The sequence below is a fragment of the Diabrotica undecimpunctata genome, chromosome 10 (assembly GCF_040954645.1).
Source record: "Diabrotica undecimpunctata isolate CICGRU chromosome 10, icDiaUnde3, whole genome shotgun sequence".
NCBI lineage: Eukaryota > Metazoa > Arthropoda > Insecta > Coleoptera > Chrysomelidae > Diabrotica > Diabrotica undecimpunctata.
The window spans coordinates 52,786,309-52,997,891 of record NC_092812.1 but is presented as its reverse complement, the minus strand read 5'-3'; the positions used below and the strand labels follow the sequence as shown (position 1 = coordinate 52,997,891).

The following is a 211,583-nucleotide window of genomic DNA, read 5'->3' as shown; positions in this document are numbered from 1 at the left end:
TAACTTCAAGGGGCTGATAGTACTACAGATGAATCTGTGGAGATGTAGAGCAGCACATGACATGCTCACGATCAGAGGAAAAGAAGTCAAGGCAGACCTGGTTATTGTGTCTGAACCAAATAAGAAAATAGCGATTAAAAATGGTTAGTTCATAAGAAATAAAGAACTGGAGATAAGGGCATATTTAGACCTTGGAATATTCGTACTGGTGGCGACTTACATTTCCCCAAACATCACCTTGAGGGAATATCAAAACGCAGTTGACGATATAGCGAACCATATAGCCGGAAAAGATAAGTTATTAATAGCAGGAGACCTCAATGCAAAGTCAATACTTTGGGGAGCACCGGCAAACGATAACAGCGACATGGGTTGAAGTAATTGAAGCTATGAACTTGGTCGTATTAAATAACGGAAAGCCAACATTCGAAAGAGGACAACGCACATCGACGTTAAAGAAAAGTAGAAGCATTGGATATATCAGAAGGGGAAATCTTCACATATCATAAATATATCCTATAAAAAATAAGCGAAAACAATAAAAAATCAAGAGACGGGAGACGAATCAAATTCACTGACAAGAAAAAACTAAAAGAAGAATTACAGGGAATGGGGGAACACCCAAATAATTTTGACGCTGGATATGAAAAACTAAGGAGCCAGCCGAGAAATCTTGCTCAAGGGGAAGAAGAATGGCCGTCGCCCATACTGGTGGACAGATAACATAAAAGTTATAAGAAAAAATTACATAAAATTAAGAAGAAAAGTCACCAGAGACAGAAAAAGAACCGACTATTAAAAGAGGAGGCCAAAAGGCAAAAAGCTTTTAAAAAAGAACTAACCAGAGAAATAAACAGCGAAAACAGAAGGTCCTGGAAAGAACTACGCGAAAGTCTGGAAAATACCATCTGGGGGGACGCATACAAAATCATAGCAAGAGAACTAAAAAGAAACACCATCTTTAAAATAGAGGACAGCAGCAGGAGAGAACTAGCGCAAGCACTGTTTCCGCAAAGAACGGAGGAAACCTTCCAAATAATACCTACAGAGGCACAATCAAACAGCTTTACAATGGAAGAGATAATGGGAGCGGGAAAGCCACTAATGACAGGGAAGACACCCAGACCTGACAGAATTGCGCCAGAAATAACAAATACCATTATTGAGGAAAGGGCTGAATGGGTGAAAAACGTAATAAACGACATCCTTAGAAGGCAGAAATTCCCCACGGTAGGGAAAGCGGAAAACCTTATCCTCATCCCTGAATCTGGGAAAAAATGGAAGAACCGGATGCTTTTAGGCCAATATGCTTGCTAATATGCTTGCTAAGCTGGAATACTTCGGTCACATTATGAGATACCCTGAAAAATATGATCTTTTATATCTGATCATTCAGGGAAAGATCCAAGGTAATCGTCGTCCTGGTAGAAGAAGAACATCTTGGCTCAAAATCTAAGACAATGGTATGGAAAATCAACTACATCGTTATTTAGAGCTGCTGTCAATAAAGTCACGATAGCGAATATGGTAGCCAACATGATATCCAACGATCGATAACGGTCATGGAACTAGAAGAAGAAGAAGATGCTTGCTAAATACACTAGGTAAGCTATTCGAAATCCTCATAAAGTCAAGTCTCGAAAAAGAAATAGAAAAAAGGCGATAACGTGTTCAGAAAAGACAAATCTGCCATAGATGTCATAAACGGGTTAGTAAGGGATTAGGAAGCAAGCAGTGGTAGGCGGATGGTGGCACTCTTTCTGGACATCAAGAACGCATTCAACTTGGTGAGGATTATTTCACAGACAAGAGCATTAATATAACTAAAGATGACACTATGAAAACATCTGCGGGAGTGCCACAGGGCTCGGTCCTGTACTGTATAATTGTAGATAAACCTAGGAGAGAGAAATGCAGGCAATTGCTTATGCAGACGAGCTGGTCATACTAGTGGAGCACTTCGAGAATGGGCCCATAATGGAAAGGGCAAACACAGTCCTTGAACTAGTTACGATGTGGCTAGAGGAGAGAGAACTGACGCTAGCCACACAGAAGATGGAGACCATAATCTTTAAGGGTCCAACACCGAGAGAGCATATTTCCTTCATTTTGGCAGGAGAAAATATCCTATCTGTCAAAAAAGTCAAATATCTGGTGGTGAACACATAATATATGCTGCGAAAAAGGCCAATCAAAGAATAGCAGCGCTATCAAAGATCATGCTAAACATAGGAGGTCCGAGGACAGATAAAAGGAAAATTCTCATGGAAGTGGTCCACTCTACCATACTATATGCTGTCTCAGACTGTCCTCAGAAACGGATTCTGAAAATAAATATATCCTTGTAGCAACGGATTATTTTACAAAATACCCAAATGAGGAGAGTTCGAAGATTGCAGATATATTGATCAACGAATTCCTTCGATCAGAAATCCTTTTATACCAAGACAAAATTTAGAATCGGCACTTTTCCAAGGCGTTTGTTGATTGATTGGCGTCAATAAGTCCAGAATGACACCCTTTCATACCCAATTCCATGGAATGGTAGAGAAGAGGAATCGTACGATAGGAAAATGCATTTCCCATGAAAGTTTCGAAGTAGACATTCTTGTCTGGTTATATAATCCACAAAGATACCTTTCTCCTATCCTACATAGACAATGGGAAAGTCCGTATGAAATTAAAAAGGGAATAAATTATGTGATATACCGAATTAAGAAACTGTTAAGTATTGTGAATCGTTAAAAACCTCCTTGTTGCTTCCTGTCCTTTTTCCTTTACAAGAAAAGGAAGGAGAAACTTTGTAAATGTATTTTCTGTAATCCTAAATAATCCAGTAAAATAAACTGAGAATAAGAGAGAAGCTGGTTTTATTGAATATTCAAATTGATAATAAAAGAAAATAAAATTAAGAAACTAGTCTTGCACCGTATGCCGGTTCAAACGGAGTTGGTAAAGTAATTCGTTGCTGTAAGTAACCAATGTGGTTTAAAAATCATAAAATCGGCGCACTTTAAGTTTTAGGAGTTAATATAAATATATTATGAGATCATACATACCTATTAATCCGGCTCATGGAGCACAGAGTCTCTTCTGTCACTCACGTTTGTAATACTAATCTAGTATAACGCGGACTCCTGCCAAAGGATACGGGTGAAAACCAAGACAATAGACGGTAGTAGATGCAAGAATACCAGCCCAAGAAAGGTTTTGCGTCGAACATAAAAAAGAAAACATCAACAAAGAAACGAAAGAAATAATGGAAGAACTTAGTGTATTGAATAAACAAAAATATATCAAAGTTATCAGCAAATAAAAGAAAAAGGAAATTACAAAAAAAATCGGTTGCCTGTAAAGTCGGTTTTACGGGCGAAGATTTTACGTGACAACGTCTTTTCCCAGAGACACAAGCATGCACCGATTAAACGCGCCTAATTCTCTAGTGCTGCGCGCGCAGCGGACCGATCATGTTTGAGTGGGAGAGAGACGCAAGGCATTAGCCGGTCCGGCGGGCCTCTCTCTCGTTCGGTGACTCATCGTAACAGACGTGAGCGGGCGTTACACTTTTTCATGAGTGACTCCGAGCCACAACCTAATTTAAGACGTTGTCACGTCAAAAGTAGAAGAAAATAAAAGCATGATACTGTTGAGGAAAAAAATCGTATATAGCGTAAAAATCTTAGAATTTAAAGACAAAAATAAAAATAAAATCTCAGATAAGTACCTAGACCAGCCTTATTACATATACATAGTATAAACTATTTGTGAAACATTATATTAAAGCAAAGCTATTCCAAAGCTAATCGAATAGTCAATACAAAAGGTGAAGAATTTAGGGTCGGACGATATACAAGATATATTAAGGGAGGAAATTAAACATACTCTCAACAATAAGAAAAATAATAAGGCTTCGGGAATGGATGGAGCAGTAAATAAACATCTATAAACCCACAACGATTGTCATCGTTACGGCTCGAATTCCTAATATAGGCAACCCAAAAAACACAAAACCATCGAAAATTGAGTTACAAGGTATTGAGATCTGGGCGACGATATTAGGCCACATTCTTTGTCGAATATTAAGTGGAACATTTTGCAGTAGGTAGTAATAACAAATGATTATTCAGAAAATCCAGATATATAGAACCATTCACCACGGCCATCAAAGAAATGTGAGCCAATCACATAGTCCCCAACAATACCACCTCAAACATTTATAGACGGTCACCAAAAAAAAATCGGTCGCTATGCACTTGCTGCTGAGACCATTGATAATCATCGACTGTCAATTCTTGATATAACTGTATGCGGTAAGCATTTTATGTGTATGGACGATTTTTACCGCTGAAGTTTGACTAATGTGATGTTGACGTGAAATTTCAAGAGTGCTGATGTGAAGATCCTCATCAGTAGCTAATAGTACACCATATTCCTTTTCTTCACTTTTGATATATTATGGGTGCAAGTAGGTAATTTCTCGAACTTTTTTCTAATAGCCAGATCACATTTGTTAATTCTTCTATAGAAAAGTTCATTTTTAAAATTTCAAAATAATTTCAATCATTATGGGTTTTTTTGGACTAAAACTATTTATTTATAAAAATGACATAAAAATACATCTAACAAAAAGGTATTTTTTCTTAAATGAATTAAAAATCTAGTTATCTAAAAATAACACGCAATAAATCTATTTATCAGAGCAAAAGTTACAAATATACCGATCTCTTTCATACCCAGAACATTCAACGTGAGCCCATAAAACAGCCCTGACACACCAGCCATTGTTCGCCTCTGACATCTTCAGAATATGGAGTTTTGCAAAAAGTACAAACGGAATCTTCAGAGTTTTCTACCAGGTCATCTACATCTGAATCTTGATACTCTACTATAGGGGCCGAATTTAAAGATGAAGAACTCCTGGATTCTCTTTTACGTTTATTTGGTTTTTCTTGGACTACTGACAATTTCTTTTTTTGTTGGGCAAGTTTAGTTTTTTTTATTCTTTTTGTATTCTTTTTTTAGAATATTTTTAGAATCTGTTAAAACAGGCATCAAATATGCAGGAGTAACCTGTTTTTCAGGGGTTTTTTCTTCTGGTACATTCTTATAAAATTGCTTTTCCCCTATTGCTTCTCATTCTATGATTTCTTCATTGACTGTTTTCTCTTCCACTGCTTCTTCATTAACTGTTTGTTCTTCTACTCTTTCTTTAACTGTTTCTTGCATTTCTGCGACAAAGTCACGTTCTTTGAATACGTTTCTGATGGAAGGGAAACATCCGAGTTTTCTTAAACCCATTAATTGCTGTATCCATGGTCGCTACTTTTATATAAGCGTTTCCAAAAAGTTTTCCTACTTGATAGGCTGTTGCAACACGTCCTGGATTAAGCCTAAGCCAGTTTGTGATCTTCGGCGTGTAATAAGTCTTGAACGGTGACATAAATGCCACGTCTAATGGCTGAATTTAATGTGTCAAATCCAGTGGAAGGCAAATTATGTGTATATGGTTTTCTCACGCTACAGTTATTACCTCCAAATTTTTTGTGATGACCATCAAGGATCAAAACCACTGGATCGTCACTGCTAGGCTTTGTTATCTTAATAAAATGGCGAAGCCAATCAACAAAAAATTTCTTCTTATTGACAAAATGTCAGTATTGGAGTATTAAGCAATTTAAGGCTCACCTCTAAGTCTCCTTAATCACTCAAAATGCAGCACGACCAAAAAACTTTCCTTACTAAACAAAAGTATTCTAACCTCAAATGTCAAATCAGAGAAAATGTTAGCACAAAAAGAGAGAATGGTTACCTCCTGGCAAGGTGGGGATTAGTAAACAATGGATACGATAGTTGTTGGAATCAGTACTTACGCGAAAGCGACCTACTCCATATTAGGCCGGCACGCGCACTATCCCCAGATTAGGCGACTTTCCTCTAATAATGTGAAAACTTTAATTTTTTCAAAGCCTATTGTTTTACCATTGTTAACTGATATAAGTGCCCTTTCACTTATTAATACTTGCTTGTCACATTCGACAATATTATGAACTAAAAACTTCTTGGCTTAGAATACTGTTGATATAACATTAATCTAAAAATTGTTACATTTACTGCATATTGTTTTGATTTATGTTTTGTATTAGTTATATATTGAATAATAGTAATTTGTTATACTATTACACAAGACTAAGTTATTTCTACTTAAAAAAAATCGGTTGCCTGTTAAAGTCGGTTTTACGGGCGAAGATTTTACGTGACAACGTCTTTTTCTCGGTAGAATATTTATTGATATGAATATTATTAAATTGCACAATAGGAACAAGGATTTGAATGAAAATAAGAATTGCACAAATTTTAACTATAGAAATATATTTTGTTTACTAAAACATTGTACATGTAAACTTAAACTTAACTAATTTCTATTTGAGTGATTTTGTTGAGGACAGAGACACAAGCACGCACCGATTCAACGCGCCTAATTCTCTAGTGCTGCGCGCGCAGCGGACCGATCATGTTTGAGTGGGAGAGAGACGCAAGGCATTCGCCGGTCCGGCGGGCCTCTCTCTCGTTCGGTGACTCATCGTAACAGACGTGAGCGGGCGTTACACTTTTTCATGAGTGACTCCGAGCCACAACCTAATTTAAGACGTTGTCACGTCAAAATTGAATGTGTTCCCCAAATTTGAAGAAAACTAAAAATATCTCGGAAAGTAATGAGTTTAACTATAAAAAATTATTCATAAAAATAAAAGAATATCATAAATGCAATCTTTTGAAAAAAAACTAAAATATAGGGTTGTACATTTCAACATTTGAGAAAACCACAACTTTCTTTTGTAGTTAACCCTATATACTAATTAAATATTTGTCAATAAGCGAGGAAACGAAGTCTAGATCTTTTTCATGCTTTATTTCCTCGCCTACAAGGTTCACTGCTGTAGCGGTCAAATAAGCCTCTTGTGCGACTATCCCCACGCGCCATGCCGGTCATATAGGGCGCTGTGTCATTTGACAATAAATCTAGCAGAAACACTATTCTGACCGCCGCTTCCATTTAAAATGCACATCAAATGTGACTACTTGGCGTGTACGACTATGTGAGTTTCCATATTAAATTAATAATTTTACATTACTGGAAATCAGGCAAAACATAATAAATCAATGTTTATTTAAAATAATCTGCGTAACAAGTATTATGGTCAATAAAAAAGTAAAAGAAACACTTAAATTTAAACAGAATGTAACGCATTAATTTTTTAAATGTTATAAAATAACAAAAAACTTACCGTTTCCTTGTAGTTTTTCCCTTGCAAATCGTAATAAATATGCACCACGTGAATTTGGCAGCATTTTCAATCAATAATCCTCTAAAAAACGTATGAAAACCCTAATAAAACGCAACCCAACACGTGTAACTTCTTAATTTTTTTGTGGAAATTATTTTGCTTTTGTAAAATATTTTATTATCTCCTTATTACAATATTCACTTTGGCGCCAGATAAAAATTTTACTAAAATCACCTTGGCAGTTAACCTGTTAAACAGTGTGTTTATTTCCTAGTGATATCGAAACAAAAATGCTCATAACTCGTTAAATACCTCTATAGTAGTGTAAAACTTTGTTGTAAGAACAGGAATTATGAGAGTAATCCAAATATAAGAAAATTTACAGGGTATCCTATTTAAAAAATTGTATGTTTCACGTGGTTATTAATCATCCTCTATAGAATTCGACATATTATCAAAGCCTGGAGATTACCTACATTTTTCTTAATAACTTTTTTGGATAGTCTGTACCATAATGAAATTATCGACCAATTTCGCTCCAAAAACTCGCCCTGTATATATTGAGCCATCAAAAAAACCTAATCAGAGTAGTCTTAGAAATAAAAAAACGAGTATTGTAATGTTAGCTACTTTCACAAACTGATATATACATAACCTAATTTATATTTTTACCATTTTTTAATAAGAAGAGTTAACTTTCTTACATCCATACTGTGGCTCTACAGCCCAATTCGGGGCCCCCTCAACTTATCTTACACCAGTTTATTTTTATCCTTTCCTTTCGATCTGATTCACTTTAATCTTGCTCTGTTCTTAATTTCTATTGTCTCGTTGCATTCGCTGTTAAACCAACCAGCTATTTTGTTATTTATTCTTTATTGTATATTCTATGTCCGTTTTTTTAAAAATGGATAACTGGTTGATGAGGGACTTAATGGTAATAAAACTAGTTTTTTCTTTATCTCCTTTCTTAGTTTCATAGGCCTGACTTTTCTTTCCACATCATCTAGATGAACTAACATTGGCAACCATTTCATCTTGTTCTAAATTAAGATTCATTGGAAAAAAATTTGTAAACTACTATGTCAATTTTACTGATCATCAGCGTTGATGAAAACGATACGAGGTCACATCTAAATCTGCTCCTGCCGTTGATAATGTATATTGCAGTTGCACGGGAAACAATGTATCATTAAATATGCTGCAGATGTAATTCTAGAAAAGTTAATACTAATATTTTCCAAACATTAATAATTTCTACAAGACAGTACCGGTTATTCGCAGCTGTGAAAGATAATGCAAGGAATTGGATGTTTAGGGATAGGAAAGTAAACAGATTATTGACAAATATATATTCAAGAACAAGTACAAGTTTTAACACGTTATAAATATAATTTAAAGATTGTTGAAAACTGTTTTATATAATTCTTATATTAAACACATAAATTACATTTGTCAGTCTGATTCAAAACCCAACACAACATCGTCAATTGTATACACCACTAATAATTCAACATATAGTAGCAACGGTTGAATCTGTATATTAGAACAAGGCAAAACACTATTCATTATATTAAAAAATATAATAACAAACTATGAGAAAAACCAATCATTCAACCATTACTAATATATAAATTGAATAACTAATGCATATATAAATATACTATTTTTATTTAAAGCTCAGTCAAGTTAAAAAGTTAATTCCCAAATACAATTAAAATTGGGACATAAGATCTGTAATTTCTAAAATTAAAGTAGAAAACATTGGCCTCTCATGCGGATCTGCCATCCAACATGGATGAATTATCCTAACATAAACAGTAGCAGGGCATTTTGGTGGAGGTGGGAATCGCGAACCTTTTTCTAAGGCTGCCAGTAAAATTTGCTGCTGTGGGGCCTGCATTTTTTCGTCCATATGAGCTAACATAGGCTCTTCACCAAAATTAAATAATTCACACATAGTAACACCATAAGACCAAATATCAGATCTTACTGAAAATTTACCATCTCGAAGACTTTCTGGTGCATACCACTTAATAGGTAACTCTCTATTAGGTGTCTTAACAATATAGTAATCATTAGTACCTATTACTTGAGCCAGCCCAAAGTCAGAAATTTTAACATGATTCTCATCAACTACAAGAATATTTCTAGCAGCTAAATCTCTATGAACAATATTCTTTGTTCCTAGATACTCCATTCCCTTAGCAATATCTAATGCGTACTTTAGAAGCTGAACCTCTGTAAGAGATTCTTTATGAATTTTTAAGTAGCTTTGAAGTGATCCATGGTGAACAAATTCCATTACGAGTGAGATTTCTGGTTCTCGTAGTACTCCAAGGATCTCAACTATATTCGGGTGCTTTAGAGATTTCATTATATTAATTTCTCGCTCAAAATCTTGTAAACATGAAGAGACAGAGGATGCTTTTAATTTTTTAACTGCCACTTTTCTCGGCTCTCCATCTTGACTATCTACAAATTCTAACGTACCTTGAAATACATCTCCATAAAATCCTTGGCCTATTCGGCCCTGAAGAACTACATTGTAGTTATCATCCAATTCAAAAACAGTTTGCATTGTGTTGAGACTATCTAGAGACGTAGTGGCTGTGGAAAGATTTAGATTTGAAAATATGGTTGAAAATTCATATGTACAAGACTCATCAAAACTGATATCATCATTGATCAGTTTTAACTGAGATGTGCTGTCTGATAAACTGTTATAGTCTGACATATCACTTGATAAATGAGTACTGTTTATTAAATCATTATAAAGTATTGTACTTTCTGTGATATTGGAACTATTTACAGAATAGCCACTTAAACTATGACTGTCAGCTTTACTAAACACCTTTGCATATGAATGTACTCTTCTAGAATTGTATACTTGATATAAAATTTGATTAACGTCTCGCATAATTGCTTGCGGCTTTTTTCTTTTGTGTGGATCATTATCCCAACATTCTTTCATAAGACTGTATATTTCGCTGGAACAAACAGGAGGTTGTGGTAATCTTTTACCACTGGCATACCATCTCATAGCTTGAAGGTGGTCGTTAGATTTAAATGATTTAATTTCTTCACCGTACATAAACATTTCCCACAGAGTTGTAGCAAATGCCCAAACATCAGCTTCTACAGACCTTTTGGCATAGTTGAGATTAGTATAGCATTCTATTGGAATCCAATGAACTTCAGAAGGTGTATACTCTGTGTGAATTCCTGGATCTGTTAATTTGACAATAAATGAATTCTCATCATGTACACTTACCATTATTTTACGACAACGAATTCTGCCATGAACTATATTGTTTTCTGTTAAATGCCATAAAGCTGACGCAATACTGCCTGCAGCTTCAATTAAATCTACTTGCTTTACAGTCTCTTTATGTGTTCTTAAATATTGATCCAGGGGACCTAGTCGAAAATATTCTAAAACAAGTGCAATATCACTAGTAAAAGCAATGCCATACAATCTAACTATTGAACTAGATTGTAAAAACGCCCACTGACCTGCAAGTGACAGAAACTGTTTCACATATCGGTCTGAATAATTATTCTTTAAAAGTTTCATAGCGACTTCAATTTTTTTACCTTTAGTTATTTTCCACATACTCCGATGAACTAATGTTATACCACTAAAGCCTTCTTTTTCTTGACCTTTAAACACCTGTAAACTTTTGCAATTTATGCATACAGGTAATGAGGGCATATTAATGGAATTTAACACAGAGCTGTCAGTCAATAAATCCCCAACCAAAGTCTCACTTCTACAAAGAAGAAGTGGCGAAATGTCATATTCAGAGGGAGGTAGACACTCCTGCAAGTATACTGAAGCATTAGGATCTTGATAAGCTGACATTAATTGTTGAATACTCTTATATTTTGTTAAATCATTAGCTAAGTCATTAGTAAAAATCAATTCACCACCACTTATCTTTTCTAATTTGAACGTTCTGGGCTTTAAGTTATCTTTTATACAAACATCTATGTAATAGTCATTATATTTTGATTCACTCTCTCTAACAATGAAACACCCTGCTCTATTTCCCCTTTTTTCTTCTAATTTAGCATAAGAAAACTCTCCTCCTACTGGACCATGACATTTCATAAAATGCAGCTTTTGTAGAGAAGGTGTATATACTTCTTTACAAATGTTAAAAGTCCACTTACAAGTTAACCTATAGTAACCATCTAATAGGCTTATAAATGAATATAGTATACTTAATGTGTTAAATTTTAAATAAAATGGTATTCCATTTCTACGACTAATTTCTGTTGTGCCATCATCTCTTATAGACACAAAACCAATATCTTCTATTGTACATATTAAATTCCACTGATCCTTCTTTGATTCCAAACAATATTTCACACCTGGTTCTGTAGGATGATAAGGAGAAACTTTTATAATTATATTACAAATAGACCCATCTTGATCCACTATAGCTTTATATGATTCAGATAAGTATTCAGGTGCCAATGTTTCCAACTGTTTTAAATACTCAGTTTTCACATATGATGCATCATGATCAGATTTCTGTAATTTACCAAGTGTGTCATGTATTGGCTTCTTGATAAAAAATGCATGCCTCTTTATAACCTCTCTAGGAATATATTTCTTATATTCACTCTCCACAGTTTCTCTTGGTATGTCTTTTTCTAACATTACTCTAAACATATCAGTAATCCCTAATCCGACTAATTCCCTTCTACACTTTTCATAAATAATATCTGGTATCTTATTTTCTAGAACATCATTTCTTGCTTGGTGGAAATAATAGTTATAGGTATTGATATCTAATTTCTTTAGCTTGAATACATTTGCAACTTTAAATCTTATTCTAAAGTCAAGAGGTGAAGGTTTTTCAGTGAAGGTAGCTGCTGACATAAGGAAAACATTTTTTCCAGTTAAACGAAGACCAAACACATGACGGGTCAAGTTTCCAATATTCAGTTGTTTACAAATATAAATACAAATATCTTCAGCTGTTGTCTTATTTGCAGTATAAGGAACTGAGATTGGTTTACTATCTAACACCAAATTGACATTTAAGTACAAGTCACCCATTTTATTTTCTTTGGGAGTGATATTACTAAAATAGTTATTCAATCTAGTTTAGCTTTGGATGCAGAAATTCTTAATAACACACATGGGTCTATGGCACTATCACCATGCATCTGAAAAATATTAATATGTAAGTATTATAATAATATTACCATCTTTAAAAATCTTTTTCCTTTAACACCTTATTTTTGAACATTACTATATAAAAAGAGACCTAGTATTGCCATTTATAGTGTTAAAATGTGAGCAATGACTTGGCTCTGTGATAATGAAAGATAGTAATCATATTATCATGTGATCCACACACAAAATGTTAAAAAGTTTATGGAGTAGGACAAATAGAAAACAATAGATAAAATGATACCTTGACAGATCTCTTTCTATCATATTACTGAGTTTTCATAGAGAAACAAACATAAAGTCATATGTACGCCCATGATTCAAATGAGATGCAGAAGTAGATGTTGCTTTAATATTAAAAATGTTGGTTGTGGTAGACTCCGGGTATATGTTACCATTGGGGCAGTGAAGTTGTTAAGATATGTACTTATTGTTTATTTATAACCTACATGGAAGGAAGAATCTAATAGACCTTACTTCTAATATCTTATTTTTAAATGGTTAAAAATATTAGGTAATATATTATTTCTATTTCCACCATTTACACTTTTTCACACAATTGACAGGTAACTTTCTTTTATCTAGATTTAAAAACTGAGATTATTTAAACAAAATAAACTAAATGGCAAAACAACACTATCTTTTTTAAACATTGCTTAAATAAGTACCTTAAATCATACAAATTTCTATTTTATTGACAGGTGCCTATAATAGACTATCAGAATTGATTTTAAAAATGTATAAATTCTCAAGATATATTAGAGTAAATATAGCTTTGCTTACTAAATTTTATGAAAAATTAGCTGTAGTGAATGGTAATGATTTAATATTAACAGTGAGGAAATATTTAATCTTACCAGTGAAGAAGCCTTAGATTCCCAAAAGTATTCCACAATAGACATAATTAATTATTTTAACATTTTCTTTATGAGCTGACCTTACTTCGTTTAGAAAGCAGAAATATTTATATTATCCTAAAAGAGGCTTTTAATTTCACTGTAAAACTAATCCAAATATTGTATTATTTTTTACTTATAATTTATTCAGCTTTCATATTTGACATTATTGACATTTTATTACAATTGTAGAGGTAGAATATCAGAATATCACAGATAGATTATACCAAGTTATTTTATGTCGGTTATCATTGTTCTGCACTATGTGTTTCTTTGTTGTGGACCTTAAAACTTATATGCTCTATCTCTGTAGAGAGATGTTCTGAATACTAAGATGAGCGATCCAACATGGAAGTAGAGGTCTGTTTACAGGATATTTTCTTGTAAAACAGACACCTGCTTATGTTTGAAGACAAAATAAAATAAATAATTTAATGTGGTCTGTTGATTATTATGATCAATGAGTGCGCAAAGGTATACAATTATCAATTTTGTAACCGTTATTTCCATTGTCGATTCTGTCACTCTTATGTAAAATACTTTATATATGTTCAATTTTAATTTTCAGTTTTCAGCAGAGTATTAGACACAGTATATTGCTGAAGAATTTATAAAGCAATATCACAGAATAAATAACAATCAGAATGCCCACTCTCAGATGCCGCCTTTGAAGTTTTGTCACGGAAACATAAACTCGAATTGAGAAATTTGTGACAAGCTACGAAAGAACTGTAACTTAAATTTTTAGAGATTAATAATTTAGTACATTTAAAATAATTTAATCCATTCTCTAACTAAAAGTACGAATAAAATAGTGTATATTATGTCTATAGTTGCCGTAAATAAATTAAACCGGGTTAATTATTCTATGCACACCAGATAAAATGTCACTGAACAGCACTGGTTCCGTTTAAAACATGGATGATTCCGTCTGCGTGAACGAGATGCGCGTACTTATGTTTTCAAGCAGAGTGGGCAAGAGTGGGCATTCCGGCATTCTGATTGTTTATTATTCTGTGGCAATATACTGTGCCTTAGCACCGACCGACCGGTGACCTTAGACAAGGAAAGAGATATGACCGCTCCCTAGTGGTACAACTAAGGAACTAAAATCATGATCAACTTCTATTGTTTTGAATGTTTTGTGTATTTTTTGCCGACACTGAAAAATGACAGTGAAAAATCCTTCCATCTATATTTTTTGGTGCTGTGTTCAGTTATCACTTGTCAAAATATAAACACTAAACACAAAAACAAAGTATGATGAACAATGGCGCCGCCCTATAGAAAACAGTATAAAATCATTTTGTTATTATTAATATTTTGTTTAAGTGATACTGGAGGGCAATACGATGAATACACAAGGTATTCAAATGGGTATCAACAAAACATTCCTAATTCATTTGACGAATTTGGCCCACGGCCACCATATATTCCCAATAATCCAGAGTATGATCATAGTTCTACATACTTATATAAAGGGAGAAGATATGGACAGAATTATAACTCAAATTATTACGGCCAAAGGCCAGGAGATCCCAGAATCAGAGGACAGGATGAAAGATTTTCATATGATAGGGTATGAAAGATTTTCATATGATAGGGTATGTTTTTTTTCAGATTTTAGAATTAATCATGACATACATATTTATTTAATACAGTAATATCTATTTTATATCCTAGCAAACCGAAAATAGCGGTAAAAGATCAATGAATTAATCATAAAGTAGTTTTAATAGTTTTTAATTAATCAATCCTTGCTCACAGTACTTCTTCATGTAATGAGTCATGATAATTATTATTATCATTAGAAATGAGTAGTTTTATTTTTTAATATAATTTCCTTATTTTCTGCATTATGAATTAAATACTACACTTTTTGTCCTTTATAAAATGATATATACAGTGTATGAATGAATGGCATGTACATAAATTATGTTTAAGTAATCCTGTCTTCTTCTTCTTCAGCCTTCATTCATCCATTGTTGGACATAGGCCTCCTCCAATTGTTTCCACGCTTCCCTATCTTTTGCAATTCTCATCCACTGTTTTCCAGCTATAGCTGTTATATCGTCTATCCATCTCTTTTTGGGTCTTCCCACGCTTCTTTTTGTTTCTCGAGGTCTCCAGAATGTCACTTTATGAGACCATCTGTTGGTGTCTTGTCTTGCTACATGTGCTACCTGTCTATTCCATAGAAATTGGGTAATCATGTAATTCTATTTTACATATTCATACCAGTTGTCAAATTTCATCAAAGTAATGCAGTGATGTTTTATTTAAGCTATTTTTCACACATAAACACAAGAAAACATATTCTATATGGCTACTTCCTACTTTGTACAATATTATTGATTTGCATACACAAGACATCCTTTGTAAAATCATTATTCACTAACATATTTACAACATTTTTAAACAATATTTAGTGAGTTATTATTAATATTTAGTTATTTTAACATGTGTCGAACACTATTTGTACTTAACTAAAGTAGGATGAACATTCCTAAAATTTTAACTAAAAACTAGGTGCTAAAATTTTAAAAAAAGAGTGTGCTATCGAAATAAGCTGCTATTATTGATTTTAATATTTAGGTATTGAAATATTTACTATATCATTTATATTTATAGGCTGGAATTGCAGAACCTATTTTACCTGGAATTCTAGGAGGTTGGCGAGAAGATCTACAAGGTAAAAAAAGGGACCAAACTAGGGAAAAACTAAGGGATGTATTTGTTGATACAGTTTATGGAACTGTTCAAGGATTTCAAGTTTACCTTTTTGACAATCCTGATCCAGAATCCTTATATAGACCAGGCTCAGAATTCATCGAAAGACAGCAAGGTATTGCAAGCGCCTTTTTAGGTATCCCATATGCTCAACCACCTGTTCTTGAAGGTAGATTTAAGGTGAGATTAAATAATATTGGAATGCAGCTATTTATTTTTTTATTTTCAATATTATCAATTACTTTCTGTCAATGTGTTTATTCCTGGTTTGGTATCATTCTGTTATTCCTCATTATCTTATTCCTACAATTATACTTCTTTTTCTTTTTTGTTTGCAATCTTAGTCCAGGCTGTGGATAAAAAAGGTTGATTTCATGCACAAATTAGTGAATTTTTGAAACCTACTCTGTGTTATAACATCTAAAAATATAGCCATACAATCATAAAACACTGCATTGGATAAGTTTTAATTTAAGCTTTTATTTTGATCAATTGTTCTTGCATAATTAGCACTCAGAATTGAAAAATGGTACTGAAAATGGTCATATTTTTTTTTTTTAAAATGCTTGTATAACACTTAATTTGTAATGTATTAGATTGAAACCCTTTCAGTTTACATCAAAATAAGATTTTGTAAAACCAGATCAGCCCTTTATTTTAAGTTTTATTTTATTGTTCTTCCCATAATATTCTATTCTATTTTATTTGTATAATGTGCATTTATTTAAAAAAAAAAACTATACCAAAGGCCCATGTATTATTTTATTGTACATTTTTTATAAAAAATTGAAATAAAATATATATTTTAGCCTCCGAGACTTCACAAAAGCTGGCAACTAATGCAGGCAGTGGATTTTGGTCCAGCATGTCCACAACCAGCTAGATACACAGGTGCTACTTTAGGAATACGAGATGTTGATGAGGATTGCTTGTATCTTAATGTTTTTACTCCTGACATAGTAAGTATTTTGCGAATTTTGTAGACTGGTTTGAACAGCATTTTGATATTTAACCTTATTTGATAAAACCTTAATAAATCCTTCATTTTATATAAGACATTCGTAATTTTAATTGTCTTAATCACTATGCAGTCACAAACTTTAATTGTATTTTTATGTTGACGCATACCAATCTTATTTCCTTTCTGTTCACCATGTCCCACTTCTTTGGGATTCCTTTACTGCTCCTTGTAGATACTCGACAGTCTTTATGTTAAATGAATGAAAATGAATAGAATATTAAAAGAATTAGAGAATAGAACACATAATAGAGGAAAATGGAAAGAAGTAATAAAGAAATGTAAAGAACTATTTAACAGAATAATTTATGCCCCAATAATTCCTTTTTTTATTCAGTGTATACAACAAAACATTTCAAGGTTTGTTTCTTTATTCCTATTTTTCTATCCAATTTATTTTTAGATAATTCTCTCTCTCCAATGGCACTATAGCTCAAATCGAGCATTGGCCTCCTCTAAACTAAGCCTTCAACCTTGCCGGTCCTGCGCCGATCTTCTACAGGTTCTCACAACTAGCAAATTTTATGCACCCACTACCACTTCATCCTTCCTTCAACCTTGTGGGGGGGATGTTAAAGCTATGCAATATTTTATATAAATTTTGTCTACTAATTGAGTCATAGGCCTTTTTAAAGTCTATGAATATGCTGTGGACATCAATGTTGTATTCCCACAACTAATTTCGATAATTCACTATATTGAAATAATAATTTTTGGTTCTGTAATCATTTATTGATCATTATCGATATTTAATTTGTCCATAATTTTCCATATATCCATTTTATATTTTTCAGACAGAAGGAACAGGACACAAATATCCAGTAATGATCTATATTCATGGAGGTGACTTCATTCATGGAGCTTCTAACACATTTCCTGGTCACATCATGGCTACCTTCTACAAAGTTGTGGTTGTCACATTTAATTACAGACTAGGAGCTTTAGGATTTTTGAGTACAGGTGATGTAAATTCCCCTGGAAATTATGGGATACTGGATCAAGCAATGGCTGTAAAATGGGTGTATGACAATGTAGAACATTTTAATGGTGATAGAGATAGTATAACACTATTTGGACCTGGTGCTGGAGCTGCTTCTGCTGGGTTGCTTATGGTTGCTCCCCAAACAAGTCATATTGTTACTAAAGTCATTGCACAGGTAAGACAATTTTCTCAAATATAGGAGTTAAAGACATTGTGGGAGAAATATACAAAACTTCTAGAATTTTCATAATTTATTTTAATTTATTTCAGAGTGGTTCGGCAGTTGCAGATTGGGCAATGATATTTGACAGATACAGAGCTCAGAATACCAGTAGAGTTTTTGGAAGACAAATTGGATGTAGCATAGAATCATCATGGAAACTGGTAAATTGTCTTAAAAATTCTAGAAGTGCTTTTGAAATAGGTAATGCTGAATTCCCACCTGAGGTAGGCCTTTTTCCTTGGGCACCTGTCATAGAAATGAATGTGACAGTGCCTGATTATGAAGGATGGGATAGAAAAGATTGGCATTTTATCAGTGACAATATTGAAACTCTAATCAAGAAGAGGTCATTTAACCAAGGTTTACGGTATATGTCAAGTGTTACCTTACAAGAGGCAGCTGGATTTATAAGTAAATATTTTTTAACATTTATAAGAATATATTTACACTAACAATAACCTATATTGAAGTAGATAATACTGTAATTGTTATATATTATTATATCTTGCAATTTTTAGCTTCCAGCAAAACATTGGAGCCCAATTTCAGAATAAATCAAGATTTTTTTGATCAAAAAGTAAGAGAGCTGGTTTTAAGGTACAACTATACTTTAAATCCCAATGGAATATTCGATGCAATAAAGTATATGTATACGTATTGGCCTGATCCAGATAATGTTACACACATAAGAAATGAATATATACAGGTAGGAACATTTTGATTCTTCTGAGTAGTGTTGTATTTAATTATCAGAAAAATGGTAAATCTGGCAACATTCCAAACATCACATTTCAAATCTTCATATTGCAAAATAGGTGTTTTCCCCTTTTTGTATAATACAGACTACCCATTTAAGAGATAATTAAGTCCATCCTGTGTATATACATATATGTATTATATTTTCTATTAATATATTATTCATACAGTAATGGCTATTTTTATTATACTATATTGTACTATAATACTTGGTTGCCCTTGTGTAATCTGTACTAAATTCTTTTTTTTTTTAACTACGAGTCCTTGGATTATTTAATTGTAAATTGTATGGGTCCTGAAAAACCCAAACCATTCTGTAAATTTTTGTTTACTATAGCTTTTTATTTTATTTTATTTTAGCTACTTTCTGACTTTTTATACACTGCTCCAAATGATAAAATGGTAAAACTATTGATTGAACAAAATGTACCAGTCTATATGTATGTATTAAATACTACTGTGGAATCATTTAACCTTTCTGAATGGAGAAAAGTTCCCCATGACATCGAGCACTACCTTTTATGTGGAGCGCCATTCTTAGATGTTGAAATGTTACCTTCTGAAGAACGATTTGTTCGTGATCAGTGGACGAGAAACGACAGAAATATGAGTCACTTCTTCATGAAGGCATATTCGGATTTTGCTAGATATGGAAATCCTACTCATACTCAAATTTTAGGACTACATTTTGAAGAATCTAAACACGGACAGCTAAAATATCTCAATTTGAATACGACTTATAATTCTTCGATAATGTGGAACTTTCGACAGACCGAATCAGCTTTCTGGTCTCAATATATTCCTACTTTGGTGGGCCATCTTGTACCTACTTATCCACCTACAACGGAGGTAAATATACTTATTTCTTTATTTATAAATTTAAAGAAATTTAAATCGGCAAAACGAAGTAATATTTTAATAACTAATTTTCCCATCTATTAAGTAACAGCCGAACTAATTTCTCACTACCAAAACTTGTTACGGTAATATCAACAAAATCCCTAGTTTGAAATATTATAATTTTATCTTTAGGTACAGTTAATTTAAAAATTGTGGCAATATGGATAATGAACGTTTGCTTAAAATAAAGCTTTTTGGATAGTTAATCATTTAACGTAGTTATTTTGTACCCAAGTTCAACAATGATTAGACAATACCAAATAAGTTAGGCAGGTTACCAAGTAAGTGATGACATGGATTCATTTAAGTACAGTTATGAAAAATGTACTGCTTTTTTTGGAAATTTGAACTAGATATCATTAAAATAGAAAGTTTACAGTTCACATACATAATCATAAGTTAAAGATTTGTTTTGAAATAGTGATGATAACTGTACCTAAAAAGTATATCAATTTTAACATTGTGACATACCCCCATAACGTGCAGTGGAAAAGATAGTAAGATTTTTTCTTATTTTATTTTAGTTTTGGTGGGAACCAAGAGCGCCATTGCAAATAGCATTCTGGAGTGTTTCAGGAGCTTGCTTGTTGTTAATTGTACTTCTTGTCATTTGCTGTATTTTATGGAGGAATGCAAAGAGGTAAGGAAGGTAATAAAAACGTTGTTGCCTTAACGTAGAAGGTTTCCGGTATGTAGTTAGTTGGAGTAGTCAATTTTTTTTAAATTCATATATTACTTTAACTGTAGATAAGTCACTACTAACTAAAGTAACTTGCAAGTTGGGTTTATAGTGTACTTAGCTTTTTCTATGTGACATGCTCCATCTTGTTTAACGAGAATCAATACACACTAGGTCATGGCACACTGTAGCTTACTAAATTTTGTGTGTATGGTACATTTAACGAAGTTGCGACTATTTTGGATTAGGATTGAAAGTTTCATCATCATTCTGGCTTTACAAAAGAATTTCTCTCCAGTTGTCCGTATCAATCGCCTTTCTCTGCCAAGCACGTATTCCCATATTTCTCATGTCTTAATCGATGTTATCAAGGAACCTTGTTCTGGGTCTTCCTCTTCTCCTCTAACCAATGGGTCTATCAAGGAGCGTTTTTCTCGCTGGATCATTTTGTTCCATCCGCATTACATGCCCTATCCACCTCGGACGTTCTATCTTAATATGTTTTACGATATCAGGTTCCTGGTATATTCTATAAACTTCGAAGTTGTATCGGCTTCTCCACACTCCATTGTCATTCACTGCTCCATAGATTCACCTTAGTGCTTTTCTTTCAAAACATTCTAACATGTTTTCATTATTTTTTGTTAGAGTCTAGGTCTCTGAACCATATGTTAGGACTGGGCGTATTATTATTTTGTAGAGTTTTTTTTGTATTTTTCGATATAATTGTGGATTTAAGGAGGAGATTGAGCCCAAAATAGCATCTGTTGGCCGAGCAAATTCTGCAGTTTATCTCTGCGGTAGTATTATTTTCAGTGTTAAGGAGCGCTCCCAGGTATAGTTCGTAGGATTTGTGGTTGCGTGCTTATTTTCATATACTTCGTTTTGTTGGTGTTTATTATTAAACCCATGTTTGTAGTTAATTTTTTTTTAATGCTACATACGCCTCTCGTACAGCGTTTTCAGGTCTCTCAGCAATATTGATATCATCAGCATAGGCCAGGATTTGCACTGATTTATTATATATTGAACAAGTGATTGTGATTTGTGACATACGTATTACTTTTTCCAGAGCTAGATTAACCAGTATATAGGAGAGAGGGTCTCCCTGGCGCAGCCTGTTATTTTTTTTAAAAGGTTCAGGCAGTTCCCCCTGAATTCATACTCTACATTCAACTTTTTCAAGAGTTAGTTTTGTTAAATTTACCAACTGATTTGGTTTTCCTAGCTCTTTCATTGCTTTAATTATTTCTCTTCTATTCACAGAGTCGTAGGCTGCTTTGTAGTCTATAAATATAAATGAGTATCAATGCCATATTCCAGTGTTTTTTTCCAAAATTTGTTTCAGGGTTGCAATCTGATGAATTGTCGATTTACCATATCTGAAACCAGCCTGGCATTTTCCTTCTATCCGTTCTGCATATGGTGCCATACAGTGACATAGTACTGTGGAAAATATTTTTTACGCTGCATTTAGAAGGCTTCATTTTTAGGCTTCATTTTTTCTTGCATTCATCGTCAAACCAATGATTTTTACGGGCACAAATTTATGTTCCTATTTCATCTTTCGCTGCTGCTTCAATGTCTTCCTTTATTCTGGTCCAGTAGGAGTCTATATCTGTCTGGCCTTCTTCATTTACATTTTGATTTCTTAGCTTGTTAGTGATGTTTTCCGAGTACCGTTCTGCAATTGTCGCTTCTCTCAGCTTTTGAACATTCCATTTTTTTATATCCATTTTATTTACTGGTGCTTAAAATTCTTAAAATGCAATGTTGAGATCACTAGGCAATGATCTGAGTCTATGTTTGCGCCTCTATAACTTCTGCAGTTTATTACGTCTGTTCAATGCCTTGAATCTATTAAGATGTGATCAATCTGACTTGTTGTTCTTTGTCAGGGGAGGTCCAGGTTACCTTTTGTATGTTTTTGTGTTCAAAATAGGTGCTATCGACTGTCATATTGAGTGCTGCTGCTAAGTTTTTCAGTCGTAATCCATTATCGCTACTGATGTGTAGGCTATGTAGGAATGAAAGTTTTGGATTAGTTATATTACAGAGAAATACAATATATTTTAATAAACACATATTTGAATAATACAATAATGTGTTTTAGGTCATCAGACAGATACTACAACCCTTATCTTTACACCACTGACAATGACGCGGACAATGATGGTATCGAGAACAACCGCAGTCCTGAAGTCAACGAGTACATAGAAAAATACGGTACTCGCATAGTACCTCCCCGCTCCTACAGCGAGTCTTCTTTCCACAGTGTTTCCATGAAAGAGATGCAAGGTTTTGTAAATAGCAACCCTAGTGTAGAGTCTCATCCTCCTAGACAGGGTACGCCAACTGCACCAGTTAAACGAAAAAAACAACCTGAGTTACCGCCAAGCATTCCTCAAACAGACGTTTAGAAGAGTCGTACTTCGATTTCAGAAAGCCTTTAAAATTTTTTAGTTTTTATTATGTATAAACAAATGTTTTTTGTGTAAAACTTGGTTATAAATTAAGTTTAACACTAAGGAATCAAAATGTTGAATATTGTTTTTAAGTTTAAGTTTTTTGCTGCTATATTGAGGCATCTTAGTGAACAATGAATCAAAATAATGTGTTCAAATTATACTTAAGATTATTATAATATAGTACCTAAAATTTTTTGTGTGGTATGTCGAGTTCTGTTTGGTGAAAACAAAACATAAATCATTATATTTTGAAAATAGTTTGTAGAATTATGCAGTGTAGCAAAATAAACAAACGATATGACTGAAATAACTGACAGGGATAAATCAATTAAATTACTCTTGGATGTGCCTGTGTTCGTTTCTGATTAGATGGTCAATATTCTTCTTAGGTATCTCGCTCTATGCCCTAATTAACTCCTCCCTTTTGTGAATTGTATATTTATTGAAGGTAAATAAATTTTCTAGGATATATAGGAAGGTCTTAACTTGTAGAGGCAATTGAATTTTTTCCTGAAAATCAGTTAGTCTTTCCAAAAATTTAACATCTCTTGACAAGAATACCTTATTCTCTTCCTTAACCCAAATTCTGTATCTTTCTTCTCCATCACAACCAATCAAATAGCCTTTGATTGCCTTTTTGTCAATTTTCTTTCTTGTTTGCACTGGAACATGCGCCTAATAAGTTGTAGCTATGATTCTTAGGTGATTTATTTTAGGTTTCTTAGCTATTCATATCTAAGTTCCCTTTCACCATTGACTTTTCTGTTCGATTCAGGATATAAATTGCTGTACCAACTTGTTCTGTCCATAAAGATTCAGGGAACTGTACTTTAGAATTAACCTCTATTTTCTGACCATTTCAACAATGATACGATTTTCTCGTTCACTAGAACCATTTTGCTCAGGTGTGTACGGAGCAGTTAATCTCTGAATGATTCCGTGTTCTCTTAAAATCGTTATCTGACGTCTTGATTGTCGAATTCTCCACCATTAGCACTAAGTAGTTTTTTAATCTTATGTCCTTGAGTTTTAGCATGGGCGATCGTAATGTTCAAAACAATTTTGCTTCTGATTTTTGCCGTAACAAATATCCATAACGAAATTTGGTGTAAAAATCTTTAAATACAATCAAATACCTAAATTTCTTATAAGAAATTTCAATTGGACCACAGATGTCAGTTGACATTAATTCTCCAGGTGAGGTTACAGCATCTTTTGTACCAAAAGGGAGATGGTGGGCTTTATCATAAACGCAGGGCTCACATGCGTATCTTTCAAGCTTGAAATTTATTAAGGTCAGTCTTGAGCTTTTCTTGCACATGTTTCACATATTGATGTCCCCATCGCTCATGATAGAGCTGCAGCAAGGAACTAGCATTGTCTTCTGCAATGTTGATCTCGTTCAATCTTTGTTGTTGTGGAATCATTGCTTTAATGACACATTTGAATAAAGTACCTCTTACTTCTCTTGTTCCAGTAATAACAACTTCTTTATTAATTTCTGGTTGACAGTGTGTAACATTAGATATAAAAACACTGTTTGGATTTTTGTCTTGAGTTGCTAATACTGAGAACAGATTTTTGAGGAACATACCAGACATCACTGAGTTTAATGATTCGTTCTTTGCGATTAGGAGTGAATGATTTTACTTCAATAGATCTTTTTCTAGTGTTATAAGAACTTCTTTGTCAGCTGATTTAATATTAGTAGAGGATTGAAACTCTTATAAGTGACAAAATATTCTGTCTTGTTGCACCATTGTCAAACTACTAATCATCTTTTCATTTACAATATCAACCGCATATATGCTTTTTCTGAAACTATCATCAGGCTTATATTGTTAGCGTTAGCTATCCATTTTCGGCAAACTTTGACCCAATGTCCTTTCTTTTTATAGTAATTGCAGAATCGATTGGATTTTTGTGGGTTTGTTTGTTTTGTGGTGAGCTTCTGAATTGCTAGTATCTTGCTGACAATCATTCTTGGTAAAATTTCTTTAGAATGTACATAGTTGAGAAACTAGTCCATCAAGAGTTTTGTCTTTATCTTTAGTTAATAGCATCCAACTAGACTTAAAGCTTTCATACTGACTAGGTAAAATATGTATAATTTTGCATATCATCATTACATTTGGTACCTTACTTAGTTGCTTCATTTCAAGTCCGTAATTTAGCTCATTGAAAATTCGTTTTAACTTTGCGATATGTGTTGACACATCATCTCCAACGCTCCATAATAAAGAAAAGAAATCTGAGCAAAGTGTAAACAACTGATCTTTTAATGAGGCTTTAAACTGCTGCTTAAGAGCGAGCCAAGCATCAAAAACTGATTCTTTGTCCATAATTTTCTGATAAACGTTGTCATTGATAGCACTAGTTATGAAACTTTTTGCGTGACTATTTGCTTTTCTATAAAAATCAGTTTTGATCTTATACTCTGTCTTTTCAGCTTCAGTTGCTGTTTCTGTTATAGGTTCAGGATTCATTAACTTCTCTTCTATCACATCTAAGCAGACTTCATGGTAGTCCTGCATTTTACTTTTCAACTTTGGCCATTCCGATTCTCCATTTAGTTGTTTAGTATTACGTTCAAAATCCATTTTCTCGATTTTTCTTTTTCAGCCTTGGAATTTGGAAGCATTTTCTTAATTTTTATATAGAACGTTTTCCTATTTTTTTACTAGACATCTATTTTATCTACAAAACTGTGGTGTCTGGGCTCCCATAACCTTTTGTGAATTATATATTTATTGCAGATAAAATAGGCAAAATGTGTATTCTTAATAGTAATGTTTTTATTAAAATTATTTGGGTTACCAACTGTAATATATCACATTAACTTGACATTAGAATAATACAAATACAATGTGAAAAACCCTATTAATACTAAATTTCAACTTTCCCTAAGAGTTCGAGGAGGATGCTCTAAATTCTCCGATCCCTCCCACACGTGTTCAATTCTCTCTGAGGCAGGGCAAAAGATTGGCTTTAGTCTGTTCAAAGAAAAATTTTTATTAAAATAAAATAATTTATAATGGGTGATTGAGTGGGCATTTCTATGTCACTTAGTGTAAGTAAAACCAAAAATTTTTGAATGAAAACACGTCCGAACTGTAATCCTGGTTTCACCTTGTAACTAAAGTTATGATGTATCTCAATGTACCAAACAAAAAAACTTACGTGTTGTATATTAGCGTAAGTGAGTATGTGATTGGATTACCGATAAGGTAATGAAGTTTATTAGATATATAATAAATATGACAGTAAATGAAGTATTTGTTAAAAATGATAAAATTAAGATACAAATTGTTTTATTAAGTTTCAAAACCGATATTATTCCGGTAAAAACTTCACTTTTACTTCACCATTTTCTATATTCATTGGTTCGTTTAATTCGTTTTCTATGTTTTTTATATATTGTATATTTGCTTTTGTTTTTTTATATATTTTTTATATACACCTTTATAGCTCAAGAAAATAAGATTTCTCTTGTGACTGACAAATCCAGGTGTCTGAAATATTTTTTTAGTTATTATAGGCTTATATAAAGACCTATACCTATACGTTTTTTGCAGAGATTTCGGTGGCTTTTTTATTTATTAACACTTTAGTGTAAAAATGACATTTTTTCGATTTTTGTTCACCAATAAAAAGCTTAGTTAAGGTAAAATTATAAAACTTTATCTTTTAATACATAAAAAAAGCTTTAAAATGGGAATACAGGGAATTAGAATATTAAGTGAAAATTAAAATTAGAATTGAGATAATTAATGACAGAATATTTAATAAATAGAAAGTTGAATGAAAATAATGAATGAAAGAGTTGAGCGCTAACTATTTTTAGAATATGAAATGAAAGAGAAGTTAATAAATGAATAAAATCAAAAAAAATTGGAATAAAGTAATTATTTAAAGAAAAATAACAAACATATGCCGTTTATAACTTTACACTTTACCTCAAATATTAAGCTTGTTAATAACAAAGAAAAAATTACATTTTTTACATTAAAAAAAGACGCCGAAATGTCTGCAGAAAGCGTATGTTTTCTTTATACAGACCTATAAAAATAAAAAAAAAATTAGATACTTGGATTCGTCACAGTCCCTAACAGGATCTTTTTTTGCTTATTTCCCTGCACTATTAGTTTATCTTTTGTATAGTATGTGGTAACAGTATATTATGTGTACATACCTGGAAATGACAAAAGATCATGGTTAAATATTTTAAATTCTAACATTTTTTTAAAGAATCATAATTCTTTTAAATCAAATAAAAGAATTGATACTTTTAACTTGTTATTAATTTAAAGTAAATTTAATAGCATATATGCTCAAAAGAGTACTTGATTTTTTTATTTCAAGAACAACAAGTTGGTTGATGATACATGTCATAAAAATGTGCTATTATAAAGAACTTAATATTCTAAAATATAGTCAAAGAGTTTGTATTTATCGTTAGCAGTATTACACTAGACATTCCAAGTATTAATATACGTATCTGTGATGAATTTCGCAAAGTATATTCCATCCAGAAAAGTGCATTATTAGACATTTAGTATTTAATCAATACTTAATCATCACTGCCATAAATCTTAATGAATAAATGATTAAATTTGAATATTATGTAGGAAGAACTACATTCTATAATCAATCAATCCGTCCATTTATGCCTTTCTATATATGCCATTATACAAATATACATATACTGTTTGACTGAATTGCTATTTTTAGTATAAAATGTTAAGATGTATAAGACTTTTGCTATTATTTATTGTATAACCGACGCTTTTTAAAAAAAAGTTGCAATAGGTTGTAAATATGTTAGAGACTCTTACAAGATAGATAGATGTATCTGTCACGTTTATGTAAATTTAATATTGTTTACTACAACTAATTTTATTAATTCGCGCAGCCCAAAGTTATTGGCAAAAGCTATTTCATAAGATGTTTATGTTTCAAGCATTGTTTTAACGATATTTGTACACTATTTAACGAAAATAAAATTTTTGTTTTTATAAATTACAATATATCATTTCACCCTTCCTATAAAAAACCCATAAATTCTTGTTCCAACTGTAAACACACATCAAAATCGAGTTCGTTATATAGAATGTAACGATGTGCATTGCCACGTCCCGTCAGCGCTCCGTACACATGCATTCCCACCAGAAGTTCCTCTACCATCGATGCACGCTAGAGGAGATGGAAGGCCGACGAACGTTAAAACACCAGAGAGAAGCTAGAGTGTTAATCTGATGGGAACTCCAGCGGGCCTCTGGGTGTTGACTGGAGACCAACCGTCCTGAGTTCTATCAGAGTATAAATCTGATAACAACTCCACTGCTCCTAGGGTATTGACTGAAGGCCAACCGCGTCTGCTGAGTGTTGATCTAGTGGCAGTTCCGTACCCGGTCTTGGAGTATTGATCTGAGATAGGATTATTCTTTCCCGTGGCCAAGTGTTGATTAGTCACTTTCCGCTCCTCGCCGACCGAGTATTAATCGGCCTGTTCCATTTCTATTTCTCTGATCCGTCCTTCCTTTCTTCGCTGCGTGTTTATTAACAATGGATAATTTTTCGCCTCTTGGGGCCTCTGAATAAGAAGCTCCTGGAGCATTATTTACCAAATCATATAAACTCGATATTTAATCCGCCTTAAATTGGCATCCGTCCTTTATAACATTTAGGTATACAAATGACTTACCATTGGTTTTCTAGGAAAAATATTTTGAACAAATAGAAAATAAATTGTCGGCTACACTAAAAGAGCTAACATAGTAGGTACTTACCTACTATAACAATAACCATCTAAAAAAAACATTCAAAAATCTAAGTACACTTACTACCTAAACAGCCAGCATGCTAGGAACCAGTTAAGTATAACATGGGGGTGTGAACTATTTAGATTATTTCAAAGAAGTTAAAAGATATCTTTAAATTTCCATTGTCAAGATACAAAAGTCAAAATTTCCTCAAAAAACAACATAATTCGAAGGTTAGCTGGAACAAGTTTGTGATCAACCATATCTCTATCCGATTTGCAAGTACTATAACCATTGTTTAAATAGGACTAGTTAGACAATCCTTATGGAACAAACGTTTGATTTTTATTCTGCCGTTATATGGCGGCCTCTAGTCATAAATTTAAAAAACTATTAACAGAAACTTAATTCTCAGCAGGATTCTATTCGAGTATATTTTTACCTGTGTGGTAACTTATGCAAACCTGTACACGGGTGCCAGATTGTGAAGAAAATATAAGATTTTAATAAAATGCTTATTGTTATTATCGTTGTATGCGTTTTGTGAAACATAACTTGACTATTTCGAGCGAATATTTCAAATTGTTTTTCTACTTTGAGACTTGATAAATCTAAACCGGTTAGTAATCTATTTAAATGAAGCAGTTAAATGCTGCCTTTTTTTAATTTTCATTAGTTTACCAGATATTTAATTTGGTTATATGATTTGTTAGAAAAGGATTAAATATTTAATTGAAATAGACTCGACTGCTATCGTCTTAGAACACTCATGCGGAGGTTTATTTTTTAGTCAAGACTTGAGTTTTATCATTGTTTAAAAAAAAATCTTTTTAAACAATGGTTTTATGTATGTTTTGAGAAAATTAAATTTTCAATCTTTTAATCTTTAAAATGACGTTTGAAAATATAGTAAATTTATGGGTATGGTTTTTTGATAATGGTTTTGAAACAAATAAACAGATCGATATGCCACAACAAGAGGCAACACATATTTAGGGACAAATTAATCTATGTGTTGGGATAAAAGGAATAATAATTAAAAACTTTAATAAATAGTACCCTTTATTTTATTTATTTATGTATTTTATAATATACACACCATTTTTGTATTTCTGTTTACATAAATGAGAATGTTTTTTTCAATGAACTCGCCCGATATGACTGTTTATGCAAAAATTAAATTCGCGTTATTTTAATAGTTAGATAACACTTATGAAAATTCTAATAACTACACCATAGACAATATTAACAAAATAATAATTCAAGGTAAAAAAACAAAACAAAATTGTTTACATTAATAGTTATAGAAATCGATTGTAACATTGTTTGCATGAACTAAAATAAGCAATGTATGAGTTGGATCTATGTATGAACCAGCAATACTAGTTTAAAAATATTAGATCGATGTTTAACTACAATGGTATCAAGTCCAACAAACGTTATGATAGTAAAGTGTTCAAGAAAAACTGCAGCAGAAAACTGAGTTTGTGGCTTTCGTGCAGTTTGTACAGATTTTGTCCTAATCTTAACCAGTCTCTTTTTTTAGTGCTGTTATGCGAGTTTTAAGAAGATTAATCCGTATTTGAGATGCATGTAATCTCCTTTAAAGTGTGTGATAATTATGAAATCTTTTTTTCTTGACCAATGGTGATAACGGCATATCTAAAAAGCTCATCAACAAAATCGTCAAGTTCAGAATTATCACTGTGCGAAACAGTATTGGCACTGGTTGATGGTTGTTTTTCTATTGAATACGTATGAAAAACGCGTGGTGTCGTTAACGAACCTTCCTCTTCTACCTCACTATATTTTTTTGGTATAGCAGTACTGGGTAAATATTTTGCATTTAGATATTTTTGGTCAAAATGCTTACTGCATAGATTTTTTTTAAATCGGGTAGCTCCAGACTTTCCAATGCAGCATTACCTACAACAATATTATTATTAACACAACTGAAAAAAAGCAACTTTCTGCACAATAAATTAAAAAAATAAGTTCTGTATTTAAGATATAGATAACTTGGCAGTTATGCCAATATATGTTTATATCTATATATATATATATATATATATATATATATATATATATATATATATATATATAAATATATATTATATATTATATTATATAAGAGTAAGAAAAAAAATTTTTAGATAGGAAAAAAAAGAAATTAATTACTATTTAAATGGGAATAAGCCACAATTAAAGGTTAAAATACGTTTATTGACGTTTTAATTTCCACTTCGGAAATCGTTCTCAAACATGTTTGTTTTTTAGAACGATTTCCGAAGTGGAAATTGAAACGTATTTTAACCTTTAATTGTGGCTTATTCCCATTTAAATAGTAATTAATTTAAAATGCCACAAGAAAATAGCTTCAGAACAATATTAGGAAAAAAAAGATCCCATATCACTACCAAAAACAAATTTTTGATAGTCCTATGGGATCTAGTCATGGATGATGTTATCAGTGATTGTATCAACAATTACACTTTTTTCATTCCTTTTATTAAAAGATATGTAGATGATTTAGTTTTGGCACTTCCTAAGCACAAAATTAATGAAATAGTCAACATTTTCAACAATCATAATCAACATATACAATTTACAGTTGAGGAAGAGGTAGATGATTCTCTAGTTCCTTAGAGAAGGTTTCAAGTCCAGTGCTTTATACAGGTTGGTGAATTGTTTGCAGTCGGTAAGTTTGGTATGATTGATTCGTAGTCTTCTAATAGTCGATGCTTCTCTTCTAGTTATGAAGTCTAGGGAGAGATGACCAATAAAAGATTGAAGTTTATGAAAAGTTGTTTTGCTCTTTTGCTATAAGTTTTGTCAAATATCCTCTACTGACTTTTTAAAAACGAATTTCGAGATTCGTTAGCTAGTTGAATTGGGGTGACTTCAGTCACCCCATGGTTAGTAGCTTCTTTGGCAAAATTATCTGCTGTTTTATTACCAGTAGTTCCGGTGTGAGAAGGCAGCCATATGAGAGAGACTTACAACGTAAGCAGAGAAATTTTGGTATATGTCATGAATGTTTTGAACTAATAGGTGGTCAGTGAAAATTGTATTGACTAAATGGATATATGAAAGTTAATCTGAACAAATGGCAATATGTCTGTTTTGATGGGAGATGCATTTAAAAGCCAACAGAATACTATATAGTTCACCTGTGCAAACGTTGCATATTAAGGGTAACCGAGATGATCTTACAAGTTCATGTTTAGTGGTTACTGCGCAACCAATACCAGTGGTAGTTTTAGAAGCATCTGTATAGAAAATTAAATTCTAAAAATGCTTTCTTTTTAAGAAGGTTAGAAGATTCAAGTTTGTTAAAAATGGTGAGAGGTATATATTGAAGGGAGATCTTTAGCCCAGAGGGGAAGTAAAGTTAGAGGAAATGAACTAGTCTGAAAAAGGTCAATATTTTTAAGTAGTGGACAAATTAATTGAGGTATAGGTTTTAATATAAGGTGTTGGTTATTGTTAGTGGAAGAAGACGCCATTGTGGCAATTAGGGAATGAACGGGATTAAATGGATTTGCGGATGTTGATGCAGCATACGAAAGTAGAAGTGATTATCGTCTTAGGGTAGGAGAAAGTTCATTAGATTCACGGTATACACTCTCAATAGGACTAAAGCGAAAAGCGCTCAGACCTAGAAGAAGTTTTATCGGCACCCCATTGAAGATGACTGAGGGTTTTAAAACAAACAAACAAACTTTTAAAACAATTGGTTTTAAGTTCATAGATTTGACTCTTTCAATTTAATCTGGAGTCAAACATAAAACCGAGAATTTTACATTAATTAACAGCAGAAAGTAGAGAATTGTTAAATAAAATTTTGGTTAAGGGAGTGAAAATTCTTCTGGAAAATTTTACTAATTTGGTTTTGTTCTCAGTGAGTGATAATCCTAGTTCGTTAGATCTATCTTGAAGTAGATTTACTACACTTTGTATAAGTTTATATGAGGTTGGGACCTCACCAGGGTTGAGTTACCAGTGGATATGATAACATTTGCCATGTTATTATATCCACTGGTAGCTTTAACATCCTAATATATAAGACTAAATAATGTAAACTAAATTGTAACATATAACTTTTAACGGGTTTTTACCCAGATATTTAGCGGCTCAAAACATGTTCACCTAGACACCGATGATGGAATATAGATTCCAAAAACCTTTTGTCTTCATGACAGCCCATTTGGGTTTTTTAATTTATATACCTTTTATAATGGATTTTAACAAAAATTTTTTTTTGTAATGATTTTTCTTTTATATTAGTATAGATTAGGGCAAGATCTTTCATTGACGATTGTCAGCGGTATGTCAGTGGTAAATTTACTGGCTTCATTTAGAGGGTCGTTGGTGCCTAAGAAATTTTCGAGAAATTTTTCAAGATAATTCTAGAAAACCCTAATTTTTGTAAATTTATAGGATTTGAGTGCAGCTTTTAGTTCGAAATAGTTTATAAAAGAGTTCGGATAATTGGTATCTTGTGAAACTAAGGATGAATAAGGAAAGGGTGAAGGAAGAAAAGAGTATATATGGTTACGTCCAGATTTGTTCCAAAACTTTTATTTTATCAAGTATAACCTTTTGATTAAAAAAGGGATTGGATATTTTAAGGTTATTTTTTATTAACAATTTATTTTTTAAACTAGACTTGGGCTAGTATTTGAAGTACATAAAGTTTTCTTACTTAATTAAATATCGTGTCTAAATTTGGCAAAAGATGAAGTAAGAATATACAAAGAGCAGAAAACTCATGATATATGCCTATTGATTATCTGATGTTCCGTATTTCTTAGGGACTGTTCGATTAGTGAATGCGGGATGGAAGGAGATACATTTGAAATAAGGATTCTTTTGGTCGCAGAAAGAAGCCTGCAGATAAAGATGACGGTAAAATTAATTATGACGTTCGGTGTATTAGTTGATCAACGATGTCAGTAGAAGTGAGGAAAATGTAGATTCGATTATTCGAAATGCGAGATTTAAAAGTAATATTTTTTGGATAAACTATTTTACCAATTTCTTTAATATATTCAAATAAAACAGTATTCAAAATGGAGTGCATGACAATAACTTGTCCCCTTTTAGAAAACGAACGGGAAGGAGGTCTAGAGACTGCGGCAACGACATATGATTTTGGGTTGAAACTGAAGTTGTTTTGTGTAAATGTAAATATTTAATTACTGTTCATGATGTGTAGTTTTGGTTACAAAGACCGTAACACAATACCTAAACGTGAGTACCTAAAGGACCCTCTCCCAAACTGGAAAGAAAGAAAAAAAGGATCTCACCTATTTCTTGGGATTTTCTCTGATTTTCTTTAATTAAACCAATATAGCCACAATTAAATTCGACTATTGAAATATAAAACCAAATTTGATACTCGTCTTCTTATCACATTGTGATTAAAGAACTTCGCTTCGTATTGTTAACTCGTCGATGAATTAATTTATCTGTTTAACACTGTTTAAATCTTTAAAATCCATTAGGAACTTTAACAAGGGTGTTTAACCTTTGACAGTTATTTGATGTTTTTTGAATCGATCGTTATTATTAAAAAAACGGTTTGCAAAAGTGCTTTTTAGCTTCTAAACATTTATACTACTTTTGATATTTTTCATGTCATACGGCTGTACGTAGGCTCAATGAAAAGCTGGCGTAAAAGCACAATTTAAAAAAAAAACAGAACTTTCTATAACCACTAACAAGAAACAAGCTGAGATATTGCAGCGGACAGATCTCCCTTGCATTTTTCTGTGGCGATATTTTACGAGTACCATTATTTTTTTGTTTCAAAACTAATTTACTTCTTCACTGTGTATGCTATTGATAAATCGAATTATAAAAATTAGATATTCTTTTACAATGTTCAATTTTCAGCTCTTAATGTTAATAAACAATGAAAATATTTGCAATTTCTTAAACAAGAAAAAAAAAATGCTATTTGATTTTCTCTGGGCCATAGAAGGTTTTGGTTTTTTTTAATGTTTTTTTTATTAGCTTTATATTGAGCCTACATACAAGTGTATGACATAAAAAAGTCAAAGTTATTAGAAATTTTTATATGCTAAAAATTTGTTACTCTTCAAACTGATTTTTAAAAACAAATTTATTATATTCTTGATGTTTTTTTTTTAAATAATTTAAAACGAAGCCATAAAAAATCGATTGCTATTTACAAAATATCCCTAGAGTGACTGTTTGGACAAGTACAGTTGTTTAAATAATCGGTCTCCTGGATAAACAAATTTAATAACTCATAAACTGTATGGTCGTTCTGTATGACATTTAGCACACTTTAAAAACTCATTAACTGCCATAATTTTAAATAGTTGTATTACATATCGTTATGCAAAAAGAAAGTTATTGACATTTATAAATTATACTTTAAAAATAAGGGTTTTTAAATTATCTCGGTGAATTCTTTATGTATTTTAATTATAAAAATATCAATATTAGAGAACATTTTATGATCTATAACTTTTATTTTAACGTTTTATGTGCATAAATTTTTTCACTTTTTACGATTGTTTAAAAAAAAAGCAAAGCAAAATTAGCTAAAGTCTTCACATAATTGTCATCAGCTACCCCTCATATACCTTTTAGAGACTTTAAATATCTGTTTAAGATTTTTTCAGCTTTTTTAGAGTTGTAGATCATAAAAAGTAATGTAACTTTTGAGAGTATCTAAATTAAAATACAAGAAACTATTAATCGAAATAGTTGCAAAAAACCTTATTTTTGCAGCTATTTATGCAAATTTATAATGAAGAGTTATTTATAAATTAAAATAACTCTTTTTTGTGCAAAAACATATAACATAGCTCCTTGAAATTATGGAAATTAATAAGTTATTACAGTGCGCTAAATGTCAATCAGAGCAAATAGTTTATAGGTTATTTAATCTGTTTATAAACATTTATATCTTTGATATCGTTTATGCCACAAACTTATATAGAGGCTAATGAAAAACTGATGAAAAACACACTTCCTAAAAAAAAAAGAATCTTCTATGACCATTACGAGCCAAGAGAGCATTTTATATTTAAAACCAAAGCATTTTATTCTTAAAATCATACTTCCATTGTCTATTAACAGTAAAAGATGAAAACTGAAGGGACTCTAAATAAAGATCTGAATTGTGCGATCCAGCTTACAGATGGCATATGCAGTAAAGAAGTAAAAAATTTATAACCCGTTAAAATGATGGTACTCGTAAAATACCTCTTCGGAAGTAGAATGGAGAACCATCTGAGCTCCGTTTTTTTTTTAGATTTGAACTTTTTTAAAATAAATCGCGCTTGTAAAATTTGCAATATCTTGGCTTCTGTGGCACGTAAAACATAATTTTTTTTTTAACTGGGGTAGCTCAACAAAAAGTTGTTTAAATAATCGCTTTCCATGATAAACAAATCGTCACTATTTTTATTAGTTACATTACATACCATTATGCAAAAACAAAGTTATTAAAATTTATAAATTTCTGCAAAATCAAGGGTTTTTTGCAACTATTTTGGTGAATTCTTTATATAAAAAATTTATTAAAATCCTTTGTAAAAGTTATATATTTTTAAAAACCCAAACAGGCTGTGTTAGACAAAACGTTTTCGGAATCCATTATTCCATCATCGGTGTCTAGGAGTACATGAATGTAGCCACTAAATACATGGGTAAAAACCCGTTAACAAATAATTAGTTACATTTGTTTTACATTATATTTTATAAATTATTAGGATGTTAAAGTTACCGTTTGATTAGGTAACATGGCGACATATGACTCCACGTTGAAGTTGCAAGTCCTGAGACGGTGTGTCTACGAGGACTTTATGGAAGCAACTCCCTAGTTGCTTGGAATAATGGATTCCGAAAATGTTTTGTCTAACACAGCCCGTTTGGGTTTTTAAAAATATATACCTTTTACAAAGGATTTTAATAAATTTTTTAATATATGGTATACAGCCAAATACAGGAACGTAGATTCCTTGTGAATTCTTCATATATTTTAATTTAGAAACTCACAAATGGAAGAACTTTTTAAGATCTACAATTTTTATTTTAACTATTTTTCTCTAAACTGGATAAAAAACGTTTTAAAGCAAAAGAATGACCTCTCACTTATTAAAATTGTTTAAACAAAAACAAACCAAAATACCTGTATGTCTTCACAGATTTATTATTAACTAACACTCATATATCTTTTAGAACCTTCAAATATCTTTATAAGATTTTTACGTGTAATCAATGATTTTTTTACAGATGGACTGGTGTATAAATTAGTTCTCTAATTTGTTTTTCCGAAGTTTATTATATCATAATTATAATACCAACGAAAACGTAAAATTCAAATGATGAATGAAAAAAAAAATAAACATTTTTTTAAGTTAATTACGTAACGGAAACGGTGTAAAATAAAAGAATATAAAAAGTTTCTATTTACTTACCAGAGTGTAATATCCATGTTTGACAAGCCGAAAGATTTTTTGTCGGAAATCTGAACATTCTTAAACCATGAATTTTGTATGATGATAAACCACATTTGTAATAACAACAAATATTTCCAGCCATCTGTAAAAAACGATTTATTTATTATGGAAGTAACATTATTTTAATTTAAAATCACTTTGTTCAAATATTATCGAATGTATGTATTATCCGCTAAAATTTATTTCTAAATACCTAATTTGTTCATTTCTCATACAAATGTTTTTTGTTTTAAACACACAGAATTAAAATGTTTTACTTACCTCGGACCAAATTTTTGTAATACACTTCCAAATAAAATAAAATATTTAACTTCTTTAAACTTATTTAGATATAGGAAGAATTAGAAGCCACAGTACGTTTATGTACAATTTTAGTTGACACGATATTTACTAGTTGATAGTAATAACTCTATTTTAAATGAATATCTTAAGTGATTCAAGGTCTGTTTTTTGTTACATGTTTAAAATGTTGTAAATAAACCTGTTGCTACTATGTCAGTGAAATATTGCAACGCTGGTGAATTTAATTAAATGGATCAAAAATGGACGTTAAGTTTAGTCTTTAACTTTTTCACATAGCACCATCTAGTATAACGTATATCAAACAAAGAATGGTATATTAAAATCTATTGAGACAGAAAGAGTGGTGACATCTAGTGACTGTCTCAATTAGAATCAAACAAATTTATACATTGCGTTGACTAACTAGTTCTATTTAAACAATGACTATAACGTTTACGAACCGATTTTCTGTCAACGAAATATAGTAGCCGGATAACAGAAATGCGAGGAGATCATCCGTTTAACAGTGAGGCTGAAGTTTGAGTTGATTGTTGATGTACTTTGGATACGCCCAGAAAATTATGACTGCACAACATGGCATGTAATAAAGTTTTAAAGTAAATCTCAACTTAGAAGTGTGGTGTATACAAATATTAGTATTTTATAAATCCTATTACATTTTTATAATGTAGTAAATATATTTTGAACATTTAATTTTATATTAAACTAATCAAATAAATTTTCGTATTTAATACTAGCGCCACGTGTTGGCAAATAGACAAAGTTTTACTGTAAAGTTATTCTCGCACTGTTGCCAGAATAACATTTTTTTCTGCTAATAACATACAGGCATGCATTAAGCCTTAATAACAAATTGATTGATTAATAAAAGTGAATTATCAGACAATTTTATTTTGTTACACGTAAACATAAACTAATAAAGTATAATATATCTATAAAATCTTTATGAAAACTAATTTATTAAGAACGCCTAATACATGCCGGAAAAAATGTAAATTAGGCAACATCGTGACAGATATGTCTTAAGACGACAGTCGCATTCAATCAACAGAGAATCGGTCTATCTTCTCATATTTCTATTATCCTGTTAGAAGATCTAGGAAACGTGTTGGATTTGATGGTCGGTTGTGAACAATGACGTAAATATATTATACGTCATTGGTTGTGAATGTATTTTGGATACGCCCACAAAATGATGGCCGACAACATGGCATGTGGCATGCTTAGACAAGGAAAGAGTCTCTTTCATTGTCTAAGACACAGACCACTAATAACTAATAAGGTTAGGTAATCTGTGGTCTAAGATGGCATGTATTAAAGTTTTAAAGAAAATCTAGAACTAGAAGCGTGTTATATAAAAATATTAGTATTTTTTAAATATTATTAAATTTTTATAATGCAGTAAATATATTTCAAACAGTCTACATTATACTAAACTAATCAAATAAATTCTGGTATTTAATATTAAAATACAAAGTTTTACTGTGAAGTTATTCTCACACTGTTGCCAGAACATTTTTTCCTGTTAATAACTTACTGGCAAGCATTAATAACAAATTGATTTGTTGATTGATAAAAGTGAATTATCAGACAATTTTGTTGCATGTAAACATAAACTAATATTATACTGGTATATCATACCTATAATTTCTTTATGAAAACTAATTTGTTAACAACGCCTAATACATGCCGGAAACATGTAAACTAGGCAACATCGTGACAAGTTTCAAATAATCTGCAATTTTGTTTTTATTTTTTAATAATAATGAAATGAAATTTAATATTATACAATACTTTGCATTTAGGCACAGTACCTGTGGCATCTATTTGGTAAATGATGGATGAACAAAACCAGAAACTGTAAAACGAGTCTTGATCAACAAACAGAGAATCAGTCTACCTTCTCCTATTCCTATTATCATAAGATCTTGGAAACTTGTTGGAATTTGGAAGCATTCATTGAGGTTTGCTAGGTTTTTATAATTTTGGAAGTTTAGGAAGGCAATATAACAATAACAGTTTTGGTTATTTATGTTATAGACAAGTAAGACATGTTTAGTAAACAAAGTATTAAATTTAATCAAATAAAAATTGCTTTTTTTTACATTGATTTCTCTGGAAAATCCACTTCTTTCTCTTATTTGTCAATCTTTGTTTTTAGAATTCCCTCAAAAATGCTATTCAAATGAATTTTTATAATCTATAAGCCTGGACAATGAAGTAGTAGTCATTTCTGCTTATTATTTCTCTTAAAGAAATGATATTACTTATTTTATTAAGAACATAAGACCATATGTCCTGAAAGATACCTTTATAAGTCTGTAGTCCTTTTCTCCAACCTCAAAAATCTACTCTGACTTTTCAATAACGTTTCTTCCATCCTAAGCTATAGAGTTTTCCTAAGCAGATTCCGATTATTGCTTCCACAGGGACGTGGTTGGGAACCATTGGACACCTAGGCATATTATTGGACTCCATTACAGTCAAGTCTGCTCTCTCCTCGGGCCCTCACTATATTAACTGTCCATTTCTTGGTATACTAGTTAGCACAGTTCACCCACAGGGTCCCTACTCTAAAAGTTATTTTATTTAATTTTAGTGGATTTCAAATAGGACCTAATCCAATGCTTGTGCCAGTTTGTTGATGATGAATTCTGCATGAGCCTGATCTACGTCAGTATAAAAATGGCATCTGTGCACTTCCACCTTCCTGAATACTTTTATGACCGCTATTATTCTCTTGAGGTCTCTTTAAACTCTCATATACAGAGAGGTTTTGTTCGTCCCTCTGGTTTTGTATGGCTTTTCTTTTGTCTACATCCCAAGGGGTTATTTTTTCCTATTCCTTGATTTTCCTCTTTCAAGCCATTTCTGTTTTCTCTTAACTGGTTGTCAATTTTTGTTCTCACAAGTTAGTGAGAAATTCTGTCAGGCATAATAGTGTGCTCTTATTCCTTATTCACACCTGTCCTATAAATCAGTAAAAATAAAAGAAGTTATTGAAACAATATACATATATATCTGAAAATTAAAAATAAAATTTAAATTAATATGATTACATTATCAAAATTCAAGATTCAGGAACAAACAATTGATATATACTTGATTTAAAGAGACCTGTCTTAAAAACTAATTTTTTTTTAAGATATGCCATATAATTTTTGTATAAAGCTTAATTAATTTAAAAAAGAATAAAGAAGTAAAATTATGTCAAATATAATATAATTTTTCATTGTTTCCAGTGTAAATTACCTTTCTGTTTAATGTTTAGTAAACAAATAGTCACCAAGCCAACAGATTTTTTCAGTTATGTGAAGTATTCAAATTTAGATTAAAACTATAAGACATGCTTACTTTAAAAAGTTAAAAATTTACTGCCAATATTATTTATCAGTATAAATCTCAACACAAAAAACACTGCAGTCACTTTCAGATAATATACTATTAAAATTAACCAAAAAAGTTCATAAATGTCAATATTTTTTGGAAATTGTTTACTAATGGCACCTCAACTTTATCCAATATCTTGTTGAGAATACACTAAAATTATAAAACACACAATTTCTTTAACACTTTGGCTTCTGGATATAAAAATACAATTTTTGCAGTAAAGAGCCATCCATATCTTGTTTTATTATATTAAAGTAACTAATTATTGTTAAGATTTAATATTATCTGCCTCAATTTACTGATCATATAAGCATATCGTGACAAACTTTAAAGTGCAATAACTTATTGAATTATCAGTACTTTTAAAATGTATCACCTGATTTTAGCTGGAAGTTTTGTCATTATTGAATCATGAAAGCAAAACTTTCTCATTAATAATTCATAATTCTATCATAAGACCTTATCAATTATGTAGTATAATATATATATATATATATATATATATATATATATATATATATATAAACAGGTATTGTATATATACAGTTTTCATCTGAACTTGAATACTTCTAATGGTAACAGCTAATAAAAAATAAGTACACTATTGGTTAAGAGGATTCTCTGGGGATTTCTGCCATTCCTTAAAGATCATTTGTTTCAGTTGGGATAAACGTAGAGTTGGGTTTTCTTCTTTCAGTTCTTTAAGTCTTCTTTCTTCATATGCAGTATATGCAGCTTTCATACGTTTCTCTGGATGTTTGTCAAGCTCATCGTTATTACTGAAAAAGAAATACAAGTATATAAATATATATACAAATTTAAAAAATAGATATATTTTTTGCTATGCTATGATCAAATTGGAATACAGATATGCTGGGTCCCAAGCCTGAAGCTCTTCATCAAAGGGTAGGAGGAGGAAAGAAGTAACAACCAAAGATGCATTCTATCCCCACTATTATTTATATACTCAGATATAACTTTCAAATAGATAAAGAGTTTGGTGTGAAAATCAATGGTGAACTAATATTATAATACTAATATGATGATGCCACTGTCATCTAGTACAACAGTATCTAGGGCCTTCAAGAGTTGTTGGATTGCATAAATATGACAGCAGGAAAAATGGATTAAAAAAATGATGCTGCTATTATCAGTAAATTAGGAGAATGAACTTTACTTTGGAAAAGAATGGAGAGATGTTGTGAGGCAGGCTGAGACCCTTCAAGGGCTGTAACCCCAAGGGGTAAGGTGAATATGATCAAATTGGTTGTCAATAAACTAAACAGGTGAAGAACAATAATAGGTATATTTTTTATAGTTTTTTTTTTAAATAACAAGTAATAGGATTCAGTTCTATAAAGAATGTAAATTCCTTATATATGTAGATGGGCTTATATAATAAAATGTTCCTTTGCACAAAATTTTTCTTTTCTGAATTTAGGAGAATACACAAAAAATGAATGAACAGCTTGGGGTCACTAATGGCTAACCTATGGAAAGTTATATTTAAATTCAAGTACCAATATAAACCTTACCCTAGTATTGAAATAGCTTCATCTATAGTTCTAGCTTCTTCTCCTTCTACTTGGAGCCTATTAATATTTTCAATCAATGGAGCATCCAGATGAGTTTCCACTTTCTTCTCTTCTTTTTCTACTTTTGGTGCAGCTGCCTTGGCAGATATCTGAGCTCTTGTCACTTTCACTGGAGGTGCAGGTTTAGATGTTTTCTTAATAATTTCACTTTGTTCTTTTTCTAATAATTCTTTTGCTTCAGCTTTCTTCCTCAAGGCATCTTGTTTTTTCTTTTCTTCTGCTTCCTTAATAATTAAAAATTTATTATTCTATTAAAAACCTTTATGTAAAATTTAATGTATTTATAATATATTATGTAAGATATAGACTAGTATTCTGGAATTAATCATATACATTTGCATTACTGTTATATATTTGGATATCAATTTAATAAAAGATAAACACCAAAACCAGCATATGCCAGTTTCTGGAGAGTTTCCCAAGTCACATTCTAAACAGCATAATATGATTGAAGTCTTTTGATCTATTCACACAATCATTCACCTGCAAGAATATCACTGAATTTTATGTAGAAAGCCAATCCTAACAAAATACATCAGTCTAATAATCATCTTTAGTTGATCTACTACCAATAAAATAAATGTGGGTGCATTTTAAACAAAAGCTAACTTCTTAAAAAAAAAAGGAATTAGTTAAAAACTGAAAAGGCAATGTCCAGTAACATATTTCCATAAGTTAGGGTAGGGAAAATATTAAAACTAACTAAAACAATTAACATAAAAGTTTTAGCACTTAAATTTTATAATTTCAATTACAAATATATCTTAAAAATAATATATTAACCTTTTTTTGTTGTTTCTTTTGTAACTGCTTGTCATTATCTGCCCAATATAAATCATCTAATTCTTTCTGCTTTTTCGAAGAAACTTCATCTTTAGCTTGTTTTTTTCTTTCCCTAGCAGCAACAGCTTTGGTGTTTTCAGTTGCAAACTTTTTTGGCATATTTTATTTTTCCTATTAGTACAATTCTTGATCAAAAATATTTTATGCAAGCAACTATGTATTGATTCAATTTTTTAACCTCTAGCGGAGCTGTCTATTTTGACATTGACACTTCTTTATTAAAAAGAAGAAAAGTAAGGGTTTTTGTGTACTGAGTACGCGACCATCGCGGTCATTGATATTTATATAACCTAAAAAGGAGCAGGAAAAATGGAGTATAGTGTTCTATGATCTCCGATTTTGACAGTATTCAGTATTTATCAAACCAGGTATAGTATATAACGTGCCCCATAACGTTAAAAATCTTAAAAATACTAAATAGAAATAATGGCACCCTTTAAAATTGTTATGGTTCGTCATGGAGAGTCGGAATGGAATGAAAAGAATCTATTTTGTGGATGGTTTGATGCGAATTTAAGTGAAAAAGGTTAGTAAAATTGTATCGACCTTGGACGACCTTAACTTTTCAAAATCTGGTATTTATATAATTCATACATTTAACGAAAAAATTGGTAAAAGAATAAAAACTATCTAATTTGTAAAATGAAGATTTAAATTTATAATAATTAAATTTAGTAACATCATTTAATAATCGAACTGATAGAACTTCACTTTGTAGGCATACCAATAGAAATAGTAAAATTTGTATAGAAGATTTTACTTTAATTCTCAGGAAAAAGTTCGATTTTATTATTTACTGTAAATATTAGTATTTATATATAAGATTTTAAAAATCTTAAACCAAAGATGTGTTCAAAATTAAATAACATTGAAAATAAACAATTTGCACACCCTAATGATATATAGAGAACAGTATTATGTATATAATGCATATAAACTATTGTTTTAGTATTAAAAATTTTAATAAATCCTTCTTACTAGGTAAACAAGAAGCCATTAATGCCGGAAAAGCGCTAAAAAATGCAGGATACAAATTTGACATTGCATATACGTCTGTTCTTACAAGAGCCCAGAATACACTTAACTCAATAATCAAAGAAATTGGCCAAGAGAATTTGGAAACTATAAAAACTTGGAGACTCAATGAAAGACATTATGGTGGTCTCACTGGCTTAAATAAAGCAGAAACAGCAGCAAAATACGGAGATGAGCAGGTAAGAACAAGTAATCATTTATGCTAGAGATTTTCTACATTATTGCTCCCCAATACATATTTCAAGATATTTAATACACTTGTAATTGTTTGACTATATTTTATGTCCCTGCTATAAGTATATATATATATATATATATATATATATATATATATATATATATATATATATATATATATATATGCATAAAGTTATTAACTAAGTACTTTAATCCCAGGTAGCAATTTGGCGGCGCAGTTTTGACATTCCACCTCCACCAATGGAACCTGACCATGCTTATTATGATACCATCGTAAAAGATGCCCGATATGCTGATGGTCCTGCACCAGATCAGTTTCCCAAATTTGAATCCTTAAAGCTAACCATTGAACGTACTTTACCCTTCTGGAATGAAACTATTGTTCCACAAATTAAATCTGGAAAGCAGATCTTAATTGCAGCACATGGTAACAGTTTGAGAGGAATTGTAAAGCATCTTGACCGTAAGTAATTAGTATTTTATGTAATCTGTATTCTGATTTTATTTTTATATGTTACAGAGCTTACTGATGACCAAATTATGCAGTTAAATTTGCCAACAGGAATTCCATTTGTCTACACATTAGATGAAAATTTGAAACCAATAAAGAGCTTAGAATTCCTAGGAGATCCAGAAACTGTGAAAAAAGCTATGGAAGCTGTAGCTGCCCAAGGAAAAGCCAAATAAGCATTATATTTATTATTTATTGTTTTAATTTATATACAAATCATTTATTGTTAGATATTTCATGTGTAATGAATAAATGGTTAGGCTGAATTGTAACACTCAGCAGAAATGTTATGTGCAAGATGAACAGTTCTTTTACCAAATTTCTGTTCCAGGGTCTGTTGAACTGTGTGAATTTGTTCTAAAATCGACACATACCTCTACAACTCAAGCCACAAGTATTTCTTGTAATGTTATTTTGTATTTTGTCTTTATTTATTTATTTCTTAACGGATACCACCCAATTATATTCAAATATTACAAAATAATACATTAAACCAAAAAATACATAAGCAATAAATAAACAACATAAGTAGTACATGTAACAAACAGAAAGATAGTAAATTACAAATTGAAAGAATTACAATAGTTGCTTTACACTTCGTTTACATACATTCTCTGAAGCACATACTAATAAATCAAGGTCTATTTTATTACCATTTAGAATCCTTTTTGTTCATTGGAGAATGAAGAAACAGTAAAATTAATTGAAGACTACAAATGATTGCAGTCATAATAATATCAGCTCGAATTTGCCTCAGAAACAATTTAGGAAGGATATGTGTTTCTTATCTCTTCTTCATGAGTATGAACCTTCACTTAAAAGCCAATGTAGTTTAAAATTTAAATATCTAATAAATATATTTTGGAATCAACTGGACTTAACATCATGCCAACATCTAGAATTCTGGAATGCCTGGTTATTCACATACTCATGATGAAAGCAGAAATTTGGTGGAAAAGATGGCTTGCAATTTTGTGTGACCTCTCTCGCCATCCTATAAAGAATATAACAGGAGCCTTGAATAGCACAGGAACAGTATCTTTAGATGCTATTATAGGTCTCTAAAGATGCTGCTAAAATAATCATAGTATATTATAGCATCAATGTTTCGAACTTTATGTGATCCCTCTTTAGGCGACAGTCATAATTTTGACTTTTTTAAATGGGAAAGTACATCATTAGACACCTCATTTAAAAGCTTTTGAAATACTGATTTAAGAAATTTATAATACTTTGGTTCGAAAATTTACATAATTTAAATTATGTGAGAAAGAGTTTCAATGTACCTACATACCTCTAGATCTGGTCAAAACACTTATCCAATGATTTTCTTTCCTTGCATAGCAACTAAATGTTTTTTGACAGCTATCATAAATAAATAGTCAGGTACGAGATTCTTTCGGCAGACAAACACAGCCTAGGTCAATATATAACTGTGGTCAAAGCTAAAGTTTTTTCTTTGGTGGCCTGCTTTGATGAAATCATGGATCGAGACCACAAAGCAAAGAGAATTAAGATTTATATTCGGCCGTAAAGAAATCAATCACCAAATCAAAACTATTAAGGAACTGAAAGATCTCTACATTTGAAGTCAATTCTTTAACTATTCTAAAATGCACATAGCCCAGGACATGATGGCCCTTGTTGCTGAGTCTAGATATCAAACCTTCCACAACAGAGGAGATAAGAGCCCCCTACGGACAATCTCCGGCTACATGTGATAATACTGTATCCACATGTAACGCTGCGTATTTCACGCGGATCTCCAGAATGCAGTATATACACCTGTAGCTTGTCTCGTCTAGTCCGTTCAGCCGAATTGCACTCTGATTGCTTCGTATGAGACGTTGTCGAATGTTTCCGTTATATCGAAAAAGAGTTAAAACGACTTTAAAAACAATTTTGCTGCAAATTGAACCCTTTTATACGTGTTCTGTGACTAGACCTATAAATTAATTGAGTTTAGTTTACAATTGAATCGATTATAACGCATACAGTATTACACGTGTGTGTAATACTGATTGCCTATTATCATGAATCGTATCTGCCAAACATATCAAAATATAGACGCATTTGATATTATGAAAAGTATTGATCATAGAATGATTATAACTTTTACAAATATGACCATCAATAAAGTGTGTTTTGTAATATATACATTATTAAAAATACTGCGTGACTTAACTGACGTACCCTTCTATTATTATTTATGTCTATGCCCACAGCACAGCATTCACCCAACGGAACGACAAGACACTTTTATTTTTATCATGTTGCGCCTAGGCATAGACAAGTTGCGCCTGCGCGTTCAAGTATATTTTGACACATTGACACTTTCTTGTAAAAGCAAAATAAAGTTAACAGTTAAAGAGTTAAATGGTTTTTTGTGAATTGGAGTGAACAATTCATTGAATTATTACAACAGTTAATTATTATCGATATATTCGATAGTTTCCCATTATCCTCCTATATTATTATGTTTAGCAGTGGTTTAGTCCATAGATGTTGAATTGTTGACGTTGATTTTTCCACATTTAAATAAAGGTACAAATTTGAAAATAAGATGACATCGAATGACGATATTATTTGGAAGGAATCTTTTTTTGAAGTAAGAAATTAACTTAAAGCTATTTTTTGTATATATATTATTTACTATTATTCAATTTTAGAAGAATTTTAGTGTGGATAATAGCCTTTCAACATTCACTCAAAAGTATGATTTAGATACGCTTAGGAGTCATTTGAAAAGTTATGGCACAGAACTACAGCAAAGAATGAGTGAAATTTTAAAGGATGAAACGGAAGCAATAGTCAATTTAGCAGAATATCTCACTAATCTAAATGTGAAGATTGAACATCTATCTCTCCCTTTTTTTCAACTCAGGGAAGAAATCATGGTATGTATGCTTTAATTTAAGGTCCAAACATTTAGCACAATATCAGTACCTTCCTTAATCCTAGTCTGGCATTGTTCAAACTGAATGTACAGCTTAATATTGTAAATATTTTAATTAATTCAGGAAGGGCCACTCACATCAATGTATTGAAAGGTGTTCATGTAGATCATGAGTTAGAGAGTCAAAGATCGATTCTGAAATGTTTTTTAATAATTTGATCAAGGTATATTCACACTTTAGGGCAGAGGTTTAGGCTTCTTACGATCAATTTACTTGTAGGTAAACCGTATTCACTTTATAAATTCCCAATCATCAATAGAACTATGTGTAAGCCAAACAGGGTCGTACTGATGTATGACCTATATATCATATGATTTTTAAAAATATTTACTTTTGAAACTGTTAGTGTAAGAATTTCTTGAAATTTAATCATTATATCACAATTAAACTAAACTCTAAAAAATAACACGACCAGTAAATAACTTAAAAATAACTAGAACATAAATATAACACAATATATTGACTTAAAAGTCAACACGATACAATTTGAATTTAAAATGCTGGCAAGTTGGGATCTGTAACATGAGAATCTGTCTCGCTTAAGGTAATAAATTATATTTAATAGCCTCTTGACGAATGAGACGGCGAATATCAACACGTGCTAATGTTTACTGATGGGAATTTGGTAAACGAATGAACTTTATCACAATTTGTTTGTAGATTCTTTAAAATTTATTATCTGTTTCACCAAACTATTGTTTATATCTTTAAGCGCTATCAAACACCTGTTTTTCATTTTGTTCTGTATTATCTATAAGTCACATATTGTGGCATTATCTATGAATGTTGATATTAGGATTCTGGTTGCTTATTTTATTTTGTATTCTATATTATATTTATCGTTTTCCACATTTGTATATATAATTTCTTTAAATAAAATCCTGTAAACATCTTATTCTGTAATATGTAAAGTTCTCTGATTAATGTTCACATTTTGATAAAGTTTCTATTCCATTTTAGGCCTTAAATCAACTAATAAGTAATGCAGAAATGAGTTACGGAATGCTTTTGAATAATATTAAGGACAATAACACCAGCAAAAATAATTTAAATTTGAAACTTGGAGTCATTTCTTGTTCTGTGTATATAGACAAACTCTTAAAAAATTTTGCAGAGTCATTTGAAGACCTAATTATTTTAGAAAGAATAGTGGGAAAATATTCATTACAAAAAAGTTATGTGGATGAATTAGAAATAGTGACCACAGATATGCAGGATATAATGGTAACTGTGGAAGATCAACTAGTAAAAGTTATTAACAGGAAGTTTCTTCAAGCCATTGAAGCAAATGATACTGAGATTGTTACTAGATGTTTAAGAATGTATGACAGCTTAAAAAAACACAATGATGCAGAAGATATATACAGGAGGACAGTAGTGAGGCCTTATTTACAAAGGCTATTTAGTGATAATAGTGTAGAAAAATCAAACCAAAATATAGATAAAATTTATGAAAATGTTCTGGATTTTATAGATACAAATATGAAAGTACTCACCACAGTAGTTGAAACTAATGCAGACTTAAATGTATTTAACTTTATCTTTAATAGTTTTTGGAAAGAATTTGATAAACAGTCTCGTGAAGGTTTACCACACATTACTGCTCCTGGTAATCCAGAGCAATTTCAAAAACGGTATAAAAGCACATATGAAGTTCTTTTGAAAATTTCAAGAAAGTGCAAGAATGAAGATTTAATAACACAAGATGAATCTTTCACGGAACATCTAAAACGATTCAATTTACCAGTGTACCTTGAAATTAGGTACCAAAAAATAGCTAGTGATTTTGAATCTGCTCTTGATATGGAACTAAATGAATTTTATGCTACCAAAAATGAAATTTCTTGCAAGTTAAAACCTACTTTAGCATTGTGGATAGCTGTTTCTCAGTGCTTTGATAAAGATGTTTATCTAGATCAACTTGCTGATCAGTTTATAAGATTGTCAATGCTGCTCTTATCCAGGTATTTGAAATGGTTTGAGACAACTTTAAAGGTTAGTATAACATATTGTATAGCCACATTTAGTTATTAGCATTACTATTCTTCCCTGCTTAGTAAAAATATTCTGTCTACAATTCCTTAGTTAGTAGAAAACCCATTTTGCCTTCTCAAGTTATACAATAATGTAGATTGGTTTGTAGTTGTTATGCTTAGATAAACACTACTTGGTTAAAATGCCCTGTCTACATAAAATTATTAAGATAGGACTCTTCCGACTAAGTACATAGTGATTGTTACCAGTATCTGGTTCCTTTGCCTTTTCTTGTTTTATTAGGTCTGAAGTTTTATTAGGGAATTCTTTTGTACTATATAAATATTACACATATAACCACATTCTTACTAAAATACTACTTTTAGGTTAGGTTTTCTACATGTGAAGAAACAGAAAAATTCATTATGAGTTCATTAATTGATTTCACTTTTGTTGAAAACTTACTTTGCCCATCTGTTGATAATCATTCAGATATTAGTAAGACGATATATGGAATAATTAGTTGGGTGTATCTTATTCCAAATATAATAAGGGCCAACCAGAAAACCATTATTCACCTTCAGAATATTTTGAAAAGTAACTTAATAAAAATGAAAGTAGATGAAATATGCAACCAACTTCAACATGTGGGATCAATACCAAGATTATACAGAAGAACAAACAGAAGCTCACCTAAAGAAGCTAGCTCTTACATGGTAGATGCTGTGAAACCAATTATTACATTCCACAATGAATTTACAGTTGTCATACAAAACAGAACAACTGAAATTTTAAATGATATTATCCTGCAAGTTACTAAACAGTAAGTAATATTTCAAATAAGATTAATTTAGTTAATAGTTAAGATAAACTTTATTCCAAATATAGGAAATAATTGAGGAGGTGATTATTACCTTTGGTTTTATATTATTATAGTGTTTGGTTTCTTTTTAACTCAAAACGACTTTTATTTTTCAGTTATTTGAATTTGGTCCAGAGTGTGTTAAGGTCAGTTTGCAAAACGGAAGAATCATTAAGAAGATTGAAAAGTAGAAATGTAAATATGTCTGAGGAAATTTCCCCACAATCTGACTCAGGATCAGATGAAATTAAAATTAGGGAGCAAATTAAACTTGATGTAGGTTATTTTCTTGAAAAGGTAAGTGGTAAGGTGGTTTTTATTTATAAATTATGTAATACATACTACTTGGATTTCTGCCTAGAGCATTGTTTGTATCAATCAACACCCCATTTTTTAAGATATACCCATATTTCTACATTTTTTCTGAATGTTTTTAAAGTTTTTTACAAATGTTACAATGAGTATAAAACATTTTTTTCCATGATCTTTAGAAGAAAAAAGGTTAGGTCAATATGTCTATATGACTTTGGTTCTTTTGGAGGGTGTTTGACACTCTCTAACCTGCTGCTATCCTTTTGGATTATAGCCTAACACGAAACTCATTTTGAATATTTTTACTATTGTTGAGACAGTAGGTTATCCATTCCCTGTTCTAACAGTTGGGAAGATACCATCCTTCCCAGAAGACTTATAGGGCTTAATACAAGGGTGGATTGATATAAAACTAGCCTTTGATAGAAAAAACCAGTTTTTTGGAATTAAATCGATTTATTTCTCAACATAGTCCCCTTTTAGCTCGTTACACTTAGTAAGACGATCGTTCCAAAGACGACCAAATTCAGCTTTCCAAAATTTTACTGTTACTAACGAAGGTGCAACCTCACCATAAACTTCGTCCAGGTCGGCTTTGATTTGCACATTCGTTTTACCCTTTTTGTGGAGGAACGTATTCACCGAAAGATACTCGACTTTTTCCATTTCTCCGAAAACACAAAATTTGCTTGCTTTTGACGGCTGTAAAAACCAAACTAATTGTTTTTAAAACTTAACATTTTGACAGACGTCATGTCATGAATGGCAAATGTCAACACCGAAACCAATTCGTTATCAAGTAGCGCCATCTATCAAAGGCTTGTTTAATATCAATCTATCCTCATACTATTGATAGCCCATTAGGTTATATTTTTTGTGAAGATTTTCACCGCTAGACTCTTTGGTGATCTTGACTTTATGTGGTAGAGTCAGTAAGCTCAGCCTTTGCTTCATCTTCAACAAATGTTGAAGCAGGAAAGTGAGCATTCAAAAGGCATTTTATGCTTTCCTCTGAGGTTTCTCTGGTTTTGTAAAGTCACTGTTTATAAGTAGTTCAATGTCATTAGAATGGTCTCTCAAGGTACCTTTTTGAAAGCGCACATAGCGAGGGCTAAATTGGTGATCCCTTGGCAGAACTGCCTTTATGTTGTCATTTTAGATCTTAACTCAGTGTTATATTTTATGAGAGTAGTCCTTTTTGTTAGCCTCCCAATTACCTGCACTTTTAGCTTTGTTAAAATCTCTACATGCAGTAGCTTTTGATTGTAGTAGATTTGATTCTTCTGATATTTCACTGACATATACGGACAGGTTAAAAGTAATTATTAAACACTATATAACATCGTTTAAAACTTTTTAGATGTTTTAATGTTGTTTCAGCTGCATCCACTGGGTTCTGAAGATTCTAGACAGATAATGGACTTACTAAAGGATGAAATTAACTAAATTAATATCCTTAAGACAAAAATAAAATTTTGGTTATCTTTATACTTTCGATTAATTTATTCCAACCGTATGTATAAATTTTTGTTAAATAAAAATAATAATTTATAAATAAATTATTTACAATGAATAGAATTGTGTTGCTGTCGATGACTGAAGTTCAATTTGTCCCATTTTAAATTGTAACCTCTGTAACCATCTTAGGAGCATTGGATTATGTAAATTTGCTACTTTTAACTTCTCTGGGATTGCTTCTTGAATAATTGTGGGTGGAAAATTGCGGCAGTTTTGTAATCTTACTTGTAAATGACCAGGCAACTGAAAATAATGTCCAGTTATAGAAAAATATTTTATAATTAAATACAGTTATAGTAATATGAAAGGCTTAAATATAAATAATTAAATTATATTGCGAGTCAGGTTCTGTAAATTAGTTCTACTTATGTAGTTTCGCTCCAAATTTTGGGTGGTTTCGATGTCAATTTACATACCGTAAATACTAGCATGACTAAGTAACTGGCAATTCCAATGTTTTTATTTCAATATTTTATTTCAATATTTCAGTCTTCAATATTACCGATAGTACCTATAGATACTAACAAATACTCTTGGTATTGTTGTAGCAGGTAACTGATTATAATCCCGTAATAAAGGGGTGTTTCAGAAGTTTATTGCGTGGGGTATGAATATAATTGTCCTTTTGCAAATCATTCTGTTCTCAAAAGTGAATGTGAAAACTTAAACATCGTCAGTCGAGCTTGTTAAATTTGTTAACTATTTTGATTTTAAAGTGCCGAAAATAACTGGTGTCGCTACTTAGATTAAACCTTACAAAGAGGTTGGATATGAACAAAGTTTATTGTTCAGTTTGTTGCAAAAATTGTAAGTATAAAATATTTAATACTTTAATATACTAAATACTAAAATATTTTAATGATTACATCAATTAACATTAATAAAATGGAAATAATATAATTAAATTTTAATATCATACCAATACCCATTTATGTATATTTTATTATAAAATAAATATTTTAACTATTGCTGAAATATCAGTGACTGCCATGCAATAATCGTGCAGTTGCTTAAATGAAATTTCTTCTATTGATGCCTTTAGTTTAAGATTATAAAGAAATCGGTTCTAACTGTAGTTATTTATATGAAAAAAATCTATTAAAGGTTGCATGTGAAAAGAAATTTAAGATAAATCAACATGTCAGAACTGCGTTACATTTAGCCAAAAAAGACAAAACTAAATCTGGAAAAAATATCAAGCTTCGGTTTCTTTCTTCCTGCAGCTGTTCCTAGCCTAAATTATTGCTTTTTTTATCCGATGCTGCACCATATATGGTCAAGGCAATACAAAATTTAAAAATATTTTATACCAACTTACTACACTTTACTTGTGCCCATGGAATGAACAAAGGTGCGGAAGAAAGAAGAAGATGAAACAAGTTTCCTTTCGTAAACTCCCTGATATCAAGCATAAAAAAGTATTCCTCAAATCTCCTATAAGAATTCAAAAGTTTTTTCATTTGTAAAGAAATGCTTCCAAATATTCTACCAGAACTCGTTCTAATGAGATGGGGAACATGGTTGGAAACCGCTTTTTTTCTATTCAAACTATTTTGTAGATTTAAAAAATATAATTGACGCTTTAACGGATGAAAATTCCCAATCTCTGCTAGATGCTACACAAATTGTTAAAAACAACGTCCTTCAGCAGCAACTTTTATCCATTAAATCAAATTTTAGTTTGCTTAAAAAAATATTACTCATTTAGAATCATCAAAGTTGTCCTTGCTAGAAAGCATAGCCTTAATAAAAGAAATTAGATTAGCTTGTCAAAATGTTAAAGGTGACACTGGAAAAGATATTTTTTAAAAATTTGAAACAATAATTCAAAAAAATAATGGTTTTCAGATACTTATTGAGGTAACTGATGTTCTTGTTGGTAATTCTTGCGAAGAAATAGATTTAGAACCAAATATTTTTGTGAATTTAAAATATTCTCCCATTACATCCGTGGATGTAGAAAGAAGTTTCTCAATTTACAAATATATGTACACAGATAGAAGCCATAAGTCTTTATTGGCATATTTTAAAAAACATTTGGTCATGTATTGTTTCCATAATTCTTAGGAATAGAATTTTACTTTTTTACTACTTCCATTACAATTAATTAGTAGATTACAATTACCTACTTAGTTTTTATATTTATTTATATTGTTCTCTAATTATTAAAATGAACATTAATTAATATACCATTATTAAATATATGTTTCCATTAACAGTATGCATATTTTCTAAAAAATGCATATTTTCTAAAAGAAATGCATATTTTGGGTAAATTAGTGCATAATGCGCATATTTTTCACTTTTTTTGCATATTTCTCTAGTCTCAAGTCTAGTAATCACATAGTTGTGCCTTTTAGTATATGTATATTAGTCAAGTAGAAAAAAAGAAAAAAAAGTTATTCCCTACCTGTATTTAAAACGAAACTGACTGAAAATGAGCATCAATAAGGATCAAATCAAATGAGTTTTATTTAGTAAACCTTGCTTTCTCAGATTGTCTTAAAAGGTTAATGTTACAAAAAATAATTATACTTTACCTGCAGTTGATTTGAACAGAGGACAGGTGTCCAGAGCGGTAGCAATTTTCCTACAAACGTAGACTGACACTCCAACAGCGCCTCCAACATGCTTAAAAAGTGTAAACTAACTATTTCACATAACATTTTAGATTGCTGTATTAGTTGTAAGATGCAGGGTGTTACTTTACCCCAGAAATCAAAAAGAATATTCATAGTTACGTTGTATGCTTCTGTGATTGGTATGTTACTACTTAATCCTTGTTCTAAATAGATCGTCCAAAGCTGAAAAAAATGTTTGAAAATGTATTATTTAAAATTGACAAGATATTCAATATTACAGAGTAGTTTTACCGAACTATGTTCTATGGATCTTGGCAATTTATATTAACGGAAATAGGACTGTTTCGAAGAATTACGAAAATAATCTGGACATAACATATACTACACAAACAAGTTTTAAGGCATAGGATTATGGCCATGTGAATTTGTAATCCCAAACTGTTTCAAATCAGAGAATCTACAAAGAAAAAGGTGATGTTCCAGAATATCCAGAAGAGGTTAGCAGCAGATGTAATTCGACCATGCAGATCACCATACAACTTCCGGTGGTGACCGCCAAAAAGAAGAATGGCCCTACTCGCTTCTGTGTTAACTACCGAAAGCAACAGTCGACGAGGAATTCTCAGTGGCTCCTATCAATGATGCGATCAGCCTATGTGAGAGTAACTGTTAACTGCCTCATTTTGAGAGTATACTAAGTCATTAATATAAATAAGAAATAATATCGGACCCAAAACCGAGTCTTTAGGGATACCATATATCAGAGATTGTTTTTGAGAATCACACTGGTTGAAGTGAACATACTATCAAGATTTGGCAGATAGGAATTAATTAGTTGAATAGCAGAACTATTATTACTACTATAGAAAATTATAATAAGAAAGTTTTCTTAGCAGAATACTATGTGTGACACAATCAAAAGACTTAGGGAGATCTAAAAACAGTGCAAGAGTGTCAACATATTTTTCAAACTCTTCCAAAATATTGCTAGTGAAATGATCCATCTAAGGTTGTTGAAACAATTGATATAATTTAATTAATATTTACTATATAATTATTTATTTGCGCTATATAATTTATTATTAAGTTATTTCTTACCTGGCATAAAATGAATGTATGGAATAGCGACGACATATGTAATATAGACGCCTTTGGTTGTTCGGCAAACCCAGCCATTATCACTTGAATGTGGTCAGCGATTTGACAAGAAGCCTCTTGGGGAATTGGCTGACTTTGTATTTGACAGTTATTGTTGTTGTTACCCTGTAATGCCGTATGTGTTAGCGATCCCAGTAAAAGCCATGAAAGAAGTCGTATATGGCCTATGCACTCAATGAATTCTCTTGGACTGAAAAATAAATATCCATGTAATTGTCTCAAAATCAAAACAACAAAATACTAACCTCTGTTGCGTTATTGAAGTACTACATAACCAAGGGAAATATCTCGTGACAGCTCTGTTGTCTCTACCATTACCTTTGGTAATTTCTAAAGCTAAATATTGAGCAATACTACATTTTATTATACCACCTAATGTATCATCATTTAAACCGACATTAATTCCTTTACAGTAGCTCTAAAATCAACAAATACTATAATATAAACACTAAAATAGCAACTGTGTACCAAATTTAGTAACAGGTAATTCCAAATTCATAAAATTCTAAACCATGTGGTTACAACATGTTATGGCGCAGACACCATTTTTAAATAATATATAAATATAAAATATAGTAAGCAAACAAACTTATACTCCAGTCGCCAGGGACGAAAATGCCACTACACCCCTAAAAAATCATACGAACTAGCTGAATTTTGCCCAGAATGTCAATGTTATGACTCCAAAAAAGATGCAAAAAAGTTTACCACTTTTATCTCTGGGTTTTCCCCTAAAAGCCCCCTCATAGAGGAGGGAAAACGAAAAAAAAAAAAAAACGATTTACCAAGAATCTGTACACCATAGAAAAAAATGTAGCTAAGCTAATTTTGAACACAAATGTTATTTGAGTAGAATGAACCGTTCTATCATAAACAACGTTTGTAGCGATCGGCGATTTTAAATGTCAGTTACGAGCGCGAAATCAATGTTCAATAAAATTTTTATCCGCTCGTAGGTAAAAATTCGATATTTTTTGATCCGAGTGTCCTATCGACAAAAATCAAGATGCGTTTTAAAGGTAAAGATTGCAGCTTTGGTATGCAATTTTTGTATTTTGCCGCAAATAAACTTAGTTTTTATAAAGGTGTTCAATAAATAAACGTGGCGCGGTTTTTTTACGATTCTCATGAGATCAATACAATTTATCCCTTTCATTGACTGGCCACTATGGAGTTTCGATAACTCGAGCCTAGACTTCAAAACCTATAGCATGAAATTTTAGTTTTGAGTTTTGGCAATAAATGTGAGCCATTTGAAATATGCTTAAAACACGCTGAATTTAAACTTTCACATTACAAACGATCTAAAACGTTTAAAACTGCTCATTTTCAATTACACTTTTACATTTTTCAAAAGTACCTAACCTTTGCTACAAATTACACTCAATACCGTATTTGTGGAATCATTTTCCGTGACTTGCTATCGTTTGTAATTTAAAAGTTTAAATTATGAATTTTTTTAGTCATATTTCAAATGCCTCACCTTCAAGTATTTGTTGCCACAACTCAAAATTGAAATTTCATGTTATAGGTTTTGAAGACTGATCTCTGAAAATGGAAATTTCACTATGAGTGGTCAATAAAAGTGATAAATTTTATTGATCTCACGAGAACCGTACAGTGGCGACCCGGCGGGAAAAGTGTAAACTTTTTTTGCATCTTTTTTGGAGTCAAAAAATTGATATTCTCGGCAAAATTCATTGTTCGTATGATTTTTAGGGCTCAAATCTCTGACGACTAGACTATTAACCTACTGTTGGTTTCGGATCTTAGTAGAGTATAGACAACGAAGTAGTGGATAAGCTAGGAAAAAGGATACGATTTTCCACTACATAAATGGTTTTCAAAAAAGATTATTTTTAAAAATTCTGGGATAATCTATAACCAAGAAATTGTTATTAGGTCATGTTTTGAAAATTTATGATTGACTTACTTGGTCTCGATCTTGTAGCCAATAGAATTCTTTTGAATTTTTGAAACTCTCAGAATTTGTTGAAAAAATTCTGAGAGTGGCGTTTTTACCTTCGGAATATCAAATCTTAGGTTGTCACCTATGCTTAAGACTAGTACAATTTACAATAAAACAAAACTTTGTGTTAAAAATTACACTATTTATAATCTACGCAATTTATAGGCTGGGCGAAGATTTTATATATATATATATATATATATATATATATATATATATATATATATATATATATATATATATATATATATATATCCATTACCTTTATTTTAGATATGGCGTGAAAATCTGTCAGAAATTCTAAAATATCACCAAGATTTAACTTCATACATTCTGATATACCAGTTGTAACTCCAGAACCATATTCTAATGTTATCGATGAGCAGTCCTTTATTACAACATTAGATGGAATCGAACCTCCTATATCCTAAAAATAAAAAAACATCAATATTTGTATGTCTTATATTTAATCAAGATTACCTATAAAAGAAATAAATAAACAGATAGGAAATAACTAAAAAAATACAAAAGAATTTGGAGAAATGGACTATTGAATAACAGTGGAGTTATAAAGATCACTTATGAAAAGTCGCTGTGATATATTAATCGGTATAAAACTGTTCAACGCAATATAATAGCACATAATAGTCATGAACAAAGAGCAGCATATAAAATATAAAATAAGGAAATCCAGATAATAATGCTACGTTGCCAACGCTATAATATCCGCGGAAAATTATGAAATTATGAAATGGCATACACTACATATAACATTCGGCTGTTTTTATCTTTGGTTTTTGTTTAATTTCTTTAGGGTATTACAATGTTCAGTAGCATTGATAGTGAACAAATAAGATCTCATTTTCCCGTGACGCTCATTAGTTGGCCCAGTCGTTCTTGTCCTTTACCAACTTGTCACTTTGACATACCATATTTACACCTCAATCTTGGCTTACCGCTGCTCCAATTTTCCACATGTAACGATAATAGGGATTGTTTGGAAAAACTTTTTATTTTTTCTTGACAGGTAGCCTATCCATCTTAGCTTTCTTAGTTTGAGTACATGATTTGTATCTGTTTTAGAAATAGTTCAAGTTTCTGATGTATAGGTCAGCACTGGTAAGATGAGGGTCTAAATATATGGTTAGTTTTGTTTTTGGCTAAAGTTTTTGTTATGTACGTGTTTGAATAATCAAAATAACACATGTTCACTCGTAATATCACCACATAAAGACACATAAATTTGTTCACGACAATAAAATTATACCCTAGAGTTTTATTTTTAGTTGTGCTGTTTGGAATCGACGCTATTACTTTGGTTTTCATTTATTGTGAGGACTATATTTTCTGCGACAGTAAAGAAGGCGGTAAAAAGTTTTCGGTCGGTGCAAGCGGTTAGGTCCAGATCACAAGCATATCTTCCTCTACTGTATAATTTGACATCTCTTCAACTCTTCTTCAGTGCTATATTGAAGACGTACCACAGCATCACAAAGGCATAAAAAATAGTTTGTATTTACTTAATTCCTTAATTTGTTTAATTTTTGTTTTATGTATATTCCATTGCTTACTGTCTGTCAAACAATTTTATTAGCTTTCTAGTGTGTGTGTCTTTATGTTGTTAAATAAAAAATAATCATGTAATTAAATTAAAATATGCAAGAAATGACGTAAAATAGATCCGTTATAGCAAGAACTACCTACTAATCATGCTTTTCAAAAATAATTAATTTTTTTTAATAAAAAAATATGTACCTGTAAAATTAGATTTATTAACATTAGGAGATTTGCATCTGGTATAGTAGTTTTGAACTTGAGTGCCTGTACTAGTTCAAAAACAACCATTCTACTAAGTATTAATTTATCTCTTTCCTGAAACGCGTACACATATATTAATTTTTATTTTGTAAAAATTTTATTTGGCTGAAAATAATATATTATACTAAAAAATTAAACTTCAGATTATTGTGACAGGTCTTAGTAACCATTGGATCTTAATTATCCTTTTATATAACGATCTTGTGTCTCTTCAAAAGCCGTGAGACTTTCTCGTGGTCGGACGGCTCAACTCCGAGCATAAGACGACAAATAGGTTTCATTAGCCTTCTCCCGAGATTTCGAGCTCTGCAGGGGATAACCATCAGTTGCCTGGTCTCTCATGGGACAAGAATGGATTAGGAATAACCAAATACAGGAGTCGCATGTATCCGGAAGCTATGGAATTGAATCCTGCTACAGGCTATCCTGTATCCAGCGAGCTAGCCCTTGCTTCTTTTTTTTCATTGAAACAACGCCCCTGCGATGAGACTGTGAGTCTGAGCTGACCAGTACACCAAGTAGATCCGAGAGAGTGAGGAAGTTCTCATCCTCAACACGACGTTTTACAATGGCTCATACGGAACATCCTATAGGTATATAGATCGATGTGAATAAGCAAATAAATTCACGTGGTTTAACTGAGAACATGCCATATATTGTCTTAAATACATAAAAGCGATAGCAAACTTTGCTAGGAGATGTAAACTTCTGAATATTTCGTGTAGCGCAAAGAACAGAAAACAATATTAATACACCGTTTTCGTTCATGGCCATTAAACTAGATGGCAGCTTTCTACGCTTACCACTTCAACATGTGGTAAACATTTAGGAGATGTTTTTTGGTCTTCTGTGTTTGATTTTGTATTGTTTCCGTATCTGATAAGACTGGGAGATCGAAATGGCGTTTTATTTTCATATCGGCCTAGATCTAGTTATGTTATATATCTAAATTAAATAAAAATACTTAACCTTACCTTTGTAAATGCTTTGTAACACAAATAACAGATTTCTATAAGGCAACCATAATTCATAGTTTGGGTTTGTATTGCGTAGCTGAGAACTTTGGAAAAAGGCTCCAAAATACCCTTAAATTGTGAAATCAAGGGAATTTTAAAAAGTGAAGACATTATTTTTAACAGCGGAATAATATCATCCATAGTATTTAACAAAAACAATAATTTTCGATATAAAATCTCTACTTGTTGTAAAACTGTACCCCACATGGGTGTACTTGCACCTAAGGCAACTTCAAGAGGCAGACAGTTCAAATAACACGCCATGTTTTGTAAAATTGTTGGCAAAATATCAACAGGTAACGTTTTCTTCGAATTCAATGTCTGAAAAAGAGTTTAATATACATATTTATATATATATTTACTGAGAATAACTTAGATTAGATCAGGCTAGGTGTATCATTGCAAAATAAATATTTCAAAAAAATTATATAACTTAGATTTATTTGAGTGGTCTATGCCATAGTCATAAGTTTAAATTCTTGCTTACGCAGCTATACTAAATCACTTTTATTGAACCAACTAATTTCTAATCCTTTTGAAACCGCTTCTTTAGTAAAATAATCTGCTCTGGAGTTATCCCAGATACCAGCATGTCCCTTTACCCAAATGAAAGAGACTGAATTATTTCTTTTAAGTAACTTTAGTTGATAAATTAAACATAAAATAGTTTACTGTATATTATTTTATATTATTTGGAGAGAATATGTGTTGTACATTTAAAATTAATTTAGTTTTAATTATAGTATGGTTATGATCAAAGTTTTTTGTTGGTGAAATTTTTGACATTATCACATTTTACCATTTGAGCAAGTTGAAACACTAATTTGTAAATGTTAATAATAGTGCAGTCTAAGTTAAATAAAATAATTGAACCAGAGTACTTGTTTGCAAGAAATACTTACTTCCAAAAGAAGTTGAATAGGCGCTACAGGATTTAATTCGTTAAAATCGATTAACGCTTGTATAACACTCTTAAAAAATTGAATTCGAATATTTTCTGCAAAATAAAAAAAGTAATTAGTGTTTTAAGAACTTAGTGTAAGCTAGTTACAAGATGCGAAGTAAAGACTACATACCTGGAGCATTTGTTTGAAACATTTGCGTAAAAATTCCGTTTGGGGCTAATTGGTGTAAAACACATCTTAAAAATTGATGGGCTACACTTATAGCTCCACCAGGTAAGTGAATATTGCTTTCAGTTTGCCACGGATACATTGCATTTGTTGCTACTCTAAAACAAATCATCTTAGATTATACATCTATATATTCACTGTCACTCTTCAAATAATAGAAAAACTGATCCATTAAAAATATATACTCCAGTCACAGAGACGAAAATGCCACTGACCCTCTAAAAATCATTCGAATAATCTGAATTTTGCCGAAAATATTAATTTTGTGAACCCAAAAAAGTTGAAACAAAGTTTACCACTTTTACAGCCGGACTTCCCCCTAAACTCCCCCCCCATATGGGGGGATGTAGCTAAGATAATTTTAAACAAAAATTTTTATTAGCACTTTTTGTGTAGAATGAACCGTTCTCTCACAAACAACACTTGAAGCGACCGTAGATTTTGAATGCCAATTACCCTCGCAAAATCAATGTTTAATAAAATTTGTATTAGGTCGACGGTAAAAAACATTTTTTCTACGGCGTTCAGATTCTTGGTAAATCGATTTTTTTTTGCGTTTTTACCTCCCTACGAGGGGGCTTAGGGGGAAGCCCGGTGGTAAAAGTGGTAAACTTTTTTGCATCTTTTTTTGGGTCCCAAAATTAATATTCTCAGCAAAATTTAGCTTGTTCGTAGGAGCCAACACTCTGACGACTGGACTATAAACAAAATTTACCGATAATTAATGTTTTCGGTAAATAATTGAGATTTAAAACATATACTAACTTTGCTACAATGCTAAGTATATCGGGTAGCATAGGAGCAGCAAGTGCAGGTTCTCGGTGTATAAAAGTTCCTAAAGTTACAATACAGAGTCCGATTTCTTCGTCGCTATATTCTTCTTTCACCAAACCACATTCTGTACATCTCTCTGCTACACATTCTTCCCCAGTTCGAAACGAACTCTGTTTTAAATCAATTCCTTCAAGTTTGAGGGAGAGTTGTGGGCTCATCCAGGCACCAGGTTTTCTAGGATCATGCAAAGAGTAGGAATTCATTGCAAATGGACCTGCTTTACGTATACGTTGTCTGTGGTTAACCATTAGGTCTCCTGAAAAATAATGTAATTTACACAAAACAAAACCAGAGATAAAATTTTAATATAATATACTGTTCAATAAGTTTTGCGGTTTCGATAAGAGAGGGCGTCGCTACTAGATTAATTTATTTTTGTTATGTTGGTACACTCTTCATATGAACGTATGTGAAGTTTCATTTCCAGAACTGGAAGAAAGTAGGGAAGACCTATGTCCAACTTTGGACGCAGAAGGCTGTATGATGATGAAGTTTCATTTCAATCTGTCAATTTATTCTTTTTTACAAGCCATTTAGTATCGCCGTGTCACAGTATTTTTTACAATGGAAAAAATCAACTATCGAGCAGTGAGTGAATTTTTATTTTTGGAAGGTTCACAAGCAAAGGAAATTTATGAACGAATATTGAAAGTGTAAAAGGACAATCATAAAGGACTTGACCTTCCATTAGAAGTTAAATTTTAATGTATTGTGTTGACTCGAATTTTAAACTTAGTCTTAAGCTGGTAATTAGATAGAAAACTGCCATTGGGCATTTTTTGCAGTACCAGATTGAAATCAAACCAGCTAGCTAGTTAGCTAGTGCCAGTTATTGTTATATTTTTAAATAGCTTGCTACTAAAGAGGGAGTAAAAAAAATAACAACCTATTATGAAATGAAGTATAAAACTTACTTTGATTTTCCATCTTAAGAGATTTGAAGTGTCCATTATCCTCAAATTCGGAATTGTTAGGACTCTCTAGAGCAACCTGTTTGGTTAATTTTCTGGGACTATGTGAATGAGAAGAAGTAGGTTGCGGGTGATGTTGTTCTTGAGAGTGTCCTTGCAGTTTTTCTTTTTTAATTGACTCCGATTTAATTTGTTGGCTAGTTACACCTAAGGCTTGTTTGAGCTTCTCCATTAACTGAGGAGTTGGGTGCTGACCTATTGGAAGCAATCGTTCTTGACAAGGAATTTCCAATTGAGAATCTATAGTTGGTGAAAACACGTCATCATTTAATGGAGAATCTGGTACTCTTGTAGACCCAATTGGTAATAGTCTTTCGAGAGATGGGGTTGGTAAACTAGCATGATTATTTTTATAAGATTCATCACAGTCTGAAACAGGTGTACAAACAGGAGTAATACTAGGTTCAATAATTTTTTTGTGCTTTGGTTTTCCCATAGAGTGGGTATCTACAAATGTCGAACTGACATGTTTATGAAAATCTGTAGTAACAGTTTTAGCTACCTGTATACCGTTTACTGACGATGTAGAATTTAATCTGGAACAATTTTTTATTAACTCCGAATGACTTCTCAGCACTTCTTGATAGATTTTATTGTCACATGTTTTGGAAAATTCTTCTTCACTACCTATGGTCCATGTCGGTCTCCCTTTATTAGGAATTTTAACAAGCTGGTTTGTGTAACTTTCTTTGGGAGACCTTGGAAGATGTTTTTCGCCTAAGCTATCACTTGCACCGTCTTCAAAAGAATCTTGTACACTTCCTTGAAGCGTACTGTCTGACATATCGCTATCAGGTATTACCATTAACTCTGATTCTGTGTCAGTATCGACACTAACCTCAGCATGCCTTCTCTGCGGCTTTTTTTCTGGATGTACACAATGAATAGCTTCCTCCCAATGAGTTTCCATACTTGTTGTAGAGGAGGGTTTGGTGTATGCTACTTGCATTTTTCCACATTTAGAACTACCGATTACTTGTACTGATTGTCCATCTGATGAGTAGATTGGTGATGGGGGTGGAGTTGCACGTTCTGGATGTTCTATTTCTGCTCCCAAGGACGGCTGACTGACATCTAAAACAAAATTAAAAAATACACAAAATTACTAAACACACTATTAGACCTGGAATATCGTCCACTGATTAAATACAGGAGAACTAATAAAAATAAAGTAGTATATACGGCACCATATCATAAACAGTCAACAAAGATATATTCATTAAAAGGTCCGGCAAAGAAAAATAAGTCACGGGGGAGTGTATTTTAGTGGGCATCTATAAAATTATAGGTTCGAAAAACGTAGCACTTGCATTTTTAAAATAAAAACTTAAAATTTTAATTTTCTTTAAACTTTTATTGTTATAATAACGTAAACACAAACGAAACAAACTGTTTTATAAGTCATTTCTAATAAAACTTAAGTGCTTATCAGAAAAAAATGCTGTTCGTATTCTATTGTTATTGTTGTTGTTCTTGTTAATGTGAGTAAACTCCTAAGTCGAATCAAGTGTCAAACACAATTTGAAGTTGAATTGCGTTGATTTAATCTCAAGAATTATGGTTGTAAATCCCGTAACACCGGCTGCTATTGTTGCGTTGTTTCAAGACGGAAGAAGTGAGCGGTATGTTGCTCAAAAGTATCAAATATCTAATAGGCACGTTTTATTTACCGATGTATCCAGGTTTACCTTGCCGTCTCTGGATGGCCGTGGGAAATGATGGCGAAGACTACATGAGCGTCTTGCAGAATGTACTTTCAGTCCTAAGGTAGGCTATCAAGGGGTCTCAATCATGGTGTGGTTTGGAATTTCTCTAGCGGCACGTACAGAATTGTACATCGTTCCGAGAGGCTCGAGAGGCATGAAATTCTTCAAGATTTTGTTGTGCCTTATGCTGGTTTTGTTGGAAATGACTTTGTTCTGATTTATGATAATGTCAAGCTTCTCAGCACAAGAATCACTCAACAGTTTTTAAATGAAGTAAACATTCCTGTAATGGATTGGCCAGCATTGAGTCCAAACGCAAACCTAATCGAACATGTTTGAGACATGCTTGAATGGAGGATACGAAGTCGCGTTCCTGCCCCTTCAACCTTAAATCAGTTACAAGAAGCCCTTTTAGAGAAATGGGAACTTATTCCTCAACAGGGCATGTCTCATTTAATTTTAGGCATGTCAAGAAAATTCAGGCAATAATTCGAGCATGTGGAGGAAACATTCATTATTAAAATCAGTCTGTGCGGACACATGATTTAAGTTTTCATTAATTGAGCGTCATTTTGTTACATTTACTTACGTTTTCTTCCTTAATTTTTAAATTGTTATCTACTGAAACAGTTCTTTGTTTTTTGTTAAATTTTTATTAGAAATTACTTAAAACTGTTTCGTTTGTGTTTACGTTATTATATTCCACCTGAAGATCAACCACTGGAAGCAGCATTGAAATGACATTTGGATATATCATTAACGTTATTCCAGTTGACTGTGTCGTCGTTGTCACTACAACGTTGCAATGAGGTTATTTCTCCCTTCTAAAAATAGATAGGAAAAACATGTGCAAAGAGAGAAAACGGGGAATTCAATAATTGCAAAGAAAGACAAGAAGCGAAATAGTTCATAGTTGACAGCAACTTTGTTTCCGAGAGTTACGACTAAGAACTTGATAGATAAAATATTATGGAAGACAGCTTTGTCATAATAAAGGTTAATGGAAAGTACTGCTTCAGAAACTACGTCGAAAAAGTTAACGAGAAAAGTGAGAAACAGATACGAAGTTACATTTTTGAAAACACATGCTGCCTCTCAAAGGCAAATGTATTTTGCAGGAACTCCTTCATGCTGGAAAAAAAAATAATATCTAAAAAGTGTGCAAACTGTCTCCGCCTATCCCCCTAATAATAAACGGGGATACGTTACCTCTAGATCGAGAAGGTGGTTGTCCCATTATTATAGTAGCTGGAATTCTTCTACAGTGATGGTGTTGAGAGTCTAGAGTGTTTAATACTACTCTAATTAGAGATGTCAACTGCATACAATGAGGTTGATGATTATATTGGTACTAAAACAAAATATTAATATCTATATTTACAGAAATGATGATTGTTTACATACAAGTATTGTTGTTTTTAGTATTAACTTGGTTTTTTGCTGATTTTGTGAGTACCAATCAGTGAAATTTTGCCGTTTAGTTCCTTAAATATGATTTGACAAGTGATCCCTGCGTGGTATTGGTACTAAGCTAGAATAGTGGCTTTGGCTAAAGAAGTAAATATTTGTCATTGGGCTAATAGGCGTTCGTAAATTGCAGCGGCAATACTGGAGAGTGCACTGTCCTGAAAAGCATAGCCTAATCCCCTAGCTTTTTGTATAAGTTGGGCTATAATTAATCCCTTACTTATTGTTTAATAAATACGGGTGGAAGAATTGATACTTAGCAGGGCACTTTATTGCCCTGTAGCTTAGAAATTGAGTCTGAAGGAAGAACTCATTTAGTCAACGGTGTGGAAATGTAGAAGGCACCTAAAAACCACTAGATATCCTTATGGATATCGCTCGTTTATTATCGTGCTAATAGTAGGAAAAGTACTAGCCAATATTTATTACTAGTGTCGGAAACCCAGACGCGACAGATAAAAAGAAACGAAAAGGCTCATAATCAAGCTAGGAATATAAAAATAGATAACAGTTGACGATTCTCATATCAATACAACCCAGAGTACGATAGGGATTGTCCCTTCTTTTCTTTAATTTTTACTCTGAACAGAACCAATACGATTGTGAGTTGTTAGGACTTAATAATATACTGATTGATTCTATATTAAAGGCATAATTATTGATGATGGATACAACAGGTATATTCTACCACCCTTTAGCTAGACAACCAAGAAGGGCCGTTGCCAATAATTTTGTATTCACGGACGACAATACACAGTCTTACCTTATGAGAGCCTTGCATGATCTTGAATGTCAGAGTACCAATAGTTTAAAATGAGCTGCTTTGTCCGCTGAACACCCTAATAGAGAATGTTTGTGATATCCTCCCAGAACTCTTCCAAAACTTCTAAATAAGAGTGGCAGATTACTCAGCAGTACTAGCAAGAGCCGATCTCCTTAAGCTTGCAGTAATGTCCGATATGGAAATATACATTATATATGTCGTTGAAAAATGAAGAATATTATTTGAGTTATTTTTCTATAATTTTAATTTTTAATAGGTAAATCAAAAGTGTCAAAATTATTTTTTTTGAATTCGTCAGTAAACTGAAACTTAGTTTTTGATTACCATGTGGGTATTAATATACCAAACATCTTACCTTGTATAATAGCACGACAATAGACATCAACCAGTTTTTTCGAAAATGCGGCTCCAAATCCCACAAACTGTAAGTCGGTTGTTGAAACTCCATAGCGCTTGGTATATAGTACGGAGATGGAGCGTATTGCATCAATATTAAACAGGTGGGAAGAAGAAGCCGTCCCATAAGATGATTTTGGTCCATCAATTGAGGTAAATTTGAAAGAAAAACACTGAAGGCAGGTGAGGATCTTAACCGTTGGGGTGGAAGATACAAGCCTCTGTCATTTTGACTGTACCCTAATAACAGATATAAGTGTCGAAGTACGATTCCTTGGGTTTTAGCTAGATTTTTCTCCTCCGCTGGATATGCTTGATCGGATCTGGATAAAAATTGCATTAGAAGAAAAACTAATAGATGCATAGTTTCCTTATCTGCTTCTTCCAAATCGATCACCCTTTGTAAAAATGTTGTTATATTTTGATCATCTACCATATTTAACGATTGCATGTGTCCATCTACAAAATGTTAGGAATTGTTAAGAATATCTGATGTTAGTTTTAAAATAATATGCTGGGTACAAAATCAAGTTAAAGACTCTACTTTTTAAGTGCCTATACATGTACTATAGGTAATGTAATTTTTTAATACCTAAAAATGTGATCAATTAAATACAGAGAAAATTATTATAATTTTGTAATTCAGCTAAGAATCAAAATGTATGTCTACTCTAAAGTCATAAAATGAATTCATGAGTTGTTAGTAATATAACATGCATTAATTTGTAGATCACTTGTGTTGACCTTGAAACTTATCTGCTTCCTCCTTAGTTATTAATGCAAGTATCTTTATTTTTGTATACATGGGACACCAGACGATAGAATACAAAAAAATTAGTGCAGTAACGAAAACAGCCACAAAAAATCTTATACATTATCGTTGAAAAATAATGTAAAATGAAACTTGTTGCCTATATTTGCAATTATAAATACCTTGACAACAGAATATAAAAGCAACAACGCAATCAAAACGAACTAAAAAGAAATGGCATTGAATATCTAACATACGTTGCTTTTAATAGAACAAAGAATATAACTGAACAACAAAGAACTGACAAAAGAGGAAAATAATTGAATCAGATAGCTTTCCTTCCGAATCCAAAGAAAGTGTAGACAATATCATAACAGGTAATTACACAATATTTGTACTAATAGACGGCGCATGCCAATTTCCATCCGAAAAATTGAAAACATAGGAGAAAATGTCTTGAATAATGTGCATATGCATATGAATAATCCAAAAATGGCCTTTTTGCTGGACGACCTCCATAATTATTGCGGCATAAGAAGGTTTCGTCACAGTATGCGACAGTTACAGATTCATCTGATTGATAATTCACGCAAGTACAATCCTTTGCAGATAATATGCAGCTAATAGCTCCCGAACAAGCCGGGTTTGTAAATGGAAGTGAAGCAAGACAACCTATTCTAAATCTACGATAACTAACCTAAAAGCAATATAATATAATACCTCATGTATATATGTTTCGTAGCAAAAAAGCGTTCAATGGGCCCCTACAGGTTGCAAATATGGGCCCCTACGGGTTGCAAATATGGGCCATATTTGGACCAGAAAACTATGTTTCGATCAATCACCAGTTGCGTCTTTTTTTTTCAGATCAGCCATGCCTCGAAGCAAACCCAATTATCGGTAAAAAAATGGAGGACTGAAGACATGCGAAAGCCATGGAGGTTGTGAGCAATAAAATAATGGGTTTGAAAAATGCCTTCCAAGTCCCAAAATTTTCTTTGCAAAGGTTCCTGAAAATTGAGAAGACTAGAGGTTCAAATGTAGATGAAATAATTTCAACTTCACTTGGAAGAGACATGGAACAGTATTAGGAAAATGCATCGAAGTACATTAGTTTAGTACATTTCAGCAATGGAAGCTGCATATTTTGGTCTAACAAGAAAATAAATTCGCAGAATGACATACACATTAGCTTCAAAAAATGGATTAACTCGTCAATTTAAAAATAGCATTGCAGAAAGATACTGGCTGGCTGCTTTCATATTTCCCTATCACTTTGAAGACCCACTGGAACTTGGTTTTCTCGAGCTTTGGGATTCAACAAAACAAAAGTACATACGTTTTTTTAACAACTTGGAAACCGAATTCAAGAAACATAATTTTTCTCCGCATAGAGTTTTCAATGTGGATGAAACTGGATTGCCAAGTATTGTCCAGAGCAAAGTTGCACAAGTTGTAGGAAGAAAAGGAAAACAACAAATTGTGTCAATAACATCTACTGAAAGTGGTTCCCATGTAACTTTAATTGTAGTAATGAGTGCTGCTGGTCTACCTATGTTGATTTTTCCCTAAAATCAAAATGACAAGTTACTAGTTGGGTCAATATATGCGATTCACCCAAGTGATTAGATACAACAGAACTTAATTACAGAATGGATCAAACATTTTATAAATTTTGTGAAACTAACAAAAGAGTCTGCTGTTCTTCTAGTACTTGATGGGCATTACAGCCACACCCGCAACTTGGAAGTGATTGACTTGACTAGAGTAAACTTTGTTTCTATAGTCCCCCTACCTCCTCATTCCACACATAAGCTTCAATCTCTTGATAAAACCCATATGGACAGGTTCAAGCCGTACTACAGCAAGGAAATAATAAATTGGATTCGTTTAAATCAACGCGCTCTCACACAATTTGACTTATCCGAATTTTTAGACAAAGCATTTTTAAAGTCACAGTCGGGAGAAATTGCCGTAAATGGTTTTAAGGTAAGATGAATCTATCCATTTGACCGTAAAATTTTTTTTTGACGCAGACTTTATAGTCGAAAAATATGAAGTAAACAAGAAAACGTCATTGGACCCGAAAATAAAGTGGAGTTAGGAAGCTCCGATGCTCCGAAACCAACAAATCTTTCCCCAAAGGAGCAACTGGTTCTCTGCAAGAGAAGCTGATGGAACCGCAACCTACCTGATCCAAATTTATTGACAAAAAGTTCATGAAACTATTAAAGTGATGCTCCAGGATCCGAAACCGTGTTGACCTTGAGAAAGTTGGACAAGGCACAATTGGAAAAATGCAGAATGCGTATTTTGTGAGGCACTATTTTAAGCAGACAGAAAGGGAGAGATTTGGATTCAATGCCTTATGTGTAACTTATGGGCACATAAACTATGTTCAGGAGCTGAGAAAGACATTTACGTTTGCGATTTTTACAAATAGTTTATTTATTTCTGTTTCACTAATTAAGTTAGTAAACTAAGTTCTATTTGGTTAAATAAAATATTTTTGCGTGATTTTTCTTAGGAACCCATATTTCCAACATACCGAGCAATTTTAAAATTTGCACCAAATTTATATTATATTTAAAATATAATATGTTTTTCCGAATGCTTATTTTTAATAAATAACTGTTCAGTATTAGTAATAAATGTTGAATCGTAAGTATATCTGCAATTTCAGATAACTATCATGAAAGAGAGAAAAATATTTGAAAAAAAAACAAAATGTGGGCCCATTTTAGGACCTTCTCGTCTAGGTTTTAACAAATTCAAAAGGACACACCTCCAAAAGTCTTGTTTCTTTGTTAATTTTTACTTAGTTTAATGTAAGATGACTATTTGTAAATAAATTCTTTATAATCTTATCATAAAAATAAGAATATGGTAAATTGCAGATTTCAAAGGGAGATCGTTTGGTCTCATATATTTTTCTACACTTAAAACGATCTTAATAGACTATATTTTGAGAGAATAGAATATTTTGTGGTATCATTATATAAAGATAAAGGGGACATTCAGTACTGTAAGAACTATAGAGGGATAAAGTTAATGTCGCACAGAATGAAAATTTGGGAGACAACTGTAGAGCGAAGGTTAAAAAGGGAGATATCGATAGGAGAAGAACAGTTTGGGTTTATGCCAGGAAGGAGGACCAAGGATGCCTTGTTTGCTTTAAGACGGTTGATAGAGAAAAACGAGATCACTACAGGACTATAGTACCTTTCCAAGTGCACATATACCCACGAGAGGGATGGCCTAGACTGCCTAAAGAAAACACAATCCAGGTTACAGATTTATACCTGATACACAGACAGGTCTTAAACTGCAGAAGAGATCCAGGTGCAGAAATCTACAGTAGTGGAGAAAATGTAAAGATTTCCACTAGGTATTCCACTTGGAAATATACTAGGCAGGGATTTAAGCAATTTTGCGTTGTGCACGATAAATTAACATGAGGATTTTTGAACTTAGGAAGCCCTAAGATTGTTTTTAGGAATATTCGGAAACAAAATTTCATCACTTTCATCATTTTAAAATATTTGTGTATATTTATTTATATTTATTTATATATATTTATTTATTTATATATTCCAGGTATTGAAAATTACTTTGATTTTTTTTTAATATCTAGGAGGGCAAGACTTTTGGTGGTGTATAACTATCATGCGTTTGCAAGCTGTTTTATAAAAGTCGGTATTTTAATTTTATTTACTCAAAAGTACCAAGTCTTCTGCTTCTTAAATAACAGTTTAAGGACAGCTTCTTTTGAAAGGTATCCTATTGAAAATTATGACTTTTATTAAGTTTGCAATATCCATGCGGACTACAGCAAGGCACTACACCTAGAGTTTTCTACCTGTAATACTGTTACTAGTGGCTACAAACTGACCAAGGCCGAAACGGGAACTTTTCCTCTTTAAAATTGGTGCGGAATATTGACGACTGTATACCTTTTCTTTTGTTTCTACAAAAATACAGAGATATTTAAAAAAACTGACAAATTTACTTTACTTACGTAAAGCCACAAGTAACTGCCGATATTATTTTTATTTACCTTTATTTTCTTGCCTTATTATTGATGCTGGAGCTGACATTGTTCGTTTGTAAGGCCATTTAGTTCCAAAACTAGCACTTAGTGTTTTAACTGAACTTGTCGCACTGCCGTCACACTGAGAGAGGGCCTCCTGAGCCCTCTTGATCTTCCGTGTCAATGTCTCACTGTTGGCGTCTGAATTCCTTAAATCTATCAAATGAATATTTAGTCATTTTATTTTATAGTATATAAGAAAGCGTATCGTTATTTAAAACGATTAAGGTTAAAGTATATATACATAAATACTATGTATAAATATACATAATAAAAAAAATACAAAGGTATAGTAGTGTTTTTATGGACCAAAATTAATTTTACAAATACAAAATGTTCTTTTGGCATTAGTAAAACATCCTAGCAATCTAACTCAATGTGTCCTGATTTTCTGTGTTATTATGGGTCTCTTATACACCTCCATTAGCTCCTGGTTTGTTCGTTTGTGCGATTCTCTGTTAGCCTATTTTATACCCGCAGAAACTTTTCTCAAGATTTTCCTCTCCCAAATCTCTAACTATTTTTCTTCCCCTTGATTCATTGTCCAAGTTTCACATTTAAATCCGGACTGTCCTGGACAAGTTTTTTGCCTTCAACAGTGCGTTCAACGATCCTACTGCTTTGCTACCTTTTAACAATCGTTTATCTATTTATCTGTTTGTTCGCCTCCTCTATTTGTAATTTTTACGCCAGGGTACTCAAATTCTGTTACCTTCTTAAATGTATACTCTCTTTCATTGGCCCTTAGAGTATTCTATTTATTTCCTTTTGCATTTTCCCCTCTCATTTTGCATATACTTGGTTTTTTCTTCATTTATACTTAGGCCATATTTTTTAGGTTCTTTTTCAAATTTTGTGAACATTTTTCGAATTTCTATTCTTAAACGCGTTAAAAATACCAAGTCGTCAATGTGCACTGTTGCCTGTTATTATTTTTAATTATTAATATTTTCCATTTTTGCGTTGTTACTCTGCGCTAGGATTCTTTTGTAGGGCTCATCAAACTAGTGTTCTCTCTTTGCTTTTTCTGCTTTCCCAATGCTGCTTGTATCATGGCTGTTTAAGTTTTTGAACTATAGGTGAGCACTGATCTGTAATGGGGTTTTATAGTTCACTGGTATCATTTAGTCATTTAGTTTTCCTGATAAATTATGTCTGATTTAAGATGTCTCAAAAGTCCCTCGAGTTTAATTACTTAGGTATAAAAGACTGGTTTCTATTATGCACAGTTTTTTAGCTGTATTTCATCGAAAGTAATAAAGTAATTGTACTGTAATATATAAATCAAACCATGATTTCAGGTCCAGTTACAGTATCAACTAATATTCTATTTATAAGTTGAAAATTATACTATACCTCTACAATAACTTATTTCGCCTGATTTTTCTAGTGTTAGTTGTGCTTCAATAAATAATGTATCGAAACGATTTAGAAAAAAATCCCAAGTCATAATTTTTCTTTCGCTAAGTGAGTTGTGCAGTTGATATAAGGACTGAAGGACCATCGGACGGTCCACTATCACAGAATCAAACTGGGTCTCCAAACACATAATTAAAGACTAAAATAAACAAATGTGAATTAACGAACAAGTAAAACCAGTTTTTTTTTAACTTTTGAAGAAAAATTTTGCAGTTTTCACCTCTTTAGTAGTGGCGCTTTTAAATTTTGATCATAGCTCTGAAGATGACTTTGTAAGCCGAAAGCGCCCACCTAGGAATTGAATATTTTACACAATTTTAAAATACTTTTTAATTCATTAGTCATAAGTAACCATATCAGTCTTTTCAATTTTTTTATTTTTTTCACTTTATTACTATTATTATTTATAATTTCGGAATGTTCACATTTCAGAGGTAGAAATCCCAGCAATACAAAATCAAGGGTCAGAGGAACTTCCCCAGATATAACCAAAGACGAAATTAAATCAGCTCTAACAGATATGAAGAACAACAAAACATCTGGAGAAGGTGGTATTGTAAGTGAAATGATAAAATTAGGAGGCCAATTGATTTGAATATATATATATATATATATATATATATATATATATATATATATATATATATATATATATAAATATATATATATATATATATATATATATATATATATATATATATATTATATAGACAAATATATGGTCTTGAAGGACAAATTAGTTAAACTTCCCGTGCTCGAATCGATATCAATAGAGTGTTATCACTCATTTTAGTATCCCTGCTTCATCAGACATTCGGGATGATACAAATTCAAACTGGGAAAGTCCAACGAATGTCTCATAAAACTTGACCACTGCAGTGGTTAGCGTACAGAGGTGCCACCTGCTTTGGTGGTCATAAACGAAAACGATTTAATAATATCGTGTTATATCTCTGGGCTACACGAAATGTGTAAAAGATAAAATCTTGTAGCAAAAGCTGCTATCGCTTTGTTGAATTAAATTGCCAAATACATGGCCTAAGAGAACAAATTCGTTAAACTTCCTGCTCTCGAATCGGTATTAATAAAGTGTTATGACTCATTTCCACATCCCTGCTTCATCAAATACTCGGGCTGATACAAATTTAAACTTGGAAAGTCCAATGAATGTCCCCTAAAACTTGACCACTGCAGTGGTTAGCGTACAGAGGGGCCACCTGCTTTGGTGGCCATAAACGAAAACGATTTAATAATATCATTTTCTGTCCTCTGGACAATACGAAACGTCCGTGATATATGTAATATATAAAAGCTAACCGGATAAGGTGGGCAAGTCATGTGGTAAGATCCGGAGAGGACAGAATGCTAAAGGCAAGGCAGTGTTTTTTGAAAGACCAGATGGTAGAAGATCAGTAGGCCGACCGAGAAAAAGATGGAAGGATGATGTTGAAGCCGATTTATCTAGGATTGGGGTACAACAATGGGAAATCGAACAGCAAGATCGCAGAACATGGAGGTTTATAGTGAATGCGGCGAAGACCCGCCCCGAGTTGTAAAGCCAGTCAAGAAGAAGTTATTCAAATTATAAAATATATGCAGTTACAATTACCTTAACAGCAGCGTCGTGAATGGTCCCTAAATAAAGAGTAGCTCTTTGAGCTACACACACGTTACTATCATCCATACTTGAAATCAAATAACAAAAAGCGTTGGCCAAAGCTGCTTGAAGCGATGGTTTATCTCTCAAAGGACTGGAATCCATAAATCTAGTAATGACAGTTACTCTTTCGACAGCAGTAAATCTCACACTCCACTCGGGACAATGGAATGCTTCTTGAATTACTCGCCAGAACACATCCGAGCCAGCTGGTAAGGTTATACAGTGTAAAAGCAGTGGTACTACTGTTTGGCATATATGAGAGTGTTCTGAGTTACACAGTTCCCAAAGGCTAAAATATAAGTTAGATTTTATATAAGACCAAACAAGTTGTTATAGTATTATTAGTTTGGCATACTTTCTATACCTACTTTTTTATGAGAAGATTTTCTTGGCACCAAATGAAAAAGCCTTTGTGTTCTTTTGAGGCTATCGTACAAGCATCTCCATGTAAAATTAATACGTTTAAACATTGTAACATATAATAAAGGACATCGGGTTTATCTACGTTCGATAACTCTTGTAATAGCTGGTGTATATATTGTAAAGGTTGTGGTAAATCTTCTACACAAAATTTAAACTTCCCTACAGACGTTTGCCAGAAATTATCTATGTCTTCTCCTATATCTGTATCTACAGGTTCGTCGTTTTCACCTATTACCTGAGCTTTTACTATTTGTGCTTTTGCCATAGCTACAAATTAAGATTCGGTTAATTTATCTACTAAATGTAAATAAGATTTGAGAAAAACTGTGAAAATAAAAATTAACAGCTTTATTAAAAACATTAGAACAATCTAAATTAGGTTTACCAAAACATAATATCTAGCAACAACCCAAGAGTCTTGATATCTAAAATGTCTACAATAAAAGAAAACCTCAAAAGAATTACTTTGAAATTAACAAGAAGCTAGAAGACACTTATATTAGACAATTAAAAAAATATTGCAGAAGATAAGGTCTATAAGAGTGTGGCTGTCTGAATTCTTATCGCTTTTCACTTGTCTTCTTTAATCCAGCAGCGTTTCAGTATATGAACTTATTTTACTATCTGATTTTCTTTTAGCACAGTGCACTCGGTGACTTTATTGTAAGGCGTTTATGATGCAATTATTCAAGTCGTTAAGATCGTTCTCATGCATCGGAGGTTTCATGCAGTAGTAGCTTATTATTGATGTGTGCCTGATATTGGTTGATATCTAATGGGGGTGTCCAGATACCATGAGATTTATTTTTAATCATTATGTTCCTTTCTCTTTTTATGTTGATTTGAACTTTCGCTCATATCATTCTGTGGTCTGGTCACTGCTTGTGGTGAACTTGTTGAGTACTGTTACATCTTTAATTATTCGTTTTTTGTCACTTATGATGTAATCAATTTCGTTCCTTGTTCTACCGTTTGGACTTTCCCAGGTCCATGTTCTGTTCATCTTTTTGTGAAAGAAGCTGTTCATGTTGAATAAATTATTCTGGAATAGGAATGGTTTCTCCTCGGCCATTTCTTTCTGGGGAACCGAATTTTCCCAAGGATGTTTCTAGCTCTGCTTCTTTTACATCTATTTTTGTGTTGAGATCGGCACATAAAATTGTGGAGTACGAGAGTCATTAAGCGCAGTAGATATTTCGTCATAAAACATTTCGATTTCTTCGTCTGTATGGTCTGTTGTTGGAACGTGTACTTGGATAATTTTGAGTTGATATCTACTGTTCAACTTCAGAATAAGATATGCCACTCTAATTGATATACTTTGGATGTTTATTATCTTGTTCGCGTGGTTTTATGGACAAAGAAACCGATGATTCCAACTGATGTAGTTTCAGGGCCAATCTGATAAAATATATGTCCCGATTTCAGTGTTTTCAAAGTCTCACCTCTCTTTCTAACTTCGCTGATACCTATGACATCCTATTTAATTTTATTCATTTCAGATTCCATTTCTGTGAATCTCTTCTCGGATAGTGGACTTCTGGCATTGTATGTACTAACGTGAAGAGTTATAAAGTTTTTGGGTTTCCATATAATCAGTTTTTTTCCCCTCCAGAATTCTTGGGACAGACTGATAAATCAGTGTGAGATTTTGGATGCATCCTACTCACCTGAGGACATCGCGGTTTTAAGGGGTATATTGGCATTAATACACCACGCCTGCCAGACGGGTTGGTGAGTGTTTGCAGTATCACAGCTGGTTAAATCAACTTGATTGCCGCCTGCGACTTTGTGGTATCGCACCTGTCAGAAATTGTATTCCTCACATGGGCCACCAATGACCCAGCTTGTGGTCTGTGTCATGTCTTCAGTTGATCCGCGGCTACTTATTTGGCTAAGCCTTATTCGTAGCTGTCATGCATATCTACAGGAACTTCCCTATCAGTCATTGGGACGTGCTTCTAATTTGACTTACCTATTTGATATAATGTGGCTTTGTCAAACTCAGTTAAAAAAGGTATCGAACTTAAAAAAACACAGATAATATGTGAATGAGTTTATGAAAAACAAAGGTTGGGAAATGTTGGTGGAATTCGCTGAATAACCTGGTTGATAAAAGAAAAGTACCATTAGATCTATATATACTTACCTACATCAGATTCTGATAAAGTTATAGCTCTTGCAATGCCTGCTGGAACTCGTTCAACTGGCATAATTGGCAGATCTAATTGTTCTGAGACCGTTTCAACTGTAGCAGTCATTATCTAAAAAAATGCTGTTATGTTTTATGCTACATTTTGCTCGTTGATGAGCCATATGCCTTTGAATTTTCGTCTACAAAGCTGCTAACTACTGAATTTGCTTAGCTTGTGCGATAAGGTACTACTTTGTATTTAAATCATTTTGATAAAATAAAAATAAAAAAGTGAGTTAAATAACTTTTGTAGGACGTCCTTAATGGGACGACAAGGCATGGACTGGACCTAACATGGCTGCCGAACAATTTCAAGAGGCTGTCGTACCCTGTTGGAATAACAATCTTGCAAATGAAGGCATTGCGATAAGATAGAATAGACTTCAGAAATGTCAAGGCTCGTAAAGTTTTCTTCAAGGACCTTCAGATAAATCCAAAAGGGGTCAAGTGAATACATTTAGAATGGTGAAAAGACCCTGAAAGAAATAGAATAAAACAAAACTGGCATCACTAGACACCGGAGACCATAATTTATGGTTCTAGGGAGAACTGGCATGTAGCAAATGAAGTGGTAAATCAGGACAAAATCCATAAAAAAAAGCCACCAGAAACTATATAGTTTCAGAACCATATACTTTAGAGGCAAAGCTATAACCAAGAATGTCTATGAAATCATGAGGTAGATAACCATTAGAGGAGATATAGTACCTAGACAGTACTATTGTAAACGATAAATGTAAAACCATATACTTCAGAGACAAAGCTATAACCAAGAATGTCTATGAAATCATGAGGTAGATAACCATTAGAGGAGATATAGTACCTAGACAGTACTATTGTAAACGATAAATGTAAAACCATATACTTCAGAGACAAAGCTATAATCAAGATTGTCTATGAAATCATGAGGTAGATAATCATTAGAGGAGATATAGTACCTAGCCTGTACTGTTGTACATCAGGATCATTCGATTAGAAGAAGTTTTATAAACTGAAACAATACAGTTTCTGTAGGAATATCTTTTTGATTTTTTAAATGATTCAAAAAAAGTTAAAAAGTCAGATTGTGTTTTATCAAAGTCGTTTTTAACAAACTCTAAGCATGCGAAAGTAGTCCAATTATATTATTAAAAATAGCATATTTTGGTAAGTAGAAATAAAAAAATAAACAAGTTCTTTTAAGCGAAATGTACTGCGAGTTGGTGTTACTCCAACAACTAATAAATAATGATGTAATACAAATCCGAAATAATTGAAACCATTAACCCCATAATGCATACTGTTGCAGAATTACAACATAGCAAATTACACATCCTATTATTCTGTGTGTTTACGATGACATGCTTTAAAGCATGGTGAGATATTCCTACAACATAGCTCATTCACTGCTGAACAGTATCGGCACGCGCATTTCACAAACAAATGAACCGAATTAACACATAGCAGTTATATCAGTATATAGTATATAGCATAATAGTTATGTCTCAGTTAAGTAGAAGAAATGATAGGTATTAAAAAACAAGAGGACCGATTCAGCATGTCCCTGCAGATGACCAGTGCAATTTCCAAATTGCACTTGATATTCGCAGACGTGTTGTGAAAAATGTGGTTTGAATTTGTGTTTCAATAAGAAAAATAACTGTTTTAACTAGTTCCAAACTGAGGTTTGATAAAAAAGTGATAACCCAATGCATCATGTTGCACATATGCAATATTAGATTTTTGAATTTTTTAATATTGAAAGAACTTAAAAAAGATCTTTTGTTATTTTTTACCAATAAAGACAACGTAAGTACGTAGTATATCTTTTTTTTTATTTAATTTAAAAAAGTCATGCATTAAAGGGTTAATGAAAGGGGACTTGAACAAAAACATGCATTTGAATTACAAAAACTAACACGAAAAAATGTTTTATTTGTTTTTTTATATAGTCAGTCGTCGGAGCCACTGAACCTCTAAAAATCATACGAACAAGCTGAATTTTGCTGAGAATGTCAATTTTATGGCCGCAAAAAGATTCAAAAAAGTTTGTTACTTCTATCCCCGGGCTTTCTCCTAAACCCCCCCTCGTAGGGGCGAAAAAACGTAAATTATCGATTTATCAAGAATCTGCACGTCGTAGAAAAATGGTCGGGATTAAGAAAAAACAAGATTTGTAGCTGAGATGTACAAAAATATTTATTAGCACTTCTTATGTCAAATTTATCACCTTTATTGACCTGTTACTAGGGAATTTCGATTGTTAGAGTCTAATCTTCAAAACTTGTAACATGAAATTTCGATTTCGAGTTTTGGAAACAAATGTGAGGCAATTGAAATACACTTAAAAACACTGAATTTAAATTTTTACGTTATAATCGATCCAAAATGTTTCTGCTTCTTTTCGATTTACACAACTTCAGCTACAATTTCCACCCAATGCAGTCGTCGTGAAAGCATTTAATTTATTTAAAACATTGATTTCGCGAGCTTACTTGTCATTCACAATCGCCGGTCATTTCAAGCGTTGTTTCTGAACGGTTCATTCTATACAAAAAGTGTTAATAAACCTTTTCAATAAGTGTTAATCTTTCAAAAACTATTAATAAATTGATGTTTTCCGTTTTGCTCCCACTTCGAGGGGGGTTTCAGGGGTAGGAGTTGCAAACTTTTTTGCATCTTTTTTAGGGCCCAAAATTGACATTCTTAGCAAAATTTAGCTTGTTCCTCTCGTCATTAGAGATCAAATCTCTGACGACTGGATTACTAGTAATAAAAGATTAAATGGAAAGAGATAACAAAGGAAAAATTAAAAGAACGAATTATAGACATAGCTGAAGGTTATTAGAGGACTCGGTCGTACTATAATGTTAAAAATATTATTATAAATAAAGACATGTGTGGTTTATAAAAGTAAATAATTTGTGAACTTTTTCGCATTTATCTTAAAATTGCCAATTATGTAAACTCAAAGGACATATGGTGGAACCCAAACCAATAAATGATTTATTGGTTTAAGTTTGAATACTGCTCGTACAGAACACACGTGTGGCATGTGTACTATGACGCCTCCAACAGAATGGACTTCTGGAATCGGCATGGTAATTACAGCATCACTCTTGGCTTCTTTTTTGTCGCTTTCTGGAGGACTCCGTCGGCTGTGCATATCGTCGTAGTTATCTTCTAAAGGTGGCTAAAATAACAACATAATTTCGAGAAATGTTTTTTTATTTAGCTTGTACCACATGTACAATTTTTTATTACCAACTTAATTTTAATACATTTTTTTATTTAAGTCTACTAGCACAGGTCTGCAACCAAAAAACTATTTGAACAATCATATAATTTGTTTTGCTGAAAACGAAAATTATATCAGAAATTGTCAAGGATTTTTCACAAAATAAGAATGCAGATTTAGACCATTTTTCTTTGTTTAAGCTATGAGATCTTGCACTTGGCATTCTGAAACGCACAGAAGTTTTGTTCCTAACCTTGATGAGATAATATCATCTAGGTTTTTTTTTGACAATTTATTCTAGTTATTCTAGACATGATGCTTATCGTAATCGATGACGTCCTCCAACAAGGTGGTCAGACGACATTAAACGCATCCAGCAAGACTGGATTTAGTGTGCTCAAGATCGGATGCAATGGAATTATTTACGGTAGACCTATGTTCAGCTGTGGATTCAAAACGGCTGATGATGATAATGATTCTAGTTTATGTAATGTGACTTACCAAGTTGGTATTATTATAATTTTATTTACATAATTTCATAACATGGCCTTGCGAAAATGCAGAAATTCTCCTGACTCCTTTTATTTTATCTGTGCCAAATATACAGTGTTAAAATAACTCAGTATAACAGACCTTGTGAAGAAAGTGTATTTTGCATACTTTGAACGATACCTTGATGACCAAGACAAAGTTTATGTTCCTTATAAAGTTTGCAAAAGATGTGTGCAGGACCTTGGAAACTGGTTCGAGGGCAAAAAGAAAAGTTTCTGCTTCGAGGTACATGTGGTATAGTGAGAGTAAAGGACCCATAGTGACGACTGATACTTCTTTTACTGTGATGTCAAAGGGTTCAACTCATCTAAAGAGCATTCCATTTCATACGTTCATTCATGATGCAGAAACACCTCTGCCTTAGCCCTCTAATACGTTAGGGGAAATACCAGACTCAGATGAAGGTGAAGCACCAGGTGAACCTCAGGACGATCAGGACTTAAGCTCTCACTTGGAAGATAAAACGGGGCCAAAATTTTTCTCCCGGGAAGAGATAAATGTATAAATGATTTGGTGAGAGATCTTCATCTTCTTTAAGATGCTGCGGAGTTGCTACGATCTCACTAAAGAGTAAAACTTTATTACTACATGGAGTGTATGAATCCACTTTATGGCGTCTCTTTATCGACACATTGAAACATAGCTTGGAAGTAGTTATAGTGTATAACGGTGGTTTCTATGCTTCTATTGCTATTGGAAATTATGTGTTTTTGAAAGAGACCTATAATGTAAAGATCACGGTTGGCAAATATGGGGTGATTTGAAGATCTTGTATATGCTGTTTGGGCAATAAGCTAATTACATCAAATTTTCTTGTCTTTTAGGTATATGTGAACGAAGAGTTGAGTGCCAAGGATGCACAAAACAATATTCTGCAACAAAACTTAGTACCACCAGAAAAAATTTAACGTTCTCCTCTTCGTGTGAAGTTAGGTTTTATGAAACTATTTGTCAAATCTCTTCCAAAATACGGAGAATAGTTGGTTGAAAAGTTTCCAGGTCTCTAGGAGGCAAAATTGAAGTAAGGTATATTGCTTGGGCCAGATAACAAGACTTCTAGCGAATTAAGAGTTTAAGAGTTAAGAGCAAAAATAAAGATCCTGATTACAAAAATATAATCAAAAAAAATTTGAGTGTCAAGTTATTAAGACTTGGGTTGTCTCATACGAGCCTAAATAAAGGTGCATTCTCCCACCGGGACTATTTTCCTGATAATTTGGGGACTGTGAGTAAATAACAAGGACAACGTTTCGATCAAGATATCAAGAAGAGAAAAGGGAATTATCAAGGACAATGCGGAAGAAGCCATTAAAGATAAATACCCAAAGGGAAAAAAAAGCTGACAGACTGAAACGGAGGAGGCAGACTCTCAGAGAGTATGTAGTACGACCAGTGTGGAATAGATGGCTTTCAGAGAAGAAAGAAAAGGGTAATCCTTTATGTTTATCAATATTACTTTTAGATAAAAGTGCTTTACAGTTAAAAGGGCCTACTTAAATTGATAATAAAAAATTATATATGGTCAAACTTTATTAATTAACGTTTTTGACTAAACCAATTTTTTAATATAGATATTCTCTTTGGCAGATGTTAATAGTAAAAAAATCAGATTGAATAGTGATAACAAACATTTGAAATATCTCAACAGTTGCTAATACTTAAATTTGATTCCTTTTGTGTACTTCCATAAAATTTACGGTCTTTTACAATGTTTCATCGCCTTGTATATTTTCAACCAAGGAATATTTTGTTTTTAATATGATAAAACATTGGTTCGCACAGAAAAATCATGATAAATATTGTTTGAGTAAATTTTTAAAATTCTCATAGGATTTTCATAGTTGTTAATCTTTTATTAAGGCCACCAATTAAACAGCGCTTATTGTCTCTTGGTTTTTTACTTTTCCTTCTTAATTTACGAAATTATAACAATATATATCACAATAAAGGAGAAAAAATTAACTTGGTTCGGTCATGTAACACGGATGGACGGTAACAGGCAAGTGAAAAGAGTGTGGGAAGCTAAACCAATAGGAAAACAGAAGAAGTAGACGAGTAAAAGACTGGAACAATATGTATGTAAATAATTCTAGAGACTTCTAATATGCAATGTGTCTCCAAAATTAGAAAGTTAGGGAATGTACAGCTTGTTCTAGACTGCGATACAGGTCCGGCTTACACTCCTATTACAGCAATTTTAGAGAGTTCTATTCCTTCACCTTCCAATAATTCATAATGTAGTTTTTCCATACTTAATTGCTCACTAACACTATAATTATTCGTTTAATTAGTTTTTTTTAAATGATAATTTGAGTTTAGTCAAAAACGCTAAAATTTTTTTAATAAAACATACATATAATATATAAAACAATAGTGTGTGGTGTACGTGTTAAAAAGTTTTATAGCATGAGAATGATTGGCTTCGTTTCAAGAAAAATTTACTTTTTATTTGAGAATTAATATACTATATACCCCATATTGCATATTATATGCATTACATCTATAGTTAAATTTAACTAGGGTGGCGAAAAGTATGTAAAATATATATATTATATTTTTTACTAATGGTATCATGAAAAACATATTTTTACGTCTTACAATTAAAGTAAATATGTATCAAATTAATTATTTTTGTAACGCCACTGCTATTACTTTTGTCATAGTCACATTATACTCATTGGCACGAAAAACGGAACACTTATATTTTAATTCTCTTTAAACTTTTATTATTATAATCACGTAAACACAAACGAAACTTTTCAGTTGATAACAATTTAAAAATTACGGAAAAAAAAGTAAGTAAATGTTATAACAAAATGACGCTCAATTAATGTAAACTTAAATCATGTGTCCGCACAGACTGATTTTAATAATGAATGTTTCCTCCACGTGCTTGAATTATTACGTGAATTCTCCTTGGCATGCCTAAAATCAAATGAGACATGTCCTGTTGAGGAATAAGTTCCCAATTCTCAAAAAGGGCTTTTTTTTTAACTGATTTAAGGTTAAAGGGGCAGGAACACAACTTCCGTATCCTTCGCCCAAGCATGTCCCAAACATGTTCGATTGGGTTTGCGTCTGGACTAATTGTGGCCAATCTATTACAGGAATATTTACTTCATTTAAAAACTGTTGAGTGATTCTTGTGCTGAGAAGCTTGACATTATCATGCATCAGAACAAAGTCATTTCCAACAAAACCAGCATAAGGCACAACAAAATCTTGGAGAATTTCATCAATGCACCTGGCAGCTGTTATGGAGCCTCTCGGAACTTTGTACAGTTCTTTCTGTACGTGCCCCTAGAGAAATTCCAGCCCACACCATAGTTGAGCCCTCTTGATAGCCTACGACAGGACTGAAGGTACATTCTGCAAAACGCTCATGTCGTCTTCGCCATACTCTCTCACGGCCATCTGGAGACCGCAAGGCAAACCTCCACTCATCGGTAAATAAAACGTGCGTTTAATTATTTACAGTAAATGAGCTTGGTTTCTGACAAACTGAAGCAGCGCAACTCGATGGCGTCTGAGAAGTTGTAGGCCTGTTGCAGATCTGCGACTGCTTAAATTTGCTTCACCAAGCCTTCGTCTAATTATTCGTTCACTTACGCTAGTATTCCGGACGTACTGAATTTGATTTCGGATTTGTACAACCGTGACACGACGATCTTGTAGACTTTGTAAGAGGATGACGCGATCATCACGGGTACTAGTTCTTCGTTGGAGACCGGTTCCAGGTCGTCTAGTGTAAGCTTCGGTTGCCAAGAAACGTACACGAATACGGTGCACTATGTGTAGTACTATGGGATATTTGATACTTCTGAGCAACATATCGCTCACTTCTTCCGTCTTGAAGCAACGCAACAATAGCAGTCGCTGTTTCGAGATTTACAACCATAATTCTTGAGATTAAATCAACGCAATTCAACTTCAAATTGCGTTTGACACTTAATTCGACTTGACAGTTTACTCACATCAACAAGAACAAAAGAATAACGATAGAATACCAACAGCTACCTTTGCACTTAAAAGTGATAAGAATAGTGTGTTCTTTATTTCTGATTTTTTATGCATTTTTTTTTCGGATAAGCACTTAAGTGATATTAGAAATTACTTAAAATATTTTGTTTCGTTTGTGTTTACGTTAATATAATAATAAAAGTTTAAAGAGAATTAAAATTTTTTAAGTTTTTATTTTAAAAATGTAAGTACACTAAAAGCGCAAATAGTTAAAAATATTGAAGCCTTTGAACTTTGGATATACCGGAGAATGTTAAGAATTCCATGGACTGCCAGGGTCACCAATGAGGAAGTGCTGAGAAGGATGGGTCGAGACAAAAAATTGTTGAGAACGATAAAAGTACGCAAGACTGCATACCTTGGACACATACTAAGAAATAATAAATATAGTCTTCTGCAGGTCATCATGCAGGGTAGAGTCGATGGCAAAAAGGAAATAGGTAGAAAGAGGAAGTCATGGCTGCGAAATATTCGAGACTGGACAAACATGACTGTAGACGAATTATTCCACGTTGCAAAAGACAGAGAAGCTTTTAAAAATGTGGTCGCCAACCTCCGTTAATGGGGACGGCATTGGAATAAGAATAATAAGTAGTCCGTTTTTCGTGCCGTTAAGTGTATTTTGACGCTATAAAGTATTTCGCACTTGATTACATTTATAAATTTTTCTTGAGGTACGAATATCCATTGAAATTTCACAAACTTGACAAGCTCCGAGGTACTCTTACAGCCTGTTCTTTTCCACCTAAATAACTAAACAACTCAAATAGTTTAATGTATTAGTTATAATTAGTATTTTAAAGTATTTTATTATTTTCCATTAAAAATTACTTGCACCATCCTGACGAATATGTTTAAAAAAGATTACAAATGGCAGAATGTAGGTACGTTGAAAATACACTTTAAAATCTATAACCAACACTTTTAAGGAGTTTCTAATTTCTGGATGGTTGTTTGATTATGGTTAAATTTCTCTTCCGCCTTAATAAGTTAATAGAGCTTTGATCAGGTAGACTGCTGCCAAGAGACTAAGAGAATAGCATCACACAAATTAAGGGAGTACTGAGCGTACTCTACCGTGCCCACATCTGTATGGAAGTTGCGTGTTTAAGAAGAGTTATCATGAATAGTTTGCTAGTAGCACCAAGACGAACCTCCTTTCATACTATGCCATATATAAATTGGAAATTCTGTAGGTATGGACATTTATTTCGTCCCATGCTCATGGGTTCAGAATTCACGAAATCAATAAAAAATAAAAGGGAGACTCGAAATAAAACCCCAAAAACTAACAAAATTACTTCAAAACATGATGTCCTGCAAACTAAAGAAAATTTAACAATCTCCGACATATAGGGAATGAAACCAACTTTAGAAGACGATTCGAATATTCTTATAAAGAACACCGAGAACCTTGAGGTATCTCGGCATTACTTTTGAAATATGAGAAAGCAGAGGGCTGGCATTAGCAAGGTTATCATACAGGCTGCCAAGTATCTTGAAATAAAAAAACTACGAAGAGAGCAGAGCTGCAATTTCCTTCCCAAAAGATTGTGGAAGTTGAAGTTATAAAACTGCTTCAATGGAAATTAAGGCAGCAGTAATTCTTAAGAATTATCTGGGCAAAACGGTGTCCTAGAATGAAGTAGTATCAATAAATGATGCTCTAATGGCACTTAAAGCTCGTTATGCTTCTCGATATGAAGGATGTCGACTCACGGATGGGTATTTTGAGTTGGTATGTGCCGAGGAACAGTCTTTTAATTTCACAAAGGACTTTCTTGATGAACCAAAACCTGCGGCAATTACTTCCATGTACAGAAGTTTAGGGAAATTTCATGCAGATGGAAGAAATATCATAGAGGAAATAAGCTATAAATGAATATAATACCCAATAAATAAGACAAAAATCTATATATTTCCTCCAGTGAATTGGATGGAGGTTTTAATTAACATTAAAAAGTCACAAAACCTCCACATAGAGCCTATGCTTTAAAGAAAATATATTTCAGAAAGAAAAAAACTAACTAAGATTTTAACAAAAAATGATGATCTGTTAGCACTATAGATCTGTTAATAAAAATTTTGTATTTTTACAATCAAAACTCTATAGAATATATAGAAAATTGGTTTACATCTATCAAACTGTCCAAATACACAGACATCCGTAAGGTAAGTACAAGTCCACATACTATAAAATTAACAGTTCGCTAAATCTACTGAATCAATGATAAAAAATTGCAAACAAAATTAAATCCTGGACCCAAAAGTAATTTTAGATGATCCATACATAAAAGGCTACAGATTAAAGTAAACATGTGAATTCAATAAAGCGCCTGGACAAGATGCCATGACTTCGGAAATCCTAAAAAGCGGTGGACAGTTCCCTTTATACCCTCATGAAACAAATAACGGAGGAAACAAAGGTCCCTTATAACTGGTTTGAATTAGTAATCTGGAAACGAAAAGATTTGACTATTGCATATTCCTTGTTTTCATTTATGGTTCACAATTTCGGGAGAAAAATATAATAATAAAATAAAATCTCAAAACAACAATAGTTAGCGAAATATTGCTTATAAAACTTGAAAAGATCGAAAAAGAAATGAATGATTTAATGAAGTAACAAAAGTTTAGACGTTAGAGAACAACGTTCAGGGGAATATCTTCCTGAAGTCACCAAATTAATTGTCAAATTGTCAAAGTGTTTCCATTCTAATCCAATTGGGCTGAGAATGAAATTTCATCAAAGTCCTTCATTTCTTTAAAATGCTCTTTACAGTTTGGAAACAACGTGAAATCTTGCTTCTCTAATATAGAATTGAAGAGCTTAATTTTATTTATAAATCCTTTTATATAAATACAAGTTGGCAATATTCTATTGTTTAAAACATCTTGTTTTCCTTAAAGCTTCAAGTTTAATTTGTTCAGATGATAGGCTATGTCGGTAAGAAATGCAAGGTTTGATAAGAAGTTTGCTTCCTCCATTTGATTTTCGAATTCTGTAGTGTTCGACTTCAATTCATTTCTTAGGAAAAGGACAATTTCCTTGTTTAGAGCAAAGAAACGTTGCAAATAGTTTCCGGTGCTTAACCAACGAATCCCTGTGTGTAATAATAAGTCCTCATATGCAGTATTCACTTCAGCCAAAAAAATCTTCAAACTTCCTATGAGTGGGTGCTCGATTGCCGCCTCTGATAATGTTTGTTATTTTAACAGTAACTTTCATGGCATCTGTTTGACGTAAGGATTTTCCACATAAGGCCTCTTGGTGAACAATGCAGTGTATAACAGGACCGTTGATATTATTTTGTTTTAAGAGTTCAGCAAACCCAGTTTTACTTTCTACAGTTGCTTTGGCTCCATCGGCTACAATGCAGGAACATTTATCCAATCCTCCATGTTCAGATACGGCTTTTTGTAACGAATTGAATGTCAGTTCCCATGGTTGTTCCATGTAATGGAATTAAACTGAGCATCTCCTCTGTTACAGTGAAGTAGTCTTGAATAGTTCGAACAAAAATTACAAATAATTAAATTGTTAATAACAAATTATCTGACTGATTTTTGGCCTGGGACCCTCGAAAAATCGAATCTGGGCACCATAAAACATTAAAAAACGTCAAGGCACTAAGGGGATATAAAAGTGCATACTCAACCCACCCTTGGCGCTTTCAGTATATGAGGAATAGCTGACGATAAATCCTTGAAGACGTATAGCTGATTTTGCTTTGTTTTTTTAACAATCATGAAAAGTAAAAAAATCATTTTTTGCATATAAAACATTTCTTATCTTAAAAATACCTCTAGAGTCACTGAAATAAATTATTATAATTGGATAAACAAATTGAATAAGTTACAAATCATTCGGCCGATCTAACTGAGATTTAGCACACTTCAATAACTCATTAATTGCCATAATTTTAAATAATTATATTAAATGTCATTATGCAAAAATCAAAGTTATTAACATTTAAAAATTACTGCAAAAATAAGGGTTTTTTGCAATTATCTCGCTCAATTGTTTTTATACTTTAATTAAAAAACTCGCAAATTAAAGAACTTTTTAAGATTTACAACTTTTATTTAAACCATTTTTGTCTAAAATGTATAAGAAACGTTTTATAGGCAAAAAATGAGGTTTTCACTTTTTATGATAGTTTAAAAAAAAAGCAAAATTTGTAATTAGCTATCCCTCATATACCTTTATAACCTTTAAAAACCGATGGCTATTTCCTATAAACCTATTTCTTTACTGGCCTACTATGTATGTATGTAAATAAAACATATAAAATCAATGTAATTCAATTAAATTCAATGTAATATTGGATCTAATTTGACTTAGTCTTTTGTATTGGTGTCGGAAAATTAGAACAGGCTGTAATTCTTACACATTCTTTCTGCTACAACTTACGTCAGGCGGATAAGCTGGATAAATGGGTGAAAGATATTTCAATATTTGTAATGATAATTGATGCCACATGATGCTAGATTCACAGTACGTGCACTCAGATTTTAATGAACATGAGTGATTCGCTATCCAAGCTGCCGTTATCATACATTTCAACAGCCAGCACACATCTTTACAAAGTGATGAATTCAAGCCAGTGTGTTTGTCAGTGTCTTGTAGTTCCATTTGCTTCAATAAGATGTCTAGCATTAACAGACAACAATACAGATTGTGTTCTGCGTCAGTTTCGAACTCTGCTTGAGGGGAGAGCCTGTTTTCCTCATCTGAAAATGATGTCTTTCCTGAATCTTCATCTTCAATAAGAGGTGCTGCAAGAGTGAGAAATAGTGTGTGAAACTTGTTCACTTTCCAGAGTTGCCACTTATATAGCACTACTGCATTCTGTAAACTATAACACCAAATACATTGTAGTTACAAAGATGAATTAAATTTGACTTATACAAAGCCAGCATGATGTATAGTGAATCAAGAAGCATATATAAATATATATACCCGATAAAAATTTTTGTGAGATATTAAGAACAATTTTATCCAAGCAATGAAGTGTTTTTTATTTCATATATAACTCAAATTAAAGTAAAAATTTTGCTGTGTTATTCACAACTTAAAGTTTAATGAGTCAGATCATGAGTTCACTTAACATTGTAAATTAGTATGAATTCCACATTTAAAAATAGATAATTGTAAAACATGGTATTTTTTATTATTTGTACATATTTAGTCTAAAAGATCAGCTTCAAAATATCTATGAAAAGAAGGCCTTAACTAATTTGTTTCTTTATAGATAATATAACTAAATGTGCAATCAGACAGCAATTTTAGCTCCTGACAAGGCCAATAGACTTGTCCAAAAAAAGAGAGCTAAAAGAAACTACAAAGTTAAAGGAGTTTTATAGTTTCTTATGGTCAATGGACTCCCAAATATGAAAAACCGCGGAGTGCTACCATTTAAAGAGGTGTGTTTTTAGGAAAGGAGTGAATTAGTCCATTTTTCAGTTTTTTATTTTTAACTAGAATTTTATGCACTTTTTGTACAGGGTGTTAGGCAGTTTTTTATTATTGGTGACAGGAAAGTAAAAGAATGCTTTTCTGATAAAAAAGTTTATTGGTTAAACACTACAAAATTAAATTCACATCAAATTCACCCTAATTTTGTTGCGAATCATATTTAAAAATCACAACACATAAAACAATATTTCATGCACACAATAACTTATAAACGTTTAGAACTCAAATGGCATTGGTTTTTTAAACATGGATAACATAACAAAAGAAATTTAGCTGCTTTCTTGTCACAGAATTTAAACAAATGCTTTATGTCATTGTATTTTTCTGTATTAACTGGTAAAAATTTTGAATATGATTGTTCAGAAAGTAGGTACAAACCTTCCTGAGTAAGATGATTATTTTGGATATACAGTCGAGTTTCCATAATAAACTACATGATTCCAACACCATTGTAGTTATCTCGAATTCTCACAGACTTGCAGTGGCCGGATTTTATAAGAATTGATGTCATTTTTTGAATGCCAAACGGACATTTTTTCTTCAAGCGCTTCTCGAAAATTGTGTTCATTTGCTTACATATTTCTGCTTTACTGCAATCACCTTGAAAGGAAAAGGTTCACGTCGTAAATTGCGAATATTGTCAATCTAGTCTTGTGGTGTTACCATCTTTTTTTTGAGATTGATGAAACCCGTTCTTGCAACATTTTCAACATAGTGAATGAAACGGATAATTTTTGTTTTGGCCCCCCGCTCGAATTGTAACCGAATTTTCTTAAGCACATATCTCATCCTGCACGTCTCAGCTTTTTTTTTAACGGGTTCCACTGCCAAAACTTTAAGGAAATACACGAAAGCACCACTACCTGTCACAGCATGAATTACATGCACGGAGGTAAACAGGAAACTGGTGACCACAGAAGGACGAGGTTTCCGCGGTAGGTTAACGTGTACTTAGACATTCCCCTCGACAACGACTGCAGACAGCAGACAGCAACTGAAGCCACAAGTCTTAATAGAGCCTTAGGTTTCAATAAAGAATAAGTCACAATTTTTTTTGATCTTTTAAACACAGTTTCAGATCGTTACAATTTTAGTGCAGAAAACATATACAATTATGATGAAACCTACTAAAATAATGACAAAGAAGAAGCAAAAGCAAGTAGGAAGAATAGTTAATGGATTTTCAGTGACTGGAAGCTACATTCCTCCATTTTATCTGTTTCCTCTAAAGAGATTAGCTTCATCATTATCAAGAGATGCACCTCTAGCAGCTGTTGGTTTTGCTAATGGATCTGGTTGGATGGATAGTGAGATTTTTTTTTAAATATTTAAATCATTTTATAGAGCATTCAAAGCCCAGCAAGGAAAAGCCAGTTTTACTAATCTTGAACGAGCACATTAGCCATAGGCAGTTGAGGGTGTGTTGAGAGCAAGAGAAAATCATATAGTAATGCTGACTATCCCACTTCACTGCAGTCACCGAATGCAGCCACCTGATTTAACATTTTTTGGGCCATTCAAGGCTTAGTATACTCATGATTTCTACATGACAAGTCATAAAGGAGAACTGATCACAATATACGAAGTAGTGCAATTAAGCACCAGAGCATTCCAGAAAGTGGCTACAGTAGATAAAGCTGCCAAAGGTTTTGAAAGAAGTGGCATCTATCTATTTAACCTGAATGTTTTCGAAGAATCTGATTTCCTGCCTTCGACTGTTAATGAAAATGTAGAAAACTTATCTACAAATTCATAATCAGGGCCAAGTTCATCAGAATTTAGTGCAGAACCGGGTTCTTCGAAAGCAGAAATTGTTCAGTCTTCACCATTTGTAGAAGTATTACAAATCGTATCGCCAGTTGCAGTTTCAGACAATAGAAAAAAGAAAAGGCAAAGAAAGAGAGAATAAAATTCCACAATCCTTACTAGCACACCTATTAAGGATGCTTTAGAAGAAAAACAAGAAAGAAGAAAAGACACATTTAACCTAGCAACAGTAAAAAAGAAAAACCGATTTGGAAGACCAAAGCCTTTTCTTTAACTCCAAAAAAATCTTATCAAATATTTCTAAAAAGCCACTTTTAAACAAAAATAAAATAGCGAGGAAAAAGAAAAATACAAAAATGATTGAGAAAAATGATCAAAGCAGCAATAGTGAAAAGCAAACTTGTCATCGGTGGGCCCACGAAGAATGTGCGGGGACACAAGAGGAAGATACTGAGTTAATCTGTGAATTGTGTTTATGTTAACCATCTCCATTACCTTCTTACTTATTTTTAATATGGTGGATCTACTCGCTCCAACATATGGGACATGGAGGTCCACATGACACATGGAACAATTTTATTTTTTTTTCTTGCAAATGTACAAATTTATTTTTCATTTTGTAACAGAATAACATATTTATATCATAGAGTTATAAAGTATTTTTTTATATTTATACCACAATAAACAGAAATTATATAAAGACATTGTGCTTAGCTGGTCCTCGCTGCCCCGGTCTCCCCTAGTACCTCATGGAACCAAGTCATTTTGTAAAAATTATTGTATGTTGTATTGTGTTGTATATTTATTTATATTGTATAGTGCAAAGCATAACTTTATAACTTATAAACCACTGCATAACTGGATACCCACTAACAAACTATTACGGTTGGTGTGGTATATCTCAATAAAAAAGACCGACATAGAATTTTTGAAGCTCTCTTAAAGATTTTTGTTCCATAAACTAAACTAATCATCTACATACATCTAGGTATTTCGTGGCAACTCTTTACACTTTCTACTCTAGCAACTGAGCCATTCTCTAGCAACGCTACAAAAGTTTTAGTTTGAAATGACAAAAATTACTATCAAAAGTAGCGTTGTGTGAGAGACTGACTCAAAATTTGGTAACTTACAAATCGATCCCCTTTTCTGTTCTCGTTCTGCTTTACTAGGTATTTCGAGATCGTGCAATGTGATAGGTTCACCATCACTTTCTACTATACCTTCTTTCATGTTTGACACACCTTCCCCGAATATGGTAAAGAGTAAATCTAGAGGAATTATGATTTCCAGCAAAGTCAGCGTCTGCAAAAAAAAACAGCAATCAACATTTACCTTTAAAAATTGTTACTAATATAAATATTTGTGTATTATGCAAATAGTACACAAAAGTGTACCAAATACGAGAAGTACAAAAAATAATAAAGCATCTGAACAAGATGCAATGACTATCAAAATTGTGGATAAACCATGGAAAAACGTTTAAAATAAGAGATAAGGAACCAAAAATTAACAACACCACTTGTCTATACAACTATATTTTCAATGCTTTCGTGTTAGTTTTTTGCAACTGGATGTAAATAAATCTAAGTAGGTTATAAAAACTAACGAATCCAAGTCTGTTACGTAGACTTAGGATGACTTCCATGCAGGAAACCGAAGAGGAATTCTTTAAAATGGAATAAAAGTAATAGGGGCAAAAGACGAACATCCAAAAGATCAGGGGGCCAAATATTAGGGAATGCGAGTGAATGATGGGAATCCACTGACATAATGGGACACTAAAGTTGGTCTCTTTTGGTATCTTCTGTATATCTAACTTGATTAGCTGGGAAAAATCTTTAAATTCTCTATAAGAAAGTTGACAACTTTTATCTAGAGTTCTTGGAGTTTTATATAAGGGTAGTATTTGGTATACAGTTGTAATGATGTTACATTTTGCAAACATTTAAAAATATTGTATAAGCCTTACCTGTAACCACTGTAATGCTTGTTGCTGTACTTTGGCACTGGTTTTCTGAAATCTGAACGAAACAAACTGATACATTTTTTTCGAATTAAAACCTAGTGGACTCATATCTGTATCAAGAATTTTGTTTAATATTATACGTAGTTCGAATAATTCTTTTTCGGGTACGTCGTTAACGATAGCCTCCATCCAGTGAGGCATGACGTAGTTCCATATTTCTTGAGTTATCACTTCGTAAGGTACTAAGCAAAAAAGACGATTTAATCCGTCCTTTAAATGTGTTGTGCGTGATGACAGTGTATCCCTGAAATGAATTGTAGTAATCCTTAAAATTTAAACGATTTATATAAAAGTATTTAGTTTTGAATTTTTATGATCAAACTGATAATTGAAGAATTCAAGAGATGATTTTTACTTGGTTCATATTTACTTTAATCTAATTAACTTGACCGATATCTTACCAATGGCCGCCTATGCGAGCATACTCTGGAGGATGGGGTAAAAGGCATGAGATAAAAAGGTTATAATGTGTCTGACTAATGCTTCGTAGCCAGTTGCATACAACTTCAGTCTTTAGTTTCTCTAAGGTACTTTCTTCTTGTCCTGCAAATATAAATATAAATTATTACTATATGAAGTATATAGAGCAGATAAGGAGACAATTAAAGCGATTCACTAAATTACCTGAATAACTAACGAACTTGCCATATGAGGCTAGATTAAGACAGCTCAACCTTACCAACCTCAAATATAGAATAGCAAGAGATGACCTGATTGAAACATTTAAAATACTAAACGGCTATTACACCTGCCATCTGGATATCTATAACTTCAGCAATAACACATACCTTAGAGGTCATAAGCTAAAACTACTTAAAGCTAAAAGAAAAATGCAATCAATTATTAAGAATACATTTTCTTACAAACAGAATCATTTACCATTGGAATAGACTGAGTAATGAAACAATTGGTTATACATAAAAAACTAGTTCAAAAATCGTTTAGACCAAGAAATGCAAAACAGGAACTATTTTTTACATTATAAAGTATCATATTCACACAAAGTTACTGGGACAGCATTGTGATCTTAACTTTCTATATTGGTTTTTACTAATGTGATATTGTATTAATATTTTGTAATATTTTCCAAAAGGCTCAGTAATCTCAAAACTGAAAAGTATTATAATAATAATAATTTGCAATAATATGTTAGCATATTATTACCATCGTATGAGTATGCTGTCATGTGGAACCAATGAAAAATCATAGCTAGCAGACGACCAAGTACTTCAACCAATGTACTTTCTGTTGGAGTGCATCTACCAACCAATAGCCACACTCCATATCGTCCCAGAAGCTGTCTTTCTTCTATTGTTATATTGTCTAAGGCTGGTACGGGACTTTTTCCTTCCTTTCCTTCTCTGCCTTCCTTCTCACCATCTCTTTTCTCTTCTTTCTGCTCCAACTGCGGTATTTTTGCTTCTTTCAGTAAACTAAAATTGATGAACATTTAATTAGGCTCTAAAAATAAATTAAATAAATATAAAAATGTACCTTACTATAGCCTCTACCATATAAGTCTGCATTTCAGGTTCCATATTCCAAGTTGGTGGTATACTTTTATGGACTACGTGATCTCCACCCCGTCTATTATTATGTCTGTTATTATGACATTGTTCGCAGTATCTTATAGGATGGTTTCCATTATAGCTAGCACATTCAGTAGAAAAACAAATAGATATTGCAGATTTATCAGTTGAGCGACAGTTCTAAAAATATTTATACAAGTTAAAATGATGCAGTTATATAAAGTAGTAGTTTCTGGCGGACATTGAATAAAAAAAGAAGGTTCCGGTGATTAGCGTTAAATCGGATTACAGGATAGTTTCAAGAAGACATTCCTTGGGGATTGATATAGAGAGTTGACCAAAAGTCTGTAAACGCCCAATTATTCCTTAAATGGATGGTCCATACGTACATATATAAAATAATCTTTAGGATTTAAATCGAGTGAACGAGGAGGCCATTCAATACTACCTAATCTATCAATCCATCGCCCGGGAAATGCCTGATCTAAATAATGTGGAACATTTACACCAAAATTAGCCGGAGCTCCATCTTACCAAAACTATGTCTCATTAAATTTAGTTCCAAACTTGTTTCTCAGGGCAGGTACAATTTTATTTCGAAGTAGCATTTCATAATTATTGCTTCTAAATTGTTACTACTAAAATTAAAATAATAACTTTGGACGGTAAAATGATTTTGAAAAGTAAGGGTTTTTCGAAGCTAGGTATTACACAGCAATGACGGAATATATAAAGGTGCATGTAGTATATTTAGAGAAGGACGAATGAAAGATAAAGAAGCTGGTGGTGTGTTGTACTAACAGATTGATTTAAGATCAGGTATGATGTACGGCACCAAATGTTGTGTAGTTAAAAATAAATAATAATATCAAATGAACTATCTAGAAACAAGAATGTTTAAGTGTATAAATCCAGCGAGAAAAGGGGTTATAGCTATAATCAATATATTAGGGGAATTGCATAATTTTTTGTCGTAGATGGATATATAGATCTTATATTTTACCTTATTCTCGCAAACCATAGAAACTTGTTGCATTGGATGTAAGATATCAAAAAACATTTGGTTTGGATGTTCCCGATGGATTTCGTTTGCGCATTCAATGCATAAATACAGAGGTGGTGGTGTATCACTTGCAAAGGTTATTGAGATGCAGTGATCGTAACAAACCTTCGCAGCTTCAGCGTTCCCGGTATTTGGACACATGTCTCGTTGGCAAACAAAAGGCGTCGGGTCTAAAAGAAAAATATAATCGAATTGTTATGATGCATCACTGAAAAATTGATTTTGCTGGTATATAAAAAGTGGTTACCTGCAAATTTGCAAATAAGGTTTTTGCGATCAAACAAATTGGCATTGAACGTTGGCCAGTAATAAAACAATAATTTTGCAGCTGATGATCGTGCTGTTGATGTACCATAGGCAATCACGCTTAAAATATCCTTTAAAATGTTCTGCTTTAACGTCATTAAACATTCCAACAGTTGGCAGTGATGGGCAGGATTTGTGGAGTTGTGAAAAACCATCATTATAACAGCAGAAACTGATTGACAGATGTTATTGTCGCGATCACCATGCCTTGCTAAAATCATATTTAATTGCTTTGAGTTTTTTATTTTTCTGTATTTAATTTAATTTTATATGCCATATTTTTATATTGACAATTCAGACATGTATTATACATTTTAAAGTAGCTGACCTCAAATTGATATTGACAATATTGGTAAGGATAAGATGCGTTCTTGGAACGACTTTAATTGAAGACAGTTCATTAGATTAAATAATATGTATTACATAGGCAGATAAAATTAAATTAGAAGAATTTTGTATTACCAAGTAACAAAACAGAGTAATTGGTTTAATTTATATTTTGAGGATGATTTCCGAAGTTGAAATCAATAGGCCAAAATAGTCGTATTTTAAACTGAAAAAAATTAAGCAATTAAGTTACAATATATCTTTCTACTGTCTTCCCTTTTTATGGAATATTGGGCGTTCTTGCATTCCTTAGCCAAAAGTGAAGGATACCTGATTGGCTGGAGTAGTGCATCCTCTTCTGTTTTATTCTTCGAAATTTCCTCTATAGTCTTTTCCATTACTCTCTATTTCTGACTCTTTGTTCGATCTTTCTCCATTTCAAGCCAATTCTTTGATGATATCTTATTACAGTTCTTATACATTATTATCCGGTCTTCCTTTTCTTCTTCCGCCCATTTGGTACTTGAGTACCTGTCTGGTTATATTATTTTGGTCTTTCCTTAGTCTATGTCCAATCCATTTCCATTTTCTTCTTTTAATCGTGACTGTTAGTTTCTTTTGTTTTGTTGTTCTGCATAGTTGTGCGTTTGTTATCTTATCAGTATACTTTTAGGAACTTTCTCAACGATTTATTTATCAAATTTTGAACTTTTTTGGTAGTTGTTTCTTCCTGTCTTCGCCATTCTACGCCGTACAATATATTCTCTTTATTTAGTAGTTAAATATTTTGATTTAGATTTTTGAAAACACTTAATTGCAAGGTAGAAGAAAATACCAAGTGGATTTTTCTTCTATACAAAAAGAATATTACTACTATTACATTTTAAAAAGCTATTTTACAATCATTTATTAACTATTCTAATTAATTTTCAACAATTAGTAGTATACTTACTTATTGTAAAAGGAAGAATATAAAAACACAAAGTATTAATTATTTCTTGATGGAGGTGGTGAGGAAGTACAGATATAGACGATGCTGCTAAATACGGCAAATTGTCTATAAGATCGTGTTCAAGAAACGGTAAAAGACAGCCAAGAATTTGTAGAATTGATTGACCAAAAGCTGAAACCAAAAATATAATTATTAGAGTAGAAAGACGTTTGAGATTTTGTTATAATTATTAGAGTTTTATTATTTAACTGCAAAAGGAATCATTTACGTAGCTGTCTAGAACAAAAATAAAAAGTGTAATTAAAGCTGTTCAATATATTAAATGATTATTCCTTGTTGTTGTACATTAGGTAACTCTATTCATAATAATTGTTAATACTTCTTATCCATTGTTCACGGTTAACATTTTTGACACTTTCCCAGTGATTTTTATTCCTTCAAATGTAATCCTTGTAAATTCAAAAGGAATAAAATGTTTTTTTTATGGTCGAAGATTCAAATACCTTTTATTGACAATAGAACGATAAAAAATACAGGTGTGTGGTGGCAATTGTTTTTTATAACGATAAAATAAAAATGGACCTAGTTTACTGACGCCTAAAATTAGCATTTGGGGTATTTTGTGAATAATATATATACAAAAGAGTCTAATTTTTATAATCAGGTGTGAATCTGATATTATGTTAATAATAATTTCTTAGAATAAATATGAAAAGATCTGCTGATTTATGAGGTAAAAACTTACAACAGACATTTAACGAAATCTCGATCTTTGTTGCTGTATATTTACAAAGAAATATAGTACAAAAGCGCACTTTGTGCTATTAATAAAAAAAGGTTAGGGCCGTATTATGATATGTTACAGGTTGTAACAGCTATGTAGTCAAAGTCCAAGCTTAAAATTGAAATTATGAATGCTTAAATGTTAGATTTTCTTATTGTGTGTATGAAAATCTCCTGGAAGAGTAAATTAATTAACCAGGACATGCTCGAAAGGATGAACAATCAAAAAGAGTTAACGTTGATAATTAAAACGAGAATTAGAGATAATATGTGCAGTAATAGGGGAGAGAAAAATATCTTGTTCGAGGAATATTGTAGAATGGTTCGCTTGCAATTTTATTCAACGATTCCGAGCAGCTATCTGGAGCATTAAAATTGGTATGATCATAGCCAACCTTAGTAGCGGATGCGGTACACGAAAAAGAAAGCAGAAAATGGAAATCAATTTAAAGCCAAATACTGATTTTGTGTACCGCTTTTAAAAATAGAGGTGGATAAGAATTTAGGTATTGGCGTGAGTTCGGACCGTGAACAAGTATATGTGTTTAAGTTAAGTCCTGCTCATGTAACAATCTAAATAATCAGGATCTCTGGAATCTTCTATTTCAATGTTTGATTTTATTACATCTTTAGTCAATTTTTCATGGAATATTTTTTCTTTGTGTAGATGTGAAATTATAGATCACCGTCCATTTCTTTCTTGAGTTTCTTATATATTCGCCTGATTAAAAATAAAATAAAGTTTGATACATTTTCTATATTCAGGAAAGTTTTTGGACTTGATACAAGAAGAGATTTTGCCACTGATACTTGCAGAAGTAACTTCAGATGACGAAGAAATTTGGTTTCAAATGGATAGGTGCTCTGTGCATAAAAGCGGGAAGTTAAGGAATTCCTTGAAAACAGTTTTAATAACTGTTTGATTGGACCTAACTGTAACATTAAATGGCCTGCGAGATTGGTAGATCTAGCTTCAAACGATTATTAAAATTAAAAATTTATTCTGCCCAAAAATGTACAGATATTGACAGAAATTTACAATCGATTGGGATACCGCTTATTACAAAATGGCGAATTGTTTGAACATATACATGCATATTGAAGCATACCTCCATAAACCAGAAGGCAGTGACCCACGAAATAAATGGTGAGGTGACGTATAGAACGACTTCTGGCAGTTTGGTGTCATCCCAAGATGACAACCCTTGGATGGGATATCCCAAGATCATAGGTAATGCTTTTTTTATATCAAGTTTCTAGAGATGTGTCTTGGTATTATTACTACGAACCAGAATCCAATCAAAATATGCAGTGAAAGCATCGCAATCTCCGAGACTAAGAAATGTAAGTCTCACCTTATGGTAGGAAAAGCAATCATGATCGTATTTTTTCTTAAAAGGATGTACTGCTCTTTTATTTTGAAGAACCTGATCTTAACATTAATTTCTCTTCTTATAGTGCTGTCCACCAATAGTGCGTTGGCAAATTATCTTAAGGCCAGACGTCTATCTTTTGCGGTATGCAAAAGCTCGCCAGTGTTATTTTTGCCTGTCCAGTTCTTTATATTTCGTAGCCACCACATTTGTTTGAGACCAACTCCTCTCTTGCCCTCTTGTCTTAGATAATTAGTTGAGGGATTGCGTATTTTTTCCTCTCAGGATGTGACCCCTTAAAAAACTTATATTAGAAGTTTTTACTTCTATGTAAGTTTTCTTCTTATTTTACTTGCGTTTACTTCGTCAGCATTGGCTATAGCCATTTTTATTTTCCCACAGGATTCTTCTATGCAATTTACTTGTATATTTTTCAAGTTCTCGTTGATGTGCTTACTGTATGTAGTTTTAAGCTCTTTATCTCCCATTAATTGTCTTGTGTTTATGTATTTTGTGTTAGATGGTTCTTTAAGCTTTGCAGATAAAGCTTTACATTCGCGATTAGGGGGTCAGACGAAATGTCAGCACCAGGGTAAGCGACCACTCTTTTTATATAGTTGCGGAATCTTTTGTTTATCAAGATGTAGTCAATTTGATTTCGTATTCAACGAATACGAATACAATTCGTTCTTCAAAAATTCAATTAGTAACTCTCATCAGATTGACCTACTAACTTCACTTCTATTTTGCTAGCCCTATTGTAACTCCATTCTTTTGGTAATTATCTGTGGCGTCGCTACCGGAATAATACACTGTAAAGTTGTTTTTGTCTTTACTTTGCCTGAAATGGATGAAAACGCCCAAGAGCCGCCCCCCACCGAAGAAGAAATTATAGAAGCCATTTCAAAACTAAAAATAACAAAGCTCGCGGTTTGAATAATCTTCCTGCCGAACTCTTTAAGAATGGTGGTGACACCCTTTTTAAACACATGCATAAATTAGTAACCAAAATCTGGCAACGGAAGGAAACGCCCGTGGACTGGAAATTAGGTGTAATGCACCCTCTTCACAAAAAGGGAGATATGATGGTGTGTGATAATTATAGGGGCATCACCCTACTTACCGTGGCATATAAAGTATTGTCCAACGTATTGTATAGAAGATTGATTCCCTATGCTGAACAAATAGTTGGGACCTACCAGTGCGGTTTCCGACCCAATAAATCAACAACGGATCAAATCTTCACAGTCAGGCAGATTCTTGAGAAAACGCTTGAGTTTGGAGTTGACACCTACCACATATTCGTGGATTTCAAAGCCGCATACGACTCAGTCAACAGACAAAAACTTCTACAGGCTATGGTGGAATTTCAAATACCGCTTCATCTTGTTCAACTAACGGAACTTACACTCACAGGCGTAGAGAGTGTAGTCAGAATCCAAAACGACTTTTCCAGACCCTTCCATTGTAAAAATGGACTGAGACAGGGAGATGGACTGTCATGTCTCTTATTTAACCTTGCACTAGAAAAAGTAATTCGAGAGTGCCATATTAATACGAATGGCACCATCTTTAATAAATCTGTACAAGTGGTCGGATATGCAGATGACATAGACATTATTGCTAGGTCCACAGAATCTCTGATCGAAGCATTTCGATCACTAAGGGCGTCTGCACTTAGAATGGGATTAAAAATAAACGCACAGAAAATCAAGTATATGTATTGTACTAGATCAGGCAACCAGATACCTAGACTATTAATTAATGATCTGGAACTGAAAGGTGTGGACACCTTCGTCTACCTGGGCTCGCTGCTGACCAAAGACAACAAAGTCAATGTTCAAGAAATTAAAAGAAGAATAGTGCTTGCCAATAAGTGCTTTTATGGCTTGAGGAAACAGATGGCCCCAAAACTACCCAGAAAAATTAAAGTTACCATATATTATAAAACACTAATAAGGCCAGTGTTAACATACGGGTCTGAAACGTGGTCACTTACACAGAACGACCAAGAATTGTTTAAACGTTTCGAGAGAACAATTCTAAGGAAAATATATGGAGGAATCCAAGAACAGGGTTTGTGGCGTAGGCGCTACAACTTTGAGTTATATAGAAGTTTTGGGGAACCTGATGATGATGATGATGATGATGAAAGTTGTCTTTGTGAGATATACCTGAGCCAGACCACCTCAATTCACTTACACCCAATGCTTTTACTTCTAGACACTGCATTTATTTGAGCAGGTTATGTAACTTTCCTGGGATGCACAAATTGTTGACGTTCCATGTCGCTACTTTATGAATAATACCCGGAACTGAGGGCCTTTGCTTTATTTTTTTCCGATAAATAAGATAATTATTTCAGGATATCCATAAGGATCTTTAATTTAGTGGTTTCCACGTACTTTCTAAATCCCGTTGGCCAATTTTGGCTCATCTGCCTTCGGGGCCAATTTCTCATCCCAGGACAAAAGAGTGCCCTACCTTTGCATTCACACTAAGTAATATTCAAACAATTCAAGAGCTTACGTGTCAGCATCAAGAATATTAATACCGAAAAGCTCACTAGTGGTCTGATTCTTCTGTATTACTTTGCTTGGCTCATATAGTTCATGATCTATTTGAGGGTATTAAGTAAGAAGTCAACACGTAATTACCAGGATTTTGATTCATTAAAGCAATTAATAAAAGAGCCCAGATTCAACTCGTGTACAGGGGAAAGTGTTTACAGCTTTACAGATATAAATCTATAAAGTATTTACAGATTTCTAAATAAACGTTGAATAGCTTCTAAACGTATTTCTGTTAAAAACTGTAGGAATATACAATATATATATATATATATATATATATATATATATATATATATATATATATATATACAGATTGAACGAAATTAAAACGGAACATACAATTTAATATATGTCTGTTTGAACTGCATTTGAAATAGTGGACCAATATAAAACTTGGACAAAAATAAATCCATATCCAGTGATAGACATTGTATAAAATATCGTTCAACTATCTGTCTCCTTTAAAGGAAAGAGGAGCTTGCCTAATAGTCGGAGAGATAGAGCCGAAATTTTGAACTGATCAGTAATATGACATTTCTCTATTGGAATATATTCATTGTAACTGGGTTAAGACTTTGCCTTACAGGCGGACGCCCCTCGTGGTACAGGGGCTGGCTATACAGGAATGAAGTTATAATTTTTTTCGGAAAAATAACGATCGATAATATGGCTGAAAATTTGCCCAGAGTAAGATCTTGGTATAACTAGACGAAATCCCAAAGGGCGGACGCGAGAGTGGATACATAAGGGGTGGCGGACAGGGGTGAAGTTGCAATTTTTTGGGGAAAAATTAACGATAAGTAATATGTCCGTCATTTTCATGGCTCATTATTAAGCCCCTAAAAACTCTAAATCCAAAAGAGCAGACAGCTGGGTTGGTACAGAGAGCCATAAAACGGGGTCAAATGTACCACTTGCCTGCGCATTTTAGGGCTCGGTAACAATTTTCAAACTGATTTTATTATGATATTTTTATACCGATTAATTTGAAAATTTGTATGCTCACTTCTGTTACTATTCTGAAAAGCGTCAAGTAGAGTTTTCCTCAAAATTTTCCAAAAAAATTTCCGTAAATGAAAATTTTTGTAATTTTTTGAGATAAAATCTAATTTGTAGAATCCTTTCGATTTTCTGTCAGTTATACCATGATTTTTTTCCAAAAATTTTCAAACGATTTTTCCGATAAGAAAAAAAAATTTCGTCATTTTTCTCACTCTCATTGATGCCATCACATTCATCATCTTCGTCACTTTCACTTTCAATAATATCACATTCATTATCTGCTTCATTTTCAATCACTACTTCTCGAACTGATTCTAGCATCTGAGGTCCACTAAACCATTTGAATTTATATGTTTCATCTTCAAACTCCCAACCATGTTCTTCAACATCAATTCTGTTGGTACTTTTTTATGAGCATTTGTCCAAATATTTGAAATATAATGAGCTCGCAGTAGATGTTGGTGTAATTCATCTTGACATGGTGGTAAGCTTGAAGCATCGAAATTTTTTAGTTTTTTTTAAAAGGCTCGTTCGCATCATGCAAATTATACTGCCGGTTAAATAGTGAAAGTCTGACATCGTTTACTTTTCTTTTTGGAATTGTTCTCGTTAGTCCTGTTCCATATAAGTGACATATGAAAGTTTCTAAGGTTTCAAAAACTTCATTACAATCGAAGTCAGTTTCACCAAGTTGGATAAAAGCATCTTGATACTTATTACATTTAGCGCATGCGTCTAGAATTACTGATCTAAATGGAACGCGCATCATTATTATTTTAATATTTTAAAATAATAATCATGCAAAATTAATGTCCAACCAGAATTTGTAAAATTATAATTAACTAATGAAAAAAAAATTCAATCAATTTGAAAGTTAAAAAAAATATTGAAAATATCTACAAAGTAAATTTCAAAACTTAAAAAATTGATAATTCCACTATTAAATTGATTTTTATTAATAATTATTTGTAAAATGTTAAAGGAATTCTACAAATTGAATTTTACCTATTGATAAATAGAAATAATCTCTTGAATACAATTTTTATTGTAATAAAAAATAAGTAAACTTACTATTTGTTATACCAAAAATATTTAATAGTTAACATTATAAAATTACTTTAATTTAATAAAATATCAAATATCAAAAATTTATTCAATTAAAAATTAATTCGTAAAATATTTATATTTAAGAAAAAAATGTGATTTGTAAAGTAAATATGACTTTAGTTTAAAAAAAAACATTATCATAATATCATTTTAAAACTACAAAATATTCTATAAAAGATTCAGACGATGACAGATGAGTTTTATCAAATGTTTTAGAAAAGTTTTTCTAATTTTTTTTTTCTTATAGGAAAAATCGTTTGAAAATTTTTGGAAAAAAATTCATGGTATAACTTACAGAAAATCGAAAGGATTCTACAAATTAGATTTTACCTCAAAAAATTACGAAAATTTTCATTTACGGAAATTTTTTTGGAAAATTTTGAGGAAAACTCTACTTGACGCTTCTCAGAATAGTAACAGAAGTGAGCATACAAATTTTCAAATCAATCGGTATAAAAATATCATAATAAAATCAGTTTGAAAATTGTTACCGAGACCTAAAATGCGCAGGCAAGTGGTACATTTGACCCCGTTTTATGGCTCTCTGTACCAACCCAGCTGTCCGCCCTTTTGGATTTAAAGTTTTTAGGGGCTAACTAATGAGCCATGAAAATGGCGGACATATTACTTATCGTTAATTTTTCCCCAAAAAATTGCAACTTCACCCCTGTCCGCCACCCCTTATGTATCCACTCTCGCGTCCGATCTTTGGGATTTCGTCTAGTTATACCAAGATCTTACTCTAGGCAAATTTTCAGCCATATTATCGATCATTAATTTTTCCGAAAAAAATGAGAACTTCATCCTTGTATAGCCACCCCCTGTACCATGAGGGGCATCCGCCTGTAAGGCAAAGTCTTAACCCAGTTACAATGAATATATTCCAATAGAGAAATGTCATATTACTGATCAGTTCAAAATTTCGGCTCTATCTCTTGGACTATAAGGAAGCGATAAGTGGTTTGACAGCATAATAACTGCTTGTGTAGTCTAGTTTTCACAGTGATTCTAGGCAACCTATTTGGGTGGAGTTTTGACTTGTTCTTGAATGAGTTCAGAATCCAGCAGCCCGCTGAAGTATTGGATTTTTATAATATAATTATTTGACAACCTTTTGTTGGCCAACCACCTAGAGCGGAGTTAAGCCGAAATACATTGATTTCGTATGTTCCGTTTTAAATTCGTTCAATCTGTATATATATATTTGTTTTTGCGAACTGGTACCAAATATCTAATGACAAGGAAAAAGTTTTTTTATTTTCTATGCTGTCCTATTTCTGCTCTCTATGCATTATAATTTTAGAATCAGTGTTTGTTATTCAGCAAATGCTGCGATATGGGTGCATATGAATATATTGATTTATAATTCGCGTTTATTAAATTTGAATAAATATGCAAATTGAATAATAAACAAAACTATAATATCCCAATAAATATTTTTATTTCAATATTACGCAAATACGACAATTCTTGGTATTTTAATAGTAGAAAATCGCCGTTTAGCTTTGTTCTAGATGCTATAAAATTTACCAGCTTATGGCATTAATTAAATAACTTTATATGATGATAAACTATGTTTTACTGACATTTGAAGTAATCATAAACGAATTGTTTTTGAATTAGCTATATAGCTATAATATTCTGCTTAATGCTAGACGCTCAATGGTCAAATATGCTAATGAAGTAGTAAATCATACAAGCACAGTGTAAGGAATTTATTTACTATGTAAGTTTTTACTTGATATGGAATAATATAATAAAAATTTAACTTTAATTATTTTGAAGTAATTTTGCAACTATCATCATCACCATCCTAGATTTTCAACTGTGTATGAGTCCTAGACTCCTCAAGAATTTCTCTTTAGTCGTCCCAATTCACCGCCTTCCTCCACCAAGCATGTATTCCCATATTTCTCATGTCTTCATCGACGTTATTAAGGAACCTTGTTCTGGGTCTGCCTATTCTTCTCTGACCAATGGGTGTATCAATGATTTTTTTTTGGCTTTGTCAGTTTGTTCTATCCACTATACTGACTCAATATCTCCTTAATATAAACTTAAGAAATTAGGGGCAGCTGGATTCTTTTTTCAGGGAGACACGTTTATAAACCATCATATATATTCATTGTCCGATAACTCCGATCTTGGCTATCTAATATTTGGAATTATTTTCCACAATGATTACAATCTACCTAAAGATAAATTTAAAAGTACAAAACTCTAGTCTCTAATTTTATTTAAAATTAAATCAATGTTAAGTTACAACTTTGTGATATTATCGCTATAACTCGAAAACAAATGAAACAACATAATGAGTTATTTTTAATTATTTTTACGTAGATTACACAGTCTTAAAGTTTGGTTTGTTACTCCCCACTCACCCTGTATAGCCTCCCCATGCAGGAAAATGCATACTTTTGCATATATGCCTAAGTCTAGTTATTTCATTTGTTGTCATTTCCGAATATTATCTGTTGTGATATTAACTGCATCGCATTACAGATAAATTCTTCTTAAAATATCTTGTACACTATTGATAATTTATATCATAAAAAATAGATTTAATACTTGTTTGTTTTCTAGTAGATATTAAATTAATTAAGACGATAAACGTAAGCAAAGACAGATTATATATGGTTTGATCGATCAATACTTCCAATTACAGAGTGAATTAAACTATAGAGGTTAGTTTCAGTTTCACGGGATTTCTTTGTTGCAAAATTTCTAGCAAGCTATTTAAACGACAAAATCATATAGACCATGTACGAGTATATTACATTGTTATTCTTCTTTTTAAATATTATGTTTATATGTTATTAAGCCACAATTACAATACTACATTTTTCGATTTCCACTCCGGAAATCGTTTTGAAAAAAAAAGAGTATTAAAAAAAAATCTGCAAAAATGTATAACCAACAAGATGTTAGATGGTTATGTTATTAAAAATTTATGGTTGACTTACTTGGCGTCGATCTTGTAGGCAATAACATGCTCATGGTTGAATAAATTTGAGATTGGTTTTTTTTTGATCATTGGAAAATCAAATTCTGAATATTTTTTGTGTTTTTTGTATTATATGTTTATGTAATTATGTAATTTGTGTTTACGTAGATTATATGTTTGTGTATTGTGTATTGCATATGTATTGTGTATAAATTGTAGATGACATGTATCCGACTTACTATTAATTCGCGACTGTTGCTATATTCTTGTTATAGACTTCTTTTAGTATTGGCAACCAAAGCCTACTACATCTGTACGTGAGTTTGCTACACATTTTTCATTATTAAGTATAATAAGAGCTGCTTCTTTGACTTTTCTCTTTGTCGTGTTTGTTTGTTTCATGATTATTGACGTATCTCTCTATTGTACTCTGTGCTCGATGTTCCAGAGCATGGAGTAAGCATGAAGTTTAAACGGTGTCTATACAAAAAATTCGTACAAGGTAATCTTAAAAATACTAATAAAAAACATGTACTTACGTAGTATCCCAATATTGATAAGTGGAGCAACTTCTATTAAAGGAATAAGAGAATTGTAAAGGCCTTTATAATCCAAGCTGGGAAAAAGTCCCATTCTAACAGCATCCATTTCTGGATTCTTAAGAAGATCAAACGGAGAATTAGGTACATCTTTAAGGACAGCTAAAAATTTGAAATTAGTCTCACAGTTATACAGTGGGCCACTCTCACCAAATTACACTTTTTTAATTATTCGAATAAAGCATCAAAACTTTCCATATTTTTTTACTATTTAATACATAAAGTAAACGTACACAACTAACTATTGTACTCTTGGCATGTGCATTACGATTATTTATTCTTTAGTATTTATTTTCTAGATGAAAATATACGTTTTTATAATAGTTTTAGGTTTTCTTTATATATGCCTATAATAACTAAACAATTTTCAGGTAACTGAATTTGCCATAGACTCGAACAGTTTTTTTTGCTTATTTTTCCAGAGTAATGCGTGGAAAAGATATTCCAAGTGACTATCGAAGGAGAAAGTAGATGAATTAAAATAAACGAAATTCCAACAGATAGTATACGATATGCTGACGATACGGAAATTCTAGCACCAACCTTACAGGATCTGCAGCATTATGTTAGATAGGATCGACGCCACTGGTAATCGTTTTGGGCTTAAAATCAAAGCTACTAAACCAAATTTATGGTAATAGGTCGACACAAAATAATCAATACAATCTTGACAGTTGATGGAAATATTGTAGAGCGGATATCAGGATTTAAATATTTATACACCACGGTTAACGATAAATGAAATGGCGATAAAGAAAATAAACTAAGTATCAATTACGCAAGAACAACATTTGTCAAACTTAAAAATTTCCTATTAGGTCGTAGTCTCCCACTTGTCCTGAGACTAGGGATTTGTGTAATATCAGAGATGTAAGCGGGATATTTCAAAGAGCCGAATACGGCACAAATGGTTTTAGGAGTAAAGACAACCGTCAACGTGCTGCCAACCAAATGACACACGAAGAAGAGGGAGTGAATCAAACAAGTCTCATTTTATTATGATTTACTCTTTCTACTCGTTAGTAGATTTAAGGTACTTTGCATGTGATCAGTAATAATAGTGTCTTGCTTATCTCTGACCACTATAATAAAACATTTGCCTAGCCCAGAGTACGAAATCCTTCTCTTTTAATCTTCGTTAAGAGGTCGTCAACGACTGCAAAAGAGGTGATAAAACTCATACTTGAAAACAACCTATTGCTATTCTTATAGTAGATAGATAATTATATTCTTCGTAGTAAATATGGATTGACCTCTTCATTATAGAAGGGTGGGTACCTTTTCCTCTTACGGCAGCATTAATAAATTCTAATAAGGTTTTATCATAAGCCGCATTTATGGTTATGGATGCACATAATGCCACTTCTTTTAAGGTTTTTGTCATGTGCCCCATTTATGTGAATGAATGCACAAAATGCCACTTCTTTTGACGAGATAGCCCTAATGCAAAAAATAATCAGTAAAATATTACTATCATTTTCCATTAAATATCAATATTATTTTCTTTGCGAAAATTACTTGTGCATCCTACTTAACCAATTATAAGCGCTTAATTTTGTATAGAATTAAGTCACGTGTTCTATATTTTGTTGCATATGATATTTAGTTAGGTTAAGAGTATAAATATTATCATTTACAACTCTTAATCTTCATTTAGAGAAATGTGTACAGATTAATGTTAAATATGGAATAGTATCCAGATTGTACAATTTGGTGAGACTGGTCCATACTTACAATGTTGAGTGTAATACTTAGGAGAGTTTGCGAGAAATATTTGATTGTGTTTGCTATGTCAACCCCAGATGGAGCGGGCATGACCCCTTGCATGAGCCGCAGTTGGTAGTCATAAAGGCTGCGAATTTTGGCTGTAACTGAATGTTATAAAAAATTATCATTGGGAACATAATGACACCGACCTAGATCCAACTACTACAAGTGTTGTTTATCAATAAAGTAAGACGTTTAATATTATTGATTGCATTATTAATACCTATTTGTAAATAATAATAGGATTGTTTTTTATACAAATCTAAAAACAAGTTACAAGTTGGTTTTATACAAATTTAAAAACAAATTTGATATAAACTAGTTAATACTATTAAATTTTGCTATTGTTTTTCTACCGCTGAACCCAAACCCCTGAATTAATCATTCAGAATATTTAGCCAACAGGATTTGTCAAATATCCCGCTGAATCAATGTTCCGAATGCTAAATTAGTATCGTGTCAATATTTCGTAATACGGTATAGGCAGTGTTTTTCTCTTCTTTTATGCCGTTAAAGTTTTCCTAAATATTAATAGATTTTACCGCTTTTGTATAAAACAATAATTTAATTTTCGTGGTGTTAAACGCCTTATTTTTTGATTACAGTACTAAAAACGTTTAGTTTGTCTAAATGTATTATCACTTACCTACCATGCGCCATATACGTACCATGCTAGTACCACTTAACAATAGGACTTAAGTTTTTAACATAATAAATAATGGCATAAAATTAAATTTTAATTTTTGCTTTACAATATGTATTTTAAATACATACTAAAATATTACATAGGTACTATAAAATAAAATAATTATATTATCTTAGACAGTGGGAAAATCTATAAATTCTATCTATAAATTTAATATCTATAAATTATTCTTATTCTTTGTTACAATTATTGCAAATGTTACAAACCATCTTTATTTCATTTTCCTTATCATGTAATTGTATTTATGTTTTTATTATCTTCTGCAATTATGAAATTGTTAATTGTTTGGCTCTGCCAAGTTTTGGCATATCAGGTTTTCTGCGTCCGCTGTCACTCCACCTTCCAATCTTGTCCTTGACTGTTTTATTATGTAGAGCTCTTTTTATACCTGTGTCCTCATCATATAGCCAGCCCATCAAAGTCTCTGGAACATATTGAATACTCAGGTAATTGTTTCTTTGAATAGCTGGTTCAGCATGGATGGTTCTGGATCTGTATTTCCATTTTCATTGGCATATCTAAAGTTCTTTCTTATAATTTTTCTTTCTTTTTATGATAATGTGAAATATACATTATTGCCGTTTGTTCCCATTCACTAATATTTGTAAATTTTTATTTTTTCAATTGGTGATGACGATGCAGCACACGACCCTGATACTGAAAAAGCCAACCATCCAGTCTATAAGAAGTCATCCAGTCATCCAGTCCGTAAGAAAAACCACAAATCGCCAGAAGAAGATGAAATCCTGGCTATAACATAAAGGCAGGAGGTAATATCCTTGCAAAACAAATGCATAATTTTATAAAAGATATCTAGGATAAAGAAGAAATGTCACAAAAATAGGATACTGCAATATGTCTAAGAGCTCCGTCTTGCTCCGTTTTTCGGGGCAAGTACAATTTAAGTTCTAAGTAGCATATCATAATTATCGCTTATTAAATTTCCTTCTACAAAAAACGGCCCAATTAACTGAGTACTCACTATACATAACCACACACTTAGTTTTTGTGATCTTTGAGTAAGGTTTTCACGTATCCAGTGTGGATTTATCTCACTCCAATACCTTAAATTTTGGCGATTTACATTCCCACACAGTGTAAATATTGTTGTGTTGGAAAAACATATCTTGTTAACGAGTTCTCGTCGGTTACAATTTTATTCATCATTACCTTACTAAACTGTAATTGATTTTCACGTTTTTTTTCCTTCAGCTCTTCTAAAAAGTTAAAACAATATTAAAAATTTATTATTTTACCAATTTGAAAGTATTTTAGAAACAAAACTCCATTCGCCTCCCAAAAAACTGATGCTAACGCCTTTTTAGCCGATTTCTGGACACGAACCAGGTTCACACTACTCTTTAGCCTCTTGTTTTGATTCAGGATCATGGTGGTAGACTGAATAGATCCAAGTGTGACTCAATGTTGATGAGAAAGTCACATTCGAATGTGTTTTTATTCCATTGTTAGCAAATGTAGCATCCATTATGATCACAGCTTCCTGAAACTGAATACTTCAGTCAAAATATTGCTTACACTGCCCAATGCAATGCCCAGATTTTCTATTAAATCACTTTCAATCACTCAACGATTTATCAATACGATATTCTGTATTTTTTTCTACCATTTCTGGCGTTGTTGCTGTTTTTGGACATCCTTGACGTCATCTTCAAGGCACGTACGACCACTGGACTATACTTAATTTTTTCCATTGTAAAAAACACTGTGCTGTACTGTAAAAAAAACTTATTGATCAGCTCCATTTAAAAATATTTGGGTACCCAGGCATTTCACAACAGTTCAATCAAAGAAGAAATAAAAACAAGGATAGCAGCTGAAAATATATGTTATTTTTCACTGACATGTGCTGGAGTAAGTCAGTTTCTTTCGTTTCCTCTGCTTTCAATTTTACCCATCCTCCATTCTAATTTGGTTTATATAACTCCTCTGTATCCAGACCATCCTATCAAATTGCATGAAAATTTGGATTTAGGTTCTACTTACCCTCCACTTCACGTTTGGACTTGTACCGTTGCGCGTTGGTTACTTTTTATTGTTTAGGAGTGAAAACTACCCCTATTAGATAAAAATCGTATAATTGTAAATTAAAGCGGGCAATTGATTCAAATAATTTTTTAATGGAGTAAATTAATGTCAATTAACATTAAACAACATAATTTAAGATTTTATTACAATTTAACCTCTAAATCTCTTTAAATAAGATTGTATGCAAAATTTGAACAGCCATATCTGAACCAATTTTTATCTTACAGAAAAACAAAAACAAAAAATGAAATGTGTATAAATGAAATAAACTGTAAAGCGGTAAGGATTAATTTTTTTGTGGTGCTAATTAAGGGGTGATTTTCATAATGTTTTTACCAAAAAAAGTGACCAACTTTATTTTGATTGTAACTCGCTTAGTTTTGATGCTAGAAACTTTTTTAAAGCACTTTTAAAAGGTTTTGACAAATTTTCCCCGAAAATTGTTTTATTTTTTGGTTATTTTAAGTTATTCGATTTGGAATTTGACAAATAAGAACCTACTTTCATGAGCTACAACTCTGCTGCTACTAGGTCTACAGACTTTATAATAAGTACACCATTTTTTATTTTTTTTACGAGCTACATTTTTGCTAAGAATATTTTTTTCGATAAAATACTAACTTTTTGAGTAATTTGTAAAAAAACCGCCAGATAACGTGGTTTTTATTTTGAAAATGAACATTTTCAGTCCCAAATAACTGAAAAATTATTGACTTTGTACTAAAGTATTGGGCTCGAGTCCAAAAGTGAAGTAAAGGACAAGAGGTACCTAAATCCAAATTTTCAAGCAAATCCATTGTGACGAGGAAAATTACACAAGCTGTTCCCATCTTTTTGATTGTTTATATCATTTCCCAATTTTCTCATTTAATTGGAACTCTATTTTTTATTATAATTTTTGTATTTACTATTTTATGCTTATTTAATTTATTGCATCATGCATTTTGTTAAATAGACGATGTTGGTAAGTATACCAATAAAATTTTACAACAAAATTTAATTTTATATGCACTAAAAATCAATTTGTTAACTATAAATCAATTTGTTAAATAAATAGAACTATTTGTACCAGAATGTGTGTACTCGAAGATATAGAGTAGACAATCATTTAAATGCAATATTTTAGATTATCCTAGGTTGTCTTTTACGTTTAAGTTAATACTTTGTACATTGATTTGTTGAAAAGTACCCTATCGTATGTAGGAAAAGTACCCGATAGACTGTAGATGTATTGTCGAAATAAAAGATTATCCATAACATCGTCCAATAGCTTCCAGTAAGCTTGGATTTGCGGTTCATTTGCGCGTCTTATAAGCAAAAAGTACCTAATAAAAAGCCAATTACTGACCAAATTTTTAAACATATTTTGGAAAACCTTTCTGTAAGTAAAAATAAGGACTACTTACTAGATAAACTGTCACAGAACCAGAAATTATAACAACAAACTAAGACTTCTATACGAAAACACAATAGCAGCTAAGTGATGAAGACAAATCAAGTACTTTTGCTGAACATATTATGCTTTTATTCCAACTTCATCAGAAAGAAACTGATGCAGATGACGAAAAAGCTATTTTAGACATTCTGAACGCCCCATATCACACGAGTCCACCGATCAAAAAAAATAATTTGTGAAATCCTATAAGTCATTGTAAAATTAAACAAAAAATAGCAGTCAGTTATGATCTTATCACGGGTAAAAAGTGTCTAAAATAATTGTGGTGCCAAAATCTGGCAAACTCCCAAATGAGATCTCATCATTTGGGATGATCAAAACTTTCTGAAAAGATTCTTATGCTTAGAATTAAACCTATTTATCTTGGAAAATATTTTAATACCAAGCTACCAATTTGGCTTTAGACAAAAATATGGTACCATCGAGCAAGTACATAAAGTAGACAGCTAGAGATGCCCTTGAAAACAAGTCCTACAGTGCAGCTGTCTTCCTAGACGTCTCGCAGGCGTTTAACAAGATCTGGCATGATGGTCTAACTTCCAAAATCAAGTCACAGCTACCTCATCACATAGCCACAAATCTACAGTCATATATAACAGATAAATTCTTCTTAATCAATCATTTTACTGGATCCAACATCCCTATCACAAATAATACTACGATTGCTACGTATGCATATGATACCACCATAATGGCCACTCATGTGAATCCAAGTTTAGAATTAGAATTAGAAAATTGGTTGAAACTATGGCGTGTCAAAGTAAATAATACTAAATCAACTCACATCACGTTGACTTAAAAAAAGAGAACTGCCCTCTGGTATCTATAAACCGAAAATTACTACCTGTTAGGAAAGATGTCAAAGATCTGTGTGTCCACATAGATAATCACCTAAATTAAGGAAAACATGTATGGTCCAAACGACTACAACTGGGCATGCTGTACAAGAAAATATAGATAAAAGGTGCTCACCACTGGGTGTACTGCGTCATTTTTTCTATGTCTTTCAAACATATTGTTTATTGTTATATTGATAAAAGATTGCAATAAATAAAAAAAGTTAAAAATAGGATAGGGAAGAAGACCCAAGACAAGGTTTCTTGATAATATAGATGAAGATATGAGAAATATGGGAATACGTGCTTGGTGGAGGAAGCCGATAGATAAGGACGACTGGAGAGAAATCCTTGAACGAGTTAGGACTCATACAGAGTTTTAATGTTGAAATGTTGATTTCTTGAAATTTATTTAAATTATTTAAATTATTTATACTTATTTAAATATTTTTGGTTCGGCCATAACACATATTTATGCGATAATTATTTTTAAAATAAAATAGGTGATAATTAGTGGTTAATATAAGAACATATATAGTATTTATTCATATTAAACACTTAACAATCATGCTTACATTGATCATCAGCTACCTTGCTATTCCTATAAGAACACGCCCAAGCTTCTTTTCGCTAAGTTTTAAAATATGACACTACTTTGTTTAACTGTAATGTTTTTAAAATACCACGTTTCTGATTTTATATATCATATTTGAAAATACCTAAGATTTACTGGTTATGGTTTATTAGGGATAGAGTCCTTATATATTACCCCAAGGTCTATTAGTACTATTTTAATATTGAAACCCTAATAGAAACTAGAAGAAGCCCAAGTACTTAACAGTTTTTATACACGAGAGCTTCAGAGTTAGCACCAAATCATTTGACCCCGTAAATTGGGATTTAAATGATCATAAGTCGACAAATTTTGGAATTCAGGAAATCTTGTAGAGTCAAATACTATAAGGGATAATGTCAAACTAAATATGTTATGTCTCCCATTCTATGTACTCTATATTTTAAAATTATTAAGTGAGAAATATTTGAAAAATGAGATTCAAACACTTCATATCGTTACTATAAAGTTTTTTTTTATGGGTTTGGATTTCTTGACCCATTCACCCAGCTATTACATACCTACATTAAGAGTACCCTGTACTGTTTGCTACAGTATTAAATATAAAAAATGTTTAAGAAAAAAAAAACACATTACAATATAGTTAAAAAATTAATATAAAAAAGGTTTTAAATATGTAAAAATTAGTTAACAAAAATATAAATAAACAAATGTTGTTTATTTAACAATGATAATAATCCATATAAAACGCTTTTACTATATTATATGATATAAACACATGATGTATGAGTTTTTGTGCCAAAAGCCATAAAATCACAGCTCTTTAATATACTTTTATATCGTTGTAAAAAGGAAATTTTTCGTGGAAATTAACACTTTCAAATAAAGTCCATAAAACGGTTGTAAATATCAATAAAAAAACTTGCTAAAGCTTTAATATAAAATATTGTTTACTCTTTAATTTAAAACTATGAAAATTAATTTTATTAGAAAATGCTTCTATTTGAAATTTGTAAAATACAAAAAAAAACTATTGTTAATTAGGGCCAGTTAGTGCTATATTTCCTCAATACCGGTGGGCACAGATAAAAGTCTTAAACTCACAAAATTTTTACCGGCACTCTCTATTAAAAAAGATATTTTATTTGAGCCACCCGTGCTATAAATTTGCTTAAAATTTTGATTTAATACTCCTTCTTGATTACGAAAAAAATATATAGAATAATATTTCAGTGGCGAATATACGTGGAGAGAATAGCGAAATTCCTCCTCCCTCCCAAAAGAAGGCCCAAAATTAAAAAAAAAGTTATTATTAATGTCTTTTATGTAGTTTGGGTTTATCTTTTTTATGTCTTTTGGTTCGTGTTTCATTGAAACTCTCCCCCCCCCAAAGTTGGAAGTTGTCTTCCCCCTCTAAGGCAATTGGCTAGATCCGCCTCTGCAATATCTACATAAGAATGTTCATTGAAAAAAATAAACTTATGGCACTAGAAGTAAAACAATTTATTATTGTAACTGAGAACAAGCCAAAATTTTATACACTTCTAGCTGCCCACTCTTAAACTGTTTTCTCATAATCCCCTAGTATATATGTAAAAAAGTCGAATTCAGATAAAAATCTTACACAGATTTTTGAAGGTTCTAAGAGGTATATGAGGGATAGCTGATGATAAATTCTTGAAGGCGTACAGTTGATTTTGCTTTTTTTCAAATCATAAAAAGTGAAAAAATTATTGTTTGTCTATAAAACGTTTCTTATACATTTTAGAGAAAAATTGTTCAAATAAAAGTTGTACATCTTAAAAATGTGTTTAGTTTACGAGTTTCTAATTTAAAATACATAACCAATTGACTGAGATAAGTACAAAACCCTTGTTTTTGCAGTAAAACAAGCTTCTGAGTGCCATAGAAACTGAGATATTGCAAATTCTTTCAGCGTGCTCAAATTTGATGCTCCATTCTAAATAAAAAAGGATTTGGACATGCAGTATTTTACGAGTGCCATCACTTTAACGGGTTATACCTTTTTAATTCTTTTCGGTATATGCTGTATGATATAGCTTAGGTTGGTTGGCAGCTAAAGGTATGAAGGCAGGGAGGTCAGACATCAGCTCTCAACAGGTTGACTAGGTTAGGATAGAACATAGGTTATAAGATGAACACGCTGTGAATAGACTTAATAAAATATAAAAGTTAATGTGTGTGTCATTACATGACCTTAATAAACATAATACATATGCCGTGTATAAAATGAATCATAACATTTAGATCTTCGGTTATAAGCTTTTTAATTTTCAGCTCTTAATGTTAATAATCAATGGAAATATAATTTTAAGAAAAAAGAATTGCCATCTTGCTTCCTATTGGTCACAGAACGTTCTTTTTTTATAAAGACTGTTTTTTAACCATCTTTTTAGTGAACCTACATACAAGCGAGTGACATCAAAGTTATTATAAATGTTTATAAGCTAAAAAGTCATCCATTTTCAAACGGTTTTTATATAACAATTTTGATAAAATGTTGAAATGTTTTTAATATATCTTAAAATTGAAGTCTCAAAGAATTGATTGAGATATGGGAATTTCTCTTAAGTCACTATTTGGTCAAGTACAGTTGTTTAAATAATCGATCTCCGAAATAAACAAATTTAATAACTTACAAACTATTCGATCTAGCTGAGATTTATTTAACACACTTCAATAACTCATTAATTGTCATAATTTCAAGTAGGTATATTACATGTCATTACGCAAAAAACAAATTTATTAACATTTTTAAATTACTGCAAGAATAACGGTTTTTTGCGATTATCTGGGTCAAATCTTTATGTATTTTAATGTAGAAACTTGCAAATTAAAGAACTCTCTAAGATCTAAAACATTTATTTGAACCATTTTACTCTAAAATGTATAAGAAACGTTTTATAGGAAAAAATAAATTTTTTTACTTTTTATGAGTTTAAAAAAACAAAGCAAAATCAGCTGTGCGTCTTCAAGGATTTGTCATCAACTATCACTCATACACAATTTAGTACCTTCGAAAACCTTATTTTGTTTTAAGATTTTTTCAGCTCTTTTTTTCCTTTACTTTACTTTATATCAACTGTTATAAAGAACAACACTTAAAAGCATATGAAATAAGAGGATATTTTCATTCTGAAAAACTAAAGCTGCTAAAAGGAATCTAAGCATCTCTAAGAAAAGATCAGCATAATATAGCGAGATTAAGGGGTTATTTCATAGTTATCCATGTTACTTCTGTACTAAAAATCACAAAATAATGTAAGGGTAATAAATTATTTAGAGTATTGATATTTCATCACGTATTTTTTAAAATGCGTTTTAATACTTATGACCATCTAATTTGTTTTTAAAAAATCTGCCAGAAGAAAATTTTAATTTGGTATGAATGTTTTTTGAAGTTTTGCAGTATTTTATTTATGTTACATTGTTTTTTTTTGTGAGATAATATTAGTAGAGTACTTTAAATGGTTTTTGAGATTTGACATAATATTGATACATATGATTTAAAAAATTCTATATTTTATCTATACAAAACAGCTGACTGTTACTTATTCAATGGTTTGTAATAGTATAAAAAGTTGCAGTATATGTGTCTTAGCAAAAAGAAACTTGGTAGGCAGTAGTTTGGCTCTGGTCGGCGACATTTAAAAGCAACACTTATATAGATAAAAACAAAACAATTGGAAAAATATAAAAAAATAACCAAGAAATGTGATAACATAGAAGGTAAAAGTCTCTTACATGCAGCAGCCCTTGTACCCATGTTGACAATGCAGTCACAATAATCAAAGGCAAGGGATACACTGAGGTCACATTGTTTAAAACGTACGGGAATCTTCAACATTGGGGGCAGCTTCGTTATTCCATTACAGATCAATAGTGGTAGAAAGTAAAATATAACTGAAAGATTCTACAAGAACATAGGGACACAAACACGTGGCTAGACCCCAACATCCTGCTGGAGAAGATCAATAACATCTTTATAGATATATAGGTATATACACTCGCGCGCGAATTTTTTGCTTAGCGTTACCTACTTGAGAAAGATGTTTACTTACATCGCCTGATTTGAAAAGAACGTATATTTAGTAAACTGGCGGTGGTGGTGTACATTGGTTTTTAAAATCTCGGTTAATTGAATAGGAGTCAAGTCAACAACACGTTACGTTACAGTCTCTCAATCGATAGTCTTCAAACTACGTTTGCTCGGTTCGGTAGCTGTTTGTAGCTGTCTTCAGCAACGTTTTCCACTTTTAAAAATTATTCTACATTCAGCTTATTCAGCAACAAATATAACATCTAACACTTTTAGAAACTACTGAACATTTACCAAACACCTCTAATCATCCTCTGTACCAAATTATATTAACACCAAAATAAATTAACATCGAAATGTAAACAAATTTTATATAATATTATGGTATTGAATCAAATGAAACATTTAGGTTTTGATATTTCAAAACGAGGAGAAAGGTGTTACGACAACGATTAGTGCAAAATCAAAGGAAAACATAGATGTTTGCAATTTGCAACTTACACCAAAATTTAGTTATGAATTCACTAATAATTTTGTTCAGTTTTTCGTAACTACGGTTAAAGCACTAACTATTCGCGAATTTGATAGATTTTTACCCAAATTGGCAAGTGAATGATTAGAAAAGCAGAAGCGCGCAGGCTTTCCCTTTCCATAGGGTGGGATTTCATCTTTTCGATCCACTTTTCGACTCCCTTTGCTCGCTTTGTTGGTCCAGTTTTAGTTTTCCACTTGTTCAGCTCTCGTATTATCCCCCTACTGATCAATAACGATATCTCACGCTTCTCGCAACCGCTGCCGAACGAACATCCGTATTCTCAACATAACAAAATAACAAATATCCCTTCATGGAGCCCGCAGTTGAGCAGATTGAGCCAGGTTAGTCACTTTATATTTTTTCTCTAAATTAATCTAAATCTACAATATTAATACTCGTGTTATATCGTCGCTAATTTTTTTCTACATTTATTTTCATTCACTTAATTATAACCGCTGTCATTCAAAAGTTAAAAAATATATTTTGTAAGAGTAATAAGAGTTAAAAACACATATTTTAGGTTAGTATGTCGCACATATTTTGAATGTGTCACAGTTTATAACATAGTGTGTATAAAAAGTGAAATATCTCACCAATTTTTCGATTCCCTGTAGGTTATGGGTCTGAAAAATTTCCAGTGAAAGTTTTTTCGGCCTAAAGCAAGCTGTCTTTTTGTTAGTTAGCTTTCTAAAAGTATTATTAAAAAATATCTAACTATAAATTCCGAAGTTTAATAGTCGCTTGAACAAAAAATATAGTGAGATGAAAGTACAGTTTAAATATTATAAATAAATAAATAATTATTCTTCAATCCTAAGTTTAGAAAATGGAATATATGTAGAAGTAATTAATTTAAATATCACCATTAATATTGTGACAGATCAATTTTTACATCAAATCGGTAGGACAAACTAAATTGTAAATTAATTAATTAACTATTATTTATAATAACATTTTTTTTTATTTTTTCCTTTATATTGTTCTAAAGCTCTTATCTTGTAGTATCTTAATGCGATTACTATTTTTATTGAGAATAAGCCATAATTTAAGTTTAAAATAAGTTTATTGACGTTTCAATTTCCACTTCGGAAATGGTTTTCAAAATACAAAACATTATTAAATTAAACAAATTTTGTTTTTTGTTAGTTGTTGAAAACTTCTTCTAATAATTTAATTTTATCTGACTCATTCATATTGACAATTCAGAAATATATTATACATTTTAAAGCATTCGTTTCATTACGTTACGTTCCTGGGACGACTTTATTGTAAGATAGTTCATTCAATTACATGAAATGAACTTGAGAATATCCGTCAGAAAAATTATAGCATGTGATTTGTCTTTAAAAAGACAACCATATGCAATGATGACAGCAAAATTCTCATGTTAGTGATTCCATAGTAAATTATAAGGAAAAAACTGGAAACAAACCTCGAATACTATCGTGACATGGAAAATATTTGGTCTTACATTTAGTTTACTCTCAATAAACACCAAACTCTGATTTTATATGTATGTTATTTAAAAACATAAATAATCTATGCTCGATATGTTACTGACTTACTAATAGTGGTATTTTCCTTTTAATAATTCCTCTTTTAATATGGGTAACTAGATCCTACTACATTCTGCCGAGGAATTTGCGACACAATTGGTCTCATTTAGCATAATTAGAGCCGCTTCTTTGATTTTTTTACCATCTGCTTCTTTTAAGACTTTTCCATTGAACCTTATGTTCATTTTCCCATACCTGTTTACATATTTGAAATTTATCAAGTTCTCTTTTTAATATAAGATTCTAACATTTAATTGTCTTGATGTTTCACCTAAATAAAACTGATTGCATTCACAAGGTATTTTATAAATAGAATTCTTTGTTCTTTCTCGTTCATTGTTAGTTGTAGTTTTAGAGAAAAAAGATCTCAATGTGTTTGTTGTTTTGAATGTTGTTGAAATGCTAAATTTATTTTCTATCATTTTAAGTTTTTCTCATAATCCTTTTATGTACGGTATTGTTATTTTCCTCGTATAATTCCTTGTGTATACTGTAGGATCTCGTTCTAAGTTTAGCCCAGTCTGGTTAAAAAAAAAAGGTGGAAAAATGTTTCGCAGATATCTGAAGCTTTTAAGACATAGGTGGGGGATACTAGATGATGAATAGATGAAAAGATACTCCTAGTTTTACCTTGCGTTTTTTTTTAAGCAATAATTTATGGTCACAATTTGATTTTTTGTCTATAATTTTTTTCCCTTATATTTTAAATAAACAATATTTATGTCATTTTTTTATGTCAAGAATATCTTTATTTTCCCGTTTTTTTAATTAAAATTGATAAATAATTTACGGAGATATTTGCAAAAAAGCAGTTTTTTTGCAGTAATTTATATCTATATATATTTTTTTATCAGTCAAATATTTTATGAGTTATTTAATTTGTTTATCCCTGAGGCTAATTATTTAAACTATTGAGCTTGCCCTATGCATGATGCTAGACACATTCAGCAAATTTTATAGGATTCTTTAAGACTTAAACTATCTCAGAAGTTAAATGCATATTGAGTTTTCATCAAAATTATTTACAAAATAAACGTTTAAAAAAGGGGTATGTTTTTTACTTATAAACAATTGTAATAACTTCTATATTTTTCAAGCTACAGACTTGTACGTACAACCATTGGATAGATGGTAAAAAAGCTCACATTGATCATAGAAGGTTTTTTATTTTTTAATGTGAGTTTTTTTACCAGCTATCTAATGGTTGTACGTACAAGTCTGTAGCTTGAAAAATATAGAAGTTATTATAATTGCTTATAAGTAAAAAACATTCCCCGTTTTCAAACGTTTATTTTGTAAATAATTTCGATGAAAACTCAATATTCATTTAACTTCTGAGATAGTATAAGTCTTAGAGAACCCTATGAACTTTGTTAAATGTGTCTAGCATCATTCATAGGGCAAGCTCAATGGTTTAAATAATTAGTCCCAGGGATAAACAAATTGAATAACCTTTAAACTATTTGACCGATCGGGGGGAAATTTCGCAAAAATTTAAAGGACGGTAATTCCTCAATGTTGAAATGTATTATTAATATTTTATTTTGTTAATAAAAAAATTAATTAAATTTATAAATTAGTGCAAAAAAACTGCTTTTTTGCAAATATCTCCGTAAATTATTTATCAATTTTAATTCAAAAAACCGGGAAAATAAAGATATTTTTGATATAAAAAAATGGTATAAATATTGTTTATTTAAATTATAAGGGAAAAAACTTATAGATAAAAAATCAAATTCTGACCATAAATTATTGGTTAAAAAAAACGCAAGGTGAAAATAGGAGTATCTTTTTATCTATTCGTCATCTAGTAACCCCCACCTATGTCTTAGAAGCTTCAGATATCTGCGAAACATTTTGCCGTGAAATCGATGATTTTTGTATAACCAGACTGGGCTAGTTGGTCTGTTCCATTCTGTGGATTGTTAAAAATGCCTTATTTACAAACGATAAAGGATAATCATTTTTTAATTAAACAGATGTTAACAAATGTTTCTGCTCTAAGAACGAATTTTCGTTAGAGCAAGTCATTTTTGCCCTATCGTATAAGGATTTAATGATTCTCTTTTTAATATTGATGTTGTGATTTCATTTGTAATTTAGATATCTGTTGGTATCTGTTGGTTTTCTATACACCGGAGTCTCATATCCAGTATCGTTCTTAGAGATAAAAAAATTAAGGAAAGATAGTGTGTTATTATATAAGAAAAAAATATATAATACCATGACAAGAAGTATCCTCATTTATGGGTGTGAAAATTGGACAATAAATAAGAAAACCAAAAACAAAATAAGAGCAACAGAAATGGAATTCCTAAGGAGAAGCTGCAGAGTAACAAGAAGAGACAGAATAAATAACATGGAGATTAAGAGGAGAATGGGAATGAACTCCGACATAATAGACTACATCGAACAGAAGAGATTAACATGGTACGGACATGTCAGAAGAGCAGACCAAAATCGGTGGATAAATAGAATAACAGAGTGGAGCCCGATAGGAAGAAGAAAGAGAGGCAGACCCCGAAGATCTTTCAGAGATGAGGTGGACGAAGCAATGAGTAGAAGAAACCTACAGGAAGGGGACTGGCTAAACAGGAAAACTTGGAGAAAACGGTTGAGTGAAGGAATACAGTGAAAACTGTGGAAATCCTTGTATATATATATATATAGTGTGTTATTACATTCCCTTTCCATGGCAAATGTTATTGTCCCTTCTTTATCGTTTATATTATTCAGGAATGTGTCCAACAACTCTGATCCATTAGGCCATATTGAGAATACATCATCCACCAAACTGTGGGTTTTAAATTTTGTTTAGAAATAATATTTATTTCATAATCTTCCATAAATATATCGACTAATAATGGAGATAAACTAGAGCCCATTGCTAGACCAAAATTTTGTTTAATTTAATTTTTCTTTGTCGGGCACAAAATTTTACAATGCTTTCCAATTGATCAATATTTAGGAAATGATATAAAAACAATGTCACTAGAAATGATTAAATTTAAAAAACAAGTTAAATAAACTCAAAAAACACTGTCTACTCGATTGGTCTGGTATAGTTCCTGTAAGCAATATATACTAGAACGCAGGTTTTGATAGTTCTGATTAAGATATAGTGCGGCGGCTGGTTGTTCTAGTAATTAAATATGGAATTAAAATATTTATTTTTTGCTTAGGTATATACCGTTAAAGTAGGACATATTGTATGTGCAAAAATTAAATTTGATCATTTTTATTTAAATTTCACCTTACAGGGACCCCCCTATTATCTCATGCTGTCATTGATAACTGAAGTAGGATAGTTTTGGTAATTACTCTTGTTATTGTTAGAATTATTGATACTAAAAGAACTTTATAAACATTTCTAAATTTTGAAAATTCAGCAAAAAATGCAACCCTGTCCCCGCTCTTTTTTTATTTATTTCAAAAATATAAAACCTAAAAATATAACAAAATTTTTAAAAGGAGAGTCTTTTCATTATTACACTTGTAATTTGTCGGAATATTAATTGCACAACACAACAATTAACAAGGAATCACTTAAAATACTTATCGCTTAATTCATTTTCTCCTTCTTTCGTATTTTCTGCGTCACTATCGTTATTCAATTGATTAATAAATTTATTTCCACCATTAATGTGGAAGTGCCCAATGTTCTTATAGTATTCTTCAACTTTAGCGATTCTTTTCTGTGTTTTCTTTGGTAATATTAGATATTTCTTTTTTAGTTGCCTCAATTACCTTCTTATCGAATTTAGAAAATGTATTTGCACGCCTTATGCTTGGTTTTAATTGTCTCCAAATTACGCTATTCGAGAATACTCTCTAGAGCGTATAATTGATTCGTGTGTAAAACTTCAATAATTTGTTTTTTTTATATACAAATCTTCGAAATACAAATCATTTTCCATCAAAAAGCTTTGCAGTTCAGCTTTCATTGAAGATGTATTTGGTATCCTAGTGAGCTGTCGGGATCGGGAATGATAGGAAACGTTGTCAAGCACTATTACACTATTTTGCTCCAAGTTTGGGATCACTTAGTCTTTAAACCAATCTTTAAAGACATCAGCTTCAATATTCTTGTGGTAGTCAACGTAACAATACTTTATTTTCTTTTTAAACATAATGTGCAACATTATGTAAGATTTGATGATAATATACAGAGTTTTAGAGCGACATTGTTTTACCTTAAAATAAGACAATTATGTTAGATTTTATCGAAGTCTTGACTCACATCTAAAAAACAGTTGTACACATAGGTCATTTATTTTGTCCACTACTCCATGTGCCTCGATTGTATTAGGCTTTTTTCTGAACACGAATTAATGTTCAGGAATCAAATGGTTATCTTCTATTACAGAATTCAGTTGGATTATAAGCAGTTTCTCTATTAAGAGTTTTCCAAGAACTTGCAAGCAGTTCAGTATGTAAGTTACTTTATTTCGAGATTTTTGATGTTCTGGGATAAGTATAAACTGGGAAAATAGCCAGTAAGTAGCCTAGTCGTTGGTTTCTTAGGAGTATTTTAATTAATTGCTTGATCAGTCACACCTTGGAGCTTTATTCGGATTTAAGTTACTTCTGATGGTCTTATACATATCTCTGACCTTAAAGGGTTTTTATAGTTGAAACATTTGATGTAGAGCTTGAAGTATTTCGTCCTACTTCAGGCATATTCTTAAGAAAGTATTAGTATTTTTCTCTTTTTGCCTTTTTGCTTTTTTTGAATAGAGACATTCTTGTGATGCCTGGTAGTTCTTTTGATCTAGCATTGGTACCATCAATTGATCTTACGATATTAGGTCGTGGATTTATTGAGGTATATAAACTTTGATATATGTTTTCGATTACATATTTCCGTAATTGCATCTTTGCCACATTTTACTTTGTTGTTTTTATCTTTCATTTGGGTTATTTGCATTTTTCCTGGTGTGGTAATGGATTTCATTACTTTCATATTTTTGTTGTCTATAATTGTTCTTACGAGTTCCGTATTTTTTCCTGACTTGTTTATTTACTTCTGTATATTCCATTCTGTATGCTCCATTCTTCGATATTTTCCAACTCTGCTTGCAGGTTATTTACTGCTATATCTACATTTTTGTGTTTGGCCGCTATTGCTGTGTCATCGACATAAATGCTAAGTAAAGTTCCTGGTGTTCTTGGAATATCGGCGGTGTATACTGTATACAGTAGTCGTGACAGGACCGCTCCCTGTGGTACTTTAGCCTCCGGGGTTTCGAGGTCGGACAGAACTTGCCCTATCCGAACTCTGAAGCTCTGGTTTCTCAAGTAAGAAGAGATTAGTCTGGTCATTGCTTCACTGTATCCATAGCTTCTCATTTTGTAAATTAGCTCTTTATGCCAGACTCTATCGAAAGCTTTTCTTACGTCCAGGAAGGCTGCTCCTGTGTATTGTCTGTCATTGAATCCAGCTGCTATGTACTCTGTTAGTCTGAGTACTTGTAGCTCGCTGGAGTATTCTGACCGGAATCTTTATTGTTCCTCTAGCTGGAAGTAAGCTTATTGTCCTTTCCTAGTTTTAATATCGTAATGGTGTGGCCACCTTTGATCGATTCGGGAAGATCAAGAAGTATTTCAGAGCCCTATTTGTGATCTGGCCTAAGCCAGGTGCTTTCCTTACTAAACTGTTTTTGATTAGTTCGTTTATCTCCTACGATGATGTTGGATGTTTCATTAGGTTCCCCGCCCCTTTCTTGTTGTCCTTCGACTTCTTCTATGAATTCTATATCTTCATCTGGGTGAAAATTTACTCTCTCCGAGGTGATAAGGACGACTCTCTCTCGAGAGTCGTCTCGGCTTTTTCCTTAAAGGAGTAGACAATTCCATTCTCGCCGTGAATTGGAGGGGTGAGTTTTCTGTCATTTTTGAGTATTTTTTAAAGCTTTCAAATATTTTGCATATTTGGGCCTTGCTCCTCAATAACTTGGACATGTTTGTCCCAGTTTCGACTCGGTGTTCTTGTAGTGCTGTTTTAACCTCTCCGTTTAGCCGGTTTGTCCTATTTTTGTCCACCTGGTTCCTTGTCCTTCTGTCTCGCTGTTTGGTTCTGTTCTTTTCCCTTATCTTGTCCTTTATGTCGTGGGTTATGTTTTTAAACCTTTCCATATATGTATTTTTACTTTCTCTTCTGTAGTGCTATTCCTGAATGCTTCCTGTATGATGTTCTCAAACTCTAGGACTCTGTCCTCTATTTTTGTGGATTGTTTATCATTATCACTGAAACAACCATATTGGAATAACAACTGGAATATTTATTCCAGTGCTCACAAATCTCTTGTAGTTTGTCCACTTTGCTATCGTGAGTCAACCACCTGCCCCGCTTGGCTCTCTTTTTATATTTTAATATAAGGATACCTATATATATATATATATATATATATATATATATATATATATATATATATATATATATATACATATATGTAGGTCTCGCCCATTTTTACACTAATTTTATATTTTATTACAGTTACACCAGAATCGGTAGATGAACTTCGTCTTCGATTGCAGAATATGAGGAAACTCATGGAAGATAGAATCGGAACCCCTATATATAACGAAGAAAGGCGCGTGGGTGTAGGAGTGATTGATGGAAACTTTTTGAGCGTAACTTTCGGTGTGGCTTTAGTTGTTATTATCTCTGTTAGTGTATATGCTTTTTATAATTTATACCTTGCTATTTTGAAGAAATTTTCAGATACTCACGATGAATTGTAAATATATTTTTATTGATTTTTTTTATTTAGCAATAAAATTTAAACAGGGTTTTCAAAAATAGTTCTTTTTTATTCGAACTGTATTTTGTTTGCCAACTATCATATATTTTGTTTTCTTAACATTGAGTGTTAATCCATACTGATCATAAGTCTGGATAACTTTGTTCATTAAATTCTAAAGGTCCTCACTGGCTAAAGGCAATAGAAAAAAGTAGATTTAGCGAGATATAAGGCGGTTATTGAAAAATGTCAAAAACGACAGGGTCATCTTCTTTATTTTAAGAACAATTTTAAAAAACTTTATTGGAACTTTTGATAGATATATTATAGAAGAGTTCAGTGGCATACGAGAAATTTTTTAGTGAGTTGTAGGGAAATGCCAAAGTCGTTCGAAATTATTTAAATGGAAACTTTCATAATCGATGGATTAGTACTTATGGTCCTTGTTCACTAGAAATAAATCCTCCTGATTTTTTTGTTTGGCGATGTTTAAAAAAGAATATTTATAAAACTGACTGTAATGCTAAGAAAGAATTATTACAAATCATACATCAAGCATTTAGAAAAATAAAGCCAATGCATATACTCAATTCTGTAGGATATTAAGAAAAATATGTCAATTATTATTATAACAAAACGAGAAGCATTTTGAACATTTATTACAATTTTTAAATTTTTGTGAAAAGAATTCTAGTTGTTTCGTTTTTTATTAATGTTGTTTTTATGTTTATTATAGTGTTAATATTTTTGTAAAATTAATTCTGGTTGTTAAGTAGTTTTTGTTATTTCCATTTTTTAAGTAGATTGATCTATTTCTTATTTTTGGTAAATAAAACTGTGAAGGATTATTATCTGCATAATAAACAATTTATTTGCAGAGTAGCTTCAATAATTGAAAATAGATATATAATACATTATATCAGGTGAAATAGAATTAAAAATGTAAACGAAAAATATCAAAATATATAGGGTGTACCATATAAAAAACATAAGTTGGTATTATATTTCCCTAGTGAGATTGCCTAATAAAATTTCTCGTTCGCTACTGAACTTTCCCATAATATATCCATTAAAAGTGGCAATTAAGTTTTTTAAAATTTTTCTTAATACAGAAGATATTTAACCCTTTCGTTTCCGACATTTTTCAATTATCGCCCTGTATCTCGCTAATGTGGGGAGCTATTGATGATTTGATTGGGTAATCATTACTTTAACGAAAAAGGAAATCATAACATCTTAACTACTGTTTTTCTATCTCCTCTAGTTTTCGGTATATCGTGCAAAACATACCAATTTGGGACACCCTGTACTTGGTCAGTGCCACGGTATCGTAGGTATACCTAATCTTGTTCATGATTACACTATTTACAATATTTTCTGTTGACTCCAGTAAGACTTCTTTAAATATTTCCTTTGAATATAATTGAAGAATAGAGATGGTAGTATGAAGCGTTTTGGCGTTTTCTTATTCCACTCCACTTGTTATATTTATTTCAACTAGCAGTTCTTGTTCATATCTTATTCTTGACAGAATCAATTTGTAATTATCTTTCATCCAGTCAAGGTGCTTTCAATATTTCTATCATTTTGTTATGTCGGACATTTTGCATACCTTTATCAAAACTTGGTTACTGAACAAGGCTTCCATATTAAGGCCACATTTAAAAGTGTAAAATGTGAAAGCCTTTATGATCCGCCAAGTGCAGGTGCTTTTGATAAACGTTTAAGTACGGGGGGTACTTTTATCTCGGGGTATTGAATGCAGGCGGTATGGCTCATAGCATTGGAGGTTAAGGTTAGAGTGTACAGCAGTTCACAATGTAAAAATCCCTACATAATTCAAGCTATAGAGAAAAAACTTGCATTAATTAGGGAATTTTTGAAAACAGCACAGCGCTATGAAGGGCAATGCTTGGAGTGACCTCTAAGTCCGTGCAACTCCAAAGTGTTGGTTATATTTTGCAAAAAACGGTGTTTTTTTACTATAAATGGTAGTTAATTTAGCACAATTAAAATTAACGATTTATGAACTTTTATAATATTGAACTAATTTTACCCTAAGATATTGATTTGATACAATAAAAATAAAAATAATCAAAAAACACCGTCTTTTGCACCTTAAAAGTGGCATAAAAAAATTAAAACCAAGAGTTTGCAGTTGCAAACACTTGGAGGTTACTCCGCGCATTGTCCTTCATAAAGCTGTGCTGGTTTCAAAAATTCACTATTACTGTAAGGTTTTTGAATTACATTTTTTAAATGTTTTGTTTTCTCATTTCTTGCAGTTTTTTTAAATTTCCCTACCTCAGTTCCAATATTGGTTTCGTAGTCTCTTTCAGCTTTATTTTTTTTTATTTTCCATATACTGTAAACATTTAAATAATAGGCCTAATGTTCTTTATTAATATTTCAATCAATTTTTAGTCCTAATAAGAAATAACTATTGATAAAATTAATTGTTGTAAGAAGGTGCGCTGCATAATGAAACACCCTGTAAATATGCAGCGAAAATTCGCTCGATAATAGCATAATCATTAGAAAACACAAATATCTCCAATATTGGTTAAAAATAAACACGATTATCTTATCAAAATGGTATAAATTGACGGCAAGCGCACCGAAGTCGTCCAGCCGAACCAACGAACGAAAATTAAAATCAGTAAATTAATTCCAAAGTACACCATCCAAAGTGTATTCCATCCAACCAAACGAGGTAGAGTTTTATTGTGTTATGTTTGTGTACCTGTTGAACGTCATCATGCCAGTCAAGTTCGCGCAACTAGTCAGTACAGTTGAACAAGTTGTTCAGGCTGGTCGTGACTTAAGATCGCCGTATCAGAATGGAAAGTTAGAGAAAGTTCCGATTAAATTGTTTTTGTGTAAAATTCACAGAGTTTACTTCAAACTATATTATCTCACACACTAGATAAAGTGGAAATGTCAAATTCTTCGATATGTAAATCATCGGTTGTAAGTACTATCTTTTGTCTTTTTTTATTTTATATTAGAAATCTTTATCATGCAATGTTTATAATGTTTGTAATATCTGTTATATTATGTACAAATACAGTTTTCTTTGACAATTTAAAATGATTTTACCTACTGTTGCAATAGATGTTTTTACATGACCTTCGACAAACAGTGTTATTTTATGATATTAATTTCACAGAGGACGTACTGATAATAACGTTGTACTTACTTCAAAACTTTTTCAAATACCTTTTATCTAATCATTGTTTTATTCGCATTTAATATCACTGTTTGTTGCTTGAGTACTTTTCTCATTATAGATTATATTCAAATTGTTACCTAGTTATTTCTTACCTAGCGTATAATTGTTATGCGTATTGGTGTCACAGTTGAAGTCATTAAACTATTTGACTTGAAGTTTTGTTTTTAGTTAAAAAATATAGGGATCTAAGTTTCTAAACGACCAAACAAATTTTATTTAAATAAAGCAGAACTACAATCTATATATTACTAAATAGTACAACACTGGCTGTATAGTTTGTGCTCTTGTGAATCCTTAGTAATTATAGTATGTAGTTATTTAATTACTTCCGAGGAATATGCGTTGTTTGTCTAAATTGGTAAGATTCCTTCTTCAATGGTTTGCTGAGATTTTATGATAAAAGAGTTTGAAGGGTAGTTTCCTATAGTACATTTGAAAATTATTGATAGCACAAATTTTATAGCAAAGGTCAATGCAGGAAAAACGTTGTCATACATAAGTACATAAGTTGTCTTCTTCCGATAAGGAGGCATCATCATCAGTTTCTTCATTTCCCACAGAAATAAGAATTGGTTCTATCGTTTTCTCTATTAACATATCGAGTTTCCAGAATGTTACTTCCTCTGCTATGACAGTCTTATAGCTTTTTGACAACTGTCAGATGAAATTGAAGTTTAAATGTTGAAGTTTAAATGTTGTATTATTTCTCACGCCATATTCCTTCATTTGAGCCCAGATTAGTTCTATGGGGTTAAGTTCACAGTGATAGGCGGTAATCTCAACACTTTAACTCAATGTTCTTATGCTATTTCACTATTTTACTTCTTAAATTTTGGTGAATATTCCTTGAATGACTATCTTCACTTTTTACTACTTACTGATATTACTGGTGACTTGTATTATCATCATTCAAGATTATGTCCAAATATCATGTTTTTTTTTGTTCATGTTAGGAAAAATTTTATATATATTTTAACTTGTGCCCATATCCGTTCAATGGGTTTTAGTTGGCAATATCATGTGTTTTTTGTCGTCTACTGCATAAAGTACTGCAGGCTTATTTAATTTTACAATGTGCAGCAATTCAATTGTTACAGATTTTTCTGGAAAACTAATGTTTCTGCCTATTAGCCACTAATGACGTCCTATTTGTTGCAAGAACTACTTAGAAGACGTGAATGATAACTAGCGTTATTGATTACATAGTTCTATCATCTGCTAAAAATATTCGTGAAAAACATCACTGCTCATATCTTCATGATAGTCTCCTGTTTTTTAGATTGAAATATTAAAGAACCACCTTCTAAAAACCCGTTATAATTTCCAATATGTTATTATTAGACATTGTCACTTACCGAAAGGAACCTTTAATCCTATAGATCCTTCCAAAAACGCCTGCCGTAAAGATTGAAAGTTTGTTTCCTGTCACATTTCACCCCATGTGAAACTCTCATTCATCCAAGTTTTCTCTAATTAAAATATTTGTTTACCTTATGCACGTAATGTAAAACTGGTTCTGAGTTATCTCTGTCTCCAACAAAAAATTTCCTCAGTATCAATAAAAATTGCTTTTTTATCATGTTTTACCCACTTCAATTTTCTTAGAGTTTTCCATAGTTTGGTATATGTAGTACTTACTACAAACAACTGAAAAAACAAGTGAAATAGATACCAAAATAATGCCATTGCTTATTAACAAATATTTTTAAATGCCCATTTTATGAACCCTGTTACTAATAATATAGGCACCCACACCTAAAACTGGCTGCTTCTACAATTTTACCTTGGCGATTGCAAAATTACTATATTTAATTTATCTAGTTCTGCCATATTCACATATGAAACTAAATAATCCTTTTAAGATCCTTTGTTCAAAGCCAAGTAAACAAAATATCTAATTTGGAAACAAACACTTATCTACAATATATATCTAAGATAAAGTAGAGGACATCTTCTAATTGAGGGTAAATGTTCACACGGAATATATTTGCATTAACTCGAACCTTCTTCTGAGCCATCCTTTCCTACTCCTTCCAGGGAGTGGACACTCGGTTATTTTTCCCATTTTCATTCCTGCAGTATGCGATTTTAACCGGTCCATGTTGTGCTTATTTCATCTATTCTACTCTAACTCTGCTGCATATATTTAAAACTATTATTTTTCAAATAATTTTACTATCCTCCCTACACCTCCTTCTAGATATTTAGTTTTTGTACTTTTACAACCTTTTTCTTAAAGAGTATCCATTATAGTAGTTCTTGATTTAATTACAATTTATATGTCTCTGATGCACCTTTATATATATATATATATATATATATATATATATATATATATATATATATATATATATATATATATATATATGTTCGAAAAGATTTCCGCGGTTAGTACAATTAAACCTAGAGCTAAGTAAGATTAGTACTATTATAAAAATTAATATTAAACTCACCAGTCTTCCGGGTTAAACCCGGAAGATATCCATTGGGCCGAGCTTTCGACATCCTCTCTGATATCTTCTTCAGGGCTTCCAAGGTCTCAGTCTCCCGAGCCACCAGACACTACTACACTCACTAGTAGTGTAGTGCACAGTAGTGCAGTGGTAGATCCGAGATATTTATATTCATCTCCTATTTTAAGATGCTCTGTCTTTGACATATTCATTTTAAGTTGCATTTTTCATATTCTTTCTTTAGTTTTCTTAACATGTAGTCCATGTCTTCCTCATCATTCGCTACGTCTACCTGATCATCTGCAAAAAATAAAGTTGTTAGACATTTACCATCGCTATGTCTATTCCCATTCCGGATACTTGTTTCCTCCACTGCTCTAGCGGTAATTGAATATACATTTTAAATAAGGTCGGAGATAGACAACATCCTTGTTTAAGCCCCTTTGTTATTGGAAATAATTCAGATATAAAGTTTCCTTCTTTAACGACACTTCTTGCATTTTTGTATATATTTGCGATAGCATCCACACACTCTCTACTGAGACCTACTTTCGTCAATGTTTGAAACAGTTTTTTCAAAGGTACCGTATCGTATGCCTTCTCTAAATCTACAAACAATAGGTGGGTAGATAGGTTCCTTGCCTTCCGTTTTTCGATTACCTGCTGCAGAACGAATATACCATCAGTGCACTATCTTCCTGCACGAAATCCATTTTGTTCTTCTATGTCTTCATACTCTGATTCTATTCTTTCTTTTAGTATTCGACCGTACAACCTCCCCACTGAGCTGATAACAGTTATTCCCCTATAATTAGAGAATTTGCGTTTATCCCCTTTCTTGAATATTGAGCTGATGTATCCAACATTCCAATCATCAGGAATATTTTGACCTAGTAACCTTCTTAGTTACTATAATTTTTTTACAGTAAAATCATTTTTAGTCACGAATTAATATTCTCAACAGTCTTCCGGGTTGAACCACGTCGATTATACTACACTGATCACTACTCAAAAGAGTACCCTATCACTAAGCCGTTGTTGGTCAGTTATTTCTTATACTGACAATCATACCCTATCTGCGTCAGCCATCCAATTGGATGTTGCCCTACTTCTACCACGTGTAGGTACAGATTTGAGTTTTTCCTCCATCGAGAATAAGACCTTTCGGCATTTCCTAACCTCTCCAGAACTTTAGAAGACACTTCTTGATAAACAATTTCTGATACACAAATTTTTCAACTAAGCTAGTCAAATACCTTCTGCAGACACTATAAAACTGCCGTGTCACTAGTCTCTTTCCTTTTAGATTTTTTAGTGTAAATATGTTATCAAGGCAGGATAGTCCTAGATAAATAAATTACTAACATCTCAACGCAGTCAATTATCACCTAACCTTAATCCATTCTAAATACAAACCGTAACATCGCTGAAAATTTGATTCCCTCAATAGAATTGGTTGATAATTTAAGAAAAATACGCCTGAGATACTTATATTGGCAAGCTAAAAACAATAGACTGGAAATTCCTCCGTCCTTTTTGCTCATCAAGAAAATAAGCACTGTACCAAGTATGTATGGCTTCATGCAATGAATTTTCAGATACGGTAACCGCTTCATAATGCTTGAATTTTTTCAAATACATTATAGTATCGTTTATTGCTACGGTTTCTGCTCTAAATATGGAGAATTCCAAATTTAATCTACAGGATTTCGCTGTTTGTAATTAATATGCATATGTATATCCTCTTCCAATGTTTGGTTTGAAGGCATCAGAATCAATTATTAGACTCTTGCTCCAATTATTTAACTACTAGCAGCGGATATTTGACTTAAACGTGAATCAATGTCGTATTGAGATTGTATAATATTAATCTTTGTCAAAACAGAAAGTCCTCTGTATCCATTGGTTGATTACAGTGAATTAGTGTGGCTAATTTATGTTAACATTGTTGTAAAGCTTTACACAAAGTTGGAAACTTTTTCTTTTTTCAATACATTTATTCTTGTCCAATGGGGATTATAATTTGAAAAAAACATTGACAATAAAAACTCCTCATTTAATTATTAATTGTCTTCGAAATTTCAATGCTGGTTTAACTGTTCAAACATACTGCATTAATATGAGCAATTTAATTTGTAGCTAAACAAACTTATAAAGCTTGAACACACACAGCGCATCATACTTGGACATCCCATATCTTTTTAAAAACCTGAATTAGAGAAATATTTTCGTCTATATCCAAAAGAATCCCAGCGGCATCTGCATGAAAAAAAAGTTTCTTATAACTGTTACATTGGTATGACATATCTGATGATGGGAATAGAAAGAGTTCACGGAGGTTTTGGGAATGGGAATATGAAATAATGAAGGAAGTAGTTATTGACTTTGCAGTGGCCTTTGGCTGTCATTAATACGTGCTTCTATGAAGACTGAATACCAGTATGTTATCTATAGTAGCGGTGGAAGGGAAAGTCAGATATATTTTATGCTGTGTAGAAGAAGTCAGCTAAAAGAGGTTACCAACTGTAAAGTGATAAAGGCTGAGTGAGTAGCTAGTTAACACTGACCGGTGATAGTGGATACGGAGATACACCAGAAAGTAAAGTGGTGGAAATTAAAGGATAAGGATTTGGCAAGGGTCTTTAAGAGTAGAGTGCTGGAAGAGTTTGAGGCAAAAGAAACCGATGTTGAAATAAAGCTAAGAGTGTTTGAGTACTTTAAAAATTTGCTAAATGAAGAACACCAGAGGGAGGAAGCGATTGATATTTTGTGGCCAATGATGAGTAGAATATATGAGGAAGAAAGGATTAGTCCAATAAACACAAAATAAAATGTAAAGTAATACGTTTTAGAACGAATCCTGGAAAAAATGGAAGTTTTGGTATGAAAATATAAATTTATGTCAAAAGTATCAACAAAAATCACCGAAATTCACTATTTTTAATTTTTTTCAATACCTTTTTCCTAATTAGAAGTTTTCATTTTTGTTTTTTTGAAAGGTTATAAAAAAAGATTCATTTGAGCCCTTCTAAATTAAATTTGGTTGATAATTTATTTAAACAATTGCACAAAAATTGCAAAACTTGTAGGAGCAATGAACCTAAAAAAGGCATAAATAATCACAAGAGTTATATAAAAATATGTCTTTTACCACTCTTAAGGTACACATAAATTTTTGTTGAAAAATATTTATTTATTTAAAAGTTATTCCAATAATTGTTTATTAAAAAGTTGTTTATTTGATAATGAAAAACGCGGTTGTTTCCGTCACCTTACCTTATAAAATCTCATTTTGTTCGTTTTTATCTATATTTTTAAGATATTTGAAATACCATTTTCAAAATTATAACCCCATAAAATGAAGTTTAAATAATGGCCTAATTTGTTTATAAAGATTTTCGTTAATAACTTTGCAAGAAATGAATATGAAATAATGCCATTTCGATATTCTTTTAGCTGGCAATTTTTCACAAATTAAAACAAAAATCTCGTACGGTTCTTATATTTTCATTCGATAAATAACGAACTTTTCCAATCCGTTGTACATTATTATAATTAGCATAACAACTATTATGAATTTTAAAAGTTTTAAGTTTATTCATAATTTTATACTTACAATCACGTCTTCGTTTACTAGAAGCAATAAATCTCGAAGCTGCTGCTTTACCAACGATGTGTGATGTCACAGTGAGTTCTTTCTCACAAATCAGGCAGATTCCCTCTCTACTTTCGTCAAATGAACCAAAGCTCCCACATTCAGCAGCATCCATGGTAAATAACTGCATAAAAAATAACTTAATAAGATCGATTTATAACGTTTAAAATTAAAAAATTTTATAATAATTAAATGAAAAATTATTGAAGTATAAACAGTAGTTCAAAAATGTTAAAAAAAAATGAAAATAAAAAGAACTTAGACACATTATTGTTAATTGAGGAATGCAGTTCATATCAATAGAATAGTATAATTTTGTTTTTGTATTTAAAAACTTTTTTTAAAAAAAAGTATTTTCAATAAATTTAATCACGTAGTATTGTGGTTTTAGTTAATTGAGAATTTTAATGATTATAAATTCTTATAGTGCATTACACATTACTTGTGTAGTGCATAGCACTACACAACTTTTTTTTTCTACATAATTTACCCATTTTTTTTATAAAATCTAATATTTAAAAATAATACTTAAATATAAATACCAGCTCTTTAGGAAAAATAATTATTTTTCGCTTTTTCGCTATATGGAGATTAATACACAACACTAATTATTATAATTATAAAGAATAAACGTCTTCTTTAGCCACGTGCACAGTGCACACTTTATATTCTAACGTTTACTTTAGAACTGTTCCTCAAGTGTGGCTACTACAAAACTGGCCCTGCATTTATTATTGTTTTCTCGAGATAGCCCTGATTAAAAAAAATAAATAAAACATCAAAATTGGCGCAGTATTTCCGGAGATATTGTAAAATTTTCAGACGAATTAAATTTGAAGATGTGATTTCACTTTTCAAAGTGACGAGTTCATTCTCTCCACCACTTTTCAAATCGTTATTTATAATAATAAAATAAACTATTTTCAATTTTTATAATAGTCATTCTCAAGTATAAGTATTGAATGTTATTGTCGTACAGTTTCATTTCATAATATTAATAAATAAACAAATGGTAAATTTCTGAAAAAAATAATTGCAAAAAAAATTATTAGTTCCACTTTATAAGATATTTTGTATTTTGTTAGCTTTGAAAGCTTGAGTATAGAGAATAGTTGCCTAATTGCCTCTTTTTATTGACTCCAACCCATCCAAACATATATATATATATATATATATATATATATATATATATATATATATATATATATATATATATATATATATATAATATCGTTAAACTTATCATTATCAATAATAACTATAAATTCAAGAGAAAACACGATTGCATTACTCCCTTCACAACCACGTGCATACGGAAGCTGCAGTCTGTGTAGGCAGAAAACTAAATTCAACCTAAAACATTGTTTAAAGAACATTCCACTAGGTTTCTAACAGGACGACCGCCAGAGATGCCACATAGTGAACTTCGCTTTGATTGCTATAGACGCACGTGTCCGTCAACGTGTTAACAGTGTAAACTATTTTCAAATTGTCACCATAATGAGAATAAATTAGGTATATTAAAATATACAAATAATTTAATTAAAACACACATCCACTATTTTGTTGGTAGGTTGTTGTTATTTTTTGTAATCACGACATTCAATATTTTGTTTATAATTGATAAAGAAACGTTGGATGTAAAGTATAAGTACAACATTTAACCATCAAGGTTTTATTATCTTTCACTTGCATTAAGTGAATTCCACAAAATGATTTTTAATATTATACGTAATAAATAATATTATACTGATTAGGTTGTTTTGCTTGGTATATCTCTTCATATTATTTTTTCTTTTTTTGTTGCTGCTACATGTGGAATATTTATATTTTTTTTTTTAATTTTTTAATATAGCACAATGGAAATAATAGTTTATTATTATTATTTAAACTCAAATCAGGTTTAAATTTGTATTTATTTATTTATTTATTCGCAATAATTTAAAATTTAACAACAATAGAATATCCGAACCATAACAAAAATACTAAAAATTATATTAAAATGAAATGAATACTCCAAGTTAAAGGTCACTCACTCATTTTAGATCCCTAAAATACTTGGTCAAAGGAGGCTTAAATTTTAAAGATTTTATATCACTAAGATCACTAGATCATAATAATCATTAAAGTTATTTCAGTGTCTGAATTCTGTTAATAGGAGAGAATTTGCCAGAGTATATGTGATAGTGTTTTATATAAAACAAAGGCATGTCTCTAAGAATTTTGGTACTACACATTTAGTTCTGTAAAACTAGATCGCATTTAGTTCTGTAGTCTTATAGGGAACTGATATAGTCTTGACGCACGTTTGTAATTACACGTTCTGTAAGTTTAATCTAGTAGTATGGTTGAATGCATGAGCAAACTTTTTTGAAATAACAATTTTTTTTAATTCTGGAGAAAATCAACAAGGAAATTTTGAAGGTTTATATGTTTTTTTTGTTCGGAACATAAAGTGATATTGCTTTAGAGACAAAAATTGTATAACATTACCATTACAACTAAGATTACAAGTAATTGCCACATGATGAAAGTTATTGGGAAGTAAATAATGGTCAAATGCTTTGAAAATTGACAGTTTCTGATCATTTTCAATACTGTGGAAAATGATAATCAAAACAAAAATGCTCCGGTTTGATTTGGTATGTTATTTGATTGCCTTAGGTTTAGGTAAGAGAAGAATTTGTATAGTAGCTATGCTGCATAGTTTTTTGGGCAGTCAACGAGCAAGTTCTCTTCATTTGAGTAAGCAAAGAAGTCGGTGGTAAATTGTAGACGCCAAATACAGGTACATCTGGCCTATTGTTTTTAATAGTTTCAACAGACGAGCAATGGCTAAGGTAAATATCTTCTGATGAGTTCCGAGGTATGTATACTCCACCCAAGATTAACGATGAAAGTTCATAATATATTTGAACAAACAGATGCTCAACATTATTAATGTCAGATTTAATTTTTTCTGCTTTAAAATAGTTTCGTAACAAAATTAAAACTCCTCTACGAAGTTTAGTGCTAGTTCTTAAGTTACGATCCAATCTGAAAAGTGATAGCCAGAATTTGACAATTTATTATCTAAGTAATCTTGATTTACCCAAGTTTCTACCGGAATGATTACATCCATATTTACATTGGATTATGTAGGTTCGAAGTTGATCTAGTCTATTATAGTACGTATTCCTCCAAGATTCTGATAGTAAATAAAAATAGTGTTTATTGATTTTGGTTTTTTAAAGAATGTTTTTTAGCAACTATTGGGAGTCCATTTATAAATTTAATAGTCAAATCAGATTCTCCCTTCTGTTCTCGAGCATGCAACTCTGTTAAAATATTTTCAAACTGTTCCTATTGAAGTTTCGTTTTATCGTAGCCTATTTTTATTTTAAAATAAAAATTACAGGTAAGTTTGAAGCTATTTTCCTTCTGAAACGTTTAATGGATTTCGATGATTTTTATTTCACATTATAGGCCTATTTCTAAAGAATTGCTGTAGATGCCAATAAATAAACGTGCAATACTGTCACCACCGAATTGCATGAAAATTTGTATTTAGGTTCTACTTACCCTCCACTTCACTGTTGAACTTGTACTGTTGGTTCCTTTTAATTTTTTAGGGGTGAAAACTATCCCTATTAAAAAAAATCGTATAATTGTAAATTAAATCAGGTAATCGATTCAAATCATATTTTAATAAATTGACTGAATGTCAATTAACATTAAACAACATAATTTAAGATTTTATCACAGCATAACCCCATAAATCTCACCCTCTCGATTAGATCATTGAATACCTTGTCTTCACTGATTTGGATAGACATTTAGATTTAAGTTATATACCCTCCACTTCAAAATTGGACTTGTGCCGTTGTTGTTTTTTTATTTTTTAGGAATGAAAACTACCACTATTGGAAAAAAATCATATAATTGTATATTCGAGCAATTTAAAATTATTTAATTATATAGTGACAGTAAATCTAGATGTCTTTACTGTTTTAATTTTTTACCACATAATTTCTACCCTTACAAAAACCACCCATTGCAAAGAAATTCGAATAATTGTAGCATTTTTTTTCATGTTATGTTGTAACACAAAATGTTATGAATTTAGTTTATTTTAACCTAAAAACATCCCTTATTAGTTCGTAAGGATGGGTGAAAGTATGTCTATGCCTTAATAGCACATTATGTGTATCTTACAATGCTACAGTATATGCTTTCTGATATATCCTAAAATATGTCATAGGTTTTTAGTCATAACTCGGTTAGCTTTTAAGCTATGAAGTACTTTTTAAACTAAAACCATTACTAAAAACCATTTTGCAGTTTTTTTTGAGGGCAATATTATCATTTAAACTAGTTATTTTAAACCCTTATTTTTGAAAGGGCTTGAACTTGTTTATTTTTACACTCCGTATATGGTTCAAACAGTTTTAGACTGACGACGTTGTTTGCAATTCAATAAATTGTTTTGCTGCTTTTCATATAGACTACAAGCCCATGGGAGATTTTTAAGTGTTATTTGATCCAGAAGAACCTCCATCACATACAAAACAATACTACAATATGTAATAACAACTTTAGAAAGTATGCCGTCAATTTATTCTTCTCGGTACAGGTGAGTCACAGGAAGATAAACTTGCCATTCAACGGGGGGAGGGGTGGGGGGCTTTTTGGTCAAACATATTTATATTATAAATAATACAAAAATATTGACCTGCGACCAAAACCTGTACAAAAATATTGGTACCAGGAACAGGAAAAAATTTTTATTTTCGACTATTTGACATAGTACATCATTCATACACAAAGTTTCGGATCGGTATATAGATTAATTTTTTTGCAACGCCATACATTTGGGCTAAAACAAGGGTGAGAAATGTAAGGCGCAACCCTTAATTTGAACCCCGATGCTTATGTTGGGTTAAATGACCCCCTAAAAATGTCCCATGGGCTTTTAGTCTAGTATGTTAGTTAAATGTACGATTAAGTTATCGTCAAATAGGCTTGAGGTTAAGAATATCAACATACTCGTTGACCACGAGTCGGTCAACGTTTTCGAGAAAGAAACGACCATACGAGACTGATTGGACAAGGAAGAGGAAGACTCAAAACACTACGCCAAGATCGGTTGATCAAGCTTCGTACTATAAGAGAACTTTTTGTCACATTTGCAAATACAAGTGGTCGATGTTAATAGTATTCAAATTAGTAGGAACACTATACAAAAGCGTCTGGCTGAATCAGATTTGCATGTAAATATACCAGCCAGAGCTTTAAAGGTAAATCATCATAAAACTAGATTGCAATTTATCAGACAGTACCTTGACTGGAATGTTGATTACTGGGGGAATGTATTGTTTACAGATAAATCGAGGTACTGCTTATATAGCTCAGATAGACATGCAAGAGTTATTCGACGCCCAAGAGAACGCTATGCACAGTGCAACATATGACCTATCACTTTATTTAATGGAGGGTCTGTAATGGCTTGAGGAGGCATATCTCTTAACAGCGCGAACGGACCTTGTTTACTTTACGAAGAGGTTTCTTAACAAGAGAAAGCTGTGCTACAATACTAAATAAAGTGTAGGCGAATTTACTATTAAAAATCTAGTTATCTGTAATTTGTAACAAATTCTAAAGTCGATATGTTAAAGACCCGTATTTAGCATTTATTAGGTTAAAGCCACAAGTACGGCGAATCGTCTAAATAATGTACTTGCAATATATCGTCAATGATAGCACAACTAATATATTACACTTGCTCATTTTCCCATTTAAAATAACGGAACGAGACAATCATTCACTACCGGAATACTTAAGTACGATAACTATAAGAGTTCGCTATATAAAATTTTTATTTAGAACAAACTTACAAGTAAACATGATTTTATAAATAGCAATAAATTATAATTTTCAAGATAATAGTATATTACATGGTATAACGCTTAAATCGTTATATAATTAATAATATCCGTTTTAGTTGTTTTGAAAAGTTTATTCTTTGAATGCAGTGTTAAAGACTTATACCCAAATACCCTAGTCAATCTGTAAAAAATTATCGATTTCGCGTTAAAAATCTTTTATGAAAGTTTTAAAAGATATGAGGGATAGCTCGTCTTTACTTGAATCCTTGAAGACGTACAGCTGATTTTGTCTGTTTTTTAAAACAATCATAAAAAGTGAAAAAATCATTTTTTGTCTATAAAACGTTTCTTATACATTTTAGAGAAAAAAGGTTCAAAAAAAATTGCAGATCTTAAAAACTTCAAATTGAAGCGCGCTGGAAAAATGTGAAATATCTCGCCTTCTATGGCATGCAGAATATTCATTTTTTTTTAAACTGGGGTAGCGCGAGAAAATAATAAGAACTGGTCTACTTTCACCTCCTGGAAAAATCGGAAAAATAAACAAATTCATTTTTTCCATAAAAAAGTTATTGAATTTTAGTATCATAAGAAATATTTAAATTTTAATAATTAATGTATATTATTTATATAAATATATAATATTAATTATAATAGTATAGTTATAAATAATAGTAAAGTTCAACTTTTTTATGAGAAAATGTAACTAATTAATTTTTCCTGGATTTTCCAATTTTTTGGGAGGTGAAAATAGCACAATTCGTATTATTTTATCGAGCTACCGGAATTTAAAACAAATCAAGTTTCTGCGATTATAAACTAGTGGAAAGTGGAGAAGACAAAACAGCGAAGAACATGGACCCCGAAAACAGCAAAAAACAAATAGAACTTAGACAACGGCAACAAATTTGTCGAAGAATTACAAGAAGAAGGACAAGATTAAATAGCAGCAAGAAAAAAACAACAAAAGAATACATAATGGCCAACGATCAGGAAACGACAAAGAAAAAACACAAAGAAAGCAAAAAATGTAATAAAAATAGCAACATGGAATATTAAAACGTTATTAAATTATTAAAGATTGGAAAGATGGATGAAGTACAAAGAGAGTTAAAAAAAATACACAATAGACATCGATGAGATAGAAAAAGTAAAATGAGAAAAAATAACAACACACATTTACAAATTACTGCAAAAATAAAGATTTTTTGCAATTATCTCAGTGAATTGTTTATGTATTTTAATTTAAAAACTTGCAAATTAAAAAACTTTATAAGATCCTCTGTTCTAAAATACCCTCAATTGGGTGAAGCAGTAATAATCCTAGTTTTTTTGCTTTAATCGCTTTGAAATATTATTAGAAATGATAATTTAATTATACGTAAACTTCAAAAGGTGGGCTAAATTTTTTATTAAACAATTTGGGAAAAAATGAGAAAAATTCAATGTTTTTTCTTTTTTTCGTTGCTATATCTCGGCAGCTATTACATTTTAAAAAATTTCCAACTACAAAAAAGTTTTACAATTAAATTTCCTATAAGACAAAATTAATTTCAAATTAAAAAAAAAATGATTGCAAAATTAGCGAAATCAATTTAAAAAGGGTCAAATAACATGTTTATTTAGGAATTTTAGAGCCATATAGAACTTTAAAAATTCAACCAGAAAATCCTTAAAATATAAAAAACACTATTCAAAATTTCAGCGCAATCGATAAAATACTCTTTGCAAAACTAAATTTTTGAAAAAAAGTTATTAACTTTCAAACTTATGTAGATCCGATAAAAAAAAAGTTTTTTACGTATAAAATAGTATTTAAACTGTCAAATAAAAGTCGAATTATTGAAAACATTTGAATAGGATAACCTAAGTATTTTTTCAACAACTGTCCAATTTATAAGCTAATAGACAAATACAGTAACTTATTAATTTTTCAATTAACAATTGTTTTTTCTAAACTTAAGTCGAAAGTTTAGCAAAAGACGCGTATTTTAATAAAAAAAAACATTAGGATTGGTCAATTACTTCCGAAGTTATGATCGAACAAAGTTGACCGGCATTTACAGCAATAGTACGAAGTTTTGAGATATGTTTTTTAAGTAAACACCTTTATTGTGCCAAGTACCTAGTAAATATAAATTTTCACCTTTGTTCTGCAACAGTTAACGGTTAAATTGCAACGGTTAAAATGTTGATTTAAAACTTTAATACTACAGAATAATCTACGAAAGGCAGTGGTGGGGATAGCAATTTCATCCGTCTTAATAATGAAATCACGAGTTCAAAATACTGACAAAATTTCAGTTATCTCAGCTTTTAGTGGATTGTGATCATTTTTTTTAAATATTAATTATATAAAAAACTTCATTAAAAAATTAATTTAATAAATCCCGGATCGACTACTTGTCAAGTCATTTTCGATCATAACCTCGGAACTAATTCAACAATCTTACTGTTTTTTCTCTTAAAATACGCGTCTTTTTTTGATCTTTCTACTTAAGTTTAGAAGAAAAATGTTATTGAAAATTGAAAAAGTTATTGTAGTTGTTTTTTAGCATAAACATTGTATAGTTTAAAAAAAAATCAGTAGGCTCTCATATTTCACTGATTTCAATGGTTCGGCTTTTATTTGAAAGCATGCCCTTTTATATGCAAACTTTCAAGTATTTAAAACTTTCTGTGTTAGATTTGAATAGGTTTAAAAATTAATAACTTTTTTTTAATTTAGATTGCAAAATTATTTTGCAGACTACTTAATCGATTGTGCTGAAATTTTTTATATCTTGTAAATTTTCTGCGTAAATTTTGAAAGTTGTATGTGACTCCTAAATATCTGAAAAAAAATATTCAAAAAATATGGATTTTTGACCCTTGTTACAATCTTTTTGATAATTTTGCAATAAAAATTATTATTTTTTTAATTTGAAATCAATTTTGTCTTATAGGAAATTTAATTGTAAAACTTTTTGGTCGTTACAAATTTTTTCTAAAATGTATAGCTTCCGAGTGCCACGAAAAGTAGGAAAAACATTGAATTAAAAAAAAAAATTCAAATTGTTCAATAAAAAATTTAGCCCACGTTGTGATGTGTATGCATAGTAAATTATTAATCCTAATGATATTTCAAAGCAATTAAAGCTAAAACTAGGATTATATACGATTTACCCAACTTAAAAGAGATACTACCTGGTCTATAAGATCTACAACTTTTATTTGAACTATTTTTCTCTAAAATGTATAAAAAACGTTTTATAGTCAAAATATGATTTTTTCCCTTTTTATGAGTGTTTAAAAAAACAAAGCAAAATCGGGTGTATGTTTTCAAGGATTTTTCATCAGCGGTCCCTTCTATACTTTTTAGAACCTTAAAACCTGTATAAGAGTTTTTTAGCTTTTTTTTCTTTACTGGCCTAAGTCTATTACGTTAGGATCTGTTCGTCCCCCTAAAAACCGGTATCTACCATAGTACTTTGTCTTTTTATTTATCAAGTACAATACAGTATAAATAATGTTTTTATGGGATTAAGCTACAATTGATTATAATGAGAAATGCATTTTCACATAACCAACACTAATAATTTCTTAATTTATAATATGTAATTGTTTTTGAAAACAATTTGCAGATTGGAAATCGAACCGTTAAAACAAAAAATTTAAAAATGCAATTGTTATTACAATGAATTGTGGTTTAATCCCATATAAAACAATATTAAATTGACACATGCCACAATAAAATAGTGTCAGAACCCCCTTTATACAGTATTCATTTTGATGAAATATCAAAAAACGTATGGTAGTCAACTTAGTTAATATTCTGGCAAATAAAAAATTCTTTTTAAGTATTATACTTTGAATTGGTAATACTTATCTCTTATCTAATCGGAATTCAAACATGTTTTAGCTTTTATTTTATAGAAAATATAAGGTTGTTATTTTGGGTAAGTGTGACAGTGGTGAACATTTCTTAAATATCGTTAACATATTTAACATTCTTGCATGTGATGAACTATTGTTCTACTCGCATCAACGCTGTTAAGAGTTGACAGAAAACAGTTAACTTATATTCTGCATTTCACGTTGAGTTTGTAATCGTCATTGTAAATTTTGTATCGATAATTAGTTTTTTTTCATAATGTTGAAAGCGATATTATGTATAATTTTAAGTTGTGACTCAACGAAATACAATTAAACATAATTAAAAATTTGTACATAATTGTTCAACCTTCGTGGAGCAGCACAGGTATAATAGTAGCTTTTGAGTTTTTAAATTTCTATAACTTGTTATTTACAACACATATAATCTGGGTACTTTATGGCATCTCTACATTTATTTATTATATTATATGTACTGAATTTACAAAAAAATCTTAATAAACCAGAGAAATTAGCAAAAAAAGCCTTTATCGTAACACTCTTTGGTACAGGTATCTAACAACTGCTCTTGATAAATTTGGTGATAACAAATGTAATAAACAAAATATGCCAAAGATTAAACGTCATTTTCTACTTATAAACAATACAATATATAAACAATGTAAAATCGCTATTCGATTTTAAATACCTAAGGTGAAGACCGGTTAGTTATATGGAAAAGTCACAAAATTTTATTGAAAAAGCATAGAAAATTCTTTATAATGGTTTTTTAAAATTATTTTTGTTAATTTCTTGCTTAATTATTGCAAAAATAGAAATCGATTTTCTGAAAATTATTAATAACTTTAATTACACATAATATTATAATGTAATAAGTCTTCCAAAATTGAAATTTTGTTATTGAAACGTTATTATTCGTAACCTTAAGTTCTACATTAATTCTAAATGCATCAAATTGAAGAGAAAGGCTTATATTTTCAAATTAAATCATTTAACATAACTTTAAAAATTTATATTAAATATTGTAAGATAGGTTTGCAAAAGTACTGTGATTTTAAGATAATAAACATTTAAAATAACTCAGATGCATCAACATGTTTAAAACATTCATGCAGATTTAGAGATGCATGTTACTTTATCATTATAAATAAAAAAAGTTACAGCAGTTTATAGTTAAAATTTTCGTTAAAAAGTGGCGAATTAATTTATTTATAAGAGTTTTAAACAAAATTGAGCCGTAAACGTTGGCAGTTTGGTTAATGGAAGTTATAGAAAAATTCAAAACAAATATTTTAAGCTTTGGTACCTAAATGTTTCTATATTCATTTTTTGCCGAGATATTGAAAATTGACCTAGAAAAGCCGTATGATACAGTTCCAAGACTTAAATTGTGGCAAGCTTTACAACGATTCGGCATTAGTCCATACCTTTTAGGAATAATCACAGAAGTATACAGGGATAACACTACTTACCTAAAAATCGGATATAGGCTAACAGAGCCAATAAAAGTAACTAAAGGACTAAGACAAGTATGCCCTTACTGTTTAATTTATATATTGAGACAGCCTCCCAAAATTGGAAAAACCACTCCCAGGGAATGAGAACTCCCATAGGAAATGACGTACTGTTCTCCCTGAACTTTGCGGATGACCAAGTCGTCCTAACTCAAGATTCTTATGATTTAGAATTTATTATAAAGCGTCTATATAGAGAATATGTAAAATGGGGGTTACAAGTCAGCATGAAGAAAACAGAATATTTAGTTATCAATTCAGATGCAACGTTTGAAGTGTTGCTAGACGAGGACGTGGAAATCAAACAAGTGGAAAAATTTAAATATTTAGATGCACTCATTGATAAGAACGGCTTGGGAGAAACCGAAATTAAACACCGAATTAATCAGGGACGTAAAATTGTAGGATGTCTAAACTCCTTATGGTGGGATTGCAACATTTCCAAAAGGAACAAAAAAAGAATAGGCAAACCATGGTTGAATCAGTTCTTTGTTATGGCTCTGAAGTATGGATAATTAATGCAGACCTGAAGAAAAGATTGTTGGTAGTTGAAATAGATTATTTGAGAAGAAGTGCTAGAGAGAGCATCAAGAGAGAATCTATAAGAAATAACATGAATGCTACAGAAACGATCATTGACAGAATACAAAGAAGAGGTTTAAAATGGTTTGGACATCTATTGAGAATGCCTGACGAATGTTGGCCCCAGAAACTTCACAGATGGAAGCCCTCTGGAAGAAGAAAAGGAGGTAGACCTCGACGCTTATTGAATGAAGGAATTAGAAGAGCGATGGAATCGAGAGGTTTGGAGGAGGATTATGCCTTGGACCGGGAGGATTGGCGGAAGAGAACGGGAATACGGCGACAGCCGTCTCCAAAATGTATTGTATTTACATGTTGGATCCATGATATAATATATTGATAAAAGGTACATATGGTATTGTTTGTGTATTTATTCCTTTTTGTTCTCATACTTGCAAATACAACATAATTGATACTGAGCCACGGAAGTAAGTTCTGCGGTAAACAAAGTTATGGGTAAGTTTCTTCAATTTAGATATTGTATTTTAAAATTTAAATTTTCCTTACCTTACATTTTAAAAGTTAATCGCACGTATGAAAGCTGAGTTATACTTGGAAAAGCCATATCGAATGAGTATTTTGCAATTGTTTTTACGTTTTTTTTTATTTGTTGTTACATCTACATTGTCTAGGAAAACTGTTAAATAATAATTGCACCTCATACATATGTATACTTACCTAGAGAATAATAAGATAGTGATCGTCTCATATTTCCGATACATCTTTTATAATTTCAAAAGATAAACAATCAATAATTCAAAAACATATTTTCATTGTTGATTTATCCTTGTTTTTGATAATTTTCTGTAATAACAATCTAATGTCATGTAGAAATACCGGTTGTTGATTACATTGAATATGTCAAGGTCACATAACACACAGAAAAAATATACCAGCCGATAAAAACGAAAAGGTCTGATTTTTACTTTTAGGAATAACGCTTATAACAACGATTTTAGGTTTAGTTCTCGTATAACTGAAAAATAATCCGGTGATTTCAGTATATATGTATATGTACTCCAGTAAATGAACGTTTTTGGAGTGTAATTTTCCTCATCACGACGGATTTGCTTGTAAATTTGGATTTAGGTTCATCTTAACCTCTACTTTACTTTTGGACTTGAGCCTAGGCTTGCTTTTACTTGGGGATGAAGGCCACCTCTTCTCGGGGATGAAAAAACATAAGTTCTAAATAATTTCAGAAATGGATATATTGACTAATTCTAAACAACTTTTATCCTATAATGTTTTTTCACTAAGCCAATACTATTTGAGTTATTTGCGAGGAAAAAGTTTCTTTTTAAGGATAAAAACCGTTTTCAGACGGTTTTTCACAAGTAACTCAAAAAGTAAGTATTTTATCGAAAAAAAAATTCTTAGCAAAAATGTAGCTTATAAAACAACAAAAAAATGGTGTACTTATGTACTATAGACCCAGTAGAAGCAGAGATGTAGCTCATAAGGAGTAGGTTCTTATTCGTCAAATTCCAAATCGAATATTTCAACGTGAAATAACCAAAAAATCACTTTTCGGGGAAAACTCGTAAGAACTTTTTGAAAATCTTTAAAAAAGCTTTTTTTTTGCTTTTTTAAAAAAGTTTCTAGCATCAAAACTAAGCATGTTACGCTCAAAATAAAGTTAGTCCCTTTTTTTTTCGTAAAAACATCGTGAAAATCACCCCCTAATTAGCACCTCAAATGAAATTAATCGTTAACGCTTTACATTTTAGTTTATTTATGTAGTGTTTATATGATCCGTAAGTTTGACCGGTTCAAAGTGCTTATTTTTGAAAAAATGTGGTTATAAAGTAAAAATTCTTTTTGAAATTTTGAAAAAAAAAAATGTTAATAATACAAACAATTTTTAAAAGTAAAAAATATAGGTTTGGCTTTTCTGAACATTTTAGTTTTTTTGTTTTTCTGTAAGACAATTTGTTCAAAGCTTGCATTTGCTCGTGATTAGTGACTCGTTCAAGTTTTTTCAACTACAACCCCTTTCAAAAATAAGGGTTTAAAAAATAATAATATAACTGATTTTATTGCCCTTAAAAAAACCTACAAAATGGGTTTTTTAAGTAATTCATAGCTTAAAAACTAACCGAGTTATGAGTAAAAAACTAATGACATATATTTTAGGATATATCAGAAAGCGTAAGTATACTGGAGCTTTATAAGATATACATAGGTAATGTGCTATTAAGGCACAGACATACTTTCACCCATCGTTACAAACTAACAAGGGTTGTTTTTTATGTTAAAATCAAATAAATTCATTTTTGATTTTTTTTTGATTAAAAAAAATTATTGTATTTCTAGTTTCAATGAAAAAAAAAAAATACTACAACTAAATGGCTTAAATTTACAATTATGTGATTTTTTTTTCTAATAGGGGTCGTTTTCACCTTTAAAAAATAAAAAGCAACCAACGGCACAAGTCCAATTTTGAAGTGGACGGTACCTAAATATAACCTAAATCCAAATTTCTATGCAAATCAGTGAAGACAAGGTACTCAATGACATTGTTTTAATTATAACTAATCTAAGGGGTGAGATTTAGAGGTTAAACTATAACTATAAAATCTTAAATTATGTTGTTTAATGTTGACATTTATTCACTACATTAAAAGATAATTTGGATCAATTATTCGCTTTAATTTACAATTATACGATTTTTTTCTAATAGGGGTAGTTTTCAACCCTAAAAAATAAAAAGCATCCCGCTGTCCCGCAAGTCCAAAAGTGAAATGGAGGGCAAGTCGAACCTAAATCTAAATTTTCATGCAATTCGGTGGCGACACGTAAAATTACACGATATCGCCGTATTTCACGTTCATTTACTGGCCTAATAGAGTTTATAAAATTACTAAAAAAAATCTAACATTACTTCGCAAAATTGCATTCGGCAATCTGGAGCATCCTCATTGATTTCCTGGTCGTTATGAATTTTATACGGATGATATTTCTCTTTTTTTGTACACGTAAAACAAACCTTTATATCAGCTGAAATTTGCCTTGGATTAATTTGAGGATTCTCTACCACACTTGCAACATGTTTCACGTGTACAGTTTATCAAAATTTCTTCTCAATTTTACCAACAGTGGATTGTGTGATAGGCGTATTAGGATATTTCATATTAAATAAATTACATACTTCTTGTTGTTTTCTGGTTTTATCCCATATCCAATCATATTAATACCGCGATTCTTTGTGTTTCCTTTAATGGGGCCATTATTTATTTATTTATTTTATGCAATAAACTAATTCTTGTAAGAAAATGCAAAGAACTGATTTAAATTTGACACAAGTCAACTCGAATTTTAAAAACTATGCTTTTTGCTATTGTCCTTTTTAGTTCTCATTATGTATGTGCCTAATATGGGAATTTATTTTTGATTATTCATGCTAGTAGAAAAACAGCATTATACTAAATATTTATTTATAAACTTCTTTGGTATTTTAATAGTAGACAAGATTAAAGACTTTTCCCATTTAATTCAATACATTTTGAGAAATCAATGAGGATGATTTAGATTGCCGATCGACTACAAAATTTACAAGATTTAAAAAATTAAATTAAATTATTGAAATAATTGTATTGAATAATAATTGAATAATATAATTTCAATATATATATATATATATATATATATATATATATATATTGAAATAATAATATTGAATAATTAATGATGGGTAAATACATGCCAAAATATTATAATTTAAAAATAAAAATCGACCTGTTTCGAGATTTATCTCCAAAGTTGCCTATTCTCGAAAAAATTAATTACATAATTTTGCCCCTCACTGTAGATATATATATATATATATATATATATATATATATATATATATATATATATATATATATATATATATATAAATTACCCTACTGGAACCTTTTTAATCAACCATGCATAACCGTGTAGCGGCTATTTTGTTTGATATTTCAATGAGTTCTGGATCACAAGCTTCATTGAATACCAGTTACGAAATAAATACATTGTTTATTATTACGTAAACTGCAACTCTAACATTGTTAATTTGATAGGATTGTGTATAAATAAGTAATACATCCGTAGATAATTTTATATAATTATAGAACAATATTATGTATCATTGATATCTAATTTTTAATAATGCAAGTACCTCTAGTTTGTATTGTCGACATATTTTAATAAATATTCTCCTCAGTTCTGCGCCTGACCTGAATCTAATCTTATTGTTTATTCCAGGGTTTAAATCCATTCAATCTTTTGAATACACTTTCTACATAACATTAAATTTTTCTACACTTCTATTGAGTTTTTAATTTCGTTTGTTGATTTTCATCCATTCCATTATATTTGATATACTTCCTTTATCATCATCATTGGCTCTATAACCCATAATAGGCCTTGTTCTGCTCCAGAATCAGTTTCAATTCCTTCCTATTTGTCGCCTTGCTAAGTTCCTAATATGTGTTCTTTTGGGTGACAGCTATAATATATCGTAAAAATTGAATTATTTGAATATAATATGATTTATTTAAAATATAAATAATAAATAAATAATATTACTTTATTCAATTTTAAAAATACTATATAATTATAATTATACACCTTAGTGATATTGTCTGTCAGTACATTCCTAATTATTAATTCTGTAAGTTTCAATTAACGAAATATTGTCACCATATGAATGTTTGGGTCTTGGTAAGAATTAAACCATTAACCCCTCTGCAGAGGGCTTCAACCAGCTCAATCGATGTTTCCTCTGCGCTTCTGTCCCAATTTGGTGGATTAGGTAATCTCTTACAATAAAACACAGTTTAGTAGTAGAAAGGTCCAAGCAAAAGAATTTAAGGACGAGTGAGGAACATAGCCCCGTGAAGGGGGCTCTCAGGGCAAGACTAGAAGGCCTTGGCTTGCATCGTTGTCTTATGTTATGTCTCGCTAGTGGTTCGCTTCGGTGGCTGTAGTCCTGCGAAGGAGGTGCTGCCCAGGGTGGTCGGAGGTGAAAGGGTTTGAGCTAAAACGGTCCTTTTCAGAAATTATTAGTAAATTATATAGTTATGAATTATGAGTGAATTTAATTAATAAATGTATAAAATGATGTGAATCGCGGAGAGGATAGCTGTGACTGTATTCTCACTATAGACAGGTAAAACCGGTGGGATCGAAAAACCACAGAAAACCGATCCCTCCCTGTCCGTAGCAGAGCTCTAAGTGAGCTATTTATCTGCTGCGGCAGTTCGTTGCTGGCTAAGTTCAGCAATTTAGTTGGTAGGAGGGGGAGTTTTCGTTTGGGAAATCTGATGAATACATTGCCAAAGGATGAGCAGGTAGTTTTAATGATGTTTTGGGCTCTGAAGTTTTGGCCTCGGATGGTTTTGATTGTATAACTCCTGCTCAGAGAGAAAAGCCTCTCATTGATGGGCTGGATGTTATAGTTGATGTATGAGGGCGGAGGGGTAGTCGAGGCGTTTGTAATTTACTCTACGCATTATTACCCGTTTCAATCCCAGCAGATGTTATGTAAGGCTGTGATTGAACATGGCATATATATTAGCTCTCTATTCAATCACGGGCCTAATGAATGTTTTATATGTGTGTACAAGTGTATGTGAGTGTGTCCATCCGAATTTGCCACATAAAGCATTGAGTAAAGCGACTCTTCTCTTCACCCTTGAGGGTTGCGCCAGATCATCGCTCCAGTTTAGTGTTTCTGTGAACACCACACCGAGGTACTCCATCTGGTTACGGAGTTGGAGTCGGCCGCCCCAAAGTCTGAGGTCGATTCTTTAGGCTAAGTTGCGTGTGGTGTATCCGCTGAGATTGGGGTGTCTGAAGAGAATCAATTGAGTTTTATTTGGGTTAGGTATTACTCTCCATCTCCCGCACCGTCTATCGACCTGTTCAAGGTGATATTGAGCAAACCTACATAGAGCATCTACATCTCGAGAGGTTGTTACGCGAGCAGTGTCATCTGCGTAGAGTAAAGTGATTTATGTTTGTGTTTCGTCGGTTGGGGCAGTCGCTTTTGTATATAGTGTAGAGTAGTGGTGCCAACACGGAACCTTGTGGAACTCCTTGTGTAGGAGTAAATGAGGCTGAGAAATGACCTCGAACCTTTACCGTGATTTTACTTTGAGTGGCATAAGAATGCATAAGTCTAACGAATGTAAATGGTAGACCGCTGTTCAGTAGTTTCTTGACCAGTCCAGCATGCCAAACTTGGTGGAAGGCTTTTAGAACATCGAGAAAAATGCCTAATGATAATATACGGAAATTGTGTAAGTTAAAAGGCGGGGCGATGAGCATTGACTTGCTCATTGATCCACAGACTAAGTCACGCGATGACAATATACAGACGTAAAGAAAAAAAGGAGTTTTATTTACAAATATACAACAGACCGCATACCTGTTAATTTACTGCAAAATTATTTGTTTATGTTTTGGTCGATAATCCAACCAGTTTTGCTATATATATATATATATATATATATATATATATATATATATATATATATATATATATATATATATATATATATATATATATATATATATATATATATATATATATATATATATATATATATATATATATATATATATATATATATAATGAACCAAAAGTATTTGCTGACAACGTAAGGATTTTAATTAGTAATTTTATTGCTGCAAACCCACTATTTAACGTTTACTTATATATATATATATATATATATATATATATATATATATATATATATATATATATATATAAAGATATATATCTTATATGTGATTATATTATAATATAAATAATATTTTTAATTTTTCAGTACAAAGCATATCAAGATGTTATCAATGATGTGATATTAAATGCTAGAGAACACTTCATCGAAGATGGGGTCGATGAAGCAGTATTACAAGAACTCAAACAACTATGGGAAACAAAACTAGCAGCTACAAAAGCAGTAGACGAAAATAGAGATGCTGATAAAGTAATAAGTAAGTTCTCAACATTGCATTAACGAAAATTATGTGTATTTTTTGTATAATTATACGATTATCTCACCTTTTAGATGATGCAGTAATTATAAATACATCAATTTGTTATTATTTAGAGATGTTTTTTTGAGTAGTGTTCCAAGCTATGTCAATGTGGCAATTAAAAACTACAAATAGTGGTCTTTGTGGTAACAAAATGGTATAATTTGTGTTTTTCTTTTTAAATAATTTTGTTTAATATTTTTACAATAAACATAGACCAATTTCTGACACTATTTTGATCCACCTTAATTACAATAAACAGTTCTGATTTTTCTCGTGTTTCCAATATTGCATCAGCTGATTTATGAGGAGCTACCTCAATTTCTTTCTTTGAATTGGGGAGAATATATGCTCATGATTTTATCGCATTTAAGAAATGAATGTCCTCTTACAGGAAATTTAATGGATATGGTTTACTATCGGTTTGAAATATGTCCGACAGAGAAGGTAACGAAACATGGTATAATTTTTGTTTTGACCTTCACCAGGAGTCAGAAAAGATTAAAAGATGTTTTACTTTTGGATCTAGGAAATTTTAGGATGAAAAGTACAACTTTATGTGAGTCTGTCTTTGCCACCTCCTCATTTTATCCAAACCAAAGGAATTTGCAGGTAGATAGTGCTTTTTTTCTTTGTACTCACTTATGGACCGAAACATTAACACTGACAAAAAAGGTAGTGAATAAGATTCGTGTGACTCAGAGTTCTATGGAGCGCCAAATGCTGGGTATCTCTCTGAGAGACCGAATCCCAAACGAAGAAATACGTCGTAGAAAAAAAAACAACAGACGCCATCGAAAAAATTGCGTCTTTAAAATGGAATTGGGCAGGACACGTCGCCAGATTATCAGACAACCGATGGATAAAACGTATTTTAGAGGGGAGACCAAGACAATAAGCACTAGGGAGCAGAGGACGCCCATTAACCAGATGGAAGCAGCACAAGACAGAGATAGATATAAAGTATGCAGTTTTTAGATCATCGATCTACTCCTTTTCACTTTACAAAACAAAATCATTACTCGAAAACGTTTAGGACTGATTTTAGTAAAATGATTTTGGTTGAACAGCCCAATATTATTACATTTTGGCACATGAATTTTTGTGCCAAGCATCTGATAACTGCTGTATTGTCACATTCCCAAATTAGAGCAGTAATCAAAGTTCCATTACTGCTTGATATGAAATCATTCAATGTACTGTGGCTATTCATTGAAATGCTAAAGAAGACAAAAAAAAAAGAGTTTTGAGAATCTCCTTTTTCGGAGATTCGGGAAGAATTCTATTAGACCAATCAAATTAGTAAAAATAAAACTTTATAGACTGGTTTGACAGTTGATATGTGTAGTATGAGATATTACACATAGACTATCATCTAGGAATTCATCAATTTTTTAGTGTCACTATTTTTAAATAAACAATATTAAAATGTACGCTACAGATTTCAACGTCAAACCCGTATATACAGTTGTATCTAGTAAAAACCTAGCTTAATTGGTCTATATTGTTAATTATTTCTTTCAAGCGACATCGAGAAATATTTCTCGATCGGGAATACTACACAATTTCTTATTTCAGGTCCGAATAACAAACCAAAGCCGGAATATATTAATCAACATTATATAAAACCATTACCAGCGACTGTCCATCAGTTGCAATTGCAACACCAACAGCAACAACAGCAGCATCATCAACAACAGCAGCAGCAACAACAACAGCTATTGTTAAATAACAAACAAATAATAGGCCAAGTTCCTCCAAATAATCACATGCCTCAGGGTAAGTATCAAATTATTTTTTAAAGTTAACTATATCTTACCCAAATTTTATGAGATACAAAAGCTTAAAATGTTTTCTTTTAAAGTAAGAAGAGAGATTGAATAAGCTGTTCTTGCTCTTTTAGTTTTTTCCAGAAGATTACTTTGTATGATCTCAAATATACGAAAATATATATTTTTATAGGTCCCCCCGGTATCGGTCTTCCAGAATGGCGTCGAGTTCCTATCCAGATAAATATTCCATCTCCCGGTTCTGCAGATGGTCACAGAATACTCTCTATAGATGTGCCTGAGGTCTTTCTCCAAGGCCATCACCTCAGGTCAATTCTGACCGGGCAAGCAATTAGCACAACCATGAGCTTACCTTTGGCAACTGCTTGTGCTTACCTTCAGGATCACGTTAACGCTGCTTTCATAGAACATCAGCAGAGTTATTACAACTCTCTAAGCAATGGTAACCCGCAAATGCACAATCATATGCATGATCGCTTACTTGAAAATAGATTAAGAGGTATACCTCAAGGTGATGGTCCAGCAGATTATTCCTATGCATCTTTAACTAACTCTTCAACTAACCCCCCTTCACAAAAAAGTAACAATAAAAGATCGAAAGGTAAGCATTGTATATATGTAGTGTATATAAAAGGATTTTAAAAGTTTAACAGTAGCCTTCAAAGAAATAATAATGTGTTTAATATATTTACGTATATAGCTGTATAAATAATTCTTTCGCTTGCTAGATGCTAGTCGATAACGCATAAAGTTATTGTCAAAGCAATATATACTTCCTAATAATTATGTATTATTATTTTCTATTTTATTTCCAATCTTTGGTTTAAAGAGTACAATTGTTTGTACAAATGTTTAAATATTGCCATATAGGTAAGAGGCTCGTAAGTTTTATATCCGCATTATTTTGATCAGTTATTTTTTAGATGTTTTTTTTATTAGACTGTTATTAGACTGTTATTATATGTAGAATTATGCTTATTTTGCCAAATTGAATTATATAATTGGAGTTTCAAGCGCAGTTGTAAGCATAAAGTTTGGGATGCTATTGTCGTGACAAGCAGATTAATACAAACCTACTCATTTTATTTAGAGAAAGAAGAGAATAAATCAAAGATTACTATTTCTTGAATTGTATATTAAGGTACCTACATAAAGATAAAAAATTAAGAGATATTTGGAAAAAGTAGTCCAAGATCATAAACGAAGGAAAGGCCTAATAACTGTAGTAAATTAATTACAATATTACCCAAAAACAAAAAAAAAACAGCAAAGACAACTTACCCATTACCCAAACAGAAAAAAAGGACGAAGAAACCTTGAATGCCCAAATAGATACTCGATCTAATGGATGACCATACAAGAACAAAGACAACAAGAAATATGCAAGCAAAAGAAAATTGGATGACAGAGATCTGTGAAGAAGAGTTTTTGCAGATAGGCATGACGAAAGAATGCCCCAAAAGAAAATTCATAAAACAGCAGGAATAAGAATACGGAACTTATTTAGAGGTAATTGGGCCAGTAAAGGAAAAACCTAAAAAATCTTATATAGATTTTTGAAGGTACCAAAAGGTATATGAGGGATAGCTGATGACAAATCCTTAAAGACGTACAGCTGATTATATATATATATATATATATATATATATATATATATATATATATATATATATATATATATATATATAAACTTCTTACAACTGACAATGGAAGGCAAGATTGAGGACAGGCGAAGTCCTGGGAGACAACAAATGCGACTAAGAGACACAAAATGGACTGGGTTAGATTTCCAATCATTAATAAGAAAAGCCCAAAATAGATTTGAATTTGCATAAGTCATTGGCAACCGCCGCTTGAAGAGTGAAGGTGAAGAATATTACCCAAAAATGGAAAAAATCATGGATCAGGGACTAAGCATGAAGCATAAATAAGCGTTACCTGAATGCTAAAAAGAATAAAACATGTTCAAGAATATATAGGTACGCATAGAGTTCACGCCTAGTCTACACCTAAGCGTCAGATTAAAGAAAATCAGACCAAAAGACACAAACAAAATATAGTTTTTCACACAGAAAGAAAAACAAACCTACTTTAAAGATTCTAAAGTTATTATTCTACAAGATCAATCGATCAAATGTAACTCTGGCTATCTGCTATGTGTAAATTTAGCTCATAATTAATGCAAAAATGGATATCGGGTACTATATAATACAGAGATCAAATTTAAAACTCTAACTCATTTAGACAGTATTTGATGAAGTTCTTACATTTGTCTTATGGTTAGTATTTCATTTTTTTAGGTAATAATTCAGATCCCGTGCTCAACTCCTCCTTTCCGAACGATCTTGAAGATCAGTTACTTCTGAATAGTCTAAGAGGAATTCCTCAGGGCGATGGACCTGCCGATTCCTCAGATGATGATGATAAAAGTGATGAAGGATCCGAAGAAATAGAAGACGAAAAAGAAGAAGACGAAATGGAGGACGATCTTACTGGAGAAGCTGAAGACGAACCATTAAATTCTGGAGATGATGTTTCAGATGCTGATGGAACGGAAGAATCCTTTGAGACTGATAATGTGATAGTATGCCAGTATGACAAGGTATATTTTAGGCAATGGACTCACGAGTTCATTGAAATGAGACATTTATAAAAATTGTATAATTTCCTATCTACTTCTTTTTCTATTTAAACATTTAGCTGCATCTGTTCTTACAAAATATTTTTACTCAAATATGTTACCGCCGTTTGTTACCTAAATCACCACTTAGATGCCATCTAGTGGTTACTAGTTTATCTTCCCAATTACTTTAGGTTTTACAATGAATATAGAAGCACATTTCAATGGAAAAATGGTCAGGGTTATTATACTTTAAAATACTCCTGAAGATGGCGACAGCATAAACTTTATTGTTTATAGATTTCTACACATTTCAATTGAAAATTTGAATCACAATATTGTTTATAGTTTTAAAAGATTCAGTTATTAAAAAGTACTTAAAGTTAAAATAAAATTTTATTTTCTACAAAAAAAAAATATGGTGCATGAGTAGAATTTAGTCTCTAATTTTATAAAATGCAAAAATTTAAGCCTAAGAAGCATTTCCAGCCCCACTCTAACATATTTCAGAAGCCATCGTTGACGAGGGATGGTACGGTGGTGAAGGGAATCACATGAGTTCTCCCTGGTAATGTCTGAACAGAAGAAAAAAAGTAAAATGTTACTACAAGAAGATTTTCCTGTTCTTGAAGAATTCAGTAGATGGTTACAAAATCAGAAAAATCAAAATGATTATTTATTATTATTATTATATAATAATATATAATAATATTAACTATCAAAAGACGAAAACTTGAGTACTTAGGACATGTGATGAGAGGGCAAAAATACGCATTATTACAACTTATTATGCAAGGCAAAATCCGAGGAAAGCGAAATGTGGGAAGACGAAGAATATCCCGGCTTAAAAACTTTGGGGAATGGTTTGAATGCAGTAGTGCAGAACTTTTTAGAGCGGCAGTCAACAGAGTCCGCATAGCCATGATGATTTCCAACCTTCGATAGAAGATGGAACTTAAAAAGAAGATATTATTATTCGTACGTTGGTGACGTACCATAAACGTCTAGATAGGAGGCGTTAACGAATATCTACTTGGACCTGTTCTGATTAACTACATTTCCTGCAAAATGTTTTAACTGATTTGTTCGATGATGTACCTTTAAATAGTAGGCAAAACTTATTGTTTCTAAATGACGGATGTCCGGCCCTCTGTAGCACATGATTGAAAGAGGCGGTCCAGTTGCTTCGCCAACAGAAGGTAGTCAGATTTGAATCCTTGCGATTATTGTGTTTGGGGTTACATAAAAGCATTTGTTTATTCCATTCCGATACAAATTCGTGCACAACTCTGGCTAAGGATACAAGATGCTTGCAACTAATTTAGAACTTTAGAATGTTTGCAAGAATTCGGCGTTCTTTAAGCAAAATGGCAAATGTATGCATAGAGACTAATGGTCATCACATCGAGTATCTCTTGTAACTATCTACCTTTGATACTTGTTCTTTTGTGTTAGTTTCGTTCCATGGTAGTTTTTAAAACCCCTTGAACAAAAATTTTGTTTCAATTTGATTTATTGCCTCTTTTTCCAAACTTTTTTTACGAATTGTGTGCTGTATTTGTTGAAACAAAAGATAATTTATAAAATTAATTAAGGTACCTTCATTTAACTTTCATGACGAAAAGAAAAACAATTTTCAAATCGATTTTTCTAGAAAACGGTGTATGCTACCGACTTAAAGTAAGTACCATTTAGTACTAGAATACCTGAACATTTAATAATCTAGTATCACAAATGCTTAAAAGTTAGAGACAAAAAAGTTATGCGTTAAAATAACCGTTGACCTACCCAAAACGGACGCCTATGGCTGGTACAAGAAATTTGCAATTGACGACATCGATTTGACTCTGGAGGACAAATAATCGTACCAGTTTTTGTTTTTTTTTTAATAAAAGCGTTCTGGAGTTATTTTCAAAAAAAAATGATTACAAGATGTTATCTTCAAAGAGCTCTAGCTCCATTAGGAAGCATTTTAGTAGTAGGTGAATTGGGTTAAATTGTCTTAAAATTATGTGAGGAATCTCCGGTTTTCGTTTGTCAGGATAGTTTCTGGACATCATGTGTATCCATATTTCGATTATTTTTCCTTAGTTTCATAATTACAGTATTTAATGACTTTCTGGCACATTTTATTTGAAAAAAGTGTATTTCTCTTATTATTTGTAGTGAAAACTTACTTAATAATCTCTTTTTCATATAATGTGTCTATAGGTTTTTATAATACCGTTATTCGACTGAAATCATATTTGTTTTAGATTACAAGAAGCAGAAACAGATGGAAGTTTCATCTGAAAGATGGCATCATGAACTTAAAGGGTGAAGATTTTATTTTTCAGAAGGCAAACGGAGATGCTGAATGGTAATAAGGAAGGAAACTAGACAAATTTTTCATTTGGTTTTGTGATTTTTACGATTGACTCATTTTATTTTGTATTACTAAATGAAGTGATTTCTAGTTAACAACCAAAAGTTACCATACGTGACTGAATATTCCCCACAGACAAGAGTGACTGTCCTTGTTGATAATCCGGTGTTTTAAAATCAGTTAAAATCAAAAAGAGTCGTTAAGTATTGGTATTTTAACGATTCAAACTTTATTGAAGTCATGTGACTCCTAAAAAAGTTAAAGGAGCCGTAAACGATATAAAGGCTATATGGTTGCATTGTCTTAGTGAATTACTCCAAATCTAAATATTTCAAGCCCCCAGGTTTATACAGTCAACAGTATTTTTAATAAACGAAAAGGAGGAATATTTGGTTTTTTTCAAACGCTAATGATTCTAGAATGCTATTATTTTGTCCTCTAATTCTAATACTCATTTGTTTGATCTTGCTTGTTCCTTAATATATAAATACAGATGAGACCTTACATTTATTCATATGGATCGTTGGTCATAATATGTCTTCCACTGGGCACACTCACTACTGTATTAATATCTCCCATGCTATAAATATGTTAATTCTTTAGCTACTTTTAGGATTTCATGTGTCTGGTTTGTAGTATGCGTTATGTGACACAGTAGATCTTTTATCTACTTTATATATTTTTGATTTTGCTTTTCTTATTTCTTATTCTTGTTTCAAAAAATCTTGCTTCATTCCATTCCATCTTGCTTCATTCAACTTTCATTTTTTTAAACAAAATATGCCAAATGGGAACTAGTTACGTCTGTTGGGAAATATGTTAGTCCTGTATGGATCAGGCCGTTATTCATACTGACGAAACTCGTTCCCTAAAACTAGTTTAAGATATATAAGATATTTCAAGTTTATTATATTAAGTTTGATTATTATTTTGAAAAGAAATTCTGATTATCAAATTCTATACACATATAGTATTTTTATTTATTTATTATATTATATTTTTATGTTGTAGAACTTAGTAGATTGTTTGGTAATCGAATGTTACCTTTATGAGAGAGTATGTTAATGTTTTTGGGCATTATATGTTTTGTTCTCAAGTATAAATTTATTTCTTTCCTTACAAAATATTCCCTACACAAAAGAAGCATTTGTGAACATTCAGTAACATGTGTAAAATGTTGGACATCTTGGAGGATTACTACCACCTTAAACCTAACAAAGGAATGAGACTACTGGAACAAAATGGAAAACTACAAACAGGAAATAAAACAACAACTACATATAGTCCACCAAAGCCATCCTGCCGATAGGCTGTGGAAGTAAATACAGAGACAGCAGAACTAATAATAGGAAAAAATAGGAAGAGAATAAGAAATGGTTTAATAAAGAATGACAAGACAGACAGAAAAAGCGAAATGTTATGATCCAACAAGAAACAACAGAAAGTAAAGAAAACTATACAACGTAATGACGAGAAACAGGAAAACTAAAGAGAAAAAAGGAAATATGAAAAACCGCAGTACCAACCCAGATTCGGGAAAGATATATCAAACATATGACATTTTTGCCCTAAGGCAGCTGCTTAAAAATATCCATAAAGTCTTCTTATACTTCTGACAAGCATACGATAACATTAAAAGGGATCAGATCTGGAATGCAATCACAGAACTCTCGATTAAAAAAAAATTGATCCAGCTTGTTAAAATATGTGTAAATGGCTGTAGATCCAGAGTATGGTCAGAAACCTTTGAAATAAACAGTGGCCTAAAACAAGGAGACACACTGTCACCTCTCCTCTTTAATATAATTCTGGAAACGGAAGTAAGAACAGCACAAATTAGAACATGTATATTAACAGAAAATGGGCCAAAACTATTATTAGCATACAAAATTTTGGAAACGCCGTAATCACTGTAAAGGAAACTTTTTACAAAATACAGATATTAGCAAAAATAGGTCTTATGTCAATGAAGAGAAAACTTAATACATGGGCATTCATAGACAAAAGAAACGAGATAGGATAGGGCAAAATATAACAATAGGCCATCTCGAAAATAACGATCTCACAAAAGATATAAAAGGGAGAATTCATTCAGCAAATTGTATGCCTTACGTTAAGAAAATATCGGACAACCCTAACTGCGAACTGTAAGTTGTCTACATTTGGCGTAATTTAGATATATAAACTGTAAATTCGTATGTCTGTGAGTGCTCTGCATAGTCATAATAAGAAATCTTATGTCTATGGTGCTGTGAGTAATTGGGTTATGTTTTGACAGTGAATTTTTTTCATTCTATCAAACATAATACCGTTATGAATATTCTATGAACAATAAAATACTTTACCAATACGTAACCAATACTTTTACTAAATATTTGAACTGAAATTATACAAGAAATAAACACAATATGCGATTTTACTTTTTTACAATATATAAGATTTTTGATTTCAATGGCATGCTGCAAAAATCTACTAAACTCAAAGAAATCAAAATAATACTTCAAACGTGGTTTAATATCTCTGTTGAAGAAGCTACAATAGTAACTCTTGTTTTCAGTTTCCATGGTCACGAGGCCACGAGTATCTCATAAAAAGAAGAATTTGGTGAATTTTATATGTTTATAGCACAGAACACATATTTATAGTGATTTTTTTGTGTGTAAATCAATTTTTTAAATCTACTTTCTTTTTAACTTGTTTTAATTGTTTTATAATAACAATCATATATTTTTTATTCGTAATTTTTATATAATTTTTGGTTTCCGTTCCTACAATAGAATTTTCAAGTTCAAAATTAGCAGATAATTGTTTCTTTCAAGTTTTGTCTTAAATATTTTCTAGCAGTGACACGTTTTTATCATACAAAGATATATGAAATGCCATGATGTATTTATTAATATTCCATTAATTCTATTTTATAAGTCGGCTAATTTTTAAATAAATCGTAAATAATTTTTGCTATTCGTTTATATCTCGTGTAATTTTCTATTCTTGTATCTTTGGATTTTTCGGTCATTAAACAACTTCATAAATACTAAGTATTTTTATATGTACTTTGCGGTCTGATATTATATTGTGTAGTTTCTAAAATAAATACAAAGTTAGTGCAACCATTGTCCAACTAGATGATGTCATAAGCAATGATTATTTGCTATAATAATAATGGTCCAACTTTATGTTTCGGAACAGTTACTTCGTACCTGTTCTAAAAATAGTGTTCGTTTCTTTTGGTAACAACTCTATTGTGGACGTGCTTTTATAAGTAATGGCGTTGTCAACAATGAGCAAGAAGGTTTTATTATAGTATTCACAGACATTAACAAATTTTGTAGTTATATTTTAGTCGAGGTATAATTTTAAATGAAAAAAAATGAACGGTCTAAGTTTAAGTGAATTGTGTTGTTTGTTTTGTTGCCCACCTTGCCCAAGCAAAATATCAGCCAAACTAGCCTTCCTACCACCTGAGCCAACATACGAATTTGTGTCAGATGAAAATGGAAAATATACTTTTGCTTTGACTGAACGGGCAGAATGGCAATTTTCGGAAAGAGAAAAAGAAAACATTGAAGTTTTTTTCACTAGAACAAACCGAGGAAACCGAATTGCTTGTTTATTTGTTAGATGCAGCAGTAATGCTAGATTTACAATTTTATTTTCACATGGAAATGCAGTGGATTTGGGACAGATGAGTAGTTTTTATTTGGGTTTAGGTTCACGTATTAATTGTAATATATTTAGTTATGACTATTCGGGTTATGGTGTAAGTGCAGGGAAACCTTCTGAAAAAAATCTGTATGCTGATATTGATGCTGCTTGGCAGGCATTAAGGACTAGATATGGTATTAGCCCTGAAAACATTATTCTTTACGGACAAAGTATTGGTACTGTACCCACTGTTGATTTAGCTGCAAGATATGAAGTTGGAGCTGTGATATTACATTCTCCTCTCATGTCAGGAATGAGAGTTGCCTTTCCTAATACAAAAAGGACTTGGTTTTTCGATGCCTTTCCCAGGTCAGTATATCTACCCATAATTTATTTTTTAATGCTGTTTCTTTGTTTAAATCGTAACAAAGTCTACATCTAACAAAACAATAATAACAAAATTTCACTTATGTAAATTTTAATGCAAAGAAATGTAAAGTTTAATGTCACTAAGTTTAGCTAACATTTTATAAAATTTGCTTTTAATACAGTTTGCCATTGATCTGAAAACTATACAGTATTGTTAGTTGTACTCTGTTCAATTTAAAGTTTGAGTTAATCTTGATCAGATAAAAATAATTATTGTATAAATGAAAAATTTCGCTATCAAATCTACTTCAGCTGCTATCAGGGGAATAGTCCATGGAAAATTAATTTTAAAAAGTATAATGTATACAATAAACAATAATGTATACAATTGGAAAGAAGCTTTTATATTCATTAAGTTTATATTCATAAAACAAGTACATTTTTTTACTTCCCCTTTTGGGAATAGTTGGCAAATGGACATTAATCATACAAAATATCTGATCTGACACTTGGAGCTTAAATTATTAGATTTGCACTTGCATGATTTGAACAGGTAAATTCTTTGAGTTACAGATATTTTTTTATTATTTAGTATTTAAGTTTTTTTAATAATTTTATTTATTTGGTACAACCTCTGGAAATCACCCTCTAAAAAGAAGCTTTTATTAAAAACTAAACATATCAAAGGAGACGAATTTCTTAAGTACCAATAAACAACAAGCAGTCAGAAATCAAATCTAAACATCGAAAAATTAGTTCTATACATCATAGCTGATTTTACAGCAGTGGTTTAGAATTTTTCTTTTAATTTCACTGCAATCTTTTTATCGCACAATACATCATTTGCCTCCTTATACCCTACCCTACAATAATACCCATCCTAGGTACCTAAAACTTTTCTCAATCATTTCACCATTTTATTTATTAACTTCCTCTTTAAATGAACATTCTAAATACTCTGTTTTTTTTATCTACTTGCCATACTTATTGAATACCCACCACACAACCCCTCAAGGAGCTCATATCTTTTTCTCAAAATCAATGCATACCATGAGTGTTTGTTTCTTTATTCCTTATTATTTGGTCGGCTACTTTATAATGAAAATTGCATCTGTTATTGATCTGCCATGTATAAATGTAGGTAAAGTTAACATATCTATTTCATAAGGCTGAATGCAGACCAAGAATATAATTTATTACAAAAAAAACGCTGTAGCCATTTTCGTGACACAATAGCTATGCTAGCTTAGTTTTGGGGGTTGGTCAATGTACCAATCAACAGCAATTAATTAGCAATAACATTTGCTGCCAATATGTGCCCTGTAGCCCTTTTTTTTGTCAAGATGTAGCTATGGCTGTGCTAGCTTTACTGCAAAGTTAACATTACTTTATAGTTTACTAGGAAAGGGCTACAGCAATTATGTTTTTTCCTTAATAAATTATAGTCTGACTCTGAATTATGCCTAATGAAATGGATATGCTAACTTTATCAACATCTTGTATAAATTTAAACAGATTTTTGGATATATGTATCAGATTTTCATATCCATCTATCAATTACTCTCTCCCTTATTTTCATGGTGGGACTAAATAGTTTTATTTTTATTTATCTATTTATTTATCAATGGGTCTAGCCCACTTTTAGATACAATTGTAAAAGTTTACAACCTTAATAGCAATATAACTATACAATAAATTATACATGAAAAAATTAAACTAATTAATTCAACTGTTCATTTGTTTAGTACAAAAATATTGCCACTGGTTACAAATAGTTCAAAACCTAAGCAAATTTCATGGATACAAAATAAAATCTAAAATTTATCTTAAAACAACTCACAATACTAAAGAACTCAGGCTACATGTAGTTTAAACACACTTATAAACTTGCTTAAAGTTAAAAAGTTAAGTTAAAAAATTCAAGATTATCTGCATGAAGATTTGCAATACATGGTACTTTAGACATTATATGAATTAAAACCAACATTGGTCTGCTTAAAGGACTGATGAAAGATGATATATGATCTTGTGTTCCTAACTGGAACTTCCACCAACATTTTAGAAATCAATGAAGGGCAGTCAATCATACAATTAATGATTTTAAAAAATAATTTTAGGTCTACCTAGTCCCTTTACACTTTTAACATTGGTAATGAGAATGTCTCTTGTAATGATGCAAAATGATAAGAATAATCATTTATTTTTAGAATATTTGGTTTATATGTTAAGTACCTCAGAAACCTTCTCTGCGCTTAAGAACAATATTCTAATAGGGGAGTAAAAAGACTATAGTATAGTAATCAAATAGCTATAATACTTTTAAAGTCTGATGTTTTTCTCTTCTATCCAAGCATACCTAGAGCTCTAGTAACTATTATGTCAATATAATTGACAAATGAGTGTGTGGCATTCATAATAACACCAAGATCTCGAATAGATAACTTGGGGCAACTGTGAACTCTTTAATCTGTATTTAAAATCAATTTTGTTTAGTCTTTGTAAATATTATGGAGTGACACTTAGAAATATTAAGATCCATATAATTGATCTTACACCATTCATCCAGTCTGGCCAGATCTATTGAGAGGTAACACTTTAGATCATCTGTGAAGAATAAAAATTTAGCAAACTTGAAGCACTCTAAAATATCATTGATAAATTGTATAAATAGCAAAGGTCCCAGGTGAGATCCCTGTGGAACTCCACACAGATTGGAAATTTTTTTAGACAGAAAATTATTTATTTTTACAGTTTGGAATCTTTCAGGCAGTTAACTAGCTAACCATTCTAACAATTTTCCCTGAACACCAGCAATTTTTAGCTTATTTATCTTTAAAAACCCAAAAATTATGTTTAAATAATATTTATTTATGTAATAATTTAACTACAAATTCTGACCAAAATATGTGCCGACCATACTAATATATTGCTTCTCTGTTTGTCCCACTTCCCAGAATTCTATTAAACAAATCTGTATAGTGCTTATCAATATATCACAAGTCCACCAAAAAACTTGAATATACTGATTTATTCCAGTCAAATTAAGTATAATGACTGCAAATGTATTTGCAATCTTGTTATGGAAATTAATTGGTATGATGAAACTGAACTAAAACAATGGCACTCAAAATTCTGGAAAAGTATTTAAAATTTAAAAGCTGAACTAAATTAAGGTAATTTGGTGTGCATAGCTCAGTGGCTATGGTATTGGCTCACCAAGCCAGACAACCCAGGTTCCATATCCTGCACAGACACCAGAAATGTTTTAATTTCTAATTTAACTGAGTTACCACCATGCTTTGGAGGATACTTAAAGTAGTTGTTCCCGGCTACATAACTAGTAGTTAACACTAAAACCTGAGCCAAAAGGTAACATGAATGGAAGATGTACAATACTTCAAAAAAAAGGCAATCATTATGATTATTTATGATTTAAAATAAAAAAGTAGATTTTATTTATTTCTGTAATTATACAGCTCTATATTATCTCTAGTTAATTCAATTTGACAGGAAACTAAAAGAATATAACTTATGAATTTATAGGGAGTGGTTTACAGTGTCAAATGCTAAAGATGCACTAGAGACTTTCAGAATATTGAAGCAATTAAATTACTATATTGTTCTTTAGTTAGACCTTATCTAGAGTATTGTTTGTTTGGTCTCCATCTTATATTTACATATAAAAAATCGAGACAGTTCAACACAGTTCTTGAAATATGTAACATATAAACAGGGTATATCTTTTTAATTAAATCAAGTAAATTATGATCAAATTGAAACCCAAATTGGTATTCTCTCATTGTATGACCTACGGTTAATAAAAGATGCAAAGATTCTTTATGGCATAATTATTCATTAGTCTTGTGTCCTCAGCTACTTGAGCAGATTGTTCTGCATGCACCTCTCTGTGGAACAGAATTAAACCAAACTTTTTATGTTCCCCTTCACACAACCAACTGAGCATATAATAATAATCTTTTATCTCAAGTTGTAAAGATGGGCAACTGTTCACCCAGATCTAGATTTTTTGCATCAAAAGCCGAATTAAGTTCTGGTCTCAGGCATGTGTTTATTTGATGTTTATATTTTATTTTGTTTTATTGTATTGTTAATTAGCACACATATACATTGAAATTTTTTTAGATAGGTATACATTAAAAATTTCTTTTAAATAAGTATATTGGAATATAACTATTGTAAACATTGTTAATCTTATTGGGTGGCAGCCGGTTGAAAATAAATAAATATTGATTCCATTTCTTAGACAAGATTAGTTCAAGTCCACTTACCTGTTCTAAAACCATACTGTTCTTCTACAAAAATATTTTTACAATGCGAAGACAGTTCACCTTTTTAATGAACTGGATTAACACATTTGTCGTTTCACCTATTAGGAAAAGTTTGTGACCTGAATTGGTTTAGTTAAGGAGTACATACAAATTTTAAGAAAGTATGTAGGAGTATAATCTGTGCAACTCTAGAATACTCTACTCTACTCTATCAACCAACCTACCTACCTACCTACCTTGTCTCCTCTATTTCTTAGATCTAACAGCTAAATTGTTGACCAACACATTACTAGGAATGTCATAATTTTTATTTAATTAATTTATATGGTTCCAAAAAGATTTGGAATTACTGAGAACTGATTTTTTTTATATTATTTATATACATTTGAAAGCATTTCTGTGTTAGTTCTTTATATTGAGAGTGCAGAGTGAAATTTTTTATATAGTAAATAGGCAGCTTCTTTGCATATAATTAATTCTTTTAGTTCCTTTAGACCAGTGAGAGAATTTAGAAGGTATCCATACATTTAGAGGTACAAATTTTGATATCCATGAACATTGTTGACTAAACAATCAATGTTTATGGAGTCCAAGAAACCATTTAAGTTTATAGAAGAAAAATATCTAGACAATCCTAAAACATTTGCATTTTTAAAATCAAAATACTTAGATGTTTTCATGGCAATTTACAAAAATAACTTAATTAAAATATCACAAGATACTGTTGTAATTATGATGCTAATCATTAGGTAGCAAAAACGCAATTATACACTGAGCTGACAAAGTTTGATAATCATTGTTATTTACAATTATCAAGTCAAAGAAAACAACCCGTTGGCTCAGTATTAAATTAGCATATATAAAATCAAAGTAAGAGACAGATTCAAATACTATGTCAGGTTAACCTTCCTCTGACCAGGGATTTCCCTGGTCAGAGGAAGGTTAAAACTTTGATTCTTTATTTTTATATTTCTCTATTAACTGCATTATAATTAAAATTGCATATATTGTAGATCTGCTTTACATAAATACCAAACTGATTTTCAGATATTTTAATTTTTTTATGTATCCATCCATCAATAATCACTCTCCCCATGTCTCCATGGTGTGGCTAAGTAGTTTTATAGTTTGTGCATTTTGGTTTTTGTGTACAGGTACTAAGATATTGTTTCTTCATTCATCTGATGTTTGTTCTTTGTTCCATTAGTTCTACTGGTTTTCTCTTAAATTCTTAGTTTAGTAAACTATCAAAGTATTTCTTTCAGTGTCCAATGTTTTTATTTTGCTTTAGAATTTTATTATTTTTGTGTCAGATACTAAGCTGATTAAAATCGTTTGATCTCTTTCTATGTATTTGATGTCAAATTCATCATAAAGAATTTTATTTATTTATTAAAGGGAGAACCCCCTTTTTCAATTCAATTTCAAGTATAAATATAAAGAATCCTAAATTATGTATATTGAACAATAGTTTAAAACAATTAACAGTAAAAAACAAATAAGTAACTATATCATTAAAATGAATACACTGAAAACAAAGGTATGGAATCTACAAAGCATCTAAAGCTATGCTTAAAAACAGCAAAGATATTCCAGTAAATCCCACACCCTCATCATTGAATCTATTGGCAAGTGAAGGTGGGTTGTCTTCTTCAAAGCTCTAATATTTTTTAATACTCTATTGCTGTTGTTTTGCGATGCAAATATTCAATACTCTCTATTGCTGTTGTTTTGCGATGTAAATATTCAATACCCTTTAAAGTTGTTCTTAACCAATGATGGAAAAATAATGTGCAGTAAAATTACATTAGTTTGATTTTAAATGTATTTGAACAATTAGTGCTAAAAAAAGACCTGCAGTGTTATTCTTAAGACACATTTTCTCTTCTTCTCTAATCTTATGATTCACAGCATCTTTTTAGTTTTCTGTAGATGTCATTGTCATTTAGTTGTGACCATATTAATTCAATAACATTTCAGTCACAATGGTATGTCGAAAAATGAAGGACCTATATCGCACGAGACCTTTAGCTATCAGCAACAAAATTTTTAAATTGTAACTTATGATCTGAAGCAACCTTTAAAAATTCCTTATCATCTCCATTGATCTTTTTCAGTTAATCTATTTCTCATACATATTAGCTTTTTCTTGAGAGGAAGATTTTAGAAGTCTTAATTTTAGAATATTCCATAACTGCTGACATTTAGAACATATTATTTTTTCTTTTTTATTAAGCACAATTCAGTCAGTATTGTTGTCTTTTTAACTCATCAGAAATAAGCTAAAATTTGATTATATTTTACTTTCAGGTCAACTAAGTACTTATATAGTAAACAAATTCTTAATGTGAACTGTGTATGCTTGTGTTTACTACCTGATTAGTATTTTATCCCTTTTTTATGATGTCAAAAAAAGCTGAAATTGAATTGATCAGAGCAAGCACAAGAGGCGATCTGAATTTTACAACATACCAGAAGTTTAGCTGTTACTAAAAGTTTTTCAAATATTACTATACCTAGACAAAAAACTTGACTAAGAAAAGACATATTAATCTCTGAATAAAATATGTTCTTTTATTAAAACATACTTTTTTGCATAAAAAGCAATATTTATGAACATGTATTCATTTTGCAATGACTTACCTATATTCTAAGAACATCTCTAAATTTCATAAAAATAAACTTGGTTAACAATAGGTACTTATTGTTTATGAATCATCACTTAGTATCTATTAACATTCCTTGTTTGTATGCATAATTTTTGTGTAGATATCATTCATTTGAGAATTCAAAATCTACAATACATTTTTTACTAATAATTTTTTTTGAATAGGCAAGTGCCATAAAACCAGTTACAACATTCTAATATTATCTAAACAACAACAGGAAGATTGTCTAGTATAATTTCAAACTTAGCAGAATTACAAATTTTAAGCATTAAAATAATTATTAAGGATAAGATAGGGATAAAACATGGACACACAAATTCCACGAAAGTATAAATGTCACTTATAAAAATGCTAAATAAACAATTACATACCCTGAGCAAAGGCTATGTGGGTGAATTTAGGAAAAAAAAATGTAATAGAAACGTAATGTAATATAATTACTTTGACACATTAAAAATTTTGGATAAAAAGAAGAAACAGAAAGAAACTCAAACTTATTTATTCAAAAAGCAAACAAAAAAAAACAAATGTAAAAAATGTCAGTATGAGGGGGTTAGAAAATGGTTCTTATAAATTAGATTTTTTAATTTTCGTTTGACGGCATTGATGTTCATTGCCTTCACTATATTCGGGATAAGGTTGTAGTACTTTATTCATTTTACCACAATGCTTCTTTGCCCTGCAGTTGTGTTCATTGCTGTAGCTCTAAGGTGAAATCTATATAATCTATACCTCAGTCTCTCTATGGAAAACTACTTAATATCCAAAGTTTTTTTCTTCAAAGAACTATACAGGGCATTAACACAATTAAAAATAATTTGAATCATACAGGGTGCGCTATATTTGATAACATTTTTTTATTTCGATTTTTATAAAAATGTAAGGTTTTAGAAAAAATTAAATGTTTATGAATCTAAGAATTGGAGACAAATATTGAAGAGAAGCTGAAGATATTTTCTCTTGAAGATCGTTTCTGTATGGAGGATCATCCCATTCTGGATTTGGTTTTACAGTTTCTGGTGTGACTTCGCTGTTTCCACTACTTTTCTCCATTCTTCTCTCTCTTTGATTGTCTTTTCTATATTTTTAATTTTCATACTCCTTAAGTCTTCTTCCACTTGTTGTCTCCATCACAATTTAGGTCTGTCTTTGGTTCTTTTACATGGTGGTATCCATTCCGTTATAACTCTTAACAGATTGCTCTTCCCTCTTCTCATTATGTGTCCATACCATCTAATTCTTTGTGCTTTTATTGCTCTAACTATGTTCTCTTGACCCATCCATTTCTGTATTTCATGATTCATCCATTGTCTTGCATCCTTTTCGTTTTTCCTCTTTGGTCCCAGTATTTTTCTGATAATTTTCCTCTTAAAATCTTTCAATTGCTCTTCTTCTTTTGCTGTTAATGTAAATGTTTCTGCAGCATATACTACTATTGGTCTTATGGTCTTTTTGTAGATTTTCATTTTTGTGTGTTGGCTTATCTTCTTATCTCTAATCATTTTTTTATTTCCATAAAACACTGTATTTTCCGCTTGAATTCTTCTTTTTATATCCACACTTTCATTTCTTCTGTTGACTAATACTCCCAAATATTTGAATGTTTCAACCCATTCGAAACTGTGTGCCTCTATTGTCAGTTCTGTCATTTGTGTCTTCTTTTTCTTGCTTACATTCATGTATTTTGTTTTATTTTCATTTATTTCCAGTCCCCACAGTTTGGCTTCGTTTTCTATTTCTTGGAAGGTTTTCTTTAATGCCTTTTTATCTGTTGCTACTATGGTTATATCATCCGCATATCCTATTATTTGTACTGCATTTTTGTTTACAGTTCCTGTGTTTGACAGCTTTTTTATTATCTTGTCTAGTGATAGAATAAATAGTACCGTTGAGAGCGCATCTCCTTGTCTTACTCCATTTTTTATTTTTATTATTTCTGTTCTTTCTCTTCCGGTGTATATTATTGCTTGGGAATCTCGTATTTTCATTTCTATCTTTCTTATAATTTTATTTGGTATATTACTCTATTGTAAGTCTTAAAAACATTTTTCTTCTGCTCAGTTTGTCAAAGCCTGTTTAAAGGAAAAGTATATGTGTGTTCTCCGTCATACTCCTCTATCACTTGTTTTAGCGTATGTATAGCGTCTATAGTGGATCTTCCTTTTCTAAAACTGTACTGGTAATCCCCTATGCTTTGTTCTGTATATATTGTTAGTCTGTCTCTAATTATACCAGTAATTACTTTATAATATGTTACATTCAGTAAATTGATTGCTCGGTAGTTTTTGCATATTCTATGGTCTCCTTGTTTTGAGATGGTTTCCCTTTTTCCATTCTTCGGGCATTATTCGTTCGACTCCGTGTTGGATAATTTTGATTTTGAGAAAAACCATTATTTTGATGACATTTCGGCAAGTTCTCACTTACCATTGTCAAGTCAGGTAGTGTCGCTTCTTGCTGATTATTGAAGAAGTCTTCTTTTTTTCTTTCTTTGATGCCTGAAGAAGAAGTTACATATCATTTGTTGTAGTTTAATTGAATTTGATAATATAAGCCTTTGTCTTCAATTTAGTGATTTCAGAATTCATGTAGACTAAATCATCATCATTCAGCCAATCGCGTCCACTGCTGGACATAGGCCTCCCTCCGTTCTTTCCAGTGTTCTCTACACTGGGCCGCTTGTAGCCAGTTTCCTGCTACACGTTTTATATCATCGGTCCATCTAGTCGGTGGTCGTCCTCAGCTTATTTTATAGTTTCTGGGCCTCCATTCCATAATACGTCTTGTCCACCGTCCATCTTGTGTTCTGGCTAAGTGCCCTGCCCAGTTCCACTTAAACGTCGTGGTTCTTTCGATGACGTCTTGAACTCCTGATCTTTGCGTGATTTGTTGGCTTGTTATGTGGTCTTGAAGGCTCACTTTCAGCATTGCACGTTCCATGGCTCGTTGTGTAACTTTGAGTTTATTCGCAGATTTTTGCGTGAGTGTTAAAGTCTCTGCTCCATAAGTTTGTACAGGCAAAACACATTGGTTATAAACCTTTCGCTTGAGACACATGGGAATTTAACCTTTTAGAATATGGCTTAATTTGCCAAATGCTGCCCATGTCAGGCCTATTCGCCTCTGTTTCATGTGTTTGATGTGTTTGATTGTTTTGTTTTGTTTGATTGTTTCATGTGTTTGATTGTCTCTGCTTGTTTTGATCTCGTGTCCCAGATATTTGTAAGTGTCTGTTTATTGTATGGTATTATTCTCTATAGGTATATTCCCACTCATTACGAGATTTGTCATAAGTTTAGTTTTCTCAAAGTTTATCTTTAATCTTGCTCTTTCAGACAGACTTTTAAGCGAGTGTATCATAGAAACTGTATCCTGTAAGTTATCTGCGATTAGTACATCATCTGCAAACCTTTTTCTCCATCTATATTGATGCCCATATCTTGCCATTAAGTGATTTTAAATATTGACTCTAGAGCTGCCGTGAACAATTCTGGGGAAATATTGTCTCCTTGTCTAACTCCTCGACCTAAGCTGAATTTTTCTGTGTCTTCGTGTAGTCGTCTTCTGGTAGATGTTTTTGATTAGTGTCGTGTACCTGTAATCTATTCGACTTTGATTTGGGGCTTCCAGTACTCTTTCAAACTCTACAGAATCAAAAGCCTTCTTGTAATCGACAAATGCAAGACCCAATAGTTTACGTTTAATAACGTTGTAGATAAAAAATTTCTGGGATAAACAATTTCAATTTTGCAATAACTATTAAGTGAAACTTCTTGAAATTTTTATAGCTGAATATTGGAGATATTGTCCCCATTCTAACGCGAAGTTAAAGTTTTTTGTGCATTTCTAGAAAAGTTATTATTAATTTTCAAGAAATCGACTTTTGAAGCTATTTTTGCAATAATTAAGCAACAAATGAACAAAATCAACTTTGCGAATTCTCATTCTGCAGAATTTCTATGCTTTTTCAGTAAAATTGTGTCACTTTTAGTATTTAAAATCAAATAGCTATCTTACGTTGTTTATATATTGTTTATAAGTAAATAATGACGTTTAATCTTTTGCATATTTTGTTAATTACATATTGTTATCACCAAATTTATCAAAAGCTGTTGTTAGTTACCTGTATCAAAGAGTGTGAAAATAGATATTTCCCTGGTCTATTTTTAAAATCTAAGAATTAGCCCAAATCAAGTATAATTTTAGTGCAATAAGGCAATAAGCCACTTTTGTATGTTTACAACAAACAACTGAAAAACATTGTAAAGTAAATACCGAAATAATACCATTATAAATAACTATTCGAAACAAATATTTTTAAATGCTCATTTTACCCAGAAACTGCCTGCTTCTATAATTGTATTACTCTGTGGCGGTTACGAAAACACTACAGGAGAAAAACTCTGATTTTAAAGTTTCTTATGTTATGAAGTCTTTTATGTTCATTTTACTTCTCGTATATAACAGTACAGCCGAAACACAATACTTGGGGCCCTCTAAATATCATTTTTTAATATGCGATCAGTTGGAAACTGTTTCAGAAATTCAGATTTCAAGAAAAAATTTGTGGATTGTTGTTGCTTTTGATGTTTCATGCACACGCTGCGATGTTTCTAGATTTTTTAATTAAAATATTTTAAACAATACTATACAACATAATATTTTATATAACTATACTTTTCCTTGATAACTATAGAGTGTATTCCATGATGTACTCTGATTTCCTCAGTGTATTTTAAAAATTTTGAGAATGCTTGTCTTACAAAAATAGCAGCTCCGTATTTACACAGCAGTGGGATGTAAAATGTCTATGTTAGTCTGGTGCAGTTAAAGATTTAAATCAGATACTTATCAAAAGTAACAGATGCATTTGTACAAATAAAGAGATGCAGCTAATTTCATTCAACAGTGTTTCAAAAAAAGATCTGGTATTTCTAAATACTACTTTCTATATACACTCTTTAAAAATCTTTATATTTTGTTTATTTTACGAGGGTGCTTCTAAAGTAATCTGAAATATTGTGGTCGTTCAATTTAAAGACTAAAAAATCTTATAAACATGTGCAATAAATTTTGTCATTGTTAAGATAGAGGATTTTAAATATTTTTGTAATATACTACTTCTAATTGTATGTGAACTTCATTGATAACGCAACTGATATAAAAATTAATAAAAAATATTTAACATATATTTGTTCTAAGGGACGTTTGCGATTTCGACAATTAGTTGTGTATTAATGTGTCAATCTCATTTTTCTGCTTTTGTTTGTTCATGTTTAACTGTTTGTCTGCGTTTACTAATGCTGAAATGGATAAATCAAGGACTAGTATCGGAGTATATAAAACTGAAAAGTTCGTGTCACACGGTCAAATATTTGATCAAATTAGTTTGACTAAACCAAAAAATTGACAGCATATGTCGTCATAACCTGAATTTGATCAAATCCTCTAAAAATAGAGGATCTTCTATTTTGCAGGCTCAGTTTGAACAAACTTTAATTTTGATTGATCAAAAAATATCTAAAGACAAATAACAATCAGCAGATAGACATAACGTGATGAAATTCATTTTCCTTTTTTTCTTTGGTTGACAGTGTGTGGTTTATTTGTCTTCCTATTTTGGTACGTAATAAAAATAAAAGTTTAAAAAATATCTTGGAGCCAGTAACAATTTTCTACATAATTGATTTATATCGAGAAAGAAGCTGTTTATACGAGGTGTGTTCAAAAAATACCCGGAATTTTCGTTTTTTGAAAAAAAAATCTTTATTTATTCGTCTACTTAATGTTGTCTCCTTCAAAGTAGTCCCCATCAGATATTATGCACTTGTGCCAACGCTTCTACCAATCCTTGAAACACTTCTCAAACTCGATCTTTGGGATAGCCTTTAGTTCTATCAGCGATGCGCGTTTAATGTCATCTATGCTTGTGAAATTACGACTCTTTAAAGTTTTCTTAATTTTTGGAAATAGGAAAAAGTCACACGGAGCCATGTCTAGCGAATATAGAGACTGGAGCATCATTACAGTATTGTTTGTGGCCAAAAATTCAACAACAATTAATGAAGTGTGAGCTGGTGCATTATCGTGTTTTTCCACAAATCCAGTCTTTTTTTCGGATTGCTTATAACCATAGGTAGAAGGAAGCATAACCTTCACGTTCGACCGCACTTGTCGAGCCTTTTTTTGGTCTTGGCGAACCAGAAGGCCTCCACTGGGACGATTGAACCTTAGTTTCGTCGCCATATCCATCATCCAATGTTTCGTCGCCTGTTATAACACTTTTGAGTAAATCTGAGTCGTCGTTTACGTCATTTAGTGACTCATGAGCAACTTCCATTCGCCGCTGTTTTTGTTCAAAATTCAACAATTTTGGAAACACATTTTCTGACACGCGTTTCGTAAGCAAAACGTTTGAAACACTGTCATGTCATGAGCCAATTGATATGCCAACTTCATTAGCGACTTCTCTGATTGTGATTCGTCGGTCGTTCATAACCATTTCTGTCACTTTGTTTACGTTTTCATAGGTTCTTGATGTCGGTATATTTTTTTTCTGTAAGTATTGTGGAAAAAAGATTGGTCTTTACGAATTTCGTTTAGAACTTGTTAGAAGCCAAACATGTTACAAAAGGTCACCTAGTAACAAAACGAGAGGTAAAAGATCTAAGGGAAAAGTTATGAGAAATCGCTGTAAAATTTGCAGCGAACGAAATATCCGTGAAGATACAATTTACGAATGCAAAACCTGTCCAGATACCCCTGGATTTTGTCTGGATTGCTGTCAAATATCCCATATTTAAACCTTAGTTTTGTTTTATATACCTATATTTTATGTTATTTTGTATTTCTGATTTTGTTTTGTATTAGTAAATAAATGTTCCTATTAAAACTGATTTTTATCAGTATTATTTACAAAACGCATCAGCGCGTCGTACGGCGTATGTATACAAATACTAGAGTCTAGCGTGTTCACCACCAAACCTTCTTGTATATATGTGCATTTAGTTTAAAAATACTTACTTTATTCGAACTTTTCCAAAAACTAATATATAAACGTCTATGTATCAAAAATAGTACGCAGCTCTTGGTGAAAACCTACCCAGAATAGACCGGCAGTTAACGTGTTAACTTTTTCAGCTGACAGTTTCTTTTATTTGTAGCAAACAAGTTTTCTACCCTAGTTTTCCTCCTCTTTCTACATTTACTTCCTCGCTTGGGTGTATTCTTATAAAATTTGTCATATTTTCTTTTATTTTCTCTTGATATTGTACCAATCTTTAATCCAGTTACTATAATACGGTTTCTTTTCGATTCGTTTTCAAGCCTTTCCAATCTATTTTCCTCCTTAGACGTTGCTCTGTTTTTTCCAATTCCTCTTTTATTTTGAGCTCTGACATTTTAAATTCCATTATCTCTTTATATTCTATTTTCTTTTCTCATTTCTCTTAATAAGTATGCATCACCTACCTCATCACTCTCAGATTCTTCTTTTCTCTTTGGGCTAGCAGAGGATCTTCTTGTTTTTTTTTTTACTCTTCATAAAGAGAGATATAGAATCCCTTTCTTTCCTTTTTTCATAATATGACGTATTCCAGTGACGTACAGAGAAATCACTCCTGTCAATCTTGTCTTTACAATAATTTCAATGTAGGGTCTGAAACACAGACAATCATTTTTATTTTATACTTTTGTTATATATTTTCTCTAAAATTTGATTGCAATTCTTGTATTCCGAAATGTCTTACATTTATTGGTTGAAATCGTTTCAGAACTATTTTCAAATAATTTAGAGATTGTAGTAACAAGTAAAAAGTAAAGCTGTAAGTATTATGCGACAAATTATATTTGTTTTTATTAATTGTTATGTAATTAAATCGTCACTTAGCCAAATAAGATGATATGAATATAGGTATTATGTTTATGACCTGTTTATCTCATTAAAATTAAATATTAACACTGCTGACGGAATTCAGTGTACTTCAAAAAATATTGCACTTTGTTCTTGCAAAAACCAAGCCTGAATCTTAAATTTCTACAAGGTAACAATTTGTAACAACTTCGTACCGTTAATAATTTCATTCCCGTAAATAACATGAAAAATCCCTTAAATAATATAAAAAAAACGGTAGCGTAATTTAATACTTTTGCTCCACAAGTGCCAAAAATCACATTCGAAAGTTACAGAGGTGATTACAGTAACTTTTCCATACTACGTTTAATTGTTGTAAAATTATTATGTAAATAAAAATTATTCTATTGAGGCCTCGTTCACTTAGAATGGTTAGACGATGAGTTGGCACCGTTACAACCCATGAATAAAAGGAAAAAAATGTAGTCTAGACGGTACACGTTCGATTTTAGTTATTTTACTTTTATTTCATAACTTAATTAGCTAGAAAAACAATCATAAATAAAACACGTACTTCACACTATCTAGATAATTGTTATTAATGTCCATTTTGCTATTAGCAATAATTAAAGTCTTGCTTCTGAACTTTTCTATACCATTTGTAAAAACTTCAAATGGAATTGAACGGCATGCTGCTGTAATTCGTCTTTTAAGTTCTTCAATATCGTCGGATTGTGTTTTATATGCAACATATTTAAAATATCCTCGAAAAAGAAGTAGAACGGATTTAACTCTGGTTAACTCACGAGGCCATTCAATTTCTCCCCTTCTGCCATTCCATTTCTTCGGAAATCTCTCGTTTAAGCACCGTCCGCACCGTCCTGTTGGAAGTGTAAGACTAAATTACCTTCGGCATCAGTTTGAGTTTCTATCTTGACAATTTTAAGAGGATCAATAGTCTCTTCAAGTAAGCTTCTTCATAATAAGGTATATATCGCCTGTTAAGTTTTTTTCAATAAATAAAGGCTGACCAATGACATTACCGAGAATACCAGCCCACACAACAACTTTTAATGGATATTGTGTATGCTGTTCTCGAAAAATATGGAGGTTTTAGTCAGTCAAATAACAAAATTTTGCGCATTTACATTGCTATTAAAAAATTGTAGTTCTAATTACTTTTGTAACTGTCGAACGCAATTTTTTGGTGATTGCTGAACAAAAAAATATTAGATTAGCCACCACTGAGAGAAAATAAACACCGTTTAAAATGATCTGCCACATCCCCTTGTAACATTTATTCGTAGGGTTTCACGCGGGACACGCTCTTGTATAGCACTTTTCCATCTGTCTCGTCCCGCAGCTATTTTAGATGTCCTGTCAAGCAGAGCTAACACATAAATTATATTTTCTAAATAAGTAAATATATTTTTATAATAATGGTCAGACAAATTTAATATTTATATTTTTTCTGTCCAAAATATTAGATTGTTCTATTAGCAAATTCAAGCTGTAATAACGTACTTATTTTAAATGAAACCAAAACGCAGCAAAAATCGTTGTCCCGAGGGACAAAATACTTGGATATGCCGCTCAGACTAATAAAGTTAATACAAACTACACTTTATAAAAGAAAAAATGAGATTATATATCCCCATCAAGCCCAAACTTGCACTGTTACAGAAGAAAGCTCAAGAACATGAGGGAACAGGGTGTTGACTCTAGTCCGGTCGTTATACCACAAAAACTTCCAACCACTTCTCGACTCGATACAAAACTGACACTATACAGGCTGCTAAGGGGACTTTATGTACCTAACCTAACTAGCCTAACTTTCGTCCTAAAATATTGTAGTGGTGAAAATTACAAAAATTTTTATAAAATTCTCTCACAAAAACGGATTAAGATAGCAGCGATCCCAAAACCTACTCGGACAAACTACACTGGGGTGCAAAATTAACCGGACACTCGAGATTTTTTTTTGTTGGTGTTTAGATCAAAACTTTATTAATTTATTGAATTGTATTTTATGCCTTATTAGCGATAACGTTTTTTTCTGGTTTGAACCTGTTTAGATATTTTGTGCGAACAACACTTTTACACATACGTTTTGTTATTAATATGAAATAGTGGCTTAGTATTAATTTAAGTTTATTGTGGTGCTGTACCTGATTATAAGTTCGGCTGTAGGTTTTTCTATTGTCTCCTGTTGCATTAACTTCCTAAAACTTGCATTAAAAACATTATGACACCAGAAGAAGTAGCACACGCTACTTCTAGCTTTACACGATGATGGGCGGAGCATTCGTTACATCGCAATTGCTTTAGGAATTTCTCGAACTACAGTGTTTTATACAAAACAAAGATTTTGGGAAACAGGACAATGCACCAGGAGGCCAGGTCAAGGTAGACGAAGAACCACAAGTCAAGTTGAAGATCGCTTTCTTGGGTCACAAGCGTTACGCGATCGTACATTATCAGCACCAGTATTTGTTCAACGATTAAATAATGTCCATAGAAACACAGTTTCCGTTTATACCGTTCAAAAACACTTAAATGAATATGAATTAAGGTCCAGAATACCTGCCACGGGCCTCTATTAACAGCAGATCATCGGAGCTAATGTTTACACTTCGCTCGCGAACATCTTATTTGGGGTGTTGACGATTGGAGTGCTGTGCTTTTTATGGGTGGATAAAGATTTAGCAGATACTCATCAGATGGGCGGCTTAGAATATGGAGAAGAGCTGGTGAACATTATCAGCAATGTTGTTTTACTCCGAGAGTTCAATTTGGTGGAGGTGGTATAATGGTATGGGCAAGCATTTCCCTAGAGGCTCATACAGAAGTTGTTTCAATTCAAGGGAGCAATTTGAACGCTCAACGGTATATTCAGCAATGTTTGGAAGATCATGTAGTGCCATTTGCCCCATTTGTTGAAGAAAACTTTCTTCTGATGCGAGATAATGCTCGTCCGCTCATCGCAAGAATAACACGGAATTACTTGGATGAAGTTGGGATTTGTTTATTACCATGGATCCCAAGGAGTGCAGACTTAAATCCAATAGAGCATGCATGGGATATTCTGGAATGACGTATTCGACGTAACCATGGTGTCTTTGAAACCATAAATGATTTGAAACAAGCAGTTCGTGACGAATGGGAGCAAATACCTCAAGCTGCCTTAATCTGAAGTATGCCCTAAGGTAATACACTCGATTAAATATAGTTTTTCATAAAAAATGTTAATATTTAAAAAATAATAATTTTTGTTTCTTTGCAGATTTTTAAATTTTTTTAATTGTTTATCGTTTTTTCTGTGTAACATTATTGAGCTGTAATAAACTTACTTTTAAATTTTGTTTATTATTAAATACCTAATTGGGAACATCTTAAACTTTTAAACGCCAGTTTTTAGGAAAAATCTGAGTATCCGGTTAATTTTGCAGCCCAGTGTAGATCAAAGTAAAATAATTTTACTTGTGTTCCGGAAGACGAGTGTCTCCCAATCGCTTTGCTCTTTTCTGCGAAGATTATCAAAGACTCTACCTTAGACTAACGCATGCTATCACAGTCATCTACAAAATGTCCCAAACAGATCAAAAACTAAAACTGAAATTCTTATTTTTTAGAAAATGATATTAAGTCAAAAATAATGGGGATTTCCCTCTATACGTTTAATATACAAAAGCAATTGTATTTCATTCAATTCCATTAAGACTATGCAACAAGTAAAGGCAAAGGTGAAAATTGTTCTACACTGAGTGCGACTGACTCAAAATATATGAGTAATAATCGGTTGTAAGCTGGAAAAATTAAAGTTTCTTTAGTTTTACTATATAGCCAACTGCGATTAGTCATAACTGAGGACATTGCGACAGAATTCGACGTGGAAACACAACGCAAAATAATAATTATTATTAATTTTTATACTTTGCAGTTTAATTTAATTATGGTATTGTTATAAGTATTGATTATTAGTTTTAAAGTACCAGTAAAATATTTTAGTTTTCTTTGTAATAAAATTAATGCTTCGAATAAAAAATGCTATATTTTTAGCCAGAGAAAAAGGTGCCTATATAGGCAAATATTTTCATTAAAAAAAATCGGTTGCCTGTAAAGTCGGTTTTACGGGCGAAGATTTTACGTGACAACGTCTTTTTCTCGGTAGAATATTTATTGATATGAATATTATTAAATTGCACAATAGGAACAAGGAATTGAATGAAAATAAGAATTGCACAAATTTTAACTATAGAAATATATTTTGTTTACTAAAACATTGTACATGTAAACTTAAACTTAACTAATTTCTATTTGAGTGATTTTGTTGAGGATAGGACGATGATAGGAGAAATATGAAATGAAAGGAAGTGTTTCTGCTGTAATGTGTCTTGAACGCCAAGAACGCTCGAGAAAGACAGAGACACAAGCACGCACCGATTCAACGCGCCTAATTCTCTAGTGCTGCGCGCGCAGCGGACCGATCATGTTTGAGTGGGAGAGAGACGCAAGGCATTCGCCGGTCCGGCGGGCCTCTCTCGTTCGGTGACTCATCGTAACAGACGTGAGCGGGCGTTACACTTTTTCATGAATGACTCCGAGCCACAACCTAATTTAAGACGTTGTCACGTCAAAAATACAGACATTTTAACATACATATAGACAGCATATAGTCAAATAATGTATTTTTTGTACAAAGTGAATTAACTTAATATTAATTCAACACAAATATATTTACACAACATAACATTAGTGCCATAATAAATTAATAACTAAATAATTGTTCATTAACAGCTGCAACTAAATACTTTTTAATATTTTCGGTCTTAAAACTATGTCTTCACTTGGAGCACATTTCAGGGCGGATAATAAGTCGGGCTCAATTTGTAATTCCTCGGAAAATGTTGCATTCAAAACTTTAGTAACATTAGATAAAAAAGAAAAACCTGTATTCTTGTCAAAAACTTTCATTATTTTTTTTTTAATTAATTGACCATTACTTCTAGGTGCCGATGTAATTTTTGATTTTGAATTATCTACTATAGTGTATTTTTATGTATGAGAGAGTAATAAAACAATAAATTATGTATGCAAATCCCTCAACTGTTGATACGGGTGACTCAATGAAAAACAGATATTTGTCAACAAGTTTACAGAAGTATATAGGAAAACAATTTTAAATTGAGTATGACCACCAGGTATAAAGGTTGGAGCAGAATAGAATACAATAGTTGTGAGGGTTACTAATCCCTAAATAAGGTTGCCAGTGTCGGAGTGATGGAGGTTAACAGGTACTAATGAATTTGCAAGAAATGTAAGATGTTTATTTTATTGGTTATATATAACCAATAAAAATTTAATAAGTACCTACCTATTTGCAAAATAAAGTTTAATTCTTTAGATAAAATAAAACGTTTTATTTTATCTGAAATGAGTGCATTCCACGAAGTAAGGGTTTCAACAATCAAAAAGTTACAAGTCAAAGGCACGCTTTTGTAAATAACTTATCTACTGGTTTAAACCCACCATCAGGAAAGGGACGCAGGCTGATAATAGTACACATTGGCAGTTCAGACGGTTTTGTTGAAGGTGGTTTATTAACTTTTGAATCAACTCGTACCGGTGACTACCATGAAGACATGAACGCTGATGTCTTTCAAGAATGGTTCGAACAAATGATAGATCTTCTTCCTAAGAACTGTGTAATAGTAATGGATAATGCAAGTTATCACTCCAGACTTATAGAAGGACTGCCCACAACCAAGTGGTTAAAAAAAGACTTGCAGAATTGGCTGAGTTCAAAAAATATTACGTACCATCCCGGATCTATAAGAAAGGAACTTTATTCGTTGTGTGCCCTTCATAAAGAAAAATTTAAAAAATACGAAATTGATGAAATTGCCAAAAATCGTGGAATTTAGATTCCACGATTCCAGGTGGACTTAGATCCCCACCATATCATTGTGAATTAAACCCGATTGAACTGGTATGGGCACAGATAAAGAGTGAAGTTTCAAGAAAAAATACCACTTTTAAAATTCATGATGTTAAACAGTTGTTTTTGGAGGCTGTAAATAATGTAAAACCTGAAAACTGGGAAAAGGCAGTAAATCACACTATTAAAGAAGAGGAAAAAATGTGGAAGCTGGACAATATTACTGATAAAATGATCGAGGCAGTTATTATAAATCTTGGTTCTAAAAGTTCATCTTCTGAATCTGATTTGGATTTGTAACAAGTAGCTGTAAGTTTTATATTAATATTTTTATTCATCTATTTAACATACCTTAGACGGTTTTAAAAACTCTTTTTCTCTTTGCCCTTAAAACTCTTTTTAATGTAGGCCAGTCAGTTCTAATATAGTGTGTGATAAAAGAAGTCACTTTTGTTTACATACACATAACACTTTATAACACTGAAATAATTCATTTATTTTTTACAATTATTCAAAGTAATTTTTCAATTAATCTTGAGCACGCCCATGGAGTGGTCGGAGCTACCAGTTAAAATTATGCTAATTACTCTCTCGTTCATAAAAATAAACTATAATTTGACTGACTCACACAAATTTACCTCTTGTCATTCTAACAAGGTAATTGTGGTAACTACTAATTTATAATTGTTATTGATATATGCTAGTTGCTGTTTCAATTTCGGATTGTTTAATATTTTTTTTTGCTTCTTCATCAAATTCTGACATTACTTATTTGACATTTCATTGCAGTATTCAAAGCAACAAAAACTGCTTCAATCAAAGTTTACCACCTTGTAATTACTGGGTTTGGTGCCACCGGAAAGTCTTTCTTTATAAATCTGCACCCTCACTTTTTTCATAAAATTTATAAAAACATACACCAACGGAAACAGATTTCTTTCTTCTTCGGCAATTCTATTTATCCCGTGGCCTACACAAGTGCAATTATTTAAGTTTTGATAAAAATCTTTAAATTAACAGCAGCTTTTAACATAATATATGCTGCACCATCTGGAAGCTTTAAAACTATTTTATTCACTGGTACATGGTTGTACCCCATGAAGCGAAGCCGACAAAGCTCTTGAAAAATTGAAAACCACTGGGCGCTATTTTTCAACTGGAATATCTGCGAGAAGTCATTAGAAAAGACGTACCATCTCGTGAGTCGAAATTTTTCCTGCGTCATGGTTTTTTACTAACATTTAAGCAAAAAAGCGACTTTTATTATTCATTTCAATTCTGTGGATAAACTACGCATTCTAGATGAAAATGTTCAACAGACGAAAAGACAAAAAAGTTGTTGCAAATTGAACCCCAAAATATGCATTTTTTAAATTGTTTATAATTATTAAAATAAACAATAAAAACATTTAAAAGACATTACACAAAGTGAGTTTTTATGTATTTACTATATTTGATAAATATGATCCCGATCGATCGAGTAGTTTTTAAACAATTCTATTTATTTATCCCATTTGAGAGAAAAAAGGTCGTTTTCAAATGGCTGTACAGGTGCTTCGTTAACACTTAGAATGGATTTTTTTGGTTTGATTCTCTTCATAAGATATCAAATTTTCATGTTTTTAAAAAAAATTAATTTTTAAAAAATATATTAATATTTTTAAAAAATTAATTTTTAATTGTTGACTTATAAATAATTTGTGCTAGAGTCACTGTTTGGGCTATTACAGTTTAAATAGTTGCTCCCTGGAATAAAAAAATTATCTTATACCTCATTAATTGTCACAATTCCAGTAATTACATTACATGTCATTATGCAAAAAAATAAAGTTATCATTTATAAATTACTGCAAAAATAAGGGTTTTTTCGTTTTTTGCAATTATATTGGTTAATTGTTTGTGTATTTTAATTTAGAACGTAAAGAACTTTTTAAGATCTACAACTTTTATTTGAACCATTTTTCTCTAAAATCTATAAGAAACGTTTTATAGGCAAAAAATGATTTTTTTCATTTTTTTTGTGATTAAATCAGCTGTATGTCTTCACAGATTTGTCATCAGCTAACCCTCATGAACCGTTTAGAACCTTCAAACGATTTTTACGCGAGATCGATGATTTTTTCATAGAAAGCTGATCTAAAAGTCGTGTTATCATTTTGTTTGTAGCAATAACTCTTTTAAATGAACATGACAGATACCTTGCTTCTGTCCAAGTAAGTTTTAAACCTTTTTTGTTTCTATATAAAAAATACGATGAGTTTATATAAATTCCATTCAAACCCTTTCGTAAATGTTTATAATATACGATTTTCCTTACAAACTCTTGACCCTAATCACGCTACAACCTTAAAAATTAATCCCTCGAACTGAACTATTTGTTTGAAATCCTATAAAAAGTGGTGAAACCTTAATTCCCAACTATAATACATTAAGTTTTATCGATTTATTACGACATTACTCGAAGTTTTATTATTTATTTAGTTCAGGCTCGTTGCACATCTAGACCTTAAAGTTACAATTTCATATCCTACAGTGTGGTTCTAAAACTTTGGCATTTTTACATTAACTAACCATTTTGTCTTAATAAAGCACAATTTTAGTTCATAATACTTTATAGTTGGAGTTTCGATGTCCACTTCGGAAATTGTTCTCAAAATACAAATATAAGAAATTATTTTTAAGATTATTTTTATTTTTAAATCTAAAATGTTGGTCGGCGTTTTATTTTCTATTAATATATTTAGAATGTCTCCCAGGCGAACCCTGTCAAACGCCTTCGTCAGATCAATGAAGCAAATATACGCTGGCATGCCGAACTCTATAGCTTTTTCTTTTATTTGTTTTATTATGAATACTGCATCTGTTATAGACCGCCTTCTTGTAAAACTTATAATAAAAAACATATCTTTCTAATTTTTAATTAAACTCACCTTATCTTCATTTACAACTTTCTGAGTGCGTGTATATTCAATATTTTTGTTTCACCATTTTGCCTTTGAACTTATCAAGCATAATCTATGGATAATTGATTAAATGTCATCACTTTCTTTCTAATATATTTATTTTATTTTTGAAAAATATATATCATTCATTTAAACAATTTTTATTTCTCTGAATTTTGATTCTTGTAGTAATTTGTAGCTTACATACGTTATTTCTTTTAATAATATTTTTAGTTTGTTTTACCTTCTGTTAAGTTTTTTCCTTTCTCTTTTACGTTTGCAGTAGGAATTCCAAGTTTATACTGACACCTATTTTTTAGGCCAGAGCTTCTAAAGGCTCCGAAAATTTTTCTATAAATGGATAATTATCGAACATTAAAAATAATCTTAACAATAATTAAAATATTAATATTTGATTACTGTTCTTATAAGAAATATTTAATTAATGATTATCTTCTAAATCATTTCATCAATATCAATTTTATAAATAATTATTCATTTCGAATCACAACACACAACACAACACTTGTAATATTTGATAATTTTTTACCATAATTTATTATTTTTAATTTATTTTTATCTTTGTTTATGCATAGGATTACGTGATATTGAGTTTTCTAATCCTCTTTCTGTTTATCAAAATATTTAGGGGATAAGTATGTAAGTATATACGCATATACACATAAAGTAATATAGAACCCTGGAAAAATTGTAATTAGAGCAAGCTGTGAAATTACTTAACAATACGAGTCGGTAGTTACCACCAATATATTACTAATTTCACTGAATGAAATGACATGCATAACTTTATACATCTATAACGTTTGGTTATAGATATATAATTATTTAAAAAAAAACTTAAGACTTTTGGTGTATAGTGGTATATTTTATTAAAAATGTTTCAAATTTATCCAAAAGAATTATAATTCTTCAAACGTTTTTGGTAGTCGGACCATCACCAGTGAAACATTTTAAAAGTACAGTACGGTCGCGTTAATCCGAACGGAATCGGTGAAACGGATTGTTCGGATGATCGCATCGTTCGGATTACCTATGACTTTTTTATTGGGAGAAGAAAAACTGCAAAACACAATGAAAATGACTAAAAATGCTTTATGTATGTTAAAATATTATATTATATAAATATATATAAGTAAAATATATTTAATAAATACATATTGTCTATATAAATTTCAATGGGAAGCAGTAAAAATCTGTAATTTTTTTCTGAACGCCAGTCTCGACGTGCTGATCAAACGCTCTGTCTCTTATACGCCTCAGCATCATGATCTCATCGCTGCTGTTGAGGTTGTCTTCTGCCCAACTGATGACCGTGTTCAAGGCTTTAATAGCTTCAGCAGCAGAAGTTTTAGAAGCAGGTGGTTCATTATCGACATCCTCCTCTTCCGTTTCTTCATTTTGAATGGCCCTTACAATTTCTTCATCTGTGAGCATTTCTTGGGTGAGCAATTTCTTTGTCACAGCCACCTGATACCCAATCTCGAACTCCAGATTCAGTAATTATTGTCGTGTTGTGTTGACCAAGCTGACCGACAAGGGGCCTTAAAATTATGTCTTTTTCGTTGGATGAAGAGGCGTCAACAGCCACTAAGTTTGGGCTCAAGTTTTTCCAAAAAAGTTGAATCAAACGTTGTGAAATTGATGACCAACAATTTACCAAATTGGAAACGACGTCCTTAAGATTAACTTTGTTCAAAGCTACTACCAGATCCGTTCCACTTTGCTCGTCAGCAAGAATGTTGGAGAGTAAAGCTTTGCGATAGCGCAGTTTTGTGTTATGGATGACATTCTGGTCGATTGGTTGAATCATAGCTGTCGCGTTGGGTGGTAAGAACATGGTAAAAATTTTACCATCTTCACTACGAAGTTCATCAGTGGATCTATGACCAGGGCAGTTGTCCAGCAGCAACACTGCCTCCCCAGGGACGAATTCAGTTTTGAACTAATCCAAGAACAATCTTGTCACCAATGCACTTTTTTGTCCTCGATACCACACGGGAAGATCAACCGATTTGAATGCACGAGGCTTGTTAGCCGTTCCCACAACAAGCAAACGAAGTTTGTGAGTTCCTGAAGCATTTGCACAAGGCATAAAGGTGATTCTTTTTTTCATAATTTTTCGACCAGGAGCGTTCTTTTTTGAGATGACACCAATGTGTGGTCTGGTAACATGCGCCAAAATAACTCACTTTCATCTGCATTGTAAATTTGCTTAAGTGTCAAATTGTTTTTATTCTAAAGTTCTTTAAATGCAGTTTGGAATGGTTCGATGCCGTCGGCATTACTCGAAAGTTTCTTACTAGTAATTTTAAGATGTCTAACTCAATGACGTCGTTTGAAGTTGTCCAACCAACCCTTACATGTGCTAAAAGCCTAGTGATTTGGTGACATTTCACGATGTAAATGACGAGCTTTTTCACAAAACATTTCACCACTTACCGGAATATGGTTTCTCCGCTGTTGTAGGAACTACATGAACATCGCACTTTCTACCTTCGGATATTTGGGGGGATTTGATGGTTTTTCTCTTCCCTGGACCGCTTTCTGTTTCGCTTACGAACTTTTCGATCTTTTCTTTATTATTCTTAATATACATAATGCTAGATTTGCCAATAACCAACTGTTTTGACATGAAACTGTAGCTAGTTTCTTGCTGTATCAACTTTTTCGAGTTAAAGTCACCTGTTTACGTGGAGCCATCGTGGTATGAAAGCACTAACAAAACTAAATAATATGTAGGTGGGCAAGGAAAGTAAAAACCGATGTTCGTCATGTTGAAACCGACCGTACTGTAGTTGAAAGTAGCTACGAAAATAGGTGTAAAATCCTTTGAATTACATGACAATTATGGTTAATAGTAACAATATAGAATGAACGCAGAGACACAAATGTAGATCTATATACATGTTTTATAGATTATCGAAAATCATTTGCGTTAACCGTCACAATTTGATCGAAATTCTGAGACCAACTGGAATTGACGAACAAGACTTACCAATTATTTCAGAACTATATTGGCACCAAACGGCAACAATTGAAATAGAGCACACACCATCCGAAGATATACGAATTCGACGAGGAGTGCGACAGAGTTGCATCTTATCTATGCTGTTCATAAAAGCATTAAACGAGGTCCAAAGTAGAAGGAATCAAGATCAACGAAACCAGCATAGACAACATCAGGTACGCTGGTGATACACATCTGCTAGTAATAGACAACTTACTTAATATAAGAATATCCAAAAAACGATGTTTCATATATCATAATACACAAAACAAAAAGACCATCATGAGTCGTCAACCTATAAGTAGAGACCGACCGAATGTGATTTTTTTGGCCGAATCCGAAGCCGATGCCGAAGTTCGGCCTGTAGGATACCTTCGGCCGAAGCCGAAGCCGAAGGTGACTAAAAATATACCTATTATATGTTAAAAATTTAAATAATGTGCATTATATTTTTATTACCTGATAGTGGTAAACAAAAATATGAAATTATGAGATAAAAAAGTCAAACATTTATACATTATTTGGTAATAGAAGCGATAATAAAAATAAATAACATTAAAAAACATTCATAGTCAATAGTCGATGTTTTGCCATTTAGGTATCTAGTCAAAACACCAGTAATCGTGAGTTTTAACAAATACAATAAGATTATTATTATCAGAATTTTACTACGTGAGAAATATTCAAATGATGATCTTTGAGACATCTTGGCCTATTGTTAAATTTATATCCTCCCTACTACCTGACCTGAAAGTTTGTAAAACGTTTTAGTTAAGGGTATAACATAGGGTGTAAATATTATTTAAATTATCAAAAACTCGCCGAAGCATATTGTTCAGAGATTATCTCATTTCTATCGTATAGTATACTGACAGAGCATTTTATTATTCCACCTTCGGCGAAACCTTCGGCTTTGTTTTTGCCGAAGGTGGCCGAAGCCGAAGCCGATTAATCGGTCGGTCTCTACATATAAGCTAATTCTCTTTTTGAAGAAAGAGGAAAAATCTACAGCTAATAATAAATATAAGGATGGTAAAAGCTGAAGTTCGGAAGTATATAGGATAAACAGGAAGAAATTGCAATAACGGATAACTGAACATGTGCCAACCATGTAATTACAGAAAATCAGGGATTCAACCGTAACTTTAAAATTTGACATAAAAACAATTAGATTTACTCGAAATATTTTAAATGAACCATTTTAAAATGACAGACTTAATTCACAAGGTTCAAATATATGTTCGTAGACTACTATTACTGTCTATAATTGGTATTTAGTAAGGAAAAACCTTCTTCTTTTGGGTTAAGTTCTTTGCACACAAAAATAATTGGTTTGTGATCTCCATCATAAACCAACAAAGATCGAGAGTTGTGAATCGATGTCAAGAACCGCTATTCTATGACGCTACCCGTGACGACGCCATATTGTGGCGATAGTTCCGTGACGCTCACCTCAAGCATTTGACTGTAGAGAAAAAAAGTAATACAATGCCAGTATAGAAGCTTCGCTTTAATACTATTAAACACTTTAAATGCTCTATTTTTATTAAAAAAAGATAACATTAAGATATTTTTAGAACACGCCTCTAGAAATGTTACGTATAATCTGTAAATTATAGAGAAGTGGAAACAATACATATATCAATTTGCTGTAAATAAAGAATAATATTGCAATGATTGTTTGTTTGTTAACTATGCATGAAGGCGATTTTCGATCGATGATTTACAATGGGGAATACTAATTAGATTAGAAGCAGATTGAACATACAGGGTTACAAAGCTGATAACAGCTTGTACCCAACAATATATCTTTACCACTTTTTAGATAAGTTTTAAGAAAGATTTTGGGACACTTTGTTTATTTAAATTAAAGAAAAAATATTTTTTTACAGAAACTACCGATCTTTAATTTTAAGTCTTTTCAGAGTTGGAACATTATTTTACGACGAAAATTCACGTTCCATCCCTAGATACATTGAATATTTGGGTTAATATGCTCAAAAATGAAATTGGGAGTTCAAAATAGCGACGCAATTTCAATTATCTCAGCTTTTAGTAGACCAATTGTGATCATTTTTTAAAACTGGGGTCCAGTGAGCTTATCCATTCAAATATTACACTTTTAATAGACTATAATTAATTATTTTCCATATTTTTACGTATAAAAAATTGAATGCTCACTTGCGAAATTACGTAATTTTTCGTTTTTTTTTTCGTTCATTAAGGTTACAATATCAATGTTAACTGTAGTATTTTTTTATCAATTAATCTAAATTTATTTACCTGTAAATATTAGTTTTAATTAAATATTAAGTTTATAAATAAACTTCAATAAAAAAATGATTTAATAAATCCCGGATCGATTACTTGTTATCATTTTCGATCATAACTTTGGAACTATTTGACCAATCTTAATGTTTTTTCTCTTAAAATACAGGTCTTTTGCTGAACTTTGGACATACGTTTAGAAAAGGAAATGTTAATTGAAAATTGAAAAAGATATTGTATTTGTTTATTAGCGTAATAATTGTACAGTTGTTTAAAAAATCCCTAGGTTCTCCCATTGAAATAATTTCAATGATTCAACTTTTATTTGACAGCTTAAATACTATATTATACGTAAATAAACTTTCATATATAAGTTCGTTATACATGAATAATATAAAGTTTTTTGAAAAAACATTGATTTTTGACCCTTTTTAAATTGTTTTTGCTAATTTTATAATAATAATTATTATGTTTTTCAATTTGCAATCAATTTTATCTTATAGGAAATTTAATTGTGGAACATTTTTGTCGTTACAAAATTTTTCTATAATGTATAGCTGCCGAGATATAGCAACAAAAAGGAGGAAAAACATTGAATTTTTCTTATTTTTTTTTTCACAAATTGTTTAATATAAAATTAAGCTCATCTTTTGAAGTGTACGCATCGTTAAATTAGAATTACTTATAATATTTCAAAGCGATTAAAGCAAAAAACTAGGATTGTATACAATTTACCCAACCCAAAACAGATACCGTTTGGTCTATAGGTAGAAAGAAAAATATTTTTTCTCTTTCCTATCCTGTATTCATTGGAGTTCTTCTAAACGATTTTTTATTGAAAAGTTTTAAAACATTTTATTGTTTTTTCCTGTTTTTAGTGTAGCAATTATGTTAATTATTATAAAACAAAGTTCTCATTGATCGGGAGATGCTTCTAGATAACTGGTCATCATAAAACATCCAACTCTCTTATGCAACGCATATGGCAAGAAAAAATCACTGCGTTAAAGATCCAACGGGATATCTCTCGTAAAATTATCATGGCAATGAATACTAAAGTTAACAAATATACTGATCATGCAGCATGATTAGGAAACATATGCAGCTGTTAGTAAGTGAGATCCATTAATATTGTGGTCATATCAATTAAAAATCTAGGCGTTTGATTAAATCATTATTACACAAAAATTGCTGTTTCTTTCCAGAGAACGGATTTCAAGTCGTACTTTTGTTTGCAAAATACCGTCAGAAAGATAATCTTGATCAATTTACCTTTATTCCCGATCCATTTCCATGCCCATTCTAGTCAATAAAATATAAACAAACACACACATTTTATGCCTTTAAAACCAAGATGAACTTGGTTAGATTTAGTGTAGCTTTTGGTATAAATAGAACATTTTACGAATTTAGAACTATTTTTAATTAGGGGTGAAAGCTTTGACTTAAATGGTCCGCTGTGTTGACAAAGTTAACATCAAATTTTCCCAATATTTGAAGCACTGTCGAAGACAAACAAAAGTACGGTTTTAAATGATAATGTATTTTACATTTATTTAGAGAAATAAAATTTTTTATTGTTTCTAAAGAGTAGTGGTAAGTATTTACTGATAAAATAATGACACCACTCAAAATTTGTCTTAATGAGAAAATGAAAACATATTACCTTACAGGGTAATTCATCGATGTTATCAAGAAACCTTGTTCTGGGTTTTCCTCTTCTTCTCTGACCAATGGTCTATCAAGGAGCGTTTTTCTAGCTAGGTCATTTTGTTCCATCCGCATTACATGCCCTATTTATCTCAGACGTCCTATCTTAATATGTTTTACGATATCCTGGTATATTCTGTAAAGTTCGAAGTAGTATCGTCTTCTCCACACTCCATTGTAATTCACTGCTCCATAGATTCGCCTTAGTACTGTATACTTTATATTTCTGCCTTTTATTTTTTTAACACCGTCTCTACAAACACATGTTCTTTCTTTTCACGCATTTTATACATAATGTCCCGAATTTCAAACTTACAACCATCAGGAAGATTTTAGTCTTAGGGTGTGGTCTAGATTTTTATTGTGCAACCTCTACTTCATTATTTAAACTTGCTCTGACCTAGTTTTGTCTTACTAAAGCACAATGTATCACACACACGTTTATGTACGGATTGAACTGGTCTCGAAAGGGCATCCAGTGACTTTTTTAATAGTAAAATAAGCTTTATAAATTAAATTAAATATTACTTGATTTATATTTAAAACATGTCTCCTCATTTTCGCTGTCAATACACAAACAAACTCTTTCTAATCACAAGTACACTACGCCAAACTTATTAGGGTACCATTAATTTGCAACCGGTATAGGAGTATCGCTAAAGTAAAGTATCAGTTCTCTAATTGGTCAAAAACTCAAGTACAGGCATGAGGGATTCAGTAAATATCTACGCTTATGTTAATCTCTCAAAGCTCACTGATTAGAACCACGTTAAGTTCTAGGTAATAACTAATCTGGTTGTAACAAATACTTCGCAGATAAATATAAAATAAAAATATGTTTCAAAAATCTAAATCTCTTCATAACCTTGTTAGTTAACACGAAACTTTCTTTACTGTTGAGCAAAAAAGGTAAAGTTGCTAGACAACAATCATTTCTGCGTAAAATGTGGAGTGCGCAAATTTTATTAAAAGTATTTCTTGTAAATAACTTTTTATTAATACTGTAAAAAAGATTATAAAGTGATTTTTTTAAATTCAATTTAGAAACTTGTTTCATATTTTAATTACTAGAGCAATTTACTTTCGTACTTATGTTGTACAGTAGAGTGGGCCATTGGTTATCGAGTGCCTAGCGATAATCTAAAACAGTCGTAAATTCGTGAAATATACTTTAGAAACGAGTATTAAACTCGAGGTTAAAATGTTTATCTACAACACCTATCTATAATAAGCTGGATTTTGAGCAAAAGTTGTGATAAAGAACTAGTATTGTTCAAAAATTAACTGTTACGCCTACGCCTCCAATGGCTGTGTTTAGCATCAAAATTACTACCGCTTATGAATATTTTTCCAAAGCTATTAAAAAATCTAAATTGGAATCTTTTTAAGTTACTTTTTATGATTTATTACGATATGAACCAACGTGAACAATTATAAAACGTTTACCATTATACCCTTCTGGTTTACTACTTACAACTTTTAAAACTGTTGTCTTGTTATGAAATTACTTTATTTCCTTTTGAATTAATCCACGTTTCGACCAAAAAAGTCTCTGAGATGCATACTATTAAGATTTTCCATATATTTACAGAGAAACTTGGATCTTAAAGCAGCAATACTGGTGCGCTCAATTAATGCGCTTTTTTTATTGTCCTTTTCGTATTTACATCCTAATTCTTTTCACAAAATGCTAACAATGTTTTGCCAATAAATATAACTTCTTTATCGCTTAATTCATTACTTATACTTTGCAGAGTAACACGTTTCCCTGAAAAAAAAAAACAGATAAGTAGAGAATAAATCCCACTGTTCTAACTAGTTCAATGTAAAGAAAATAAATACTTTGTTTTTATAAAACTATAAATTATTTCACATTACAAAACTCACAAGAAAATTGACTTAGTAATATCAATCAATGTATTCAGGCACAAATTTTCTTAAACTACTTTCGTAGTTTGTTAGAAGAAGTTGGCACTTACTTGATTGGTACGTGTCGTATACTGTATTCCGTAGTACTAATTTAGATCCCTCAGATAGATCGGTTGTCTTGTTTTTCGGACGACACCTACTTTCGCCTGGCTTTTAAAGAATATGATTGTCTACTTTCCTTTTTATAATTGTACATACTGTCCGTCGTGATATTTTTAATGCAGCAGCTACTCTCTTAAATAAAGAATTCTTCAATGATATTTATTTTGGTAAACAAACGAAAGACGAAAATGGCTCCAAAGGCACTCTATTCATTTTTTCTAATTCGAAATACTCCAACACATTTAACACAAATTGTTGTGCTTGAGAATTCAATGGTTTACCAGGTATACTCTAAAAATAAAAACTCTAAAAATAAAAAATATTTCATATCACTCTGTTGTACTGGTTAAACACAATGGCACTAACGTCTCAAAATAATATTTACTTTGTCAATATTGCTCTCAATTAATGTTATAGCTGCTTGCTTAATTTGCTGTTATTTAGTATAATTTTATTGTGTTTCAGTTGTTCAGTGTTTGTTTTATGTTGTTTTAGCTTAAAGTTTTTAATATAAATAAGACTAACATACTAGGGTCTGATGATGGTGCAAATATTGTAAGCCTTAAAACCAGTAGCCCAAAATTGACCATCATTAAATAATAAAAACTACTTAAGATTGTGAATATTGACTCATTTCCCATATACTGGTATTATGGACTCACATTGGCAACCTTTTGATCATTTGAAGACACAAAAATAATTTATAAACACACTACAAACGCTGTCAAAACCAAACTTAAAACTACCAGTAGGTGAATCAATCACCGACTATCGTCCTATGGCTTTCTATTGACAGACGCCTTAAATGAATCGATTTAGTTTCTGTTAGTAGGAAAGAAACGTACAAAATAATTCGTGAATAATGTCATACTTGGTGCAAAAATCCAGCGGATGGACTGTAATCGTCTTGAATGGTGCAGAGGACGATTGGCTTGGGAGACGTCAACTGTCAAATTTGTATTCTCTCCTATCGCCAATCATACAGTTTTAGGCTAAAGATAATTTTTACAATTTTTATTTCAGAATTTTTTTAAAACGATTTCAGGATTGGAAACTTTAAAAGAAAAAAAAAATATAATGTTCATTACAATTAATTGCGGTTTAATCCCAACTAAAAAATATATATGTTAAATATTCCACAAGAAAATTGTTTCAAAAACTATCGTACCTACTAAAAATGTTCTATATCTAGTCTTAATCGAATAATAATTGAATATTTGCGACATTGCAAGATGTTCATTTTTGGAAGTTCTAACGCTGCATATAATCATAATAATTATGTATGTACATATATTCATTTAAAGCTTAATATAATTTATATTTGTTACAGTATTGACAAAGTTCCAAAAGTTATGTCACCTACACTAATCATTCACGGGACTGAAGATGAGGTTATAGACTTTTCTCATGGGCTTACAATTTTTGAAAAATGCCCTAAAGCCGTTGAGCCACTCTGGGTAGAGGTAAGTGGATTACTATATACACTTAAATGTTACGAAGAACACTTCCGAATCATGATTTACAATTCATAAACTTTCTTAATCATTATTTGAGAGTGCTCCTTGTAACATTTAACTTGTCTTGGTTTGTTTATTTCTAGTGCATCTTGATTGTGATTTTAGTATAGCACGAAATAAAGCATTTACGAATTCGTCCTCTGCTAACTCAATTAGGATACTATTAGTACCTCTTAAACTGATGTAAATACATAGTACGTCTAGAAAGTACTCTTTATTGTATTGCGCCGAAATGTGGGCATGGGCATTTATAATCTGAGATAGTTGTCTTCTTTTATATCAGTAAAAATTATGTTAATGCTTATTTTACAACGACAAAATGTGATTGTAAAACGATGATATTCTATTCCAAAAAATAATTAATATAACATACCTTTTATAATGTGTTGCAGCATATTGCTAGTATAAGCATGGAAGATGGGCGAATTTCTGAAATATTACTCAAAGTACGACCTCACATTTATTAAAGGATCTTCGGCAGTAGACCGCGTACATCCGCGACTGAGTTTTCGAAAATATTCGGTTTTCATACGACAAGGTATTGCTGTTGCTTCTGAAACCTTTCTTTTATGCGTAGTTACCGATAACAATTACAGAAAATCCTCCAATTTTGTAAATATTTTCAAGACTGTTCTGAAAATATATTCATTACAAATGCAGGAATATAATAATCCTGTTGTGAAATGGTTATTTCCCTTTAACATAAGCAGAAAACCAAAACTTCTGTATTGTTTGATTATATAAGATTAATTAATCTTTGTCAAAGCAAGGTACAGCTCGATGTTGAAGAAATATTTGTCTTTAAATAACTGAGTTTAAAAACTACTTTGCTATGTATGCGGTTATGTGCGTGTAATACGTAGTGAGAGCGAGTATTTACTATCCATGTAATTACTAAAATTCCATTTCTTTAATATATACTAGAAATCTAATGTTGTGACGGAATTGTTGAGAATCTCTGTTTGTATGTTGGTCATACGGTTACTGCCGTAAAGAGCGGCAACGTTGTCAAGAAAATTCTCATTAAGTTTGCATGGCCCTATCCTTCGTACACTGCATCGCATGTCTGAAACACGCCATAGTCTTTTATTTGAGCCATCTGCCCAATAATTTTGGCCATTACAGTATTTTTTGATATACAGTACTGTGCGAATCATAGGCTGTTTTAATGAAAAAATAGTTTATTTAGAAAAATATTATATTTTGACAAAACTATAAAGCTAAACCTAGATCATTTAGTAGGAAATATGCCCTTTGGCTGCAATTACTGATTTTACCCGTTTTGGCATAGATTATATGAGCTTCTGATAGTTGATACTTGGCAAACCTGAATGACCTATCATTTTTATTTTTGTAGTACAGTCGATTTTGCATAGTCTAGCTTTACAAATGGCCCATAAATTTTAAATGGGGTTGAGGTCTGGCAAATTACCGGGCTAATCTAAAACATTAATCTTCTTATTTTTGAAAAATTCAATCATTTGCTTTGACTTGTGACAGGGAGCAGAGTCCTTTTGAAGAATCGCTCCTCATTGGGGCTGACATTTTTGGCATTCTGTGTCCAAACGCTGTTCCAACATGGATTTGTATTTTTGGCTGTTCATGATGCCTTTGATTGGTACCAAAGATCCAACCTTCACGTATGAAAACATCCCCAAAACATTTTTTTGACTGGATGTTTTACGGTTTGATCAATATTTACGGTTTTCAACGAATTTCGACCGCTGTCCCTGAACTATAAAGTGAGTTTCATCTGTAAATAGTCCAATTAGAGTATTTTTGGCCCACAATAGCCTTTGTTTTTTCATTCATTCAGTTTTTCTGTGGACGCACTTCCCTTCTACCATTCTCCAAAAGTCTTTTCCGACCAAATAAGTCATGAATCACTACATCTGATGCTGCTAGATCTTGTTGGAGCTCTTGGATTGTTTTTCTTGTGTCCAATTTGCTCTTTCGAAGTAAAAATCTTTCACCTGCTGGTGTTGTTTTTTTTTTCTTTCTTTCGCATTTTCCTAGTTTCCATATTTTTTAAATCCATTGGTCCCGTTTCTCGTTTACGCTTCAAAATCACGTTCTTGCGATTTCTCTTTGTGACATATTTGTGTGTTCACTTAAGGTGATATCTTTTCACGCTTCCTATGCGTAATATCCATGATGGAATTAAACGAAACAAACTCAGTAATTACCAAAAATAACACAAACTTAGTGGGAAATGTCCTAAAGCGTCCTCAAATAAAAGGCAGAGAAAAGGAAGGTTATGTTTTCAATGCATGGTCAGTTGTAAATGTGTGGAAAGTATGTTGCCAACTGTGAATATTGCAAAATGTCCCAATGATTCCATTAATTCGCACAATATATATATATATATATATATATATATATATATATATATATATATATATATATATATATATATATATATACTTTTTGTATAATAAAACTCTGTTCTTTTAAATTTGTCCTATATATTAATATTACATCTATAGCCTTGAAATATAAAATGTTAAAAGTATCGATCGCTATTATCAAATATATTTTCCCATATTTCGAAGAAAATATTCCATGTTCTAAAATTCATGTGAATCTGACATAACAATGATAAAGTTAATACAATTGGTATATACAATTACAATACATTACTAAACAAGGCTCTAACTTTTACCGAGTTTCCCTTGTGTACAACGTGTATTGAGAAATTGTTGGTTATTTATCAAGCTAGCTAACTTTATTAGTGTACACTGCAAATTATAATACTGTACAAAGTTTTAACTATGCGTACAAGGTGACTGGTGTTTAAAATGTAACTGGTAGAAAAATGGTTGCTCTGCTCAAATTAGTTAATCGATAGTATCGACTGATTTGGTGGACTGATAACTAAATTTTCAAGAATTCAAGATTATTTTAACAGCTATAAAATTCTGAGAAAAACTTAGCCCATAATCTTTCAACTCATATAGTCTCTATAGATCAGACGAAGGCATACAATATTTAATGCTCTGGGAAAAACAAGGAATAAACAAAAAATATGTATAAGCGGTACAACAGTTTTACAGATATAACAATAAGTATTAAAACTGGAAACAAATTAACTAGAGAAATTTCTATGAGTAAGGGTCTAAAGCAAGGCTGCTACATAGCACCTACACTGTTCCCAATCGAAGACGAGATATTGTACACGATACACTTCGCTAACGGACAAGCCATTCTAGCTTAAGACGGGACTGATATATACTATTTGCTTAGAAAACTGGAAGAGGAGTAAGTGCACCAAGTGAGGCCTTACAATTAATATATGTAACATGATCCGACGATATGTCAGCACCGGGGTGTCTTTTAACAGATAGATATCCATTACGGTATATCTTGTTCGCCATTATGTAATCAATTTGATTCCTTATTATGTTTCCTAGTTGATCTTGCGGAGAGAACCAAGTATACAAACGTCTTGGTGGTAGTTTGAAGAACGTTATTTAGTATTACAAATTCTTCTTCCTCTACAAAAAGTTTTAATCTTTCTCCCCCTTCATTTCTCTTCCGTAGACCAAAATCACCAATGAATTCACCGCTTTTCCCTTTACGAATTTTATTTTCTTATATTATTTCACTCTATAAATATCTTTATTCAAATATCTCATAAAATTTAATTCATCTCTATAATATATAGGCGCTTCAGTCGCTCTGGAAATTTACCCGCGTCGCTCGAACACCTTGAAATTATCTCGAAAGCGGTGCGTAGAGCGTAGACCCCTCGTCACGTTAGTTCGCTGGAATTTTGCGCCGTCGAACAGTGTGGAATCATCTGAACGTTAGATGATATCAAAACATTGGAGTTAAGATGGGGATCAGTAGCGTAGCGAGCGGGCTGATGTAACAATTAGTTGCTTCTATTTTCAACAGTTCATCCGATAATTCTCTTTCTGGTTTTTCTTTCATTTTATACGTACCTTGTCATTTAATAACGACTATGTTTATTTTACTATGAATGTATAATAATATACATTGTAATTGTATTTAATAATTATTAGTATGTAGTTTGTGCTGTAAATCAATTTGAGAATAGCTGTATTACTAAAATAATATCCACGTACAATTATTAATGAAGTGGTTCTTTGTTGTAGGGTGCAGGCCACAACGACGTAGAGTTGTATTCAGTCTACTTAGACAGACTTAGACAATTTGTGATGGTAGAGTTAGATGATAACTGACAGTTGCTGGCTGGCGAAGACGTGACATTTAGTTCAGGCACATCTAGTTCGGTAGGCGAGAAATTACTTTAGCCGGTCGATGCAGGAACGGCAAATGTCTCCAACTCACCAAAGCCGATTTCCTGCAAAAATCTTAACTTTCCATTACAAATTTTTAAAAAGTATTGCAGCGCGTCCGGGTCTCAACGTTCCGCTGCGCCTAACAACTGTATATTAATTGAGACCACTTGCTAGCTCTTAATCTGCATTTTTTACTGTACATATTGTTAATCGTGAACTTTTTATCAAATGTGAATATTCAAAGACAATCCGTCAAGTGATGCAATATTAGACAAATCTGTATTACATGAAAACTATGGTTTTCTTCTCTAAGCCTAGTATTATTTCTTTTAAATCAATTTATTTATTAAGTGAATTGTAGATATGCATTTAAGCGTCTTCTAAAATTACCGGTATTAAGTTTGCCGATTTCATAGTTTTTTCCTTGTAATAAATTGTTTAATTTCAAATATATAGACCCAACTGATACAAAACGCACATCAATTTTATAAAAAGGCATCAATGTCGAAACTTTGGTTTCTCACAATTTCTCATTCATACTTGTTGGTTGCATGCGAGATGACACTGTTTCTAGTGGTACAGTTTGTCAAAACTCGAAATGACGTTGAAAATCGTACAATCGGCTCGCTCACTTGATGCGCAGCAAAATTACCGGAAGTTACCTTAGTAAGAGAACTAAATCTACGTGTCAACTACGTTTAATAATCACGTAGACGAGTCCAGACGTTGAGCCTTCTTTTTCTCTCTGAATACTTTCTCCATCTGCTCTCCGCGCTGACGGGCAAATTTTCGTAAGTCATTCCTAGTTTTGATGATTAATACCATACTACACCTTGATCAGTAATCAATCGATTAAGCATATTTGATTATATTTTTATCTTTATTTTATTTTATTAATTAAGCATATTTTTATTGATTATGTTTTTGATTTATTTTTTTATATTTAAATTTTAATTATTATTTGATTATATAATTAAGCATATTTGATACACATAATATCTTTATAATCAATATTATATTTTTGGTAGATTTTATCCTTATTTACAGTTCTTCGTTCTTCACAGAATCGGGAAAATTACTTTATCGAATTATACAATTTATGCCAGAATTTTTTATGTTCAAGCTGCTTCCAATATTACTTTTATATCAATTTAATCACGTTAATACTTAAAAAGGAAATCATTTTAGACATTTTAGGCAATCAAGTCTTAAATAAGGTATTTCGTGATGTAGGCTGAATATGTACGTTACTGCAAAATTATTTTTACCGATTTAAAGCGATGAAAACGTAATTCATTTGTTTATTGGATGAAAATAAATTTATTATGTACAAAATTGTATTTTTAAAATCCAAATACAAATCTTTATGTTGTTTATTATAAATGATTTAAACCCTACAGCTTAAATTATTATTATTGATATTAAAATTTACCTGAAAATAAGAATAAGTTCAAGTTTATAGGTTTGGCACATAAATGGAAGTAATGCTGTATTTTTAATAATTTCTGTGCAGTTTGATTACTAGTAAAATAATGAAATTAAAACTTACAAGAAATATAACACGCTTTTTACAAAAATAGCAGTATATGTATGATGAAAGTAGTTCAATATTGACACAGTAATTGTTTTTTTATTATTCAAAAAAGGCTGTGAAACTGGCAATTATTAATTATTTTTACATGTGCGGTTTTTCCGAGTACTACAATGCTTAAATGCACATTTACAATGCAAATATTTTAAAACATGGTTATTTAGATAAAAGTACTATTTTATTTTGGTTATTAAAATCCAATCTAGTTGGCACTATATACGGCAACACAGTTGAACAAACGTTTTAAAAAACGCTCTTTTTAATCACCATAAAATTAAATAAGGGTCTTTTTTATATAAGTTTTTCCTATAAATTTTCCGTTAAAGTGAATCATGAAGAATCAAGATTTTTATTAATTTTAAATTCAACTAATTATTACTTTATATTTATATATTATATTTTATTTCATATATCTATCATAAAAAATCTTATTGAACGTTTACATATTTGCAAATCTCGGTATATTATTCGTCTTTTACAGATTTTTAATACCAGAAATGTTTTTTATCAAACGATTCTTTTTTTTAACAGCTAAAAAACTATAAACATTTTTTTTTTTTTTAGAAAAATATGTCATTGGACTTAAATATTATATTATATTAAACAATAATTTTTTGAAGGGAACTGCCTTGCAGTATTTAAGAATATATTTATAGTATAGGTCATTTCGGTAAGACTGCAGTTTATGAAATAACATAAATAACATGTAAATGTCTACTGTCAGATTCAGTTCAAATAAATTATCTTCCAAGTTAGAGTTGTGTCATTTTCTAGTGACCTATCGTAAGAATACTACTCAAAAGTTTCACTATATCACGGGGAAGCTTATAGGTTTCAGATTTTAGATAAATAATAATTTCTTTGTGCATTTTCTTAAGTATTGCTTATTTCTAGTGTGTTATCCGTTTGTCAGACAGTGGAAAGAGAATGATTTTCATTACATTGTATAACTTCTCCTATGACACTAATTACAGTGTTTAGTGATTAATTCTTTGAAATAAAATATGAAACTTACTTCCTTATGGCATTAGATATATTGGAACGTACATATTTTACTTTAAGAAATATCTTTTTGGTTTTTCATTTGAAGTTATACTTTATATATTCTAAAATATCTGTTTTTAATTTTAGTTCTAACTTTATATGTATGATATAAATTAGATAATTTTTTATAAAAAACTTTATCATGTATTTGTCTACTTTGTTTTGAAAAATGTTGGCTATTTAGTTTTAATGTAATATTTTTATAGGTATCCACTTTTTACATGTTTTGAAATATATTTAAAAAGAAATAGTATTCATTTTAATTTATCCAATATAGGAGGGATATTATGTATACCCGATA

The 211,583-nt window shown here is 31.6% G+C and overlaps 9 protein-coding genes and 1 long non-coding RNA gene across 16 annotated transcripts; 6 read left to right on the top strand and 4 right to left on the bottom strand.

The window, feature by feature from the left end:
* Positions 1 to 8,623: 8,623 nt before the first annotated feature.
* Positions 8,624 to 13,557, bottom strand: hop (tyrosine-protein kinase hopscotch). Its single transcript, XM_072546031.1, has 2 exons — positions 13,332 to 13,557; positions 8,624 to 12,467 (listed from the first exon to the last, which is right to left on the bottom strand). The coding sequence occupies exon 2, from the start codon at positions 12,355 to 12,357 to the stop codon at positions 9,001 to 9,003; it is 3,357 nt and encodes a 1,118-aa protein (XP_072402132.1). The 5' UTR covers positions 12,358 to 12,467; positions 13,332 to 13,557; the 3' UTR covers positions 8,624 to 9,000.
* Positions 13,558 to 14,561: 1,004 nt separating this feature from the next.
* On the top strand, positions 14,562 to 28,145 carry Gli (carboxyl ester lipase-like protein Gli). 3 transcript variants are annotated; one of them, XM_072545848.1, is made up of 9 exons: positions 14,562 to 14,949; positions 16,002 to 16,280; positions 16,910 to 17,059; positions 17,913 to 18,275; positions 18,371 to 18,734; positions 18,842 to 19,029; positions 19,440 to 19,928; positions 20,504 to 20,619; positions 22,772 to 28,145. In XM_072545848.1, the coding sequence occupies exons 1-9, from the start codon at positions 14,641 to 14,643 to the stop codon at positions 23,076 to 23,078; spliced, it is 2,565 nt and encodes an 854-aa protein (XP_072401949.1). In that variant the 5' UTR covers positions 14,562 to 14,640; the 3' UTR covers positions 23,079 to 28,145. The 3 variants fall into 3 exon arrangements, with proteins under 3 accessions (XP_072401949.1, XP_072401950.1, XP_072401951.1); XM_072545849.1 differs by having other exon boundaries at positions 20,504 to 20,628; positions 22,772 to 22,907; XM_072545850.1 differs by lacking the exon at positions 14,562 to 14,949 and adding an exon at positions 14,958 to 14,974.
* Positions 28,146 to 30,043: 1,898 nt separating this feature from the next.
* On the bottom strand, positions 30,044 to 37,892 carry LOC140451962 (uncharacterized). Its single transcript, XR_011952108.1, has 3 exons — positions 37,651 to 37,892; positions 37,348 to 37,471; positions 30,044 to 30,814 (listed from the first exon to the last, which is right to left on the bottom strand). It is a non-coding gene; the product is annotated as an uncharacterized lncRNA (long non-coding RNA).
* Positions 37,893 to 40,688: 2,796 nt separating this feature from the next.
* Positions 40,689 to 43,717, bottom strand: LOC140451959 (coiled-coil domain-containing protein 124-like). Its single transcript, XM_072545948.1, has 3 exons — positions 43,461 to 43,717; positions 42,618 to 42,901; positions 40,689 to 41,861 (listed from the first exon to the last, which is right to left on the bottom strand). The coding sequence occupies exons 1-3, from the start codon at positions 43,617 to 43,619 to the stop codon at positions 41,684 to 41,686; spliced, it is 621 nt and encodes a 206-aa protein (XP_072402049.1). The 5' UTR covers positions 43,620 to 43,717; the 3' UTR covers positions 40,689 to 41,683.
* Positions 43,718 to 43,850: 133 nt separating this feature from the next.
* Pglym78 (phosphoglyceromutase 78) lies at positions 43,851 to 45,567 on the top strand. The gene is made up of 4 exons (XM_072545947.1): positions 43,851 to 44,046; positions 44,502 to 44,734; positions 44,952 to 45,216; positions 45,274 to 45,567. Exons 1-4 carry the CDS (start codon positions 43,947 to 43,949, stop codon positions 45,438 to 45,440), a joined length of 765 nt encoding a protein of 254 aa, XP_072402048.1. The 5' UTR covers positions 43,851 to 43,946; the 3' UTR covers positions 45,441 to 45,567.
* Positions 45,568 to 47,563: 1,996 nt separating this feature from the next.
* On the top strand, positions 47,564 to 52,859 carry Cog2 (conserved oligomeric Golgi complex subunit 2). Its single transcript, XM_072545943.1, has 6 exons — positions 47,564 to 47,872; positions 47,934 to 48,161; positions 49,182 to 50,216; positions 50,582 to 51,018; positions 51,174 to 51,354; positions 52,750 to 52,859. The coding sequence occupies exons 1-6, from the start codon at positions 47,828 to 47,830 to the stop codon at positions 52,813 to 52,815; spliced, it is 1,992 nt and encodes a 663-aa protein (XP_072402044.1). The 5' UTR covers positions 47,564 to 47,827; the 3' UTR covers positions 52,816 to 52,859.
* A 73-nt stretch (positions 52,860 to 52,932) lies between these two features.
* Positions 52,933 to 122,937, bottom strand: unc79 (UNC-79 domain-containing protein). 3 transcript variants are annotated; one of them, XM_072545941.1, is made up of 32 exons: positions 122,827 to 122,937; positions 112,632 to 112,751; positions 110,821 to 110,982; positions 100,500 to 100,670; positions 99,162 to 99,431; positions 98,855 to 99,084; positions 97,817 to 98,031; positions 97,487 to 97,755; positions 96,724 to 96,865; positions 96,266 to 96,566; positions 95,427 to 95,598; positions 91,462 to 91,826; positions 82,275 to 82,430; positions 79,214 to 79,328; positions 77,010 to 77,331; positions 76,591 to 76,930; positions 74,919 to 75,120; positions 73,530 to 73,718; positions 73,332 to 73,439; positions 68,681 to 69,180; positions 67,284 to 67,425; positions 64,312 to 65,442; positions 63,329 to 63,653; positions 62,507 to 62,661; positions 62,333 to 62,427; positions 61,389 to 61,751; positions 60,352 to 60,468; positions 58,859 to 59,023; positions 56,873 to 57,045; positions 56,568 to 56,817; positions 55,428 to 55,691; positions 52,933 to 53,130 (listed from the first exon to the last, which is right to left on the bottom strand). In XM_072545941.1, exons 2-32 carry the CDS (start codon positions 112,705 to 112,707, stop codon positions 52,933 to 52,935), a joined length of 7,683 nt encoding a protein of 2,560 aa, XP_072402042.1. In that variant the 5' UTR covers positions 112,708 to 112,751; positions 122,827 to 122,937. The 3 variants fall into 3 exon arrangements, with proteins under 3 accessions (XP_072402042.1, XP_072402041.1, XP_072402043.1); XM_072545940.1 differs by having other exon boundaries at positions 122,031 to 122,917; XM_072545942.1 differs by having other exon boundaries at positions 73,365 to 73,439; positions 122,031 to 122,917.
* A 78-nt stretch (positions 122,938 to 123,015) lies between these two features.
* On the top strand, positions 123,016 to 131,332 carry LOC140451961 (uncharacterized). The gene is made up of 2 exons (XM_072545949.1): positions 123,016 to 123,201; positions 130,913 to 131,332. The coding sequence occupies exons 1-2, from the start codon at positions 123,171 to 123,173 to the stop codon at positions 131,158 to 131,160; spliced, it is 279 nt and encodes a 92-aa protein (XP_072402050.1). The 5' UTR covers positions 123,016 to 123,170; the 3' UTR covers positions 131,161 to 131,332.
* A 2,491-nt stretch (positions 131,333 to 133,823) lies between these two features.
* On the top strand, positions 133,824 to 167,221 carry LOC140451957 (transcription initiation factor IIA subunit 1-like). 3 transcript variants are annotated; one of them, XM_072545946.1, is made up of 7 exons: positions 133,824 to 134,129; positions 140,482 to 140,615; positions 159,139 to 159,307; positions 160,928 to 161,128; positions 161,312 to 161,581; positions 163,440 to 163,741; positions 166,015 to 167,221. In XM_072545946.1, the coding sequence occupies exons 2-7, from the start codon at positions 140,517 to 140,519 to the stop codon at positions 166,120 to 166,122; spliced, it is 1,149 nt and encodes a 382-aa protein (XP_072402047.1). In that variant the 5' UTR covers positions 133,824 to 134,129; positions 140,482 to 140,516; the 3' UTR covers positions 166,123 to 167,221. The 3 variants fall into 3 exon arrangements, with proteins under 3 accessions (XP_072402047.1, XP_072402045.1, XP_072402046.1); XM_072545944.1 differs by having other exon boundaries at positions 133,836 to 134,129; positions 161,312 to 161,740; XM_072545945.1 differs by lacking the exon at positions 140,482 to 140,615 and having other exon boundaries at positions 133,853 to 134,129; positions 161,312 to 161,740.
* A 2,141-nt stretch (positions 167,222 to 169,362) lies between these two features.
* Positions 169,363 to 210,993, top strand: LOC140451803 (alpha/beta hydrolase domain-containing protein 17B). Its single transcript, XM_072545665.1, has 3 exons — positions 169,363 to 170,138; positions 204,196 to 204,328; positions 208,501 to 210,993. The coding sequence occupies exons 1-3, from the start codon at positions 169,495 to 169,497 to the stop codon at positions 208,585 to 208,587; spliced, it is 864 nt and encodes a 287-aa protein (XP_072401766.1). The 5' UTR covers positions 169,363 to 169,494; the 3' UTR covers positions 208,588 to 210,993.
* The last annotated feature ends 590 nt before the right edge of the window (positions 210,994 to 211,583 follow it).

Coding starts and splice junctions, on each gene's coding strand:
- hop (XM_072546031.1), bottom strand. CDS start 12,357: ATGGGTGACTTGTACTTAAATGTCAATTTGGTGTTAGATAGTAAACCA.
- Gli (XM_072545848.1), top strand. CDS start 14,641: ATGGCGCCGCCCTATAGAAAACAGTATAAAATCATTTTGTTATTATTA. Junction 17,060..17,912: donor ATGTTTTTACTCCTGACATA/GTAAGTATTTTG, acceptor TATATTTTTCAG/ACAGAAGGAACAGGACACAA. Junction 18,735..18,841: donor AGAGGCAGCTGGATTTATAA/GTAAATATTTTT, acceptor TGCAATTTTTAG/CTTCCAGCAAAACATTGGAG.
- LOC140451959 (XM_072545948.1), bottom strand. CDS start 43,619: ATGCCAAAAAAGTTTGCAACTGAAAACACCAAAGCTGTTGCTGCTAGG. Junction 42,902..43,460: donor AAAAGAAACAACAAAAAAAG/GTTAATATATTA, acceptor TTAATTATTAAG/GAAGCAGAAGAAAAGAAAAA. Junction 41,862..42,617: donor GAAGCTATTTCAATACTAGG/GTAAGGTTTATA, acceptor TTTCTTTTTCAG/TAATAACGATGAGCTTGACA.
- Pglym78 (XM_072545947.1), top strand. CDS start 43,947: ATGGCACCCTTTAAAATTGTTATGGTTCGTCATGGAGAGTCGGAATGG. Junction 44,047..44,501: donor TGCGAATTTAAGTGAAAAAG/GTTAGTAAAATT, acceptor CCTTCTTACTAG/GTAAACAAGAAGCCATTAAT. Junction 44,735..44,951: donor CAAAATACGGAGATGAGCAG/GTAAGAACAAGT, acceptor CTTTAATCCCAG/GTAGCAATTTGGCGGCGCAG.
- Cog2 (XM_072545943.1), top strand. CDS start 47,828: ATGACATCGAATGACGATATTATTTGGAAGGAATCTTTTTTTGAA. Junction 48,162..49,181: donor AACTCAGGGAAGAAATCATG/GTATGTATGCTT, acceptor ATTCCATTTTAG/GCCTTAAATCAACTAATAAG. Junction 51,355..52,749: donor TAGGTTATTTTCTTGAAAAG/GTAAGTGGTAAG, acceptor ATGTTGTTTCAG/CTGCATCCACTGGGTTCTGA.
- unc79 (XM_072545940.1), bottom strand. CDS start 122,133: ATGTTGAAGATTCCCGTACGTTTTAAACAATGTGACCTCAGTGTATCC. Junction 75,121..76,590: donor TTCACGACGCTGCTGTTAAG/GTAATTGTAACT, acceptor TGTTTATTTTAG/TCTTTAATTATGTGTTTGGA. Junction 73,440..73,529: donor AATAAGGCAAGAAAATAAAG/GTAAATAAAAAT, acceptor GTATTTTTGTAG/AAACAAAAGAAAAGGTATAC.
- LOC140451961 (XM_072545949.1), top strand. CDS start 123,171: ATGGAGCCCGCAGTTGAGCAGATTGAGCCAG. Junction 123,202..130,912: donor AGTTGAGCAGATTGAGCCAG/GTTAGTCACTTT, acceptor ATTTTATTACAG/TTACACCAGAATCGGTAGAT.
- LOC140451957 (XM_072545944.1), top strand. CDS start 140,517: ATGTGTGATGTCACAGTGAGTTCTTTCTCACAAATCAGGCAGATTCCC. Junction 159,308..160,927: donor AGATGCTGATAAAGTAATAA/GTAAGTTCTCAA, acceptor TTCTTATTTCAG/GTCCGAATAACAAACCAAAG. Junction 163,742..166,014: donor TAGTATGCCAGTATGACAAG/GTATATTTTAGG, acceptor TATTTGTTTTAG/ATTACAAGAAGCAGAAACAG.
- LOC140451803 (XM_072545665.1), top strand. CDS start 169,495: ATGAACGGTCTAAGTTTAAGTGAATTGTGTTGTTTGTTTTGTTGCCCA. Junction 170,139..204,195: donor TTTTTCGATGCCTTTCCCAG/GTCAGTATATCT, acceptor TATTTGTTACAG/TATTGACAAAGTTCCAAAAG. Junction 204,329..208,500: donor TTGAGCCACTCTGGGTAGAG/GTAAGTGGATTA, acceptor TCTTTGTTGTAG/GGTGCAGGCCACAACGACGT.